The sequence below is a fragment of the Balaenoptera borealis genome (assembly GCF_965194805.1).
Source record: "Balaenoptera borealis genome assembly, chromosome: 5".
Taxonomy (NCBI): domain Eukaryota; kingdom Metazoa; phylum Chordata; class Mammalia; order Artiodactyla; family Balaenopteridae; genus Balaenoptera; species Balaenoptera borealis.
The window spans coordinates 84,421,448-84,709,805 of NC_138862.1; the positions used below are offsets into that span (position 1 = coordinate 84,421,448).

Here is a 288,358-nt window from a genome sequence, read left to right on the forward strand (position 1 = left end):
TTAGAGATGATGTTTATTATGATACTTTGTATATATCAAGAAGTTTTCAAGAGGAATGCTTGTTTCCTCACCTAGTCAAGACACTGTGCTTTCAATTTGTTTGGAAGCTAGACATGTGATTTGTTACCATGTAAGGAATATCTACTACAGTTTGAATTGATGATTGTAAAGCTGATTACTATACATTCTCATCTGTTTGCTACAGCTGACTTCTACCATTTGGGTGTGTTGACAGTCCAGTGAATTACATAATTAAAAGTAATAGCCCATTTCTTTTAAAAATAGTAGTTATTTCTAACATTTAATCACCCCAGATCTTTTCTTCCTCCATCTAACCCCATACTTGTTTATGTAATGTAAAAAGATGAAAATTTAATGGAGTTTTTAAGAAGAAGTTCTATGAAATATAAACTGTTGTAGGAATAAATGTTCTTAATATATAGTGAAAAAGTTTATCTTTTATAAACTTAATTTTACAATATAGATGTGACAGCATAGAAAAACTAAAGGCCCAGATACCCAAGATGGAACAAGAATTGAAAGAACCAGGACGATTTAAGGATTTTTACCAGTTTACTTTTAATTTTGCAAAGAATCCAGGACAAAAAGGATTAGGTAAGAATTTTTAAAAATTATATTTGGTGTTTCAAATATATTCAAATACATTGACAGCATCACGTTTGTAATAGAAAGTTCTATGTTTTGAGCATAAAGTCATTATCAGTTACTGAAAAATACTGAGAAACAGTGAACTTCTAGTTAATCAGAAAATACCCTGCCTATTCAATAACAGGGTTACCCTGGATACTATATGTGAACCACTGATTTTTTTTTTTTTTTTTTTAAGAACTACAATACAGAAAATAGTTGTTAAAATTCCACTGACATAGGTATGTATGTTTGATCGTTTATTTTTCAGAAGATATTATAGGATCTTAGGATCATAAGTTTTTCACTATGTATCTGTTGAAATAGCATTGTAAGATTTCTGAGTCACAGAATGCCAGATAAATGTATTCTTTTTTGGTGTGAATTATTTGGAAACTATAAGAAAGAATAAAAAAATGATTGTCATTCATAATCTTATCCAGAAATAGCCACTGTTAACAGTTTAGATCAGTCAGTTTATACTGTAGAAACAACCACACATTTGCTTTGAGGATGGCTAAGGGAAGTGAAGGTAAAAGCTACAGTGTAATTTGCAGATTATTCAGAAAAAGTAGACAGTAGCACATAATGCAAAACAATAAATATGAGTGTGAGCGTTTTAGATAAAAGGAGAAATGAGCAAAAGCAGGAATGGTTGGGAAATGCTTCCTGGGCAAGAAGTGATGAGAACTAAAGGATTTGATATTTGGGCAAGGGATGATGAAAAATGTTCCAGGGAGAGGATAGTTATGAATGAAGGTCTAAGACTTCAGAAATAAGCTTGGCTTCTTTGTGGAAGAGAGAAAATGATTTGATTTTAGTGGGAATGTTTGTTTGGAGCTTAAATTGGTGAGATAAGGCTTCTTTTAAAAACAGGACAGAAAGGCTTAAATTGGAATTTACGGGCAGTGGGGATGCACTGAAGATGATGGTGGCAGGAGCAGCCATTTAGTGTGAGCTTTTGGTGTGCCTGGCAGCGTGCTAAGTTCTGTACATACACTGCCTCGTTTAGTGCTTAACAGCCTTATGAGTTATTCATTCTTTCATTCAGTAATTCACCAGCTGCCATGCGCCGGTCATAGAGTGCTAGACATTTTTTATCCTTATTTGGCAGATGAGGAAACTGAGGCACGGCAAGTTAAATAACTTACCCAATGATGGAAGTGAGTTTTTGATTTTGAAGATACAGTAGTTGGAGAGGCTAATAGGGGCCTCTTGTACGAATCATTCTTTATATTTTATATTAGAGAGAAAAAAAGCTTTGAGAAAAGGATTATGTGAATAGGAATTAGACTGAGGAAGTGACTGAAAGCTAGTAGAAGGGATGAATATACAACGTTTGTATTTGAGAATTGGCCTAAAGAGTGACTAAATGTGACTGAATTAAGATTTACAAAATACCTATTAAGCAAAATTCGAAATAATGAAGTCTCCTTTCCAGTTAATTTAGGTTGCATCTTATTCTGTTTGTTTTTGCAGGCAAAATAAGCTGGGATTCCTAGTGTTAGTTTCTCTATCTTGTATCTGTGGCCACAAATTAACTGGGCTATTTTTTCTAGTCTCCTCTTGTATTCCTACAAATAAAAACCAATTAACGTCTTCGAACTTACATGTATATACTAAAAGAATTATTTCTTTGTGTTTAGAAATGTAGCACAATGTTTTGATACCATTAGAGAAAATGTTTTGAATCTCAAGTGTTGATTTAAAGGGGCTGAACCTATTCCTTAGTTATAACCCTACCCCTTACTAGAGCACAAAATAAATGATGTTTTTGGGTGACTATGTAGTCTTGATATTGAATCTTAGTTTTTATTATATTTGGTGAAGATAAAGTAAAATTAACATTTTTATAGCTGTTTGATATATCAATATGATGATAAATTGGAATTTTAGATTACAGGAAAAGTTGAGAAAAATATTGTGCTGAAGAATTCGATTTTAAAATTATGTTTTATTCTATTATGTAGTAAGTATTGAGCTTAAGAAAAATGTAACATTGTTTAATGGGTATAGAGTTTCTGTTTTGTAAGATGAAGAGTTCTGGAGATTCATTGTACAACACCGTGAATGTAACTAACACTACTGAACTGTACACTGAAAAATGGTTAAGATGATAAATTTTATGTGTATTTAACCACAATTTAGAAGTTGTTTTAAAAAAAGCCCCGAACCATAGAATATACAGCACAGAGTGAGCCCTGATGTAAAATACTGGACTTTAGTTAATAATATTGGCTCATCAGTTATAAGAAATATACCACACTAAAACAGTATCTTAAAAATAGTGGAAATGGGGGGAATGTGGGGTAAAGGTATATGGGAACTCTGTACTTTCTGCTCAGTTTTTCCATAAACCTAAAACTAAAAAAGTCTTAATTTAGAAAAAAAGAAAAAATGTAATAAAAGACAAATCATAATTTCTCTTTTTGTTTTGCATTGGTATTGGGTGTCAGGAAATGTAATGACTTGCTTAGTTGAAGAACTTAATTAAAAAGAAAACAGTTTTCTTGACAGCCTTTCTAAGGGTTCACAGGGCTCTTAAATTATAATATTTGGCAGAAAGGAATTATGAGATCGTAGGAGAGGAGGTGAGGCCCAAACAAATTGGCAAAGAGTGACAGTGACAGCACTGCAGTTTATTTATAAATAGCTGTGCTAATTCTAATGAGAGCTGGTGTTTTCCATATTTTCTCATTTTCTATAACCTTATTTCTTGTGACACCAGGATAGGGTACTTCCTCTGTCACCATCTGCTTCAGTCACCTGCCATTTCTGATGGTCTTCTGAATCTTAAATTTGAAAGGGATTTCATAAGTCCTGTGTTAAATCTAACCTGTGCAAAGTAGCACCTGTACCTGATGCTCATTTAGCTTTTATGTTTGAATATACAGGGCGGGGATTGAACACACATTGTTTTAGAAAGTGGTCCATTCTTATCACAGAATACTCTTCCTTGCTATCACAAAGTTTTTCCTTATTAAGCTAACATCTTTGTCTTTATAACTTTTACCTTTGTTCTTATTTGACCTTTGCTGCAGCACAAAGGAAGTCTAACCATTTTTTTTCTCATTTATCCCTTCTCCTTTTTTTCAGGTCAGCATTCCAAATTTTAACTGTTCTTCATTTGAAAAGACCTTTGTTATTCCGTTGCTGTCACCCCTAGATAACATTTCCAGTTTCTCAGTTTCTCTCAAAATAGAGTTCTTAAAGCTGATCATAATACTCCAGAAGGAGGCTGTTTAATGTAGAATACTATGGGTCTGTTATTTTTTGCGAGACTGTTCATTCTATTAATTTGTTCAAAAATTACATTTGTTTTTTACAGCCATGGTATTTTTAGGACCATCCTGAACTTTCTTAAAGTCTGTAGGTTATTTTCTTATAAACTGTTGTGGTTCAGCTAGAATGTTATACCTGTGCAGTTGATTTAAACATTTTTAACATTACTTGTTAAACATTTATTTAATATTCAGAAATAATTTTATAGAGTGTTTTTAATGTGTATTTTCATTTACGTAATCCCATTTGCTTCTCATAACAACCGTTGGAGCTAAGTAAAAAACCTCTTTGTCATAAAGATGAGGAAACTCATGGTCAGAGAGGCTGACTTATTAAGGTCACGTAACTTTAGAGTTGGTAGAATTGGGACTCAACCTCAGATCTTCTGATTCCACATTTTATATTCTTTTTATTATATTATGTTGTGCTAACTATAGATATCTCTAGGTAAATTAAGACTTTGTGAATAGGATTTTAAATCCCCATTCATCCTCCCTAGTGAGTTGGCAACATTTTGTTCCCCTTAGGGATGGTGTTTGGATCCAGTCTCAATTCATTTCCATATTCATCTGTCATTCAATTGATCATCTTTTATGAAACAGCACGTTGCCCTTGTTGATTCAGTTTGAAAGAATGACACTGGGATTACCTCTGTTTGCATTTTTAATTTTATTATAAGGGCTTAAGGATTCATTCTTCAAGTATCTCAATTTTAGGTAATACTATTTTTTTTTAAAATTTTATTTATTTATTTATTTATTCATTTATTTATGGCTGTGTTGGGTCTTCGTTTTCTGTGCGAGGGCTTTCTCTAGTTGCGGCAAGTGGGGGCCACTCTTCATCACGGTGCGCGGGCCTCTCACTATCGCGGCCTCTCTTGTTGCGGAGCACAGGCTCCAGACGCGCAGGCTCAGTAATTGTGGCTCACGGGCCTAGCTGCTCGGCGGCATGTGGGATCTTCCCAGATCAGGGCTCGAACCCGTGTCCCCTGCATTGGCAGCCAGATTCTCAACCACTGCGCCACCAGGGAAGCCCCAGGTAATACTATTATTAGGACTTGCTTGTGTCTTTTTCTCTGTGTTATCCTTCTGTTTATTCTAACTGCTGTTGTTGGTTCTTGTTACATTATTATTGACTTAGTTCTCTTTCCAATACTGCTTCAGAATCTATAATAGTAATTTTTAAAATTATTAAAAATAAACAGTAGTAATAGTAAGGACACGTTATTTACCAGGCACTGTTCCAATGTTTTAGGTGTATTCACTCGTTTAATTATTACAACAACCCTGTGAGGGTAGGTACTGTAATCTTTTTTTAAACTGAATTACCGAGAGGTGAACTTAGTTGCCCGAGGCTACTTAATTAGTGGTGGAGTTGAGATTTAAGAGGCTAAACTACTATATTAAACCACTTCTCTCTAGCTGGGCTATTCCTTTGTCACTCAGACATTTCTAACTAAAGGGCAGCCTGCCTTCCTTCCTTCCTTCCTTCCTTCCTTCCTTCCTTCCTTCCTTCCTTCCTTCCCTCCCTCCCTTCTTCCTCTCTCCCTCCCTCCCTCTCTCCCTTCCTCCCTTCCTTTCTGTTTTTTTTTTTGTGTGTGTGTGGCCGTACCGTGCGGCTTACAGGATTTTAGTTCCCTGACCAGGGATTGAACCTGGGGCCCTGGCAGTGAGAGTGCTGAATCCTAACCACTGGACCACCAGGGAATTCCCTAAAGGGCAGTTTTTCATATGCTTGTGGCAATTGACATTTTATCCCTGTACAACTTAATCTTGTGTGTTTCAGCTCCTAATAATAACTTATTAATCTTTTTGAATATTCCTGTTTCATCCAAAAACATTTATTGGCTGGTTACTCTGAGAGCATGGAGTTAGGAACATCTTAAGTCTGTCTGGGTGAGTTTGCAAAGTCTTCACAAAGATTGTAATTTTTGAGCCTTGAAGAATGAATATATGTTTTCAAAGCCAAAAGAAAAAGAAGCCATCTCTAATGTGGAGAGATTAGCAAGTTCAGTTGCTTAGAGGTGAGAGACATAGCACCTTTGAGAAACTTCAAGTAAGTTCATTTGACTAGAAATGTAGATTTTTATCTGAAGGCAGTAGGAAATATTGCAGATTTTAAAAAGTTAATAGACTTTATTTTTTGAACTGCTTTAGATTTACAGCAAAATTGAACAGAAGGTACAGAGATTTCCCAACTACTCCCTTCCTCCACACATGCATAGCTTCTCCCATTATCAAACCCCCACCAGAATGGTACGTTTGTTACAGTTGTACCTACATTGACACATCATTATCATCCAAAGTTCAACTTCACAGTAGGGTTCACTCTTTTTTTCTTTTTTTAATTTTATTGAAATATAGTTGATGTACAATGTTGTGTTAGTTTCTGGTGTATAGCAAAGTAATTCAGTTACATATATATGGGATACATATAAGATTCTTTTCCATTATAGGTTATTACAAGATATTGAGTATAGTTCCCTGTGCTATACAGTAGGTCCTTGTTGGTTCTCTACTCCATATATAGTAGTGTGTATATCTTAATCCCATACTCCTAATTTATCCCTCCCCTAGGGTTCACTGTTAATGTTGTACATTCTATGAGTTTGGACAAATATATAATCACATGTATCCACCATAATAGCTTCATACAGAGAAGTTTCACTCTCCCTAATAAACCTCTGCTCTGCCTGTTCATCCTTTCCTCCCTCCTTACCCCTGGCAACCACTGATCTTTTTACTCTCTCCATAGCTTTGCCTTTTCCAGAATGTCATATAGTTGGAATCATGCAGTATGTAGCCTTTGCAGATTGACTTCTTTCACTTGATAATATTATGCATTTGTTTTCCTCCGTATCTTTTCATGGCTTGATAGCTCATTTCATTTTGGCACTGAATAATTTTCCTTCATCTGGATGTACCACAGTTTATATATCTGTCTACCTACTAAAGGACATCTTGGTTGCTTCCAAGTTTTGGCAGTTATGACTTCTGTAAACATCCATGAGCAGGTTTTTGTGTGGATATAAGTTTTCAGTTCATTTGGGAAAATACCCAGGAGTGTGATTGCTGGATTGTATGGTAAGCGTATGTTTAGTTTTGTAAGAAACTGCCAAACTGTTCCAAAGTGGCTGTACTATTTTGCATTCCCACCAGCAGTGAATGAGAGCTCCTGTTGCTCCACATCCTCGCCAGCATTTGGTGTTGTCAATGTTTTGGATTTTGGCCATTCCAAAAGGAGTGTAGTGGTATCTCGTTGTTTTAATCATTGAAGAATTTTAACATGGAAGTGAAACCAAATTTATATGCCTGAAAGGTCCATCTGAAAGCAGTGTGGTCCTTTAAAAGGTGTGGAGGCAGAACTAGAGGAAGAGAAATTGGTTATGAAGCTGTTGCAGTGATTTAGCTAGACATGAAGAGGACCCTAGCATAGGCCCTAGCAAGGGATGGAGAAGAGAGAGAGATTTAAAAGGTACTTAGAAGCCGAAATGAGAAAGCTTTGATTGAAAGTGTGATGAGGAAGTTAGTCTTAACCCCCATTTGGGGATATTTGGAAATGGGGGGGGTATTTTTGGTATTGTTATAATGACTGAGGGTTTCTACTGGGATTAGGGGTCTGCTAAATGACCTGCAGTGCATAGGACTTCATTTCCTTACAATGAAAAATTGTGTTTCATTGAGAAACACTGTAGGGTGATGACATTCATTGAGAGAAAAGAAAATGGTAGGTCTATAGAGGTAAGATGAGTTCAGTTTGAGCCCTGTTGAATTTGAGTTGTTTGTGGATATCCAGTTGAAGATGTCCTTAGGCAATTAGATGTAAGAATCTAGAATATAGAGAGAGCAGTTTCAGATTTAGGACTTGGTAGAGATGGTTTGAGCGTATAACTTGAAAAAAGGTAAAGGTTTGAAAAATCTACTGAGAGAAGTAGAGGTGGTTATTGCTGACGTACAGTGTTATAGAACATCAACATTTAATGGACGAATGGAGGAAGAGGAGCAGTAAAAGAAAATAAGGCCAGAGAGGACAGAGGAAAATCAATAGAGTGATACCATTAAGGCTGAAAGAAGCGACAGTTCCATCCAGGAGGTGTACTCAATTTTGTCAAAGACAGCAGAGAGCCAAGTAAACTAAGGACTTACAGGTTTATTTGGCAACCAGAAGGGCTTGGTGACCCTTCAGAGATTACTTTCAGTGGGGTGAGTGACGGAGGTGGACACTAGTTTATAGAATTAAAATGTGTGGTAGGTGAGGAAATTGGACAATGAATGTAGATTACAAAGCGTTCTTTTAACTACCTGAACTTTCAAACATCATATATGTACACTCCTATTCTTTTAAGATTCTTAGGTTAGTATATCAGCTGAGAAATGGGCATTTATAGGTGTCTCATGGTTTACAGTTATTTGAATATTTCATTGTTTCTCATCCTTATTTTCTAAAAATTAATTGAAAAGGGAAAAAAATGCTAACACTAGTAATAAGCTTAGTTCTCATAAATTTAATACATTTGAAGTGAAGAAGGATATCATTAAGCATGCTAATAACAGCAAATCCTACTATACATGCTAATAACAGCGATCTTACTGCACTTAAGATAGACAATTATATGTTTGGTTGGTAAAGAAAACAATAAAATTAAAGAACCTGGAAGGAATATTTGGTATAGAGCTTTAAAGACTGCAAAGATTAAAAAGGAATTGTGATTAGGGATTGTTGTCATATTTCTAGTTCTCTTAAAACATGGGGATCTGAACTTGACTTTCAGACATGTTTTCATGAGCACATTAAAAATAAAAGTAGAAGACTCCATGTACTCTCTCAAGATGATCTGTGAAGGGAAGGAGAAAGAGGGTAGCTTGTAAGGGAATGGAGAGATACAAGAAAGATTTATTAAAGGTAGGTGATAACTTGAGCATGTTCCTTTGTGGAGGGGAAAGCTGGAAGACAGGGCAAAGTTGAAGATACAGGGAGAGAAGAAAACTAATCAGTAGACCAGATTCCTTGAAAAAGCAGGATGGCATATTGGATCCATAATAATGGTGTTAAGGGCTTAACCTTGGATGGGAGAAGAGGCACCTTTTCCATTGAGTTTGAAGGAAGACATAATGATGCATTTGATAGTAAGTACATTGCACATGGAACCACAGGAAACTTGTTTATTCAGCAGTTTCTGAATGCCTACTGTGTGTTTCAGTCTGCTAGTTAGCGAATATGTAGTCCCTATCCTTGAAGAGGTTAGGGTCTAGTGAAGATGGGGGATTTTTTGCCTTATGTCCTATATGTTTTTTTTCAGGCAGGATGTGAGCCTTTTTGGAGTCTTTCCTAGTCTTCCATGATTCCTCAGATTATCCAGAGTAGTTTGGAGATAATATCTAAAAGGACTTTTAAGTTACTTGGGGTGTAATTTTTCCTGACCTGGAAATGTAAATTTACTCGTAAAAGCTTGACCTAACTACTTTAGTTCTTTCATAGAGATCATAGTTCTTTCTCTCTGTTGTTATGACAGATACAGTTTTTTGTCATGTGGTAATATTGCTTCTTTATCCTTATCGGCTCCAAAACCAGTTAAATAGTCATTTATATCCTCTTCATCTAACTTTTAAAAGGACAAATCTTAGTTTATTTTTAATTTTTAATATTCTTAATGGTCTCCTTGAGGATCAGTCAGCCAACAGCTTGGAGTGTAAGATTGGTTAGGATTGTGGGTAGTAATTCTTTGCGTTACAGCTTATAGGTGTACCTCAGTGATTTACAGCTGGGGGCAGTTTTGCCTCCCAGGGGACCTTCGTCAATATGTGGAGATACTTTTGGTTTTCACCACTGGGGATGGGGCAGAACTGCTCCTGGCATCTAGTGGATAGAGGCCAGGGATGCTGCTAATGCTGTAATGCATAGGACAGCTTCCCACAACAAAAAATTATCTGCCCCAAAATGTCAAAAGTGCTGAGGTCAAGAAACACTGGTGTACATTAATATTTGAATACTTATGAGCTAGTCAAACATGCTTACCTACATTATCTCATTTAAACTTCAGAAACCCCTTATGAGGTAAGTGATACCCTTCTTGCCCTGAAGGCACCATTCATTTGTGATGGAAGCAGGATACAAAGCTTGGACTTAACTCTATAGGAAATTTTTATTATGTAAGTATTCAGGACACAAGCCTTTTTTTTTTTTTTTTTTTTAAAGGCTATCTTTTGTCTTACCTGGTGTTTTTTTTTCAGGGACAAATATTCCTGACATTTGAAGTATATAATTTATTTTTAATATTACAGATCTAGAAATGGCCATTGCCTACTGGAATTTAGTGCTTAATGGAAGATTTAAATTCTTAGACTTATGGAATAAATTTTTGTTGGTAAGTTCATATTTTCTGCAGTTTGGTGTTTTCTCTAAACTTTTGTTTTGTTTGAAGATAAATTAACATTTTAAAGCATAACTAACTCATTTCAGAGCATGTAATGGACATAGAATGAAAAATTTGATTTCCAGAATTTTATTACATAGGTTGTTTTGTATTCTTGTATTTGGCATCATCTGGACTGTTTTTTTGAAACTCTTTTTAGTGATTTGGATGCTTTTTTTGGTTTGTTTTTTAATAGGAACATCATAAACGATCAATACCAAAAGATACTTGGAATCTTCTTTTAGACTTCAGTACAATGATTGCAGATGACATGTCTAATTATGATGAAGAAGGTAATGAACATTTTGCTCTACCAGTTTTTTGAAAAATTTGTCTTCTTTTATCACACACTCTTGAACTTCTTGTCTACTTCTGTTTTTCTTAGAGTTAGATTTTCCTCTTCTGAGCTTTTATTTGTGCTCTTCTGAATGTATGAAATACCTTCATCCTCCTTACCAATCTGCATTGTTTCCTTAAATACCAACTCTGTGTATTCATGTCTTCCAGAAAGGCATGAGTACTTTTCATCCATGTTTTAGATTTTCAGTTTACTTTAGGAGCCTATTCTTTTCTTAATGTACTTTTATAGTACTTGTATATGTATTTTTTGTTGTTGTCTGTTTGTTTTGTCTGTGAACTTGATTGTAAACTCCTTAAGTTTAGTGACCTTGTCCAAATGGAAACGGACTTTAGTTTCCTACTGTAGTACTCTTGGCATTCAGTAAATATTCACTGATTGAATGCTTTTCTGCTGTTTCTTCATGTATGTATAAGGATGATTCTACCATCCACTATCAGGACATGTGCTTTTGTTTTTCTGGAACTGGCAGTGATATACATTCATTTCTTCTCGCATACTTACCTAGTTCCCCTTGAGAATTAGCAGAATGTTTTTTTTTTGATATTGTTGAATAGACAGAGGTACTCTTTGAAAAATCTCTAGTAACCTTGGTGTCCTTAAAAGTGTCCTGGAACTACTTAATGTAACCAAAGATAATGTTATTTCCTTATCTTTGTTTCCATTGTCATGTATTGTCTTCTTTAAGAAGTGAGAAATGACTGATAATTGATAATTGTGCTTTCTATTAGACCTTACACAAAAGTGAAGAACTTCCTGATTTGGAGGTTGGCATAGAGGCATGTATAGAGGCATGCATATATGTAATTTAAAATCCTTTAGTAATTTATTACCATGAAATAGGTTAGAGTTTGATCCTTGCTGTTAATTTCATTTGTAAGATTGCCGCAAAGTGCAAAAAAAGATTAACTCCAACCTATTGTGCTTTCAGCAGCACTGGCAGCATGTCATCATATCAAGGTCAGATTTGACCAAATTACTTCCGTGGCCTGACTTCAGTGGCCTTCAGAAAGCCATAATATTATTAATTACCAGAAGGGTTATTTATCATTCAAGGAATTATCAAGTGTTGGAATAACAGAGAAGAAAGAAAGGAATACTCTAGGTAGAAACACTAAAGAGCTAGAAATTTGGAAGTCCTATCAGTGGGAATACGTATAATGACATACTTTAACAATTATGGGGAAGATATTTTTAAAAAATAAAGGATTCTATTAAAATGTTAGCCTTATTTCTGCTTTTCTTTCTTTCCTTTCTCCCATCCCCCCCCCACAGGAGCATGGCCCGTTCTTATTGATGACTTTGTGGAATTTGCACGCCCTCAAATTGCTGGGACAAAAAGTACAACAGTGTAGCACTAAAGGAACCTTCTAGAATGTACATAGTCTGTACAATAAATACAATGGAAAATTGCACAGTCAATTTCTGCTGGCTGGACTGAACTGAAGATCAATCCTCACAATTCAGACTGAGGGTTGAGACAAAACTTTAAGGATACATCTTGGACCATATCGTATTTCATTCTTCTAATGGTGGTTTGGGCTTGTCTTCTAGTCTGGGCCGCTCTAAACATTTATTATTCCAACATTGTGGATTTCATCTTATATCTGTGGACCATCCTAGTTTATTCTCCCATAAGTCTTAGAAGCTTTATGGTGATTTTTTTGAAGTTTCCATTCTTGCATAAAGCACAATGCTGTCTTCATCAGAAAACAGTTTGGCATAAGAATTAAACATGTGAACATCACAATTTATAAAAACTTCTTAAATATATGCTTTGGGCTAGTTGCAAAGACTATGCTGATAGCACTTCCAGTGAGAGTGATATATTTAAGTGTACCAGATCTGGAATGGTGTTTTGGTATGGGGGGATTTTTTTTTTTTCCTGGCAAATCACATGTATTGTTAACGTGAGTAGAGTATCTGTTGAAAAAAAAGTCAAAATAACCAACGTGAAAAATTTTTAGGATAACTTGGTGTGCCTACCCAAAATTTTACTGTGTTTTAGACCCTCGATTTCAGAAGGTTCCACAGAACTAGTCTGCACTTACCTTACCCATGTTTATATATAGTTGTCTTACAGGGGGTTTTATTTAGAAAAACATCTGCATAATGTTAGATTCTACTCCTGTCTACATTATGCACTCCATAATTGGATTTCATTATGATTTTGAAACGCTTATATGCCTGTCGAGTAAGTTAAACTATTTAATTTGTTTTGAATGTTTTAGACTGCTACATAATACAATATTCTAAATTTAGGCATGAGGGTTTATTTTTGTTTTTTGGGTTTTTTTTGGTCAGCGCACTATGGAACACAAATGAAATTCTCTTAATTTATAAGAAGATAGTAGGAATTAAATTTTGAAAATGGTTGTAATGAGCCATAAAGTTCAATTCTTATAGGTACTGCTCTTTCAGACAAATAGTCCATTTTTGATGACTTCTTATTTTGTTGAAATTGCTTTAACTGCTAATCACTGTGGTTGCCAAATATTTCAGGAGCAAAGATTTTCAAGCAGGCATGCACTTGATGCAAAGTACCAGTCTGGCTTCTATTTTCATAAATTATTTAATTTCTACTGTTCTTTGTTTCACTCAGATTAGCTCAGTTTTCACATCAAAGCAGAACTCTGTCTTGTACGTTTTTTTTTTTTTTTCTTCATTACAAGACCCATGAACTGCTTTCATGCTGAAAATGCTCATTTCTTTGTTCACTTCTTGACCTGTGAAGAAGGGTTTATTGCTTTCTTAAACATTTCTATAAGGCAGGTTAAAAAATGTAAAATTTCAGATATTGGATGACTGGTTTTTAGCAGGAGTAGATTTTGCTTGGTGTATCCAGGCACTCTAAGTTCTAATGTTGAAATTATCAAAGGTATGTACTTCAGAATAGCAGTACATTATAAGGTATATGCGGAAATGATTTTAAGAAACAATGATATATTAAAACTTTTTATTTACATGATTTTGAAATTGACTAGAAAGCTTTCCCCATAGATATTAATATTCTAATCATAACTTTAATTCAAGAATATGATTCTATCAAAAGAAAATTTTGAAAATTTCTATTCAGGTTACTGGAATTGGTTATTAAAAAAAGAAAAGAAAAAAGAAGAATCCTGCTGCTTTCAGTATTTCCTGATTTCATATTTGTAAATATTAAGAGGAACTTCAATTATGAAAAATTTTAAAAAGATATATATATATAAATGTACTATATTGTTTCCTGTCTTGAAGATTTTGAGTTATGGTATTGTTTTTGAATTGATTAATTAATTCCGGTATGCTGTGTTTTGAAATGAGATCCGATTAGCTTTTTTTCCCCAATATAAATTGTTTTTCATAAAAGTCTGATATTGATTCGTGGCCTAGTGCCTTGGGTTTTACAGACTTTTCCTTTTAAATGCAAGACCTTTTCAACAAAATAGTGTTTGTCATCAGTTTGGTACTAAACATTTATAATTACTATGTAATTATAAACAAAAAAATACATAAAGCTTTGAATATAATCATGTAGCATAAAAGTTAAGGTTGTTAACTCTATGATGGCATCTTAGAATTAAACAATACTATTACTAGGGCTGAAAAGAGAAGACTGATTTAATGTGGTGTGGTTATTCTGAGGACACATGTCTGGTTACAGGGAATATTTTGTACTAAAAATGCTTACACATAATGGCCGTGTGTGTGTGAGTGTGTGTGAAAGAGAGAGATTGACAGATTGAAAGAGACACACATGCTCACACACACACACACACAACTTGAATTGCTTTAATTCATTAGTGTTTCAGTCTTCATTCTGGTAAACTCCCCATGCTGATTCTTTGTTTTAAACTGAACCACAGGTACAGTTTCCTTTTTGCCAAATGTCAAAACAGGTACACATTTTACAATGTAATGCTTTTTAAATAGTAAAGTGTATAAAATTAGAAGTGCCCACATATAAAAATACTTGAGATCAAGATTATCTTTAGTGACTATCATCTGCATATCTCTGTAAGTTCAATTGTGTTTCTTACATCCCTGTCATATTACCAACAGAGGCAATAAAAGCTTCAGTGAAATTGCCATGACTAATTAAATCTTTTCACATATTATTTCAGTGTAATACTTTTAAAGACTAAAATATACCGGAAAACTTTTCCAGAAAGGATAATTATTTATGGAAAGAGCATTATAATGGCAAGTTTTGGGGAGAAAAGACATGCCAAGTCTTGTTTACTACATTTAAAATGTTTACAACTATACTGGGCTGCTTTATTTAATTAACAGTACTGTAGTTGTGTAATACGGCTTTGTAAGTATGTGTTCTTCATTAGACTTTTAAAAAGTTTTAATGAGAGAAAGAAAACTTAATAAAATAACATGGGAAATCTTTTATATAATATGCTTACTGGGGAATTCTTATTTAAGCAAGGTATACTATTTTTTTTCCTCAAAGATTTAAGTGAATGAAGTGTTCATCTATTTTTTATTTGACGATAATCAAGAGGTTTGAGTAGTTGTAGCCAGTTTAATGTGCACTTTGCTTAGATTTTTTAAAACATGTTACGATGAAGACTACGTATTGTAAACCTTCTGTAACTTTTACGTATGAATGACAGAAGAAAGTTAAACCTAATGAAAGAATTTTGGAATAAAAAAAGGAAAGTGGTGCTGGGGAAATTTATTATAGTTCACGAAGTATGCCTTTGTAAACCTGAATCAACTTTTAGCAAGAATTAATTTATGGAGTTCTAAATGTTAAATTGTGTATATTTAATAGACAATACTTACTTGACACCTCAGCAGTTTTCTTTAAATGTTACTTTATACTTTTAACAATATGATTTATATTGCATACATAGATGTTTTGATAAGATTTTATCAAATTTGATAATGTAATGATAAAATGTTTTTAAAATGTGAACTATTTAACATATAACTTAATATCTGAGGACGCAATACCTGAATTGTGATTTCTACATAATGTGATAATTAGGGTTCAAATTATGGCTCATCATTTAATTGATTATAAACGAGTATATTTCTGAACTCTTTAGTTGCCTCCATTTTTACAATCATATAGCAATAATTTCTATTTTTATTTTATAGAAATGTGGTGAAGTTATATATCATGATACCTTTACCTTTGATTTCTGAAGGGGAAGGGGTTTATATTTTGTAGTTGATAAATTTGAAAATTCCTAATAGTACAAATCCCCTTTTCCAGGTTTACCCTTACTATTTGTCCCTATTTTGGTTGAATATTTGCTTGATTTGTACCTGATTCTGGAGGCAGATAGTCCTGTTTTTTTTTTTCTTAATTCATAATACAGCTACATAAATGGTTTTACCAGAGCATTCTTGCCATCTATTTTCTTTACTGCCTGTTGGGTAATTGGCATTTCTTGCTGACAAACTCATTTATTTGACACTTTTCCACTAGGCCCAGTGTTTTGTGTTAATGTGGCTTTTGACTTCTCTTTCATTGGTCTTTTTTTAATCTGTCATAATACGGAAATTATGATAAAATGTGCACAGCCTTTGTAGTAGATGGAATTCCTAAAAAGTAATGTCTTTATTTATGGAGTTTTAAAGACAAATTATTTGGGGAATCATTTTATAATTAATCCATTTTAAAAATTGAGTTCCTAAAAAGTATATTTTTAATCAAGTATATCCAAGTTTTTCTTACAAGTATTGCTTATGTATTTTCAGCTTGCCCTTTTTGTATTTGTGCTGTGCAGAAGTCAGTGTAGTTTGTAACTTAACGCATTTGTTTTCAAGCCATACCTTGAGGCTGCTATATTTATGAGGTTGGAAGCTTTCTATTTTATCTCTTGTAGGTTATTGGCGTTTCATATGAGATTTGGTTTGGGGAAAAAATGTTTGGTTAAAAACATGTTTGTTTTAATGACTGGCGTAAAGGGAACATTACCGCTTTGGCAGATTTTTCAGTGGAATGGGAAGAGATGGAGTCAGAATCCATCAAATAAGTTTAAAACAAACAATAATTTTTAACCAAAATAGTGAAAACAAAGCTTGATTTGAAACTTCATTGTTTCAGAGTTTGGAAGCTTACGAGACGGCAGCATGTGAGTGGCTTAATGAACAAAGCAAAGAAAAAAAGGATAATATTCATTTTATATTTAGAATGTATATGTATTTAGGTAGATGTTTAATATAACTACTTAAAATTTTATTTCAGGTTATGAAATATTTTAAGAAAATATTGGATCTAACGGAAAACTTGGGCGGTGCCAAATGAGATTTTTACGGAAAGGAACACTGTAGGGCATAAGTTTAGGGGAAAAAAAAATGGCTAAGGGGAAATGCTAAGGAAAGCTCCAGACAGTGATTTTTGTCACATAGTTACATGACACAGAGCTTAAAGAGCAGTATTTGATCAGTAAGGTTTAGAGAGGTGTGTACTTGGAATCCTTTGAAAATAGCCAGTTTAGTTTTCAATATTCTTAATCCTGAGAGTATGTCAGAATTAAATATATTGAAATTATATGAAATGAAAGCCAGAGGTTTAAAATAGTCATTCCTAAGACTTTATTGTGATGGTACTCAACAACAACTTTATTGAGTTATAATTTACACACCTTAAAATCCACCCATTGTAAGTGTATAATTCAGTGGTTTTAGTAAATTCATGGAGTTGCAAAACCACCATCACAATCCAGTTTTAGAAAATTTCCATCAGCCCATAAAAGTTCCCCTCATGGTCCTTTGCAGTTAGTTCCCGTTCCTACCCCAAGCCCTAGGCAGCCACACTAATCTGTTCCTATAAATTTTCCCTGTCTAGAAATTACATGTGAATAGAACCATACAATTTGGAGTCTTTTGTATCTGGCTTCTTTCCCTTGGCATAATGTTTTTGAGGTTCATCTGTGTTATAGCATATACCTGTACTTTAGTTCTTTTAGTTGCTATATAGTATTCCATTGTATGGATATACTACATTTTGTTTATTCATTCACCAGTCGGACATTTGGATTGTTTACATTTTTGGTTATGAATAGTAATGCTGTGAACATTCCCCATATTTGTCATTGTGTGGACATATATTTTAATTTCTTTTAGGTAGATTCCTAGGAGTGTAATTGTCGGGTCGTTTGGAAATTTTGTTTGACTTTCTAAACTGCCAAACTGTTTTCCAAAGTGGCTGTACCATTTAAAAATATTCCTATCACAATGCATAAGGGTTGCAGCTTCTCTAAATCCTTGTGAATGTTTATTATTATTACTGTCATTCTGGTGGATATGTATCTTAAGTGTGCAAGTTATATATATCTAGCTATCCTAATTCACCTGTCTGTGGGATGTGCAATTTGGGTAACTATTGGGTTGGCCAAAAAGTTCGTTTGGGTTTCCCATACGATGTAATGGAAAATCCCCAATGAACGTTTTGGCCAACCCAACATAAGATGGCCTGAGGGATTGCTGTAAAATTACTTGCAATGTACTTATACTTACTTGAAGGCAGTATTTTCTGTAACCAGTGAGGGTAGTTGTTACACCCTTCCAGTGGGAGTTCCAGTCCCGTAGTGAACTCTGGTGAGGAGGTGAACTGTGTAGGTAAAGAGTGATGCTGATGGCTGTTGCTTTGTGCTATTGTGTGTACGGTGATTGATATAACTACCCAGTTAGCCTGTGACTGGTGGTAATACTTAAAACGTTGTATATATAATTGTACAGATAACGTCAGTCTCATTATTAATTTTCTCAGAGCTCTTTTGCTTTGAGAAATTAATTTCTTAAGTTTGTAAAACTTTAGTTGATACTGTTTAGTTGCTGCCAGCCACCTGTGCTCTTAATACATAGTGGACATTGGCGTAGTGTTTATTTTATTTTTAATGCTAAATTTCAGAATATACAAAATAGTATGATGAACTTACTTCAACATAATCAATTCATGGCCGATCTTGATTTATCTATATGCCACCCATCTTCCCAACCCTGATTTATTTTGAAGCAAATCCCAGGTAGCAAATAGTTTCATTTGTAAATATGTCAGTTATGTATGTCTGAAAGATAAAGCTCTTAAAGATAACCACAATACTGTTATCACACTTAAATGTTAACAATTTATTAGTAATTATTCAGTTAGCATTTAAAATTGTCTCATGATTAATTTTCCAGTTCAAGTCAGGTTTCAAATAAGGTCCATATGTTGCATATATCTCTGAATTTCTTTTAACTTATGGATCCCCATACCTGCCTCTCCTCAGCTCGGAATTCATTTGTTTCAAAATGCAGTGGTTGCTTTAAATTGTTAAACTTCTATGCAATTATATTTAAGGTGATATTTGATGTACTTAATCAAAAAATACTGTTAACTTGAAAATATTTTGGAAGTTAATGAAGTGTAGTCTAGAAAGCCACAATAATTGTATCAACAGACATTCCCTTAACTTTAAAATATAACGGGACTTGTATCCAGAATATATAAAGAACTCTTACAACTTAAGAATAGAAAGACAACACAATTTACAAATGAGCAAAGTATTTGAATAAACCTTTCTCCAAAACGTATATACAAATGGCTAATGAGCACATGAAAAAATGCTCAACCTCATTAGTCATTAGGGAAATACAACTCAAAACCACAGTAAGTTATCACTTCACACCCTCAAGGATTACTTTAATAAAAATGGACAAGTGTTGAAGAGCATGTAGATGAATAGGAACCCTTGTACATTGGTGGGAATGTAACATGGTGCAGCAGCTGTGGAACACAGTTTGGCTGTTCCTCAAAAAGTTAAACATAGAGTTAACATATGACTCAGCAATTCCACTCCTACAAATAGACTTGAAAACATACTCACATTCCAGCCCCTGGTAACCACTATCTTACTTTTGTGTCTATGAATTTGATTATTTTAGGTACTTCATATAAATGAAATCACACAGTATTTATCTTTTTTGTGATTTGCTTGTTTCACTTAGCATAATGTCCTCAAGCTTCACCCTTGTTGCAGAATGTGACAGGAATTCATTCCTTTTAAAGGCTGAATAATATTCCATTGTAAGTATATATCACATTTTATTTTGCTTATCCATTTATCTGTCAGTGGACATTTGGCTATTGTGAACAGTGCTGCTGTGAACATACGTGTGCAAGTATCTCTTTGAGATCCTTTCAGTTCTTTAGGTTACATACCCAGAAGTGCTATTGCTGGATCCTATGGCAGTTCTAGTTTAAATCTTGTGTGGAACTTCTATACTGTTTTCCAAAGCAGTCGCACCATTTTACAATCCTACCAACAGTGCACAAGGGTTCCAATTTCTCCACATCTTCATCATTACTTATTTCCTCCCTCCCTCCCTTCCTTCCTTTTTTTTTTTTTTAATACTAACCATCCTAATGGATATGAGGTAATATCTCATTGTGGTTTTGAATTGCATTTCTCTGGTTAGTGATATTGAGCATCTTTTCACATGCTTGTTGGTCATTTGTATATCATCTTTGGAAAAATGACTATTCAAGTATTTTGCCCATTTTTGAATTGGATTATTTGATTTTTTTGGTGTTGAGTTGTAGGAGTTCTTTTGATATTCTAGATATTAAGCATTTGGCCTTATTAAGTCCAATGTGTCTGTATTGATTTTCTGTCTGGATGATTGATGAAAATGGGATATTGAAGGCCCCTACTATTATTATATTGCTGTCTATTTCTCTCTTTAGATTTCTTCTTTTATTTTGCTTTATATTAAAATAAGGGTTTGTGTGTATGTGTATGGAATCTTGGATTTTCAACATGAAAGATAATATCTGCAAACATAATTTTTCTTCTTTCCAATTTCAGTGATTTTTTTTTTTTTTATTTTAATTGTGGCTCACGGGCCCAGTTGCTCCGCGGCATGTGGGATCTTCCCAGACCAGGGCTCGAACCCGCGTCCCCTGCATTAGCAGGCAGACTCTCAACCACTGCGCCACCAGGGAAGCCCATCAGTGATTTTTAATTCTTTTTCTTTCCTAATTGCTATGACTAGGACTTCAAAAACCATGTAGAATAGAAGTGGCAAGAGTGGGCATCCTTGTTCCTGATCTTAGAGGAAAAGCTTTGCATCTTTTACCATTGAAGTAAAATGTTAGCAGTGGGATTTTCGTATATGGTCTTTATTATGCTGAGGTAGTTTCCTTCTATCCCTGGTTTGTTGATTTTTTCTTGGGGGGGTGTGTCAGGAAAGGGTGTTGAGTCTTATCAAATGCTTTTCTGCATCAATTAGTATGATCATGTGGTTTTTGCCCTTCACTCTGTTAATGTGGTATATTAGAATGATTGATTTTCATGTGTTGAACCATCCTTGCATTCCAGGAATAACTCCCACTTTGTCATGTTGTATAATTCCTACTGGAACTCTCCACAGAATGTAATCACTAAATGTTACACCTCTTCTCTTTAAGTCTCTTTATTATTGTTGGGTGTCTGTTGCAGCAGTATGGCTGTATCTAACTACTACATGCACTGAATGTGAAAGTTTTCTAAGGAAAACAAGAAAAATTATTGAATTGGATCCTCAGATACTTTTTATTTCCAGGCTCATTAACAAATCTGTAACTTGCTTAGAGACATGAGGAAAAGAAAGTTTAGCTCACTGGTTCACAAACTTTAGTGTATCTAAGTTTTTTAGTTTACTTATTTTTAAGGTAAACACCTTAGTCCTACTTCTGGAGATTCTGAATTGGTTCAGCAGGGCCAGAGCTCCAAAAGAAAAGGAGCCACCCATGTGATCTAGATCTAGCAGAGAACAGTAGTTCAAAGTCCCTGAGTCATGAATGAACTTGGCAAGTTTGAGGAATGGAAGGTAAGGCAGTGAGGTGGCAGTACAGTGGCTGAGGAGCAGAGTGCCATGAGATGAGAAGAGAGGCAGGCAGGAGGCACATCACGTATGATTTTGTGAACTAACACAAGGAGTCTGAATTCCTAAGTGCAATGAGACACCTTTGGAGATTTTAAAACAGGGAAGAAAAAATTTTTGAGTTTTGCTTTTAAAAGATGACTGGCTGCTGTGTGGAGAATGGTTTCCAGGGAGTTAGGAGGTTGCTGTCTAGACTAGAGGTGATGCTCCTTTGAACTAGTGTGACAGTGATAGAAGAGAGGTTGGCAGACTAGGGATATATTTTAAAGGTGGCATCAAATAATTTAATGATGGGTTGTATGTTGGGGGGACGGAAGGAAATATGTCTAGTTGGAAGAGTTGTGTGGATGATGGTGTCATTTATCATAATGGGAGACAATTAGATTAGAAATGAGGGGGGGAATCAAGTATTCTGTTGTTAGACATGAATGTTTCTTATTCTCTCAAACAAGTAAAAATAAGTAATGCCCCAAAGTATAGCCAGATAGTTTTAGTGCCTCCAATCTGGGTGCTATGAGCATTTTTGGCTAGGACAATTCTGCATTGGATCTCAGAGCTGTACATTTTACCACAGGAAATGAAAAACTGCCCCCCCTCCATGTGATGATCTAAATTGCACACAGATTTTTAAATGCCAGGTAGGGTAGTTCTACTACAGGTTGTACCTCTGGTGTACCTTTGCTAGTGCAGGGGGTCTTTACATCCTTACATGTGTCTTTTCTCAGGCAATGGACACAAAAAAATACAATTTATACCGTAAATTCTGTAAATTTTTTTATATTAAAGTTCTTATAAAAGATTTTGCATTATGAACTGGCACCTTAGTCCAGTCTACTTTGTCCAGGCCAGTTCATTCTATTATTCTCATTCTTTTTTTTTTAAATTATTTTTAATTTTTTATTTTTTATTCTCATTCTTAATTATCCTTCTTATGCTACCAATGTGAATCCACAATTAATTTTACATTTTTACTAACAAGAAATTTAAAATATTGGAAAATGTACCATATAAAAATCACAATCTAGTGACACTTGTTAGTCTTTGAGAAAGTACAGACCTGGAAAGAATGAAGCATGTTGGAAATGGTAAGATTAGATAAATATAAAATGCTTTAAAATTTTTAATTTCTTTAAAATAATTCTGTTTAAAGCAAAAAGTGTTTAGTTGGGTTTATAAGATGTAAAAGTAAAATACATGACAATAGTACAAAGGATTAGATGAGGAATAAATGGAATTTTAGTGTTTAGTATATTATAAATGAAGTGGTATAATAAATACAGACTGGTTCAATGTAAGGATGATGTATTATAAATCATAGGAGTTACCACTGAAAACAGGTATAAGCAAAAAGCTAAAATAGGAGATTGAATGCTAAAAAATAATCCAAACGAAGGCAGAAAAGGAATAAGAAAGGCACAAGAAGAGATGGAATAGAGAAGAAAGAGCAAGATGGAAAGTTTAAATACAAATATATCAATAATTATATTGAACATCAATGGGCTTAAACATTCCAATTAAAAGAGGCTGTTGGAACAGATAAAAAGCAAGACCCAAGTAGAGGCTTTATACAAGAGTCATGCTTTAAATATAAAGACACAGATGGGCTAGAAGTAAAAGGATAGAAAAAGATGTACCATGTAAACAAGCATAAGAAAAGTAGTGTGGCTGTGTTAATATAAGGTATAAAAGGACATTTCACATTGATAAAAGGATCAATGTCATCAAAATGTAATCCTAAATGTGTATGCACCTAATGTACCTTCAAAATGTATGAAGCAAAAAATGACAGAAATGGGCAAATCCACAATTACTGTTGGAGATTTTACTACTCATTCAGTAATTGATAGACTTGATCAAAAGCCACACACACACACACGTACACACACACACATGTATGAATATAGATTTGAAAATCACAACTAATTGATGTTTATAGAACATATTCAGCAACTGTAGAATACTAATTCTATAGCTGTTACATGCTACACATTCTATAGTACATGGTGGAATTTCGACTGGGATTACATTGAATGTGTAGATCAATTTAGGAAGAACTGAAATCTTGAAAATACTGAGTCTTCCTATCCATGAACATGGAATAACTCTCCATTTATTTAGATCCTTGATTTCATTCATCAGATCCTCATATAGATTGTATGCATATTTTGTTAGATTTACACCTAATTTTTTTTGAGGTCCTAATGTAAATGGTATTGTGTTTTTAATTTCAAGTCTCACTTTCTCATTGCTGGTAAATAAAAAAGTGGTTGACTTTTGTATGTTAACCTTCAACCTGCAAACTTGTTATAATCAATTATTAGTTCCAGGAGTTGTTGTTTTTTGTTTTTTTTTGGTCAATTCTTTTGGATTTTCTTCATAGATGATCATGTCATCTGTGAACAAAGACAGTTTTATTTTTTTCTTGTCTTGTTGCATTAGCTGGAACTTCCAGTGTAATGCTGAAAGGAGTAGTGGGAGGAGATATCTTTGTCTTGTACCTGATCTTAGTAGGAAAGCTTTGATTTTGCACTGTTAAGTATGTTAGCTGTAGGTTTTTGTAGATATTCTTTATCAAGCTGAGGAAATTCCTCTCTATTCCTAGTTTACTGGGTGTTGGATTTTGTCAAGTGCTTTTTCTGCATCTGTTGATAGTATCATGTGATTTTTCTTCTTTAGCCTTTTTTGTTTGTTTTTTGTTTTTTTGGGGCGTGAGGCACAGCTTGCAGGATCTTAGTTCCCTGACCAGGGATTAAATCCGTGCCCCCTGCAGTGGAAGCACGAGTCCTAATTACTGAACTGCCAAGGAATTCCCTAGCCTGTTGATGTGACATTAATTGATTTTTTCTTTCAGTTTTATTAAGATATAATTTACATACAGCACTATGTAAGTTGAAGGTGTACAGCATAATGGCCTAACTTGGACTTCATTAATTGATTTTCAAATGTTGAACGAGCCTTGCATACCTGGGATAAATATTGGATTTGATTTACTGAGATATATATATATATATCTCAGGCCCCCTGCACTGGAAGCATGAAGTCTTACCCACTGGACCACCAGGGAAGTCCCAGAAGTGCAGAGTCTTAACCATTGGACTGCCAGGGAAGTCCCTCAAATTTGTTTGTTTGTTTTTGAGTGATGTGAGATAGGGGACTAATTTCATTGCTCTACATGTGTTTCTCCAGTTTTCTCAGCACCATTTGTTGAAAAGACTATCCTTTACACATTTGGTGCTCTTGGCTCCCTTGTGGAATACTACTTGACCATATATGCTGAGGTTTAATTCTGGGCTCTCTATTCTGTTCCATTGGTTGATGTGTCTATTTTTGTGCCAGTAGCATACTGCTTTTATTACTCTGGCTTTGTAGTATAGTTTGAAACCTGGAAGCATGATACCTCTGGCTTGTTTCCTTTATTTTCATTATTGCTTGGCTATTTAGGGTCTTGTGTGGTCTTACATAAATTCTAGGATGATTTCTTCTATTTCTGTAAAGAATATCATTGATATTTTGATGGGGATTGCACTAAATCTGTAGATGTATTTGGGTGTTATGGCCATTTTAACAATATTCTTCCAATCCATGAACATGGGATGTCTTTCTATTTGTTTCTTTTTCAATTTCTTTTTGCAGAGTCTTGTAGTTTTTCATTGTACACGTCTTCCTTGGTTAACTTTATTCCTAAGTGTTTTATTGTTTTTGATGTTATTGTAAATGAGATAGTTTTCTTTCTTTTTCAGATGTTTCATCATAAGTGTAAAGGAATGCAACTGATTTTTGTATGTTGATTTTGTATTGTCACTTTACTGAAATTGTTAATATCAACAATTTTTTGACTGACTCTGGGATTTTCTATATGTAAATTCATATCATCAGCAAATGATGACAATTTTACTTCTTCCTTTCTGATTTGGATGCCTTTCATTACTTTATTTTGCTTAATTGCTCTAGCTAGTATAGTAATTCCATTACTATATTGAATAGAAGTGGTGAGAATGGGCATCCTTGTCTTGTTCCTGATCTTAGAGGAAACGCTTTCAATTTTTCTCCATTGGGTATAATAATATTAGCTGTGGGTTTGTCATATATGGCCTTAATTAAGTTCCTTCTATACCCAATCTGTTAAGGGCTTTTTTTCTTTTTAATCAGAATTATTGATCTTTTCTTTCGTTATCCTTATCTGGTTTTGCTATCAAGGTTATGCTGATTTTGTAGAATGAGTTTGGAAGTGTTTCTATTCCTTGATATTTTGGAATTTTGAGGAAGATTAGTGTTAATTCTTCTTTAAATGTTTGGTAGCAATCTCCAGAAGCCATTTGGTCCTGGAGTTTTCTGTGTTGGGAGTTTGTTGATTACTGATTCAATCTCTTTACTTACTATTGGTCTGTTCAGATTTTTCGTTTCTTCCTGCTTCAGTCTTGGTAGGTTTGTGTTTCTAGAAATATATCTATTTTGTCTAGGTTATGTAATTTGTGGCACATAATTGTTCATAATAGTGTCTTATGATCCTCTGTATCTCTGCAATATCAGCTGTCACATCTCCTCTTTCATTTCTAATTTTTTTTTGTCTTTTTTTTCTTAGTCTAGCTAAAGGTTTGTTAATTTTCGTTATCTTTTCAGAGAACCAGCCCTTAGTTTTGCTTATTCTTTGTATTGTTTTTCTGGTCTCTATTTTGTTTACTTTCACTCTAATCTGTATTATTTCCGTCTGCTAACTTTGGGCTTGATTTGTTCTTCTTTTTCTGGTACGTTTAAGTTAGGTTATTTATTTGAGATCTCTCTAATTTCTTTTTATATATATATATATATTTATTTTATTTTTTAAATTTTTGGCTGTGTTGGGTCTTCGTTGCTGTGTGCGGGCTTTCTCTAGTTGTGGCGAGCAGGGGCTACTCTTCGTTGTGGTGCGCAGGCTTCTCATTGCAGTGGCTTCTCTTGTTGCAGTGCACGGGCTCTAGGCACATGGGCTTCAGTAGGTGTGGCGTGGGGGCTCAGTAGTTGTGGCTCACTGGCTCTAGAGCACAGGCTCAGTAGTTGTGGCACACGGGCTTAGTTGCTCCGCGGCATGTGGGATCTTCCCGGACCAGGGCTCGAAACCGTGTGCCTTGTGTTGGCAGGTGGGTTCTTAACCACTGCGCCACCAGGGAAGCCCTCTAATTTCTTAATATGTATTTATTGCTATAAACTTTCCTCTCTGTTTTTGCTGTAGCCCACCATATTCGATAGGTTGTATTTTCCATTTTCATTTGGTTTTGAGTTTTTTGTTTTTTGTTTCTTTTGGCTGCTCCACATGGTTTGTGGGATCTTAGTTCCCCCACCAGGGATTGAACCCGCACCCTTGGCAGTGAAAGTGCGAAGTCCTAACCACTGGACCACCAGGGAATTCCCAGAGATAATTTTACATTTCCCTTTGATTTCTTCTTTGACCCATTGTGCTGTTTAGTTTCCACATATTTGTAGATCTTCTTTCTTTTTGTAGATTTCTAGTTTCATACCCTTTTGGTCAGAAGAGGTAGCTGGTATGATTTCACTTTTCTTAAATTTGCTAAGATTTGTGTTCTATTGTATGATCTATTCTGGAGAATGTTCCACATGTACCTGAAAAGAATGTGTATTCTGTTGCTGTTGCATAGAGTGTTATGTATATGACTGTTAAGTCAATTTATTCTCATGTGTGGTTCAGTTCCAACATTTTCTTATTGCTTTTCTGTCTGGACAATTTATTCATTGCTGACAGTGGGATATTGACCTTCCCTACTATTATTGTATTGTTGTCTACTTCTCCCTTAAGGTGTTAGTATTTGCTTAATATGTTTGGTTACTTGGGTGTTGGGAGCATATGTATTTATGATTGCTGTATCTTCTTGACATATGGACTCTTTTATCATTATATAATAACCTTCTTTGACTTTTGATACCACGTTTGGCTTGAAGTCTATTTTGTTTCATATAAGTATAGTTTCACCATCTTTTGGTTTCCATTTGCTTGGAATATATTTTTCCATCCTTTTACCTTAAGCCTGTGGGTGTCTTTAGAGCTGAAATAAGTCTCCTGTAAGCAGCATACAGTTGAGTCTTTTTTTTTTAATCCATACAGTCTGTGCTTCATGATTGGTGAATTCAATCCATTTACACTTAGGGAGATTATTGATATGTAAGGATGTACTACCGCCATTTTATCTTTTGCCTTCTGGTTATTTTGTCTCTTCATTGTTTTTCCTTCTGTTTCTACTTTTGTAAGTTGGCGATTTTCCATGGTGATTTGCACACTCTCTCTTTTATATGTTTGCGTCTCTGCTCTAGCTTTTTGCTTTGTGGTTACCATGAGGTTTACATAAAACATCTCATAGATACAATAGTCCTTTTTCTGCTGATAGCAATTTATGTCCATTTGTCTAAATATGTTCCATCCTTTTACTCTTCCCCTTTTGTATTTTTTGATTTCACAAATTATCTCTTTTTATGCTGTGATTTTTGTTACCGAGTTTTAGTAGCTATAGTTATGTTAAATGTTCTTCCCCTTTTAACCTTTATGCTATAATTGTTTAATATACTATTCTAAAAAATTTACAGTTTTCCAATTCTGACTATCACCTTAATCACTTTTGTGTACTTTTGCCTTTTCATTTTACCTTGAAGAGCTCTGATCAACGTTTCTTTTAAGGCAGGTATAGTGGTGGTAAACTCCCTCAGGTTTTGTTTGTCTGGGAAAGCTATTATTTCTCCTTTCTATCTGAAGGATAACTTTGCTGGATAGGGTATGTTTTTTTTTTTATTGGAGTATAGTTGATTTACAATGTTGTGATAGTTTCTGCTCTACAGCAAAGTGAATCAGTTATACATATATCCACTCTTTTTTAGATTCTTTTCCCATATAGGTCATTACAGAGAATTAAGTAGAGTTCCCTGTGCTATACAGTAGGTCCTTATTAGTTATCTATTTTATATATAGTAGTGTGTATGTGTCAATCTGGGTAGGGTATTCTTGACTGACAATTTTTATCTTTCAATACTTCGAATATGTCATCCCACTCTCTCCTGGTGTGTAGAATTCCTGTTGAGAAATCTCCTGATTGCATAATAGGGGTTCCTTTGTAGGTTGCTATCCTTTTCACTGGCTGCTTTTAAAATTCTTTATCACTGACTTTTGACAGTTTTAATGTGTCCTGGAGAAGGTCTTTTTCATTGAGATAAAGTGTTGTATTAGCTTCGTGGACCTGTATATCCAGTTCCTTCCCCAGGTTAGGAAGGTCTCAGCTATTATTTCTTTAAATATGCTCTCAGCCCCTTTCTCTCTCTCTTCTCCTTATGGTATACTCATTAATCTTATGTTGGCTCTTCTAATGGAGTCTGAAAATTCTCATGGGGTTTCTTCACTTTTAAAAAATCTTAGTTCTCTCTCCTTTTCCACCTGAAACACTTCTATATTGCTATCCTTGAGCTCACTTATTCTTTCTTCCATCTGACCTGCTCTATTTCCAATGCTTTTTAATGCATTCTTCATCTCATTTATTGAGTTCTTGAGCCCCAGAATTTGTTTTGTTCTTTTTTAGAATTTCAATCCCTTTGGTATAGTACTCCTTCTATTCATTTACTTTATTCCTGAGATCATTGTATTACCTTTCTGAGTTATCTTGTAGCTTGTTGAATTTCATCATAACAACTGTTTTGAATTCTTTATCAGCTAGATCACAATATTCCAAATCTTTGGGTTCAGTTCCTGTAAAACTCATTTTCTTTTTGTGCTACTGTAATACCATGATTTCTTCAATAGTATTTGATGAAAAGTGGCTTTGCCACTGCATCTGAAGTAGAGAACACCTTTCTTATTAAGACTTTGTTTACTTTGATTCTAACAGTTCAACAGGTTGGTAATTAGGAAACTTCCTTTTGTTTCTTTTCAGAATGTGGCACTATAGCACAAGTTTTTGATTTCTCTTCCCAAAGCTGACTCACCACTAAGGAGGTTGGGAGTGTGCACATTAAAAAAAATAAAAAATAAAAAAAGCTGGCAGATAGAAATAAAAGGGTGGAAAATGGCAATGGCAGAGCTAGGGGAGGTATATGCTTGGCACCTGAGGCTTTGGGTTGCCTACAGCCTGGTATGGGGATCCTTGAATGTGTGTGTGGTGTGTCTCGGGTTTGTGGGCAGTCCTCTTGCCAGAATCGTGGGGCAGACAGCAGGAAATGCATCCTTTCAGTTCTCTTTGCCTTCTTTATTTTATTTTATTATTTTAATTTTATTGGAGTATAGTTGATTTACAGTGTTGTGTTACTTTCAGGTGTATAGCAAAGTGATTCAGTTATACATATGTTCATTCTTTTTCAGATTCTTTTCTCATATGGGTTATCACAGAATATTGACTAGAATTCCCTGTGCTATATGGTAGGTCCTCATTGTTATCTATCTTATATATAGTAGTGTGTATATATTCATCCCAAGCTCCTGATTTATCCCTCCCCTCTCCATTTCCCCTTTGGTAACCATAAGTTTGTTTTTGAAATCTGAGTCTGTTTCTGTTTTGTAAATAAGTTCATTTATCTCATTTTAAAATTAGATCCTACATATGAGTGAGATCATATGATATTTGTCTTTGTCAGACTTACTTCACTTAGTATGATAATCTCTAGGTCCATCCATGTTGCTGCAAATGGCTTTTTTTTTTTTATGGCTGAGTAGTATCCCATTGTATATATGTACCACATCTTCTTTATCCATTCCTCTGTAGATGGGCATTTAGGTTCTCTTTGCCTTCTTCTTTTTCCTTTCTGTCCTCTCAGTCACTGCAGCCTATTCTCAGAGAGAGCAATGGGTCCTTCCAGCTCCAGCATGCATGGCCAGGGAGACCCCCACTCACTACTTTGACCCTCCATCTCCATTGCCCGAATGGCATGCTGGCCCACTGCTGCTCCTGCTGCCACCAATGTACTGGGTCCCCAGCCTCCTCTGATGTTCCAGTCCACCCACATTCGGGTGCAAGGTGGATGGATCTCTCAGGTAGCCTGGTGTGCTGTGTAGAGGTACTTTTTCTGTATTATGGATGTCCAGTTAGATGTAAATCAAAGGGGAGAGGAGATGCTGCCATGAGGCTGACATCACCCCTCCTGATTTGCTAATACTTTACTGAGGATTTTACATCAATGTTCATGAGAGATATTGGCCTGTAGTTTTCTTTTTTCTATAATGTGTATAATGTCTTTATCTGGCATTGGTATTAGGGTAATGCTGGGCTCAAAGAATGTGTTAGGACATATTTCCCCTGCTTCTATTTTCTAAAGTAGATTGCAGAGAATTGGTGTAATTTCCTCCTTAAATGTTTCGTAGAATTTACAGGTGAAACCATCTGACCTTGCTGCTGTTTTAGAAGCTTATTAATGTTTGATTCACTTTCTTTAGTAGATATGGGCCTATTCAGATTGTTTATCTCCTCTTGTGTGAGTACTGGACAATTGTGTCTTTTTTTTTCTTTTAACATCTTGATTGGAGTATAATTGCTTTAAAATGTTGTGTTATTTTCTGCTGTATAACAAAGTGAATCAGCTATATGTATACATATATCCCCATATCCCCTCCCTCTGCATCTCCCTCCCACCCTCCCTTTACCACCCTTCCAGGTGGTCACAAAGCACCAAGCTGATCTCCCTGCGCTATGCAGCTGCTTCCCACTAGCTATCTATTTTACATTTGGTAGTGTATATATGTCAATGCTACACTCTCACTTCATCCCAGCTTCCCCTTCCCACCCCCACCCATGACCTCAAATCCATTCTCTATGTCTGCGTCTTTATTCCTGTCCTGCCCCTAGGTTCAGCAGAACCATTTTTTTTTTAAGATTCCATATATATGTGTTAGCATACAGTATTTGTTTTCCTCTTTCTGACTTACTCTGTATGACAGACTCTAGGTCCATCCACCTCATTACAAGTAACTCAATTTGGTTTCTTTTTCTGGCTGAGTAATATTCCATTGTATATATGTGTCACATCTTCTATATCCATTCATCTGTCAGTGGACACTTATGTTGCTTCTATGTCATGGCTATTGGAAATAGTGCTGCAATGAACATTGTCTCTTTTTGAATTATGGTTTTAACAGGGTATATGCCCAGTAGTGGGATTGCTGGGTCATATGGTAGTTCTATTTTTAGTTTTTTAACCTCCATGCTGTTCTCCATAGTGGTTGTATCAATTTACATTTCCACCAGCAGTGCAAGAGTGTTCCCTTTTCTCCACACCCTCTCCAGCATTTATTGTTTGTAGATGTTTTGATGATGGCCATTCTGACCGGCGTGAGGTGATTGATAATTCACTGTAGTTTTGATTTGCATTTCTCAAATGATTAGTGATGTTGAGCATCCTTTCATGTGTTTGTTGGCAATCTATATATATTCTTTGGAGAAATATCTATTTAGGTCTTCTGCCCATTTTTGGATTGGGTTGTTTGTTTTTTTTGATATTGAGCCGCATGAGCTGCTTGTATATTTTGGTGATTAATCCTTTGTCAGTTGCTTCATTTACAAATATTTTCTCCCATTCTGAGGGTTGTCTTTTCATCTTATTTATAGTTTCCTTTGCTGTGCAAAAGCTTTTAAGTGTCATTAGGTCCCATTTGTTTATTTTTGTTTTTATTTCCATTTCTCTAGGGGGTGGGTCAAAAAGGATCTTGCTGTGATTTATGTCATAGAGTGTTCTGCCTATGCTTTCCTCTAAGAGTTTTATAGTGTCTGGCCTTACATTCAGGTCTTTAATCCATTTTGAGTTTATTTTTGTGTATGGTGTTAGGGAGTGTTCTAATTTCATACTTTTACATGTAGCTGTCTAGTTTTCCCAGCACCACTTATTGAAGAGGCTGTTTTTTCTCCATTGTATATTCTTGTCTCCTTTATCAACGATAAGGTGACCATAGGTGTGTGGGTTTATCTCTGTGCTTTCTATCCTGTTCCATTGATCTATATTTCTGTTTTTGTGCCAGTACCATACTATCTTGATTACTGTAGCTTTGTAGTATAGTCTGAAGTCAGGGAGCCCAATTCCTCCAGCTCCGTTTTCATTTCTCAAGATTGCTTTGGCTATTCGGGGTCTTTTGTGTTTCCATACAAATTGTGCAAGTTTTTGTTCTAGTTCTGTGAAAAATTCCATTGGTAGTTTGACAGGGATTGCATTGAATCTCTAGATTGCTTTGGGTAGTAAAGTCATTTTCACAACATTGATTCTTCCAATCCAAGAACATGGTATATCTCTCCATCTATTTGTACCATCCTTAATTTCTTTCATCAGTGTCTTATGGTTTTCTGCATACAGGTCTTTTGACTCCTTAGGTAGGTTTATTGCTAGGTATTTTATTCTTTTTGTTGCAATGGTAAATGGGAGTGTTTCCTTAATTTCACTTTCAGATTTTTCGTCGTTAGTGTATAGGAATGCAAGAGATTTCTGTGCATTAATTTTGTATCCTGCTACTTTACCAAATTCATTGATTAGCTCTAGCAGTTTCTGGTAGCATCTTTAGGATTCTCTATATAGTATCATGTCATCTGTGAACAGTGACAGTTTTACTTCTTTTCCAATTTGGATTCCTTTTATTTCTTTCTTGTCTCTGATTGCTGTGGCTGAAACGTCCAAAACTATGTTGAATAATAGTGGTGAGAGTGGGCAACCTTGTCCTGTTCCTGATCTTAGTGGAAATGGTTTCATTTTTTTCACCATTGAGAACAATGTTGGCTGTGAGTTTGTCATATATGGCCTTTATTATGTTGAGGTAGGTTCCCTCTATGCCTACTTTCTGGAGAGTTTTTATCATAAATGGGTGTTGAATTTTGTCAAAAGCTTTTTCTGCATCTATTGAGATTATCATATAGTTTTTATCCTTCAGTTTGTTAATATAGAGTATCATGTTGATTGATTTGTGTATATTGAAGAATCCTTGCATCCCTGGGATAAATCCCACTTGATCATGGTGTATGATCCTGTTAATTTGCTGTTGGATTCTGTCTGCTAGTATTCTGTTGAGGATTTTTGCATTTATGTTCATCAGTGATATTGGCCTGTAGTTTTCTTTTTTTGTGACATCTTTGTCTGGTTTTGGTATCAGGGTGATGGTGGCCTCATAGAATGAGTTTGGGAGTGTTCCTCCCTCTGCTACATTTTGGAAGAGTTTGAGAAGGATAGGTGTTAGCTCTTCTCTAAATGTTTGGTAGAATTCGCCTGTGAATCCATCTGGTCCTGGGCTTTTGTTTGTTGGAAGGTTTTTAATCACAGTTTCAAATTCAGTGCTTGTGATTGGTCTGTTCATATTTTCTATTTCTTCCTGGTTCAGTCTTGGAAGATTGTGCTTTTCTAAGAATTTGTCCGTTTCTTCCAGGTTGTCCATTTTACTGGCATATAGTTGCTTGTAGTAATCTCTCATGGTCCTTTGTATTTCTAAAGTGTCAGTTGTTATTTCTCCTTTTTCATTTCTATTTCTGTTGATTTGAGTCTTCTACCTTTTTTTCTTGATAAGTTTGGCTAAGGATTTATCAATTTTGTTTATCTTCTCAAAGAACCAGCTTTTAGTTTTTTGATCTTTGCTATTGTTTTCATTTCTTTTTCATTTATTTCTGATCTGGTCTTTATTTCTTTCCTTCTGCTAACTTTTTGTTGTTGTTGTTGTTGTTCTTCTTCTTTCCCTAATTGCTTTAGCTGTAAATTTAGGTTATTTGAGATTTTTCTTGTTTACTGAGGTAGGATTGTGTTGGTATAAACTTCCCTCTTAGAACTGCTTTTGCTGCATTCCATCGATTTTGGGTTGTCGTGTTTTCATTGTCATCTGTTTCTAGGTATTTTTTGATTTCCTCTTTGGTTTCTTTAGGGTGATCTCTTGGTTATTTAGTAGTGTACTGTTTAGCCTCCATGTGTTTGTATATTTTACAGTTTTTTTCCTGTAATGGATATCTAGTCTCATAGCGTTGTGGTCGGAAAAGATACTTGATATGATTTCAATTCTCTTAAATTTACTGAGGCTTGATTTGTGACATGAGATATGATCTATTCTGGAGGATGTTCCATGAGCACTTGAGAAGAAAGTGTATTCTCTTGTTTTTGGATGGAATGTCCTATACATATCCATTAAGTCCATCTTGTCTAATGTGTCATTTAAAGCTTGTGTTTCCTTATTTATTTTCATTTTGGATGATCTGTCCATTGGTGAAAGTGGGGTGTTTAAGTCCCCTACTATAACTGTGTTACTGTCGATTTCCCCTTTAATGGCTGTTAGCATTTGCCTTATGTGTTGAGGTGCTCCTATGTTGGGTGCATAAATATTTACAATTGTTATACCTTCTTCTTGGATTGATCCCTTGATCATTACATAGTGTCCTTCTTTGTCTCTTGTAGTAGTCTTTAAAGTCTATTTTTTCTAATATGAGAATTGCTACTCCAGCTTTCTTTTGATTTCCATTTGCATGGAATATCTTTTTCCATCCCCTCACTTTCAGTCCGTATGTGTCCCTAGGTCTAAAGTGGGTCTCTTGTAGACAGCATATATACAGGTCTTGTTTCTGTATCCATTCAGCCAGTCTATGTCTTTTGGTTGGAGCATTTAATCCATTTACATTTAAGGTAATCATCAGTATGTATGTTCCTATTGCCACTTTCTTAACTGTTTTGGGTTTGTTATTGTAGGTCTTTTCCTTCTCTTGTGTTTCCTGCCTAGAGAAGATCCTTTAGCATTTGTTGTAAAGCTGGTTTGGTGGTGCTGAATTCTCGTAACTTTTGCTTGTCTGTAAAGGTTTTAATTTCTCCATTGAATCTGAATTAGATCCTTGCTGGGTGGGGTAATATTGGTTGCAGGTGTTTTCCTTTCATCTCTTTAAATATGTCCTGCTGCTCCCTTCTGGCTTGCAGAGTTTTTGCTGAAAGATCAGCTGTTAACCTTATAGGGATCCCCTTGTATGTTATTTGTTGCTTTTCCCTTGCTGCTTTTAGTATTTTTTCTTTGTATTTAATTTTTGATAGTTTGATGAATATGTGTCTTGGTGTGTTTCTCTTTGGATTCATCCTGTATGGGACTCTCTGCACTTCCTGGACTTGATTATTTTCTTTCCATATTAGGGAAGTTTTCAACTATAATCTGTTCAAATATTTTCTCAGACACTTTCTTTTCCTCTTCTTCTTCTGGGACCCCTATAATTTGAATGTTGGTGTGTTTAATGTTGTCCCAGAGGTCTCTGAGACTGTCCTCAATTCTTTTCATTCTTTTTTCTTTATTCAGCTCTGTGGTAGTCACAATAATAATAATAATATTTGTTTCCCCTTCTTTTTTCCTCAGTTAGCCTGGTTAGAGATTTATCAATTTTATTGCTCCTTTCAAAGAACCAGATTTTGGTTTCACTCATTTTCTCTGTTGATATCCTGTTTTCAATTTCATTAATTGCTGCTGTAGTTCTTACTATCTCTTTTCTTCTGCTGACTTTGGATATAATTTGCCCTTCTCTTTCTGGTTTCCTAAAGTGGATATTTAATTATTAATTTTATATCTTCTTTTCTAATATATACATTTAATGTTATAAATTTCCTTCTAAACACTGCTTTTGCTGCATCCCACAGATTTTGGTAAGTTGTGTTTTCATTTAGTTCAAAATATTTTAAAAATTTCTCTTTGAGATTTCTTCTTTGATTGACCTGTGTGTTTTTTAGAAGTGTTGCTTAATCTCCATGTATTTTAGAATTTTCCAGTTATCTTCTTGTTACTTATTTCTAGTTTAATTGTACTGTGGTCTGAGAACAGCTATTGCATAATTTCTATTCTTTTAAAGGTGTGTTTATGTCCCAGATGTGGTCTATCTTGGTGAATGTTTAATGTGAGCTTGAGAAGATTTTGTATTCTGTTGTTGGATAAAGCAGTCTATAGATGTCCATTTTATCCAGTTGATTGATGACGTTGTTTATTTCAACTATATCTTTACTGATTTTTGGCTTGGATCTGTCCACTTCTGATCAGGATTGTTGAAATCCCTGACTCTGACAGTGAATTTATCTATTTCTATTAGTTTTTGCTTCACATAGTTTGATGCTGTTTTTAGGCACATGCACATTAAATGTGTTATATCATCTTTCATATCTTCATAAAGTTGTTATATCTTCCCTTTGTCATAATCTAATGCCCTTCTTTATTAATTAATTACTGATAACGTTCCTTGCTTTGAAATCTGCTCTTTTTGAAAATTATATAGCTGCTCTTGCTTTCTTTCGATTAGCATTAGTGTGCTGTATTTCTCTCCATCCATTTACTTTTTTTTTTTTTTTTTTAGATTTTTTGGTGTGGACCAGGACCATTTTAAAAATCTTTATTGAATTTGTTACAATATTGCTGTTTTGTGTTTTGTTTTTTTGGCCCCAAGGCATGTGGGATCTTAGCTCCATGACCAGGATCAATCCTGCACCCCCTGCATTGGAAGGCAAAGTCTTAACCACTGGAACACTGGGAAGTCCCTCTATCCATTTACATTTAATCTATATGTCTTTATATTTAAAGTGGGTTTCTTGTAGATAACATATTGTTTGTTTGGTCATGTTTTTAGATCCACTCTAACAATCTCTATTTTTAAATAGGTACATTTAAATAACATTCAAAGTGATTACTGATACATTTCTATTAATATCTATCATATGCATTACTGCTTCTATTTGTTGCCCTTGTTCTATTTTTGTCTTTGATTCTTTTTCTGGCTTTTGTAGTTTTAATAGCATTTTCTATGATTCCATTTCTCTCCTTTCTTAGCATATTAGTTATACTTTATTTCCCACCTTGTTTTTAGTGGGTGCCCTAGAATTTGTATATACAATTATAGCTAATCCAATTCTGTCAAATAACACATCACAGGTAGTGTACCTTATAGTAATAAAATAATCCTAAGAAGTCCTTCTTCCTGTCCTTTGTATCACTGCTGTTATTCATTTCACTTATATATAAGCATATACATTAGCATACATATTCATAACACACATAAGCATACATAATCGAATACATTGTTTTGGCATTTGGAAGAAACTTATCTGTTAGATCAACTAAAAATAAAGAAAAGCTTTTATTTTATCTTCAGTTATTCCTTCTTCACTGCTCTTCCTTATTTTATATAGATCTGCGTTTTTGACCTATATTACATTCATTCTCTCTAAAGAACGTTTAACATTTCTTGCCTGGTGAGCGTACTGGCAACAAATTCCATCAATTTTTGTTTGAGAAAGTGTTTATTCAGTTTTGAAAGAACAGTTTTGCAGAGTACAGAAATCTATGTTGGTGATATTTTTCTCTCAAAAATTTAAATAGTTCACTCCACTTTTTTCTTGCTCACATGGCTTCTGAGTAGTTAGATGTGATACTTATCTTTGTTCCTCTGTAGATGATAAAATGTTTCTTACCTCTGGCTTCCTTCAGATTAGCTTGGTGATCTCTGAGTTTCCTGGATCTGTGGTTTGGTGTCTGACATTAATTTGGGGGCAATCTGTTGTTGTTTGAAATATTTCATCTTTTCCTTTATTTCTTCTATTGATATTACCATTGTACATATGTTATACCGTTTGTAGTTGTACCAAAGTACTTGCATAATATATTGGTTTTTTTTTTTCTTCAGTCTTTGTATTTCCCTGCCTTTCCAATATGGGGGCAGCAGTTTGCCCTCTGTCCCTCCAGTCTCTTATGAATCCAAGAAGTTTAAAAATTTTCAATATCTGTTCAACTTCTTACTTGCTGCTAGGATGGAGTGGTGACTTCCAGCTCTTTAAATGCAGAACCAGAAACAAAGTCTTGATGTGCACTTGGAACATTCACCAAGATATATCAAATGCTGGGTTTTAATATATTCACAAGGTCTGAAATCATACAGGGTATGTTCTCTAACAGAATTATAAATAATTAAAAATAGTGTATCCCCCCAAATACTTGGAAATTAAATAGAAACTTACTTAAAAATTTTAATTAAAATCATTAAAACACTTAGAAAACTTAGATTAAATAAAGCTTAATTCTTATAAAGATTAATCACTTATAAAACTAGTATGAAGCTTAAAAGACAAAAGTAGTAAAAATAACTATAATAGTTAAGTGATACACAATATAAAAAGATGTAAAGTGTGACATCAAAACCCTGAAATGTAAGTGGGGGAGAGTGAAAATATAGAGCTTTAGAATGTGTTCATACTTAAGTTGTTATCAACTTCAAGGACTGTTTTGTTATATGTAAACCTCATGGTAACCACAAAGGAAAACCTATAATAGATGCACAAAAGATAAAGGAATCTAAGCATACCACAAAAGAAAATCATCAAATCACACAGGAAGAGAGCAAGAGAAGAAAGGGACAGAGAAACTATAATACAGCCAGAAAACAATGCACAAATGGCCATGAGTATATACCTATCAATAATTACTTTAAAAGTAAATGGGCTACATTTCCCAAAGATAGAGTAGGTGAATGGATAAAAAACTAACCAACCAACCCAAGACCAATCTATATGCTGTCTACAAGTAACTCACGTCAGATGTAAGGACACACACTGACCGAAAGTGAAGGGACTAAAAGAGATAATCCATGTAAATAGAAACCAAATGAAAGTTGCAGTGGCTACATTTATATTAGACAAAATAGACTTTAAAACAAAGAAAGACTGTAATAAATGACAAAGAAGGGCATTACGTAATGATAAAGGGGTCAATTCAACAAAAGGATATATAATATTTGTAAACATTTATGAGCCCAACACAGGAGCACTTAAATATATAAAGCAAATATTAACAGAGTTAAAGGGAGAAATAGATAGCAATACAGTAATAGTAGGGGACTTTAATACTCCACTGTCAATAAATAGATCATCCAGACAGAAAATCAATTAAGAAAACATTGGCTTTAAATGACATGCTAAACCAGATGGACTTAACAGAATATACAGAAAATTTCATCCTGAAGCAACAAAATACACATTCTTCTCAACTTCACAGGAACATTCTCCAGGACAGATTTTAGGTCACAAATCAAGTCTTAATAAATTTAAGAAGATTGAAATCATATCAAGCTTCTTTTTTTGAGGACATGGTATGAAACTACAAATCAATTACAAAACAAAGAAACAAACAAAAAACTGGAAAATTCACAAATATGTAGATTAAACAACATGCTACTGGACAACCAAAGGGTCAAAGAAGAAATCAAGAGAAATAAAAAATACCTTGAGACAAATGAAAATGGAAATACAACATACCAAAACTTATGGAATACAATTCTTAGAGGGAAGATAAGCACCTAGAAAGAAACAAGAAACAAGAAAAATCTCAAACAACCTAACTTTACACCTTAAGGAACTAGAAAAAGAAGAATAAACAAAGCCCTAATTAGTAAAAGGAAGGAAATAACAAAGATCAGACTGGAAATAGATTAAAAAGACAATAGAAAAGATCAATAAAACTAAGAGCTGGATCTTTCAAAAGTAAACAAAATTGACAAACCTTTATCTAGACCCATCAAGAAAAAGAGAGGACTCAAATAAAATAAGAAATGAAAGAGATGTTACAAGTGATACCACAAAAATTCAAAGGATCATGAAACTATTATGAACAATTATATGCTAACAAATTGAATAGCCTAGAAGAAATGGATAAATCCCTAGAAACATACAGAAAATCTGAGTAGATCAATTACTAGTAGGGAGATTGAATCAGTAATCCAAAACCTCCCAACAAACAAAAACTCCAGGATCAGATGGCTTCACTGCTGAATTCTACCAAAATTTAAAGAATTAATACCAAACTTTCTCAGACTCTTCTAAAAAAAGAGAAAAAGAAGGAATGTTTCCAATCTCATTTTACGAGGTCAGCATTACCCTGGTTCCAAAATCAGACAAGGACACCGCAAGAAGAAAAGTTACAGGACTATATCCCTGATGAACATAGATACAAAAACCCTCAACAAAATATTAGGAAACTGAATTCAAGAATACATTAAAGGGATCAGACACCATGATCAAGTAGGATTTATTCCAGGGATCCAAGGATGGTTCAACATCTGCAAATCAATAAATGTAATATACTACATTGTCATATGATTTTTATCCTTTATTTTGTCAGTCTCAATAGATGGAGAAAAAGCTTTTGACAAAATTCAACACTCATTTATGATAAAAATTCTCAACAAAGTGGGTATAGAGAAGATTCACATCAACATAATAAAGGCCATTTGACAAGTCCACAGATAACATGCTCAATGCTAAAAAGCTAAAAGCTTTTCCTTTAACATCAGGAACAAGACAAGAATGTCCCCTTTTGCCACTTTTATTCAACATAGTACTGGAAGTCCTAAGCAGAGCAATTCATTAGGCAAGAAAAAGAAATAAAAGGCATCCAAATCAGAAATAAGTAAAACTATTTACAGATGACATGATATTATATATAGAAAACCCTAAAAACTCCACCCAAAACTATTAAAACTAATAAACAAATTCGGTAAAGTTGCAGGATACAAAATCAATATACAGAAATCTGTGGTGTTTCTATACACAAATAACAAACTGTCAAAAAGGAAAATTAAGAAAACAATCCCATGTACAATTGCATCAAAAAGAATAAAATACTGGGGAATAAATTTAACCAAGGTAGTGAAAGACCTGTACACTCAAAACTATACGACACTGAAGAAAGAAACTGAAGAAGACACAAATAAATGGAAAACTAGTCCATGCTCATGGATTAGAAGATTACTGCTAAAATGTCCATACTCTCCAAAGCAAATTACAGATCCAGTGCAATCCTCATCAAAATTCCAATGGCATTTTTCACAGAAATAGAACAAACAATCCTAACATTTGTATAGAACCACAAGAGACCTTGAACAGCCAAAGCCACCTTGAGAAAAAACAAAGCTGGAGGTATCATGCTTCCTGACTTCCAAATATATCACAGAACTCTAATAGAACAGTATGGTATTGGCATAAAAACATATATAGATCAATGGAACAGAATAGAGAAACCAGAAAGAAACCCATACACATATGGTCAATTAATTTACAACAAAGGAGCCAAAAACCTACAATAGGGAAAGGAGTCTCTTAATAAATGGTGTTGGGAAAACTGGACCACTATCTTCTACCATACACACACACAAACACACACACACACACACAACACACAAAAGCTCAAAATGGATTAAAGATTTAAATGTAAGACCTGAAACCATAGAAGTCCTAGAAAAACATAGGTGGTAAACTCCTTGACATCAGTGTTGGCATTGATTTTTTGGATTTGATATCAAAAGTAAAGGCAACAAAGTCAAAAATAAAAAAGTGGGAGTACATCAAACTAAAAAACTTCTGCACAGCAAAGGAAGCCATCAACAAAATGAAAAGGCAACCTACTGAATGGGAGAAAATACTTGCAAATCATATATCTGACAAAGGGTTAATATCCAAAATGTACAAGGAACTCATACAATTCAATAGCAAGAAAATAAACTATCCAATTAAGAAATGGGCAGAGGATCTGAATAGACATTTTCCCAAAGAAGCCATACAAATGGCACATGAAAAGGTGCTCAACATCACTCATCATCAGGGAAATGCAAATCAAAACCACAATGTCACATCACACCTGTTAGAATGGCTACTAACAAAAAAAGAAATAAGTATTGGTGAGGATGTGGAGAAAAGGGAACCCTTCTACACTGTTGGCAGGAATGTAAATTGGTGTAGCTACTATGGAAAACAGTATAGAAGTTCTACCTATGACCCAGTGATTCTACTTCTGGGGATTTATCCAAAGAAAAGAAAAAACATTAACTCGAAAAGATACGTGCACACCCATGTTCACTAAAGCATTATTTACAATATCTAAGATATGGAAACAACCTAAGTGTCCAACAATGAAGAAATGGATAAAGAAAATGTACATACATACATGAAGGAATATTCAGCCATAAAAAATAAGGAAATCCTGCCATTTGGGACAACATGGATGGACTTTGAGGGCATTATGCTAAGTGAAATAAATCTGACAGAGAAAGAAAAATACCGTATGAGCCAACTTATATGTAGAATCTAAAAAACAAAAACAAGAAAACTGAGCTCATGAATTAGAGACAGAACAGATTGGTGGCTGCTAGAGGTGGGGGCTTAGGGTTGGGTAAAATGGGTGAAGGGGGTCAAAGGTACGAACTTCCAGTTACAGAATAAGTAAGTCATGAGGATGTAATGTACAGTATGGTGACTACAGTTAATACTGTACTGCAAATTTGAAAGTGCTGAGAGATCTTAAAAATTCTCATCACAAGAAAAAATTTTCTAACTATGGTGAGGGATGTTAACTAGGCCTATTAACCATTTCACAATATATACAAATATCATTATGCTGTATACCTGAAACTAATGTTATCTGTCAATTATACCTCAATTTAAAAAAACAAAAAAAAGTGTGGAAAGATAATCTAGAAAGGAGAAATTATTTCAGACATATGGAGATAAAAGTCTTATGAACTAAATTGAAATATTTAAATAAAATGGATAAACTCCTAGAAACATATAAAATGTATAGGAATAACTTGAATAGACTCATAAACTGTAAAAAGTATATTAGAAATAGTAGTCAAGGACCTGTCCTCTGAAAAAACCTCAGGTCCAAATGTTTTTATTCTATCAAATTCTACCGAACTTTCAAAATAGCTAATTCTATTTTATGCAAGTTGTTCCAGAAACCAGAAAACAGGGGAAGTGGGAGGTCTTCCCAGCTCATTCCTTGAGATTAGTGTAATACTGACTCAAAAACCAGAAACAAACAAAAAACCCAAACCAAGAGAATAAAAAGGAAAATTATAGGCCCATTTTGTTTATGTATGCAGATTCAAAATCCTAAATAAAGCAATAGTTAAATGAATACAACAGAGCACTAAAAATAATATATCATGAACAAGCAGGGTTTGTGCCAGTAATGCAAGGATTGTTCAATATCAGAAAAATCCATCAATATACTTCTCTATATTAATAAAATAACAGAGTAAAACATTTCATGATAATTTTAGTTGAACCAGAACAATCATTTTGCAAAGTTCAACACCTGTCTATAATTGTTAGTAAACTAGAAATAGAAGGAAATATTCTTAATGAGGGAAAAGCTATGTATACTCAAACCCTATGTATACGCAAACAGTATATATCACACTAAATGGGTAAACCTTAGATGCATTCCCTTTAAGATAAGAAACAAGATTAGGACATCCTTATCACCACAAATGTTTAACACAGTATTGGAAATCCTGACTAACACTATTAAGAAAAAAGTGAAGGGACTGGAAGGAAAAAAAAGTATATCCCCCAAATATTTAGAAATCAAAACACCTCTAAATAATCCAGGGATCAAAAAAGAAATCATAAAGGAAATAAGAAAATATTCTGATTTGAATAACAATGAAAAGATAAAATCTGTGGGAATCACCTAAAGCAGTACATAGAGGGAAATGTGTAGTTTTAATGCCTTTATTAAAAAGGGTTAAAAATCAATTTATCTAAGCTTCAAAAAAGCCATAAAAGAAGAGCAAATTAAAACCAAAATAGAGGGACTTCCCTGGTGGTCCAGCAGTTAAGAATCCTTGCTCCCAATACAGGGAGCACAGGTTCGATCCCTGGTTAGGGAACTAGATCCCACATGTTGCAACTAAAGATCCCACACGCTGCAAAGAGCCTGTGTGCTGCAACTAAGGCCTGGTGCAGCCAAATAAATAAATGGATAAATGTTAGAAAACAAAATCAAAATAGAAAGGAATAATACAGATGAGAGCATAGGGCAATAAAAATAAATGGGTAAAATTAACAAAGCCAAAAGTTGATTCTTTGAAAAAATTAATAGACTTTATTAAACCCCTAGCAAGATTGGTGAGGTAAAAAGTATAGAAAAAAAGCTACCAATAAGAAAAACCAATATATATCCTATAGTCACTATAAGGATAATCAAAGAATATTCTGAACAACTTTATGTCAAAAATATTGGAAATTACATGAAATAGACAAATTCCTTAAAAGATACAACTTACCAAATTTCACAAAAGAAACAGAAAATGTGAATAATCCTGTATCTGTTTCAGAAATTGAATTTGTGATTTACAATATTCCCCCCTGCAAAAAAAACACCCCCCAAACCCCTCTAACTAGGTCCAGATGACATCAATGGTGAATTCTTCAAAACATTAAAAGAAAAAATAATAACCTCATAAACTCTTCCAAAAAAGGGGAGGAGGGAACACTTCCCAAATTGTTTTGTGAGGCCAGCATAACCCTAATACCAAAACCTGACAGAGATGGTATAAGAAAATGAAATCACAGATCTATATCCTTCATAAGCACGGATACAAAAGCCTCTAACACAGTATTAGCATATCAAACAGCAATATATAAATAGATAACACATTATACCCAAGTGAAATTTATTTCAGTGATACAAAGTTGGTTTAACATTTGAAAATCAACCAAAATAGTTCACCATAGTACCAAGCTAAAACATACAAAACCATATGATCATCTTGAAAAATGGAGAAAAAACATTTTCAAAACTCAACACCTCATGGTTCTCACCATGTCTATTTAACATTGTACAGGAAGTTCTAGCCAGTGCAATAACGCAATAACAAGAGACAAAACCCATGAAAATTGAAAAAACTGAAACAATTCTCAGATGACATAATTGTGTACATCAAAATCAAAAGCATTCTACACAAAAGTTAAAAAAAATAGAAAAATTGAATGAATTTAGCAAGGTTGTTAAGTTACGAAGTAAAAAGCACAAAAATTAATTGCATTTATGTATAACAGTAATGAGTAATTGGAAGATAAATTAAGAAACAATTCTACTTACCACAGCACCAAATACCAAATTTTAAGAGTTTAACAAAGATTTGCCAGATGTCTATAATGAAGACTACAAAACCTTCCTGAGAAAAGACCTAAGATAAATGGAGAGATATACCATGTTCATGGATTAGAAGAGTCAATATTAAGACATCAGTGCTTTCAAAATTGATATATAAATTCAGAGAGATCCAAATCAAAATCGTATCAGGATTTTTTTTAAAATAAATTGATCAGCTAGCTGATTCCAAAATTTATTTAGATGCATTTACGGAAATGCAAAGAACCTAGGATAGACAAAACAATCTTGACAACAGAGTTGAAGGGTTTACACTACCTGATCTCAAAGCTAGGCATAAAGCTATAGTAATCAAGACAGTGTGCTACCGGTGTAAGGATAAATGAACAGAATTGGAGAGTCCAGAAATAGACCCACATTTATACAGTTAACTTCATTTTATAAATTTTTTGGCCACACTGCGTGGCTTGTGGGATCTTAGTTCCCCAACCAGGGATCAAACCCATGCCCCCTGCAGTGGGAGCATGAAGCCCTGATCACTGGACTGCCAGGGAATTCCTCAGTCAGCTAATTTTAAAGAGGCACCAAATGAATTCAATGGAGATAGAGAACATTTTCAACAAATGGAGCTAAACCAAATAGATACTCTTACGGGGGTTGGGAGGAAGGAAGATCCTCAATCCTTGCCTCACATCTTACATATAAATGAATTTGAGATGGATCATGGACTTAAATGTAAGAGGCTGCTTTCAGAAGAAAACATAGGAAATTATCTTCATGAACTTGGGGTTGACAAGAATATTTTAGATAAGACACAAAAAAACACATAACGATAAAGGGAAAAAAAATGGACTTCATCAAAATAAAACACTCCTGCTCCCCAAAGTCACCAGTAAGAAAATATACAGGCAGGGCACAGACTGAGGGAAAATGCTAGTAATACATACATCTGACAAAGAACTTACTAACATCCTTATGAAAAGGATTCCAACCATTCTGTAATGAGACAAGCAACCTAATGAAAAAAAATGGCCAGAGCCTTCAATACACATTTCAGAAAAAAAGAAGATAAATTGTCACTAAGCATATAAAAAGGAGTTAAACATCATTTGTTATGCAAATTAAAATCATGAGATATAATAAAATAACTGGAACTCTCATTATTGTACACAAATGCACAAAAAATGGCACCTACAGTCACTTGGGAAAACTTCTGGCAGTTTCTCATAAAATTAAACATAAACCTACCTTATGACCCAGCAATTCTACTCATTATTTAATAAGAGAAATGAAAACACATCCACGAAGAATGTTCATAATAACTTTATTTGTAATCACCCCAAACTGTAAAGAATTCAAATGTCCATAAACCAGAGAAAGGATAAATTGTGGGATGTTCATGAAAAGGAACACTACTGAGTAGGAAAAAAACCTCCAAACTATGGATATACGCAACAACATGTATGAACCTCGCAGACATTGTGAACAACAAAGTCAGATGCAAAAGTGAACATGTATAATTCCATTTATATGAAATTCAAGAACAGGTGAAACGGATCTATGACAATAGATAACAGAAAAAAATGGTTGCCAAGGGCAGAAGGGGAGAGAAATAAATTTCCTGCACACTTTCTGAGATGATAGAAAAGTTCTCTATCTGGACTTGGATTAGGATCACATAGATGTATACAATGTCAAAATAAATAGAACATAATCCTAAAATCTATGCACTTCACTGTCTACAGATTTTACTTGAATACAGACCGTTTTACCTTAAAAATTAGTATTAAAAATCTGCCATCAGGGCTTCTCTCGTGGTGCAGTGGTTAAGAATCCGTCTGCCAAGGCTGGGGACACGGGTTCAATCCCTGGTCCAGGAATATCCCACATGCTGCAGAGCAACTAAGCCCGTGCACCACAACTACTGAGCCTGTGCTCTAGAGCCCGTGAGCCACAACTACTGAGTCTGCATGCCACAACTACTGAACCCGCGTGCCTAGAGCCCGTGCTCTGCAACGAGAAGCCACTGCAATGAGAAGCCCATGCACCGCAACGAAGAGTAGCCCCCGCTCGCTGCAACTGGAGAAAGCCTGCGTGCAGCAATGAAGACCCAACACAGCCACAAAAAAAAAAAAAAAAAATCTGACATCAGATTTTTATCAGATCTGCCACTTCCAAAAACAGCTGTTCACACAGACATGTGAACTCACCTCAATTTACGATAGCTTTGTTCTTTGAGTCAGTTACTCTTCAAAATAAAACTTGAATTGTTTTCAAATTCACTAAATTTTCTAGTGAAATGCTGCTCATAAAATTTTACTTTCTTGCCCTAAATTTCTTATTCATTAAGAACATGATTCAGGGACTTCCCTGGTGGTGCAGTGGTTAAGAATCTGCCTGCCAATGCAGGGACACGGGTTTCAGCCCTGGTCCAGGAAGATCCCACATGCTGCAGAGCAACTAAGCCCATAAGCCACAACTACTGAGCCTGCACTCCAGAGCCTGCGAGCCACAACTCTGAGCCTGTGTGCCACAACTACTGAAGCCTGCATGCCTAGAGCCTGTGCTCTGCAACAAAGAGAAGCCACTGCAATTAGAAGCCCGCGCACTGCAACGAAGAGTAGCCCCTGCTCGCCGCAACTAGAGAAAGCCTGTGCACAGCAACGAAGACCCAACACGGCCAAAGATAAATAAATTTATATAGAAAAAAGGAACATGATTCATTATGTTGTACACTAAAAGTTAAAGACTGAAGTACCCTAAAGATAGTCCAAACCCTCAACTCTTTTTAAAATAAAAACAGATGCCGAGATAAATTGACTTGTCCAGGATCATGTTCTTGTTTCATTTCAGAAATAAAAATACATATATTATACATTGTCACCCTTTGTAAATACTAACACGCAAAAACAACAGCTTACCTTTTTAATAAACGTAGATGAAATAATTACGTGGCAACTGAAGCATTAGAAACAATGACTGAACATCATTAGGTTAGAATATTTTTTAGAAATAAATGTTATATATATTATATATATATTTTTTAAATGTTATATTTTAAAGCACTTTTTAATTTTTAAAAACTTTAATTTTTTTGGCCGTGCCACGCAACATGTGGGATCTTAGTTCCCCGATCAGGGACTGAACCCTGAATTGGAAGCATGGAGTCTTAACCACTGAACCGCCAAGGAAGTCCCAGAAAGCACATATTTTCTATTCAACTAAGGCATTTCCAAATTTACACTGGCTGGTTTTTCATGAATGATACATTTTCTAGTTGAAGTGTGTTGGTCTTTACAGTTGGTGCATTTGAATCAGACAGCTTTTCAGGAACTGTACCGATAAGCTATAAAACTTGGGTAACAAAAGAACTTCTGGATTTTTGAAAACTGCAGTTAGTGAAAGGCATAATGGAATTTCTGTACTCTAATGGAGGGTAAATGTAGTAAAATTTAGCTAAAAACCCCCCAAAAAACTTGGCAGTGCTGGTTGTGACGAGCAGAGAGAGGATTAAAATGCATTTAAATAATGGAAAAAGGCTTTTACTTACATAGGAAAATTTTTATTTGATAAATATAATTTCATAAAGTTTAAAAAATTACTGAGAGCTGTACAATAGGTATACTACATTTACTGACAATGCAGATAATTTAGATATTAGACAGCCACAGTGTCTGAGGTCCAAAATTTTAAACTGAGTGTTGCAACAGTATTTCCAACTACTAATTATTCATAAAAATCTAAGTCACCATTATTACAAACATATCATTAGTTATGATCTATTTTTTGCAGCAATATCATTCAGGTTATCTCACATAAACAGCACTTTAATTATGTTCTATTTTTATGAAAATAGATGACTCATATCAGGATAGAAATAAAAATGTCTCTAAAGGGGGACCAAAATTAATAAAACACGTTTTACATAACTCTTTGGTGTGTTAGTTTTATTAATGCCTGCTTGTATCATACTCCAAATTGATCTTTACAGGAAAAACACAAACATGGATGATTTTCCCTTTCTCCCCAGTCCCCAATAACTTTTCAGAGCAGCGTATGTTAAAAACTTTTGGTATTAATTATAAATTTTTTAGTGGCCGTGACTCCTGCCTATCAGATAGGAGTCTGAAGCTTACCACAGAAGCCCAATTTCACAATCTTAACGCAGTAGAAATGACCCTGGTCTGAGTAAGGTATTCCCTAACTGGATGATTTGCCTCTGTTTAACCTCCTACTCAGGACAGTGCCAGAGTCTGGATCAGGTCTGGGAAGCCTTTGGACCTCAGGGAGATTAAGACCCAAGGAGGAGGCTAGTTAAGAGAAATTCAAACTAAATTCTCCCCTCTTTTCTTCTCAACCCCACAGAAAGGCTGGGTAGCTATAGTTCTCCTGGCCCACACTCTACTCCTTCTGGGGTGAGCCTAATGCTTGCTAAAGCTGAGGCAGGGTGCTGAGTCACCTAAAGCAGCTGATAGGCAATTTTGGAAACTGACTTGGTGCTTACTGCTATCTTCAGGGCTACAGGCTTCAGGCTAGGCAAAAGCAAGCAAGTGAGGCAAATAGATTTGAGACCACTAACTAGCAGTAACACATGTAGCATCGTACCCTGGTTTTGGCAGATAAGAGTAAGTTAATTATCAACATCATACTTTCCAAAGAATTTTAAAGAAATATGCAAGGGAGAAAATTTCTGATTACTCATTATGCAGTAATAGTTTTACAATATGAATATTTAGCACTAGAGAACTACTGCAAGTTTGTAGACAACAGTTACTTTCTTAAATAAACAGAAGAAAACCCCTTTCTTACAAGATAATCTTCCTTTAAATGGAGTAGGTTTTGAACAACAGACTAGGAGAAGCATGTCAGCAGATGCTATTAACTTTTTTCAGATATAAAATTCCTACATAACTTCAAATACTGAACGCAGAAAATTGCATCAATCACACCTTGAGCACCATATAGGCTAGCTGACCTCATGCCTTGCTGTAGTTGATCAGAGACTGCTTGATGGCTTTGCCGTCCTTCCCTGGTGTTAGTAGTCAGTTAAACTGATGGCAAATAAACACTGTAAGGTAGATGTAATGCAGGGCTACTGAACGTCATTTTGTTATATGAACATTTTATAAGACATTCTAAGAAAAAGCAAATTCTGTATTATTCTCCACTAATACTCTACTGAATATTTTCTGCAATATTTCCTCTTCTGGAACATGAGCTGGTAAGGGTACACACTGTACATTTTATTATCCCTTTACTGTATTTGCAGGATAACAGTATCTTCCTAAACTCAATCTAAGTTAAAGAAGGGCTATTTATGAAAATTAATATTTAGGCTGAAATTCATAACCTAATATCCTTGCATTATTGAAACAGACAAATGCTACATTAGCAAGAAAACAGTTTACCAGTGAACAAAGGTAAAGTCTTAATTCTACCATTCTTTCCCTACCAGCCCAATTCCAGAAGTCTGATATTCATGAAATGGGAAAGGGGTGGAGGGTTGTGCAATAAACCTACAGAAAGGAATTATCATATTCTCCAGGGAAAATTTTGGCAACACCTTACTTAACCATTTCCATACAATTCTGAATGTATATGTACACAATAATATGCTTAGGGATGGGTAACAGTTCTTTAATAATCATTTCCAAGTTTTAAAACATTACTTTTTATCAAAACAAATGACAACACTGGATCTACATGATAAACTCAGGATGAAAATCAAGTACTGAACTGCACTGAGTTAACGGCAGTAATACACACCTGATTAATCATTTTTAGCATTTAAATTTACTGCAGCCATTACCCCATATAATTTAGCATTTTAGACTTTGCTTCATTTACATTCTATAGCCACACCTTATAATGGGACACTGGGCAGATTTCACTTTACTGTAGTAGTCTGCTGTAAGTTAGATAATGTATACTAACCTAAAAGTAACAGGATTCTCATCTGAAATTCTTTATTCTAAAAGCTAGCTTACTGAAAGTCAAGAGCAATTCTGAGCTAGTTACAGAAAGAGGCTCTTCTCATTTTATTGATTTAATTATCCTAATATTTTGATTTGTATAATTAAAAGTATTTGCAATATTTAAATAGTTTTCAAACTGGTTTTTTATTGATTATAGTTGAATTTACAACAGTGTCATAAAATACTATAAACAGAGCCTTCAGATAGACAAAAAAAGCAAATTTAAATATATTAACCAGATTAAAGCATGCAAAAGATCCAATGATAAACACATTAAATAATAATATGCTAATGATGTCTAATTTACCCACTATAGGTTCTTTACATTGTCACAAAAATAGTAAACATCAATTTGAAATTTGGTGAATGGGCTTGATTCCTGATTTATAGGTAAGATATGATATACCCTTTGCATGTATATGGTTAACTTAACTGGTTGTGTTACAGTACATTTAGAGAAGTTTTGGTACTGGTATATATTTACTACCCATACTGCAGTAAATAATGGTTGGAAATGCATTCTCCTAATTTGCTCTGTGAACTTAGAAAGCACTAATGAATGAACAAACATGGGTCACTGAGGGACCAAAATTCCTTACTATTCACATTAACTTTTCCCATGAAAAGTTTCAAATATAACTCTAATAAAAAAATAGAGTTTTCAAGGAAAACTTTTCAGCATAATTTATAGAGGCAGATTTAAACAGAAGACTCAATAACCAAGCCATACTAAAAAGTACAATTAACTAGGAATTAGCTCCCTTTTCTACCTTGATGTTAAAATATTTAGTGGCCTTAGCAAAAGGCTGAAATGCCATTGGGAGTCCCGTAAGCACACGGGGACAACCCAGATAAAGAGATGAAAAATGGCTCTTTATTCATAAATTTTAACATGTTCAGATTTAAACTAAGAGGGCGGCTGGCGGGGGTGCATGGTAATGCTTTTTGTTTGTTTGCCATTATAACTCTGAGTGGGCATGAGCTACTCCAGAGATTTCAGAAAGTAGTTCCGCAGAGGTAGTGTGGCCATTACCAGGATGATCACACTAAATTTTAGGGAAGGAGTTGAAATGGCTCCCACAAAGTACTACCGCCCCTTTAACAAGTAGACGAGTCCATTGTGGAGAGAGTCAAGATGCTCCTGTCGTTGGTATAGAAAGGATCCGATGCACTCCATGATCTAAAGTAACAATAAGAGAAAAGTTTGGCTCACCAGGACCTATGTTTCAATTGAGAAAAAATTGTACTCTAAAACGTAGGACCAAAATGCGATTTGAGTATTAAAATAAGCACTGATTGATTCATTTTTAAATGCTAAAGATAAGTTCTTCTTACTAGCATTGAAGGACCAAACATTCTATTTATATTATACAAAAACTTGGGAAAATAATGCTCTAGTCATCATATAAAAATATTAGCCAAAATTCATTACCATTAAAACAATTTCTATAGGTAGTAAAGCATGAGACACTCTTAAAATCTTAATTCAATAAGAAACAAGTATGTTATTAAGAGGTATGCACATTTGGTTTTACTGAAAAGCAACTAGGCTGTATTTTGACATCACGAAAGCAAACAAACAAAAATCTCACTTACCAAAAGCTTTGGAATGAAACAGTAGTATGTTCATATTATATTATTATTTCTTTTCAGGTATAAATTCTATTCTAAAGGTTTTAGCATTAATTAGCTTGAACAAAGTAAATGTTTTAATTCAACAGGTATCAAAGACACCTTGAACGAAGTAAATGTTTTGACTCAATAGGTATCAAAGACACCTAGAAGTCACTAGGGTTTTCACTTAACTAAGAACAAATGATCCTCTACTGGTCTGGAAAAAGTTAACTACTGTCTGTCTGAATGATAAGGCCATAAGCAATTCATTATATAATACTTTATTTGCAGCTGTACCAATTTCAGCTAAAATAACTTAAGACTAAAAATAGCCTGCCATGCTTAAAATAGCCTAACCTATTTCAAGGACAGTATTAGGATTACCAAGTTAAAGGTGGCTTTTCTTAGAATACTAAAAGCACTTAATAAATACATTTTATGTAACTTTTTCCAGGGTTCCCACTTTCCTTAAATAAAGAAGTTAGAGAAAGAGATTAGCACTTAAAATGGCCCAAATTCACTTTTATAAAAAATCTGCTGTTTCCTAGAGACTAAAGTTTGTATGTAGTTCAATTTTAAACCGATTAAGTGAGCACAGTCACAATGAAGATTGGAACCCAGAAACTTTACAAAGTTGGCAAAGAGGAAGACAAACAAGCAACAACCATACCAGTGGTTTACAGGTTCTCTAATTTTACTAGTTTCCAGAAAACTTAAACAGTATCTACCTTCGTTTAAGAAGGGCTTGTTCACTACGGTCTCTCTAGCACCTAGAACTGTGCCACAGTAGGTACTCAGTATTGGTAAAATAAATGAATGGAATAAGACTATGAACATTTCTTAGAGTAAGTATTGATGCAAGAAAAAGTATGCTCAGACACACATGACAAAACATAACTATAAACAATACTCCCAAACTGCCAATATTTTAGTTTTTCCTCTTTTCCAACCATTGCTTACACAGAAGAATCTTATTAGGTAAGGTTTCCTTCATTTTTGATCTTTTCAAAGCACACATGTGCATTCATATTGTTAAATATCATATTTGACAGAACATTAAACACCTGAACTACATATTAACTATTAACTCCTTTCTACTTAAAAGACAGTTTTGATTAGGATAAAGTAACTGTTGGTAAATTACATACAGAAAAGCATTTATTGCTGAAGTACAGCCCTTTAGAGTACAACATGGCATATCCTTTATATAGCACCATGATGCTATCTTTGAAACAGAGCTTGCAATATGGCATATTCCTTTGACAACATCAATTAGTAAAATATAAGTAGAATTTTTGTGCCTGGATGGTAAAACTTTATTAGTAAAGAAATCTGTCATATGAAAGCACTAATTGTATTTCTCAAGTGATGACCATTACCTCTTATGTTTAATTAATGTTAATGGAACAAATATCCAAAGGATTCTACATCTTGTAAATAGAGGTATCAGTCTGTCCCTACCTTTTAAATTAGACATGAGAGAGAAATGTAGAATAGATGCTATTCCAAAAGCAAAACAGAATGCCAAATATATTTCACCAAAACAATTACAGGTAAAAAACAAAAACAAATGACTTTTCAAAGTTTAAATATAATGTTAATGGATCCATGGCAATATTCATATAGCCCCTAGAAAAGCACCAAGTGGTTCTGAATATTGTATAATTTTATCCACTAAAAAAAAAAATAGAACAAATCTCAAAAGACTTTTTAGATTATTCATTTGAAGAAAACAGGGAGATAATGACAGTAGTAACTGATAGCATAACCTGAGATGCTGGACATAATTGGAAAGGTATTTATAGTCTGTCAAATAAGATATTCATTACTGTTAAACATTTTACTAGAAAAAAAAAAACTCTTAAAAAAGAAAAAAGTGAGATACAATTTTAAGGGGAAAGAAGTACAGATGAGAAGAGACACCTTCAACAGAACATGCAGAAATAAATCCCATAATTCCTTGGGCAGGTTCAAAAGGGATAATGCAGCATAAAAATGGTTATGTAAAGAATGATGGGGTGCATCACCTAAATAGTTGATATCCAGAAAATGGGAATATATATAAAGCAGAAAAATATTCTGGGATCATTTAAAATTAATTCTAGTCTTTTTTTTAGTAGTTAGTGAAAATGTATATTGTCATTAAAGAGAATTTCGTGTTGAAAAAGATGTTCTAAAAATTCTATACAAGTTCTTCAGTAGTCTCTTAGTCTAATTCCCACCTTAGTTCTGTGCAGTAAAGCTGTCTTATATTATACATTAGGTCTTTCTGGAACTTCCTTTGGGACACTTGTTGGACTGGGTACATGACAGAACTACTTTCTTATAATGCATTTCATAATACAATTGTGTAAGTCATAACATACAAGTCCCAATAAATTTAGGTGTCATAGTAATTCTTACATGTGGAATAAAATGCCTACAAAATAATATCACAGCATTATGGAAATATTTTTGATCACATTAAATTAACAAATGGGGACTGAAACCACAGACATTATGTTATTAACATAAGAATGCTATTTATAAATGCAACTGTACCATAAAGAAATGGCCACAACTAAAGGCAAAGAGGGAACTAACAAGTTCACCAGTAAAAGTTACCTGAATTCTATGATACAAGAATGATGTCATACTCATCATTTTTAAAACATAAAGCCAACCAAATATTAAAAATTCTTTTATCAACAGATAAGAGTAGTGCCTCCTCTGCCCTTTATTCCCTGCTCCTGGGGTCTTTCCAACCTCTTCCCAGGCGTGGCACATGTAGAAAGTGATACTATTCATGTGGCACGCTGCGGACAATGGAAATCACCGTCCATCCTTGCCCATCCGTAACCCTTCATGCACACGAGTGCACTGCTGCTCTGACTTTGACACTTTGATATCATTCACCTAAAGAATACCAAAGTGTGAAAAAAATTATTTCTATTCCTTAATATTCCCTAAATAATAACATGTCTCTTGGGGAAATGTATAAAGAATTGAATCAATTTCACTTTTAAATAAGTTAAGTGGTATATACCAAAAAATGGTATTTTTGTTATGATCCAAAAGAGCAAATCTAATTCAAGAAACACATTTGGGAGGAGACAAAAACACTAAAATTCTTCTAAACCATAATTTAAAGAGCCTGTTCTAACTTATAAACTTTTAATTAGACCATAAATACCGAGTAAAAACTTAAAAATCACAACTTATTTTAAAACCTCATTACACATATAAAAAGGTGTAGGAGAGCAGAATTTCAGCCTTTTATGTTTATAAATACCTCAAAGTCTCAAATGAGTGACTAGACAATCTACATGAAGAATAAGAAAGGCAAAATCTTTTGACTTTACTATTATGTGTAGATTATTTTGTAAATACAAAAAGCAAACATACAAGCAAAACAAATACAGGAAATAAAACAACAGTTTAGGTATAATCAAAAAAAGAAAGTTATAAAAAACGAAACGAGTACCAGATACACACTCCTATTCACCGCATTTGAGAAAGACTGTAAAGCAAGATTTTTTGTTCATTAGATGAAAAGTCTCTTCAAAGGTGCTTTCTGTTCCTTTGTTAGTGAAAGAACCCCCTACACCCTAAAGCCACAAGGTGAAATACCATCAAAGAGTGCTAATAAACAGCATACTTCCTGCTTCAGTTGGTAAAACCAGGGGCTGATTTATTAGGTATCTAGAGATGCAGGTTCATCCTGTTCCAGTTTATAGGATACTCATCTGCAGCAAAGGCTACTTAGAGAAATTTCACACCTGCTGACATGGGACGGACTACATCTTCCTATTACTCGTTCCAGCATTCTTCCAACAGATGTGCACGCTGTTTCTCCTTCTGAGAAACAGCACATGGAGTCCAAGCACTTGATACTTGAATTTGTTTCAGTAAGCTGAAGGAGTTGAAGGAGAAAAATATTAGTTATTTATAGATTTATACTTCCAAAAAGTATTAAAAAAACTGCAACAAGCACTTTAAAACCAAAAGTAATATATACATGTTTTCTATAATATGGAAATGTATGGAAGGCTTTAATTAAGAGTAATCATACCAAAATATTTAAAAGGCACTGTGTCTTAAATTAGAGGCTGAGTAAAATCATTATATAAAACAAGTAGCTGGATACTATATAAATCTGCAAAGATTTTGTATTTTAATATCTTAATATATTATGATTAAAATGATTTATTTACATCAACCACTCAGAGACTTAATGAATTCTCATTCTTCCTTGAGCTTTTGTTTAGGTGAAATGCTCCTGCAACTTCAATTAAAAATATCTAGTAACTGAGAAAAGTAGAGTTTAAATTAATTTGAAGACTGGGAAATAACCAGGCAGGACCAAATCCCAATCTTCAACAATAACAACAACAACAGTAGCAAACACCTTACGTAGTGCCAGGTTCTAAACACCATATAGATATATATATATGCACATCATAAATAATTCTTGAAAAAAGCATCATCTGCCTTAAATTGCTAAGCAACTATTAAGTGCTAACCATGCCCATAATAAGTTCATCTTGCTTTTTAAAAATTAACTGATGATACATTATTAAAATAAAGAAGTAACTAAGTAGTACTATTTAGATTTAAAACTGAATTAATTTCTGTAAGCTTGCAAGATTTATATTGATTGAGGGATAAAAAAACCTGGCAAGAAAAACTTAAAGCCACAGTACTAATAATTTCAATCCTGTTAAAATAAGGGGGAAAAAATGGTATGACCACATAGCCCAATGACTCCTAACCCTGGTTTTGACACAGTCAAGGGTACACCTAAATTTCTCAAGGGTTATCATTTTAAACAAACTTATTTTTCACTCATTTTCCTTTACATATATAACATATTGCATAACAAATCTTTCAAAAGTGTAGAGGAAGGAAAACAACAAAAATAGATTCATTAGAGTGCTGCAATTCACAAAGGTTGGGAATCACCAAGTGTAGAGTGTAGGCATGGCAACAGTGGACACTTGTGGAGACACTCACAATGGACAGAGGACACGAACATGATGAAACGTAAATAACCTGGCATTCTGAACCTAAGCAACTGGTGAGGTCCTACAAAATCCCTGCTCAGAATAATCCTGCCAAATACCAAGCAGTGCGAGACAACTTGGTTCCTGTTAGGCAATGAACTGATTGCATCAATGTCCTAGGATCTGCTAAGCACTGAGAAATAGCCAAATTTTACTTATTCTTTCATTATAATACCCTTGGGTTTAGGACTGTTTACGATACTATTTCTTAAACTGTGTATTATGAGATACTTACAGACATTGCACGAAAAAAAGTTCTGTGGCCAATCAAGTTTGAGAAACACTAGTTCAAGGAATGTCTAAACAGACTTTGTGAGTAAAGGACTGTCAGTAAGTCAGGTTGTACGGTCAGTCTCCAGGGAGAGAGCTAGACATGGTGCAATTCTCAAATTTGTTTTTTTCAGTAAACTCCCCTTCCTCCCCTCCCCACATGGAACATTAATCAACACCAGCAGGAACATTAATATTCAGTGGAAGATTTTAGGAAATGCTGGTTTAGGTAACAGGATTTCACCAGTTTCCCAGTTTCCTCCTTGGGTTACTGGGCTCCAGCTTCCTCCATCTCAAAGCCATCCTCTGTAGGAAGCAGGACTTTAGAGCTCCCACATGCTCAAGGATAAAGTGCTACACCTCGAAGAGGCCTGTAGGGCCCTTTATAACCTGATCTCAGGCTGCCTTTCCCGCTCTACTTCTAAATGCTCCTGTACAGTCTCCACACAGCCAACCAGGCAGTGCTCCCTGCCTGTGGGTATGTGTCAGGGCCTGTCACCAATTGGGGGCAGAATGCTGACCCCTAACACCAAGTTCAGTTTAAATACCATCATCTCTATGAAACCTCCTCCACCTCTCCAACTATCAGTACTATCTCTTTCTCTCTAGCTTCTATTCCAATTCTTGTATCATTTAAATGACAGAAGCACTTAAATTCAACTTATACTTCATTGAGCAAGGCACTGTGCTGGTTCCTAAAGGGGACAGCAACCCTGCCTTCAATCTGTTGAGTAAAGGATAAAGAAAAGGGTGGGAGATAAGCCAGGAACAAGTAATAATGGCAGTTATATTAATGGAATGCTTACTATGTATGTGCCAGTTAGTAGGTAAGATGCTTCTCATGGATTATCTCATTTATAACCACCTTTTCGGACAGGCACCAGACTCATACACATTTTACAGATGAGGAAACAGAGAAGTTAAAAATATGTTCATGCTCACCCAGCTGGGGCTTGAGTCTTGGTTTGATTCCAGAGCCCAAACCTCTTTACCATGCTGTTATACTGCCTTCTTATAATTATGGTATGAAGCAGAGTACAATATCGAAAAAGAGGAAGGAAAGCTCAAACCCAGCTGTTGTTGTTGGTATTAGTGGGAGAGCATGAGAGATCTGATGAAAAAGATGGCATACTGAAGACTGGATGGGATTTCAATAGCTGGAGATGGGAGAGAAACAGCATTCCAGGCTAAGCAAAGAGAATGAGTAACTGCGTGGGCAGAAAAGTATGATGTGCATTTAGTGCATGTTTAGCCTAAGTGTAGAGAGAGTAGTTGTTACTCCTACCCCCTTGCAAAAAGACCAGTGTGACTCAAAGTGTGATCTATGGACCACTGTTGGTCTGAAAACACTGTTACTAGCTCATGAGAGACAAGTGCATCTGGTCCGTGAGAGTAAGAGATTAGACAATTTTATGGCAATTTGACAGAATAGTTTTGTAACTGTTGAATCTAATTTAAAAATTGGGGCTTATTTTATATATCTTTTAAATTTCATTTCCTAGTAATTCATTTTTATTGTATTTTACAAAAGTATTGGTCCGTGATGAATTGGAAATGAACAACAACAAAACAAACAAGAAAACAAACTGGTCATTCACAACATTTATCTGGGGAGCACTGAACTAGACCAGAAACTTGAAAGAGCAAGGGGTTTGGTTCTTCTTAGCTTAACAACATGTGCTTTACTACCGCTGGTGCTCGACCAACTGACAGGGATTCACTAAAGATAACACCCATAAGGTCAGCAGCATTTGAGTGTCCACACACATGCAGAACACTGCTTAGGTTTGGATCTGCTTTGCATTCATCACCTTTTACTTTAAAACCTAAGGACAAGTATTAAACTAAGGGCAACTCAACACAGAGAGTAAATATCTTAATATGTCAAAAATATTATAAAGAAATGACTTTTCAGATCACCTTCTGAACTAAGCAAAATATATTTCCTTTTTATTCCCTAAGGAGAAAAAAAAACCCACCTGCTTTGAAAATGCTGGTTAACTGTGTTTCTGTAAAGCTATCTATAGAAAACACTATACTGTTCTCTAGCAAACCTCCAAGCTCCATCACTTTTCCATATATACATCTTTGATCTCATATCACAGCTTCCAGTATAACCGGGGGTGGAGCATTTAGACCTCATTTCATTCAAAGTAAGGAGAGGGAGTCATTACCTTTTTAAACAAGAAGACTATTAATAAATACTAGAAAAGAAAACAAGCAAAGTAACAGGAGTGAGACCCTACCTGGTGGCACTAAACAGTAACTTTTAACTTAACAGAAATTTTGATTTATTGGTAAGACTCACTCTCCACCACATTTACTTCCCAGAAACAACCACATAACTTAGAGCTAAAAGGGCTGCCAAGCAAAACAACTATGGAGATCCAACATGGGTATGTATAGCTAATAAAAATTTTCATCTTTATAGAACTTCCCTTTTGAAATAAATTCTGGCTCACTGCTCTTATTTCCATTATTTTCACATCAATGATGGTAAACATTTAGAAGTTTCTCCTGTTACTTCTACAAAAATCTTCCTTAAATTTTCTAAGTGTTGGAAAACTGTCATACATTTCTAAGTTTTTTAGTCATGCCTATGACATTTTACCCTATCAAATCAAATAAAGTTCTTTAAGTTTAGATAAAAATTATTTAACTATTGACCATATTTGTTCTTTTGCCCTTAAAATTGTTTTATATACTTCATAATCAAAGTGAACACCTTGCTTAGCCTTAAAGGAGATATTTGTAAAGAAGCCTTAAACTATAATTATGGAGGGAAAAAAAGGCTTCTGTTTAAGGAAATGTTTTTCTTTTAAATGTGAGATCAAAAGTCATCAAATATTACCAATTTCCATATTTGGTTAAGAATAATAAAACCCCTAAAACAAGTTAATAGCTTCAAGTTCTTATTCAGAATTGGAAGAGGTACCTGTTTAATGATGGTATTTAAGTAACTGCTTCTCTTACTCAAGGCCTCTTTCTCCAAAACATGCTGTAAGCTCACATTTACTCCCCTGGACTCCCTTCCCTTTCTTTCTCACCAAGTAAAATAAACAATTTTGAAAGCCAATTATAAGTATAAATAAAATACCTCTATACTGACTTTTAGGGATCTCCAGAATGAAGGAGATTCCCATATGTGTTGCCTAAATTTAAGTGTGAAAATAAGCATACAATATGAATTCTATTTATTAGGTAAGCTTATTTTAATAAACTTGGCTTATTCCTTGTTTCAGAAAGACTGAGGCCCCTTTATTTTAATCATGTGATTGCAAAATAACAATATCTGACTAGGAATTTGTAGTTTAGGTGAACAAGAGTATGAGTTATCTGTGAAAAATGATAAAATCTCCAATTTTAATTTAATGGAGAGGGTAAATCAGAATAGCAACAATTAACTAATCAGCACAGCTGATGTTAAGAAATCAGTTTTCTAAGTATCAATCATTCACAGCATATCATTACCGTTTGGTAGAAATAATATCAATACTAATATTTTTCTTCATTTTGACCTCCAGATGAAAAAGCTGTTAAGTCAGCACAGATTTGAAAATAACATTAGTTTTGTAAACTGTCACACTTATCAGATATGCATCTAGGTCCTGCCTTATTATTATTAGTCTTTTAAATGTTCGATTGTATTTGTTTACAAAATTTTACTCATTCAGAAAAGTGTAGCTTTTAGTGGCAAATAACTAAATACAGGCCATCAAGGTTTTCTGTTCCTTTTGTAGTTCACTGCTTTGTTAAGTGAAGCAATAGCTGTACGTATCTTTGTCACACAAGAAGAGGAAGGTGACTTGTAGTTGGTTGAAACTGCTTAAGATGTTTTTTGTTGTTGGTGGTGGCAGATTTCAGGTCTCGGGCTTAAGCGTCCTGGTTCACAATGAGAAAGGTCAGTAGCCGTAGCATCCTGTTGATATATCTATGGTAGCTAGGTGCAAGCTGGAAAGAGGGCATCCAGAGTAGGGCCAGGAATCCAGAGACAAAAATGTGACAGAACAATGAAGGCCTAAGAGGCAGGGTGACGTAGAGGGAGATGACTAGGAGAGTCTAGCCCATGGCAACATTTAGGGCTCAGCTTAATTCTGCCTGATTTGGAAAGGCTGACCAAATTTTGATTAGAGAAACAACTGCCATTTCAAGACAGAAAATATAGGAGAGAGATATTATTTAATACTTACTTTTTTAAAAGTGATTTTCATCTCAAAATATATGCCAAAGACAGAAATATATGAGACGAGAAATACTCAAGATATATTTCATTCAACTAATTAAAATTCAGTGATAAGCAGAAAAAAAACTGCAGATCAGGGTAAACACCTCCAGCAATTTTACTAAAATCATATCCATGGTTTGAGGGCTCTTCTACTTTCTTGTTTATAGGAAGAGAGACCATATGTCACAGGATGATAAAAGAGTTCACTTATCATTCCTTTGTAAAAGTAACCATAACAAGGCCCCTATTATTTAATAGGGGTATTCTAAGAACCCAATTCTCAACTGTTCTATACATTTTAATGAACATATTAAAGTAAAGCAGCACCATATCCATGTCTTTTGAAATATCCACTTGAGCTTGAATCTTTGGGGAACTTTCATCGCAGAGGACATAATTTCACAGTATTAGCACAGTCAGTTCCCAAATGGATTATGTGCTCTGGGAATTAACCAGGACATCATATAAATCCCAGCCAGCTTCCCCTCTTTAATCAATGAGTTCTTCAGCTGAGTTTTCCTTGTAGCCAATGAGCGCATGTTCTAAAAACTAAAAATCTTTCTATATTTATCAAAGCAAAATACAAGATAAATATATTATGAAGGTAATCATATGAAATATCCCAAAACAAAATAAAAATTCAGAATTGTTTTGAATTTCTTTTCAACTAATAATAATAATGACTGGGAGTTGATTAATCTTCAACATTTTCCATTTTGGGCAATTCACTAAAGGAATCTAATTTTAAAAATATGTCTTCCAGAATACACATTTTTTTCAAATTATTGTACCTGTTCCACTGTCTGATTTATAATCTTCAAGTAGCTTTGTTTTAAGGTTTCACCATTTATGAGGGTTATCTCAGATGAGACAACAGCACCTTCTTGACCAGTAATTAGAATGTACAAAGTGGCAAACAGCCCAAGTAAAAATATAATTACTAGTGGTAAGAATTTTTATCTTCCATGGTTACAACCAATTAAAATATTTTGCATATCCCAATTAGGTCTAGAAGTGGTTGTTAGGGTTTAATTCTCAAGAGGGAGTGAATCAAGTCCTCATTAATTCATACTTTTTTATTACAAAGATGTAACTATGAAAGTTTATGAAAAGTAAGAACTGAGAGTTTGGTGAATACCAGTCAACCGAAAATTATTCAGTACCAAGTCTAAGCACTCACTCATTTGACCATTCAACTCAAGAGGTAGACTTAGATAAGTAATTCAGTGTCTAACTATGTTAACATGTATAAAATGACACATAACTACAAGTGGCAAAAGTGATTTGGGAAATAACAGAAATAGCATGACATATTTTCAAAAGAAGTGAAAAGGAATAAATTCTTGAGTATAAGACAATAGGTTAGAATTTGAAGTAAAGTAAGATTTAACACTATAACTCCAAAGGAAGATTAATGAAATATTCAGGTACGGACATATAAAAAATGTAAAGATCATAAAAAAGGAAAACAGGTAAACAAAAACAATATATGAGAAATGGTGAAGGAATTAGTAAAGTAAAAACTGAAATGTCAGGCCAGTTCTCCCATAGCATGCCCCAAGCTTGAGAACTTAGCGGATATGTCCCCAAGAAGGTCCAGCGCAGTACTACCTAGTGCACGTAAGAACTGTCCTGCTGGCTGCAAGCCTCAGCTAGCAGGTGCCTACTGTCCTCCCCTCTGTGCTTGCTTTCAGCAAATTCATATGCTGAGCTGACTGAACCCTTATCTTCTTCCATCTGGAAGGACAGAAAAGCAACAAGTCTCATATTACAGAACAATACTCTCACTGTATATAAGTTTAGAATCAAAATAGCAAGTTGGGGTCCACAATCTGTGAGGCACAAATGAAAGTTCACACAACACCACATTCATTTACTGTCACAAAAGAGAGCAAATAGTAGCTTCTTAAGGAGCATACAACAGAGCATACAAAAAAAAGCCATGATATTCTGGTGCACAAAGTTAAATTAAAACCAGGTTTCCATCAATAAAATTAAATTTCTTCTATTAAACAAATTCCTTGCCACCAAGAGTTAGGGTTCTTATTGCAAAGGTATGTCCCATTTCGCATCTCTGATGCTCCCTCTCAGAAGACTTCTCTACTTTAACTGGAATTCAGCAGAGTGGAAGGGTCAATCATATGGCCTTTCAAATGTTAGACATACGAGTAAGGCGGAGCTTGACTTGATGTAGTAAACAAAATTAATTTAATCCTTAATTTGAAATATATTTTTTAAGTGAGTGTTAACTTAGTTATATAAATTTCTACTCTTTTGCTTTTCCTATTTTTTTTTTTTTTTTGGCTGTGTCTTGTGGGATCTTAGTTCCCCGACCAGGGATTGAACCCAGACCCTCAGCAGTGAAAGGGCGAAGTCCTAACCACTGGCCCCCCAGGGAATTCCCTCTATATTTTAAGTATTAGAAACCTTCTAAGGAGTATGTGCCTACAGCCAAGCTAATTTTAACCTTTCTTAAATTTTAAAAAAATGTCCTCAATAAATAAAAAACAATTTTTTCCCTCATTTCTATGTGTTTTCTCAGTCTTAGGACTAATCAATAATTATTTCTATAAAAAATGCTATAGTAAATTTCTTACATACATAAAAAATACAGTAGTAGAATTCCTTGGTTTCAAGAGTACAATAAAAGTTTATGTAAAGGTAGATTATTATTATAGCTTTGCCTATAACATAAAGGAGTGTAAAATACTCAAAATGAGTTTTCTTTTATTCAAAAGAAAATTATTAATAGTTTTGTGTTAATGGTCCTTAAGAAGTACTAACCTGATTAAAGATTTGAAAGCTCTTAAAGATATTCGATATATGCACAATCTTCCTCTCTGTCACAACAGTAAACAATTAAGCTACCATGGATCACACCCAGTAATACCATTCAACATAGTTCAAAAACAAGATGTATTCAAAATCCACAGCATGCATCAACAGACAGATGTTTGTGGCACTTGTTCTTCATGAAGCTATGAGCAAATGCCCATCCAGTGATCATTTACCACTCATGTAAGCAATTGTTATTTCTGCCTGGCCTTTGGTTGAGCATAGTATTTCTTTCTTTTCGTTTTTCTCTGATGCTGATAGTAAGTAAGCATATAGACCACAGTATGTAAAATAGTCATTTGATAGGTGAAGAACCTAGAGGCTCAGAGAGGTGAACTAATTTGATTAGGATATAGAGGGTGCAGGGCCAAGGGCACGCTGTGCTAGCATTCAGGCCCACCATCTCCCCAACAGGGCTCTTCTCCCTTTGTTACACCACCTGATTGGACAGTGCTTGCAGGAAACACTACCTGACTCATGTACCCTGCTCTCATTGTGTTCCTTCATAGATGAATGTTAAGCTTACTACTTTATTACACTATTAAGAAGAGTGGAATCTCTTTAATTTATGATCTCCGTGTATCATTCTTTTTTAGTCTATCATTGTTCAAAAAATGTTGCTTGATTTGAGCCACCATGATATGAGAAAATATGATTTAATAAAAACATTAAGATTATTCACAATGTAAAAGTTAATCCTCACAAAAGTGCTTGCCGGAGTGTTCTTTTAAATAATGAGCTCTCCTATTGCCTTGGAGTTAAATAATTAGATGTTTGAAAATGTGACAAATACACACTGTTTTCAGAAGGCACATATAGATAAAATGTGATGCACATATTTGGCTCAACCAAAGGTGAAGGCAAATCTTCCAAGTTTGTTTTGATTTTAGTTCTTGTTTTAAACATGAAATTTAGTTGACTACCACTTAAACACCCATTTGTATATTCATCTACAATTATTATACCTTTGTAATTCAAAGTAGAGTATTTCAAAAATCCTGATGCTAATAGGAATAATAAAATCGAAAGGTTTGGTAAAATTTTCGAACAGCTCAAAATTATGAACTCATAGGATTACATAAGAAGTTATTTAAGCAGTGCTTTGTCAAAGTCATTCGTTTGATCAAGTGAACATAGATGGATTAGAAACCTTGAGAATAAAAAAGAATTTTAAAAAAATGTATGACTAAAAATCCAGGGTAAGAAGTTGAAGGGTGCCAAAACAAAACAAAACAAAAAATTCAGTTATATTACTTTTCCTTTTCAAACCAGACTGGAGTTAAAATTAATATATAGCTTTGGTATCTTAATATGAAAAGTTCTAGGATTTAAACTTTCATTCTCTTCCATCAAGATATCTTCGGATTACTGATTATTTTTTGTGGAAACTGACAGAATGGATCTGTCTGTGGAGATAAAGGTATATATATGAGATACAAAATGTATTGTTAAAATCTTACCTATTGTTTAAGCAAAAAAAAAAAGGAAAAAAAAATTAGGACACACTTTTGCATTATTTTAAAATAATTTGTAGTCAATAAACCCACTTGAAATCTAGAGTGATTTTTTTTCAGGGCTGAATTATTTATACCAATAAAATAATTAAAAAGTAAAAAAAAAAAGTATTTGTTCAATTTATAGATGCACTAAACAGCAGCAAGGATATGAAACGTTTCAGCAGCCATTACAGTGTACAAAGACAAATATACACATGTATTTGCAGCATAGATTAAGGCAAGATAAAAATGGGCAATTCTCACTTCCAAGTAACTGAAACTTAAAACTTTAAATTTTATGATGAATTTCTGTAGCTTAAATTACTCAACATGCAGTAGCATTCTTACGTACCAATATGACAAGCAGAAGCATTAGAATTGTGCTAGAAAAGGTAGTTAAGGTATAAAATATATAATAAGGTACAGATCTCTGTCCTGTTATGCTGAATTTTTGTCTCAAAGAAATGGATATATTTTTTAGGTTTTAACATACATATTGATAAAGGTCAAATTAGAGACAGAGCTGTGCTAACAAAAATGCCCCACTCTTAATTCATGCCTCTGCCCATCTTTTGAATATTTTTAAATTGACCTTTAGCATGCAGAAGAGTTAGTGAGGTTCTACTCCTCCTACTCTACCTAAGTTTGCTCAGCTGATTCCTTGCCCTCGACAATGGCTGCAGTGCGATGAACTCGTCACTGAAAGCGACTGTGTTGGAGTACATCTATAAGTGGACAGAAAAGGGATGGGACATACAACAAGTCAGTGAGCTGTATTTATCACCTAAGAGACAGACACAGGACAAGCTTTGTAAAGACATTTGTCCCTACAAGAGTAGGATATATCATACATGGTACACATACATAACTGACGTTTGTAGGGCCATTGGCTTTGCTATCAAAAGAATTTATTCTTAATACCACATTGTTATTCTGCAGAAAAACAAAGCTCAAAATAAATGCTGACAACTCTTCTTTTGATATGATTTTTCTTGCTACTTTTGGTAAGCAATGAAGTAAGTAGCTGACAACTTTCTCAACATTTGAAATTAGAGGTGAAAGTACAAGGCTGAAATAATAAAGATTACTGACTACAGCGAAAGAATAATGTCACACACGGGATATGAATGACCATATACTGTCTCAACAAAAACAAAAAAAATCCCCAGTAGGCTAGAAAATCCCTGAGTGGAAGTAGAGATTTCCTCTTTAGATTATTTTTATTTCCATGTTTATTTTTTATTGACGTATAGTTGATTTACAATGTTGGGCCAATCTCTGCTGTACAGCAAAGTGACTCAATTTTAAAAATATATATCACATTCTTTTCCTCTTTAGATTAGATTACAGTTGAACATCCAGTCAAATCATTTAAAAGGAATTTAGTAGAGTAGAAAGGGAGATTATACTGGCTTTCATACATAGAAAAATGATTGATTTTTTAAATCAACTCCATTTTTAATCAATTTAACCTATGGTAAAAGAACTAAAATATATATAAAGTACGTTTAACTTTTTCTTGTCTAAGGGTCCGCCTTAAGGTATCAAATATTTCCTGTGTAATCCTTTAAAAAGAGGTCTATAAAAATGGTAATAAGGACTAATATTATCACCTTTTATTATCATTAAGAAATCTCTATGAAAAGACATAATGCTCTGCCTAAAGAAAATTTCTAAGGATAAATGTAAATAAATCATTATTTACTTTTATAAAGAAGTAAGTTTTTAAGTGATGTCATTAATATAGTTTGGTGAAATATAACTTTATATAGCCAAGAGGGCAAGACAAATATGTTCTCCATAAAGATCTAAAAAAAGTATAATAGACAATGTATTAAAAGTAGTATTCTATTATCATGAATATCTCTGAAGATTAGAAAAAAGATAGGCAAACCTTTCTGATATATATTTAAGTAATATATTGCATGGTGGAAAAGTCTGCCCATACTGATATAAATATATGCATAGGCAGACACAGTAACCAGATTATGCAAATTTTTTCAGCCCTAGCTGAAGATCAGTATCAGAGCAACATCCTCATCATTCTTTTAATTATGTTCTTACTGAGGACTTACTACATACAGACCCAGGGTTAGGCACTTTATATTAATGATCTCTAACCATCAAGTAAGGTAGTTATTATTCTGATTCTACAGAGGAAGAAACTGAGGCTTAGAGAAGTGACTTGATTAAGGACATACATTTTATAAGTGGTTAAAACAGTATCTGAATTAAGTTTGTCAGGCTTCAGAGGCCTATGCTGCTTCAGTGGTGTTAAAATGTATATTGGCTAGGACTGACTGACCAAAGCAAATAAGTGCTAAAGAAATGTTAATATGAGCAACTGAAATTAAAACCAATACACTGTTTAAGAAGCCTAACTCAAATCACTAAATACTTAAGAAGCACTTATTCTATTTGTAGCATGAACACACAACTAAATTTCCAAAATTTGCTTGGCATATAGCAAACATGCAAAAAACAAAAACAAAAACAAAACCCCCCACAAAACCCTCAACCTAGGCAGAACTAAATGATTAATAAACACTGTGTTTACAAGGGCATAAAAGTTGATTAGAATGTACTCTTGAGGACATATGTTCAATGTCATGATACGGTTAATAGGACAAACCAATATTTCTAGCTTATGTACAAGTCAAATACACAAAAAAAGTCAAATATACTAAATAGCTATCATTTCTTGAGGATATACTCTGTGTTTGAACATTATTTCATTTAATCCTTATTACAAATGTACTGAAATAGACATTTCTGTCATAATTTTACCCATGAAGAAACGGAGACTTAAAGTTACAGGAGCTACTCAGTGGTAGAATGTGGGTTTTGAACCCACAACTATCAGGCCCTAAAGACCATATTCTTAAACACTATGTAACATACTGTTAATATCTGCTGTAGTTTAATATTATTAGTAAGTGTTTAGTGAGAGAATATATTTTATAAAAATCCATTCTGTAGAAGTTACTTAGGTTAAAGAACTTATTTCATACTTTTGTTGAAAACAATATGACCTGAAGAAGTACTACTGAAATTCTAATGGTTCTAAAGAAATGGATATATATCCCAATTATATATATTTGATAGAAGGCTGTGATAATACTATTTAAGACATATTTATACTATTATTTGGACATAACTTGATAGTTTTATACTTAAAATCTAGTTCTATTAATAATACAATGTAATTTTTAAAAATTATAATTTTTCAGGAGTCTTTTTAAAGTTCATAGCAACAATAACAACTTTAAAAATATCACATTTAACAATATTTATATTGCAAAATACTTGATACAGGAATAGATAATTTCCTATTTTCTAATGTAAGCAAATTATAATGACAGCTATTCATCAAGGCTCCTAATTAAAAAGGTATTGTATATAAAAAGTGGTTACCTGTGCCTTTTCAATATTTGTAGGATGAAACTGTCGGTCAAACACTTTCTTCACAATATCAAGAAATAGGCATGTAACAACCATGAGAATTATGGCAAACCAAGCAGAACCACTTGACAGGAGCTGAATAAATACAAAGTACATATTCTGGGAGCTCAAAAATGGCCTGCAAAGAAAGAAAGTGGGATTAATAAAAGAAGAAACCGACAAGACAGATTCTTAAATCAAGACATTAAGTAAACCCACTATACATGAAGGTTACAATTTTAAGAATACTCCAGGAAAATGTTCAAAATGTGGAATCAGTGTAATTTAATTAATCAACTAACTAATAAAACATGGTAGATTTTAATTGTTAAAAATAAAATCCAATTTAATTCATTTGAATGACAACCATAGTTTTTATAATTAGGAAAGTGGCAAGTAATTGACTTATCCTATCTTAGTGTTAGGATAATTCAAAAGAATTATGTAGTGAATAATACAGACTTAAGAGATCAAAAAAGCAAGAAAAAGTATGTAATAAAATATTTTCTACTAAGCAACTACAAGCTTGATTACCCAAATTTTAGGTTGAAAAGCTCTACTTAGAGGATCTTCTCTACACATGTATTTTAAAATAAATGTACTCACAAATATTAGTTCTACATAGTAGTAGGTATTGTCAAGATACTCTTTTTGGGTTTGTGTATATATCACTTCAAAAGAATGAGGGGAAATACAGGAAGAAATGCAGAAATAAAGAGGATTAAAAACAAACAAATGATATTCAGTAGAGTATCTTTTTATAATCCTAAATGAAAGTTAATGTTTAGCCAATACAAGTTTTTTCCCTGCCTTTTGTAATATTTTGCCTGATACAGGGATCACAGGCACAGTAGGCAATGTAATATACATTCTCCAATTGAGAGACTTCAGCTGTCCATCACTTACCAAAGAATCTTAGGAAAAGCATTAATTTTTAATCTATCAGAATAGCTGAATATCTGATTTTACCTATGAATATGCAGCACACTACTTTTGAGAGAGAAGTTAACTCATTCATGAAAATTTAATGATTCTACGTGACTTTTTAAATTATATACATTAACAATAATTTAGAGGTAATATGATTAGTGTAAAGAACATTAATTTTCAAGTAAATCTTAGCTTTGCTACTTTTAACTGTTGTGATCTTGGAGCTCAGTTTCCAAATAGAAAAAAACGGGGTAACAAGATTATTGTGATGAATCAATGTAATATCTTAGGTAAAACACTAGAATATAGTAGGTATTCAGTAATTGTTAGTTTCTTTTTTCTTCCATATCAGTAAGATCAACTGAAAAAACTAAATTTCTTATCAGGATAGGGTCTCAAAACTATTCTGAGTCGAATTTGTTCATAATAAAATCTATCATAATAACTATTTATTAGAGTTGAATTAATATAATTAAAATAAAATATAGTCACTCACCAGAGAATCCCTCCATAAAACAAAGAAAATACAAAATAGAATAAAATAGATCCCCAGGTAACAAGATGATTGATCCAGGTCCAAAAATGAGTTTCCAAAGCCATCTAAAAAAATAAATTAAAAAACCCTTAATATAAATTAATAAATCTTTAACTTCTCAGCTAAAACTTAAGAATAAAATGTATTAATTATAAGTGACTAAGGTTGCTATGGCAAAGTCCCTCAGAAGATAAATATTAATGAAAAGATCCTAGTATGAAATTCAACAATTTCAAGTTTATAGTATTTTTCTTCTGTGAGGAAGCAGTATTAAAATTTCATGAGTACTTTATTCAGAACTCCATGGCCTAAACCAGCTTGTGTTGTCTTGTGTTACATAGAGAGAAGCAGAATTTCGGAGATGAGTATTGAGGGGTTAACCTTTATCTGACCATAAAAATCAGCTGAGGCTTTCCAAAATAATGAATTTAAAAAATGGATTCATAATGAATCTTTTGACAAAAATTAAAATGAATTATTAAACTAGGCATCCATGAAATTATTCATGACTAAAAAAGGAAAATCTATCAATAAAGAAATGAGGAAAATTAACTAAGAATTATGCAGACACAAAATGTATCCATGCTTCTAATTTCTGTACCATACCTTTACTGTGACTGTAATAAGCATGACTGTGAAGACCAAGGTACCAAATGTCCAATTTCCAAACATCTAAAACAGAACAAATAAACCAGTATTGCATTATGGGTTAAAATGATGCTAAATCAGAAGTGATGCAAACTAGTGTACATTCTTTACTAAAAATCATTTGCATCATTTAAGCCAGTTACATTTGAAATCTGTGACTAGTTAAGTTAAAGGAGAATGAGAAGAAACACCATAAAGCATTATCATGTTTATTATTATGTAAAATGATTCTTTGGATAACATTATCAGACTGGAAACTCAAAGATGGGTTTGGAATTATGTGGCACAGTTTTTAGTGACAATGATATAGCTGTTAGTGACTGCTTTACTCCTATCACAAAGTAAAAATGATAATAAACCCTGTTCAATCACAATTATTTTCTGAAACCATTCCAACCAGAAGTCACAGCAGATCACCTGCCACTGTATTTCTGGACACACCATAGAAAGAGCAGGTAAAAAGAATTTTATACACAAAACCAACACCTGAAAGGAAAGATAATGGCCAGTGGACCTATTCAAGGGATTTCACGTAAAAATGCAGTTAATGCCAGTTAGATAGTATTGCCCTGGGCTTTATAGCCAAAACTTACTAAGGCCTATTAAAAATGCAGAATCCCCAAAGAATGTCAGGATTTAATTTCCACAAATAAGAGTACAACCAGAACTTTACGTTAATTTAGTTTACAAAGTAGTCATAATCTTTACCACTGGTTTAAAAAAGTTATTTAAAAGATTGGTTGTTTAAAAAAAAAAAAAAGATGGGCTTTCCTGGTGGTGCAGTGGTTGAGAATCTGCCTGCCAATGCAGGGGACACGGGTTCGGGCCCTGGTCTGGGAGGATCCCACATGCCGCGGAGCAGCTGGGCCTGTGAGCCACAACTACTGAGCCTGCGCGTCTGGAGCCTGTGCTCCACAACAGGAGAGGCCACGATAGTGAGAGGCCCGCGCCCCACGATGAAGAGTGGCCCCCGCTTGCCACAACGAGAGAAAGCCCTCGCACAGAAACGAAGACCCAACACAGCCAAAAATTAAAAAAATAAATTAATTAATTAAAAAAAAAAACAAAAACAAAAAATACAGGTTCTGATGGCAGTAAAACTCATCTAAGTAATTAAAGATAAACCACAACCTCAGTGCTTATAAAATTATTGTTTACTTTAAAATACTTAGTATATTGCCTGGTATAAATAAAATACTCAACAAAAATTTTTAAAATTTGTATGGAAACACAAAAGACCCTGAATAGCCAAACAATCTCGAGAAAGGATAATGGAGCTGGAGGAATCACACTCCCTAACTCCAGACTACGCTATAAAGCTAATGTAATCAAAACAGTATGGTACCGGCACAAAAACAGACATATAGATCAATGCAACAGGATAGAAAGCCCAGAAATAAACCCATGCACCTATTGTCAATTAATCTATGACAAAGGAGGCAATAATATACAATGGAGAAAAGACAGTCTCTTCAATAAGTGGTGCTGGGAAAATTGGACAGCTACACATAAAAGAATAAAATTAGAACATTCTCTAACACCATATACAAAAATAAACTCAAAATGGATTAAAGACCTAAATGTAAAACTTCTAGAGGAAAACACAGGCAGATCACTCTTTGACATAAAATGCAGGAATATTTTTTTGGATCTGTCTCCTAGAGCAATGGAAATAAAAACAAAAATAAACATATGGGACCTAACTAAGCTTAAAAGCTTTTGCACAGCAAAGGAAACTATCCACAAAATGACAAGACAACTTATGGACTGGGAAAAAGTATTTGCAAATGATGCTACTGACATGGTATTAATTTCCAAAGTACACAAACAGTTCATGCAGCTTAATTATCAAAAAGACAAACAACCCAATCAAAAAATGGGCAGAAGACATAAACAGACATTTCTCTAAAGAAAACATACAGATGGCCAACAGGCATATGAAAAGATGCTCAATATAACTAATTATAGGAGAAATGCAAATCGAAACTACAATGAGGTATCCCCTCACACTGGTGAGAATGGCCATTATTAAAAAGTCTACAAATAGTAAATGCTGGAGAGGGTGTGGTGAAAAAGGAACCCTCCTACACTGTTGGTGGGAATGTAAATTAGTGCAGCCATTTAGGAGAACAGTATGGAGGTTCCTTAAAAGCTAAAAAGAGTTGCCATATGATCCTGCAATCCCAATCCTGGGCATATATCCGGAGAAAACTCTAATTTGAAAAGATACACAGACCCCAGTGTCCACAGCAGCACTATTTACAATAACCAAGACATGGAAGCAGCCTAAATGTCCATTGACAGGTGAATGGACAAAGAAGATGTGGTACATATACACAATGGAATATCAGTCAGCCATAAAAATGAATGAAATCATGCCATTTGCAGCAACATGGATGGACCCAGAGTTTATCATATTAAGTGAAGTAAGTCAGAGAAAGACAAATAAAATATGATATTGCTTAAATGTGGAATCTAAAAAGTGATACAAATGAACTTATTTACAAAAGAGAAATAGATTCACAGAGATAGAAAACAAACTTATGGTTACCAAAGGGGATAGCAGGGGGTGGTGGTGGGTGGGAGAAGATAAATTAGAAGTTTGGGATTAAAATATACACACTACTAAATATAAAATAGGTAAACAACAAAGACCTAATAGCACAGGGAACTATACTCACTATCTTGTAATAACGTATAATGGAAGAGAATCTGAAAAAGAATATTTATATATATATATAACTGAATCACTATGCTGTATACTTGAAACTAACAACACTGTAAATTCACTACACTTCAGTTAAAAAAATAAATAGCTTAAAAGGCAAAAAAAAAAAAAAAGAATCAATAAATAATGGTTATTATAATCAACAATGAAACATTAATATTCCTTCATTTGGGGGTATTTTGGGGAGTGTGTCATGAGGAAAATAATGGAAAAGTCATATTGACTTTTCCTGCTTTTATCATCTCTAGAAATGACCTGGAAATACTGAAAAATCATTGGATCTCACTTAACTCAGCTGTTAAGAGAGCCAGCTCCTCTTTCAGGGATATGGAGATAGGTAATTGATGCAGTCAGGGAACCTGGGCCTGGAAGTGGTAACAACCACACATGTCTATCCTTCAGTATATGGTTTTACTGGGCCCGGACTGGGGCTAGTTACATGGTATCTTCCTTAGAAGCAGAGGACGATTTAGGGCTCCTTCTAGCATTCAAGGCCCTAGAGGGAGCTGTAGAAAACACATTCACATTCTCTCTGTTTTTTGGATAAAATTAGCACAAGTTATGTATTTCAATTGCATCAATCAGTTAAGACTCTTTCCACTCTGATTTCCCCTTGAATTAGTTTAGGTGGTGATGAAGTGAGTGACAGAGGGAATTTTGGGGATCTGGCAAAAGAGAAGTTGAGTTGGGCTTATTACATTGGCTTGGGTTAAGTGGGACCTATTTATGTCACTCATAATCACTTTCACATATACTTGTGTTTGTACTTACAGTTCTTTCCCTTAAAGAGGGCCTACCAAAACGAGTAAGGCTTAGATTACTCTACTAAACCTGGATCTGCCCCTGCTCAGAAGAGACAGATGCTCAAAACACTTTCTAACACAATTTGTTTTTTTTGAATCACTTCCTCTAACTTAATTTGTTATCTAATTAAATAAAGCCAACCGTGTATTCCAAACTAAAAAGGATCATTCATTATTCATTTGTACACTCAAGAAATAGTAATTGAGCATCTATTCTATGCCAAGTACCATTCCAGGCCTTGGGGAATAAAGCAGCAATAAGGTAAAGTTCCTGACCTCAAGGAGCTAGTGGAGGAGGCAAAAAAATAAACAAACCTAAAAATACATACTTTCAGGTAGAGAGCCCGTGCTCTGCAACAAGAGAAGCCACCACAGAGAAGCCCGCACACTGTAACAAAGAGTAGACCCCGCTCGCTGCAACTAGAGAAAGCCCGTGCGCAGCAACAAAGACCTGACGCAGCCAAAAATAAACAAACAAACAAACAAATAAAAGAAAATAAATGTAGAGTAAGGGGTCGGGAAGTGATGGAAGGTGAGGGAGATGGGATTTTACTGGAGTCAGCTAGAAAGGCCTACTCAAGCCAGTGACATTTCAGGAGATCTGAATGAATAAGGGAGTCAGTCAAATGACCACGTGAGAGAAAAGCATCCAGGCAGAGAAACAGCAAGTGCAGAAGTCCTAACTCAGGAACTAACTGGTCTGAAAGAGCAAGAAAATCAGTGTGGCTGGAGTAGAGTGAATAAAAGGGAGGGTGGAAGGAAATACAGTCCAAGATCTTTTCATTTTTAAAAGATCACTTGGGCTACTGTGTGGAGAACAGATAGTAGGAAGGGGAAGAACAGAAGCAGGAGCAGGAAGAAGGCAGTTACTATGGTCTCCGAAAGAGATGGTGATGATCTGACTGGTGTGGAGGAGGAGAGAAGCAGAAACATCCAGGATATGTGTGACATCAGAACCAATGCGATTTCATATGGGTTGTGAGAGAAGAAGTGAAATGAAGGATGATTCCTAGATTTCTGCCTGAGCAGATGGGTAAAAGGTAGTTCCATTTGTTAATAAATATAAGAAGAATTGGAAGGGAAACGGGTTTGCAGAAGACATAAAAAAATTCTGTTTAGCAATATTAACTTTGGGATTCTTATGAGACTTACAGGCAGAGAAGGTAGTTAGTTATTTGAATCTGATAAGCAACTGGCAGAGATGTAAAATTGGGAGTTCAGCATATAAGCAGTGTTTCAACCATGAGAAGGATGAATTCACCCTGTGTACAGATAAAGAAAAGATGGCACAGCACTGAGTCCTAGGCCACTGCTCCACGTAGAACAGTTCGAACAGTGGTTCTCAAGTTGGGGGCATTTTGCCTCCCGGTGGACAGTTGGCTGGATCTGAAGACATTTTTGGTTGTCATAACTGGGGGGGGGGCGGGTTAGGGGTGCATGCCTGTGTGCTACTGGTATCTAGTGGGTAGGCATGCTGCTAAACATCCTACAATTCATAGGGTGAACCTCCACAGCAAAAAGCTATCTGGCTCAAAATGCCATTGGTGCAGAGGTTGAGAAGCCCTGATTCTGAGGGTAGGGGGTGAAGACTGAAAAGGAACAGTTGGTAAGGAAGCCAAAGTAACTTACAGAGGCTGAGAGAAGATAATGTGGCAGGCAGGAAGGCTTCAAAAATTGTACCCAATGGTTGAGTTCAAAAGGGCTGAGGCACGCTCTTAGATTTAGCAATGAAGTGGTGGCTGGTGACCATAAAGAACATGGTTTTGATGGGAGTGCTGGGGGTGAAAGCCCCACAAGAGAACATTCAAGGGAGAAGAGGAGGCCAGAAAGTAGAAACAGTAAAAAATATAACTTCTCCAAATTTTGTAACAGGTCTAACTTAACTACACATTGATCTATAAAAGAATTATCTTCTAATCAGTTGTTCAGTTCTCCAGTACAAACTATCTCTTTATTATTGGTTTTAAACATTGACCAATTGTTGGGTGATACCATAAGAAGCAAGGTATATTTTTCTGTTCTCTGTATATGATGTAATTTTCTATTAATTACTTGGAATATTATTAGTGCTTTAAATATTTGTCTCATGAATAAATGAACACACAGGGAAATTCTGTAATGAACTAGATAATCAAAGATATTTTAGTCATACAAGCTTTAATTAAAAGAAATCTGTATCTACTGACAGGAATTAAATTGCATATGTGTTCTTGAATGACCTGATTGGTAATTATGGTGGTTAAATCATTTGAATGAAAGTAAAGGATACTGAATTCTCGGTGGAGTACGAATATAAAATAGTATATTTCTATCTTAACACAGAGCTCTTATCACTTGATGGCTAGGTTTCAACAGCTGATGACATGTATAGTGTGAAAGAGAAACTAATTAAAGATAGGAAGTAAGGGGAGAAATCACCAACATTAAAAAAAATAGTAGTAAAACTACAAAAAGGTTTATTTTTCTCTTTCTCTCAAAATTACAACCTGAAATTTCAACTCCTCCATTCTGTGTTGCTGATTGTTTCCCCCCAACTAATCTGGCAAACAGTCCAGACCTAGAAGGCTTGAATAAGAGGTGAAGAATTACTTTTTCATCCTTACTCTTTCCTTTGTCATTTGATTTTTAATGTGGTGGAACAGTGAATATATAGTTTAGAACGGGGCCGAGGGTCTGACGATTCCAGCTTCTCTACTGGAGAAGTCTAACTGGAATTAGAATACTCTAATAGTTTTTCCCTTTTTCTCCGATCCCACATTTTTTTGAATTTCAATTACTTTAGTTTTCCAAACTGGGTATAATTCCATAAAGAGAGAAAAAAAGAAATTAATGGTTGACATTTTTCTTTGAGTTTCTGTATACTTCAGTAAAACAAAACCAAAACAAATTTTAAAAACCCTTATTTGGGCGGGATCTCATTTTAAACAGTAGTTATCTAGATTGTAATTTTCATATCAGACCACTGAGAATGAGTGGAATAGGTATTAGTGTTTAAGTTCCTGAGTTAACAAAGGATTCTTTTTTTCTTTATTCTCTTTTTCTTCTGAAGCCTTCGGTTGAAACCACTAGACAAGCAGAATGTCATGGAATGTTGGGATGGGAACTCAGCTACCTCTGAAACTATTCTCCCAATATTTTTCTCCCTACATCATCTTAGTTTTCCACTCTTACCACATGACTAAAATTCCCTCTGTTCTGTTTCCTTCACTATAAATTTTTTTTTAATTCTTCTAATATACACTTACCCAAGCCACGATGCCTTTGCCATTGCATTCTATGGAAGTTTGCTTTAACTGGAGGTGAACTCCTGTAATCTAAATTGTTCCTCTCATACTTTCCATATCTATAATCTTAAGTAACATCTTCCCTTGTCTATAACTTTAAATAGATTCTTCCCTGAGAAAGTTTCTTTGTGAGATCACAGAAAGGCAACATAAGCTATTTCCAAAAATATTCTGGACAACAGCAACACTGTTAGAACAAGTAGTGTCCCAATATGAGAACACTTACTCTGTAGAGATAAACAAAGGAGATAAATTTTTCTTTTTTAAAAAACATAGTCATGGGCTTCCCTGGTGGCGCAGTGGTTAAGAATCTGCCTGCCAATGCAGGGGACACGGGTTCGAGCCCTGGTCTGGGAAGATCCCACATGCCGCGGAGCAACTAGGCCCGTGAGCCACAATTACTGAGCCTGCGCGTCTGGAGCCTGTGCTCCGCAACAAGAGAGGCCGCAATAGTGAGAGGCCCGCGCACCGCGATGAAGAGTGGTCCCCACTTGCCGCAACTAGAGAAAGCCCTCGCACAGAAACGAAGACTCAACACAGCCATAAATAAATAAATAAATAAATAAAAGAACGTGAATTTCTAAAAAAATAAATAAATAAATAAATAAAAGCAGATACTATAAAATTCTAACTCCTTTAAAAAAAAAAAACAAACATAGTCATTTGCTTTTAGTACCTTTGTAATTTATAGTAACCTTAATAAACATTCTTTGTTGGTGTTCACCTCCCAATTACTTAGCTTCTAAAAAAAAATGATTTCATAGGTGTTCAAATTCATAGAAGCAGTAAGAACGGTAAATTCCAGGAGCCGGTAAGAAGGGAAATGGGTAGTTCTTTAATAGGCACAGAGTTTCAGCTTTGCAAGATGAAAAAGTTCTGGAGATCTGTTGCATAACAATGTGAATTTACTTAACACTACTGAACTGTATTCTTAAAAATGTTAAGATGGTAAAAAAGTATCAAATTATAAATTTTAAATATATGCAGCTTATTGTATACCAACTATACCTCAATTAAGCTGTGTTTTAAAAACTAGTATCACGGAAGTCAGTTTTTTCTATTATTCTTGGAGGAGTTAACATTTTTTAAAAGTTACGTTAAGATCTCTAACAAAATACATTATAACAATTTTACCTTTTGTCAAAATTCAATTAATAAAAAAGAAATGATTGTTCTCTTCTACAAAGCCTGTTAAAAAACACCAACTCAAAGTTGATCTTGTTGGATTACAGAAATAATATGAAGTTTTATGTTAAGCTCATTTTCAACTTTGGAAAAAAAAAAAATGAAGGGACTTCCCTGGTGGCGCAGTCGTTAAGAAACCGCCTGCCAATGCAGGGGACACGGGTTCGAGCCCTGCTCCGGGAAGATCTCACATGCCGCAGAGTAATTAAGCCCGTGTGCCACAATTACTGAGCCTGTGCTCTAGAGCCTGCGAGCCACAACTACTGAGCCTGTGCTCCACAATGAGAAGCCACTGCAATGAGAAGCCCGCGCACTGCAACGAAGAGTACCCCCGTTCACCACAACTAGAGAAAGCCCAAGCACAGCAACAAAGACCCAACACAGCCATAAATAAATAAATAAAAAATAAATGAATTTATAAAAAAAAAAAAAGAAAAAGAAAAGATTACCCAAATAAATATTCACCAAATTACAAATCTGACTTTTTGACAAATGTTTGTGATAAGATGATACTGAGGTATTGGAAGACAAGCCCCAGTTTTTAACTAATACTTATATTCCAAATACTTTGAGTATTTTAAGCCTGCATAAGGCTAGACAAATTTTATATGAGTTTAACTCTTCTAATATTTAGAAGAAAAACAATTAAAAATTAGTCAGTAGTTCAGTCCTCTTAATATATTTTTTTGTTCTCTGGCAATCAAGGAGTGACAGTAAAGGGATATCTTTTTTATGGTGCTTGGAAGGTAAAGATCTGTCCATAGGAAAGCAGTTTATAGACACATACACAAACAGGTACTCAGACATGTCATATACATTCTTCTAGTCTTTCCAAATCTCAGAGAAAACTTATCAGGATTCTTATATTTTACTAAAAGAAAAGACCTATTAAAAAGATCTGAGGGGGGGGCTTCCCTGGTGGCGCAGTGGTTGAGAGTCCGCCTGCCAATGCAGGGGACACGGGTTCGAGCCCTGGTCTGGGAAGATCCCACATGCCGCGGAGCAACTGGGCCCGTGAGCCACAATTACTGAGCCTGCGCATCTGGAGCCTGTGCTCCGCAACAAGAGAGGCCACAACAGTGAGAGGCCCGCGCACCGCGATGAAGAGTGGCCCCCGCTTGCCACAACTGGAGAAAGCCCTCGCACAGAAACGAAGACCCAACACAGCCAAAAATAAAATAAATAAATAAATAATTAAAAAAAAAAAAAAAGATCTGAGGGGAATATATGAAGAATAAATAGTTCTTTCCTAAGTAAAAGAGAAGTTAAGAATGAATGAATGGATACTTCAAAAATATTTGTTGAGGGAGCTCCCTGGTGGTCTAGTAGTTAGGATTCGGCACTTTCACTGCTGTGGCCCAGGTTCAATCCCTGGTCAGGGAACTGAGATCCTGCAAGCCACATGGCATGGCCAAAAAAAAATTGTTGAAAATTAATTAATACCTAGAATATTCATGATACTGCTAGGCCCATCACAAAAGATGGGGGCAGAATCTTAACTTCCCCTGAACTGTCTTGCCCTTCGTGGATCCCAAACTACTGCAACTCTTTCTCCTCCTCCTTTCTCAGGATCATTCGTTTGCACTGACTTCATCTTCATCTCTAGCCACTTCTCTTCCCAGTACTTCCCCCTAATATTTTCTACTCTAGGTCTTCCATTGTTTGCAGATATCTTGGGCATACAAGAATAATTACTGGAAAACAGAAAGCATTCAACCCATGTCGAAAAAGACTTGCAGTATAGGGAGGCGTAAGAGGGAGCTGGAGTGAAAGGACAGGGACCTGTGGGCTCAATGTTGAAGAATAGACAGTCATAAGACTGACTTTGGGAAAAAGAGGCAAGAGCATTCTAGAGAGAAAATACAGTAATGGCTTGGAACTAGAAATGAGCACTGCATGTTCTGAGAGAGCCAGCAAGGACAGTTTAACTTACACTGTTAAAGAGGAGAGTTTCTGGGAGAAGTAGATTAGGGGGGACTGGGTAGGACAGGGTCTTCAATATAATGATTTGGTAGTAATAATAACAAGTAATACTGCTAAGATTTATTGAGTACTTCTATATGCTAGCCACTATGCCTAATGCCCTACATGTAGTATGTTGTTTATTCCTCACAGCAAACCTATAAGGTAGTAATCATGTTCCTAATTTTGCAGTGAGGAAACTGAGTCTTAGAGAAGTTAAAGAACTAATCCCAAATCACTCAAATGATAACTTCAGGTGCCAGGATGTAAATCCAATTTGACTGATTGCAATGTATGCTTCTTTTCCACTGTTTCTACAGGGAGTGGTAGATTAATTTCTAGTGGTATATATGAGTGGTAGAACCGGTAGGCTAAAAGGGGAAGTTTATGACGTACAATTTGAGTTAAAAAAAACAATAACAGGTGGTAAAAAGAAGAAAAACTTTTGTACTAAGGGGCCAACAACAATTTACACTTCATTAAGATTTGGGCCCACAACAATTTACACTTCATTAAGATTCTTTTCTTTTGTATAAAGCATGCTCAAGATTTAATTTAAAAAAAAATTATTTATTTATTTGTTTGCTTGGCTGTGCTGGGTCTTAGTTGCGGCATGCAGGATCTTTGTTGCTGCGTGCGGGATCTTGAGTTGCGGCATGTGAACTCTTAGTTGTGGCATGTGGGATCTAGTTCCCTGACCAGGGATCGAACCCGGGCCCCATGCATTGGGAGCACGGAGTCTTAGCCACTGGACCACCAGGGAAGTCCCCAAAGATTTAATTTTAAAAGTCACTAAAAACTAGAAACAAACCTAAATTATAAGTATTCTTAAATGATTTATGCCATGTAATGAATATTATGTAGCTGTGAAAAAATATCTTTGAAGCATTTTTAATAACATGAAAAATCACTTAGACTATAGTAAGGGGATAATTATAATAAGCCTATCATTGAGAAATAAGGGGATAAGTTATGAGGTTAATGAAAAATAGTAAAAAAATAAAAAAAGAATGGAAGAAAATACGTAAAAATGACAGAAATAATTACACCTGGGTAGAAGGAGAACAGGCGGTTTATTTTCTTTGTATATTTTTCCTATGAAGTATTTCAAATTTACCATAATGGGCACATGTTACTTTTAAAATCAGAAAAAAAAGTAGTAACTAGCAACAAGAGAGATCTCTTTAACTTCCTTTTCATCCAATGACATCTTCCTTCTTTCTTAACTCTTTTCCCCTCTTCACTCTGTCCAGTTTCAGCCCAGTATTTCAGGTGGAAATGGGCATGCTCACTCATATATCTATACGTTTGATGGTCTTTGCACAAGTGGCAATACTGCACAGAAGGGTACCAGGCTAATACTTGTTTCTCAAAGGAATTTAGGATCTTGGCTAAGCACATAGGCTTTGAAGTTATACAGATCTGAGTTTGAATTATACTCTTGTAATTTATTTACTATGTGACCTGAGGCAAGTTTCTTAACGTTTCTGAGGTTAATTTTCTAATATGAAAAAATATTCTCCTCATACAGGGTTATTACAATTTAGTAAGCTAATACGTGGAATATACCTGGCAGAGAGAAAAAAATTCAATAAAAGATTGTTATTACTTGGCGGAAGTGCTGTAACCTTCATGTTACACAAACTAGATTCATATATTTGTCCAAACCAGGCTAAATATGTCCTCAAAAGTAGAGGGGCAATAATACGTATGTTCCATTTCTACACCCTAAAGGGATCTGCATGGTTAAAGCCTCTCTAAAATTGAAACCCATTTCCTTCACTGCACTTGAATATTTTGTTATTTTACTTGTTTATTTTCTGTATCCCTCGCAAGACTCTTAAGCTCCATAACTGAGTGTGTTAGTTCCTCTCATAAATCCAGACACTGGTATAGAACATGGGAATGGTTGGTCCTCAATAAATGTTTGTTGAACAGATAAAACTTCATATTCTCCCAACTGCAAACCTTGTATCTCTGTTTCTGCAAATATACTGAATATTTTGGAATACTTAAGTACTGCCAATGGAAAAGATAAACTAAAGGTGACAAGCATTTCCAGTCTACCATAGTACCACAGCTGTCATTTCTTTTCCTCTGACCCATCTAGCTAAGCCTAGAAAGAGAGGCCTAGTTCTGCAGAGTCTCTCAACATGAGCACTCCAATCAGGACACAGAAACAACGTACTGTGTGGTACTCCTTTCCAATTTCACATTTCAGAAAAATGGCCACTCTGAACAGTAACTTGACATCCTCAGAATTGCTGGAGTGCACTGAAAAGTACAGTAGCACTTCCTAAGCATACCACCGCCCCCACCCCCCAAAAAATTCCTGCAATTAAAAGCAAAAACCTAAACATTAAGTCCTTATTTCTCATCTCAAAAAGCTGAATCATAATATCTCTCCAATGGGATTATTGTGAGGATTAATGGAAATGGGGCATGGAAAGCACTGAACACAATAGTTAAGTACTAAATAAACAGTAGCCATTGTTAAAACACAATCCTGAAGTGAACATCATGCAGGGGCATGAACACATCCCCTTGTGTAAATTAATTTTTGAACAGCAAAACTGCTTAGGTAACTTGAGTTTCATATTAAAATTACACTGCATTGCCTTTCTGTTTTAATTCTCATTTGTATAAAATTTTATTAAGTAAAAAAAAGTTAAAAACCTTTTTATAATTGCATTTTAATTTAATACCTGCAATTTTATAACTTAAATGGAATTTTACTTTATTTTGTATGACAGAAAGTTATCAAAAGCCAAACTAAATTATTAAAAATGTTCTTTAAAAAACTATATATTTTACCTGGCCATTTCCAAGCAGAGATGTATCTTTCCCTATTAGAAAATAGGATCCAAAAAAGAAAATAAAGGCATGACTGAAACCCAAGATGGTCCAATAAAGAAACGTTTTCATGCTTAGCTGACGGTTTTTACTAATGTCTCTGCAAATTTAAAAAAAAGGAAGAAAAAAAGAAATGTATTAGGACTTATTATACCTACTAAGTAATTATTACAGTTTGATAATTAAAAAACAAGATGGATTTTTGATTTAAAATTGCTTAAAAATTTTAGCAGAAAGAATAAAACCTAGTTTACAAACCACTGCTTATAATATACATCTGTGTAACAACTTATAATTCTCATAACATATTCAAATACATTTTCTCATTTAATAAAGAAATATGATATAGGCATAATACTTCAGTTTAATTGTGAAAAGTTGGTTTTTCTTTGTTATATTCTTTTTTTTTTTTTTTTGGCTGCGCCTCATGGCTTGTGGGATCTTAGTTCTCCGACCAGGGATCGAACCTGCGCCCCAGAGCAGTGAAAGCCTGGAATCCTAACCACTGGACCGCCAGGGAAGTCCCTCTTCGTTATATTCCGTTGTAAACATTCAGTCATTCTGCCATGATTGTTTCTTTTTAGTGGAGTCATCTGAGTTAGGTTCAGCACTGAGGCTCCTAAATCAGTTCTTGTCTATCAATAGCTATTATGAGAAGAACCATCTGTGCCAATCTTGGGTCAAGCCCAGTCCTAGATAACCTGGGAAATCAAGGTAAGTTACTGCCATTTCTGGATAACTGAATATCTCTGTAAGTGTAGAGGTCAAGTTAATGTGGGAACCATAAGCTGGTCCTGAGCTGACTCCACATATCTATGATTACTTGGTTCTGAGAAAGGAATAACCCAGGGGAGCTGGGAAGATTTAATGTCCTCAACTCTGCATTTTGCATCAATTACTACTCATAAATTTGGCAGTGCTAGAACATGAACTAATTTTTTAGGAACTCTAGAGACAACTAATTACTGAATAACTTCTTTTGTGCCCATGAAACAGAGTATTACTGGTTTACAACAGTAAGTGCCAATTACACAACTGCTCAATGCATTCCTAGGATGAAACTATTCATTCCTTAAAAACATTGGAAAAAATCATTCAAATGTTCTCTTTAATGTTCAACATTTATAAACCATATGACAACTGAAGTACTTCCTTAGTAAACATTAACCACCAAGACAGTGCCTGATATACTTGCTTATTTTTAAGATACTTTCAAAAATTGGTAACTATGTAATGTACTATTTGCAGTAAGAAATGTATGGACATTTAATACTGGAAGACACTTACCGATAGAGAGTGGGCTTGTTCTGTAACACATGAGGGTCTATATGCTGTTCCAACAGACTATATATCAGAATAGGCAGGGATGTAAAACAAATATTGTATAAAGTCAGGTACACGCTGTCATACAATGTCTAGAAAGAGAAATTTGTAGGAATTTTGAGACCCTAAACTATGTATTACTATTATACTTATGCATGTAATTACAAAGAAGCATATTAAAAATATAAAAATTACATTACATATTTTCAAATTTACACAAAATCCATTTTAATAATTCCAACTTGTTTCTTATATAGACATAATGTTCCTAGATTTATAATCTTTGCGGAAACTGGAACATTTTGTTATGTCAAGTGATTCTGCTATTATAGTGAATTGGATGGATATGTATTTCAAGATACTCAAATTTGGTCACTGTGATGTAATTTTACACAATTCTCCTACATGCATCCTGGGCTTGTTATTATTCCCTTGATATGCTACACATATAGTTTTGCTTTCATGGCTTTGTCTTCCCATCTAAGTCCTACACTTCCTTTAATCCATGATCCATGAAACTTAAAAACACTGGCTCAAATTCCTGATGATAGCTGCTTCTACTAAAGTCATATGTGCTACTGTTGGTAATTAGTTGGTACTAATTGCTTAGCACTCTGCCTACTCTTCATATATTGCTTTTCTTAATATTGATACTGTCTCTCGAATTATACTATAAACTCCCCCCAAAAATCAAAATAGGTTAAGTCTCCTTGTCACATGCTCTTACAGCATTCTTTATTTCATCCAAGTAAGCAAACATTGTTACTGGCAATCAATGTCCAAGCAGGTATCTGAAATTTAGAGTTATAGGTTGTAAACAGAGGAGAAAACAGTGATTAAGGGTAGAAACAACTCATTAAAAAAACCTAAGAATAATACACTTGTCATTTCAATAAACTAGAATAAATGTCTTGATCAATTAGAGATGTGGAGTGTGGTATGTGAAAAGGGTGCTCAGGTAGTCAGAAGCAGTAGGTCCAAGTATGGTTTCGCTATGTGATCTTGGGCAAGTTACTTAATCTCTATGGATTTCAATTTCCTTTTCTATGTGACATGTATATAACAAAAGACCCACCATGTGTTTATTATAGCTACTGCTAACCTATTACAGAGTTTTCCCTCTGAGCCTACAGCTTCAGAACCCTTTTCAGTATAGCACTCCTGGAACCTCTATTAATTATTTACCTTCTGAGATGAAACCTGTATGTCATCCCTGGACTCAATCACTAATGTTCCTTCCAAATCTAAAAAAATTCTATGACTCAAAAAATAAATAATGAGTTAAACTTCCAATAATTATCTGGCCTAGCTTGATACGATTTTGTAGAAATACTACACATAAGTCGAAAAAAGTTCACAAAATTCTCTCATAAGCTATTAAGAGTTAATATCTATTTTTTTAAAAAAGCATCCAGAGTTAAAATATATTTTGGTATTAACACTTGCTTCAAACTGAAAATCAGAATAAAGAAATATTATGGATGTTATGCTAATTAAATACACTATTAGAAAAGTTTTGTCTAGTTATCTGTAGGACTAGGAAAAATGGAAAAAGTCCCTCCAAGTATCTACCAAAAACTGAACACACACATTTTACTCTAAAAGGATAAAACAAAAGATTCTATTTACTTACTTGTTGAGAAAACAAACAGTAGAACTGATATAAAAACTGGGGTGTGATAAAGCACACATTCTGAAAAACAAGATTAAATGGAAATAATTGAAATATTTAGGTCTAAAAGAGAAACAATTTCTAAAAATGGCTATTTACAGAGTCCAAAAATATAGTATCAGTTGATATGGTAAGTATATCTGCCCATAAGAACCTGTCCGTATAAAATGGGGAAATAGGATTCCCATTTTATTAAAAAATGTCTAAAAGTAGTCTAGGCAGCATTGCAAACGTCAGAAAGAAAACACCTCTGACTCCTATAATTGCCAAGCAATACCGTAATTTTGAATTTATAACCTACCAACTATTATTCAATACTTTTCATTTATAGTACAATAAGAAAGGTTTACTTAAACTTTAGGGCTAAAATTGCTTTAAAATGCAAAAATATTTAAAATACAACAAACGGAACGATCAAAACATCTTTCCATTTCAATAGCCTTATGTCACAGCAAAAGTTATAATAATAAGCTAGGAAAAAACTGCCACCATCATCTGTTAGCATTATGCAATCTACCTGTGTTCTTTCACTGGGTTGCAGCTATTAATTAATTATAGAAATATATGCAATATAGCACATTCTGATGTATTAAATGTCTTGGTACTCAGAGGCTCTTAACATGGATTCCACAGAACCCCATCTTTGCCCATAAGGGTCAAGAGATTAGGACAGTGTTTCAACGTAATTGGTTTCCTTGTAATCCTATGTATTTTATTTTATGCATCTAAAATCCCTATAATTTGTAATCTCAAAAAAGATTAAGAACCTCTGCTTGAAATCATCATAATGGAGTTAAAATTTATTACTGGTTCAGGACAAAATAACAATAAAGAAATCAAACTAATTGTGTTCTAATTTGCATAGAATAAAATATTAATTTTAAGTGTGAATTTTGATGTATTCTGATAAATTCATACAGCCATGTAACCACCACCATAATCAGGTTGAACTTTTCTGTCATGCAAAGTTCTCTCATATTCCTTTCTAGTCAATTCTATCACCTGCACCCTTGGCCTCAGGCAACCACTGATTTGCTTTCTGTGAGTACACATTAGATTTATTATAATAAAATAATAAAAGGATATTCCATAAACTGTTAGTTTTACTTACAGAGAAAAAATTTTAAGAATATTTTGTATGGTAATAGCATTCCTTACATTGAAACCTCAAATACTCTGTCAGAAATTGATTCTAAAATATATCCATGAAACTTACCTTATAAAAAAAATACTGTACAAGGGTAGCTATTCTAATATAATAAAAATGACCATGAACAAAAAGCAATTTGGAGAGAAATTTAAATCTAGCTATTGCATAGTCACTGTTCCTTGCAGCTTGTCTTCCTTCTTTACCCATGATTCCTGTAATAAAGGGGACAAAAAGGTAAGTTCATTGATAAATGATAAGTGTAATTTTTATGATGTATCTGCAAATACCTTAATTAACTGTAGCAGTTGAACCTGGACTTAGGATCACTATATCCTAAAATATAGTAGACAATAGATTCCCAAAAGGTTGCTCCACTTAAATCAAATATGTAATTAACACAAAGCTGTAAATTATACCAGGCATGTAACATCAATTTTCAAAGAATCAGAATATAATAAAATTAATATAAAAATAATATTAAAAGTTCAGGAACTAAGAACATTTTTAAAAAATTCTAATGAAGAGAATGCTATAAAACAGCTTTGACTTCACTATTTCCAATGAACATGAAAAATATGCAAATTGAGTAATTTGAACCAAGCAAATATGTTTAATGGTCTTAAAACTTTCATGCATAAGTCAAACACAGTGTGCTTTTTAAAAGAAAAATGTACACTATTACTTGAAATCAGTATATAATTTTATCTGATAAATAAGAGAACTTTTTTTTAGGTTACTATAATTCTTTAGGTTTCAAAAGTTATTGCCAAGTTTGTTTATTCAATATGGAAGCAGCTTCGAAAAAATTAGTTTTCAAAATTAAAATTTTTTACTTTTGTCATAAAAGGATCAAAAATGTTCCAAAATGTATAGGTAAAGACAATCACCTATATTCACAACTCCTAGAGAAAACCACTATTTTTGGTCTATATACTTTTAGAATTTTTCCTTATGCATATTTCATGTATGTGTATTTAACATATATTAAAACCGAGTGCATAAAGATGGGATTATTTGTTTTGTAATCTGCTTTTGTCACTTACTACATTATGGACATTGTTTATAACATATGTGTTTGTTAACATATTCATTTATTTTCTTAAAAGAAATTCCTGGATGCAAAATTGCTAGGTCAATAGGCACACATTTAAAATCGTTATACATAATAATGCAGGGTGTACCAATTTACATTCCCACTAACATCGTATAAGGGCATCTGTTAATCTATACCTTTGTCAATTCCAGGCTTTATCAATCTTTGTAATTTTTGCCAATCTGATAAGCAATTTTAATTTATATTCTTTTGATTATTAGGGAGACATTTTTAAAATGCATTTAGTATTCTGTTTAGATTTCTCCTTTTGTGACAACTGATGGCTCACACCTTTCAAAACATTTCTACTAGAATGTTTTCCTTATTCTCCTTAATTTGTTAAGACCTCACATATTAGGAAGATTAAGACTGTTGTCTATTTTGCAAATATTCCTTACCAGTTTGTCTTTAAAATTTCTTTATGGGAAGTATTTACTTCTGCCACACATACTGATCTTTTTCCTTTTTAGTTCCTTGTTTTGTTTGGTTTTGTACCTAAAAGATCCTTCCATACCTCAAATAACAGGATTATTCATTAAAGTTTCCTATTATTTTTTATGGCCTTCAAAAATTATTTAAATCCTTAATCCATCTGGAATTTGTTTTGCTATAAGCAATGGAAAGGAACCCACTTCTTTTTTTCCAAATAACTAACTAGTTATATCAGTATTTTTTAATCAAATAATTTGTTTCCCTATTTATCTGAAACATCTCCTTTGTTATATACTAAATTTCCAGATGTTTGAACTGATTCTGTTCACTGGTCTGGCTATTATCATATTAGAATCAAACTGTTATAAATACTGTAGCTTTTTATGCTCTAACATATGGTATAGGAAGTTATCATCAACTTATTACGAAGACTTCTGGGAAACAACAGTATACACACTAGAAAGAAAATGAAATTTTCAAAATGAAGAGTTAATAATCCCAAAGAGGAAGGAGTTGATTTGAGAGATACACTGGAAATATTAGACCCAATAACTACTCATCACATAGGCAATTCCAGTGCGAGGACTATCCTCTTTTCCAACTCTAAAATTTTATCCTTCAGCAAAAAACCCATAGTCTTCTCTTTTCCTTCCTCAATAAAATTATTGAGGAAGATAGGTCAGAATATGGTTTAAATAGGAAATGACTGATAATTTAGACATAATAAAATGATTTTAGTATTCTGAATCTAATAAAACTTTTAGGCAAAAATAGAAAAGAAATCAGAATGAAGGTTATTAAATAAGAAAGTTATTTGAAATTTTATAATTATATTATAGTTTGGTGTAATTTTCTGTCTCTAAAATTATCTTTAAAATAAGTCGCAGAATCTTTGATGAATAAAGTAAATAATAATAACATTCTAAAATGAGAATTTAAAACCATGAGGGTAACTATGTAAATCACAAATTTAGAGTTTTAAAATGATAAAATAATGTGTAAAAGTACTTTAAAAGGTACAAAATGGCAAGTAAAAATAAAGTTACTTTATTGGGAAGGATAATTGGCAAAGATAAAATTCACTAATGTGGTATTTATTTCCTTGAAAATTTGGAAGTAAAATATCCTAAAATTGGGCTTAATTATAATAGCTTTCTGATGGAAATACACTGTGATATATACACTGCTGCATTTAGTTTTCATTCATATATTTGATATTGTGCTTTAGTCTATAAAAGGAAAATTCAAAATCACCAAATGATTAAACCAACTTTAAAAGTTCAAGAAAAAAATCAGTCACCTATGCCAACATGTGCTTCTTGTATCATGCTTACATCATTAGCACCATCGCCAACAGCCAATGTTATAGGCTTCTCAGGTGAGATTTTTATCAGTCTTATTACCTGAAAGACATACAACTAATTAGTTATGATAAAATTTAAGTCTTCGTGTACTTATATAAAGTCATTTATCTGAAATGATCTGTTGTAAGAAAAGTAGAGCAATGAAAAAAATTTTTATATTAGACGATAATAGGCACCGAGGTTCACTTTTTGAGGGATGTCTCCATTAAGATGTTAGGAATGTCTTTCAGAAATGACACAGCAAAATAGAGTACTATCTTTAGATTTCATGATGGTATGTAAGAATCTTTTAAACACAGTTTAAATTTGTAAAAAGCTTAATAATAATTGTGTAAAAAAATAATTACAATTAATTGAACTTTGTCAGGCAATTTTTTTTCTTTCTCAAGAAATTATTCTTTTCATTTGATACAGGGGAAAGATAATTATTTTCTCCTGTAATAAAATTTTTAAAAATTTATAAAGCAATCAAAATTAAATTCAATAAAATCAAAAGAAAGGTTTCTTTGGAATACTTGAATATACTTTTATAAAGAATCTAGGAGGACTACCCTGGTGGCACACTGGTTAAGAATCCGCCTTCCAATGCAGGGGATGCAGGTTCGATCCCTGGTCAGGAACTAGATCCCACATGCATGCTGCAACTAAGAGTTAGCATGCAACAACTAAGGAGCCTGCTGGCTGCAATCAAGGAGCCCACCCGCTGCAACCAAGAAAAAAAAAAAAGAATCTAGGCATTAGCTCTGTTTGGTCTCAAGTTTTAGTCTCCATAGACTGGGGGGAGTACATGGGTTATAATAATAATAAAATAGGCACTGTAAAAAAAAAAATCCATGAAGCCAAAAAAAACTGGATGTAAAATTTTTTAGATCTATATGTGAAAAAATGTGTTTAGATGTGCATTTCAAAGGGTATCCTTGTGAAGATTACAGTTGTAAAAATATTTGTATAGGCTATCACTTGAATCATAGTTAGCTGAACTTTAAATATTTCCTGTATATAGCTTCATATCAGAATTAATTGGCTTTTCAACTTTTTACTAAAGTTCTATTTATCACTTAACAGCTATCTTTAACAAAGAGAATTATCACTTCGTAAGAATGCAAGAATAAGCACAGATCAACAGAACCACCTGGAGGTGCAGATGAACTGAAGTCTTATAGGCTCCCTCACCAGTTAAGTAACTAACTTGTGAGACTTTAGTTATCACAGTTCAAATTTATGTCTCAGGAAAATCACAAACTGCTACCTACCACGTGGTCATTTCTAGGTCACAATGATCTATTTCTAGGTCATTATGAATAGTTGAAACTTCAATATTCACTGTGAAATTTCCAAAGGCCTAATGTACGTGGTTAAAATTCATATTATGAGAAGTGACTGACCCCTAGTAAGATACATATACTGCATACCACCAAATGGAACTAGATGAGGCATTAACGTTAAAGAATACTTTTTTTTTTTTTAATTAATTTTATTTTTGGCTGCTTTGGGTCTCTGTTGCATGTGGGCTTTCTCTAGTTGGGGCGAGCGGGGGCTACTCTTCCTCGTGGTGTGCGGGCTTCTCATTGCGGTGGCTTCTCTTGTTGCGGAGCACGGGCTCTAGGCACACGGGCTTCATTAGTTGTGGCACATGGGCTCAGTAGTTGTGGCTCGCGGGCTCTAGAGTGCAGGCTCAGTAGTTGTGGCACACGGGCTTAGTTGCTCCATGGCATGTGAGATCTTCCTGGACCAGGGCTCGAACCCGTGTCCCCTGCATTGGCAGGCGGATTCTTAACCACTGCGCCACCAGGGAAGTCCCAAGAATACTTTTAAATCTAAATATCTTTATGGGACTTGTTATGACATAAACATACCTTTGCTTTCTGCAGTGGTGCCATACGACAGCACATTACAGCTGAACAATTTTTACAAACTTCCATAAATAGTTTTTCATGCTCCCTGAGTGCAAGAGACAGACTGGTCCCATCCACCACCAGACCATGCTGAACCACATGGTCCTCTGTAATTCTAAAAAAGAAAATAATTATATCCTCTGTAAGACACTTTAAAGCCATACTATTCAGACTCATCTAGTAAACAAAAGCTTCTTACTGAAAGATGGATCATTTACTCACAGACTTCACTGTTACAAAACTGGCATGTCAGGGAACAAACTGAGTTCTATCACTTGAAAGTTAAGATTAAGCAGAACTGAGAGTGACTGATATGATGAGTAAAACAGATGATATTCATTTTTACAATGAATTGGTATATACACGCAGTAACTATATTTTCTAAAATGTGAACTGTAACACATAATCTGAGGATATTCTCCCAAACTGTGAGTATGAAAAGTCTTACAAAAATAAAAAAGTTACTAGTTATACATTTAGCAAATCCTAATTTTAAAAAATTAAATGAAATCAAGAATGTTCAGGAAAATTTACAAGCTAGATTCACCGTAGGAAGGAAAGGAATGAAGGAATCGTAACTGTCTCTTGATATTTAACCCTACAATGGACTGTAATGCCACGTATTATGACAGTGGAACATTGATAATACCCCCCTTGTGGGCATACACTACACCGAGGACTACTCCAAAGCATGACCTAATTACTGGCAGCTGGGCAAACTACTTGTGACAAGAAAGAGGTAAGAAGAAGAAGAAAAACAAAAAGAAAGATAAGAAGCTTGCATCAGTATGTAAATCAACTGTATTATTGAGCACACTATTTTGTTCAACTGCTTTACCCAGCTCCTCCTTTGGTAATAAGAGTTTCTCGTTGAAAGAAGCAGTGTATGTATATACAGATTTACATTCTGGAGCAAGCTTCTTATGCTGCTAAAGGCCAGCACTCAAAGTTGCATTGCACTAAATCCACCAAAAGGAAAACACTACATTCACCACTGGGTTCACAGTACAGCAAGATTGCTACTGAGAAACATCCATACATTTTCAATTTTTTTTCAGCTTTACTGAGATATGATTAACATATAACATATGTAAGTTTAAGGTGTGCAACATGATGATTTGATACACATATATACTGCAAAAATGACTACCACAGTAAGGTTAGTTAACACCTCCATCCTTTCACATACTTTTTTGTGTGTGGTGATAACATTTAAGATCTACTTTCTTTACAACTTTCAAATATATAATATAGTATTGTTAATTACAGTCACCATGCTGTACATTAGATCCCCAGAACTTATCCATCTTATATATAAGTTTGTACCCTGTGAATATCATCTCCCCATTTCCCCCACACCCCAGCTCTTGGCAACCACCCTTCTACCACTGGCTTTTTAAAATTCCACATATAAGTATTTGTTTCTGACTTATTTTACTCAGCATAATGCCCTCAAGGTCCATCCATGTTATCACAAAAAGCAAGATTTCCTTCTTTTTTATGGTTGAATAATATTCCTTTGTGTGTGTGTACACACACACACACACACACACATCACATTTTCTTTATCCATACACACATCAATGGACATTTAGGTTGTTTCCACTCTTGGCTATTGTGAATAATGATGCAATGAACATGGGAGTGTGGGTATCTCTGAGATAGAGATTTCATTTCCTTTGGATAAATACCCAGGAGTGGAATTGCTGAATCATATGGTAGTTCTATTTAAAATTTTTTCCATACTGCTTTCCATAGTGGTTGTACCCTCAATTTTTAAATGACAAGTGAGAGGACTATTAAATGAGCAACAAGCTATAAAAACTAAACAAATACTGTAATTTTTTGTCTTCTAATACTTAAATCTTTTCTGTAAGTTAAAATGATGTCTTTCATAGTATGCCTAACAACTACTGTGTTGCATTACAACTAATAAGTGGTAAACAATTAACATTCACAACATAAAATTAAAAAAATGTATATTTCTTTTAATAATTCTCCAATATCCAAAATCAGCACCTAAACTGTTCTTCCTCCCTGTTTGCTGAACTTATTTAGCAGCCTCTGCTGCCTCCAATGCATTCAGCATGAGCACCACCTGAGTACATGGCCTCATAAGAAGGAGTAGCAGCCAAGAGTAGGATAGATCAGATCAGTTTTCCTTGGCAACCTTCCCACGGCATACTAACTTAGGTTTTCCTCTGGACAGGTTTCATAAATCAGCATATTATCTCACAATCCATGGGATGACATTTATGCAGTATGGAAAACCAGCTCACAGTTCTGGTACACAGTAAGGTAGCATCTGCTTATTTCTGTAGTCTCATGTCTCAATACTTCCCACATCCTCTCCCATCTATTCCATTCTCTGGCCATACTTAACTACTATCAATTCCTTGAATGAATCTCTCAGCTCTGGGAATTTGCATACATTGCCCCCTTTGCTTCTTGGTGTTACTCTCTGACCAGTTTACATTTCATCGCTGGAAACAACACAGTCGTGAGTTCTAATGTAGAGCAAGAGCTTAGCCTAGGCTAAGCTCAGGCTAAGCTTCCCTCTTCTGTCTACCCACAGCTCTCTGTTCTTGCCTCAGTTACAATTCAGTTGTGATAGGTCTGTGACAATATATTTATTTCTGTTTTTCCTACACATTGTAAGTATTCTGGGAATAAACAATACACCTTATGTGACTCTGTTCCAAATGCCTAGGTAAGAGACAATCATTGTATGTTTGTGAAGGACTGGATATATACACTAAAGCTTTCAAAGGTATGGAATTCTTTTGCTATACCCAAGATTTTTAGAATAGATACTTCCTGAAAGTCTGTAAATCAAAATCCTATTGACTTACACGGTTAACTCAGAAATGCACTCCAGGAATTCCCTGGCAGTCCAGTGGTTAGGACCCTGTGCTCTCACTGCTGAGGGCCCAGGTTCAATCTCTGGTCGGGGAGCTAACATCCCACAGGCCTCATGGCATGGCCAAAGGAAAAAAAGAAAAGAAAACGTACTCCACCAAAAAGATGGTATCTCTAAAACACAAGTTTCACACAGCAAGCCTAAAATTCATTTCAAGGTATAACCTTCACTTTATAATACAGCTTTTGTACAAAAAGGGAAATGAACAATACCCATGATCTTAACAGACTCACTAAAAGCACATATATAGAAAACTTAAAAAAAATTCTAAAATACAAGTAATAATTACCTTTAGATGGCTGTATTATGTTATTAACCATCATATCTTCTTTACCATTTTCAGTATTTTTTAAATGAACATTTATTATTTTTAAAATCAGGACTAATATTTAAGAAGTAAATGATTCTGAGCAAATAGTTTGTATGTTTTAGGGAGTTCTTGACATTATGATACTTAAATGTTTAAGCAATCACAATAGTTTCGGCACTGCTCCAAAACTGTAGTATAATTACCTAGATCAATCACCTTTTTGAGCTCAAGCAAAGACCCTTCTGAGAGCTGTACTGTCTCTTTAAAACATTCCTTAAGTAAGTTTTTCTCTGATGAAATCTAGAGGTTAGTATCACATCAATCCCTGCATAACAAATGTAAATCAAGCACTGAATGTACATTGACAACTGTGGCACTGTCTTTTCCTATTCGTTTTTCTGCATTAATATCACAAGACTGCAAAGACAGGTACCTGTAGAATATCTCAGATGGCTACACACAAGCAACCCTGACGCTTACACTGAAGCACTCCTAATTTACTGTAAAAACAACTGACTGTGTTAAATGGGGGCTCCTAAATAAAGTTGATCTACCTAAAAAAGCAGGTTTAGAGAAAAAGAGAACGCATTAAGAGCATAAATACCTATGAAATTATCTTTGAACAGTAAAATGCAGATTAATTTCCCTGTTCGGTCATGTGAACCTCATCAGTGGTTGGCAAATGTTTTCTGTAAAGCGTTAGAAGTAAACATTTTGATGTTAAGTTTTGTGGGCCATGAGGCTAAATTGAGGATATTATGTAGGTAATTATGCTACAAAGAGGAAACAAATTTTGACAAAAAAAATTTTAAGTAAAAAGTATAATAATTAGGGCCTCTCTCGCCTTCTGAGATGGCCCACACTCTTGTCTGTGGAGTGTTTCTCCCTAAATAAATCCACTTCTTATCTATCACTTTGTCTCTCACTGAATTCTTTCTGTGATGAGACATCAAGAACCTGAGCTTCATTAAGTCCTGAGGCCAGTCTTTGAGTTCTGCTGGAACTAAGGCCCACACCCAGGTGGAGGATGGACTGATGATGTTGACCCACATGACTTCAATCAACTAAAGCTTGGACTCTATCAATCGTGGCCCCAATTCTATGCTGAATTCTCCTCTGCTCAAGCCCCTTCATGAATATGCATGTACCCTTAACTTAAAACTTCCCCAAGTTTGCTGTCTGGGGGAGACACTATTCTAGGAAGGATCCCCAGTGTTCTCCTTACTTGCTGCAAGTAATAAATCTTTCCTTTTCCCGAAAAAAAAAAAATTAAGTACAATTTTTAAAATAATAGAAGTCTACTAATGAGGAGAACAGAAACCTTTTTTTTTGCAGGGGGAAGAACCCCAATTAATTTTGATTAATGGGGTTCAAAGTTCATGTTTCCTATCATCAAAATCAATTGCACATGTCCATCTGTTAATGCTGATCTGTAATGAGATTTTACATTTTATTGCAAAAGAACCATCTGTAATGAGATTTTGTATTTCATTTTTGATTATCTTTTCAAACAGGCAGTATATTAAAGCATATTATCACTGAATAATAAACACAATGCTTTGCCACCTAATTTGATAATAATCAACACTCCACTATGTTTTAAGAGTGTGATATTAAAAGTCCATTTTTCTTTTCATGTTTGGACATGATGGTTAAATACTGATAATAAAAATATACTAAAATGTCATATGGCAAAATGTGTGGCACGGAAAACATTAAGTTATAATTGTGTCGCTGTGATTTGTAGTATATCAAGCAGCAGTGACAAATGATAAAAGTGCTTTATAAGGTCTCTGTCCCAATTACTCAACTGTGCTGTTATAGTGCAAAAGCCTTCACTGATGATATGTAAATGAACAAATGTGGCTCTGTTCCAATAAAGCTTTATTTACAGACACCAAACTTTTAATTTCATGTAATTTTCATACCATGAAATATTACTCTTCTTTGACTTCTTTTTCATCCATTAAAAAATGTAAAAATTATTTTGAGCTCATGGGCTGTAAAAAAGGCAGTGGGCCATATTTGGGCCCATGGGCCATAGCTTGCTGGTCCCTGAACTCCATGATCCAGATAATTATATTCTTACCTTCTGGCAAGCTGCCTCAACTTTTCAGCACATTCACTGTCTGACGTCTGGTTTATAAGTTCAAGGATGTTCATGGTTCTGTGAAAATGTCCACATGACAAACTCACACTAACAGCTGTTTCATGTTTATCTCCAGTAAGTACCCATACTTTGATACCAGCCATTCTCAATGCTTCAATAGTTTCTCGAACTTTATCTTGTAGTCTGAAAATAAAAGAAACAAAATTAGTAGTAGAGAACACTGTTTTGACTGTATTTTAAGTATAAACCACAAAGTACAAATAAGGTAGTTCCGAACTCCTTAACCTAGGAATGTTATAGTATAGTAATATAACTGAATTTTTTTTCCATTAGGGAAAAAATAGGAATAACCAAATTAGTGACCACCTGGCTAATATAAAATCTACAACTGTGTGCTAACACATGTTTGTCACAATGGGCATTCCAGAGTTGTGAGGCATTTTAGGTGACAGATACTAAATGATCGCCTGGGTCAATACTGCCTTAATGAGAACATTTGTGCATTCTCACAATTGTAAGGTTTCCTTCCCTTCATTTTGGTTACTGATAATACTACTGTAAATGTATTTGGTTTTTTGAAGCTCACAGGGTATTGATATGTTGGAGCACTATGTAAACTTAAATGTAAAATCTACAACTTCATATTTTAAGAGTGTATCTTCGAAGTTGATTTTTATAGAACCAACTAACTATATAGTCTTCATAAACTCATTTTCTTAGAAAGTCTTAAATTTCAAATTAGAAGATTTTCTCCTTTTTTGGCAAGAAAATCTCTTACCTCATTAGTTCAAAAATCAGACTGTGGACAATAATGGTCTACATATAACCTCAGGGAGTCTCAGAAATCTCATGAGGACAACTGAGAAGTAAATGAAACCCTAGATTTTAAAAAATGCAAGCACCTTTAGATCTAGGGGGTAGAGAAAAACATAACAATAGGTTTAATTTGTAGAATTCACTTTAATTCAAGAAACTGTGAAACACACATGGAGAGAGATGCTGTGAACAAAGGCAAAGAATAAGTAGACCTCAAGGAATTCACAGGCTAACAGAGGACAAAGTCTTCAAACAAATAATATACTGCCACAAGGACAACAACAGAACTACCTACAAAACATGGAGGCTTTCCAAAGAAGAGAATTTTTAATACTATTAGGGGTTAGGAAAGGTCTTCCTGGAGTGGGGGTGATATATGAACTATGGTTTATGAATAGGTATTCACAGATGGATAAGGGAAGAATGATTCAGGCAGAAAGCACAGCCTTACCAATGAAAAAAGGCACAAAATAGAACACTTTTAACTATAGTTGTTGTTCAGAGAACTAGACAGTTTGGTACTGTTGAAATGTAAAGTCGAGGGGGGCAGTGGTAAAAGGTGAGGCTGGAGAATTAAGCAGGAGCTTAAAATCTTTGTATGGAACACTGAGGAATAGTCTAAAAACTCAAGACTACAGGCAAAACTATACATGGCTGGATTCTTTCAACTATTTCACATAGCTGGCTAGAACAAAAATTATATATATGGACTGGGAAAAATTAAGGTTTTAATTCTCTATTTTGATTTTAAATATATTAAGTATAAAATGTTAAAAAATAGAATTTGTTATAAATTAGAAACACTTGGCTAGAAAAATTCTTATGAGAGAAAAATGATATTGCCTATTTGTCTGATACTTACTTGTCTTCTACTGCTGTAGCTCCCACTAATACCAGGTCTTTCTCTATGAACCGGAAGACATCTGCCAGTTTCTCTTCCCGTTGCTGCAAGGCAGTCCTGGCTTCAAATAAACGTCTATCTATCTCCTCATACTCTTTAGGTGTAAACTCTCTATAGGCCATACACAGAGTTCTTAGCCCTTTCTAAAATAGGAAAATTAAAGACAAAAATTGAACAAAAATAACTAATGGGGAATTAAGAAGTCATTGAAATAAACTGAGGACCCTGTTACCAAAATTCAATTATAAATAATTTAAAAAGTACTATCATCTAGTGATAGGAAATAAACTGTCACAAAACCCTAGTCATCTGAGTTATGGGACACATATTATCATAGCTCTTGCAATTTCTGATGAGTTCTTAAACAGTTGCTCAAAATAATTAAGGTCATTGAATTGTAGAACATTATAGAGCCTAGACAGGATCATAAAGACGATCTACCTGTGATTTTAAATATGTTTTACCAGGAAAGCCAAAAAGTTCTATAATGGTACCTTTAGGATTGTCAAGAGAGAGGCAGCCCCAGGTTCTTCTCTCCTGTTTTAACCACTACAACTCCACTTTTATCTACTTTATTTTTTTTAGACAATATTTTTTTAAAGTCTTTATTGAATTTGTTCCAAAATGGCTTCTGTTTTATGTGTTTTTTTGGCTTTTTGGCCGCGAGGCATGTGGGATCGTCCCGACCAGGGATTGAACCTGCATTGGAAGGTGAAGTCTTAACCACTGGACTGCCAGGGAAGTCCCCACTTTTATCTACTTTAAAAGAACTTTTTTTTAAGCAAAGGGGACTATAATTTCCTGAGGGTTCATGATATGACAAATTCACATTTCAAATAAAGAAGCCTGTAAAGTGGTCATTATCAACCAACCAATACTTTCTAGAGCCACTGAATGAATGATTTTAAATTGTATACCTTCACTGGTGGATTGGAATTTCACAAAACTTAGGAATATATATTTGATTATCTGATTCTATCAGGTGTAAACTTTTCTTATGGTGTTAATATTTGAAAGTTGGTATCTAAATCTGAAAGCTTACAAAAGTTCTTTTTCTTGCAATACATTTTCCTCAGAGAAACCCAACATAAATGTTCTAATAGTAGGATTCAGAAAGGGAAGGTTTTAAAATACTATATGACACTACTTAGCAGATTTCTAAATGTTGTCATGCCTTGATTTACAAATGACCTACACCTGTTTCTCTTAAATAACAGTTAAGAGACTATGAGAGTTACTAAATTAATTCATTCTACAACAAACATTTATTGAGTGCCAACTACGTGCCAGCATTTTTCTGGATTAAAATGACAGAAAAGTAGAATAGAACTTCCCTGGTGGTGCAGTGGTTAAGTATCTGCCTGCCAATGCAGGGGACACGGGTTCGATCCCTGGTCCAGGAAGATCCCACATGCCGCGGAGCAACTAAGCCCGTGCACCACAACTACTGATCCCGTGCTCCGCAACTACTGAGACCACATGTTGCAACTACTGAAGCCTGCATGCCTAGAGTCGGTGCTCCGCAACAAGAGAAGCCACTGCAACAAGAAGCCCATGCACCGCAATGAAGAGTAGCCCCCGCTCGCCGCAACTAGAGAAAGCCCACACGCAGCGAGGACCCACCGTAGTCCCTGCCCCACCCACCCAAAAAAAATAGAACAATGCCTTTGTTCTTATGGATATTACAGCGTGGTAGATGAACTAGACCATAAACAAATAGAAAGTAATGGGAGAAAAGAAACTGTAAGTAAGTAAAAGAGGCAGGTGGGCAGCATTTATAGAAATGCAGAAATGAGAGATCATGAGGCTCTTAGACTGAGACAGAGCTGCTTAATAAGTTTCCTCTTCACATGAATTGTGGCACTTTGTTTTTGTAAGATTTTCCTACATTCTTTTATTAAGAGGGACATAATTCACGTACCATAATTCACTTTAAAAAGTACAATTCAGTGGTCTTTAGTGTACTCACAAAGTCGTGCAATTGTTATTACTATCTAATTCCAGAACATTTGCATCACCCCCAAAAGGAATCCCATATTCATTAGCAGACACTTCCCTTCCCCCCTTTCCTCCAGCTCCTGGCAACCACTAATATGCTTTCTGGCTCTATGACTTTGTCTTTTCTGGGTATTTCATATAAATGGAACATGTGGCCTTTTGTGACTAGCTTCTTTCACTTAGCAATCTTTTCAAAGTTCATCCATGATGTGGCATATATCAGTACTTCATCCCTTTTAATGGCCAAATAACATTTTGTTATATGGATATGACACATCAGTTGATGGACATTTGGGTTTTTCCATTTTTTTGGCTATTAGGAATAAAGCTGCTAAGTACAAGTTTTTGTGTAGACGTATGTTTTCAATTCTCTTGGATGTATACCTAGGAGTGAAATTACCAAGCCATATAGTAACTCTATATTACTCTATGTTCTATGAGGAATTGTAAAACTATTTTTGAAAGTGGCCATATCATTTATATTCCCATCAGCAATGTATCAGGGTTCCAGTTTCTACAAATACTTGGGATTTTTGTACGTCTCCTTTTTTTTTTTCGGCCATGCTGCACGGCATGCAGAATCTTAATCCCCCGACCAGGGATGGAACCCACGCCCCCTGCAATGGAAGCACGCAGTCTTAACCACTGGACCGCCAGGGAAGTCCCTCCCTTTTTAATATAGCAATCTGAGTGGTCCTTGTAGCCATAAGTACTCTGGCTGTACTAGGTGCAAAGAGAAGACATATTTTAGCAGGTTAAAAAAGGTCAAATTTTAACCAACGAATGAGGAGCCAACACATAATGTAACAGAACTGCAGAATTTCTATAATTTTTGATAAAATACTAATGCAAAAATGAAACCCTAAATCTTTCATATATATATATTTTTAGCGGTTTTTAAATTAGAGAAATTTGCACTTACCAAAGCAAATTCATCTACATGAATTCTGGTTTTTTCTATTTCTCCACCCCTACATTCCGGGAGAACTGATGATTCGGCTCCTTTAACAAATAAAAGTTTCTCACCTAAAAAGAAAAATAAGTTATCAAGCTCTTAGTATTATTTAACTAAAAATTCATGAACATTTAAATTGGTTACCTGAAGGTGCCTGAACAATTACACTCATTCTTCTACGATCTGAATCAAATTCCAGAATATGAAGCAGTTTGTACCTAAGGAAGAAAAAATAAGAAAGACAAAATCTGTACTGTTTTGAATAATATTAAGTGAATATTTGGAAAGAATCCCTATAAAAGATAAAATGGTTAATTTAGAACAAGAAATTAATCTCAATTACATTTCAATTTCATTTTCAAGATGATGGATTATGAGTCATTAATAACACAAGATAGAAAAAGAAGGAACTGACATTTATTAAGTACTTACCAAATGCCACGTACTTTACATACCTTATATCATTTAATACCCATGAGAACCAAAGGAGGTAGGTCTTATCTCATTTTACAGGTGAGGACTATTAAACTCAGAAAGATACACTCATTTGCCTTAAGTCAAATAAGCATGTGAATGGGAATACATATCTGCCCAGCTTCATGTTTTTCCTCATTAAAAAAGGTGACTGATTCTCAACTCTTTTTTCTGCCTAAACACACCTGAGAAATACGAACACTCACATTAGTAAGAGAGGCTCATTACAGCAGTGATTCTGAACCTACGACAGGGCATGTGTGTGCAGTTGGGGGACACAAAGGCCTCTCTAGGGAGCTGTAAAAGAATTTGTGTGGATGGGTCAGGTGTGGATTGAAAAGTCTTCTGGATGAATTTATACAATGATGTTCATATGGAATGTTTTGGCACATCTCAAAGAAAAACACTGAGTAGAATGGTTTATAAGTTGATAAAATGAGCCAGACAGGCTTCCAGATAAATGTAGCCAAAGACTGGGCAATATTTAGTTCAGAAAAGCATAGTCTGGAAAAGCACAAGTGGAGCTGAGATATGATCAGAAATGATAAAACCACGAAAGATATGAATGTGATAAGAATGGACTAATTTATCAAACAGTGGAAATACTGGAAATAATACAACGGGTTCCTTAATGTTTGAAAGATAAAAATCATAGGAAAGATAAGGAAGTTTTTATTTAGTGAGTAGAAATTTACAAAACTCATTTCCCTAAGAATGTGTAAAAATAAACACATAAGTAAATTCAAGAACCATTAAGCTAAAATACAGATGAAAGTTTCAGAGCATTATACTGTTATTACCATGATGAGATACAATGTAATACTGACATCATTCTAGAGCAGATGTCAGTAAACTTTTCCTGTGAGGGGCCAGACAGTAAATACTTTAGGCTTTGAAGACCATATATGATCTCTGCTGCATATTTTTTTGTTTTGGAAAACACTTAAAAAATGTAATTTAGTTTGCAGGCTGTACAGAAACAGGCTGTAGGCCAGATCTGGTTTCTGGGTCATAGTTTACCAATTCCTGTTCTATAGTAAGCACTTAATATATAGAAAATTACAATATAGAAAAAAATTACCGTTCCAGTTTTCCAAGTGTTTTAACTTCCATAGTTTCTCCAGAATTGCCAATAAATACAATGCCGAATCTAGGGAATAAAAGGAGAAAGAAATATAAGATTTAAAGGATGATATTTTATAATTCACAATATAACTAACTTGAATAAAAACATTTAAAATATAAGTTTAAGGTGTATTTTAAAGTTATTTCCTTTGAGTATAGGATTATTTTTAAGAACTTGAAGGGTGAGAGTAGATCTAAAACAATACATACACAAGTATTTCTCACAAATTATATTGTTCGTATTTCACAGTAACCAGACTTTTAAAGAGATTTCTTCAAAATATGACTTAATGCAAGCTTGACAACAAAATTAATGACATTTCAAATTCTCATTTAAAATACCTTTATGTGTAAAAATATATACATATAAATAAAATACCTTTATGTGTAAAAAAATGTGTAAAAATAAAATACCTTTGTTTCTGAATTTTGTCTGAGAATTTAAAATTATGTTCTTGTATTTTCACATTTTCATTTAAAACGTATTTTTCTGAAGATTTGAAAATTAGACTTAAACTACCTTGCAGCAGCTTCCACGAGAGCCTTTTCATCTGGTGAAGATGCATAGTACTCCAACTGGGAGGGTGCAAGGTTGGTTTGCCAGGGACCATCACCAATGCCATCAGTCTGAACACTGCTAATCTGCACAGTGTGACAGAGACTGACTGCTTTAAAGAAGAGATCATGTTCTTTAATCTGCAGAAACATAATTAATATTCATAATAAAATATACCAATACCAAATAACATGTAGGAACATGTAGGAAACCAAAAACAAAATTCTAAAAAATGCCAATAAATACAGCTCATAATTTGATAAACTAAGATGTAGAACAAGAGTGCTACAATTCTGAATTGCATAAATAATAGTTGGTTGCTTCTGAATCCCAAGAGTAAAATGTCACATTTGCTTATGACCCTTCAACATCTGAGTATATTTTTAGGAGGCATAACCAAATTGCACATAAAGGTGAAAACTCTTTTGTGGAAGAACTGAGATCTCAGAAGCTCTATTCCTTAGCAAAGTCTTCTTTATTTCAAGGCAGAAAGGGCTTTCCTTAACTTAGTCCCATTTAAGTACCCAGAGAACTAAAGTAGATGCATATATATTTTTTATTTTAGTGGAACATTTAATTTAATTTATTTATTTATATTTTTTAAATAGATCTTTATTGGAGTATAATTGCTTCACAATACTGTGTTAGTTTCTGTTGCACAACAAAGCGAATCAGCCATATGCATACACATGCCCCCATATCCCCTTCCTCTTGAGCCTCCCTCCGTAAAGTAGATGCATATTAAGTGACAAGTTAAGCTGGCTTATGACTATAAATTCTCAGTGCTGAATCAAAGGATAAACATTTCAAATGTATATTCCTTGCCCCACTAACATTTAAACTTTTTCTCCTACAACCCACCAACTAACAAAGAATTACTATTTCAAATGAAACTCCTATTTATTAACTTAAAAATTGCTTACTAGTTCAGTTTCATTTTCAGGACTGGTTCTAAAAGAGGAACTGGTTGCAAGATGGGATAAGTTGTTAAGATGGGATAAACTACTAAGATAAGATAAGTTTCCTTCTGAAGAGTCTGGTGTTGGTCCTTCAGATACAAGTCTACCATTGATTTCTTGGTATTTTATACCATTAATTGAACATTCCCGAAACTGCATCTCGTTTTCGGTCAGTGTACCAGTTTTATCTGTAAACACATACTCCACCTAGAGATAGAAAACAAAAGAAAACAAACCTTTATGTTCAGGGTATTATGTTAAACAAAAAAACTTTGTACTCTTACTTATAATCCGAGCACAAGCAAATAATTAAAGATGCCACAGAAACAAAACAGGGTAATACAAAATATTTAAAACCTATATACTCTTTGAAGTCTGTGGCATCTTTAGGTTCATATTCATCTATAGAGTTGGTGGATAATTTATGTTGAACAAGCAGCAGAAATATGAACTGCAGTTATTCTCTCTGGGTAAACTGAGGAAAAGCCAATACTGATATTTGGGGATATCCCCCAAAAACAGCTGGGCTGCCAGGCTTTTCTAGGGAAAACTTTTGGACTTGTAAAGAAAACCAAAGATTAGCATTCATTTGAGGATATCACCTTACATGAAAAGGTAAAGAGAGTCTAAAACAAATGACAGGCAGTTCCGCTATAACACTGTCTTGAAAACACAAGAATTTATTACAATGAGATTGATATATAAGGGAACAATTTGAGCAAAATATGAACTTTGCGTTTGATTACGAACAGTTTCATCTGTGAGAAACACTAGGTGAACACAGAAAACTGCATCCAGAATACATGAAATATACAAACCTCAAACAGCTAGCAAGCTACCTCAGGTCACCATGTGTGTTATGAGCCATAACCATTCACATCTGGTATTATACTTTCCTTCTGTTTTCAGATAACCTTCCTTCCAATACTTCACAATAACACACAAGTTGCAATACTTCTGATGGCCACTTCCACAAGTAAACTTCAGGTCATTTTCAAGATAAAGTGCCATATTTATTGTAGTATTTACGTATTTCTTAATAATTTAGCAAGTCCTGTTGTCATTAGGTTCTTATCTTTTTATTTTAAATGTGTTACTGACAAAGTTTTTGTTGTACCCCAATCCCATTTTCATAAGCCCTGTGGTTTTTACTAAGTAATTTTGCATAGCACAGTGATTTTAGGAATGCATATGTCACATTACAGCAGAACTGATGTACTGAAAAAGGAACTAGGAAAAAACTGAGAAAATGCAACTAGCAGAAGGCTTTAAAGAAACTGTCACTAATATCCTCAAAGAGGTGAAAGAATAGATTATATTCAAGAAACAAGAATAAGATGTGAGCTGCGAAGTGGGAGTGACAGTGGCACCTCTCGGCCAGTTTTGCTTCACCGACTCAGCTGTGGGAAAAGCACCAGAACCGGGTGCAGCTGGAAGTGGGGGCTCGGACTTTAATCCATTGGAACATTTTCCTTGTGGAAAGCGTGAGCCGTGTGGATGAAAGGCTCTAGGTGCTCCAGCCAGGCATCAGGGCTGTGCCTCTGAGGTGAGAGAGCCAACTTCAGGACACTGGTCCACAAAAGACCTCCCAGCTCCACGTAATACCAAACGGCAAAAATCCCTCAGAGATCTCCATCTGATCATCAAGACCCAGCTTCACTCAACGACCAGCAAGCTACAGTGCTCACACCCTATGCCAAACAACTAGCAAGACAGGAACACAGCCCCATCCATTAGCAGAGAGGCTGCCTAAAATCATAATAAGGCCACAGATACCCCAAAACACACCACCAGATGTGGACGTGCCCACCAGAAAGACAAGATCCAGCCTCATCCACCAGAACACAGGCACTAGTCCCCTCCACCAGGAAGCCTACACAACCCACTGAAGCAACCTTAGCCACTGGGGACAGATACCAAAAACAACGGGAACTACGAACCTGCAGCCTGTGAAAAGGAGACCCCAAACACAGTAAGATAAGCAAAATGAGAAGACAGAAAAACACACAGCAGATAAAGGAGCAGGGTCAAAACACACCAGACCTAACAAATGATGAGGAAATAGGCAGTCTACCTGAAAAAGAATTCAGAATAATGATAGTAAAGATGATCCAAAATCTTGGAAAAAGAATAGACAAAATGCAAGAAACATTTAAAAAGGACGTAGAGGAACTAAAGAGGAACCAAGCAACGATGATAAACACAATAAATGAAATTTAAAATAATCTAGAAGGGATTAATAGCAGAATAACTGAGGCAGAAGAACGGGTAAGTGACCTGGAAGATAAAATAGTGGAAATAACTAATGCAGAGCAGAAAAAAGAATGAAAAGAACTGAGGACAGTCTCAGAGACCTCTGGGACAACATTAAACGCACCAACATTCGAATTATAGGGGTCCCAGAAGAAGAAGAGAAAAAGAAAGGGACTGGAAAATATTTGAAGAGATTATAGTTGAAAACTTCCCTAATATGGGAAAGGAAATAGTTAATCAAGTCCTGGAAGCACAGAGAGGCCCATACAGGATAAATCCAAGGAGAAACACGCCAAGACACATATTAATCAAACTATCAAAAATTAAATATAAAGAAAACATATTAAAAGCAGCAAGGGAAAAACAACAAATAACACACAAGGGAATCCCCATAAGGTTAACAGCTGATCTTTCAGCAGAAACTCTGCAAGCCAGAAGGGAGTGGCAGGATATACTTAAAGTGATGAAGGAGAAAAACCTACAACCAAGATTACTCTACCCAGCAAGGATCTCATTCAGATTCGATGGAGAAATCAAAAGCTTTACAGACAAGCAAAAGCTGAGAGAGTTCAGCACCACCAAACCAGCTTTACAACAAATGCTAAAGGAACTTCTCTAGGCAGGAAACACAAGGAAGGAAAAGACCTACAATAACAAACCCAAAGCAGTTAAGAAAATGGGAATAGGAACATACATACCGATAATTACCTTAAATGTAAATGGATTAAATGCTTCCACCAAAAGACACAGACTGGCTGAATGGATACAAAAACAAGACCCATATATATGCTGTCTAAAAGAGACCCAGTTCAGAACTAGGGTCACATTCAGACTGAAAGTGAGGGGATGGAAAAAGATATTCCATGCAAATGGAAATCAAAAGAAAGTTGGAGTAGCAATTCTCATATCAGACAAAATAGACTTTAAAATAAAGACTATTACAAGAGACAAAGAAAGGCACTATATAATGATCAAGGGATCAATCCAAGAAGAAGGTATAACAATTGTAAATATTTATGCACCCAACATAGGAGCACCTCAATACATAAGGCAAATACTAACAGCCATAAAAGGGGAAATTGACAGCAACACAATGATAGTAGGGGACTTCAACACCCCACTTTCACCAATGGACAGATCATTCAAAATGAAAATAAATAAGGAAAAACAAGCTTTAAATGATACATTAAACAAGATGGACTTAATTGATATTTATAGGACATTCCATCCAAAAACAACAGAATACACATTTTTCTCAAGTGCTGATGGAACATTCTCCAGGATAGATCATATCTTGGGTCACAAATCAAGCCTTGGTAAATTTAAGAAAATTGAAATCATATCAAGTATCTTTTCTGACCACAACGCTATGAGACTAGATATCAATTACAGGAAAAGATCTGTAAAAAATACAAACACATGGATGCTACACAACACACTACTTAATAAGGAAGTGTTCACTGAAGAAATCAAAGGGGAAATCAAAAAATACCTAGAAACAAATGACAATGGAGATACGACGACCCAAAACCTATGGGACGCAGCAAAAGCAGTGCTAAGAGGGAAGTTTATAGCAATAAAAGCCTACATCAAGAAACAGGAAACATCTCGAATAAACAACCTAACCTTGCACCTGAAGCAATTAGAGAAAGAAGAGCAAAAAAACCCCAAAGCTAGCAGAAGGAAAGAAATCATAAATATCATATCAGAAATAAATGAAAAAGAAATGAAGGAAACAATAGCAAAGATCAATAAAACTAAAAGCTGGTTCTTTGAGAAGATAAACAAAATTGATAAACCATTAGCCAGACTCATCAAGAGAAAAAGGGAGAAGACTCAAATCAATAGAACTAGAAATGAAAAAGAAGAAGTAACCACTGACACTGCAGAAATACAAACGATCATGAGAGATTACTACAAGCAACTCTATGCCAATAAAATGGACAACCTGGAAGAAATGGACACATTCTTAGAAATGCACAACCTTCCGAGACTGAACCAGGAAGAAATAGAAAATATGAACGACCAATCACAAGCACTGAAATTGAAACTGTGATTAAAAATCTTCCAACAAACAAAAGCCCAGGACCAGATGGCTTCACAGGCGAATTCTATCAAACATATAGAGAAGAGCTAACACCTATCCTTCTCAAACTCTTCCAAAATATAGCAGAGGAAGGAACACTCCCAAACTCATTCTACGAGGCCACCATCACCCTGATACCAAAACCAGACAAAGATGTCACAAAGAAAGAAAACTACAGGCCAATATCGCTGATGAACATAGATGCAAAAATCCTCAAAAAAATACTAGCAAACAGAATCCAACAGCACAATAAAAGGATCATACACCATGATCAAGTGGGGATTATCCCAGGAATGCAAGGATTCTTCAATATACGCAAATCAATCAACGTGATACATCATATTAACAAATTGAAGGAGAAAAACCATATGATCATTTCAATAGATGCAGAGAAAGCTTTCGACAAAATTCAACACCCATTTATGATAAACGCCCTGCAGAAAGTAGGCATAGAGGGAACTTTCTTCAACATAAAGGCCATATATGACAAACCCACAGCCAACACTGTCCTCGATGGTGAAAAACTGAAACCATTTCCACTAAGATCAGGAACAAGACAAGGTTGCCCACTCTCACCACTATTATTCAACATAGTTTTGGAAGTGTTAGCCACAGCAATCAGAGAAGAAAAAGAAATAAAAGGAATCCAAATCGGAAAAGAAGAAGTAAAGCTGTCACTGTTTGCAGATGACATGATACTATACATAGAGAATCCTAAAGATTCTACCAGAAGACTACTAGAGCTAATCAATGAATTTGGTAAAGTAGCAGGATACAAAATTAATGCACAGAAATCTATTTCATTTCTATACACTAATGATGAAAAATCTGAAAGTGAAATTAAGAAAACACTCCCGTTTACCATTGCAACAAAAAGAATAAAATATCTAGGAATAAACCTACCTAAGGAGACAAAAGATCTGTATGCAGAAAATTATAAGACACTGATGAAAGAAATTAAAGATGATACAAATAGATGGAGAGATATACCATGTTCTTGGATTGGAAGAATCAACATTGTGAAAATGACTTTACTACCCAAAGCAATCTACAGATTCAACGCAATCCCTATCAAACTACCACTGGCATTTTTCACAGAACTAGAACAAAAAATTTCACAATTTGTATGGAAACACAAAAGACCCCGAATAGCCAAAGCAATCTTGAGAACGAAAAATGGAGCTGGGGGAATCAGGCGCCCTGACTTCAGATTGTATTACAAAGCTACAGTAATCAAGACAGTTTGGTACTGGCACAAAAACAGAAACATAGATCAATGGAACAGCATAGAAAGCCCACAGATAAACCCACGCACATATGGTCACCTTATCTTTGATAAAGGAGGCAAGAATATAGAGTGGAGAAAAGACAGCCTCTTCAATAAGTGGTGCTGGGAAAATTGGACAGGTACATGTAAAAGTATGAAATTAGAACACTCCCTGACACCATACACAAAAATAAACTCAAAATGGATTAAAGACCTAAATGTAAGGCCAGACACTATCAAACTCTTAGAGGAAAACATAGGCAGAACACTCTATGACATAAATCACAACAAGATCCTTTTTGATGCACCTCCTAGAGAAATGGAAATAAAAACAAAAATAAACAAATGGGACCTAATGAAACTTAAAAGCTTTTGCACAGCAAAGGAAACCATAAACAAGACCAAAAGACAACCCTCAGAATGGGAGAAAATATTTGCAAATGAAGCAACGGACAAAGGATTAATCTCCAAGATTTACAAGCAGCTCATGCAGCTCAATAACAAAAAAACAAACAACCCAATCCAAAAATGGGCAGAAGACCTAAGTAGTCATTTCTCCAAAAAAGATATACAGATGGCCAACAGACACATGAAAGAATGCTCAACATCATTAATCATAAGAGAAATGCAAATCAAAACTACAATGAGATATCATCTCACACCGGTCAGAATGGCCATCATCAAAAAATCTAGAAACAATAAATGCTGGAGAGGGTGTGGAGAAAAGGGAACCCTCTTGCACTGTTGGTGGGAATGTAAATTGATACAGCCACTATGGAGAACAGTACGGAGGTTCCTTAAAAAACTAAAAATAGAACTACCATACGACCCAGCAATCCCACTACTGGGCATATACCCTGAGAAAACCATAATTCAAAAAGAGTCATGTACCAAAATGTTCATTGCAGCTCTATTTACAATAGCCAGGACATGGAAGCAACCTAAGTGTCCATCATCGGATGAATGGATAAAGAAGATGTGGCACATATATACAATGGAATACTACTCAGCCATAAAAGGAAACAAAATGGAGGTATTTGTAGCGAGGTAGATGGAGTTAGAGTCTGTCATACAGAGTGAAGTAAGTCAGAAAGAGAAAAACAAATACAGTATGCTAACACATATATATATGGAATCTAAGGAGAAAAAAAAAGTCATGAAGAACCTAGTGGCAAGACGGGAATAAAGACACAGACCTACTAGAGAATGGACTTGAGGATATAGGGAGGGGGAGGGGTAAGATGTGACAGGGTGAGAGAGTGGCATGGACATATATACACTACCAAATGTAAAATAGCCAGCTAGTGGGAAGCAGCCGCATAGCACAGGGAGATCAGCTCGGTGCTTTGTGACCACCTAGAGGGGTGGGATAGGGAGGGTGGGACGGAGGGAGACGCAAGAGGGAAGAGATATGGGAACATATGTATATGTATAACTGATTCACTTTGTTATAAAGCAGAAAGTAACACACCATTGTAAACCAATTATACTCTAATAAAGATGTTATAAAAAAAAAAAAGACTAATACACTACTTGACTCTGCAGTGAAGAGCATTTCAGTGTTTTCTGTGAGCTAAACCTTTACCTATCACAGCAGGAATTCAATGAATAATGTCTAAGATACATAAGAAACAGAAACGGAAGCATATTATTGGAAGGCATCAGGGCTACTGTAAATAGTAGTTAATGGAGCTGGAAGTTCCCGCCAGGATGAGGGCTAGGGGATTGGGGTAAATGGGTGGCGATACATTGTTTTTAACCATGGCAAATAATACTTGGATATCATTTTTTAAATTGCTTTTTCACTCTGGCTGCAGAGTAGAAATCTGATTGGAGGAGGTCAAGAGCAGACGCAGGGAGACCGGTTAGGAGAATAGTGCAGCAGTGCAGGTAGAAACAAAGGTTTATTAGACTAGATTGGTGGCAGCGGGGATGGGGAGAAGATGATGGATAAAAAAACACGATTAGCTCCAAAATATATAAACAGCTCATGCAGCTCAATATTAAAAAAACAAACAACCCAACCCAAAAATGGGCAGAAGACCTAAAGAGACATTTCTCCAAAGAAGACATACAGATGGCCACGAAGCACATGAAAAGATGCTCAACATCACTAATTATTAGAGAAATGCAAATCAAAACGACAATGAGGTATCACCTCACACCAGTTAGAATGGGCATCGTCAGAAAATCTACAAACAACAAATGCTGGAGAGGGTGTGGAGAAAAGGGAACACTCTTGCACTGTTGGTGGGAATGTAAATTGATACAACAACTATGCAGAACAGTATGGAGGTTCCTTAAAAAACTAAAAATAGAACTACCATATGATCCAGCAATCCCACTCCTGGGCATATACCCAGAGAAAACCGTAATTCAAAAGGACACAGGCACCCCAGTGTTCGTTGCAGCACTATTTACAATAGCCAGGTCATGGAAGCAACCTAAATGCCCATCGACAGATGAATGGATAAAGAAGATGTGGTACATATATAGAATGGAATATTACTCAGCCATAAAAAGGAACAAAATTGGGTCATTTGTAGAGACGTGGATGGATCCAGAGACTGTCATACAGAGTGAAGTAAGTCAGAAAGAGAAAAACAAATATCGTATATTAACGCATTTATGTGGAACCTAGAAAAATGGTACAGATGAAGCGGTTTGCAGGGCAGAAATTGAGACACAGATGTAGAGAACAAACGTATGGACACCAAGCGGAGAAAGCAGAGGGGGTGGGGGTGGTGGTGTGGTGAATTGGGCGATTGGGATTGACATGTGTACACTGATGTGTATAAAATGGATGACTAATAAGGGCCTGCTGTATAAAAAATATAAATAAAATTAAATTAAAAAAAAAAAAAGAATAAGATGTAATTAAAAGATGACCATTCTGGGAATTCCTTGGTTATCCAGTGGTTAGGGTTCTGCGCTTCCACTGCGGGGACATGGGTTCGATACCTGGTTGGGGAACTGAGATGCCACAAGCTGCGCAGCCAAAAAAAAAAAAAAAAAAAAAAAGACCATTCAGATATACTAGGATATTAGAAATTAAAAACATTACAATACAAATAAAAGAAATCAAAACACAGCTGGAACCAGAGGGCAGACAGCAGAAGCAAGAAGAACTACAATCCTGCAGCCTGTGGAACAAAAACCACATTCACAGAAAGATAGACAAGATGAAAAGGCAGGGGGCTATATACCAGATGAAGGAACAAGATAAAACCCCAGAAAAACAACTAAATAAAGTGGAGATACGCAACCTTCCAGAAAAAGAGTTCAGAATAATGATAGTGAAGATGATCCAGGACCTCGGATAAAGAATGGAGGCAAAGATCGAGAAGATGCAAGAAATGTTTAACAAAGATGTAGAAGAATTAAAGAACAAACAAACAGAGATGAACAATACAATAACTGAAATGAAAACTACACCAGAAGGAATCAATAGCAGAATAACTGAGGCAGAAGAACGGATAAGTGACCTGGAAGACAGAATGGTGGAATTCACTGCTGTGGAACAGAATAAAGAAAAAAGAATGAAAGGAAATGAAGACAGCCTAAGAGACCTCTGAGACAACATTAAACACAACAACATTCGCATTATAGGGGTACCAGAAGGAGAAGAGAGAGAGAAAGGACCAGAGAAAATATTTGAAGAGATTATAGTCGAAAACTTCCCTAACACGGGAAAGGAAATAGCCACCCAAGTCCAGGAAGCGCAGCGAGTTCCATACAGGATAAACCCAAGCAGAAACACGCCGAGACACATGGTAATCAATCTGGCAAAAATTAAGGACAAAGAAAAATTATTGAAAGCAGCTAGGGAAAAAGGACAAATAACATACAAGGAAACTCCCATAAGGTTAACAGCTGATTTCTCAGCAGAAACTCTACAAGCCAGAAGGGAGTGGCACGATATACTTAAAGTAATGAAAGGGAAGAACCTACAACCAAGATTACTCTACCTGGCAAGAATCTCATTCAGATTCGATGGAGAAATCAAAAGCTTTACAGACAAGCAAAAGCTAAGAGAATTCAGCACCACCAAACCAGCTCTACAACAAATGTTAAAGGAACTTCTCTAAGTGGGAAACACAAGAGAAGAAAAGGACCTACAAAAACAAACCCAAAACAATTAAGAAAATGGTCATAGGAACATACAGATCGATAATTACCTTAAACGTGAATGGATTAAATGCTCCAACCAAAAGACACAGGCTTGCTGAATGGATACAAAAACAAGACCCATATATATGCCTGTCTACAAGAGATGCACTTCAGACCTAGGGGCACATACAGACTGAAAGTGAGGTGATGGAAAAAGATATTCCATGCAAATGGAAAGCAAAAGAAAGCTGGAGAAGCAATACTCATATCAGATAAAATAGACTTTAAAATAAAGACTATTACAAGAGACAAAGAAAGACACTACATAATGATCAAGGGATCAATCCAAGAAGAAGATATAACAATTATAAATATATATGCACCCAACATAGGACCACCTCAATACATAAGGCAACTGCTAACAGCTATAAAAGAGGAAATCGACAGCAACACAATAATAGTGGGGGACTTTAACACCTCACTTACACCAATGGACAGATCATCCAAAATGAAAATAAATAAGGAAACAGAAGCTTTAAATGACACAATAGACCAGATAGATTTAATTGATATTTATAGGACATTATATCCAAAAACAGCAGATTACACTTTCTTCTCAAGTGCACATGGAACATTCTCCAGGATAGATCACATCTTGGGTCACAAATCAAGCCTCAGTAAATTTAAGAAAATTGAAATCATATCAAGCATCTTTTCTGACCACAACGCTATGAGATTAGAAATGAATTACAGGGAAAAAAACGTAAAAAACACAAAACACATGGAGGCTAAACAGTATGTTACTAAATAACCAAGAGATCACTGAAGAAATCAAAGAGAAAATCAAAAAATACCTAGAGACAAATTACAACAAAAACACGACGATCCAAACCTATGGGATGCAGCAAAAGCAGTTCTCAGAGGGAAGTTTATAGCAATACAAACCTACCTCAAGAAACAAGAAAAATCTCAAATAAACAATTTAACCTTACACCTAAAGGAACTAGAGAAAGAAGAACAAACAAAACCCAAAGTTAGCAGAAGGAAAGAAATTATAAAGATCAGAGCAGAAATAAATGAAATAGAAACAAAGAACAAAGAAACAATAGAAACAAAGAAATCAATAAAACTAAAAGCTGGTTCTTTGAGAAGATAAACAAAATTGATACACCATTAGCCAGACTCATCAAGAAAAAGAGGGAGAGGACTCAAATCAATAAAATTAGAAATGAAAAAGGAGAAGTTACAACAGACATCGCAGAAAAACAAAGCATCCTAAGAGACTACTACAAGCAACTCTATGCCAATAAAATGGACAACCTGGAAGAAATGGACACATTCTTAGAAAGGTATAACCTTCCAAGACTGAACCAGGAAGAAATAGAAAATATGAACAGACCAATCACAAGTAATGAAATTGAAACTGTGATTAAAAATCTTCCAACAAACAAAAGCCCAGGACCAGATGGATTCACAGGCGAATTCTACCAAACATTTAGAGAAGAGCTAACACCCATCCTTCTCATACTCTTCCAAAAAACTGCAGAGGAAGGAACACTCCCAAACTCATTCTATGAGGCCACCATCATCCTGATACCAAAACCAGACAAAGATACTACAAAAGAAAATTACAGACCAATATCACTGATGAATATAGATGCAAAAATCCTCAACAAAATACTAGCAAACAGAATCCAACAACACATTAAAGGGATCATACACCATGATCAAGTGGGATTTATCCCAGGGATGCAAGGATTCTTCAGTATATGCAAATCAATCAATGTGATACACCATATTAACAAACTGAAGAATATAAACCATATGATCATCTCAATAGATGCAGAAAAAGCTTCTGAAAAAATTCAACATCCATTTATGATAAAAACTCTCCAGAAAGTGGGCATAGAGGGAATCTACCTCAACATAATAAAGGCCATATAGGACAAACCCACAGCAAACATCATTCTCAATGGTGAAAAACTGAAAGCATTTCCTCTAAGATCAAGAACGAGACAAGGATGTCCATTCTCACCACTATTATTCAACATAGTTTTGGAAGTCCTAGCCACGGCAATCAGAGAAGAAAAAGAAATAAAAGGAATACAAATTGGAAAAGAAGAAGTAAAACTGGCACTGTTTGCAGATGATATGATACTATACATACAGAATCCTAAAAATGCCACCAGAAAACTGCTAGAGCTAATTAATGAATTTGGTATAGTTGCAGGATACAAAATGAATGCTCAGAAATCTCTTGCATTCCTATACACTAATGATGAAAAATCTGAAAGAGAAATTATGGAAACACTCCCATTTACCATTGCAACAAAACGAATAAAATACCTAGGAATAAACCTACCTAGGGAGACAAAAGACCTGTATACAGAAAACTGTAAGACACTGATGAAAGAAATTAAAGATGATACCAACAGATGGAGAGATATACCATGTTCTTGGATTGGAAGAATCAATATTGTGAAAATGACTATACTACCCAAAGCAATCTACAGATTCAATGCAATCCCTATCATATTACCAATGGCATTTTTTACAGAACTAGAACAAATCATCTTAAAATTTGTATGGAGACACAAAAGACCCCGAATAGCCAAAGCAGTCTTGAGGGAAAAAAACGGAGCTGGAGGAATCAGACTCCCTGACCTCAGACTATACTACAAAGGTACAGTAATCAAGACAATATGGTACTGGCACAAAAACAAACATAGATCAGTGGAACAAGATAGAAAGCCCAGAGATAAACCCACACACCTATGGTCAACTAATCTATGACAAAGGAGGCAAAGATATACAATGGAGAAAAGACAGTCTCTTCAGTAAGTGGTGCTGGGAAAACTGGACAGCTACCTGTAAAAGAATGAAATTAGAACACTCCCTAACACCATACACAAAAATAAACTCAAAATGGATTAGAGACCTAAATGTTAAGACCGGACACTATAAAACTCTTAGGGGGAAAACATACGAAGAATACTCTTTGACATAAATCACAGCAAGATATTTTTTGATCCACCTCCTAGGCAAATGGAAATAAAAATACAAATAAACAAATGGGACCTAATGAAACTTAAAAGCTTTTGCACAGCAAAGGAAACCATAAACAAGACGAAAAGATAACCCTCAGAATGGGAGAAAATATTTGCGAATGAATCAACGGACAAAGGATTAATCTCCAAAATATATAAACAGCTCATGCAGCTCAATATTAAAGAAACAAACAACCCAACCCAAAAATGGGCAGAAGACCTAAAGAGACATTTCTCCAAAGAAGACATACAGATGGCCACGAAGCACATGAAAAGATGCTCAACATCACTAATTATTAGAGAAATGCAAATCAAAACGACAATGAGGTATCACCTCACACCAGTTAGAATGGGCATCGTCAGAAAATCTACAAACAACAAATGCTGGAGAGGGTGTGGAGAAAAGGGAACCCTCTTGCACTGTTGGTGGGAATGTAAATTGATACAGCCACTATGGAGAACCGTATGAAGGTTCCTTAAAAAACTAAAAATAGATTTACCATATGATCCAGCAATCCCACTACTGGGCATATACCCAGAGAAAACCGTAATTCAAAAAGACACAGGCACCTCAGTGTTCATTGCAGCACTATTTACAATAGCCAGGTCATGGAAGCAACCTAAATGCCCATCGACAGACAAATCAATAAAGAAGATGTGGTACATATATACAATGGGATATTACTGAGCCATAAGAAGGAACGAAATTGAGTCATTTGTTGAGACGCAGACGGATCTAGAGACTGTCATACAGAGTGAAGTAAGTCAGAAAGAGAAAAACAAAGATCGTATATTAATGCATGTATGTGGAACCTAGAAAAATGGTACAGATGAGCCGGTTTGCACGGCAGAAGTTGAGACACAGATGTAGAGAACAGACGTATGGACACCAAGGGGGGAAAACTGCGGTGGGGTGCGGATGGTGGTGTGCTGAATTGGGCGATTGGGATTGACATGTATACACTGATGTGTATAAAATTGATGACTAATAAGAACCTGCAGTATAAAAAAACAAACAAAGCAAAAAAAAAAAAGATAGGTGAAAAGATAAAGTTCATGAATTCTCCCAGAAAGATTATAAAAACAGAGAAATTAAAATTGAAAGTCAAAGAAATTAGAGAATCAAGATAAATGGTCTGACATCCAAAATAATAAATTTCAAAAGAAAATCCCACAAAACATAAAAAGACACTTTACCAAAGAAATAATATAAGAAAAATTCCTAGAACTGAAGGACTTGTGTTTCCAGGTTAAAAGGGCTCACAGAGTTTATTGCCCAATGAAAGAAAAAAAAAAAGACTCACACCAAGGTATATCATCATAAAATTTCAGATTCATTGAACAAAGAGAAGATCCTAAAACACTAAACACTTCCAGAGATAAAACAACAGATCTCACATAAAGAACTGAGAATCAGAATGGCATTGGATTTCTCAAAAAAACATTGGAAGCTAGAAATAAATGGAGAAATGCTTTTGAAATTTTGAGGAAAAATAATTTCCAACCTGGGATGTGTTACCCAGATAAATTATTTTTTTTAAAGATTTATTTATTATTTATTTATTTTATTAATATTTTATTTTTGGGGGGCTGTGTTGGGTCTTAGCTGAAGCACACGGGATCCTCGTTGAGGCATGCGGGATCTTCCATTGCGGTGCGCGGGCTCCTCGATGGAGTGCGCAAGCTCAGTAGTTGCCGCACGTGGGATCTTAGTTGCCCTGCGGCATGTGGGATCCTAGTTCCCTGACCAGGGATCAAACCCACGTCCCCTGCACTGCAAGGCAGATCCCCTACCACTGGACCACCAGTGAAGTCCTTACCCAGCTAAATTACTAATCAGGTGTAAGAAGGGAATAAAGATATTTTCAGACATGCAAAGTCTCAAAATATTTCCCTGTTATGCATCCTTTTTCAAGTTATTAGGAGATGTGTTCCACCAAAATAAGAGAATAAGCAACAGGTGAGAAGACATGGGATCCAGAACACAGGAAATCCAAAACGGGTGGGAGACAAAGGAAGTTCTAGGGTGATGGAAAAGCAAGTCCACGGTGACAGCTGAGAAGCAGGCCCAGAAAGAAGTCCAAATTGAAGCAGAAAAATAAAAGGCTTCAAAACAGAAAGTGAGCAAGATAACAAGAAAGAGAAAGGAAATCCTAGATTACCTGGTGTGTTTGAAATACATGGAGAGATGGTTCATATACTTGTCAGAGATTTGTTTGTGGTAATTGAAAATTAAGCAAATAAAAAGCAGAGCAATTAACTCCAGCAAAACCAAAATACATAAGAAAGAAAAATGTAAGTATAGTATTACAGAGCAAACAAAGAGAACTAGGAATTAGTAAATAATATCAAAACAGTCTTAATAAGGTAAATGAATATTTATTAAATCCCAAATTGTGATTTAACAATACTGGGGTGTCATGGGGAGGCAAAGTGGGTATATGTCTGGGTATGTGTGTAGAAGGAGTAGTGTAGTATTATATCTATATTCCATAGTAAATAATGTCTCAAATTTAAAAATCAAGAAAGAATACTATATAGAAATACAGTGCTAAATAATGAAAGAAACAGCTTAAGATTTCAAAATGGGAAACAAGAAATTAGGTGTGGAGCAAAGAAAGTGGGGTTGTTTTTTGGTATAAGCCTTGTAATATTTAGTTTTATTAGTCTTTGTACACATTATTTTGATAAAAATAACAAATTAGAAAAAAAAGGGATCATTTTTACCTGTCCAAGTTCTTCATTCAGATCAGAAGTATTGACTTGAGCTTTCTGATCTGATTCTTCATGATAGAGATCAAGATCCCAGCCAATAAAAAATGATCCAAGAAATTTCTGCATTTCGACTGTCACATATAATGAAATTGGAATGATGAAATTGTAGAGTACCAAAAAAGCAAGGAAGTCTGAAATAAATTTCAGAATCTAGGGGAAAAAAATGATTGCTTGATAAGAGAAAAATATGAAGAAAATTATCAGATAGTTTCATATCTAAACAGACCATCAACTATATTCTGAAGCAAAGTCTCATGAATTGAAATTCATTTACTGAATTGTCTTTTTAACACATCTCCTTTGGTTATTTTATTGCTCATTAGAATCTTGAACAAATTAAAAGAAAAAAGGTTAAAACCAAATTACTTAATTTGTTACTTTTTAGAAGCTACCAAAAAAGCCTGGTGTGACTGAAATTACTTACGGCAAAATTATAATTAGATCCTCTGTAGCATACTTACCATTCTATTTCTACACATCAAAATCACAGATAACTAAAAATTGACTGTAATTTTAAAAATGTAAAATAATTGCTAGGCTAGAATTGCTAGAAATTAAAACTCTCAATTACAGATTACACAGGAATAGCCTACTTCAATGGCATAGCAGTTCCACATTTTAAAATATGTTCTGTAAAAGATAAAATACCTAATTGTAAATGATACTGAAAATATGTTCCTGTGATTATCTGCTTTTTGGTCTCTTGAGATTCAGACTTATCTTCCAATATTTGTACTTTAATCTAAAGTGAAATTTGGAGAACAATTTACCAAAATTGCAGGTTAACTTCTCCTGGTAGTCCATATTTAATCAGTTTAAAACTTTTTATGACATAATTTGTATTTACTTCATACCACCAATATAGACAGTAAAACTCCTTGAATTATTCTGATAGAATTGAAAATTCTATTTACATACAGTAAATAGAATAAAAATTTCAATTTGTAGTACTGAAGTGGAATGCCAATACAGATGACTTAAATGTCTGTGATCTCTTTTAATTATTCAAGTCATGCCATAGGGAATATAACTGCTTATGCTGTAAAATGTAAAAAGCATACCAGTACAAACATGCTGGCTACTCTTCACGTGCAATATCCTTTTGTCACCCTTGAATAGTGATAGTTTTAGGGATGACAGTGGTCACTCCTATCAGAAGTCACTACCAAAGCATTAAAAGAAATAAAATTTCCAAAGAATAAAATTTTCTTTGTAACAGAGTCAAGAACACCATGAAGTACCTTACTACTATTTCTTTGATGTTCTGTTTTTTGGTTATACCAAGGTTCATCCCACTTTTCTTCAGCTTGCCATGTATATTTCAAGATAGTACTGATGATGGCTTCAGAAATAAGGATTATTAGATAAATTATCAAAAATGTATTCATTGACCTGAAATGAAGAAAGAGAATATAAAGTGTATCAATTATATGTTACTATACTCATTTGTTTGGAAATTAACATTGGTATTAAATAAGATACTAAATATCAATATATAAGATATTACAGTAGCTATTTAAAGGACACAGTCTTTGTTTTTAAGAAATGACCATTCAATTCAATCCATTTACTAGCAATAAAAGAACAGATACATAAGATTACAAGCATATTTACTATAGTTAACTACCGTTCAAAATGCTTATAGTGGGCTTCTCTGGTGGTGCCGTGGTTAAGAATCCGCCTGCCAACGCAGGGACATGGGTTTGAGCCCTGGTCTGGGAAGATCCCACATGCCACGGAGCAACTAAGCACATGTGTACCACAACTACTGAGCCTGTGCTCTAGAGCCCGCGAGCCACAACTACTGAGCCCGTGTGCCACAACTACTGAAGCCCGCGCGCCTAGAGCCCATGCCCCGCAACAAGAAAAGCCACTGCAATGAGAAGCCTTCGCACAGCAATGAAGAGTAGCCTCCGCTTGCCGCAACTAGAGAAAGCCTGCACACAGCAACGAAGACCCAATGCAGCCAAAAATAAATAAATAAATCATTAAAAAAAAAAAAAAAAAAGAAGAAGAAGAAGAGGAGGACACTTCTGCATTAGCCTGTCCCAGGAAGAAGAGAGACATGAGAGGCAACGCTGAGTCATCCCAGCTCCTCCCGGCAGAGCTCAGCTGACCCTCAGCCAATCCACTCATCTGTGACAATGAATGGAAGTGAATGAGTTGTAGGACAGTTTATGATGCAGCAATTTGGTGGCAGTGGCTCACTGGTACACCCTTTATGTTGGTACTTCCCCATAGCCAATAAACCTGCCTAAGTCTCCCATTAGGCAGGGAGACTCCCAAGAGTCTTTTCTCTGGGGGAGAAAAAAAATGAAATCTTGCCATTTGTGACAACATGGATGAATCTAGAGGTCATTATGATAAGTCAGACAGAAAAAGACAAATACCGTATGATCTCACTTATATGTGGAATCTAGAAAAACAAAACAGGGACCTCCCTGGTGGTCCAGTGGTTAAGACTCTGCTTTCCAATGCAGGGGGTGCGGGTTCGATCCCTGGTCAGGGAGCTAAGAATACACACACAGTCCCTGGTTGAGGAACTAAGATCCCACATGCCTTACAGCCAAAAAAAACCCAAAAACATAAAACAGAAGCAACATTGTAACAAATTCAATAAAGACTTTCAAAAATGGTCCACATCAAATAAATAAATAAATAAATATTAAAAAACAAACAAAACAAAACAAAATGAAAACAGACTCACAGATACAAATAGGTGGTTGCTTGCTGGTATTGGGGGGATGGGTAAAATAGGTGAAAGGGATTAAGAGGTACAAACCTTGGGTTATAAAACAAGTAAGCCATGAGAATGTAATATACAGCATAAGGAATATGGTCAATAATATTGCAATAACTTTGTATGGGGACAGACAATTACTAGACTTACTGTGGTGATCATTTCATAATGTATGCAAATGTCAAATCACTATGTACTACACCTGAAACTAACATAATATTTTATGTCAACTATATTTCAATAAATTAAAATTAAATAAATAAAAATGAGAAACCATCCCTATCTTCAAGGATACTATCTTTTGTTGACTTGAAATATATATTTTTATATACACATTTTATACATATAGAATAATATACATATCAATAGTCATATTGGGACTTCCATGGTGGCTCAGTGGTTAAGACTCTGCGCTCCCAATGCAGGCAGCCTGGGTTTGATCCCTGGTCAGGGAACTAGATCCCACATGCATGCTACAACTAAGAGTTCACATGCTGCAACTAAGGAGCCCTCAAGCGACAACTAAGGAGCCTGCCTGCCGCCAACTAAGACCCACTGCAAGCAAATAAATAAATTTTTAAAAAGTCATATTTATGTGTAAATAAATGAAAATAGTTTTCTTACTTTTCTACTGCAGATCGTTTCTGTGATTTGCTCTTGTAATTTAATGCCATCTTAGTTTCCATTCCAGTATACACAGCAACACCTGCAAAACAAAACAGTCTTAAGATAATCCTCTACCATATTTCACAAAAGAAATGTACTCACTAGCACGAAAGAAAATCTAAGAAACTGTATCATCTGAGAGTTGTCAGAATTTGGCTTTCCTTTAAGTCTTTCTGGAGTCTTTTAAAAAAAGGCTTTCCAAGTGCAATTTTGGGAAATTCCAGTCATTCAACCTGCTGAATGAGGAAGGCATGTGGGTTCTGTTCCTGAATTACAACTGGGATATCTGAATGAAAGAGGTATTATTTGAGTTGGAATTGATGGAGGAAAGAATTCGGAAAGATAAAGAAGGCAGGGAAGGCTATAATAGACAGAGCAAACAGTGTTGACAAAGAAATAGAAAAGCACTTTCTGTTAGGCTGTAACAATGGATTGGCGTCAGTTTGAAAGACCTTGAATGCCAGAATCTGGAGTCTAGACATAATCTCATAAACACTGGAAAGATAATATGGAATCTGCCAGAGTAAATGAAATAAACACAAGGAAAGTGCTATTTAAAAAATACGTGCCTATGTGAATGACTGAGATGAGAATGACAGTAATAAGGGGACTAAAACTGGGGTAAGACCAGTCTTATTAAAAAACTTTGGAGTTAGAGCTTGGTTTGAAGGCTAGCTCTGCCACTTATTAGTTCCGTGACCTTGAGCAAGTTATCTAATCTTTCTGAGTCTCAATTTCCCCATCTTTAAATGGGAAAAATATCTAATAAAACTGGTATGAGAGTTGTGTGACAGATTAGCAAAATGCCTAGAAACAGAAAGATGATCAATAACTGGAATTTTCACTATTGGAATTATCCTTCCAAGGCAGGGATTACAACTCAAATGACAAAGGGCACCAAAATTATAGAAATGTGAGAAATCAGACAAAATGGTACAACACAGAGAGGTTGTGCTGAGGAAAATAGCAGACTCATTTAAAGGCATTCAAACACACATTTCCTAAATTTTAAGAGTGTGAAAGGTGTTACTGCTAGAGAGTTGTTAAAATACAGCATTACACGAGAGGGCCTAAAAGCCCTGGAGATTTTCTCTGGCTTCTGCCATTAAAACTTTACTATGGTCCCCTTTTAAAAATTGTGGTAAAATACACATAACATACAGTTTGCCTTTTTAATACAATTCAGTGGCACTTAGTTACATTCACAATGTTGTGCAACCATCCTAATCTAAGTTGAGACTATTTCATCACCCGCCCCCCGCCAAAAAAACCCTGTACCCATTAAACAATCATTCCCAATTCCCCTCCACTCCCCAGCTGTTGGGAACCACTAATCTACTTTCTGTCTCTATGAATTTGCATATTCTGGGTATTTTAAGTATAAATGAAATCATACAATATGTGGCCTTTTGTGTTTGACTTCGTTCACTCAGCATAATGTTTTCAAAGTTTATGTATGTTGTAGCATGTATCAGTACTTCATTTCTTATGGATGAATAATATTCCATTACTTGGATATCCTACAATTTGTTTATCCATTCATTAGTTGATAGACATTTGGGCAGTTTCTACCCTTTGGCTATTGTGAACAGTGCTGCTATGAACATTCTCATACAAGCCTTTGTTTGAGCACCTGTCTTCAATTCTTTAGGGTATATAGCTAGAAGCAGAATTGCTGAGTGATATGGTAATTCTATGTTTAACTTATTGAGGAACTGCCAAACTATTTTCCACAGCAGCTGCAACATTCTATACTCCCACCAGCAATGTATGAGGGTTCCAATTTCTCCACATCTTTGCCATACTAGTTATTTTCCTTTTTAAAAAATATATGGAATTCTTTATCAGAGAGCCTAATACTGAGAGATAAGATACAGTACAGTAAACAGGAAACAAGAGACTGAGGAAGAAGAGCTCAAAAGCTGTAAATATTCAGTGAATAACATAAGCTGGCCAGAATACGACGGGCCATTCCTGAAAGGCGAGGAGCCAGTTGACAGCCACAGGTTATCACTGACTTCACAATTTACCTAGAGTTGACTCAGAGCATAGTGAATTAGTTCAGCTCGACAATGCAAGACCACTATTTATTCATCCTTTTGATCCAGTCAGTGTATGTTCCAACAGTATCTGTTATATAGTCACAGATCAATAAGATTTCATTGAATGAATAAATGGATGAACAAATGAGTCAGCAGTTTTAACAATCCAATCTAAGAATAATCATAATGGAATTATACAAGTGGTTTACTGCACCAAGGTGTCAGAGTATATAGTTCTCAACACCATTAACAGAAGTGCCAGAATTATCTTAGCATGAAGTATTCACGAAGAAAATATAAGAGCAAGGTTCTAACCTATTACTCAAAAATAGGAATTAACAAAAAATACAACACAAAATTATATTAATACCATCTTTGAAAGAAAATTATCATAGACAATAAATTATCTAACCAAAAGACCACAAATGCTGTGCTTTTAAAAATACTTCATATAAAGCATCAAAACAAATCTATAATTTTAAATTTTCAATATATACAAACCAAAAATTTCTTTTGTGTTTTTTAATCTGGCTCCACGAAGCAAGAGACTCTCTGGCCCCAGAGGTCTAGGGAAAAAATAACCAAAACCATTGAATATATTAAAATTTCAATTAATTTTAAAATGGCATCTTTAGCAGACAGAAGGTACTTCAGCTATACTTATAACAATGCTTTCATATAAAACCAAAATCTCTGCTACTGTAAAGCTGTCGAGGTCAATCATGATGTTAGTTACCATAACAACAAATATCTGCCTTAGCATTTCAGTCATTTTAAGATTAATGGCTCAGAAATAAGACTATGCCTGTAGATAAAATCACAAAGCCACTTGTTTTAGAAGTTTAAACATAAAACTCAACAAAACCAAAAATTAAGCAATGACTTTAAAATGTTTTACAGAAGATAAAATTTTAAAATTTTGAGCAAAATCAATTAACAGTTTTCAAAGGGAAAATACAGAATTAAAATGCAGTGTAAACAAGGTTGCGTGAAGAAAAAAATGCAAAATAAACATAAATTGTAGTATGATTTGTATATAACTGCATGAGTTCTGCACAATTAAAATTATACTAGGTTATAAAAGATAACATAGTAAGTGAGTTAGTACTTTTTCTAGGCAAGATCAACACTACAACTTGACTACTTGCATTGCATACTTCTTGGAGCACAGGTCTTCTTGCTGTTTGAATTTCTCTCCATAAAGGAGATATAAAACGAGAAGAAATAACTAGAAAGGAAAATTGTATTTTCTTAGTGATAGCAAATGGTAATACTCTGGTATGGATAAGTAAAAAAGCCTTAATTTTGTTGATATTCCTTATCATAAGGCTTCTCTGAAATATACATACAGTTATCCAAATCAAACAGAATCTGAACCAATTCTGAAGAGGTCTGCAAACCTAAAACACTGTAAAAAAAATAATCCAATGAACACAGCGGGGGTGGGGGGGAGGCCAGGTGTTTGGGCTATGGTTAACAAGTATGGTTTTATTATATAGTTGTATCTGGAGCACACTGAATGGATATTACAAAATCAATAATTCAGGAGCCATATTATAGCTCTTTTCTACTTGGTTTTGGTTCCAGCAATGAATAGAAAAACTTTGAGCTCATGTTGGCATATAAAATTGGGATATAATGATAGAAAGCTTCAAATTAAAAGATAATCCATCAGTTCACTCTGGTTGCTTTAGCAAAGAACACGGCTCTCTTTTTTTTTTAAAACCATTCTACCTGCTAAGGTAACATAATTGACCTTTTCCTTTACCAGCCACAATATCTTAATGCAATTCATACTATGTATCCACACATGCATCCCAGTATGTCACTACAGAAATCAAAATAAAACCCAGCCACTGTTATTCAGCAGGGGTCCTACACTTACAAAGACCTTGTTACACAGTTTATTGAAAGTGCTCCTGTGTTGACTTTTATTAAAAATGTGAATCCATGCTGATGCATATTTTTGGTAGCTTGTCTTAAGGATTTCATTTTAAAAAATATTCAACTCTTTATGTCAGTGACTTATTTCATGCAGTCAGTATAAATTGAACGTCTCCAGAAAAGAGGTGGAGTGCTACGTTAATTAGAAGTTCAAGGGCTGATTCCAAGGTTTATTCTAAATTCAGCTTTGTGGTCATGAGTAACAATGTAATCTCACCCTATTAGAAAATCTTTGAAATGACCCAAAGCCTTTCATGTACATACCAGAAATTAACCTGAATATTGAGGGAAAACAAATCAAAACAACCAACCAACCAAATAACCAATCAGAAGAGTATATAAGAAGTTATTGGCCAATAAATATTCTAGTTTGTAAGGAATGATTTTGAAGTGAAGAAGACCATAACATTTTTATTTGTTAAATATTACATAAGACATTTTTTGTATTACAGACTTATGTGGTGGTAGGTTTAGATGTGTAAGGATCTGGATAGGGACCACTATGATTCCTTTATGTTACTACCTAATATATCAGACAAAGAAATACGAGTACATAAATAATCTTACTAAATGATTTTGATGTCATTTCCTGGCATTTGCTTCATCCTCATCTCATCTGCTGCTAGAAATTACTAGAAGATGAAATGCTAAATGTTTTTAAATTAACCCTTTCCCATGATATGCTGCTTACTTATCTAATCTCCCTTTAACTTGATTTTAGTCCCTCCCCCAAACAATTCTCACTTAAAAGCGATTGGATAATGCAAATTTATTCTTACCTTACAATTTCTTCCATTTGTTGAGTTATTATCATTCGTCCCATGAATCTATCAAAGAATTCACTATGTTACAAAAAAACTAATGATACATTACTTATGACATCAATGGGTGGAAAATTTTAAGACAGTTCTGGCACTATTCTTAGATATGAAACAAAACCAATCTTTTGCATATATGAATGGTCGATATTCATGTTAGAAATTACAAAGGTAAATCAGTCATTAAGCTTTAAAAAATTAATATTCTTAGAGTCCCAGGGAGCGATCAGTGGTGCTGTTTGCCTTATCATCCTCTTCTGCTTCACCCCTTTCCCTTTCCTGAACTGCTTTGTGGAGGAGCAGTGTAAAGCCTTCCCTCACCATGAAGTGTGCTCCTTGCCATCTGCTGCATAATCTTCCTGGGCTTCGCAGATGATGTATTGAATCTGCACTGGCGCTATAAGCTGCTGCTGCTGCCCACAGCTGCCTCACACTACCTCTCCTCATGGTCTATTTCACCAACTTTGGCAACATGACCTTTTTGGTAGCCAAGCCTTCTGCCCAATTCTTGGCCTGCATCTAGACTTGGGGATCCTGTACTATGTCTACATGGGGCTGCTGGCAGTGTTCTGTACATGACCCTTGTCAACTTGCTACTTAAAGTCTATGGGTCCATGCATTAGAGAAACCTCACTCTGTTCCTGCTGCTGCTACACGTCATGGGCGGTGTTGTTACCTTCTCCAATGGGTACAAGCTTGTCCAACTCTTCTGTGATGTCTGATTCCCCTAATCCATTGCCCTTTGCTTCACAGCCTCCAGGGTTCCTGACTCAGGTTGACCTCTTCTGGATCAAGACTGCCTCTGGGCTCAGGCCTCTCCCACCCTTCATTCTCCTTCAGATTTTGTCCTCAACATTTCCTTTCCCCTGTGATTATTGACATCCTGGGCCTTTCTTGCCCTCTAATGACTACTGATTGGACTTTGCCTATGGCTTTCTTCAACTTGCCACTCTCCCCTCTCCATCCCATCTCTGCGACCTCCTAAGGTGGGATACTGTAGCTTTTATGCAGTTACCCACAACTCAAGGAATATATTGGGCCTGGGGATACAGGACACAGGCTCCTGGCTGGGGATAAGGACACAGGCTCAAAGATGACTTGACATTTGACTATAAATTAAGTATTCTGATGATTAAGAGCAGACTGGGACGCCAGGTGTTCCAAATGGTGACATGAAAGTATTGTCTTTAAAAAAATAATAATAATATCCTTGCCATCTCTTCTCCAGCTATGAGCAAACTAATGAATGAAAAAATGTTTTCAAAATGGCAATGCAAATGTAATATATTATTATTATTATCAGTTTGGTCATGATGAGACTTTATAATTGCTACACAGAGATGCATATATTATTTAGCTAACAATGAATGCTCATACATTTTTATCACAGTTTACTAAATAAAGACTCCGGTAACCAGAATCATTCATTCACTCATTCACGTACTTATTCATGCACTCATTTATCCAACAAATATTCACTGAGCAACTACTATGTGTGAATTACGTGCGGAGGGTAGAGTAGTAAGCAAAAAAACTATTAGTGACCTCCAGAGCTTCTTTAACTTTTGGTTTCCTGAAATTTAGAGTGAGTGGCCTGTTGTTATAATGAATTTTCATAGCCTGGCCTTTTAGTTCCAACGTCCACTACCAAAACAGCTCCATAGCACAAAGTCAACTCAAGTGAAAAATTACTTTCTATAATAGTGAGAGGTAAATTCTGAGTTGAAGCAAATTCTGGGCAGAGCCTCATGTTAATCATTTAACTATGCAAAGAAATATTAAGCATGACTTTCCAAATGTCCCCTATTATCCCTCCTGTTTCCAGGTCACAGATGCTTTACCCCTTGCAGACTTTGGATTCATTATTTCCTGCTAATCTCTTACTTCTTCTTCCTTCGCCCTCCTGTATCAGGGAGAAGCACTGCTTTTTTTTTTTTTTTAATATTTATTTTTTCGCCGTGCCGCGTGGCATGCGGGATCTTAGTTCCCCAACCAGGGATCGAACCCGTGCCCCCTGCAGTGGAAGCATGGAGTCTTAACCACTGGACCGCCAGGGAAGTCCTGCTTTTTAATTATCTTCACTTAACGGAATTTTATGTAGCTCTGGTTTGAGCCTCAAACTTTGGATTTAGATTCAAAGAGCCAATTCAGCTGGTGACTCCTAGGCACTGTTCAGAGATAATGTGTGGTCAGTCTTTCAATTTTCCTGAGCCAAATGCCAACAAGAGACCTGTTCTCCTTCATTTTATCTGTCCCGTTATCCTTGATTCTAAAGCACTTCTTGTATTTGTTCATGCCAGTACCATGCTGGATTAACTCATTCTGCACTTTCCGTAGCCCTTTCTCCAAACCCACACTATGATTTGTTTCAAAATGGAAAAGAGCTTTATTATTCTTTACTGATTATAAAGACTAAATACACTCAAATACACATACTTTATAAAATGATTCAGACAATGTAAAAAGACGACAAAAAGGAAATAACAATCATCAGTAATCCCACTACTCAAATAAAACATTATTAATATTTTGAGGTATGTTTTCCAGGCTTTTTTTCCATGCACATATAAATATGTATGTATCTTAAAAACAAATATGGGATCATATCATAAATACTGCTGGTAACATTTTCTCCCCACTTAACATGTCCTGTCAAAAATACAGATCCACATCATTACTTTTAATGGCCACACATAGCATTGTATTTTTGGGTCACTGCATAATTAATTTAAGTAATTCACTACTGACAGAAGCTTAGGTTTTTTTCCCAACTTATGGACAGTCTAAACAATATAGCCCTGAACAAGCCAGTGTACATATCTTTTCACATTTTCATTAAGATATATTTCTAGAAGCAGAATTTCATTATTTTGTTAGGAAAAATTCCTAGAAGTAGAACTGATGAGTTAGAGTCTACAAAAAATAAAGAGAATAGAAAGAATAAAAAAAAAGAACAAAAAGAGCAAAGGAGCCAAGGAAAGAGACTATGGAGAATACTGTGAAATAGGCACCTGCTAGAGTCTGTACCTAAACAGAAGACTCTCCTAGTTTTTATTTCTTCCAGTGGTTGGGCAGAGATAATTTCTTAACCATACTCTAGCCTCTCCTCAATAAGCTGTTAAAAGTTTTTTAAAAGGAAATAATGTGGACTTCCCTGGTGGCACAGTGGTTAAGAATCTACCTGCCAATGCAGGGAACAAGGGTTTGAGCCCTGGTCCGGGAAGATTCCACATGCCACAGAGCAACTAAGCCCGTGCACCACAACTACTGAGCCTGAGCTCTGGAGCCCGTGGGCCACAACTACTGAGCCTGTGCTCTAGAGCCTGCCAGCCACAAGTACTGAAGCCCGTGCACCTAGAGCCCGTGCTCCGCAACAAGAGAAGCCACCGCAATGAGAAGCCCGTGCACCACAACGAATAGCCCTCGCTCGCCGCAACTAGAGAAAAGCCCGTGTGCAGCAACAAAGACCCAATGCAGCCAAAAATAAGTAAATAAATAAATTTATTTAAAAAAAAAGAAAAAGGGAAATAATGTAACCACTGTTAACTAATAGGTAATTGGGAAGGAACTGACAATGTTCAAAGGAGAAAAATTAATAAACACAGAAAAATGTTCAGCCTTTCTTTTTTTTCTTTCCTTCCTTTTTTTTTCTTGGCCGTGCTGCATGGCTTGCAGGATCTTAGTTCCCCAACCAGCGATTGAACGCAGGCCCTGGGAGTGAAAGTGCCGAGTCCTAACCACTGGACTGCCGGGGAACTCCCTGTTCAGCCTTTCTAGTAAAACAATAAATTAAAACTAGTTTTAAAACTATAAAACTATTATCTACAAAATTAGCAAAAATTTAAAAACTATAATATTTAATACTAGGGACTTCCCTGGTGGCGCAGTGGTTAAGAATCTGCCTGCCAATGCAGGGGACACCCGCGCACAGCAGAAGAGCCCGCGCACAGCAACGAAGCCCCAGCACAGCCAAAAATAAATAAATAAATAAATTTAAAAAACACAAAAAACAAAACTTAATACTAGTAACATTTTGAAACAATAATAAGCCTCATAAACTTATACTTAGCTCATAGCAATAAAAATTAATCCAATGTTTTTGGAAAGTAACGTGTCAGTAGGTTTAATAAAGGCCAAATTCGATTAGGGTTTTAATCTAATAATTCCACTTTTGCAGCTCTGTCTGTTCTTAGGGAATAATGTAGTATTAGACTATAAACTCTAGGAGTCAGGAGCTATAACTGTTTCTTTACTGCTGCATTCCCAGTATCTAGCACTATGCCTCAGTTATTGGAGGCACTCAATATATGATGAATAAATGGGCAATAAAAATGTTCTCAAATCCTTTGATTAAGTAATACTGTGGAACTCTATCATTCATTTACTCATTCAACAGATATTTATTGAGTGTCTATTCTGTTCTAGGTATTTCAATTCCATAGTTAAGTGAATTTAACACACACTAATCTTAGTTGCATATATCACAGAATTCAATAAAAGGAAGAACTTAAGTGCATAAAATTAAGTCCATAAAGATAGTTATGCTTTTTAACTGTCAACAAACATGTAGTAAGGCCTCCTATATGCCAGATCTGTTCTAGGTGCTTGGGATACCTCAGTGAACAAAACACACAAAGATGTCTGTCCTTGAGTTTACAATTTAGTTGGAGAAGGAGATAATAAGCAACAAACATAATAAATAAGTACATTACATAGTATACTAGAAGGTATTATGTGCTATTAAAAAAAGGCAGGAGAGGGTAAGAAGGATTAAGTCACAGTATTAAATAGTCAAAGTAGGTCTCACTGAAGAGGTGATTTAAGCAAAGACTAGAAGGTGGTAAAGGAGTCAGATAAAGAACAGCTAGTGAAAAGGTAAAAGTGGATATGGCATGTTCAAGGGAAAATAAGGAGGCCAGTGTAGCTGGAGGGTGAGGCGAGAGGGAGAAGGGTCAAAAATTAGATCAGAGATCAGTTGGGGATGGAGGCAATCAGTAAGATCATTATAAAGATATGAGTGAGACAGAAAAGCCATTGTAAGGTTTGGGCAGAGGAATGCCATGATCTGACTTACATTTAAAAAGGATGACTCTGGCTGCTTTTGTGAGAACAGACTGACTGCAAGGGAAAGAAGAGTAAAAGCAGAAAAACCAGTAAGGAAGCCTTTGATAGCAGTAATCCAAGCAGGAGATAATGCTGGTTTGGATCAATTTAGTAGCAGAGAAGGGGGTGAAAGATGGTCAGGTTCTGGATGTATTTTGAAGGTAAACCTATAAGATATTCTGATGGATTGGGATGAGATGTGGGAGAGGAGGTGACAAGAGGTGAGCGGAGAGGGGATGAAGGAGTCATGGCTGACTCCAAGGTTTCTGGCCTGAACAACTGAAAAGATGGACTGTCATCAGCTGAAATGGGAAAGGCCGTTAGCATAAAAACTTCTGGAGGAAAGATCAGGAATTCAGTTTTCAAAATGATTCATTTGAGATTTTTACTAAATATCCAAGTGGAATTGTGGAACAGGAAGTTGGATATAAGAATCTGAAGACTAGGAAAGAAATCTGGGATTGAGATATAAATTTGGAGTCATCAGCATATAGATGGTCTTGAAAGCCATCAGCCGGGATGAGATCACAAAGAGTGAGTTCAGATAGTGAAAGGTATAGGTAGAGGAGGGAAGAGGACTGAGGATAGTCCTGGGGCACTCTAACATCAAGAAGTCAGAAAGAAGAGGAGAAATCAGCCAAAGAGATTGAGAAGGAGGGACTACTGAAGTAAGAGGAAAATCAAGAGAGGGAAATGTCCTGGAAGCCAAGTGAACAAGTTGTACCAAAGAGGAGGGAATGATGAACTATCTAACTACTGGATTCTGAGTTCATGAACTTATATGTTAATAAGGTGTCATGCAATATTTCTAATAGCAAAACAATGGAAGAGTTAAGTATGGAAAGACTGGGGAACCGTTAGGTTCTAGTACATTTACTTAGACTATTAAGCAGCCATTAAAAAAGATCATTAAGAATACTGTGCAGTAAGATGGAAAATACTTTTAAAAAACCCAAAGGCAATCCATATTCTTTCAAGAAATATTAGAAAATATGGAGAATAAAAAAGGTGATTAAAAAGCAGCTGAAATCCTACCACCAAGAAATAAGTACTAACATTCTGACATGTAATTCCTCTAGGTTTTTCTTTCTCTCTATACCTATTTATTTTTTCTATCTAACTACTTAACTACCTATCAAATACACATACATACACATTTCTTTTTATATAATTGGGATCATATGAGAGACTACAGCTCTATAACATTTTATTCAATATTGTATTTCAGTATGTTCCTATGTCATTAAATTCTTTGAAAGCATCATTTTTATTACCTACCTAATTCATCTTACATCTATACCATAAAGCCATTTAAGCATTCCTCCTACTTGGACATTAAAAATGCTTTCAATATTTCCCTTATAAATAGCATATAGTATAGTAAACTGAAAAAATACAGTTAGAGATACATAAAATATCTTTACAGCTGTGAGTTCCTCAAGGATGGAAACTGTGCTTATTAATCTTATTTATCACTTATCATAATGAGCACAAAGGTGCTCAACAATAATTTGTTAAATGAATGAATAAAAACAGCAATAAAAATTTTAAAGTAGTGGTATAATTATGAGTTATTTTTCTATTACAAAAGTCTTCTGTAGTAATTACATTACATTTGTATTTAAAAAAAAATATACTTTCAGTAAGGAAGAAGAAAAGAGAAAATAAAGAGGAACACCTTATATTTAACAGTGAATTATTTCTTATTAAAAAAAAATTTTTTTTAAACTTTCTCCCCATTTTCCAAATAATGTAAAACCACCCACCAAAGCATTAGTTACATTTGATCTCATATTAATCTTATGCTTTCTTAATGCTGCATCATTTTCTAGTTTTTAATACTAATCTTTTAATAATTCACCCTTGTCTGAGACTTGGAAATAACAGCAATAGAGAACTCTTAAAGTACTAAATTCTTCACAGTTAAATCTATCTTATAATTTAAATGCTCTAAAAGCATAGAACTCCAAATTTTTACAGTTAATTGGAAAACACTGTATTGTATCCATATTTGACTTTGATGAAAATGCAAGATCTTTATAATATCACAGAGAAAACTCCATTATAAATATATGGATCCAGAATAAAGATATGTAAGAGATCTGAAAAATCCAATGACTAGTGATAAGATTTTAAAACATTTCAACCAACAAATGGAGATGGAGAATATGACAAGAAGCTGAGGGTAATTTTTACAATGTGGTTATAATTTATATTCTATCACCAGTTATTGAGTAAAAATGAGTAGTTTCTCATGGAAGTCTTTAATAATAAAAAGTTGTTTCCATTCCATAGACCACAATAATTAGCATAGCACTCACTGAAAGATGACTTATACTGTATTAATATTTAGTAAATTGTAATGTTAAAAGGAGTTAGTTCCTACTGAACACAAAGACATGGCCCTTGCCTTCATGGAGCACATATATACACACGCACGCACACACGCACACCGTTAGATTATTTTCTTCTAAGGAAATAATCTTATTTCTGTTGTAACTACTACTATAAAGTTTATTGCTATTGTTATAAAGCCAATTCATACCAAAGTAGAAGGTAATAGGAAAGAACATGTGAATAAAAGCATGGCTTTTGAATTAATACTTTGGCTTAGAATTCTGGCAAATTCTGCTTTTAGCTTTTTTCCCCTTTAACAGATCTCCCACCTTGCTCCCCCCAATAATGTCAATTAGCTAACTAACTCAGTGCACGTTTATCATTGTAAAAACGAAATCTGTAAACAGAACTTAAAATGAGTATGGTGATTATCACACCATACCTGTACAAGTCTGCTTCTGGTTGCTGACATTCTATCACAGCTATAAGAGTGTCCAAATTGGCAACTGTTTGTAATACTGCTGTTTCTGGAACTGCCACATGGGTCTGAAAAAAAGAAAAATTAAATCACACAGTTTTGAGATCTACATGGGACTTTAGATAACATTTATTTCAAACCTCTTTTACGTATGAAATCACAGCATTCTGTAGCTGAGATCACTTAGCTAGATGGCAGAAGAGAAAGAAGAATGTAAAATAACAAGTAGTAAAAGGAGCTACTGTGATTACCTGTCTACAGAGGACATTTGCATACCAGGAAATTAAGTCTGTGTTAACAGTCATTACTGCTCTAAGTTTATTATAAAAAATTTAATAGGGGGAAAAAGTGAATCAAATAAAATCCTTGATTGTATCAATACTCTGAAAATTGAGAAAAATGTAAATGTGTCCCCTATCTAAAAAAGCACCAATGTATTAGAAGATTATTTTTTTCCTAAAAACACTTTTCACTTTTCTTAAACTTGACTAAATTATGTGAGGCTATCCTTGAAGTAAATGTATAATAACATTATTTCTTTAAAAAAAAACTTAACTTTTGAAAAGTTTCAGTAATTGAAAACATTTCTCCTTTATCAGGTCAAACTTTATTACCTTAACCAAAGGAAAATATTACTATAATCCAAAGACATTTTGTTCACCAAGAGCTACACTCAAACATAAGCATGTGCAAACCTTCAGGTTAGTTTCTCCATCCAAGCTAGCAGTTGTAACGTGACAAGAACCATCAAGTCGATCTGAGGACAGAAGCACCAAATCTGCAGGGAAAATTTCATCTTTGGCTACTCGAACAATATCACCCACCTATGAAGAATTTTGGGGAAAAGTGGATATACAGATTTTAAAAGGCAAGGACTTAATTTTATTGAGTTCTAAACAAGTGGTCTATCATAATATTTTAATGTAGGAAAGCAGACTTTTAACTAAAACATAATCAGAGAATTTGTGATTTCAAAATATAATTGATTTCTATTATTTACTAAGTGCATACCCGAATGTTTTTTGATCTAGTTTTTACAAGGCCACCACTTCGAACAACATAAACAGGAGCTCCATTAACTTCATTATCTGAGTTATGTCTTAACCAATCTTCATATCCCTGTAAACATCAAAAGAATAAAAAATGCCCCTCTTAGTATTAGAAGATACTTTTTATCAAATGAGAAAAAGAAACATAAAAACTTCCCCCAAACATTTCATTCATTAGAATTATGTTAGGCTATTCTGACTCAGGTATTTGACATTCATCACTACTAGAAACACTCTCTTCTCTGGGTTTTCATCACATACATGTTCCTGGTTTTCATACTATCTCTCTAGTTACTCCTCCTCAGCTTTCTTATGGGATGCTCCTTCTATGTCACCTTAATGGGCCTTTTTTTTCACCGTTCACTTTCTCACTACCAGATTTCTTCTATCCCTGTGTCTTCAAAAAGTTCTGAAATTTAGGGACTTCCCTGGTGGTGCAGTGGTTAAGAATCTGCCTGCTAATGCAGGGGACACGGGTTCGAGCCCTGGTCTGGGAAGATCCCACATGCCGCGGAGCAACTAAGCCCGTGTGCCACAACTACTGAGCCTGTGCTCTAGAGCCCACAAGCCACAACTATTGAGCCCACGAGCCACAACTACTGAAGCCTGTGCACCTAGAGCCTGTGCTCTGCAACCAGAGAAGTCACTGCAATGAGAAGCCCACGCACTGCAACGAAGAGTAGCCCCCGCTCGCCGCAACTAGAGAAAGCCCGTGCACAGCAACAAAGACCCAACGCAGCCAAAAATAAATAAATAAAAATAAATAAATTTATATTAAAAAAAGGGAAACATAAGCATTTCACAAAGAATCTTTGATTAAATGTTAAAGAGTGGCAATTTAAAAAAAAGATTTATTTATTTATTTTTTATTTGCTTGCACTGAGTCTTAGTTGCGGCAGGAGGGCTCCTTAGTTGTGGCTTGCGGGCTCCTTAGTTGTGGCTCACTAGCTCCTTAGTTGCGGCATGCATGTGGGATCTAGTTCCCTGACCAGGGATCAAACCCAGGGCCCCTGCATTGGGAGCATGGAGCCTTATCCACTGGAAATGACTTATGCTATTTTAGAGAAAATTCAAGAACTCAGAGGTATAGCACAAGTATAGATAATGGAATGATATCTAAGAGATAACATTAAGTGATAAAAGTAAGGTACAGAATGTGTTGTAGTCTATGCTATCATTTGTGAAAAATATATGCTTACTAATGTGAACACTTTGTATAGATACCTGGACTAATGTACAAATAATGGCTCCCTCAGGGGAGGAGAACTAGGGGACTAAGGGATAGGAACATAAGAGACTTTTACTATATGTTATTTTATTTATTTATTTATTTATTTAAATATTTATTTGGTTTACAATAGCCAGGACATGGAAGCAACCTAAGTGTCCATCGACAGATGAATGGATAAAGAAGATGTGGCAGATATATACAATGGAATATTACTCAACCATAAAAAATGAAATTGAGTTATTGGTAGTGAGGTGGATGGACTTAGAGTCTGTCATACAGAGTGAAGTAAGTCAGAAAGAGAAAAATAAATACTGTATGCTACATACATATGGAATCTAAAAAAAAAAAAAAAAAAAACGTTCTGAAGAACCTAGGGGCAGGACAGGAATAAAGACGCAGATGTAGAGAATGGACTTGAGGACAGGGGGAGGGGGAACGGTAAGCTGGGACGAAGTGAGAGAGTGGCATGGACATATGTACACTACCAAAAGTAAAATAGATAGCTAGTGGGAAGCAGCCACATAGCACAGGGAGATCAGCTAGGTGCTTTGTGACCACCTAGAGTAGAGGGGTGGGATAGGGAGGGTGGGAGGGAGGGAGACGCAAGAGGGAGGAGATATGGGGATATATGTATATGTATAGCTGATTCACTTTGTTATAAAGCAGAAACTAACACACCATCGTAAAGCAATTATACTCCAATAAAGATGTTAAAAAAAAAATTATTTGGCTGTGCTGGGTCTTAGTTGCGGCATGTGGGATCTTCGTTGCAGCATGCAGGACCTTTAGCTGTGGCATGTGGGATCTAGTCCCCTGAACAGGGACTGAACCCAGGTCCCCTGCATTGGGTGCACACAGTCTTAACTGCTGGACCACCAGGGAAGTCCCTATATGTTATTTTATACTGTTTCCATTTTTAAAAAATATGTGCATCTATTACCTAAAAATATTATAACATTATAAAATATAAAATAAATACTAAAGATTGCTCTGAAGGTCTATGTTTTTCAGGGAGAATCCTTTTGGGAAAGCATTTTTAAGACACAAATTATGTTGGCTCAATTTAAGATGTGGTATGTCAATTTTAGAGAAATTTAATTGAGAGTCAAAATACTTTTCCTGAAACTGTCAAAAAGCATACTTTTATAGTCAGATAACATCAATAAAGCAATAATTTTAAAATTGTCTTTTTCTGAAGTTATCATTCCATTTACTTCCATTGACAAATTTAAACTAAAACAAAAATGTATTAGAAATCTTTGGCTTACAAGTACAAATGAAAGAGTATCATTACATACAATCTATGATACAAAATAGACTGCTTTTTCACAAGAGCAGTCATAAGCAGATTTACTTAGGGTTTTTTTATTTTGATTTTTTAAAAATTTGTTTTGTTTTGTTTTTAGCAGTTATACAGCGATTTTATTATAGTGCAGGGATTTCAAGTGCTAACGTAATTTCTGATTTTTCAACTGAAAACTCTAGAGACCGTTTCTTGATGTTTCCTACCCTGGAAAATGTTGCTTCCCTTGATTCTTCAGACTCTTGTTGTTCTGCTTTTTACATTCCTAATTACCTTTCATATCTTGCTTACTATTATTCTTTTGCGTAGATACATTTGTCTCCCCAAATCCAAATATATATCAGCAACAACTCTAAACAGTTGGGGAGGCATACAGTTAAAATCTTTTTAAACACAAGTTTACAAACTATAATTCATCCTACATGTCACTGCCAGATATGTCACTGCCAGATTAAGCTTTCCAAAACACTGTTTTAATTCACTATCCTGTTCAAACCCCTCCTGATAACTCTCAAAGAGTCTTCCAGCCTCATTAATTTAGTACCAACATCCATTTCCAGTATGTTATCTTTTAGTACATTCCTACACAGGGTCAAACATTAGTCAGATATGTCATTCCCTAAAATAGGTCTTGCCTTTTCTTCCATTTAAGCCTTTGCTCAAGTTGTTTGTTTCTATCTCACCTTCTTTACCAACTATCATTTTATCCATATTCCAAGTCTCATCTCTAATAATATTTCTTCCATGAAGCCTTCCTTGATTATCCAGATGAAGTGTTCCATCCTTTCTCTGAATACCTACAGCTCACTGGCTCTTTCTATGATCTTATTAAACTATAATTATTTTTGTATTTGGTCTTGCCTTCTCTACTTCATAGGTTTTAAGCTCATACAGGACAAAGATTATGATATTTACCAGAGCACTATATCTTGCATTACACAACTAAAGAGAAGACAATATGCAAATATAGTTGGAAGAAGTTAAAAAAAAAAATCTAACAACTTCATTCATATTAAAGTATAAACCAGGGCAAGAAGTATTACAACATTTAACATTGCCTTAAAAATATTCAAGAGATTCATTCATTCATTTATTCACCTATCAAACAAATATTTACTGAAGGCCAAATATGTGCACAACCTTGTTCTGGTCACTGGTAATAAACTAGTAATATAAAACAAAGTCTCTGCCCTCATTGAACGAAACATTCAAATGAAGATGACAGACAAACTAATGAATAAGCATTTATTCAATAGAACCATAGGCAGGCAAAAATGATATGAAGCAAAAAGACCAGAGCAGCAAAGGAGAGAGTGACACAGAGGTCAGGAAAAGCCTAAGATATCCAAGTGGAAACAGTTGTATTTCCAAGCACAAAAAGTTGTATATGTGTGTCTGGAGTTCAGAGCATAGTTTCAGGATACATGTAAATTTAAGACCCATCAACATATAAATGGTACCTTAAGCCACTAGATTGGAAGAAATCACCAAAAAGGAAACTATATATAGAAAAGAGGTCCAAGGAACAAATGTGTGTTACTTTGATGAAATAAATGACATCTACAAAGCCAAGTAAATATGTAGTTGCATTAAGGGATGTGGATGCTTACTGACTAAGAGGAATTCTCATCTCCAACAGAACACCGAATATAGGGAAATCAAACTTAGAACAGTAGCATGATATTCTGACACACTAGATAAATCATGTAACTGTTAATCTACAGACTCCCCTTACCCTTATCATGTAAGTAATAAATATACTACATCTCAGAATTATAAAATGTTTTCCAATTTTGTTTCCATGTCAATTTATACCTTATCCCTAAATCTTATATAATGAATATTTATCATACTGACACAAGAAAATTCAAATTAACTCCCTTTCAGGAGGAAGGGTTCAGTTCTGTATAATTGAGCCTCTGGTCCAGTATCTTCTCAAAGATATTTTGAGAAGTGGTAGTATGTAAACATGACATTTCTAGGAATTTTTAAACTTCTTACTTGTCATGTTTATCCAATAATACTGTTTTTCTATACCTACATTTTAATATCAATTCAAGATCTGGTTGAAGCTATTTCCCCTAGAGTACTACTTTACATAAAAATCGACCTCACCAGAGGAAGTTGTAAAAAGTAGGAAAGCACTATATAATTTTTATTCAGAAATGTTCATGCCAGAAGTACATGTTCCACTCCTTATAAACATATCCCCTTTGAACTGTATTTCCTTTAAATACGACCAAACTCTACAAAGATGATTATAATAATTAATCTGTTTCATATATGAATTGGTTTGTACATATAAAATGCTTGTTTTTGGATGCTTCCTAGGTGTATCAAAGGAACGACATATTTTAACAATTGTAATCATCCCATCAGTCACCAGGTACCTGATAACGATGGCTTAACTCAGTTTAATTTTACCATAGGCAGAATCAAATAAATTTCTTCTTATGAAAATTATTTTCACAACAATAAATCTTACTTTGGAGTGGAAATATTAAGCAACTTCTGAATGACTTGGGAGAAAAAAAACAATACAAAGTATTTCATACCTGCTTTATGGCAGTTACTGTTATCACAAAGAATAACGGAAGTCCACTGGTAATTGGACTGGTAGGTGTATCAATCATAAGCTGCATTAAAAAACAGAGAAGGCAGAGTACATTTTATATTGTACACATCACACTATTAACATCTAGAATCTCATAATTATTGGGAAATCTGAAAACATTATACAAAACATGTATCATGGTCCAGATGAAAAAATAACATGAGAGAGAGACTACGCAGTGAGTGTAGTTTAGTTCACAGTTTCACAAGTTCACTTTGATGGCTTTTATATGGGGTTAAGAATATCTAAATGTATTGCATACCCACAAATACTGCTAGAGTGGACTCAGTCTCTGCTTTCTTAACAGAGTACTTAAGGTCTTCCTCGGTATTTGCCTTGGAGGGGAGCTATAGCTGCTCAGAATCTCATTTCACATTTCTTTGCCCATCCTGAGAAATGCTGTAAAGTCTGTCAGTTTTTACCCTGGGATCCAGAATAAACTCACCACTTAGGGAGAGAGAACAAGAAATGGGACTAGGGAAAGGGTTTCTTTCTACAAGCGATATTGTTACACCTAGCGGAGCCAGAAGGGTACAACTTGGAAAATGCTGCTGCAATTATCTAAATCATACAACTGAGATTTCAATAAACTGCTGGAGAAGAAATATTTGCAGTAATTATATTTGGTTATTTAGAACATGGGTCTAACGATTTATTAATATTCCTTTACTGTGGGTAGGCCAATTAAATTTGTTCTACTCCACACACAAGCTGAATTCCTGATCTTAGCTAGTAATTTCACAAATGCATGTTACAGGGACAGAGTAAGTATAAATTTCTCATTTTTCCAACTAAACCAAGCTGAAGTTCTATTGATGAAAAAAAATCAGAAGTTCCTTTTCTGTTCATGAAGCAAAGCAATTAAAAAAAAAAGTTTCCTCAAGCTTTACAGTGACTACTTCACAAGTTTTTTTTCTTTTGAAAGCCCAGGTTCTATGGAGAGAAAAGTTCAGAGTTTATACAAAAATTCAATGCCACACTGGAGGAGACTGCCAAGGTATTATCAGAAAAGAATAACCTCTTTAAAAGAAAATGACAATCACTTAGTTTAAATCTTGATTTATACTCAAGTTTCATAAGCTTATCTCTTGATATTTTGACATTAGGAAAAAAAGCACAATGTGAAAATCAAGAAACTGTCAAACAGCTTATAATGAACATAGATTTAGCTTAAAAAATAGTCTCCTGGAGAAAAATCAATATTCATTTTAAGAATATAATTCTTAAAAATTATAATTAAAAAAATTTTTAAATAAAAGTAAAATTTAAATTAAAAAAAAGAAAAGCCAAAGAAAGATTTACTTTGTACAAAGATGGTTCCATAGGCAGAAATGTGCCAAAAACATGTGCTGTATATTAAAAGCCAAAATATTTATGTCCGAGGCAGAACATCTGAAAGGATGATGTTATTTTCTTGGCTTTGATTATGATTATCAGCACCATAGCAATCAGTGATAAAACGAAATACAATTAATCTTAAAATTCATTGGCTATTTTTCAGACATCTTGATGCGGTTTAAATCATTGTATTCAGTGAATACAATGGGGAAGCCCTGCAAAAAAAAAACAATGGTCCCACAGTCAAATGATTTAGAATGAAATATAACTTTTCCCTGAAGATATATTTTTAGAACTCATGTCTATAAACTTAACAATTTACGAAGTGATAAAGCTTACCTGAACCAAAAATATAATAAGAAAATAAAAGTTTGCCACTCTTCTGAATTGTTCAAATAAATTTTTTGGAACAAAATTCCACACAGTATACTAAAAAAAAAAAAGAAAAAAAAAGAAAAAAAAAGATCAATAAGTTAATATTTTAAAATAATATATACTATATACATATAATAACAAGAAAAGTAGTATCAGATTTACTAAGCCCTTAGACAAATTCATGTAACTCTCAATGCTACAAAAACTATCTGGTTTTTAGAGTTTCAGGGCTTTTATTCTAATTTTTTCTGTCTCTTACTATTTATTGGCAATTTTAGTATAATTTTTAAAAATGAGATAAACTGGAACCCATCAATTTTGCTATTAAATTCTTGGTTTTTTAGAAGTTGGAGATGGCAGATCTAAAATAATATTTTAATAATTGATTTTGGATTTTGGTTACACAAGACTGAACCTAATGCTGAAGATGAAGTAAGAGTTGATAGAAATGCTAACAGTGGATTCAATTTATTTTAAGTTTTATTAAATTTATATTATATTTATGTATTTATTTTATATTTTATTTATTCAGAAACAGAGGAAATGGTATAATTATTCAGTTATTCCGTTAAGCGTGGGATATGGAAAAATAACCTAGAATGTGAAAAAGATTAAAAATTACTTTAGATAAGTGATCACTGGTATAACCATCAAGAAAATCTCATAAAGGATATGAAAATCTGTCACAATGTCAATTTTTAAAGACAGTAGAGTATAATGGTTACGAACATAGATGGTAAAGGGTTAAACTGCTGTGGCCTAAATCCTAATCCAAGGTCATTTAGTGACCTTGGACCTAATCTCTTTGTACCTCACTTTGTGCTTCTATAAAATGAGGACAATAATAACAATCATACTGTATAGGGTTGTTATAAAAATTAAATGAGCTAATATATTTATGAAGCACTTACAACAGACCCTGGCTCATATTAACCGCTGTGTGTCTGTTGTTACATTATTAATCAGTTTATAAGCCTATAATGCTATATTATGGGGGCAGGGTAATATCGTACAAATTTTACTTGTGCCACTCACTATTCACAACACAACTTTATGCATGAAACAGGGAAACACTTCACAGCACTGTTACTTTACCCTATGTCCATTCTCTCAGTAGAATGTAAGATCCCTAGAGACACTGTTTTAGTTACTGCTCTATCGCAGTTACACTAGAGCACACAGAGATCAAAACTTTAGCAGAATAGATAAATAAATAAATATGGTTGGAAAAAGAATTTTTTTTCCAGATAACTCTCCTGATGTCAGGCAATAACCACTGGTCAATTCAACTACTGACCAATAACCATTGGTCAATTCAACTATTGACCAATAACCACTGGTCAATTCAAATATTGACCAATAACCATTGGTCAATTCAACCACTGACCAATTCAAGATTTTCTCTGGTGCAATGGAAGACGGTTCTAATTTCTGAATTTTGGTATGTCAGAAATTTACTTCTTAATCAGTTTTTTCCTTTTCTTTTTTTTTGGCTGCGCTGTGCGGCTTGCAGGATTTTAGTTCCCTGACTAGGATTGAACCCGCGTCCTCAGCAGTAAGAGAGGAATCCTGACCAATGGACCACCAGGGAATTCCCTTAATCAGTTTTTTGAGACCTCAAACATCCTTTCACATATGAACAATTTTATAAATACAGTTAGGGTCCCAGAAGAGCCCACAAAAGCCTATTTGACCCAAGGGTATATAGAGAATAGTACAATGCCTAACACCTTCCTTTCTTAGGTGAAATTATATTTTCAGTTCTAATCTGGGATACCTGCAACATATTTACCTGTGGTAGTGGTAGCACCAGTGGCTCTAGAATCTGGGATTGGGAACTATGTTCAAGACTCTAGAGAGAAGAGAGGTAGAGACTTCCTGGAACCAGAAGAAGTCGGTGCTCAATGTGTGCATATGAGGTGGTAATTCTGGGTCAAACCATCGCCAGTTGATCTTCACTGGGGTAAAAAGGCAGTTGTCCCTACAGGGGTCATAGTATTTCCATGCAACTTCCTCAGCACCAGATCAAATGTATAAAACTTTATAGGAATTAACTTGACGATGTTCTATGTTTTACATCAATCTATATAATAGTGACAATATATTTTACCTTTCAGAATCTTGAAAAGAGCAACTATATAAGTTGGTAATAAAGTAAATTGGTTTCAGGATGCTTTCTTTGGCTAGCTCAATAATACAATGGAAAAAGTGAGAATAAATAAAAATTTCTTAAGAAAGCTAGCTTACAAATGTTAGGAATTATTGTTTTTGGGTTTTCTGAAATACAAACATTAATAGATTGAATGAGTCTAAATTCTGCGTTTGTCCTGTCACACATAGAGGAGGCACTCTAGTAGAATAATATTAAGACACATGAAAAAACTTCTAAGAAAAATAATTCATTATGCTTTAAAATTCTTTTAATTATTATGTAATAACAGTCAAGAAAAATGAACTAGAAGTATACCTTCTCTATAGCTATGTATACAACTTTATCATTGACTTTTTTCCTCCTAAGGTCTGACGTTAGTAAGAAAACGAAAACATGGTCATAAACTTAAACCTTCTGCAAGGAAATTTTTTTTTTTAACATCTTTACTGGAGTATAATTGCTTTACAATGGTGTGTTAGTTTCTGCTGTATAACAAAGTGAATCAGCTATACATATACATGTATCCCAATATCCCCTCCCTCTTGTGTCTCCCTCCCATCCTCCCTATCCCACCCCTCCAGGTGGACACAAAGCATCGAGCTGATCTCCATGTGCTATGCGGCTGCTTCCCATTAGCCATCTATTTTACATTTGGTAGAGTATATATGTCCATGCCACCCTCTCACTTCATCCCAGCTTACCCTTCCCCCTCCCCGTGTCCACAAGTCCATTCTCTATGTCTGCATCTTTATTCCTGTCCTGCCCCTAGGTTCTTCAGAACCATTTTTTTTCCTTTTTTTTTTTTGATTCCATATATATGTGTTAGCATACGGTATTCGTTTTTCTCTTTCTGACTTACTTCACTCTGTATGACAGACTCTAGGTCCATCCACCTCACTACAAATAACTCAATTTCCTTTCTTGTTATGGCTGAGTAATATTCCACTGTATATATGTGCCACATCTTCTTTATCCATTCATCTGTCAGTGGACACTTAGGTTGCTTCCATGTCCTGGCTAGTGTAAACAGAGCTGCAATGAACACTGTGGTACATGACTCTTTTTGAATTATGGTTTTCTCAGGGGATATTGCAAGGAAATTTAAATTTAAGATAAGGAAGTTACTATAGCAAATTAAATTAAAGACATATCATGCATCTACAATGTGTAAGACACACTATAAGAGGAACAAAGAGAAGAAGTTTAATTTAAATAGAGGCGATTAAGAACAATGTATCAATAGCTATATTCAAAGATAAAGTAAAAGAAGGAATAGACAAAGAATTCAATGGGAAGGCAATTCAAGAAGTCAATGAGAAAGAAAAATTTAATGAAGGAGGTCACATTTGACACGGGCTTTAAGAGAGGAACACTCAGCAGACTGAAAATAGGGGGCAAACAGAGGGAGAACATTTCAGGAAGGAAAGACAGAATGAACAAAGGCAGCGAGGAGGGAAGTTGATCGTGGCTTTGTGGGATAGAAGATATACAGTCTGAAAGGAGTTTAGGGGAAAAACAGGGGAGTAGAAAGCCAGTAAAAAGGGAACAATGAGAAGCCAGCTTCATTTATGGTCAGGAAAAAAAAAAGACACTGTCTATATAAATATCTACATTCTTGAAATTGTGGTCAAAAACATGAAATATACATTCTCTGCAAAAACATATAATCTACATTTAAAAAAACTGCAGTTATCAATACAAAATCATAGCAAAGGCACAGTGGTAGGGAAGTTCAACATGAGTTCATGGAATAGCAGGTAATCTGGTTTGGAAGTTTAAAAAAGTGGTAGTGGAATAATAAGGAAGTAATAAGGGAGTAATGAGAAAGACAGTCTCCATGTGTGTGAAAAAAGGGCAATGTTTATTTAAATATCTACATTTTTGAAACTGTGGTCAAAAACATTAAACCTCATACTGCTGCATATAAAAAGTCATATAAAGATAGTTAATCTCAGAAGTTCTCCAGGACACTCAGCTTCCAGTATTTGCAGACTGTGAACTCCTAGCAGATAAGAATTATGAAAACTAGATTAAAACAAACTATTTAAAATCCTGGAACATGTCCAAAATATAGACAGAAACTGGAAGAGAGTTTAATTTCAAAAAAATTACAAATGGAAGGAGTATGAATGATAAACTATGGCTTCTTAGCCTAAAGATAATATCCAACTCTCACTGCTATAGCAGCCAAACAGTGGGGGAAAACTACCCCCTTATCAACAAAATATCACAGAGATTCAGAGTTCAGGGCTAGAAAAGTGGCTGCAAATTGATGGGAAAATACTGATCGCGAAACCACGCAAGGAAAATGACCCAAATTCAGGACATAAACTATCCAAACCTAGGCTGACAGCTAAACTATGCACTAAAAAGGAAATGAACTAATGATACTGATACTTGCAACAACAAGGATGAATCTCAAGAGTACTGTGTTAAGTGAAAAGAAGTCAGACACAAAAGACTCCTACTGTATGACTGTATTTATATGACATCCTGGAAAACACAAAACTATAGTTAAAGAAAGCAGATCAGCTGCTAGTGCTAAAGGTGAGGAGGAGTGGGACTGGCTACTAACTTTTTGGAGTGACAAATATATTCTGTATCTTGATGACGGCAGTCACATGTTACACATTTGTCAAAACTTATCAAATTATACACTTAAAATTAGTGAATTTTATTGTATATAAATTATACCCAGTGTTTTAAAATTTTTTTTCAAGAAGGACTTTTATTTCTTGCATCACTTACTAAGAACTGTATCATTAATCTAAAGCTCCTCTATTACCCTAGATTCTGATATTTCCCCTTCCTGCCCTCTACTTTAGAACCACTGTCCAAAATGAGATGTCAGTAATGGGTGTGTTGCATATGTAAATAATGCAAAGGCTGGAAAAAAGGAACAGGGAAAAGGAACCATTGGCCTAAAACAACATCTTTAAGAAAAATGAGATCAGGATTAGAGAGAAAATATTAGTCGCCCTGGAAGAGAGGGAAGGAGCAATACAAAGATGCTTCTTAAGGTGGTCTATTAAGCAATAGCTATGCTCAGAGAGAACTTTACCCTCAGTTTCTGACTCACATCCTCTATAATTGCACTGTCCACTAAGGTAGCCACTAGTCACATTGACAATTTAAAAAAATTAAAATTAAATTAAAAATTAAGTTCCTCAGTTACATTACCACATTTCAAGGCCTAAACAGCCCTATGTGGCTAATGGCTATCATATTAGACAGCATGGAAAACATTTCCATCATGAGAGAAGAGTCTATCAGTCTATTTTGAAATTGAAGATTATAGAATAATGCTAAGACATCTTAAAAATGCCATAGGAAAAAATGAAACAAGGAAAAATATGTAAAAGTGAAGTGGTTCCTTGGTACTATAAAATGTTTATAGAAGAATGATAAAACTGGAGGAAGTCAGGCTTTAAAGTCACACAGAACTGAGTTCAAATTCCAATCTCATCCCTGGGTAAATTATTTCCCTGCACTTCAGTTGAAAAAACTGATATAAAATCAGTATAACAACACTGTGTTAAAGCTATCTTAAAGTTGTTTTAAGAATTAAATAACATGAGAAGTACCTAATACAGTGTCTGGCACATGGTATAAATATTAGTTCCTTACTTTAATTGCAACTAAGGGTAATTTTTGGCATATTGGTTACCTGATATTAGCAACCAGAAACTTATTTTACAGTTCACAATTTTGGTTAAGATAAATCTACCAACCACCATTTCCTTGAATTTTTAAGGATATAAATACAAACAAATCACCTTTTAAAACAAAATAGTACATAACCCACAGTTTTAGTAATAAAAGTGTTACTTCTTACCTTAGATGAAATGATCCGGTTATCTATAAATTTCTGAGGTGTGTAAAGGCCATACTGAGGAAACCTGTTGGCTATGTAAATAGTTCTTGTGTCACTTTGATGTGGTGGGTCAAAACCCTAAGGCCAAGCAAAAGAAAAATAATGGTCAACAAGGTTAGCTGTTATGATTCTTTACTGCTCGTTCTATTTAACTGATCATATTACACATATCATTACTGGCCTTGAACTGCATATAGGCTCAATCTATTTAATTATCAGAAGAGTTAAGCCATATATTTTTTTCTTTCAAAGTAAACAGGTACATTTTCTTCAGATATAAACTAACTAGGTAATAACCTCTGGTAATGAAAAATAATCCATACTCTGTCAGAAATGCTACCACAAGGAGACCTACAGAAGCACTTGAAGACAAGGCTTCTTTCCTTCCCTTTCATTCCTGGTGTTCCTTGCTTTTCTCTTAGGATAGACTCCTAGCCAGTGATATGGAAGTCCTGTGTAGCTAAGGCCCAGTCAGCACCTACCATATCTAAGCACAAAGGCTTAACATTTTATTTTACACCCAGATCAACTCGGTTTCAAAGGGCTTTGTTCCCAGAGGACTTAAAATGTATTGGATAGTGCAGATTCATTCCATACAAGCATTTCTTTGCGCCAGTTACATTATCAATCTACTCCCTGCAATATGGATATATGCTATAATTCTGGCCTCAAATTTAGAAGACCCTCAATTAAGGTACATTTCGGAATGATCTCTAGTGGAAAAGTTTGCCCTAGCGACAAGAATACTGATACTTTATTCCTACAGCATTGTACTCTTTTCCAGAGTGGCAAGTGAATCTTTAAGACTCCTTTGATAGATATCGGCATCCCTGTAAAATTTCCACTAAGCACAGACACACACAAATAGTGGAAATTCCCATATTACCTAGAGGGATATTTTATTTAGCACATCAGAATATTAGAAGTGCTATATATGGGTTTCAACTCCTGTTATTCATGGTTTTAAACAATTTATTTTGTGATCTTAGAAACAGCTAGTACAGAACTGTGCAAATTAAATGTATTTGTATACTCCATTAAAAAAATGAAGTTTTATTTTGTTTGTTTATGCTACTTAAAGTGATGACCACATTTTGTGAATGTGAATGTGCCATTATGTATCTGATTTCAAAATCAGTTTAAGGATAAAATGTGGCACACATGTTTATTTTCCTCATAAATTTTCTTTTAAACATTTCACAATTGTGCCCTGTAATAACTCATGGGAGAAAGAGGGCAGGTTTCAAAATCAGAGTCAGAACTCACTGCTCTATCTGGAATATCATAATCATTTAAAAGATACATATCATTTATTCAGTCAATAACTATTTACTGAGTTTAAGCACTATGTTAAGCCATGAAGGATTATGTGATTTGTTACATACTCGAGCATATCATAACGTGCTCCAACTCAATAAACAAATCAATGAACAAATAGTTTGAATGCTACTGCTGTAGTCTATGGATGTGTTTTTCAAAGATGGTCCACAGAAGTTTGCCTGTAACGTTCATAAAATAACAAAAGGGACACAGAGGTAACGGAAGCATTAGACTCCATGGAGCATATTTATTCTGTATCCACTCTGTAACCATGTTAACATAACACTAAGTCATACCCCATGCATGTAAACTTCTGAGATAAAGAAAAAAAAGTAAACTTGAGGGTTTGAAAGAATATATAAACCTTTAAGAAGATGTCAAGACAACTGAGACTGAGAACCACTGATATAAAATTTTATTTTATTTTTTGCTAAATCCCACCAAGATTATTACTATGTACATCTAAAGTTAAGAAACAAAAAACAGGGACTTCCCTGGTAGTCCAGAGGACATGGGTTCGCTCCCTGGTCAGGGAACTAAGATCCCTCATGTCGCAGGGCAACTAAGCCCATGTGCCACAACTACTGAGCTTGCGTGCCTCAACTAGAGAGCCCGTGTGCCGCAAACTACAGAGCCCACGCGCTCTGGAACCCGCATGCCACAACTACAGAGACCACATACCTTGGAGCCTGTGTGCCACAACCAGAGAAGAAAAAACCCCGCACGGCACAACTAGAGAGAAGCCCGCGCTGCAACGAAGAGCCCACACGCCACAACGAAAGATCCAACGCAGCCAAAAATAAATAAAATAAATAATAAATCTCTAAAAAAAAAAAAAGAAACAAAAAACAAAACAAATGTCCTCCCCCCAAATATACTGATGTTTACATTATAACCTCTCATTCATAACTAGAATTAATATACTATATATATAAATGCATGCACTTTACAGGAAGCAAATGCTCATCATTCTCCATTCCTCTCTCCTGGATGAACCAGTGATCACATACTAAAGTTTTGGAACTCCTGAGATTTCTACAATTATTTCAAGGAGATATTTTGAGATGTTCCAAGAATAAAATCAGTTTTAAATTAAATTGAATTTTAAATTCAGCATCGCCATATTCCAAGAAATCATAATTTAAAATAAGATGACAATACCAAAAGGAGAATAATGATAGTACATTTTTCCTTATTCCCAAAGATGCTATAACATCCACTTAAGCATTTTGAGTTGTTTTTCCAGTGATTAATTAAAATGACCTTATCCAATCATGTTATAATCAATGGCATGCATATACATGTGGGTGTGTGTATTTTTTTACACACACAAAATAGTTAAATTTTATATTTGTGACTGCGGTATAAGTACAGCTAAGCGTCCCTCATGAAAATTAAAGCTATAACTTCAATTCATTACCATCAACTTCTCTGCCACAAATTCAAGTAGCCATGAACTAAATAAAAAGAACAAAACTGTCCAAAAATGAGAAAAGTGACTTAGGACAGTTCTGTGAATCTCTGAAATTTTACGCAAATTTGCATATCTGTGCATTAAAAAATTTTTTTTTAAATTTTGGCCATGCCATGCAGCTTGCGGGATCTCAGTTCCCTGACTAGGGACTGGACCTGGGTCACAGCAGTGAAAGCGCCGAATCCTAACCACTAGACCACCAGGGAACTCCCATACATGCATTTTGCTGATGACAGAATAGTTTTCCTCAGATTTTGATGACATAAAGAAAGTTAGAACCACTCATCTAAGGTCTTGCTTTTATAATCAGTTCCCCACCTCAATATTCCATATTTTAAAAATGACACAGAGGGCTTCCCTGGTGGCGCAGTGGTTGAGAATCTGCCTACCAATGCAGGGGACACGGGTTCGAGCCCTGGTCTGGGAAGATCCCACAGGCCGCGGAGCAACTGGGCCCGTGAGCCACAATTACTGAGCCTGCGCGTCTGGAGCCTGTGCTCCGCAACAAGAGAGGCCACGATAGTGAGAGGCCCGCGCACCGCGATTAAGAGTGGCCCCCGCTTGCCACAACTAGAGAAAGCCCTCGCACAGAAACGAAGACCCAGCACAGCCATAAATAAATTAATTAATTAATTTTAAAAAAATAATAATAATAATAAATACTCCCTCACTCAATCTGATGTGGTCTCTCCCCACTTGGAACCCTTAGCCATTTGTTAAAAAAAAAAAAAAAAAAAAAAAAATGACACAGAGAATTGTTGTTTCAATAACACCTCTACTTTGTTTAACAGGAATCAAAACAAACAGATTTTATCAAAATTAATTGTATAACTATACCATTAATGTGAAGTTCAAGTATAGTTTCATGTTATTTCTAACAAGCATTATCAGCAATTCTATGCTACTGTACAATCCGAACTCCCTAATCACTAGGCTACGGCTACACATCAGGGTTCAGAAACCTCTGGTATGTATTACACTTTCAGCCCAGACTACCCATTCACACCCTGAACCCCTGGATGGCTTGCTCCTTTCTTCTATGATTTCATCTTGTCCTGGATAAAGGAACTGAGATAGATTAATGCTATCCTAGCCACCCTGGTTTTATTTTTATTTTTTAACATTTATTTATTTATTTATTTGGCTGTACCGGGTCTTAGCTGCAGCATGCAGGATCTTTAGTTGCGGCACGCAAACTCTTAGCTGCGGCATGTGGGATCTAGTTCCCTGACTGGAGATTGAACCTGGACCCCCTGCATTGGGAGCGCAGAGTCTTAGCCACTGGACCACCAGGGAAGCCCCCACCCTGATTTTATTTTAATGCCTGCTAAAAAGTACAGTTGACCCTTGAACAACTCGAGGGTTAGAGGAGTCAACCCTCCACACAGTCAAAAATCTGAGTATAACTTCAGAGTTGGCCCTCTGCATCCTCAGATTCAGCCCTATAGTACTGTAGTATTTACTATTGAAAAATCCACATACAAGGGGACCTGCACAGTTCAAACCCATTTTGTTCAAGGGTCAACTGTATAGGCTTTTGGAAGCACACAAATTTAAACTATTTAAAAATAACAACTCTCATTAACTCTAAAAAAGTATGAAATTAAAACCTCTTTTCTGTCTGGATTTATGAGCATATGTAAAAACCACAGGTACTTTTAAAAAAGGTGGATCAGGGCTTCCCTGGTGGCGCAGTGGTTGGGAGTCTGCCTGCCAATGCGGGGGACACGGGTTCCAGCCCTGGTCTGGGAGGATCTCACATGCCGCGGAGCAACTAGGCCCATGCACGACAGCTGCTGGGCGTGTGCTCTGGAGCCCACGAGCCACAACTACTGAAGCCCGCGTGCCTGGAGCCCATGCTCTGCAGCAAGAGAAGTCACCGCAATGAGAGGACCGCGCGCCATGGCAGGGAATTGGCCCCCGCTCACTGCAACTAGAGAAAGCCCAAGCGCAGCAATGAAGACCCAATGCAGCCAAAAATAAATAAAATAAATAATAATTTAAAAAAAAGTGTTTGAGTATTTAAGGTGGAAAAAAAATCCCACGATGGCATTCAAGGAAAGACCTGAAAACACATGGGACTGATTTGAAAAAGATTCCTTTTGTAACAGTAAATTGATGAAACCTAGGGAAACCAAACCAGAAAACAGCTTATAATTTTTAGATGGTGGTCTCTGGCACAAAGCAGTACTTAGAAATGACTCATAACATTTTTTATTTTCATACCAAATATACCAGCCTCTGTACTATTCTTAAAATCCCAAAGATTTTATGAAAAATACAAGCATTACAAATAAGAACTAAGAAGAAACTAAAACTACAGTCCTATAATTAAATATTGTCACACTTCTTTAACATAACTAAGAAAACATTTTTAGAGTTCACAGTGATTAAAGTAAATTTGTACATTTAATCATTCCTATGTGTGATCTATTTCCTCCATAACAGAAAGAAAAAAGCTACAAACAAACCAAAAAACCATGAAAAACAACATAAAAAGAAGCTTCAAAATCAAAACTGCAATGGCACTGTTATTAAAATAAATGAACAGAAGCTTTATTTCGGTCACACACTTTCTATGACACAAAGTGATTTTTGTTGGCTACGTGTTCCAATGTACACAATACTTCTGGGGAAGAATGATTTAATGTATTTTACCGAATCTACAAACCTAATTGTGAATTACTGTTTCCTGGATATAGACTTTGAATAAAATACATCTATACGAAGGTATTATAAGGACAAGATAATTTTACACTGTTAAGAGACCAAAGCAAGGTGAGAGGGAATAACTTAAAATGTCCATGATCTAAACACAATTTAATTTTAACTTTCTGTATCATGTTACATAATTTTCATTTTAGGATTTAAGGTAGTTTGCCATCTATCGGACCAGTCTGGGCTTCCAAGAACTCTGGCTTACTGCAGAGGTGGGTTGGAACTGGCTTTCCAGTTACAGGGTTCAAAATTTAGAGTGATCTTTGACTCCAAACATCTTAAATCACCTGCAAATACTTTACTACAGGAAGTTCATCTCTTATAGGAAGCTCATCTCTTATATTACCTCCCAAACTTGATTTCCCACTCCAACATACACCTCTAGCAGCCCCTGTGGAAATAATATGGTGACCCCTCAAAAAAGTAAACACAGAATAACTGTATGATCCAACAATTCCACTTCTGTGTATAAACTCAAAAGAAATGAAAGCAGAGACTCGAACAGATATTTGTAAACCCATGTGCATGGCAGCATTATTCACAATAGCCAAAAGGTAGAAGCAACCCAAGTGTCCACTGACAGATGAATGGATAAACAAAATGTGGTGTGTACAATGGGATATTATTCAGCCTTAAAAAGGAAGGAGATTTTGACACGTGATATAACATGGATGAACACTCAAGACATTACGCTAAGTGAAATTAAGCCTGTGACAAAAGGACGAAATTTTTAATTTATTCCTCTTATATAAGGAATAAGAGTTGACACATTCATACTTTGCCAGGCATTTATTCAAGGGGGGCTGGGGAGGGGAGAGGAACAGGGCATTAGTGTTTAATGGGTATAAAGTTTCAGTCTGGAAAGATGAAACAGTTCAGGAGACAGATGGTGGTGACTGATGGCTGCATAACAGTGTGACTGTACTTAATGCCACTGAACTGTATATTTAGAAATGGTTAAAATGGCAAATTTTATGTTAAGTATATCTTACTAGAATTTAAAATATGTCAATTTCACCCATTTGGGACTTTACCATGGATTTTCTGGATTACAAGAATCCTATGTGGCCATAATTCAACTGTGACAGTAAATGTCTCTTATTTGCTAGACCGGTGATTTGAAATCACAGAGACATTTATGATAAAAATAAATGTGTGGGGCTTCCCTGGTGGCGCAGTGGTTGAGAATCTGCCTGCCAATGCAGGGGACACGGGTTCAAGCCCTGGTCTGGGAAGATCCCACGTGCCACAGAGCGGCTGGGCCCGTGTGCCACAACTACTGAGCCTGCGCGTCTGGAGCCTGTGCTCCGCAACGAGAGAGGCCGCGATAGTGAGAGAGGCCCGTGCACCGCGATGAAGAGTGGCCCCCGCTCGCCGCAACTGGAGAGAGCCCTCGCACAGAAACGAAGACCCAACACAGCCATAAATAAATAAATAAAATAAATAAATAAATAAATAAATAAATAAATAAATAAATAAATAAATGTGTGAGGTAGTTTCAGTTTAGATCAAATTTAAAATCATAGATTTCACTAAGGCAGAATTTAAGGTTTCTGTAACCAAGAACCCTAAGTTGATTTTTTTGGTTTACCTATCCAGTTGAACACCAGCTGGATAAGGAATGAAACTAGTAACTCTTCTACCTGTGGTATCCAGATTGGAGATAGATGAGTAAAATGGAATTTCTACTAAGGTTTCTCAAACATTTTTAAGCCTTCTCCCTCTCCACTCACAATCATAAACAACAACGGCAACAAAGATGGCTTCCTACGTCCTCCTCAGTATATCAGAAGCAATGGGGTTACAGTTCTGAGGCCAGAGACAAATATCCTTTACACAGAAAACATATCCCTTACAAAGTATCTTCAAAGTGTAATATTTTAAAATATATATCAATCACAAAGACACACCCACAAAATTCTAAACAGTAACAACATTAAAAAGTATATTGAAATCAACTATACTTCAATTAAAAATAAATAAAAATTTAAAAAATAAATAATAAATTGGTGAAAAGTATATTGAAGACAAAGAATAGAGATGCTGGTGAATCCTACTTATTTAGGCAAAAATTGACACAAAAGGTAGAAAGAAGTAGGGTGGAAGGAAGATACACAATTGTCCTGTTAATTTTATATATAGGAAACTTGTTTTCAGGAATGCCTGAACCAAGAAACTGGAACCAAATAAATAGCAGCAGCAGCAATAACAAAACCCAACAATCTTGTACCTACTACCAGTCTCACTTTCCACAATCTAGACATCCTACCTTTCATCCTGCCATAATTATAAACATTTTAAATGTTTCTCAAAATTGGTAACACTCTTGCTCTTATGTTGAATGAAAGCATATGCTGTTCCTGTTACCAGATAGCTACAATGGAATACCAAGCATTAATATTTAGCAAATCAACCAAAATAACACTATCACTGAAATACTACTTCTGAATGACCATATAGTTTGCTTTACAGGCTTTTCTACTCACCTATGTTTTCTGATCAGTTGCTTAATTGTGTTTCCCTATTCTCATTGAGAGAAATTATATGTAATGGTTCTCAATTAGAGCTAAGAGATTACATGCCTCAAAGTTAAAACTCCTTTTGGTGAATGAGCCTAAGGGAAGGAAGGAAGACTTCTAGAAACCATTTTCAGAAATGAGGTTGGTACTGATTTTCACAATGATTTGAGGGGTGGGGGTGTCTAGTGGCATTTAGTAGGTGGGTGAATGGGTGGGGAAGAGATATTAGACATTCTTCAATGAACTGCAGAGTCCTGACAACAAGGAAATGTCCTGTGAACCAGACAACTTTCAAATGCCCTGTCTGATATTCATATTCGTAAAAATCTCTTTAGAAAAATATGAAGCTCCTCTTTAAAAACAAACACAAAATGCTTTGCATGGATTTGTGAATTTTTCAGCAATGCAACTACCATGTAAAATGAAGGAAGATAACATTTTGTCAGAACTTCCCAGAGTGTTCACTGTTTCAGAAAACTGCATCACCAATGGAAATGTCACTTGTATATGAGTCACCGATACACTACACTTTCAGCAGTCTGCACTAGTAGCCATGAAGTCACACTGATTACAGCATTTGATTATTCACTACCTTTAGTGTAGTTATGATTGAGTACTTACATACTGAAACAGATATTATTTAATATAAATGTATTTATTTTTCCTTCATACTAGTTTCCTTCATAACTAGGGTTATAATGTTGATTTTTTTAAAAAAATCAAGTTATATACGTAGCAGGTTACATATTTAAATTTTATTTCAAGATAAAAATGGAAAGAACATTTACGAAATATCTGTTAGAAATAGGGGGCACTGGGCCCAACAGGATTGAAAACTATGTACTTTTATGGCCAAAATCTAACCAATATTACAAGTACTATCTTGGGTTTATAATAGAATCCCCTCAAGTTAGAAGCTGCTGCTTATACCATGAGCAGAATATCAGTATTCAAACCAGGAAACTACAACAAATATTTCCAAGTACATATTTAAACAGGTTTAGGTGTTACGGAGAAAAATTTTAAACAATAACAACATAAAAATATATTGAAGTCAGAGAATAGAGACATTGAGTGAATCCTATTTAGTTAAGACAAGAACTAAAACAAAAGGTAGAAAAAAGTAAGGTGGAAGGAAGATACACAATTGTTTTACTAATTTTATATGCTGGGAACCTGAGAAACATGCTTAAGAAGAAAGTAAAACATGTCTATATAAGATTTAAAAAAAAAAAAGAACTTAGCAAATCCTAAACTATTGCTATGAAAATTTGAAAATTAAATTTTAAGCACGGAAATGATTATTCAGCAACACTGGGTCAAAATGACATAATTCTGAAAATGTATTTTTAAAAAAACACAAAAGAATATGTTAGCATATTTTCAGTTCTTTTGGCAAACAATTCATTTACCCTGTATAATGACTATTAAAATTCTACTGCTGATCTGCAAATTCTTGCCTTTTGGTATTTTCTGGCATGTAATGAAAAAAATTTATTTTAACAACCAATCAAAGAGTATTTACTGAGTATTTAACTAGGTGCTTTTCAATGCACTAAGGACCACTGATGATAAAAAGGAATACGTGACTTAGTCCTTGCCCACTTGGAGCTGATGAAACCTTAGTGTTTTAGGCCCTACAATTTATTACTTAGATATCATCTAATTTCCTATTTCCTCTCACATATTTAAGATCAAACTAGAATTATTTTCTGGTTTGAATGTGGTATGCCCAGCATGGATATCTACTAAGCAACTTATATGTTTATGTAGAGTTTAGGAGAGAGGGTTGGACTTGAGATTGGAAGCCAGCAAGCATAATGATGGTGGTTAACGTCAAAGATATGTATGAGACTGCCTGTTAAGAGAGTACAGAGGAAGAAGAGAATAAGGGTAGGAGATGGAATTCTGAGGGCTATCATTTAAGATACATGTGAGAGAAAAGGAATAAGCAAAAAGGAAAAAAGATCATCAGAGCAAAATAAAAACAAGAAGAGTAGTATGGCAGAAACCTGGGAAGAAGTTGCAAAAAGGAATTATTTCATATGCTGCAAAGAAAGATAAGAACTGAAAAAAAGACAACTGAATTTAACAATTCATAAATCATCAGTGGCTTCTGACAACGCAGTTTGAGTACAGTTAAAAGGGTTACAGTGGTCACAAAGTACAGACCTGATCTCCCTGTGCTATGCGGTTGCTTCCCACTGGCTATCTATTTTACGTTTGGTAGTGTATATATGTCCATGCCACTCTCTCACTTTGTCACATCTTACCCTTCCCCCTCCCCATATCCTCAAGTCCATTCTCTAGCAGGTCTGTGTCTTTATTCCCGTCTTGCCACTAGGTTCTTCATGACCTTTTTTTTTTTTTTCCCTTAGATTCCATATATATGTGTTAGCATACTGTATTTGTTTTTCTCTTTCTGACTTACTTCACTCTGTATGACAGACTCTAACTCCATCCACCTCACTACAAATAACTAAATTTTGTTTCTTTTTATGGCTGAGATCTAGAGACTGTCATACAGAGTGAAGTAAGTCAGAAAGAGAAAAACAAATATCGTATATTAATGCATATATGTGGAACCTAGAAAAATGGTACAGATGAACCGGTTTGCAGGGCAGAAATTGAGACACAGATGTAGAGAACAAACGTATGGACACCAAGGGGGGAAAGCCGCGGGGGGGTGGTGGTGGTGGTGGTGGGATGAATCGGGAGATTGGGATTGATATGGATACACTGATGTGTATAAAATGGATGACTAATAAGAACCTGCTGTATAAAAAAATAAATAAAATTCAAAAATTAAAAAAAAAAGGGCTACAGTGGATTAATGACTGGGGATGGAGAGGAGGGTGGGGAAGTGGGGATAGCGGTTAACAACTGAAAAGCTGGATCAAGTGAAACATTTTTAGTAAAAGCGAATCATAAGCTTATTTTTATGTTTGAAATGAAGAATCTGGTAAAGAGGAAGAAAAAGTTATGGGAAGGAAAAATCACTGAAGGATCAAGGAAAAAGAAGAGAAAACAATCAAGAGCCAAGGTATAAAGCATTAACTGTGGAAATGGACAGGATCTCTAATTTGAAATGGAATTTAAAAATTTGAACATGAAAAATGAAGAAAGCTGAAATCATATACTACCACATTTTCTATTTTGGTAATTTTAAGAAATACCTTTATGATGAGTTGATACAGTCATCAACTGAGTAAGTTCAGTTACTCAGTGTTTACAGACTTCATATCTTCCTATGGCTTTTTGTATACACTCACATCTAATGGAAACTCTGACTGCCGCCACATATCAGATCACCAATTCTTCCTTATAAGATTCAATTAACTCTAAACTTCACATTCATTTTTTAAAAAAATTACTAATAGATATTTCTTTTATAACAACAAAAAAACATAATTAGGAAACTTGGAGACACTAATTATTAATGGTCATCACACTGATTTCTGATAACCAAAGGCAATGGTTCACAGAGTTTTGGATTTCACAGAACAGTAAAAAAAATTTTAACTGGAAAACTAACATAAATTTGCCAACTTCTAATTCTTTTCTAAGCAAGAATAATAACAAAAAAGAAAGTAAGGAAAACAACCTAAGACTTAGTTCTTCTCAAAAGTCTGAGAAACTATCACAGCCCAGTGGAGCCTAAGAACACATGAAGACTAAATGTAATGTGTTATCCCAGACGAGATTTTGAACCAGAAAAAGAATACTAGTGAAAACCACAATGAGATATTACCTCACACCCGTTAGAATGGCTATTATCAAAAAGACAAGAAATAACAAGTGTTGGTGAGGATGTAAACTGGTACAACCACTATGGAAAACAGTACTGAGGTTCCTCAAAAAATTAAAAATAGAACTACCATATGATCCAGCAATTCCACTTCTGGGTATTTATCGGAAGAAAATGAAAAACACTAATTTGAAAGATATATGCACTCCATGTTCACTGTGGCATTATTTACAATAGCCAAGGTATGGGAAAAAACTGAATGTCTATCAACAAATGAGTGGATAAAGAAAATGTGGTGTATATATATATATAAAATAAAATATTATTCAGCCATCAAAAAGAATGAAATCTTGCCATCTGCTGCAGCATGGATGGGCTTTGAGGGCGTTATGCTAAGTGAAATAAGTCAGACAGAGAAAAGACAAATACTGTATGATCTCACTTATATGTGGAATCTAAAAAAAACCTCCAAGCTCATAGATACAGAAATAATGGAGAACAGACTGGTGGTTGCCAGAGGTGGGGTTGGGGAGTGGGTGAAATGGGTGAAGGGAGTCAAAAGGTACAAACTTCTAGTTATAAAATAAATAAGTTATAGGATGTAATGTACAGCCTGGTAATTATAGCTAATAATACTGTATTGTATATGTGAAAACTGCTAAGTGTAGATCTTAAAAAGTTCTCATCACAGGGAAACAAATTCTGTAACACTGGGTGGTGATGGATATTAACAAGACTTACTGTGGTGATCATTTTGCAATATATACAAATATGAAATAAAGTACAGGGTTTAATTAATAATAATGTAATAATATTGGTTTATTAGTGTAACAAATGTAGCACAGTAATATGTTAACAATAAGAGAAAGTGGGTGAGAAGAATGTATAGGAATTCTCTATTATTTCTGCAACCTTTCTGAAAATCTAAAACTATTTTAAAATAAAAAGTTTATTTTTTTAAAAGTTAAAAAGTCCTCAAAAACAAGGACATATATAAGTTTAAGCAAAGACACACACACACACACAGACGTGTGTGTTACATTGACCTTGCTTTTCTCATTTTGCCGTAGACCACTGAAAACTTTATCTCCATCTACAGGAAACATCATTTATTAGGGAACTCATGGTCTAGGAGACTATATAATAAAGACTGATAAAAGCATCTCTGATTATTTAAGAATTTTGACTTTTGCTGTCTCATAATAAATTCCTAAGTTTTTTTTTTTAATTCTGCAAATATACGATGGAAAAAAGGCTGATCAACACTCACAGGTAAGCACTGCATCAATTCCCTTTAATGTTGCATAGGAGTTGGACGCACAAAGTCTGAAGGTCTGCACATCTAAGTTAGAGGCCAGTTCCTCCACAGTATTTAAATTTCAATAGGAGGGACTTCACTGGAGGCGCAGTGGTTGAGAGTCTGCCTGCCAATGCAGGGGACTGGGGTTCGAGCCCTGGTCCGGGAAGATCCCACATGCCGCGGAGCAGCTAAGCCCGTGCGCCACAACTACTGAGCCTGAGCTCTAGAGCCCGCGACCCACAACTACTGAGCCTGTGTGCCACAACTACTGAAGCCCGTGCTCCTAGAGCCTGTGCTCCGCAATGAGAGGCCACCGCAATGAGAAGCCTGCGCACCTCAACGAAGAGTGTCCCCCGCTCGCCGCAACTAGAGAAAGCCTGTGTGCAGCAACAAAGACCCAACACAGCCAAAAATAAACAATAAATAAAATAAATTTTAAAAAACTTTCAATAGGAAAAGACAAGGTTAGAGAACTACTTCCCTTTCAGTAGTAAAAAAAAAAAAAAAAAAAAAAAAAAATCAAGCCCACCCTCACATCTTTGTTTTCTGAACTAATATATTAAAGAGCATAGTGGAGAAGTGAGGTAAGGAAGGATATCTATATTTGTTTTGTAGCTCATGAAATGCAGTAGTGAAGAAACAATTTCCTAGGTAAAATGTGATTAAGACTTGAACTGACTTATATACTACTCAAGCTTTATCTGTCAATTGCACTCATTGCAAAAGACTCTTCAAAGCAAAATCTTAAAAGACCAATATGTAACACAAGTATTTATTGAGGAACATGTGCTTGATACTATGCTAGGCACTGCACCAATCTAAGTAAAAATATTTGACCATTATGAAATATCAAGCCACTTACTATTTTATTTGTTAAATTACCCTATAACTTAATTTTAAAAATCATTATAAATACTGTGAGCACTGACTACTTACTAGGTAATACGCTTGGTACTGTGGAAATACCAAAATGAGAAGTAAGGGCCTGAATAAAACTTCATTAAAAAAAAAAAAAGTCCTTTTAATAAGCACAAAAAATGAAACAAATATCAAGTAAAATGAGTAAAATTTTGACTGAAATAGCAGTAAGTCATTAGATGACTCGCTTTTTTTCTATAGAAAATTATCAAGTACATTCTTCTGAATAAAGAGTTAAATAATATAATTTTTAAATATAAAAAAAAGTATGGCATAATTTCATTACAGATGTAATAAAAGTTATTAATAAAAATGGACAACTAGGAACTTCCCTGGTGGCTCAGTGGTTGAGAATCTGCCCGCCAATGCAGGGGACATGGGTTTGAGCCCTGGTCCAAGAGCAGCTAAATCCGTGCACCACAACTACTGAGCCTGCGCTCTAGAGCCCGCGAGCCACAACTACTCAGCCCGCACACCGCAACTACTGAAGCCTGTGTGCCCTAATGGCTGCGTGCCACAACTACTGAAGCCTGCACGCCTAGAGCCTGTGCTCCACAACGAGAGAAACCACCACAATGAGAAGCCCGTGCCCCACAACAAAGAGTAGCCCCGGCTCGCTGCAACTAGAGAAAGCTCCTGCTTTAAATTAAAAAATTTAAAAAAAAAAATTTAAATTAAAAAAAAATTTAAAAAAAAGACAACTATCTTAACTCTTCAGCATTTCCAATTTCTATTTCAACATCACAAACTTCTCAAACTTCAAAATAGTTTGTGGTTCCTAAAGTTTAAGATGAAAAAAGAAATTTAAAACTGAAAATCTTTCAAAAAATTTGCCATGCTGTTCAAAATCAATTTAAAGGTATTGCATTTGATATTAGATAACATATTCAAGAGGAGATATATATTAAGGTACAAGCAAGGTCTAGCTTCTTCTGGTACCTAAAATATTATGTCAACTTGAAAATGGCCATAGCTGACTAACTACAGGAACTCTTGATCACTTCTCTCCTCTTCCTCTACAAAACTGTCACCCCCATCTCCAGAGTACCACTGCTGCCTAAATTTCTTTCCCTAACTCATTCTTCTTGCCTCACTCTTGGGTAGATTTAAAATGGCAGGATTAGCAAAGAGATATATAGGGAAAACTGCTGCTACTTCTAATTATCTTCCACACTGTTAAACTCTCTGGAAAAACTCTCTGGGTTAAGTTCTGCCTCTGGCACTAATTAGTTACTGACCTTGGAAAAATACATACTTTGAACTCCTCCTTTTACTTCACAAAAGCAAAGACAGATAAAAAAATTTTTTTTCTTTAATTAAGACAACTTAGCTAGGCTTAAAGTAAGATAATCATTTCTGTAATCAGGGGCTGAGCCTTTGGGACTCTGGGTCTGGAAATAGGCAGTCTGAAGTTCAATCCCCTTTTGTACTAGGGTCCTAGAGTCAGGTTCAACTGAAAGGAGGTTGAAAAAAGCTGTGTACTTTTAAACATGTATAAAACCTCCAAAGAGGTAACAGAATAATATATTTTTTTAAAAAAGAACAAAATATTACAAGACAAATCGGCCAATATGCATCAAGAACAGACAGAAACGCAAGAGGTCCAATAATAAATTCTGGAAAAAAAAAGTCATTTAAATTAAAAATTCAGAAGACAACGATGAACTCTAGATTGGATATGGAGAGAACTGATGACTAGAAGCTAGAACTAAGGAATTCACGCTGAAAGCAGCACAGAGAAAATAGATGAGAAATATGAACAAGAAGTTAAGAGCCAGAGCACAGATTAATATCAAGCAAGAGTTTGAGAATGAGAAAATTAAAGCCTGAGAAGCAATATTTAAAAGGAAAAAAAGATTGTAAACTTTCCTGAACTGTAGAAATGACAGCTTTCAGATTGAAAATACACACAAGTGGAGAGCAGGAAAAACAAAAATCATATAAAACAACATGATGAATACAGCAGAGTAAAAACTGCAAAATATCGAGGACAAAGAGACAATCTTAAAAACATACAACGTTTAAGAGAGTATCAGCAAAGTAATGACAATTAGATTAAAAGCATATTTTACACCAGCAATAAACGTCCGAAAGCAACAGAATAAGTGGTATCTTCAATATGTTGAGTGGAAGTAACTGTTAATCTAGAATTCTGAATCTACTTAAATTAGTATTCAATAATAATTATGAAATAAAGACATTTTAAGACATAAAAACTAAGAAAGTTTACCACACATGAAGCCTTGCTTAAAATAACTAAAGGATGTATATTTCAGCAACAATAAAAGTAAATACAGAGGGAAGAGATGGTATTCAAGAAATAATGGTGAGTAAAGAAAATCACTGTTGGGCTTCCCTGGTGGCAAAGTGGTTGAGAATCTGCCTGCCAATGCAGGGGACATGGGTTTGAGCCCTGGTCTGGGAAGATCCCACATGCTGCGGAGCAACTAGGCCTGTGAGCCACAACTACTGAGCCTGCGCGTCTGGAGCCTGTGCTCCGCAACAAGAGAGGCCGCAATAATGAGAGGCCCGCGCACTGCGATGAAGGGTGGCCCCCACTTGCCGCAACTAGAGAAAGCCCTCGCACAGAAACGAAGACCCAACACAGCAAAAATAAATAAATAAATTTTTTAAAAAAATTACTGTAATCAATCAAAATGAGTAATAGTTAAAAAGTTAAGAGAACGTTTTGAGTTTAAAAAGAAGTAGAACTACAACACACATTATGGAAGAAAATATTTGCAAATCACATATCTGATAAGGGTCTTGTATCCAGAACACATAAAGAACTCTTACAACTCAAAAAAAAAAAAAAAAAGACAACTTAAATACAGGCAAAAAGATCTGAGTAAGCATTTCACCAAAAAACAAACAAACCCATAAAATACAAACAAACAAAAAAACTGGTTAACAGGGACATGAAAAGATGTTCAAAATCATCAGTCATTAGGGAAATATAAATCACAACCATGAGTTATCATTTATACTCACGACCATGACTAGAATCAGAAAGGCAAAAACAAGTGTTGGTACAGATATGAAGACACTGGAACCCTCACACATTGCTGGTGGGAATGTAAAACGGTGCAGTTACTTTGGAAAACAGTTTGGCAATTCCTCAAAAAAGAGAGGTACCATATGACCCAGTGATTTCCACTCCTTAGGCATTTACCCAAGAGAAATGAAAATATACATCCACAAACTGCACATGAATGGTCAAAGAATCATTATTTCTGATAGTCAAAAGGCGGAAACAAACTAAATGTCCATTAATTGATGAATGAATACACAAAATGTGGTACATCTATACAATGGAATATTATTTGACATTAAGAAGAAATGAAGGGCTTCCCTGGTGGCGCAGTGGTTGAGAATCTGCCTGCCAATGCAGGGGACACGGGTTTGAGCCCTGGTCTGGGAGGATCCCACATGCCGCGGAGCAACTGGGCCTGTGAGCCACAATTACTGAGCCTGCGCGTCTGGAGCCTGTGCTCCGCAACAAGAGAGGCCGCGATAGTGAGAGGCCCGCACACCGCGATGAAGAGTGGCCCCCGCTCGCCGCAACTAGAGAAAGCCCTCGCACAGAAAACGAAGAACCAACACAGCCATAAAAAAAAAAAAAAAAAAAAAATTTAATATGCCAAGGTGCCATATTTAAAAAAAAAAAAAAAGAAGAAGAAGAAATGAAGTACTGATATGTGCAACAACACAGATGAACCTTGAAAACATTATGCTAGGTGAAAAGACGACTGTGACAAAATACCACATAGTGTATATGATGCCATTTACCTGAAATGTCTAGAGGAGGCAAATCTACAGACACAGAAAGTAGATTAGTGATTGATTACGGCTGGGGGCTAGTGGCTTGGGGGAATGGAGAATGAGAGTTAGTGGGTAGGGAGTCTCCTTCAGGGCGTATCAAAATGTCCAAACATCATAGTGTGGTGGTGGCTGCACAACTCTACGCATATGCCGAAAAACTGGACCATGCACTTTAATGAGTAAATCGTACGGTATGTGAGTTGTATCTCAAGAAAGCTGGTAAAAGAAAAAAATAGAGCTAAACTATTATGTAACAGTAATGTGGAAGGTGAGAGGGAATACTGAGGTCAACATCTTCTAAATCCCTATATTATTTGTGGGTGGATAGAGATGCTCAATATATAGGCACAGCTAGAAAAAAAAGGATAAAAATACAATCCATAGCTTCTACATGATCAAAGGGAAAAAAATATGAATAGAAACTTAACGAATTCAATGCAAAGCAAATCAAAATCCTAGAAAGATTTCCACAGAATTAGACAAACTGATTATAAAAAATAGCACATGGAAGAGTAAAGATCCCAAGCAATTCTGGGGGAAAAAAAAGGATTGGGGGTTCTGCCTGGCCAGATATCAAGACTTCTCATAAAACACTATAATTAAGATAGTGCATTACTGGTGCACCAACAGATCAATACATGAATGAAACAGAATAGAGAACCTAGAAACAGAACACAAAACAAAGAGAATGATGGTATATGACAGAGAAGGCAAACAACACTGGTTAGTGGGGAAAAGATGGCTCATTCAATGAACGGCATTGGGACAAATAACTTCTTATGTGGGAGAAAACAAATTCCCTACTTTAGTCCATACACAAAAATAAATTCCACGTATATTAAAGACCTAAATGTTGTAAAACTAAATTTTTAGACAACTTGAAGAAAACACTAGAAAAACAGTTTTATGACCCTGGTGTAGAAAAGGAATTCCTAAACAAGTAATAAAAAGTAGAAATCATTCACCTAATAAATTTACCTACAAATAAATTTAAAACATCAAAAAAGACACCATCAACAAAGTTAAATACAAGGGGCAGGCTAAAAGAAGATATTTACAACATATACAACAAAGAATTGGCACCCAGACTACAGAAGAAACTAATAAGGAAAAGACACACCACCCAACAGAAAAATGGGTAATCAATGGAGGCAAACACAACATTGTAAAGCAACCATACTCCAATAAAATAAAAAGAAAAGAAAAGTGGGTAATCTATTCATATGAGTGCAACACAGGACACCTGAATCTCACTAGCAATCAGCAAAATGCAAATTAGGGCAAAATGATATACCTCTCACACTCATCAGATTGGTAAGTTTTTCAAGTCTGACAGTACAAAGTGTTGACCAAGATGTAGGAAAAGGGGAACTCTCATGTTTTAGAAAATAATCTGGCAATATCTAGTAACAGTCATAACGTGCACACCCCATGGCCCAGCAATTCCACTTCTAGGTATTCCAATTTTAAAAAACCACACATAAACAAAAATGATCACCGCAACATTTTTTTAAATAGGAAAAAAACTGACAGCAATTCAAATATCCATTAGTCCTCGAAGAATGGCTAGGGCTGGGGTTGCTTCACTTTGGTAGTTCCAGAGCCTAGCAATATGCTATCACAGGTGTATGTTCAGAAAATGTTTGAGTGAATGAATAAATAAATGAGAAAGAAATAGTGTTACCTAAAAGTAGATGCAGAGTTGAGAAACAGCTTTTATTACATGGAGAACTAAAACAAAATAGACAAAAATCCTTGCTTTCATGATATAAATGAGACAAATGAGTACGGAGTATGTTAAATAGTGATAAGTGCTAAGAGAAATAAAAAAAGCAGTGAAGGGGGATAGGGAAGTATGGGGGTGGGGATTTACAATTTTATACTGAATGGCCAGAAAAGGCCTCACTGATCAGGTAACATCTGAATAAAGATTTGAAGGGAGTGAAGGAGCCAGCAGATACCTAGGGGAAGAACATTGCAGGCAGAGGTAATGGCCAAGGCAAAAATCCTAAGACTGAAGTACGCCTGGCACTTCTGATGAATAGCAAGATCTGTGTGGATAAAGCAAAGTGAGTGAAGAATGATGGGAGGACTTCCCTGGTGGCGCGGTGGTTAAGAATCTGCCTGCCAATGCAGGGAACACGAGTTCGAGCCCTGGTCTGGGGAAGATCCATCCCACATGCCAAGGAGCCAACTAAGTCTGTGTGCGCCACAACTACTGAACCTGCGCTCTAGAGCCTGGGAGCCACAACTACTGAGCCCGCACACCACAACTACTGAAGCCCTCGCGCCTAGAGCCCATGCTCCGTAACGAGAAGCTGCCGCAATGAGAAGCCCGCATGCAGCAACGAAGACCCAACGCAGCCAAAAATAAATAAATAAATATATAAAATTTAAAAAAAATAAAAAGAATGATGGGAGATGAGAAGTGGTTTGGGGAGGGGGGGTGGATACAGATCTAGCAGAGACTTTGGCTTTTACTCTGAGCAAGAAGGCAAGTCCTCAGAAGGTTTTAAACACAGGAATTACATGACCTAACCTGTATTTTAATAAGATCACTCTGGTTTCTATGTTGAAAACAGACTGCAGGGATAGAAGGGATATTTAATGATGATAGTGGCAATCACAAGGTTCTTTGGGGTATCTGGACAAGGTCCCTACTTCAGTGCTGTTAGGATAATTGGGATTCCACTAATGCTTGATTAACCTCTCTAACCAAATGAAAAATTGGGTATCTGAGAATATAAGTCTGAATATAGAGATAAAATAAGCAAATACTCTAAGATCTCGGATCTTAAACATTTTTGAGGTTAAAATTTACTTAGTCACACCAAAATAATACCAACGTAGGCCTGTGCTTCCCTGACCTACTACTCCTTATTCATTCCTTGAGAGAAAGTCAAAGAACACAGGTACTTCCAAATTGATGCTGAAATAAATCTGATACTCATTCACTTAGTCAACCACCATTTATTTGGTGGGTGAGTACCTGCAATATGGGCCAGCTGCTGTCTTGAGTGCAAGGGCTATAAAGATGAACAAAATATGGCCCATCCTAAGATATTTACAGTCTAGTGTGTGAGCTACCTAGAGTTACATAACGTGCCATAAAGAAACACAAGCTCACTTTTAATGTTATACAGCAGCACTAACAGAAATATAACATGAGCCACAAATGCAAGCCACATATGTAATTTTAAAATTTCTAGTAACCATTTTTAAAAAGGTAAAAAGAAACAAGCAAAATTAATTGCAATATTTTACTTTACTGAATAAATCCAGAATATTATTTCAACATGTAACAATATAAAAATTGAGATTTTTACATTCTTTTTTTATACCATTTTTTAAATCCTAGGTATATTTTATACTTAAGCATATTTCAATTTGAACTAGCCACATTTCAAGAGTCTTGAACAGCATAATTATGCAGAATAGACCTATTTTTTAGAAAACTGAAAAGAATTTGACACAGATACAGGGCAAAGTAAATTAGTAGAAGGAGGCTTGAACATGTTCACAGCTTAAAGAAAAAGAGTAAACATACTATAGATAATTGATACGGAGTGCGGAGAGCAGGATGAAAGAGCACGAGGACTGGTTAGTTTGGAAGGGAGGACCGTCGCACCTTCCTCTGTGACAAGTGGAAAGGTTAGATTAAGATATAAACAAGTTTGGTGAATGTGAATGGGTTGAGAGTTTAGGTTAAGAGCTTCCCATTTTTCTCAGTGAATCAGAAGACAATCTTACTAGCCTCCTTCCATCACTGTGGATACAAACCTGAAGGGACTACATTTATGGAACAATTTAATAAACTGTATCCTAGTATGACAACATTAAGTTGTGTTTTTAAAAATTATAGTAATTTTCTAGCTTTCTTATGGACTGGTCAATCCTTGAATTTTGTCACTTGATCTCTAAACACAGAAGCAATGCTATGGATTCATTCTTTATTTTCTCACCTATTCATTTATTCAGCAAACATGTACCCAATGTCTACTCTTATGTCAAGTACTGTGTGAGACAATGAGCATACAGAGATGAATAAGGCCCTCAGTGACCTACATTTGTGTCCCCAGTATTTAGCTTATTATGTCTGCACACAGTAAGTGCTTTAAAAACACAGCACTACATTGCCCTGTAAAGAAATATTACATGTCAACTAAAATATGAACTGACAAAGACTTTCATTTGTCTAAAGTAGCGCTGTACAATAATTTTCTGTGCTAATGAATATGTCCTACTCTGAACTGTCCAATACAGTAGCTAATAGCCACATGGATTTTTAATTAATTAGAATTTTAATAGCCAAGGTGGTTAATGGCTACCACAAAAATCTAAATACGAGAATACAGTGAGTAGCTAATGGCATTTCCACTACTATAATCATGGTGCTGTCATCTCTAATGAGTTAACACACATGTGATGCTAGAATAATACCAACTGTACCAGAAAAACATCATAAGAAAATTTTCTTAGTGTAAAATAACTTTAGCATTATGAGCCCAAAAAGAAAGAAAGAACAAAAGAAAAAGAAAAGGATAGTCCAATCTTTTCAGTCTGCTTCCCCAAAGGAAAACATCAACTTTCTGACAACCTCCTAATTTTTCTCATTGTGTCAAGAAGTGAAAATAGTCTGCGGAGATACGGAGTCAAACTTTTTTTAATTAGAGAAGAATTAATAGAACATATGAGTTGTTTCAGTACAAAATGATAACAAACTTTTTTTTGGCAATACAATTTAAACTGTTGAAAATCGGGATGCATATAATGAATAAAGTGTTTTTATAACTCAAAAAAGCCTGTCTTTGTGATCTGCTTATTAATTTCTCCAAATCTGTCCTAGTTATCTGAATTTTCTTAAGTGAACCTATTGCTAAAAGATTCAATTCATTGAGCAAATGGAAGTATAATTTAAACTAGACTTTGAATTGAATAATTCCTGGTGTATGTAGTAACCAGAATGGCTGTTTATGGCTGGGATAGTAAAATACACTTTCATTACTCTGTGAATCCACTATCCTTAATGTATAATTTAAGTGACTGTACAGACTTAATCAGAGAAACAAAGTCCTACATGGGCACAGGTCTGATTACATACTTCCGTACTTACATACTGATAACTTAAAAGTAAAACCAGTGAAGTGAGCGACTAATGTCAGAGAGAGCATTTTTTGTGCACCGCGAACTTGTTCAACTTGTTAACCACCCCGTAAGGCAGTTGTCTTGTAAATTAACCACACAACTTCCTGCCCTTCCTTTTAGTTGTGTTCAGCTGAAGCCATTTAAAAAAAAACATTACCAGATTGCCTGTCTTGAAGATGAGAATGGTTATACAATCAGGATTTTATTCAGGTTAAAAAAATACCTAACACTGAGAAGTGGTGTCTTAAATCTACTAGAAAAAACTTTAAGAGAACCACTAGCACACAAAAACACCATCAGGTAAACAAGACTTCTATACGTGAAGATGGGCAAATCAAAGGCATGAGATGAGACCTGAAATAATCAACTTCTAGAGTAAAGTTACCGAGCTGCCGCTTACTGCAACGAAGCCAAAGTATTACAACAATTTGGTATTATAATGACATCATTAGCTTGGTTTCCTAATAAGGCATATATCTGGGATATATGAATGCCCAATTACCTAAAAATAGAGAGCTAACATTTGTCTGAGGCAGTGGCAGGCAGTTCTAGTTTCATTTATAAGATTTTTTTTTTTTTTTTGACAATGATGCCCACTGCCAAATGAATTAACAGAAGGCTGGCTCTGAAACAGCATACTTCTTAGTCATAACAAAAAAAAATGTTCTTCCAGAGCAGGGAAAAAGAGGTATCAATGTTTTGGTCCCACAAAACCTTTACAGTTCCACAAAAACCGTTTCTGCTTCTCTGCCTTTTGAATTAGTAAATGAAAACACCGAGTTGTAACAGCATTTAATTACTAATGCGATTTAGAAATTAAGCCGCAAACAGGAACAGACCTCATCATGGAGGTAAGGTTAGGCTTCTTCAGCCAGGAGCAATTTCAGTCCTAACTGTCACGTTGCCTTAGTGGTGTATTTTGCGGGTTGCAGTTGCCAGCAGGGAAGAAAGTTTTCTCTGGGAATTAATTCTGAGAAAGGTGGCGCTTTTTATATGCCTTAAATCACCCTTTTCTAAGATACTTTTTTTTCTCCAGGTGTTCCAGTAAAACTGAAAAGTTAACCATTGGTTCCAAACCAGTCTCGTTCAAACTGCCTCGGGAGAACGGAAAAAAGGGAGGTTCGCGTTCGAAAAGTTTCACTTGGGGTTAGGGTGAGGACAAGGTAAGAAGGAAAAGTCCTCCGTAACTATCTTACTTACCTTCGAAACTAGACGGGGTGTTGGAATATTCTTTCTTTCCCTCACCCAGGCCTTGGGTAAAATTTCTTTCGTTGAGAGCGGTTAGACTAGGTACGTGACCCTCCTCCTTGATAACGCAACCGCGAAAACAGCGAGGAGAGGGAGCTGGAGACAAGTCCTCACCCTCCCCTTCGCTCAAACGAGTCCCAAATTGTTAGAGGCACGAAACACAAGCCTCTTTTCTCTCCCCAAGACCTACTCTCTTTCCGTGCCCTCGCCCGAGTTCCTCAGGAGGGACGCCGACCCCGCTCCGGACTCGCTTCTGATCGCAGCCGCCCAGGTGCGCCGAGGAGGAGGGAGTAACCGAGAAGCGCGGGCAGGAAGCGGCCGCCTCCCGCCACCGACCTCGGCGGCCCGGGCTCGGCGGCGAGACGCGTGCCGGAGCTGCGCGGGGCTCTGCCGGCTCCCGGGTCCGCGCCCGCCTCCGCTGCGGCCTAGCCCGGAGCCCGCGCCCCGGCCTCGCGGCTCCGCGCCGCCGGCCCTTCCTCGCCACCTGGGCCCGAGAGACCGCGCGGGAGCGAGCGTCCGGGAGGTGAGGGGCGGAGGCACCTACCAGCTGCTGCCGGACCCAGCGCCACATGCCCCCGCCGTCGCCGTCCCGGTCCCGCGGGACGCGGGGGCCGAGGGGCTGCAGGTGGAGGCCGAAGAGCCAGAGGGGGAAGCAGGAGAGCCCCTCCGGCTGAAGTTCCGCTCGCCGTCGCTCCCGCCTCACTCCCCGCGCCGGGGCCCCATCTCGCCCCGCCGGCCCCGAGGTCCTACAGGCGCGGTCCCGGCGCCGCCCCCGCCCGGCGCAGCTGAGTCCGCTGCCGCGCCGCAACCACCTTCATTATTGACCGACCGTTGTCACCCCCAGTACCGCCACAACCCCACCCCCGGCCCCACCCGGGCCAGCCCCCGGCGCCCCGGCCCGCCCCCGGACGTGACGAAATTGGCTGCGCGGACCGAGGGCTCAGGCTCAGCCGCGTGGGTAGGGACGCGGCGAGCGTGGAGGGGGGCCGGGCTTCCGAACGCGGCGTCTGGGCTCTGCCCCCTCCTCTCATTTCTGGCGTAGGATTTAGTCCCGTGGGTGTGTCTGTCTACCGAGCCTGCAGCTCCTGGCCGACTGCTCTATTCCTACCTCCTGATGCGGGTCTGCTTCTGGTTCTCTTCTGTCTTCTTTGGTTCCCCCAGCCGCCCGACACGCATACTCAAGATCAGGAGTGTAGTGACTGAAAGTTAATCCCCGGAGGTCTCCAGTTTCGGTTCAGTGAAATTGCCAAAGCCTTTGTCTCAACACTTAACGCAGCTCTCTTTAGCCAACGACTGAGCTGGGGCTAGGGAAATCTCGATCACTTCAGTAATTTTGAAAGGGGATGCAACTCCCCAGGGCCTGGTCCGGTGCGGACTAGCGTTTCCGGGAGAATAGACAAGATACGCTGTCTTGCAGTGCTAAATTGAACAGGTTAGCGGGAAAAATACTTTCTGTGGGAAGGTAGTTGTTTACTGTTAACTGCCGAACTCCTGCAATCAAAACCACCTCATCAGTAACAAGACCTAGGTAAGAGAAGGGTGTGGAAAAATAGAGGTAAGAAGGAATATAAAAGCAACTGGATTAAAACTTTGACTTGAAAGGCTGAAATGAAGTGCCGGGTCTCGCTTTATTCAAAAGCAAGCCCGTATACATCTTGAGTGTTATGTATGTGTATTGTGTGCAGTATTTTGCTGAATTAAAGCACACGTCACCATTCGACACACAAGAGTTAAAGAATTTTTTTTATTAAACGAAAACAAATATAAATGAGATTAGCAAAACTAGGCAAGTTTTTTGCATCTATAAACACAGTCTTTTAGTTTCAGTAGACATTCTTTATTATATAATGATTATCCAGCACCACAAATAGAGCCTTTCCTTAGGAGTATTTATGATCTGTAAAACCAGAAGTGGAATTTTACATTATATATAAATCCAACTATAAAAATTAGCTAGATATTTAAAGAGAAAAAGTAATCTCACTTTTGTTCTTCTAACTGAACCTTGCTTTATGACCCTAAAAGGAAGTTTGAGATACATTTACTTATCTGTAATAGTGATAAAACATTACTACCATTCATGGAGCACTTGTGTGTCCCAGGCCCTGTAATAAACTTTACTTGCATGGTCTAATTTAACCCCATCAGGCCTTTGAAGTTGATACTACTGAAGTTGATACAATATTATTCCCATTGTGTGGATGCAGACATGGAGGTGCAGGTTAAGTAACTTGGCAGAGCTGGGATTCAAATTCTGGATGGTCAGGCAACAAAAGCTCATGCTCTTAAGCTATTGTAAAGAAAAATATGAACATACCTATTTTTATTCATTTGCAAGTGGTCTGATTAAAATTAGGCCAGCAAATTTTTATTTATATGCCACTAAAGTTTGTCAAGACAAGATAAGAAATAGGAATCTAGAGGACATTTTGTGCGTTGTTATTTAACTGTGTCCCAATTTTCAAAAGGTGGAAGTGGGAGGAGTTGATTCTAAACGCCATGGTGGAATATGGTAAGACGTTATCTCAAGATAGCTGTGTAAAGATAGTAATTGTAGCTCAAACTGTCAGTAACAGAATGAGTACTCATGTCAGTGTTTTGGTCTAAGCATTTTTCAGGAGCAATATTCTACACCTCATATTAACCTAAGAAGCATAAAATAGAGTATTTTTACACTGTAGATTATAACTCTTTAGTGGTGATTAAATCAATTTAGTGTGTCATGAGCTGTCATCATCAGTATCTTTAAAAAACAGAATATAAAACATCAGAATATATTGCTTAGTGTAAATAATATGTATTGTTTTGTGAAACTTGTTTCAGGTGTGTGTGTGTGTGTGTGTGTGTGTGTGCGTGCGCGCGCACACACACATCAGATCACAATATAAAAAGAATGTCTTCCTATTGGTTGTGGTTGGAAAGGTTTGAAAACATTGAAATCAGAATATACAGGACTTAAGGCAAGCACCAGCTGTAAAGGAAAGAAAGAAAATATATTTGTAGTCAATGGTAGTTCATTCATTCCACAGCTATTTCTTCAATGTATTGAACACCAAAAGTATGCATAACAACTGCCTAAAATTAGGAGGAGACACAAGTGCAACTTTTAAGGTGAGCCCTTCTCTCTGGGGAGAGTTTACAATCTTGTTGGAAAGAGAAGTTGCAGAGAGGAATCAGTTAAATAACAGTCCAAGGCAGTATGAGATTAAGTTCTCAACTCTACCAATAATAGTCATTAATTTCAGAAAACTGATGTGGGCAATAGCAGTTGAGGAGCGTTCAGAAGAAAGGAGCTGAATTTGAGCTGAACTTGAAATGGGAGGATGAAGGTGGGAGGGAAAGGCTTTCCAGCAGGAAGAAGTGCGGAAAGCTAAAGATGTTTGAGGTACAACTAATTTGGAGTAATAAGAGGTGGGGTTGGGTGAATAAGGGGAGGCGTAGTATTAGGAGAGTTTCTGGTTAGTCACGGGAGTTTACTGGAAATTGGGCAATCACTGGAATTTTCTGAACAATGAAATGACAGGTTGAAATCAGAGTGTTAGTCCATAGGGTGAAGAGAGAAGAAAGGTCAGATAGGAAATTATTGCTAGAGTGAGCCATCCAGTTCAAAAGTGCTGGACTGGCAAAGAGCCAGAAGTAAAGCACGTTGTAGGAAGCTGTGCTCTGGCGACAGACAAGGAAACCTGAAACTTAAGCCATTTCAAGTGAAGTGACAGACCTTCCAAGAGAATCACAGCATCACACAACAGCCACTGATTTAATGGTAAGTATGGTTCTTTCTCTTGAGTAAACTTGTTGCTATAATTCTGTGCTAAATATACCTGTGAGATGTGTTTGTTCCCAGGGGGTAAAAAATTGCCTGGTTTGCTGTAGTAGAGATTCTTAGGTATAACAAAGACAAAGAGGGATATTTTTCTTGATCAGCACATCCTGGACCATCAATAGGAAGCACAGACTGTGAGCTTGTTAAGGTCACGATTCCTGGCTCATTCGTTTTGGAACCCATAGTGTCTAAAAGGTACTCAACAGATGTTTGTTAAATGAATTAATAAATTAATTCCAATAACTGAGTAGTTAGGGAAAAAATATTTAGTTCCGGAATATCAAAGTGATATAAAGCAAAGTATACTGAATGATTTCAGTAGATCCTAAGCTATGCAGTAAGACCACTGGTCACCATCCTTTAGACTCAGGACACTCTCTGTTGTGTGCCTCTCAGAACTCTTCAAGGTTCAGTCTGGTTGGAGGACAGTAAGCCTTGCCAATCTGTTGCCTTAATTATTTCTACATTGATGGAGCCATCAGGTGGGTCCTAGAATCTGCTCTCATTTTTAAAAGGGCAGCTTTCTACTTTCTCAAAATCATAAATCTAGTATATTGTAAATTATTATGCTTAAAAAGCAGTTTCCTCCTGGTTAACTATCATTCCAGAATTTCCAGACCAGACTTTAGGCAAAGAAAAAACAGACTTCAGGCAAGCTTTTTCCAGTGCTGACCAGGATTATGTATTTTATCACCTCGTAAAGAAATTCATCAGGAACAATCTCATATTACATATTTGCAACTTTTCTTGAAAATTTCTCAAACAGATGTCAGTTGTGGACTAAGTTATATGAACACAATTTTAATTTCTGGCTATTTATGCTTATACAGAACCGAAACTCAAAGCCACTGTGAGAGTTAGGATCCATAAAAATGATCTCTTTCTTGAAAAAGTCAAAGTATGTAAAGCATACATATGTTCTGAACTGTACACTTAAAAATGGTTAAGATGATAAATTTTATATGTGTATTTTACCACAACAAAAAAAATGGGAAAGACTGCATAGGGAGGAGTTTGTTAACAGCTACTTCATAGATTTTTCTAGGCTAAACCATCACAGTTGTGCTCAATGGCAAAATCTTGGCATTTGCCCTTTTATCTGTATTAGAATAGATCCAAAATTCTTTTCTGAGGAAAGTGTTGACTTAGCCCACAAATATTTCCTTAGCTCCCATCTGTTTCCTTAACTTTTATGAAACCACGTTAACTCCATCCCCAATTCTGCTGAGTCCTAATGGAAGTAAATATGCCCTAACTTGCCAACACGCCTTTTTGATTTGCAGATTTATCAGAAATTCTCAATTGGGAGAAGAAATGTTAATGGAGGATTTCCTGAGGGCTATGTACTCTCTTCTGGTGATGCCAATTTTATTTTTAGATTAAAGAAAAATGATCAGGAATCTGTCTTTAGATAGTCTTGTTTTGGCTCCTGCTGCGGTTACTTTTACTGAACTGCAGTTTAGGATCATATGAACTGCATAAGTCTAGAGACGGTAGGAGAAGCAGCCTCAGGAACCCCGCGACTGCTTTTGCTGTGGAGGTGCAACTGGGAACACCGCTCACGCATCACACTGTGTTCTCTTGACGAGAGCCTGCAGAAATTCATTACCACAAATGACTCTGCTTCTCTTGAGCAACTGGTTTGTTTTATAAGCTTCTGAGCATTATGTAATTGAATGTGCTTCCTTCTGTCCTTGTGTTGGTACTTTAAAAATTCAGAGGCTTATTTATGGCAAATGCCCAGACTCTACAGTGTATACTTTGTGAATTACTCTTACCCTGACTTCTCATTTTGTCTACTTTTAGTTTCCCTTTGGCAGGTTACTCCACCTCCTTTATATCTTATTATACTTTGTGTATTTTGTTAAGCCATCTTCAATCTTTTCTGAATAGAAGGAATAAAGGAAAACATAAGACCATCATTTTATAAGTCATAAAGATTAGTTTTAAGATAACGATGAGCTCCAAATAATCTAATTGGAAGATTATGTGATTTCTTTACCACTACCACAATTACATATGTTTTTCACTACTTTACAATGAGTATAGACGTTAACTTGTATGAGTAGGAGATTAACTGGAAGGAAACAAAACAACGAGTAAAGGCTGAAGCCAGGTTAGGCAGTATGTGAAAGGAGGAAAAAAATGTGAGCAAGAAAACATGCTGAGTCAAAGAGAGAACTGTTTGTTAAGGTTGCAAGAAGTAGAATGGGTTGGAAGTTGAATATTGAGAAATACTAATTCAAAGAGGTTTCTGTATGGGAAACAGGAAGAAAGTGGCTGCTTGTTTGAGGGGTTTTTGGTAATAGCTTTCCACTAAGGAAGTGTCTGGGAGATTCACAGTAATAACAGCAAGGGGATATCAGAGAGCAGGTGAGGGTGCAGTGGGGCAGAATCCTGGATAATCCTGGATAACAGGTATAAAGCCTGTTGCTGCTTAGTGCTCAGGGAGGCTGAGAAGACGTTCTCTGGGATGGACTGAAGACAGTGGCTGGGTTGGTTTGGGATCAGGGGAGATAGGATGCTGGGGCAGAAACAGAATGCAGCCAGGAGGAGAAGCCACACTTCTCCAGGAGTCAGGTGAGAGAAAGATCTCAACTGAAGATATCTGACATCTGGCAGTGGCCCTACAAGAACCCAGAGTAGGAAATCGTTGGGTAACCTAGGGCCTGGCACACAGTATGTGTTCAGAAATTTTGGGGCTGCATTGGGTCTTCGTTGCTGCGCGCGGGCTTTCTCTAGTTGGCAGCGAGCGGGGGCTACTCTTCGTTGCGGTGTGTGGGCTTCTCATTGCGGTGGCTTCTCTTGTTGTGGAGCACGGGCTCTAGGTACATGGGCTTCAGTAGTTGTGGCAGGCAGGCTCAGTAGCTGTGGCTCGCAGGCTCTAGAACGCAGGCTCAGTAGTTGTGGCGCACAGGCTTAGTTGCTCCGTGGCATGTGGGATCTTCCCGGACCAGGGCTCAAACCCATGTCTCCTGCATTGGCAGGCAGATTCTTAACCAATGCACCACCAGGGAAGCCCCAGAAATTTTTCTGTTACATAAATAAAGCTGTACCAAAATGAACTCTGTATCTATGTTACTGTGATTGCCCACTTGCCTGTGGTTAATATCCTGACATGGCTCTCACAGCAAGACAGCCATTTGTTGTGCATATATGACAAGATCTGGATGAGTCAGCCTTTGGAAGTGACTCCCTACAGAGGAGACGAAAGAGATGAATGAGGCTGTGGTCTCAGCCGCTTGTGGGTCATTCCACATGCAGCACGTACCTCTGTTTGGAAATCTCTTCTGATATCCTCTACTGTCTTACTTGACTAATTCTGTTACCGAGTCCAAGCTGCCAATGAATCAGAGACGAGGTGCTGAGGCAAGGAATACGACTTTATTCAGAAAGCCCGCAGACCGAGAAGATGGCAGACTAAAGTCTCAAAATAACCATCTTATCGGAGTTTGGATGCCAGTTTCTTTTATAGCACAGAGAATGGGAGGAGATGAGGAAGTAAAGTAAGAAGGCCATAAGTTTTGCAAATATCACCTGGAATGGCCAGCCTGGGGAGGGGACGTATTCCTTTCTTCTTTCTTGCAGCCATCCACAGGTGGAGAGGGTCTGGATGTTTCCCTGAACAAAGGCACTTTGGTTTAACATTCAGGCAGAGGGGCAGGGTCCCCAAGGCAGGCCATTATGTATAGACAGTATCCTTTTAGTGAATAAAAGCAGCGGAAAGCAAAGGTTAAAGTAAAAGAAACAGATCCAACATGTAGTCAAGATTTGGCTCTTCCCTGTTACAATTCTTCTTCCATCATTTAAGTCTCAGCTTAAAAGTTACCCTTCAGAGAAGGTCAGGTCCCCTTATAGAGCTGTGTTAAGACATTTATAAATCCTACGCACTTAAAAGATCTCAGTGGCTGCCAGCCCCCAACTAAATATGAATTCAAACACACACAAAAAAGTGTGAAACATTTACCATTTTTTTTGAAATAACATACAGCAAAATGTATACATATCCTGAATAACTTCTTTTTAGATTTTCTTCTGATTCAAATTATCCCCCTCTGTCTGTCTCTCATACATGCTGCCCTATTCTCTCTCTCTCTCTCTCTTTTTTTTTTTCTTGAGCCTCTGCTGGTGCCCCAAACAAGTGCTGAGTCAGCCGTCCAGGTAATTTTGCACTCTCCCCATTAAGCATTCCCAGTGTCCCATACCTCTCCAAGTACCTTGCACACTGGTAGTCATGTAATTGCTTGCAGAAATCTCTTTAATGTCTGTCTTCCCTATGACACTGTATTCTTCTGTAGGTCAGGTTCTCAGTTTGTGAAGTTCAAGAGCTCAAATATTTGTTTGTTTGACCCACTATTTTGTAAAATGTAAACAACTTTTAAGTGACTAATGAAGAAATCAGAGAATCTTCTAGAGTGGTAAATTGAACTTTTATGAGTCAAAAAGGGATAAAAGAAGATGATGACTTACTAGGTGAGAAAGACAAATGAAATAAGAGGTGTTGTCTTCTACAGTATTGATTTCCTGAAAGACTTTATAGACTATTTAATGTTACTATTCTGGTAAATTCATTTCCTCTAGATAATTCCTAGTCAAATACATCATAAATCTGTCATTACAGTCAATATATCGTTGATAGTTTTATAAGACCCATTCATAAAATCTTACTAAGGACTTTCCTATTCTGGCCCAGATGCTACATTCTACCTCTTTCCCTCCACCCTCACCTCTTCTGCCACCATTCAGTTATTTAACAAATGTTTTTTGAACATTAAGCAAATGCTAGTCATTGTGCTAGGTGCCTGGGCTAACATTCCCACACACCTTGCACTCAAGGAGTTCATAGTTTAAGGCCTGGGCACCGTCTTAGAATGAAGTTATTAAAGTAACACAATTTTATGTCTGTCATCTTAAATATAGTAAAAGTATTATATGTGAAAGTATTCAGAAATTACTGGTACATAGAGTAAAGAAGGTCTATACGAAGATAAAATTTAAAAATTTCTTAGTTCTGTCACCTCCAACTTCAGACCTGCTTGTTCAGTGACCAGATCCTCAAAGTTTCAACTGGGACGTGGTAACTTTTTTAGATGGAGCAATGCTTCTTGCCAATCATCATATACATACTCAGTGACCTTGCATGAAGAAACATCCTGTCTGCAGAAAAGGAGACTGCACCTCATCTACACAAGGCAGGGCTGATAAGGTTTGTCAGTGTGTATGTGTATTTATGCATGTATGTGTGTATCTATGTGCCAGGAGGGGAGGAGATGGGGAGGTGATGGGTACATGTTTTATTACTTAGCTCATTCGATTTTTATCCAGTTATTGATGACTGTAAAGTCATAGGCTCAACCTTCAGAGATGGTTGTTAGCTTTACACAGAAGAAGACTTTATCCCATGACCATAGCTTGCATTTCCAGCCCCAAAATAGGACAGGAGAGAACAGGTAACTCAGTGAATTCACCGGCATGACCAGAAATTCAGTTCAGTCATATAATGGCAGATCAGTATTATCATTGTAAATAAAGGGGAGATTACTGTTAGATGCATCGCTCTGTGGCTTTCCACTGTCCTGTGGAAAAAAAGAGGAAAAAATCCCCTCACAACCACAATAGGAAAGGTAAACAACTTTTCAAACACGCACATATGTGTATGTTTTCCTCTGTATTATTATATGTTGTTTTTATTAATGCATCTTTACAGAAAGATGTAAATCTAATTTAACCTTGAATAATATAATACTGCACGTGAATTCTTATGAATAGGCCTTAGTCCAACTCAGTAATTAATGGCAGCTTTAAAGAATGTGAGTGCTCCACAAGGTTGCATTAGAATTCTGAATGGCATCTTGTTTTTACTTTATTGAATTGTTTTGATATGCCAGACAAGAAAATGCAACTTTTCTCCTGTGTTAATTAATTAAATAGTATATTGGGAGAGATGACAGTTTTTAGGTTGCATCCATCGGTTTTAGCTCCATCTGTTGCGTTTTATTGAGTTGCTATTTAAACTCTGATACAGTACTTCATTTGTAGTTTTGATATTGTCCCCATTATCTTACCTGAAATAAATACTCCATTACTGACCCCTAAACACGCTCTCATGCGCCTCAGCCTCAGGGTGGGTGTGCTGGTCCAGTACCAGAAAGAACCTCTTCTTATTTGAGGCTGGATCACGGACACATGAATGTCTCAGAGTCTTAATAGTTCTCATAGGGGCTCTTTGTAGAACATCTAGGTGGAATTTGTCTCCAGTTGGAACCTGGGAGTCTCTTTTTCCTGGATTTCCCTTCTTCCTCTTGCCCTGTCTGCCCTTTCCCAGAATCCCAGTTCTGAGCCTCTCCCTGCTCCTTGGGTCAGAGTCCAAGAAGATGCATCACTGAATCCAACCTGGGAGAATGACAGAAAGTACTTGTGTTCTTCAAAGTGGGGCATTTGCTGCTATTAATCACCAGTTTTAATATAACTTCGATGCTTTATTAATTTTACTATTTATATTTATTTAATATGATCGATAATTAATAATAATTACCAGAAGTGAGCAAATACAGCCTGCTCTTTAATTCCTCTTTATTCACCTGTCTCGAATTTCTAAATATGCTTAATTAGATTAAACGTGGCTACTTACAGAAAGATGCAGTTTAACTGTGATGCAATCATCACACTATTTAACACTGTACATTCTTGTAACTAATAGAGAAGTTTTCTTATAACAAATTTAATTATTAATAAATGGGGACATCTCCTTAATATGGTGCTCAGAGAGAATAATTGTGGAGTAAAAGACATCTTTTGTGAATATACAATGCCGAGCGGCTCAAAGTCTGTTACTTCTTTGTATATATTTCTTTCTCCAACAATATCATCTCTGTGGATAAGAGAAGATCTTCAACATCTTGCTCTCACCTATCTTTCTTCTCTGTATCCCCAATTAGTTTCAGCTTCCTTCTCTGCAAGCAATTACCTTTATTTCATCATTCAGATAGAGTGAGGTCTTTGAAAGCCAGTGAATCAACAGAAGCTAGAAAATTATGTATCACACTGTATATTTAATAATGGTGTACAATCTGATTACTGTGAGTACAGTTTTAAACAGTTTTCTGTTTTAAAAGAATTTTATGTGATAGCAACCTTTGTTCTCTCAGGATTACTTGAGTGGAAAAATCCCTTTAAGGCTATAACAGAACTCATGGTATAATATTGATTTATCAGTAATGCAAATTAGCTTTGAGCTTACCATCAAAATGTGGGGGAAAAATTGAATCAAAACTGAAAGTAAGACCCTTAGTTCTGGCCCTGGGCTTCCTTAGGTGGTTGACGCCCTTGGACACACTTCCCTCATAGCAATGGTGAGGATTGCTACCTTACGGAGTAAAAAAAATAATCTGCTGACTTTTACTATTGTACCTGAAATAAAGCTAAGAGGAAAATAATGATGATTTTACATGTAGGGAAGTTCAATAGAATTTCACTTCATCTCACCTACATTCCAAACCACTAGAGCACTAACTGTTCACTGGAGACTTTAAGGTCATTGTAAAATGAGATGGCAGTTTGGTAATTAACTGATTTAATGTTGAGTGCCAAGACACAGTTGAGGCTCAAAACCCACAAACCTCAAATCCATTAAATTATCCTGTTTTGAATGTCTACTTCAGGACAAATAAGCAGATGATTTTAAGATAGCTATTTCATTTTGTATAACCACAGTCTGAGGAAATGTTAAATTGTGTAGTCTAAGAAAGCTTTCAGAAGACTCAAGATGTGAGCTGATGTATTTCATTAAGGAAAGATCATTACCTCCTTGCTAATTTAGCCAAAAATATGATTTATCTTTAATATAAACTCCCAGATATGAAAAAATATACCATTGGATTTTAAATTATCAATAACAGTTAATCAATATTCAGGTTGCTTCAAGGATGCTAGAATTGATTTGATTATTTTATCACTTCCTTTATATTGTGCCTTCTCTGGATTTACAGTCAGGAATTTGTCAGATACAATTATATTTATAAATTTAATTTTCTTTTGCACTATTTGACAAACTAGGTGTATTCCCAGATTATAAAAATTTTTTTTGGAGTTATTCTTTGTTTTTCTTAAAATCGTTCACTAGTTTTCATGTTATTTCCCACAGTCTTACAACATGAGTACAGTAATCATTTAGTAGCTAGAAAAACAGTGATCATACACTATTTGCTTGGCCCTGACTGATTTTTTAATCCACTGCATCCAATTTAATTCACACACTTTGGTATTCAGCCCAACCAAGAATTTTAAGTTACCAAAGTAACATTTTATATACTTTTAAACTATGTTTACTTTTATATAATTTTAATGCCCCAAATCCAAATACCAAATGTTGAAAACTCTTGGCATTATATTTTGCTTCTCTACTTATGTGTCTCATCTATTATGTCTTTCTCTCCATTTCTGATAAAAAGCTAGCCTCCAATTTAGCATACCTAAATGTCTAGGTCATTACCCAACACCATCCTTAATAGTAAAGGAAATGCAAATGCTATTATTACAGTGCTATGTATCTTTTAAAGGCCGTTGCTTAGCACCCACATGTGAATCAACAAATCTGCCAACTACAAAGTTCACTTTTATTTAACAAAATGCAGTAGGCCTCCCAGGACTGGATATCCCTCACCCCTGTGCCAAAGCAGGAAAATTTGATTAGGGGAAAAGCAGAAATTCCCTGGATGTGGTGAGAGAAGCAGTACATTTTATCCACATGTAGCATTAGGAAGACCTTTGGAAGATATATATGTGTGGCATCCGGGTCAGGGCCAGGAAATTTTCTCAGCTGAGGTCCTAGTCTGGCTCTTTTTGTGGGACAACAGCCTGTGCCTATCTCTTCCTGGTCCATTCAAGTTTGCAGTGGGACTTCTGGCTCTATCTGAACCCCGTGGGACCAGTGGCGGTGTCAGCCTGCAGCAGCACTAAGCAACCTCATCCCAAAGCAGCAGCAGGGATGAGATACCTGCCTGTTCTCTCTCCTGGGCTCTGAGCAACACCTGTGGCCCTAAGGCTGTGTGTGGCCACACAGCTCTCTGGTGATAGTTAATCCTGGGACTTACATTAGCATTTAGGAAGGGATGCAGCCTGCCCCATGGTCACCTTTTCACAGGTTCACGGTGGCTGCAGGCAGGATCTGAGCTCAGAGAGTTGTAGGAACACACCTGAAGCTGGAGCTATTCCTCACCATTCTACGCAGGGAAATCAGAATCGGTGAGGAGCAGCCAAATTAGGAGCTACTGTGGTTGCTGAGGACTGGAGCGAGTGGGGTGGGAATCCCCTGGGACCCCGATGGAAGGCAGAAGGGACTTGGAAGGGGAGGACTGAATCACTAGCAAGTACCCCAGAGAGGCCCAGAGCTGGTGGTGATTGTATGATCCTCATTTCTTTGCATTGTTTTTTTCCCCTGGGAACCTGAGAAGTATCTATTAAAAAAAAAAAAAGAAGTCACCCAAATTGTGGGAAGTTCTGCTGTCTTTAGGGCCACACTCTTAGACTAAATCGTCCAGCCATACATAGTCACGAAAATACTCCCAGAATGGCAAGTTGCCTCCTTATCCTTTGTGAGAGACCATCAAACATGCACAAGAGCAGCCATCATTTCAACATATATTAACTGAGGGCCTACTATGTGCTAGGAGCTGTATTTGCTACCACACAGATCAAGGGAGGTGGGGCAAGTGAGGCCTGTTTCACCTGAAGACAGAAAAGGAAGTTAACTTCTGGATGTCATCCCTGTGCACCACCATTCTGTTTACATTCTGTAACTGACCTGGAGTGCGCTGTGCTCACTAGTAAGGGTGTAGACAATTTAGAATAGAAAAGGTTTGTTTGACACTTATAAATGCAGAGGAGATTACCTGGGGAAGACTTGGAGAATTTAACTGTTCCGTAGAGTCTTCTCCAAATGTTCTGGATTAGAAAACATTTCATCAGTATTTTGAAGTTGATCAGACTGGGGATGTTCAATTTAGCAAACCTCCCAAAAGACTGGTATATGAGATCAGAAAGGTACTTTATTAATTTACAATGAGAAGTAAAACCTTCAGGGATTGGGGAGTCCATTGTTTAATTTTTCTTCCTCTCATTCTCTGAATGGAAACCCCATAAGAAACCAAACAATCAGAAGATACCTTGAGGAGATAGGCTTAGAAGAGGAGGTATTTATGAGAGACATATTTAATGGCTTTATGCATGCATTTCTGCTCTAAGAAAATACCTACCAGGCAGACCAGATACTAAGTAGAAGCTGGCTGGGTTTTCTTTCCTCAAGACACAAATTGACTGGACTCTGTCAATGTTTACACTGTGAATCTCATTTTCCTATATTCTTGGGGCAGACCAAGTCTCACTACCATTTACTCTATTAATTAGGTAGCAGGCTATTTTGTTTCTTTAAGGTGCATCTCAGTATTGATCTTTGTTTTAAAACCCAGAGGGCAATCTTATTTCTCATTCTTCAAGAGTATCTCCTTATGGCATGTACTACTACTTGTGAGTGATTACTAAACTTTTAGCTATTAATTATTTTGACTTCATTTCCAGTTCTACGTTAGTTTCAGAAATGGAAGAAATAGCATGGAGAGTGCATCATTAACAAGCTAGGTTTAAAATTAGGGTTTCCTAATGCCTAATCTTTTGATAAGTTCACTAGTTTTTGAAAGCTAATTCCATGTTATGATTACCTTTTTAATTAGCAGGCTTACTATTTAATTGGACACTAAGGTGCCGATTAAAGAAAGAAAACTCTATTGTATACTAAGGAAAACAATTGATTAAATTTCCTAGAAGTCATTGTGTATTCTACTGTTTGGAGATTAAGTAGAAGTAAAATCAGTTAAAAACATTTAAAAAAATTTCCTAGAAGTAAAATCCATGGGAGATATAAAATCATTGTCAACTGGGCATTCTCTCACTGTGTCTGTGTCTCTATGGGTTAAGAAAATTGCCAAGGCCAGCACACTGTTCAAAATGGATAAGCAAAAATCCTTGTCAGTTTTAAATCAGCTCAAGTCAATTTGGTTGCTTGACACTGAGAACCCTGACTAGTACACCTGGTCTAGCCTACAGCCAGGTCTAGGTAGCTACTCTGTAAATGCTTTCTCCTGAGCTGCCGCCTCTTCTTGCTTGCTTCTGTGGATTAGGCCAGAGCCACTGTTTGGCTTGGAAAGTCACCTTCCCAGGGGAGCAGTCAGTACATTGACTTGTAACTGGATAGCCACAGGACTGGTTGTTAAATCCACTGGGTTTTCCAACAGGAAAAAAATGGGAGGAAATGTTATCATATATTCAAACCCTCTGGGAATCTTCCTTCCTAAGACAGTACCCTCTGCTCCCATCACAGAAAAGGAAATTAAAACCAGAAATATTTATATCCACTCCTAGTAAGCCAATTTATGAAAACTGAGACTTCACCAGATTCTGAAATTCTGTGCTCCCATTATGTAGTTATGTTGTCCAGACATGCCTTTTAATAGTTCAAGAAAAATCTCTCTTCTACCCAAGGAACATAGTTAGTATACAAATTCATGGGCAAAAAAATGTTCATCCTTGATAGTAATCCAAAGAATGCAAGTGAAAGCAACTTTAAAATAACATTTTACATTTACTGAAATAGCAAAGAAGTATATCTTTTTATTATAACAATTGTCAGTGTTGAAGTGAAATTATGTACTCATTCTTGATGGCACTGTAAATTAATACTATCCTTTTGGAAAGGAATATGGCAACAAAGAACAATAGACGTAAATATAATCGAGTCCTTTGTTCCATGAGGAATTTATCACAAATAATTCAAAAAAAATAAAAAGGTATGTACATGAATACATTCATTACCTCTTTATCCATAATAATAAGACATTGGTACAGAGTAAAAAATCAACATTGGGGTATAAATTAAAATTTTGGTTGATCATTTTTGCAAACTAGGTACGACATTCCTTCATCAATCGTAACTGAAAAATAAGCATCTATTTTATGATATAAATGTGTAGTACAGAGACTACTGACACAATCCAGCAGCTGACAGTGGTGAGAAATGATTGATTCTGCAATATAATGTCAAACATAAAATTTAATTACTAAAATCTTAATGAAAGCACAATTGCAATAGTCAAGGATACTATTATGACCTGTACCTCAGAATAACCTAATAGTTATGAGGGAAGTTTCTCTTTTATACTATTATAGCCAATAAATTAGGAAGAAATCATAGAGTATCACTATATAGGTATTGCTCAACAAAGGCTACTTGCATCCCAAGAAGACAACCAGACATGTACCTTTTAATGGAAGTTTATAAACATCTATGAGGTGGTTTTGTCCTCCCCCAAAAAACAAAAAACAAAAAAACTAAATATGATCAAGTCTCAGATACACTGCTGGAAGAATATGTTTAATGAGTCTATGGATATTCAATCAGCAAAATCTAGACAGTGAGGACTTCTGCAGGACTATGACCTTTTCCTTCAACAATAAAATTGCAAGTTTTTTAAAAAGAGAGAGATCCAGGGGAAACTTATAGATTAAAGAAAAAAGCCCTCAAAATATATATCAATCAATAACAACATATGGACCTTGTTGGTATCTAGATTTGAACAAACTGTTTTAAGAAAAAGTTTTTACAATTACAATAAGGAAAATGTGAACACTGGGTATTAGTAGTATTAAGGAATTTTTCCTGACTTTGGAGAGAATGATAGTACTGTAGCTTCTTAAAAATGGAAGTCCTTAAAAAAATGATGCAATATTGAAATATATATAGAATGAATGATATCTTGAATTTGCTTCAGAACAATCTGGAGTTTCTTCAAATAGAATTCACATCAATTTTGTTATGCAACTGAAGCCCGCAGAATGTTGCACATGTGCTCCAGACCTTTCCATTTACAAATTTATTTATTCCTTTGAAGGAACTTATCTTTTTTCACCAGAGCCTATTTAGAGCTTATTTCTGCTTCACGGATTTTGTCTAGCTTCTCCCACTACTTCAATACCATAGGAACTATTTGCCACATTTGTTCTTTAAAAAAACACAAACAGAAATTCTGCTATTAAGGTTTTTTTTTAGGCTGCGTTGGGTCTTAGTTGCAGCACGCGGGATCTTTCATTGTGGTGTGCAGGCTTCTCTCTAGTTGTGGCACATGGGCTCTGTAGTTGTGGCATGCAGGCTCTCTAGTTGTGGCACGCGGGCTTAGTTGCGCCATGGCATGTGGGATCTTAGTTCCCCTGACCAGGGATCGAACTGGCGTCCCCTGCATTGCAAGATGGATTCTTAACCACTGGACCACCAGAGAAGTCCCCAAATTCTGCTATTAAAATGTATTCTTGCCCCTGGCATTCTCATCGTAAAAGGAAAGTCATAGAATCTGAGACCAATTAAACCCATAAGTACTTATCAGAGGCACATGATGGATTATGAATAGAGGGTGATTGAGACAGGTTAAAAATAAATTCTCTGTCTTGAGAAATTGACCAGCTAAATGGGGAGAAAATCATGTGGAAATGATTATAACAATCATTAACATTTATTGACTTCTTACTGTGTGCCCAGTACTAGCTAAGTGCTTTACATGCATTTAATTTTAACCCTCACAATGACTGCATGAAGTAGATATTATTATTATTCCTAAAATACAATAAAAAAACTGAAATGTGCAAACTTTATATAACTTGCTCAGTATCATATGGGTAGTAGAAGGGCCTGGAACCCAGGTTCCTGTGAAGCAAAAGCCCACACCAAGCACAGTCACACAAAACTAGCTGTAGTCTACTCAATTGAGATTTACTCCAAACCTTCATTGTGCAGAGAGATATACAGTGAACAGGCCTATATAGACACTGACATCTGCCACATGAATGGTATGATGGTTAATTTTATGTATTAACTTGATTGGGTCATAGGATGACCAGATATCTGGTCAAATATTGTTCTGGGTGTTTTTGAAAAGGTGTTTTTGGATGAGATTAACATTTTAATTGGTAATTGGATTGCCCTCCATAATGTGAGTGGGCCTCATCCAACCAGTTGAAGGCCTGAATGGAGCAAAAAGACTGACCTTCCTCCAGATCAGAGGTAGTTCTCCAGCAGACTGCCTTTGGATTTTATCTGCACAGTCAGCTCTCCTGGGTCTCTGCCTGTAGGCCCACACTGTAGATTTGGACTTGCCCGTATCCATAATCACATGAGCCAATTCCTTATAATAAATCTCTTTCTTTCTCTCTATGTATATATTTAGTTCTGTTTCTCTGGAGAAGCCTCACTAATGCAAATGTATTTCAAAGAAGCAGTGTTTAAATTACCACTAAATTTTGCACACTGACACAGTAATTTTATATGAAAGTGGCCTTTCTTTCCCATGAATCATATTCCTGAAAAAATGTGCTTCTAAAAGTCATAAACAGATGATCCTACCTGCTATATTTGATCCCATCTTAGAGAAAAGACCAAAGGAAACAAGTTTTAGTTGTCATCACTAAATCTATTTCTAAATCATTCTACTGATAGAAATGTTGACCTTATATTGGTATTATACTACTACTTTATGGAATAAAATTATTAATGAATTCAATACATATTGGCAGGCCCCATGCTAGGCACTGAAAAACCACAGAAAAAATAGTCCCTGACTCTAAGTAGCTGACAATCTTAGTTTCAGCCAGATAAGCTAAAGCCATTACAATATCATGATACCTGCTGTATTGGAGGCATGTCCCAACTGCAATGGGTACAAAAAAGTAGTGTCTAATCTCCAGGAGAGTCAGGAAGACATCCAGAATAATAGTTTTTTTTTTTTTTTTTACATCTTTATTGGAGTATAATTGCTTTACAATGTGGTGTTAGTTTCTGCTGTATAACAAAGTGAAATAGCTATATGCATACGTATATCCCCATATCTCCGCCCTCGTGTCTCCTTCCCACCCTCCTTATCCCACCCCTCTAAGTGGTCGCAAAGCACTGAGCTGATCTCCATGTGCTATGCAGCTGCTTCCCACTAGCCATCTATTTTACATTTGGTAGTGTATATATGTCAGTGTTACTCTCTCACTTCGTCCCAGCTTACCCTTCCCCCTCCCCATGTCCTCAAGTCCATTCTCTACATCTGTGTCTTTATTCCCGTCCTGCCCCTAGGTTCATCAGGACCATTTTTTTTTTAGATTCCATATATATGTGTTAGCATACAGTGTTTGTTTTCCTCTTTCTGACTTACTTCACTTTGTATGACAGACTCTAGGTCCATCCACCTCACTACAAATAACTCAATTTCCTTTCTTTTTATGGCTGACTAATATTCCATTGTATATATGTGCCACATCTTCTTCATCCATTCATCTGTCGATGGACACTTAGGTTGCTTCAATGTCCTGGCTATTGTAAATAGTGCTGCAATGAACATTGTGGTACATGACTCTTTTTGAATTATGGTTTTCACAGGGTATATGCCCAGTAGTGGGACTGCTGGGTCGTATGGTAGTTCTACTTGTAGTTTTTGAAGGAACTTCCATACTGTTCTCCATAGTGGCTGTATCAATTTACATTCCCACCAACAGTGCAAGAGGGTTCCCTTTTCTCCACACCCTCTCCAGCATTTATTGTTTGTAGATTTTTTGATGATGGCCATTTTGACTGGTGTGAGGTGATACCTCACTGTAGTTTTGATTTGCATTTCTCTAATGATTAGTGATGTTGAACATTCTTTCATGTGTTTGTTGGCAATCTGTATATCTTCTTTGGAGAAATGTCTAATTAGGTCTTCTGCCCATTTTTTGATTCGGTTGTTTGTTTTTTTGATATTGAGTTGCATGAGCTCTTGTAAATTTTGGAGGTTAATCCTTTGTCACTTGCTTCATTTGCAAATATTTTCTCCCATTCTGAGGGTTGTCTTTTCGTCTTGTTTATGGTTTCCTTTGCTGTGCAAAAGCTTTTAAGCTTCATTAGGTCCCATTTGTTTATTTTTGTTTTATTTCCATTTCTCTAGGAGATGGGTCAAAAAGGATCTTGCTGTGATTTATGTCAAAGAGTGTTCTTCCTATGTTTCCCTCTAAGAGTTTTATAGTGTCCGGTCTTACATTTAGGTCTCTAATCCATTTTGAGTTTATTTTTGTGTATGGTGTTAGGGAGTGTTCTAATTTCATTCTTTTACATGTAGCTGTCCAGTTTTCCCAGCACCACTTATTGAAGAGGCTGTCTTTTCTCCATTGTATACTCTTGCCTCCTTTATGAAAGATAAGGTGACCATATTTGCATGGGTTTATCTCCAGGCTTTCTATCCTGTTCCATTGATCTATATTTCTGTTTTTGTGCCAGTACCATACTGTCTTGATTACTGTAGCTTTGTAGTATAATCTGAAGTCAGGGAGTCTGATTCCTCCAGCTCCGTTTTTCTTTCTCAAGATTGCTTTGGCTATTCGGGGTCTTTTGTATTTCCATACAAATTGTGAAATTTTTGGTTCTAGTTCTGTGAAAAATGCCATTGGTAGTTTGATAGGGATTGCATTGAATCTGTAGATTGCTTTGGGTAGTATAGTCATTTTCACAACATTGATTCTTCCAGTCCAAGAACATTGTATATCTCTCCATCTGTTTGTATCATCTTTAATTTCTTTCATCAGTGTCTTATAGTTTTCTGCATACAGGTCTTTTGTCTCCTTAGGTAGGTTTATTCCTAGGTATTTTATTCTTTTTGTTGCAATGGTAAATGGGAGTGCAGAATAATAGTTTTAATAGTTAAAAAATGTATTGTGGTAGGTCATCACAGACTGATTTTCCTTTCAGACCTTCACTTAAGGCAAGCTCCACATTATATCAACACAAAAGGAATCCTGATCCTATTTTTTTTTTTCTTGTTGATTGACCTTCCGTACTTAGTTCTATAGTTAATAAGGAAGCTACCTTAATACCTGGGAGGAACTCATGTTTTCCTAGGCAATTCCATTTTTCTTTCTGTCTTTTACAGAGTCCTGGAAGATGGGTTTCAGAGCAACATTATGCTGAGTGAAATTACGCATGTCCAAAATGCAGTCACTTCCCTTTTTCTCTTATAAACTCCAGATCAACAATGTCAGCCTCTGACTCCAGACCTACAGATGGAGAATGATTCATTTCCCTGTGGGTTTTCCACACTCAAATGCAATTAAGGATTTTGAAATTGTTTAAAATAATTAACAATAAGCTCTCCTACTTTTCTCCCTTCCTTAGATTATTTTTCCTTATGAGCCATCCCTGGGAACTCATTTTTAAGAGCTTGATCTTCCTTGACATTAACGAGACTAATGTTACCTTATAAGCAGTCCCTTTATGCCTATTTGCTCAATCAAAACCAAATTTAATCACTACATTGCACGCTGTGACTTAGACAATGCTCTCAAATTAGACCCTTTGCCAACTTGTGTCTCCTAGTAACTTTCTTGATCTAAATAGAATCTTGACATTAGAATAGATTTTCGCATCTATTGACTAGTGAGTAGAAAATAATGGTCAGATTTTAGGCATACTTCTGTGATTTAAAACTGACATAATTTTATATATATTTTACATCAAGAGAGGTTAGGTATCTTTCATTATTATCAAAGGGTTTCTTCCCCTTGCACTCCCTCCTTCCTTTACAAAATGGCATTTTGAACGATTACACTAAGAAAGGAGGAAACATTTTGAGCAGAGGCAGACTTGTGGCTCGCTGTCCAGGGATTTACTGACTCGGATGTACAGTGGCTTTCTGCTCACTGGAAGGCATAACAGCTTGCTAATATCTTGTTGAGGGTGGTGGAGTGGCATGTGATAAAGTTCAGTTTGCTTCATGCAGGTGTCAGTGGCCAAAGGGATCTGATTTGAAGGGGCAGAGCAGGTAGCACTAGCTCTGGATGTTCTGGGGCCTAAAATTGTAGAGCAAGAGGTGTGTTTATGATGTGGTGAGGCATACCATGGGCCAGCTTACTGGGGTTCAGAGCTGAGCTCCAATCTCACAGAGGTTCAGGAGGGAGGCACAACCAGGCACAAAGGACCACCTGTGAACCCTGGTCAGTTTTAGTGAAGCTAGAAAGGAATAGTGGCTCTTGGTGCTCATGTGGCATCTGGGATTCACTTTTCATCATGGGGAGCTCAGAGGTACAGATGAACATCATTCCCCAGAGGAGGAGGAGGTAGGAATTGAGCTGGGACTTGGGAAGGGTAAAATTTTAATTTCAGTTATGATGGAGTTCACATTTGAAGTCTGGTCCTGTTGGGAGTGGCCTGAGAACTTAGAACCAGGAACTCAGAAGGGGGGGCCAATGAGGCAGGCTGACCACACACAGGAGAGATAGTTATTAATACTTCCCACACCCCTATGTTCATAGCAGAACTATTCACAATAGCCAAGACATGGAAAAAACCTAAATACCCATTGACAGATGAATGGATAAAGATGTGGTATGTACATACAATGGAATACTACTCAGCCATAAAAAAGAATGAAATAATGTCATTTGCAGCAACATGGATGGAACTAGAGATTATCATACTAAGTGAAGTAAGTCAGAAAGAGAAAGACAAATACCATATGGTATCACTTATATGTGGAATCTAAAATATGACACAAATGAACTTATCTACAAAACAGGAACAGACTCACAGATATAGAGAACAAACTTGTGGTCATCAAGGGGGAGGGGGAGTGGGGGAGGGTTGGAGTGGGAGTTTGGGGTTAGCAAATGCAAACATTATATATAGAACGGATAGGGCTTCCCTGGTGGCACAGTGGTTAAGAATCCGCCTGCCAATGCAGGGGACATGGGTTCGAGCCCTGGTCCGGAAGATCCCATGTGCCGCGGAGCAACTAAGCCCATGCACCACAACTACTGAGCCTGCGCTCTAGAGCCCACGAGCCACAACTACTGAAGCCCGCGTGCCTAGAGCCCATGCTCCACAGCAAGAGAAGCCACTGCAATGAGAAGTCCGTGCACTGCAACGAAGACCCAGTGCAGCCAAAAATAAATAAATAAAAATAAATACATTTATAAAAAAATAATTACCCTCATTTATGTGAAGCACTTCAAATAGTAAATGCATTAAATCCCTACCACCCTACAAAATACGAGCTATTTAAAAAAAAAAAAAAGAATGGATAAACAACAAGGTCCTACTGTATAGCACAGGGACCTATATTCAATATCCTGTGATAAACCATAATGGAAAATAATATTTAAAAAGAATATATACATATAACTGAATCACTTTGCTGTACAGCAGAAACTAACACAACATTGTAGGGACTTCCCTGGTGGCACAGTGGTTGAGAGTCCACCTACCAATGCAGGGGACACAGGTTCAATCTCTGGTCCGGGAAGATCCCACATGCCGCGGAGCAACTAAGCCCTTGTGTCACAACTACTGAGCCTGTGCTCTAGAGCCCGCGAGCCACAACTACTGAAGCCCATGTGCCTAGAGCCCGTGCTCCGCAACAAGAGAAGCCACCGCAGTGAGAAGCCCATGCACCGCAATGAAGAGTAGCCCCTGCTCGCCACACCTAGAGAAAGCCCACGCGCAGCAACGAAGACCCAACGCAGCCAAAAATAAATAAAATTAAATCTTAAAAAAAACCCCCAAAATCCCACAACATTGTGAATCAACTATACTACAATAAAAAAAAAAAAACAAAACTTCCCAAAGTACCATGTAGCATCTTTATATATATCTCATTGTCTAGAATTTAGGCACATGGCCACAACTGGCTGTAAGAAAGGTTGGGGAATATAGTCTTTTATTCCAGGTGCCACTGTGCTCAGATGAAAACTGGGATTCTGCTAAGGAAGAAGAGGGCAATTGATATAGGGAGGCAATTACCACTTTCTACCACAATCCTCAAATCCTCTGTAAGAGCACTGGCTTAAAAAAAAGAAATCCCGACTGTGCCATTTGCCAACAGTATGACCAAGAGCAAGTTAATTAATTCATCTGAATCTCAGTCCTAGCATCTGTAAAATGGGCATATCAGAACCTAGTCCACAGGTTTGTGAAGATTAAAGAAAGTTAACGTATGTAAACAGTACTAAATACATGTTGGTTTCCCTTGTCATAAAGCTGGTTCTGCTTTTCTCTTGACCACTTTCCTGGTAGTATTTTGACTTCTTGATCAAGATTACCCTGGGAGATCATATTAACTAGATCTTACCCATGAAGACAAGGAGGGGGACTCATACAATGCAATTCTTCCCTTCCCTCAAGGAAGGGAGTTGGTAGTGATAAAACACATTCAATGAATTATTAGCATTGAACCATTGTAGGTTTCATGAAAACTTTTGAAGAAATTACTGATTCGAGTCCAAACTGGTATCCTCCTGAAGGATGCCTTAAAAACAGTTAAGTATGTCATCTTGAAACAAAATGAAGGTTAGAGTTTATTATTAAAAATAGTTATTTTTTTTGGTGTCTGCCTTAAATGAAGTCCAGTTTATGGAGCCTAAGCATTGAAATATTTGCTGCCTTACAGTAAGACATTTATGGCAGCATGTTTTTCTTGTCATATGACTGTCACCTGTTAGACCTCATTGTAATCATGGACTCATACCTTTGGGTCCAGCTCTTGTTTGCTAAGGCAATATTAAACTTAGATTAGATATGAACTCTCTGCTAAACTCAGTGGTTGAAAAAGTCCCTTCAGAAGTGCAGTCCCTGATTGTCCTCCTTTTGACCTTCTCTGTGCATTTTCTTTCTTATCTTGGTAACCATAGAAATAACTTGGAGAGGTGAAGTTGGCAGAGATCCACGCCTTCACTGCATGGAAGGTGACAGCTGCACTAGTGCTTTGCCAATGACGATTTGACAGAAAAGGTGAAGGGCTGGACCTTTAACAGTAGCTATTTTGGCTTTTGAAGGAGTGTGGGAGAAAGAGGGAGGGCAAAGGGCTTACTGTCCCTGCACTCTTATCTCTCAGTTAAATGCACCCCCATATCCCCTGATACCCTTCATTCTTCCGTCTACAGGTCACTGATGCCCACACCTACTTGGTCCTTCTCTCCCACTTAGACTCATTTGTCCTTATCTCCTTCTACTGATCTGTCAGACGCTGTGTCCTCTCTTAAGGTACAGGGTGAATGTGAACTGTGGAAGGACAAAGATCTCGGAGCTAGTGCACCTGATCCTCAATTTCCTGCTCTGGGAAATGGTAATAAAACCTACTTCTCACAATTATTTTGAGGGTGAAAAAAAGATGTATTTATGTATACATTTCTAGGCACGCAGTATGCATCCTATAAATGTGGGTATATTTCCCTACATATTAATCTTTCTCCTTTGACCATTTCCATGTTCTTTTGACCTCTAGAACTTTACTACTCAAAGTGTGGTTTGAGGACCAGCGACATCTCAGACCCAGCCTGGACAGTATGCATTTTAACAACATCTCCAGGCGCTTCAAATGCACGTTAAAGCTTGAGAAGCACTGCTGCAAGACAGAGACTCCTTCTCTCACTATCCTTTTTCTAAAGGGGAAAGAATAATGAACATCACTGATTACGTGCCTGCTCTGTGTCAGGGGCTGGTTTCTTTGCTGCCATTTCCCTCCTCCTCACTCTGTGAGGTTGGCACTATTTCCCTTTACCTGTGAAGAAATGAAGATGAAGGAGTTAACGCCCCAGCCCGAGAGCAAGTAGAAACTCAAACTCAAGTCTTTTTGCCTGAACACTTTACACTACTTCCAAACCACATGGGTCTACTGGCTTTTACTGCTGGAGAAGAAGACAGAAGTGGGGGGGAAAAAAGAAAACGAAAACAGAACAAAACAAAAAGAGAGACATGGAAGCACTCACCTTGAGTTTCAATGAAATCAGTAAAGAACCACTTTTTTTTTTAGACTTATAAGGAACATTTTTAATATCAAGTTAGAGAGATGCACACTTTTTGTGTTTTTTAAAAATTTATCAGAACGTGAAAGAGAAAAAATTTGAAAATCACTGTTATACAGCAAGCATTAATTTCCAATAAAATTTTACATATTTTCTTAGTAATTCATGTAAAATTTTTATCCTAATTATAATGAATCAAAAGCATTGCATTTTAAATCATTCCATATATAAGATGAACCGCCTTGTTGTCTTATGGGTGAGATGCTACTGCATTATCTCTTCAGAACGGGAAACCTGGGTTGAGCTGAAGCTACCTACAGCCAGGTTCCTTCTTTTCCCTGTCTGCATGTCACATAAATGTATGGATAGAAATGGCAATGGTGATTTTGTTAGTATTGTTTGTTTTTCCTAATTGCTCTCTGTGCTCAGGATAATCACTGAGAAGAAACGTCCAGAATTCTGTCAAGGATTTGGTACAGATTTTTTCCAACTACAGTTGGAGAAATTTTCCATGAATTCATCTTGTATACCTTATGGTAGACTAAAGGGACCTCTCTTCCATTGGCAGTGAGGTTTAAATAATTTAATGTATGTACAGCACATCTCAACTCCAATCTACTTTCCTCACAACATCTCCATTTCTTGCCTGTTGCTCAAACTTTTGCTACATTTTGCTGTTCAGCCAAAAGCTTCTGTGACTTCAAATCTGATGACCTCTCTATGTTGTCTTATAATAAAACCCTACATTCAGACTTTAAGCTTCAACTTCTATATTAATTGAATACAGCCATTGCTACAATAATGCTACATAAAAAATCACTCATAAACTTAGTGGCATAGGGGCTTCCCTGGTGGTGCAGTGGTTAAGAATCCACCTGCCAATGCAGGGGCCATGGGTTCGTGCCCTGTTTTGCGAAGATCCCACATGCCGCGGAGCAATTAAGCCCCTGTGCCACAACTACTGAGCTTGCGCTCTAGAGCCCGTGTGCCACAACTACTGAAGCCCGCATGCCTAGAGCCTGTGCTCCGCAACAAGAGAAGCCACCGCAATGAGAAGCCCGCGCACCACAACAAAGAGTAGCCCCTACTCGCTGCAACTAGAGAAAGCCCGCACGCAGCAACAAAGACCCAACGCAGCCAAAAGTAATAAATAAATAAATAAATAAATAAAAAATAAAAAGCAAACGTTATTAAAAAAAAAACAAACTTAGTGGCATAAAGCATTAACTCACTTGTCTGTGGGGTCCCTGGATACTTCTGATTCTGGCTATAGGTGTGAAGATCAACTAGGGCAACTGTACTTCATATGTCTTATTCTGGACCCCAGTTTACAGGGGGTGAGGCTGCCTTGAAGCTACCAGGAAAATACTATCTAGAGCATTTTGTTCTCATGTTGGAGGCTGGAAGCTCATAGGAATTTTAGGATTTAGAAACATCTCTCAAGAAAATGTGGCCTTCCTACCATATATACAATATTTCTCTTATTTAAAAGAATTATATATATATTTTAATTTTTATTTTATATTGGAGTATAGTTGATTAACAATGTTGTGTTAGTTTCAGGTGTACAGCAAAGTGATCCAGTTATACATATGTATGTATCAATTCTTTTTCAAATTCTTTTCCCATTAAGGTTATTACAGAATATTGAACAGAGTTTCCTGTGCTATATAGTAAGTAGGTCCTTGTTGGTTACCTATTTTAAATATAGCAGTGTGGGGGACTTCCCTGGTGGTCCAGTGGTTAAGAATCCACCTTCCAATGCAGGGGACGTGGGTTCGATCCCTGGTCAGGGAACTAAGATCCCACATGCCATTGGGCAAATAAGCCCAGGTGCCTGTACTCTGGAGCCTGCAGGCCACAACTAGAGAAGCCCACATGCTGCAACGAAGACCCACGCAGCCAAAATAAATAAATAAAAATAAAAATAAATAAATATAGCAATGTGTACATGTCAATCTCAAACTACCAATCTATCCCTCTCCCCTCAACCCCTTCCCCTCTTGTAACCATAATCTCATTCTCTAAGTCAGTGAGTCTGTTTCTGTTTTGTAAATAAGAACCACTTTCTTGATGCCTGATTCCAGCTGTCCTCAATTCTTTTCCAGGTTCCTTGACCTTTATTTGATATTGACATACGTTTTGGAAGCTAGTAAACGGTGATAAAATATTCCACAAACATGAAATGATTGTTTAGTTTTCAGCCTGTTCAGTGAAATGAAGTATCAGCTGATTTGGCACCCAACCCAGCATGTGATTGTGTTGCTTCCTTCATGAGTTTTTTTCAGAGGTATTTTTTCTCTTGACTAGATTGTACGATTGTAACTATCAAAGTTAATAAACTGTTCCAATTTACCAATTTTTTGTTTGTTACCTATTTTTCCATACTTTGAAGCTTAATTCACTAGACAACATTCCATAACCTGCCAGAAATGGGATAACTGCTCCCAATAAGTAATTATTTAAAACCTCTCCACCCCACTTACTCATGTAAACTTGTTAAGACATCATTACGTAAGAGGGGATGATTATCTGAATTTATCCCCTCTGGACACCAAAATTGGGAGAGTCAGGTGGTGGTAGTCATCCATTCCAGATACCTATCTGTTGTGGGAATGAATTTCGGTTCACAAACAGCTGTGCAGGAAATATCACATTTCTTTATTTTCCCTAAATCAACTGAAATCTGACTCTGAGCCCCCATCCTGCAGAACAGGCAGAGAATTCACTCACTGTCTTGACTGGCTCTTGCCACAGAACTGTGCTGAGATTCTGGGGAGATACAGACCACTCTGGTCACTGACCAACGGCCCACCCTGGCCTCTGCTGCCAGGCCTGTGTCTCATCAGCATGGTCTGAGGGCTTAGCTGCTTCTGGGCCATGCCTGGGGAAGGAGAATCCTGGGAGAGCTTGGGGACCCTGTGTCCAGGGTCTGTCCTTAGGAGCACTATAGGCCTTTCTCTCGGAGGCCCTGCCTCACCCTGCGGCTCTGCTGTTAAGTGACGCAGCTGGTCCCTGGTGCTCCACAGAATTCGCTGACTTCTGTCCCCTGTCCAGTCTCCCAGAATATCGGCTCTCTCTCTTTTCTGATTTTAAAAATGCTTTCGCGGCTTCCCTGGTGGCAAAGTGGTTGAGAATCTGCCTGCCAATGCAGGGGACACGGGTTCGAGCCCCGGTCTGGGAGGATCCCACATGCCGCGGAGCGGCTGGGCCCGTGAGCCACAATTACTGAGCCTGCGTGTCTGGAGCCTGTGCTCCGCAACAAGAGAGGCCGCGAAAGTGAGAGGCCCGCGCCCCACGATGAAGAGTGGCCCCCACTTGCCGTAATTAGAGAAAGCCCTCGCACAGAAACTAAGACCCAACACAGCCAAAAATAAATAAATAAATAAATAAAAAAAAAAGCTTTCCTCTCTCCTCTTCCCCTCTTGGACACCCATGATTATGTCATTTATGGACTTAGGTTTTTCAAAAGATCAGAAGAGCCTCTGATTTCATATGTACATGCTTTCAGTTCTGTAAAAATTCCTAAGGTAAGAAATTACAAAGGACCTTCCTTCTTGCTTGAGACTGAAAGAAGAGAAAAAACAGGAAGACTGCGTAAATCAGAATTAAAAAAAATTATCCTGACACAGGTCTATACCAGTCCCTCGAAGACGTTTTTATCTTGGGATTTTTGTGAAGACAATAAAGGCATTTATGTTTGATTAAAATCTACTTTGGGGACTTCCCTGGTGACCCAGTGGTTAAGAATCCGCCTGCTAATGCAGGGGACATGGGTTCAGTCCCTGGTCCGGGAAGACCCCACATGCCGCAGGGCAACTAAGCCTGTGCACCACAACTACTGAGCCCGCACACCTAGAGCCAGTGCTCCACAACAAGAAAAGCCACCGCTGCAATGAAGAGTAGCCCCCGCTCGCAGCAACTAGAGAAAGCCCGCACCCAGCAACGAAGACCCAGCGCAGCCAAAAAAAAAAAAAAAATCTACTTTGGGATGAAAACTCTATACACTTTACTATAAACTACACTAAAGATAAATACATGATTCTGATATAAATTTCCAGTGCCTGCCTCCTGGAACTGGGAAGAACTTGTAGCCCAGGTTTAGGTCTGATCTGTGTTCCTTTGTGGCATGGGGGCATTTCAAACTTCATACTTTAGAAAGAGACATTCTTTACTAGCTGTCTAAGGGGAACACAGATTCCCAAACCATTTTCCCTGTAATATCATTAAACATTACTCCTGTTCTACATATGCATCATGTATGATAATATAAATATTATCATCTTGTTTTTGATTCATGGATTTAACATTTTATCTTTTTTCTTTGAAGGTACTAATCATAGTCTTTTTACAATTTATTTGTCCCCTGCAGGATTCTCTAGCACAGGAAACTATGTTTTATATATATATATGTATTTCCAAATAGATAACCATATTTTTAGGTTTGTGTATCTTAAGTTTATATTTCAGGTATATTAAATAAAGATCCATGTACAGATTGATTTTAAGGCATTTAACTAGATAACTTGAAGGTGAAAATCATTTTAAAAGGAGAATAATATGCTGTTTTCCCAGAGTGAAATTATTAGTTCTCTAATAAAAACCAGTTTATGCAAATGATGTGCTCCTGAGATGTGTGATGCACAATTTTATAAATTATGTCATATTTTTAAAGTATTAAGATATATTGATAAAATTCTTTTTGGAAACCCTTTTTGAAAGTGAAGAGTTGATCGATTAATTTCTCTCTTTTCAGCATGATGAGGTGGTGAATAACAGAGGCTCAGAAATTGGACTCTACGGTTTTGAATCCTGCCTTCACAACTTCTGTGTGATGTTGAACAAATTACTTAACCTCTCAGACTCTCCATAAAATGAGGATAATAATATCTACTTCACAGGGTTGTTGCAGGGATAGAATGAAAAAAATACATGTAAATCACTTAGAACTATGCCTGACACATATTTAGTACTTAGTAAATGCTAGCTAGCTACTATTTATATTTTAACAATAGAATGAGGCACCACTGTAAACTATCATGGTATGTAATCCATCCCACCAATTATTTATGGATAACTGTTACTTATTCTTTTGTTAAAAAGTATTACATATGATGTCTATGACATATTTGCTTCTTATAATCATGAAACTTCAGAAAATTCACTGTGTGTTATCAAATGTGATTGTCTCGAACAATTACTGAGTATGATCTCAATCATCAGAGTGGAAAAACGTTACCGTGGAATCACATGGGACTCTGAGACTCTCTGATACTCATGCACCCCTTACAACACCTACACAGTGACATACATGCAAAAGGTACTGCTTGCCTCAATGTTTGATGCAAGAACAAACAAGAAATGCGTGTCTCTGAAATAAAATGTTAACTTTTCATGCCAATATAGGTATTTATTGTTTGTGGGAACATCATTTAATAGATAGGTATTAACAGTTTTACAATTGGTTACTTAGGATACTGTATTTTAACTCAGCATCAGTCAGTTTTTCTGAAATGTGACATATTTTCTTCCTCCTTTAATATCTGTACTAATAACAATGGTACCTAACATTCATTGACCAATTACTACATGCCTGTGCTTTCTTTGTATTAACTTGGAACAGCCTGATGAGCTGGATACTCGTCATTTCCATTTTATAGGTAAGGCACAGACGTTTGAATAGCTTGACTAAGTTAATAGCTAGTGCGTGGTGGAGCCTAGATTTGGACCAGTAATCTCTAGCATCAACTCAGTTTAACCATTTTACCATACTATACACTAAATTATATATTAGTGTGTTAAATGTATAATGTTCTACAAAATGCCTGACGGGTTTGCATTTGCCATTGGTTGATTTTAAATCAAGTGAAAATTAGAAGTGTGACTCTGAGACTATGTTGAAGTGAACTTTATAACATTTTAAAAATAAATTTATTTATTTTATTTTTATTTTTGGCTGTGTTGGGTCTTCATTGCTGCACGCGGGCTTTCTCTAGTTGTGGCGAGTGAGGGCTACTCTTCGTTGCAGTGAGCTTCTCACTGCGGTGGCTTCTCTTGTTGCGGAGCACGAGCTCTAGGCGCATGGGCTTCAGTAGTTGTGGCTCACGGGCTCTAGAGCGCAGGCTCCGTAGTTGTGGGGCACGGGCTTGGTTGCTCCGTGGCATGTGGGATCTTCCCGGACCAGGGCTCGAACCCATGTGCCCTGCATTGGCAGGCGGATCCTTAACCACTGAGCCACCAGGGAAGCCCCTATAACATTTTTGTAAAATATTTTATATAGAAGTATACTTTATCCAGTTAACATAGATTTTGTTTTTTTAAGCTCTGAGTTGGTTCTTTAAAGTGAATTTTTTAAAAGCCCTTTTTTAAAGAAAAAAAAACAGGTATAATGAAGCTCACTTTGTCAAGAAATGTGTTGACTGAGACTGTGAAAATAATAAAAAGGGTACCTTACATTTGTCTAATGTTTTATTTTTAAAATGTTTATAGGTGTTGAATTCGCTATTACAGGAGCAGCAATTCTTTACTTTGCAAAAAAGATCCAGCATTTTCTGAGAATTACATTATCACATTCTCTTGACTAATGAACTCCTTAAAGCTTTATAAATATTATCCACTGTTCTCTGGCAGCAGCAGCAAAAAAAATAAGTCACTGAGTTACTGGCCTCAGGAATGCTGGTCTGATAGGGGAACGTTTACTCTCTCGTTAATTTCAAGAAGCTTTTAAAAATAGTGATGTGGAAGTTACCTATTAGTTAATACAGGAATCAACCTTATCCTTTGCTTCATTAATTAGAACTCCATTTGGTGGAAAACTTTGTCCTGTGAAGCTTGAGTTCTGATGAAAAGTCTCCAACACACTTACTTTTATATCTCAAGTCATCTGGGTAAATTTTGAAGTGGGGTTTGGTATTAGATTAGTGGTAAAAATATCCCTTATCTGCAAGCTTGTATGCTGTTTGCATTCCCGTTATAATTGTCCTTGTCAGAGGTCTGTTCCTGCCCTTTCTAGAATAGCCCCACAGACATGTGGGAACTCAAGACAGTCCCTAAATCCTTCCTCTGTTCTTCTCTTTCTCCCTTTCCCTCTCCCTCCCTCCTTTTCTTCCTTTTTACCAGGGCTTTCCACTTATTGTTTTTTATCCTTCCTACAGGGCCACACAAAATAAATCCACTCTCTCCTCGGACTTATTGTCCTACAACTAACTGGAGGCAATTATTATCTTTATTCACATCCCTCCATCTAAGATTGAAGAATCACTCTATATTAAAGGGTGTAGGATCCTTCAAGCTTTCTTTAGAAACTAGTATTAGCCAATGTTTATTGAGCACCTACTATGTGCCAGGCAGGATACCTACACCATTTCTAATCCTTACAACCTTGCTAGATGAATTAATGATAGCCAGTACTCACACAGCCTTTACCATCAACTCATCTAAGATATGGTAAACACAAGTAAAGCTCTTATAATAGTGGTTGACACACAGTAACATTCAATTAACTGTTTTTATATCTTCTTGTACTTCTGCAAGCATCTGGAGAATTTTTAACTCCATTACGGTATTCTACATTTATCCTTTTTTTTTTTTTTAAATTTCAACGTGATAGAATTAACCTGAGGAAAACTTTTGGCTCCTTTTATTAATTTACTATTTCTCCTAGCTTTGTATTAACCACTTATTTTGGTCCTTAAAGTCACTCAAAAGAATGATAAAAGATCAAAGATGGAGGCCTGCAGTTTTGAAAAACTTCAGTTTATTCTGGGCCAGGCCTTCCTTGCACAGTTCTCTGGGGTCTGTTTCTTCTGTGGAAGAAGCACGATCCTGCACAGGGGGAATGGCACCTGAAAGTGGAGTTTCAGCTCTAACAGGAGAACACTGAAAACACCGCTCTAGCGTGCTTTCCATGTATTAAAATTCATCTTGAAAAAAACCCTGCCATTTTCCACAGCTCAGTTACAGGGAAGGAGAAAGAGCAGACGGCCGTGGCCATCAGGGGTGGGGTGGCTGGGTCAGCTGCCACTGCAGCCCGGGAACGGGTATCGGTCGGCATGTGCTGTTTGGGGAACACCACTTAGGGAACGGGCATTAGAATTTTACCACTGGCCATGTAGGGTACTGCATTTTAGCTCAGCATTGCTTTTTGACCCCCACATCAGCTGGGATTTTTGGCCAGTTCTCTTGGGCTCACACTTCTTTGAACTGGGAAGGACTTGTGGAACTAGTCTCGGTGGTTAGAGAAGCCTCAGCAGTGGGGCAGCTGTGGCTGCTGATCTGGGCTGCTCCCCTTTGGGGAAGGAAGTGCTCTGGAGTATAGCGTGCTCGGTCAGATTAGCGAACGTGAGAAGAAGCCTGCGGGAAGGAGATCTGGGATTTTATTTCTGTGTGCTACACCCAATCTCAAGAGGTCCTGGGAGCTGTTCTTGCCCTGAAGATGACTGTACCAGCTCCTCAACTCGTTCTTTTCTATTTTTCCATGTATAACTTCAGCCTGACTTAGAGAGGGTTAAGCTGCCTTCCAAAGCACACAAGGTCACTCCTATTCACAAAATGACAAGGCCAGAAGCAGAGCTGGAAATATGTTCAGTGTAGATTTTAGTAAAATATATTTACATGGTTCACTGTCACTTCCATGGGTAATGTTGTTGCTAGCCTTTCCAGTGTAGGAAATGGAATGGCTTCAAAGAACATTCCTACCAACCTCCGTGCTGACTCACATGTCATTCTCCACCCAATAGTGCAGGGCCAACTGGGTCATTACACACCAGAAGGATTGAGGGATTTAAGAGGGACATCTCCAAAAGGTAGAGTTTCTAGCATATTAAATAGCTTACAAACTCATGCCCACAAAAAAAAAAGTGATGACATTCTTATCACGAGATGGGTATGTCCCACAGAGACCAGTACCAGTGGCAGCGTGCCGTGGAGGAAAAACAAGGTTTAAAATATTAGGAGCCAGAAGCTAGTCTATGAAAAAATTTTCTGAATCTGATAAATCATAAACAGAAAAAAAATCTGATGATAGAGCTTTTCTCAAATTTGACAGCCTCCTAAATATTTACATGACATTATCAAATATGAGTTGTGAAGCTAAAATAAGTTCTGCAGGGACTTCGCTGGTGGTCCAGTGGTCAAGACTCCCAATGCAGGGGGCCCAGCTTCAACCCCTGGTCAGGGAACTAGATCCCGCAGGCTGCAACAAAGATCTCGCATGCGGCCAGGAAGATCCTGCATGCCACAACGAAGACACAGTGCAGCCAAATAAATAAATAAATAAACGTTAAAAAAAAAAGTTCTGCAATATATCAATAGTAAGAGCAAAAAGCTTCAAACACTGAATTATCTTTTTATTTTCTTTATAGGAAATATTACAAAATAATTGTCAAATGAAGATGTGATGAAAGACTATACAGCCAAAAATGTTCTAAACAAGTAAATATTATAGAGGGGTGCCAGGCAGTTAATCAACAAAAATACTGTTGCTTTTTGGATCTTGTGATTTTGTGACATATCAACTTTTCAAAATTTGTAATTGCTTGTAATTTATGTTTCCATTCCAAATAAATATTCATTTCCATACCAGCTTTTACTGTCTTTACTGATCTTTTGGTTACACGTCCACAATCTGACAACAGATACTGTGTCTTGCTTCCGACTTTGGAGTGATACTCTGTTTGGCCCAGATCATAGTCAATAAATGTTAATCTAGTGAATAAAAGCATAGATCATTGCAATCTGGAGGGTTAGGTGGACCCAAAAGAGAGTGGACTAATCTTGGGTTTGAAGGATGGATAGAATTTGAAGAGTTGAGAGGGGTAGTGGCATTAGCAAAGATGTAAAGATAGGAAGACCATGGAAAGATCAGAGGATAACAAATAGTTATTAGCATTAAGCTCAAAAAACTTGTAACTCTGTGAGGTGATGGAGATGTTAACTAACCTTATTGTGGTAAACATTTTGCAATACGTGCTTATATAAAATCACTATGTTATGCATTTTAAACCTACGCAGTGTTATTTGTCAATTATATCTCAATAAAGCTGGGGGGAAAAGATTGGCTCAACCGAAAGGCTTGTGTTGAATAAGGGGTGAGCAAAAAGGAAAGGAAGTTTTAGGCTACATTAAGGGAGAAGGATCTAGAATGTCAGACTAAGGGAATTTAATTGTACTGTACAGTCAAGGGACAGTGTATTGGACATCTATTGCCTCTGCCTACAGATAAGCCCATCCCCTCATCTTGTAATAGCACCCTTACTTTCTAGGGAACCTCGCTTTTCCCACCCTTACTCTATGTAGGTTGGATGGGTTGACATCACCCCAGGCTCTAGGGATGGGTCCATGACCCAGGTCTTGCATGTCAGAGTTGGTGTTAGGACTTCTGCTGGACTATTGAGAAAGAGTCCTCTCTTTCTGCTAATGATGCTACATTTCTTCAGTATAAGTCTGCAGGTAGTGGTGGCTGTTTTGCCACCCTTAGGAAGAGTGTGCCTGAGAGTGAAGCCAACCCATAGCCAAGAGATGGAGGGAGAGAGACTCTCAGTGATGTCGCTTGATACCTAGACACTTGGGCAACCATGCTTGAAGGCAGATACCTTTGGCCTTTTCAGTTTGGTGTGAACCAATACATTTCTTTTTTAATTTGTCAGTAGGAACTGGGTTCTTTTATCTGCAGCTGGAAGACTTCTGATTACTATAGGCAATAGAAGTTTGTGAGCAGGGTTTTATGAAGATTAATCTAGTGGCAAACAAGGTAGAGAAATCAAGATGCTGGTAGTGGAAATAGGAAGGAAAGGAAAATACAGAGGAAGAATTCAGAGGACTTGGTGACTAGAACAGGAAGAGGAAGCAAAAATGACTGGAATTTGGAGACTAAGTGAAATGACAGTACCACTGAATCAGAAAGTATACCACGTTCCCCCCAACTCCCTCAGGAGTAAGTACATTTATTCTTAGGCTTTCAGTTTGAGGTGATGACAAGGAAATCAAGTGGAAATATTTAGCACTTGGTTAAAATGTAGAATTAAACCTCAGGAGAAAACTCAGGATCCAAGATATAATAAGTATATGTGTTGGCAAGATGGAACAATGTGATGATCTGAGGGGAGAGGGAAGTCTGTAATAGTAGATTGAGAAATGGGTTGATGGACAGGAATGTCAAGAAACACAAGGCTAGGAATGAATCAGGCCCTTTTCCCCCGCCAGACATCTAGTCTCCACCTGCTGCAATTCAGGAAGCAAAGTCTGTGAAATGAGGACATGCCACTCGGGTAGGCACAGCTGCTTAAAAGCGCCTTGCAAGGCGAGAATTGAGCGAGTGTGGGTGAGATTTCTGGAGGAGTGGTTGTGGAGAAGAGAGTGATGAAGAGCAAAAGAAACAGAGATGGGAGGATGATTAGAAAACTCTCTTGGAATTCAAAGAAAGAGAACCTCTCAAAAAATGGATAGTCAGCTGTGGAGAGATGAGGTGAACATCACAGGAGATTGTAGATTCGCTGGGCTCTAGAGGTGGAACTAGATTAAACTGAGTGGTTAATATAAAAGTGGAAGCAGTGGGTGGAGACCAGGAGTTTGTCAGAGAAAGGAAGGAGAGGGGCAGGGTAGTTTACTAATGAAGCGGCTTAGCCAAGGCTTTTTGTTTGCTTTGTTTTATATCTAGGACAGAGGAGGCTTGTTTCAGAGGGTAGACAGAAGAAAGGGCCAGTGGATTAGTAGGGAGTGAAGAAGATAGAGAGAGAGGATTCAACTGAACAGGGAAGGAGGTAAGACAGACAGTGGTGGAAAGAGCAGATGGGAAAGGAAGCAATACATCCCCCATCTGAGACTGGTGGGGAGGCTGAGAGAAAGGGTGTAAAGAGAGATGCTTGGAGGAAGAATGGAGAGAAGACGAGGCATCTATCATGTGTGTCCAGGATCGATAAGACAGTAACATGAGGTGTCTGCTGCATTCAACAGAGTCTGTGAATCAAGTTACAGTGGGGACGTCCAAATTGCTTTTCTCCCCAGGAGACTTCACAGAAGATTATATTACTGTAAACTGATGTGTGAGCTAGGAAAAAAAAAAAAAAAAGGATACACAGTCTGTTGCACACCTTAGCTTTGTAGCTTCCAGTGAAAATGGGGTAATTGTCTGTCTTGTCATGACAAGAAGTAGATAATGCAACCTCATCATGACACGATACAGACAACTTGTCATCACTTATATGAAGTAAAAGTACAGATGTAATTGGAGGTGACATAAATTTTATAACTGTGCTGTGGAATATATACTCCTTTCTCTGAGAGGATCCCAGACAAGCCAAGTAACAAGTTTGGTGGCTGTGGCTTACTTTGGTGAGTAATAAACTTATCACAAGAAGAAGAAAAACTTGCTCTGAATCAGAGGCAGAGCCACGAGGTAGTCTATCTTTGGTTCTTACTATCAGATCAAACTACCCAGCACCAGAAGAACCTGAGAAACCTGCAGGGGAGGAGCGAGTCATTGTGTCTTGTTGGATAAAGGTTGCTGCATTCTGTCCATCTGTCTCTCTCTGACAAAATTGGACTATTTTTCAAGGCAATGGCTTTTGCCCTGAAAAGGTAGTGTGTGCCAATGGTGTGACGGTGATGATGGCCCTCACTCAGATCTTCCTTTTTTGAACCAGTCCTGTGGCATGCAAGCCACTCTAACCCAGCCCCTTCCTGGCACCCTCTGTGCTCCTGGGCACACCCCTCCTTGGGTCTATATAAGGAAATAAAAAGCACAAGTGGTGGCAGAACTGGGCGGGCAGGTGAGCGAAGCAGGGCAGGACTCTCTTATTAAGACCTTCTTACTTAATGACAATTACTTCAGAGAAGTGTGGGCCCAAGGGACTTGGCCAAAAAGTCCAAGCAGTTGCTTGTAGGGGAAAAGAGTGTGGGAAAACATAATTATTTCTTGCAGAATAAGTAGCTAGAACCATGTCAGTATCATGGACTTATGACGACATAGTTGCATTAGGCCATATGGCTATAATAGACAAGATTCCCTTGAGTCAAGGGGCCCTAATAAATGCACAATTCGTGGATCTCTGCTAGGATGGGTCAATGCTCCCCAAGCGGTGTTTGGAAATGTGAGGGGGTGTTTCTGGTTGTCACAATGATTAGGATGGGACTGGTGTTTAGTGGGGGTGGGGTGCAGTCATGCTTACCATCCTGCACTCACTGCCTAGAGAGCGCAGCACAGGGAAGAATGGCCCCCACCAAGCATGCTGCCATCACCCTGATGACAAACACCAAGTTACAGGTGCCAGAGAATGCTCCCTCGTGGAACCAGACTGTATAGCTTTTGATTTAATGAATCAAATTCTTTGAAAACAAAATCCAGTTAAGTTGAATGTTTTGGACACTGATTAATTTCACTGCCATTTTCAAATATAAAGGATAAATACCAAGGGATGAAGCCTAAGTCTGTGGAGAATGAATAAAGTTGTTTGGATCTATGTTCAAGATACAGTATAAATGGGAGAGGGAGATGGGGAATTCGTGTTTAATGGTTAGTGTCAGTTTTGCAAGATGATAAACTAGAGATCTGTTGGCACAACAATGTGAATATACTTAACACTGCTGCACTGTACACTTAGAAGCGGTTAAGATGGTACCCAGAGTCATAGAAAACAAACTATGGTTACTAAAGGGGAAAGGGGAGGGGGAGGGATGAATTAGGAATTTGGGATTAATAGCCACACACTACTATATATAAAAGAAAACAGGGAACTATACTCGATATCTTGTAATAAACTATAATGGAAAATAACCTAAAAAGGAATATATATATAATATAGATGTATATATTATATGTATATATAAAACTATATCACTTTTCTGTACACTTGAAACTAACAGAACATTGTAATTCAGCTATACTTCAATTTTAAAAAATGGTTAAGATGGTAAATTTAATGTTTTTTGTTTTTTTTCCCATTAAAATAATCAGCAAAATAATAAAATTTAAAAAAGATATAAATGGCTTGAGAACTGGACAGACCCCTCATTTTAAACCTTTGGAAAAGAATTTCCATATAGGAGGGACAGACCTAGGGAAATCATGGAGAACTTTGTATTTAGGGTCCCTGATCATCAACCTTTTTGTTCCTCTCTCTCTTTCTCAGCAGGAATCCTCTCTGTCATCCCTCCAGGAAGCCATAATCTAGTGATAATCCCTTAGCTTGGTACAGCTGAGCAATCCTTTTCACATATGTTGTCTCATGTGTCATCCTTGATTCCCCCCTTCCCCTCATCTGTCCCATCTCTCTGCCCCAATCCAGCCTTGCCCAGGCTCTTTGTCTCTCTGCTGGATTACAGCAGTAGCCTTCAACCTAGTCTCCTGCATCCCTGCTAGCCCTTCCCTCCACCCCCAATCCATTCCCCACACACCAGCCATAAAGATCTCTTTTAAACATTATTCAGATCATGTCACTTCTTAGCTTCAAACACTTTTAATACCCTCCTTTGCACTAAAAATGAAAGCAACCTTCTAACATGCCTCTCTCCTTCCTTGTTTCAACCTCTTGCCCCTTGCTCACTGTGCTCTAGCCACACTGGCCTTCCTTCCCTTCCTCCCCTTCCTCAAATGTGCTCAGCTTGTTGCCGCCTTGGGAACTTTGCACTTGTTCCCTCTTCCTGCAATGCTCTTTAGATGGTTAGCTGTTTCTTATGCTTTAGGAGTAGCTAAAGATGTCACCTTTTCCAGATTCCTTCTTGGTCCTCCCCCACCCCTACCCTCATCTCCATCCTCATCTAAAATTGCCTCCCTCCCGCAATTACAATATTTATCTCAATCTGAAATCATCCTGTTTATTTGTTTACACTTTCATTGTTTGTTTGTTTTCCTCTATTAGGATATAAGCTCCATGAGGACAAGGTTTTGCCTATTTTGTTCACCATTTTATTACCAGCATCCAGAACAACACCTTTCACAGAATAGGCACACAACAAATATTTGTTCAATGACAACCTAAATGGGAAAAGAATTTGAAAAAGAAGAGATACATGTATGTGTATAACTGAATCACTTTGCTGTATGCCTGAAACTATCACAACATTGTTAATCAACTATACTCCAATATAAAATAAAAAGTTAAAAGACAAACATGAAAAACTGCAAGCTTAAACCTCCCTCCAACTAACTAGGCTAGCCTCTCATTCCTCTAAATAAAAAACAAAAACAAATATTTGTTCAATGAATGAATAAGTGAAAGAATGAATTTGATTTTCATAACAGTCCCGCGAAACAGAGAAAACATTCTCAGTCCTATTTTACCAACATATTTTACAGAGTATCTGTACTTGCCAAAATCACATAAGTGATTTTGTCTTCTAAGTCCTCTATGCTGTACTCTATTTGATGGCTCATAAGCAGTTAATCTTAGGCATCTTAGAGGATGGAAGAGGCAGGAAGTGGGGCACTTGAAGAGATTACAAGTCATATTACATACACATTCTTATTCATAAAATTGTAGCCACAGACAGAGAAGGGGATGGGGTCCTATCTCCTCCATCTCTCTACTGAACCCATGCATAGCATGGCTGGATGAGCAGGAGAATGTGGTGGTTCATTGCAGGGGCTTTGGAGGGAGATAGACCTGGGTTCCACTTTTAATTCTACTACTTACTGGCTGTGTCTTTAGATTAAGTTAGTTATCTTTTCTGAGACTCAATCTCCTTTCTTGTAAAATGAGAATAACACCATTGACCTTTTAAAGTTCTCTGGGGGATTATTAAATGAGAGAATATCTGATGTTTGGTGTATGGTAAGTGCAGGATAAAGAATAAAGGATATGGTGTCAGAGTGTTATAAAGATGGGATTGAACAGGCTTACCAGAAATTTAGCTTTCCAACACCACTCTCTTCCACCTACAGACATGGAAGGGAAGTTAATTTCTAGCACTTAGAACTGACAAGCTGTCGATAATCATCCAGTCAAGCTAATTCTGTACTCTGAAGAAACTCAAGATCAGAGAAGGTGATGACTTGCCTGGGTGCCCTAGGCCACTAGCAATGGAATTAGAGATGGAAGAGGAACCTGAATGAACTGACTCCTGTTTGTGACTCTCTCTACTCACTGTTGATAGCACAAGGTATGGACATCTCCATCTGTTCCCTTCCTTGGCCAATGTACACAACTGAAGCCAGGAGGGTCCCCTTAGGGCAGATGGGATCATACAGATGGGGCAGGGGCTGAGGAGTCTTGGTGCTTTCTCCAAAGCCCAATTACTGGCTGTGTGACTTGGGCAGTCATGTCCTTTCACTGAGTCTTAGTTCCATCCTCTACAAAATAGGGATGATAGTAGTACCTCTTAGGATTGCCATAAAAATGAAATAAAACAACCCATGTAAAACTGCCTGCAACACAGGAAACAATAATAGATCTATTTCTAAACTTGTATTAAAAGTGATTTAAAAGTGCCTGTTGTGGGGACTTCCCTGGTGGTCCAGTGGTTAGGAACCCACCTTCCAATGCAGGGGATGTGGGTTCAATCCTTGGTCGGGGAACTAGGATCCTACATGTCGCGGGGCAACTAAGCCCGCATGCCGCAACTACTGAGCCCAGGTGCTCTAGAGCCCGTGCACCACAACTAGAAAGCCCACACGCCGCAACTACGGAGCCTGCGTGCTCTGGAGTCCACACGCCACAACTAGAGGACAGCCTACGTGCTGCAACGACAGATCCCACGTGCCAGACCCGATGCAGCCAAATAAATAAATATATATATTTTTTAAAAAGTGCTTGTTGAAGGGGGAAAATATAATTTTGTTCATATGATACAATATACAATATATGATAATTTTCCACTAACCTTGGAAAAATATAAAATACATAGTTCTAAAGAAATATATTGATTACCACTGAATACTGGTGACTAGAAGAGAATAAAACATCACAAACTGACTGGTAAATTAAGCCCCCTATCCTACACATCATATTGTAAAAGCAAATAATGAGACTGTAGTTTATTAAATGTTGGTACCAATAAGTGAGTTACAACATGAAATACATTAGAATAAATTTCTGCATAGTCTATACAGACAGAGTAAATATATCAGTAAAAATGGGCACAAAGCAAGCAGCAACATAAACCTGAATGAATTTCTATGTAGGGAGTCGCAGCACATGTAGCTAAACAAACACTCCATTAAACACTAGCACAAAATACAGGAGCAGATTATTGCATTGGAAGGAATGTCAATATCACAGTTATGTGGGCAGTTAAATCAAGTAATTCACAGAATATTAGTAAACAGAAAGCAACAAAGAAACAAATTGAATTCCAACAGAAATCATATGATATCCCCATAACAATGAGCAGAAACACGACAAAAAGGCATCATAGAGGTTTACTTTTTATCTTCAGAACCTACGAAGCCTTCTCCTTTAACTCCCACCAAACATCAAACACAAACCCTCTGCCACTGCTGCATCCTGATGGGTCTCTTCATCATTAGGTGTCACTACACTAAAAATAAAGCCAACATCCTTCAACAAATCAGTAAATCCACATTTTTAGACTGATTTCACCATTATCTATTGCTCTGTAACAGTGTGTTTACTATCAACCCAATGCTTCTCTCATTGTTTTCAAGTTTTTGTAATTTTCTTGGTTGTCGCAAGATCTGAATAGCACCTGGCAACACTATTATGGTCTTTTCTCTCTAAGTCTTAAAACATTAAGCCTGACTCTAATGTTAGAGAAAAGCTTGTATTGCTTCTGAGCCATGAGTTATTTTAAAAAAGAGAGAAGTATAATGTGAAATAGAAATTATTACAGGAATAATATAAACTCTACACCCATCAATTTGGGGACCTATGACATACTTTTTTAAGGTAACTCCTAAAGGGTGCTGCACCCCACCAGTAGGAGAGAATCATAATTGCTATTGCTTGGTCATCCGTTATATTCCTTGCCTCCTAGTTTTGAACTTTTTATTGGTAGCACTTAATTCAACATGGGATGATTTTTAGATAACTCTTTCAGTGGGAAAAATACATAGCATACATTAACTAATATGATCATTTAAATCATTTATGCACATATACATCATTTAAACCTCAGAAAACTATGTTTCCCGTAGTAGCCTAGTAGCCTGAGCACTGCTATAACTTATTTCAGTGCTTCTTAAAATGTGGTCCCTGGACCACCTGCATCAGAATCCTTTAGGGTGTTTGTTTAAAATGCAGATTCATAGTCTCTGTCCCTTGTTTTCCCCCAAAGTCTACTGAATTAGATTCTCATTTTTAACAAGGTCTCCATGTGATCCTGGGTCCAGTAAAGTTTGCCAGCCCGGGCATTTCACCTTGGAGTTGGTCTTCTTGCCCCCATATCTCAGTGAGCATGTCAAAGCTAGCTGAAGGGAACAGCCCTCCTCTCAGGTATTTGCCCAGGTGGCAGTTACAGCTTTGCTGGAATTCACAGGCTCTTTAAGCTTGGATTTGAACTGTGACTTGTGATATTTACCGCAGACCCTCTTCTTTGTTTGATTACCTCCTTGAACAGTCCTCTCTGGATAATCACCCTTTTCCTCCCCTCATTCTCGTACCCTCAAGGCCACACACACAGCACCAGCTGCTTTGCCCAGTATATTGCGTTCATTCTAACCCATCTGTGGTCCAGGAGAAAGAAATCCCTGTTAGTGGGGTGTTGCTACCAGGACAGCCTCTCTCCTTGGCTCAGACAAGCCACAGAGAATGGGAAATTTACAGATATTATAGAGAGCCACCTCACTCAGGGAGGTGGGCTTTAGACATTTTACAGGACAGACAAACCCAAAGGTAGTTATTCCTGAAAGAAAACATAAATTAGACTTCATGAGGCAGAGAGTTGTATGCACTTTGTGACTGAATGATTTCCTATAAGTTCAGGGCACCCTTCCCCAAATCCAGGGCAAGTTCTTTAAAACCAAAGTTTAAGCTAAAGTCTGAGTTTCTATGGTATATTCTTCAATTCAGGCCCACTTTTAAACACACTAGCTATGGGAATCAGAACATTTAGGGAAGAGCTAGGCAAATGTTTCCCGGGGACCAGAGTGCCACCTGGGCATGAAGGGATGTGGGATTCTGTTTGGCCATGTGGAAGAGGCTGTAGAGTCACCTGAATTTTTTTTGGCTACAGAAGCAGTAATCTTTCATTACAGGCCATTCTAATCATTGCTGGGGTTTTCTTAGATGTTGATAAATGAGTCTGGGTATACAGCAGTGGGTCTGTATCGTAACCGTAACTGCACATGACAGTGGTCTTCCAGGTGGACTGTTCATACAGGAATGATGCAAGCTGACTCATTCAAATATGGAAAGAAAATATTAGAGCTTCTAACTGTAAAATATTGCATTATAAATGTTTACTTTTGTGTGTGTGTGTGTGTGTGTGTGTCTGTGGTTTTTTTTCCGCGCCTGCGCAGCTTGTAGGGTCTTAGTTCTCCGACCAGGGATTGAACCTAGGCTCTCGGTAGTGAAAGCTCGGAGTCCTAACCACTGGACCACCAGGGAATTCCCTGTGGGCTTTTTCTATGAATAGTTCCTGTATATAGTTTATAAAAATAAATATACATTTATTGAAGGTGTGTGCTCAATAATTTTTTACTGACTAGGATGCATAATCAAAAAAATTGGAGATCACTGTCCCACAGGCAACCGGTTAGGTGTACAAAGCAGAATAATATTTGATTTTAGTTTGCTGAGCAATTTCTCAGTTGTGTGCTACTTACTTGTCATTTAGCCACTGATTTGGCAGCTAGGATTGTAACTAGGGAATAATCTGCTGCCGGTAATTAAGGAACTCCAAAACAAACCACTGAGTCGTGGCTATGGTCAGCCTCTGCTTTCCACTGTACTCTGTTTCCCATTGTTTTCCCACTGTACCCCTCCTCTCCTTCCCTTAGGTGGAGGAGTACAGTGGGAAAACAATGGTTTGGATGTCAGACACACCCCTGTCTGACTAGTATGACTCTAAACTCTGCCTCTTATTAACTTTATGATTTTGAGAAAGTAAATTAACCTTTAAACTAGTTGAGCCCCAATTTCCTCACTTGCATGATGTGTTTGTTATAAAAACAAAATGAAATGACATAAGCTAGCAGAGTGCCTGGCACATAATAAGCACTGAACAAATGTTGGTTCCCGTGCTTCTCGAATCTCTTGCTTGTAGACCAAATCATATATACTGAGAGAATTGCCAAGTCTATAAAGTAGGGCCAAGTGAAATACGTGAACAACATGGCCTGGGAATTACATGACATAGACTTGCCAAACTAAAGAAAAAAAACCACCCTGCCAATACTAATGACAGGGAACCATGCCAGATGGTACTATCTAAACAGGAGCTCCTTATCTACACAGAGGGCCTGGTACCCCACCCCTGGTCGAGGGAGAAGAGAGTGTGTAGTCCCAACCTTTGGTGCTGGCCTTGGCGGGCCTCCAGGTCTGTACTCCAGAGGAAAGAAACACCTCCCATGCCTCTGCTGGAGTTCTGCTGCCTGCCTGCACACTCGGCATTTGCAAAGAGCCCCACCTGGGCAGGCAAGGCACAGGTGACAGAGCAACACTTGCAGAGATTCTGATGCATCAGTAGCCTTTCCCAGGCTTCAAGAAGACCACAGCTATGGCAGGGTGGCCGGTGAAGCTTCCTTTCTTGGCTTGTAGTAGCCAGGATAGGGTTATCTTCCTATTCTGTTGGTTGTAACCCAGGGTGAAATAGGCTATGGGAGAGCCTGGGTGTCAGGGGCAATTTACTTTCAATAGACTTGATGAGTTTAAAAGTCACTGGACTCTCCTCCTTCTCTGAAGCATAATTTGTAGATAAAACCTGTGGTAAACTGAATAATGGTGCCAAAGATAGCCTAATCTCTGGACTGTGCGAATGTTATTTTATATGGTAAGAAAGACTTTGCAGGTGTGAATAAAAGATCTTGAGATAGGAGATTATCCAGGTGAGCCCTGAATGCAATCACAGGTGTCTCTCTCTCTCTCTCTATTTTTTTTAAATTGAAGTACAGGTGATGTACAATGTTATATAAGTTACAGGTGTACAATATAGTGAGTTACAATTTTTAAAGGTTCATAGGTGTCTTTTTAAGAAAGAGGCAGAGGAAACAACAAGGTACTACTGTATAGCACAGGGAACTATATTCAATATCCTGTAACAAACCATAATGGGAAAGACTATGAAAAAGAATAAGTGAGTCACTTTGCTATACAGAAGAAATTAACACAACACTGTAAATCAACTCTACTTCAATAAAATCTAAAAAAAAAAAAAGAAAAAGTGGCAGAGAGAGATCTGACATAGAAGAAGGCAAGTGGACACTGAATCAAAACGCCACCCTGTAGGCTTTGAAGATGGAGGAAGGGGCCATGAAATGGAATGCAGCCTTAAAGTTTGTGGCAATTTGTTACAGCAGCCAAAGGAAACAAATACAGAACCTTATATGTAATGAAGTTTTGGGTTTTTTTGGAAGCTTTTCTATACATGTAATCTCACTGGATCCCTACAATGATTCTATGGCTTATAGCCATAGTTCTGTAGATGGGGAAACTGAGGTTCAGAGAGGTTAAGTAATGAATGGCCCAAGCTCATCGAGCTAATAAGTAGGGGGGCATTGGGATTTGAACCCAGTTCTTCTCATGTTAGAGATTCTGTCCTGTTAACGACTGTGCACTTTTGCATATTGTTATGTATTTTATTGTTGAGAAACAAAGAAGTTAGCAGTTGCCTGATGACATAAGCAAATAATAGGGCTACAGGCAGAAGTTAAGTCACTGATTATTCTCTAGTATCTTTACCAACATTTGAAGAGTAAGGAGAGAACATGGGAACTAATTTCCTTTCCTCAAATTGTTCTATTTCCGAAAAACAGCCACCTCAGTCTTGTAGGTTGTTGTGGGGTGGTGGATTCCTACCTTTCTTTTTCTGTCTCCAAGTTTCAGTTTTCGTGTTTGAGTCACAGACCAAAATCAGGGGTGACTCCTTTCTCTGGGCTGCTGATAGTTTGTAAGCATTAGGTGGAAACTTCAGAGCACAAAGAGAGTGAATCAGGCCAAGGGTTATTTGCCACTCGAGGGTCCATTTAAACCAATGCCCAACAATGGTATGATATTGTGTTTTAAATCCCCTGCTTGTGAGACCTTTTTTTTTTTTCTCCTCCTCCTTCTTCTGAATGTTTGAGAAGTTTTAATCCTCAATTTTGGGGTCTGAGTGGAGAGAGGATTGCACCCACAGGGCTGGGTACTCTCTAAGAAGCTGCTTTGGAAAGGGAGCTCTTCCTCCTCTCTCACTTCCCTTTGGGAAGACATGATTGGCAACGCTGACATTCTATCCTGATCCACTCCCTCAACGCAGAGGTCCTTCTGAGTATTTTAGGAACAACACGAACATAAATGCTTCTTGCCCAGGCAGGTAGCCCCTCCTCCCCCTCCTCCCTGCCATCAACAGACACTCTGAATCACCACAATATTGGCGGGGGAGGGGTCCAATGCTCCATGTGTGGACTTTCAATCAATTCTGTTTTCAGACTTCCGTAGCATCTCCCACCTTCTGTGGCTCCTGATACCACTAAATCCTTAGCTGCCCAGTGGTTCTGCAGGGCACATTGGTTTGCTCTCCGCGGGAGCTCCTTCTACGGACAATTTTCATAGCTCTCTCCCCTTTGCTAATGAAACCGAGATCCCCTAGAACCGAGTTCCCCTAGAACCGAGTTCCCCTGCCGAGTTTCTGATCAACCTCTCTATCCAAAACTTTATTTCCTTTCTTGTCCTGCACCTGTTCCCTTCAGGATTGAGGAGTATCAAAGAAAATGGGGGATTGAAACTGAGCAGGACCCTCCGGGACCCTCCAGGGTAAAAGAGCCTCTCTGTGTCCCCCATTTCTTGTTTGTAGAAAAAGGCTTTAGTCTTTTAGGCGTTCCCTAAGTTCCAAAGAGCAGGCCCAGGCAGTTACTAATTAGGGAAGTGAAGAAAATTCCTTCAGAAACAAAGAAAAAGCAGTTAAACAACAAAAGTAATGACAATACTTCAGCGATAAAGCAGAGTCCTAGTTCCTCCTCAAGGGATACACATAACAATCTGATGTATATCTTTGAAATGGTTCTTCAGGAAATAAAACCCTCACTCAGGCAGAGGATGGTGACTACTGATGAACATGAGCACTAGACCTATACTGGATGGAACCAGAAGGTTAATGATTGAGATTCCTGAAACATCACCCTGTTACCTCACCACTGACCGATCAGAAGAAAAAAGTTATGCATCCTCCAGCCCCTGCACCCAAATGTTGTCTTTAAAGCCACTTCCCTGAAAACCATCAAGGAGTTTAGGTCTTTTGAGCATGAGCCGCCCACACTCTTTGCTGGACCCTGCAATAAGCGCTGTACTTTCCTTCACCACAACTGGTATCAGTAAATTGGCTTTGCTGTGTGGTGGGCACGTTGCAGGAAAAAGAAAGTGGGGCACAGAAGGATGGTCATGTCCCAGGTCTCAGGCGAGTCCTTGGGACAGCCACCAAGTGTGGGCTCTTGGCTTTGCGCAGGAAAGTAAGAGCGAGCCATACTAAAGTGAAAGAAGGTTTATTCAGGCAGATACACACTCCGTAGACAGAGTGTGGGCCATCTCAGAAGGCAAGAGAGGCACCAGGGTACGGAGTTGTCAGTTTTTATAGGAGTGGGTAATTTCATAGGTGAATGAATGGGAAGAATATTCCAGCAATTTTGGGGAAGAGGTGGGGATTTCTAGGAGTTGGGCCACCGCCCACTTTTTGACCTTTATGGTTGGCCTTGGAACTGTCATGACACCTGTGGGTGTGTCATTCAGCTTGCTGATGTGTTACAGTGAGCATATCCTGAGGCTCAAGTTCTAGTGGAAGTTGACTCTTCTGCCATCTTGGACCTATTTGGTTCTAATCAGTTTATGTCATTCTTTTAAAGGTTGTGCCCTGCCCCCTTCCTGTCTCAGGCAAGCAGACCCAAGTTTGGTTTGGTAACAATAAGACAATCTACTTTTTGTGTTGTAAAATTTTGTTACATCTACTGACATCTCTTCTCCTATTCTCTTTGTTATGATAGATTTAAACCTTTTTCTCAAGGAAGTTTTGGTGAGGACTTGAATTGGAAAGGAGATAAATGTATGTGATCAGTCTATTTGTTTAACTAGAAATCAGCCTTTACTTTGAGTGGTTCAATTTGTTTTCAATCATGTCTCTTCAGGGCAACAAATGATGGAATTAAAAAATCTTTTCCAAACCAAAAAAAAAATCCTTTCTGTGATCCTTTTAATATTAAAAGGGAAGTTTTGTAACAGGCAAGAACAAAATCTGACTCCATGTTGGATCTGTTTCTTTTACTTTGACCTTTGCTTTCCATTGCTTTTATTCTGTCTATAGCTATAGACATACATAATGGCCTGCCTTGGGGAACCCTGCCCCTCTGCCTGAATGTTAAACTAAAGTGCCTTTATTCAGCTCACAGGGAAACACCCTGACCCTGCCCACCTGTGAATGGCTGCAGAAAAGAAGAAAATAACACATCCCATTCCCGAGGCTGGCCAAAACCAGGAGATATTTTGTAAGACTTATGGCCTTTTTACTTTACTTCCTCATCTCCTCCCCCTTTCTGTTCTGTAAAAGAAACTAGCATCCAGACCCTGATAAGATGGTACTCTAGGCCACTACTCTGCCATCTTCTCGGATGCCCGGCTTTCCAAATAAAGTTGCTATTCTTCGCCTCGTTACCTTTTCTCCCAATTTATTGGCCTGTTGTGCAGTGAGCAGAGTGAGCTTGGACTCGGTAGCAGTTTAGAGCTTGGACTCAGTAACAGTTTAGTTCTTTTAATGTTTTCATTGGCACATTTATACATTGTTTTCTACTGAATCCTTTTGGTTATGCCATTTCTACAGCACATTTTAAAGTCTTCACTTAATTCCATGTAGATGCTACCGAACACAAGTTCATGTGTCCAATGCACAGTGAGGCCAAACAAACTGAAACATCCAAGTTTGGAGCAGAGAAAGGTTTATTGCAAGGTCAAGCAAGGAGAACAGGTGGCTCATGCTCAAAAAATCCCAAACTGTCCAATGGCTTCCAGGGAGAAGTTTTTTAGGCAAAATTTGGGGTGAGGGCTGCAGAGTGTGTGACTTTCTTCTGGTTGGCTGGTGGTGAGGTAACAAGGCAGTGCTCCGGGAATCTTGTGCTCTGCCTGAAGTTACCATCCTCCATCTGGGTGGGGGCTTTAGTTCCTATAGAAGACTCAAAGATATTGTTATGTATATTCCTTGAGGAGGAACCAGGACCCTGTCCCATGGCTGTACTATTGTTTCTTGACTATTCCTTCCCTGTTTTTTCATTCCCTCCCTCCCCTGATTAGCAACTGTTTGAATCTGCCTTTTGGAACTCATGGAAGGTCAAGGAGGTTGAATGAAGTCTATTTCCTACAAACAAGAAATGGGGGACATGGAAAGGATTTGTACCCGGGAGGGCCCCACAGGATCCTGCTCTGTTTAATAGATGACTATCAGATGTTTTAAACCCAGTTCTTTAGCTTTAGTCCTCTAAATGCTTTTATTTCGTAACCCTGAATTTGAGTTAATTATCTTTAAGCCCTCCCTGTGGGGCTTGTCAGTATTTTCCAGTTGGCTAAATTCAACTTTGAGGCATTTGATCCTTCCTAACAAAAACAGTAGTAAGATCTATCTGGAAATTTATTGTTTTAAAAATATCTTCATGCATACCATACAATTTTCTTCTCCCAATAACCTGTAAGGGAGGCAGTGAAGATATTTTCCAAAATGACAATAGAGGAATCACCAGAGGTTGGGAGGGGTGACTTAGTGACTCACCTAAGTCCCCATAGCTAGTGGAGTTGAAACAGGAGGGAAGGGGGCAGGGCACAACCTTTGAAAGAATGACATAGCCCGAGGACATGACATAAACTGATTAGAACCAAATGGGTCCAAGATGGCAGACAAGCTGACTTCCACTAGACCTTGAGCCTCAGTATGTGCTCACTGTAACACATCAGAAGCTAAATGACACACCCACAGGCACCATGACAGTTCCAAGACCAACCGTAAGGATCAAAACGTGGGCGGTGGCCCAATTTCTGGAAATCCCTGCTCCTTCCTGAAATAGCTGGAATATTCCTCTCACTTATTAGCCTATGAAATTACACACCCCTATAAAAACTGACAACCCCATACCCTGGTGCCTTTCTCACCCTCTGAGACGGCCCACACTCTGTCTGTGGAGTGTGTTTCTCTCTAAATAAATCCACTTCTTACCTATCACTTTGTCTCTCACTGAATTCTTTCTGCGATGAGACATCAAGAACCTGAGCTTCATTAAGTCCTAAGTGATCTCCGTTGGAAGACTGCGGGTTTTGGCCGGGTTCGAGTCCCTGCAGCATGGGTTCAAGTCCCAATCAGGGTTCTGGCTGGGTTCGAGTCCCGGCCGTGTGGGTTCAACTCCCATTCTGGGTTCTGGCTGGGTTCAAGTCCCGGCTCGTGGGTTCAAGTCCCAATCTGAGGTGCACGGTTTCAGAGTCACAGCCAGTCCCAAGTCACCCAGCTCTTTAAGGTGCTCTTTCCAATTCTAAACCTGCTGACATTCGTTTCTCATGATAACGAATTAATATCTCACACACGTTATTCCCTACTGTACCACCACAAGCCAAACCCTTGAAACCTCAAGTTCAGTTTACTGAGAGTCTTTCTTCTGTCCCCCTTCCCCCACTCTACGTCAACACATTGAACTTCTTTTTAAAAAATTAATTAATTAATTAATTTGGTTGCGCCAGGTCTTAGTTGCGGCTCGCTGGCTCCTTAGTTGTGGCTGGCAGGCTCCTTAGTTGTGGCACGTGAACTCTTAGTTGCGGCATGCATGTGGGATCTAGTTCCTGGGCCCCCTGCATTGGGAGCTCAGGGTGTTAACCACTGAGCCACCAGGGAAGTCCCCAACACATTGAACTTCTGTTGTGCTTTTGCCTTTGTCCTACCTTCCTAAGTATATCTCCTTGTTACTTACCACTCAAACTTAGACTGATTTTCAAAGTCTTCCAAAATCTAACAGCTACCATTATCTGGTGCTTTCTGTATGTCAAGTGCCATACTAAAAGCTTCACACATACTAATTCATTTAATTTACTTACCAATTCAGTGAGGTAAGCACTACTATTATATTACCATTCTCACTTTACAAAGGGGGATAGTGGGGGTACATAAAGATGAAGTAATCTGCAAAGCTGGCCACACACCTAGTGAGTGCTGGAGTCAGGGTCTGAAACCAGGCAGTCAACCTCTGGAGCTTCGCAGATTCCAGAATCTCACTTTGGTATGACTTCCAGCTGTTAAAGCCCATCATACAAAAACTCCATCTCCACCCCAGCCTGAAATCCAGCTGGCAAAAAGCAACTAGTTCACTTTTTTTCCCCACATCTTAGACATCCAGTAATTCTTGTGGGTGCCAAAGGCTAACCTAGGATTTTCCACTTTTTGCTCACCATCTGACTTCCTAAGGAAGTGCTCAGGGTTGCCTGGACCCTGTGGCCAAGTCGTTGCAGAAATTGAGATTGAGGTTGAAGTTCTATTCTTACCTTCTCCATCTATCTTGCCCTCTTGTTATTCACAGCACTAGGCATGTTGTGTCCCTTGGAGCACATGCTCAGTGAGTCCCAAAGTCACAGGTTTTTAATTTATTTCCTTAGCATGAGCTTGATTACTGGTCCATTTCCTACTGCCTCTCTATACTATAGACAGGACTTCTTAAATTAATTTGAAGTAAATGCATCAAAATGTTGATGGCTAAATATTTTTGTTTGTATTTTTTCTTTTTAAAAATTAAAAACAATTTAATTGTAGTAAAAAACTCATAACATAAAATTTACCATCTTAGCTATTTTTAAGTGTATAGTTCAGTAGTGCTAAGTATATTCACATTGTTGTGCAACAGATCAATAGTTAAACACTTCTAAAACAATAAAATTCTAGGTGGATATTATTGTTTTTGTTAGGGAAGAATAAAATACCTCAAATATTGTGAATGTAGCCAACTGGAAAATATTGGTACTTGACAGAAATAGGAAATTTGAGGGCTGAAATTTGGGGGAGGAGTTAATGGTTATCTCTGGGTTGTGGTATTATACATGATTATTTTCTTCTTAGTATCTTAAATTTGATGGCTTTCCTAAACTGTGCATGTGTTATTTTTTGTTGTTGTTACTTTTTTTTTTCACGAATGAAACAAAAGAAACAAAGGGAAAATAGCACAGTTTCCTGGCAGGTGTCAAACATGTATGCCCCAGTTTGATATCAGTATTTTGGAAGGCTACTTTTAGGCATACTTTTGTAGGGGAACTTTCCTGGTCTTACCCAAGATGAAACAATTTCAGAAGTCTGGGCATAGAAGGCTGAAGGAAGCTGCTGATAGCTGGGGCTCCTTGGGATGCCCAAGTTAACTTGGAAGTTCTTGCTGTATTCTTAGACTTTCTGATTAGATAGGAGCATTTTGTCCAGTGCATAAAACCACAGATTAAAACATCCTTTGGCGCCACCTTATGCTAAATTGAACGAATTGCACCTATTTAGACCGGTTTCACTGTATAGTCTCAGTAGCTAGACTCTCCATGAACTAGAGAGATAAGGAACTTAGAGAGATAAGGAACTTATTTTTGCAACTATACACTGTTAATTTCTTTCCTTTTTTCCAAATTTACTCTTATGTGATGTGATACTTGAATTGCTTGATACTAGGATTCATGATTCAGTTAAACATCTGTTTGGACAAATATTTGTGTGGAATTTATACATGTTTGTGTCAGGTTCTCCTGCTTGTGTCACAAAGATGTCCTAAGACTGGCTTGGGATGATGCACCTGAGGGCACTTCATATATGATATGATTGCCAGGGGAGGACAGAGCTAGGGGTCATGGCTAAATTGAAGGAGGAAAGTGCTTTATAATTATGGCAAGATCAGTCATTAACAACAATGACAGTCAACATGCATATGGTGCTTTTGGTGCCAGGCCCTGATCTAAGCACTTTTTATGTATTAACTCACTTAATCTTCCCAACAACCCTATGAGGTAGGTCCAATCACTATCTCTCCATTTTAAAGACCAAGAAATGGGGGCACACAGAAATTTAGTAACTTACTCAAAGGTCACACAGTTAAGTAAGTAGCCAAGCCGAGATTTGAACTCTGAACTTATGCATTTTGGCTGCAGAGTCCATAGTCATTAGGCAACACTGTCTCCAACATTAAGATGCTAGAAGTTATAGCTCCCACCTTTTGAGCAACTACTGAAACTGAGCAGGACCCTGTGGGGCTCCAGGGCACAGAAGCCTTTCTGTCCCCCATTTCCTGTTTGTAGGGCATAGACTCCAGCCTCCATGACCTTCCCTGAGTCCCAAAGGGCAGATTTGAACAGTTGCTAATCAGGGAAGGGAGGGGATGCAGAGAAAAGGGAGGAGCAGCCAAGAAACAATAGTGCAGCCTTCCTCCTCAAGGGATACACAGAACAGTACCTTAGAGCTCTTTACAGAACCAGCACCCACAACAAATGGGACATGTCAACATTCTTCATTCCAGAGCAGATCACAGTTTGATAACCTCAAGAAGCTCATCAAGAGACCACCTAAGGCCAGGTTGAAGGAACCAGGTATTCTGCCCTCCCTGCTCTCTCCTGCCTCAGAGCCTTTGAACTTGTTTCACCTGCTGAAGAAACCCTCCACCAGAGTTTTATATAGTTCACTTCTTAACTCTCTTCAGATATGTTTACATATCACCTCCTTTCTCCAACTTGAAGGTCAACTCTATGACAGCAGGGCTTTACTGCTGAATTTCCAGAGCTTAGGATAGGGCCAGACACATAGTAGGCTCTCAATAAGTACTGATTAAATGGGTAACCAGGTTATAAGTAGCTCCAGGAACCTCACTGGCAGGAATTGAGGGGTAATCTCTAAGACACTGGAATGAAAAAGCTGAATGGAATACACTAAATTTTTTCCTAAAAAGCATCCAAAGGTTCTGGTCACCAACTCTGATTTGTATGTGTGTATGTGGGTGGGGGTGGGGCATGAGGGTGGTTCCCACACCACCAAGCAATTCTTCACTAGTGGGTGTCCTACAACTCAACTCAGTTCTGACACTATCTACCTGCAGACAGTGAAACCGAGCAGGGCCTTGTGGGGCTCCTGGGCATGGAAGCCTTACTGTCCCCCTCCAGCCTCCAGACCTTACCTGAGTGCCAAGGGGCATATCTGAACAGTTGCTAATCTGGGAAGGAAGGGATGCAAAGACAAGGGAGGGGCAGCCAAGAAACAATAGTGCAGCGCTGGGGCAGGTCCTTGTTCCACCTCAAGGGATACACAGAACAATGTCTTTGAGCCCTTTATAGAATTAAAACCCAGCAAATGGAAGATGTCAGCATTCTTCATACCTGAGAAGACCACCTGAGGCCAGACTAATGGAACCAGAGGAGCGCATCAAGAAGATTACCTGAGACGAGATTAAAGGAAGGCAGGCCCTGAACACACCCTAATCCTATCAGCAACTCCACCCTTTTGCCATAAAACTTCTCATCAAACTCCCCTGGGTTGGGACACATAGTTTTTGAGGGCAGGAGCCCACTGTGTCCCCCCTTTGCCTGGCAAAGTAATAAAGCTATTCTTTTCTACTTCATCCAAAACTCTGTCTCTGAGATTTGATTTGGCACCAGTGTACAGAGGCTGAGCTTTTGCCATCAACAGTGTCAGATCCCACATGTTAAGGACTCAGTCCTACAAGACTGTCTACCCCCATCTGCGCTGTGCCTCACATTACAGATACAAATGGTAAGTCCAAGTTGTCATCTGGGCCTCTGGCCAACTGGCTAAAGATTGAAGGTTCCAATGACCCCACCTTGGGTTTGATTAATTTGCTAGAGCAGTTCACAGAACTCGGAGAAACATTTTACTTATTACTGGTGAAACCAAGCAGGACCCTGTGGGGCCCCTGAGCATGGAAACACTTCTGTGTCCCCTGTTTCTTGTTTGTAGGGAATAGGGTTCAGCCTCTATGACCTTCCCTGAGTTCCAAAGGGCAGATTCAAATAGTTGCTAATCAGGGAAGGGTGGGGATGCAGAGACAAGGGAGGAGCAGTCAAGAAACAACAGTGCAGCCTTGGGGCAGGTCCTGGTTTCCACCTCAAGGGATACACAGAACAATATCTTTGAGCTCCTCTGCAGAACTAAAGCCCCCAACAAATGGGAGATGTTAATGATTTGATGAAGCATTCTTCATTCCAGAGAGAAGGTCACAGTTTGATAACCTTGAGAACCACAGAAGCTCATCAGGAGACCACCTGAGGCCAGATTAAAGGAAGCACAGAAGTTCATCAGGAGACAACCTGAGGCCAGATTAAATGAATGCAGGCCCTGCACACTCCCTGATCCTTATCAGTAACCCCACCCTTGAACCATTGCTATAAAACTCCTCACCAAATCCCCCCTGGTAGGGACACACAGTTTTGAAGGCATGAGCCTGCTGTGTACCCCTTTACCTGGCAAAGCAATAAAGCTATATTTTTTCTACTTAACCCAAAACTCTGTCTCTGACATTTGATTTGGCACTGGTGTACAGAGGCTGAGTTTTCAGCATCGTTGGTTTATTATAAAAGGATATAACTCAGGAAGAGCCAGATGGAAGAGATGCACAGGGCAAGAGATGCATAGGGCAAGGTATGCATACGGCAAGGTATGCATATGGCAAGGTATGGGTACAGAGCTTCCATGCCCTCTCCAAGGCCACTTTCACAGTACCTCCATATGCTCACCAACCCAGAAGCTCTCTGAACCACGTCCTTTGGGGTTTTTGTGAGGCTTCATTCCATAGGCATGACTGAATTAATCATTGGCAGTTGGCAATTGATTCAACCTCCAGCCCCCTCCCGGGAGGTCAAAGGTGGGACTGAAAGTTCAGACCCTCTAATCACTTGGTTGGTTACATTCTTTCCAAAAGTCACCTCATTAACCTAACAAAGGACACCTTTGTTGCTCTCATCACTTAGGAAATTCCAAGAGTTTTAGGAGCTCTGTGCCAGAAATGGGCACGAGGACCAAATATATATTTCTTACTATAAATCACAATATCACAGTATCAAAGAACAAACAACATAATGGACGATTACTGGACTGAGATCTGGCAGAGGATGGGAGCTCAGAATGTGAATACACTGTTACTGAACTGAACTTTGGTTGGCTCGCTCAACAGCAGCAAAGCTGATCTACTGACACTGGCCTGTAGTGAAAGAAAGTACAGTGTTTATTGCTGGGTGCTAAGCAAGGGAGAGGAAGACAAGGCTCAGGGTCATTCCAACTTGGTTTTTGAGTTAGGATTTTTTTTTTAAGGGGAAGAGCAAAGAGGCTGGAATTAATCACTGTCTTGTGCCATTTCTTAATCATAGTTTTGGGAGTCAGGATGTCTCTGGTTTATGATTCTCTGGCCTGGTGGTCCATGGCTCAGGGGTCTGTTAGCCTGTCTTGCCCTGGGGAAACAACCTGAGTTTGTACCTTGGTGATGATATATACAATAGCAATTGTAGTCATCTGACTCTGGTTGATTAGTGCTCAATTAGCACAGGATTGAGGTCACAGGGGACAAGAAAGGGAATAAAGTTTTGGATAGAGAGATTAATCATAAACTTGGTAAGGGAACTTGGTTTTAGTGGGACTCAGTTTCAATATTACTTGATCACTTTTGCTGCTGATTCAATGAAGGCAGCCATGAGGCTGAGATGAGCTCTCACTGAGCTAGGGGGTGTCGGAATTGGAATCCAGGCATGCAAAGGGTGTTCACCCCGATAAATAACACCTTACCCCTACTCCTTGGACTGGGAACATAGCAATAAAAATTAACTGGAAGTAAATCAGATCTTGTACGGTCTACACCTTTCCAGTTATATGGAAAGCCCCCCAAATCCCAAACAAGGTGATCCTGATTGCTACTGCCTCCAGGTGCCTGAATGAAGCAAATAAAAATGACATCTGGAAGATTAAAATCCTACAGTTGGTTTAAAATTATTTCTACACATATTTTTATGTCTAATCCATTTTGTAAATTGTAGGGTAATCACTAAAAAAGAACCAAAAAAACCCCAAAAAACACCTAAAAAGAGTGTATATCTTTCAAACTAATAGGGAAATGGAACATGCAAACAAGAATCACTACACAGAGGGCAAGAGAGGAGAGAAAAATGAAAGAGCTGGTAGACAAATAGAAAGCACATGGTAAGATAGTAAATATAATCCCCAAACAACAGTATTACGTTAACCAAAAATGCACTAAGTGCCCCAGTTAAAAAGTTGTATGTGTATAATGTATAATGGGAGATCTATCTATCTATCTATCAATCTTGCTGCACCAGGCAGCTTGTGGGATCTTAGTTCCCTGACCAGGGATTTAACCCTGGGCCCTAGGCAGTGGAAGCACAGAGTCCTAACCACTGGACTGCCAGGGAATTCCCTATATATACATTTTTTTAAAAAAAATTATTTTCAAGCAATATACCTAAATGAGAAAGATGATAAAGATATAGAAAGACAGAAAGGAAAATATTAACCTCCTGCCCAATTTGTTTTAAAATTGGAGCAGATATGTTAATATCAGATAAAATAGAATTTAGGAAAGAAGCATTACTAGAGTTAAAGGGCTTTACTTCATAATGATAAAAGGTTAAACTCACCAGGAAGATACAGAAATTCTATATTTGCATGCTTTTAATATGATAACAGCAACACATACAGAGCAAACTCAGGCAGAACTACAGGAAAAACAAATTCACCAACATAGGGAAGATATTGATACACTATACTGAGCTGTAAAGAAAGTCTTAACAAGTATAAAGAACTGAAATCATATAGACTATGTTCTCTAACAGAGTGTATTTATGCTAGAAATCAATAACAGAGAGAAATAAAGAATCCCCATATGTTTAGAATTTAATCAATATGCATGTAAACAACCCATAAGTTTAAGAAAAAAATCACAATGGAAATTAGAAAATATTTTTATCTGTATAATAGTGAAAATGCTACAAATTAAATCTCTTGAGAGGGTTACAATGATCAAGGGATCAACCCAAGAAGAAGATATAAAAATTGTAAATATTTAGGCACCCAACATAGGAGCACCTCAATACATACGGCAAATGCTAACAGCCATAAAAGGGGAAATCGACAGTAACTCAATTATAGTAGGGGACTTTAACACCCTACTTTCACCAATGGACAGATCATCCAAAATGAAAAGAAATAAGGAAACACAAGCTGTAAATGATACATTAAACAAGATGGATTTAATTGATATTTATAAGATATTCCATCCCAAAACAAGAGAATACACTTTCTTCTCAAGTGCTCATGGAACATTCTCCAGAATAGATCATATCTTGGGTCACAAATCAAGCCTTGGTAAATTTAAGAAAACTGAAATCATATCAAGTATCTTTTCCAACCACAGCGCTGTGAGACTAGATATCAATTACAGGAAAAAATCTGTAAAAGATACAAACAAATGGAGACTAAACAATACACTACTAAATAATCAAGAGATTACTGAAGAAATCAAAGAGGAAATCAAAAAATACATAGAAACAAATGACAATGAAAGCACGATGATCTAAAACCTATGGGATGCAGCAAAAGCAGTTCTAAGAGGGACGTTTATAGCAATACAAACCTACCTCAAGAAACAAGAAAAATCTCCAATAAACAACCTAACTTTACACCTAAAGCGATTAGAGAAAGAAAACAAAAAAACCCAAAGTTAGCAGAAGGAAAGAAATCATACAGATCAGATCAGAAATAAATGAAAAAGAAATGAAGGAAACGATAGGAAAGATCAATAAAACTAAATGCTGGATCCTTGAGAAGATAAACAAAATTGATAAACCATTAGCCAGACTCATTAAGAAAAAAAGGGAGAAGACTCAAATCAATAGAATTAGAAATGAAAAAGGAGAAGTAACAACTGACACTGCAGAAATACAAAGGATAATGAGATATTACTACAAGCAACTCATGCCAATAAAATGGACAACCTGGAAGAAATGGACAAATTCTTAGAAAAGCACAACCTTCCAAGACTGAATCAGAAAGAAATAGAAAATATAAACAGACCAATCACAAGCACTGAAATTGAAACTGTGATTAAAAATCTTCCAACAAACAAAAGTCCAGGACCAGATGGCTTCACAAGAGAATTCTATCAAACATTTAGAGAAGAGCTAACACCCATCCATCTCAAATTCTTCCAAAATATAGCAGAGGGAGGAACACTCCCAAACTCATTCTATGAGGCCACCATCACCCCAATACCAAAACCAGACAGAGATGTTACAAAAAAAGAAAACTACAGGCCAATATCACTGATGAACATAGATGCAAAAATCCTCAACAGAATACTAGCAAACAGAATCCAACAGCACATTAAAAGGATCATACACCATGATCAAGTGGGGTTTATCCCAGGAATGCAAGGATTGTTCAATATACACAAATCAATCAATGTGATACACCATATTAACAAACTGAAGAATAAAAACCATATGATAATCTCAATAGATGCAGAGAAAGCTTTTGACAAAATTCAACACCCATTTATGGTAAAAACCCTCCAGAAAGTAGGCATAGAGGGAACTTACCTCAACATAATAAAGGCCATATATGACAAACCCACAGCCAACATCGTTCTCAATGGTGAAAAACTGAAACAACTTCCACTAAGATCAGGAACAAGACAAGGTTGCCCACTCTCACCACTATTACTCAACATAGTTTTGGAAGTTTTAGCCACGGCAATCAGAGAAGAAAAAGAAATAAAAGGAATCCAAATTGGAAAAGAAGAAGTAAAACTGCCACTGTTTGCAGATGACATGATACTATACATAGAGAATGCTAAAGATGCTACCAGAAAACTACTACAGCTAATCAATGAATTTGGTAGAGTAGCAAGATACAAAATTAATGCACAGAAGTCTCTTGCATTCCTATACACTAATGATGAAAAATCTGAAAGTGAAATTAAGGAAACACTCCCATTTACCATTGCAACAAAAAGAATAAAATATCTAGGAATAAACCTACCTAAGGAGACAAAAGACCGGTATGCAGAAAACTATAAGACAGTGATGAAAGAAATTAAAGATGGTACAAATAGATGGAGAGATATACCATGTTCTTGGATTGGAAGAATCAACACTGTGAAAATGACTATACTACCCAAAGCAATCTACAGATTCAATGCAATCCCTGTCAAACTACCAGTGGCATTTTTCACAGAACTAGAACAAACAATTTCACAGTTTGTATGGAAACACAAAAGACCCTGAATAGCCAAAGCAACCTTGAGAAAGAAAAACGGAGCTGGAGGAATCAGGCTCCCTGACTGCAGACTATACCACAAAGCTATAGTCATCAAGACAGTATGGTACTGGAACAAAAACAGAAATATAGATCATGGAACAGGATAGCAAGCCCAGAGATAAACCCACGCACATATGGTCACCTTATCTTTGATAAAGGAGGCAAGAATATACAATGGAGAAAAAACAGCCTCTTCAATAAGTGGTGCTGGGAAAATTGGACAGCTACATGTAAAAGAATGAAATTAGAACACTCTCTAACACCATAAACAAAAATAAACTCAAACTTGATTAAAGACCTAAATGTAAGGCCAGACACTATAAAACTCTTAGAGGAAAACATAGGCAGAACACACTATGACATAAGTCACAGCAAGATCCTTTTTGACCCACCTCCTAGAGAAATGGAAATAGAAACAAATGGGACCTAATGAAAATTAAAAGCTTTTGCACAGCCAAGGAAACCATAAATAAGACAAAAAGACAACCCTCAGAATGGGAGAAAATATTTGCAAACAAAGCAACTAACAAAGGATTAATCTCCAAAATTTACAAGGAGCTCATGCAGCTCAATACCAAAAAAACAAACAACCCAATCCAAAAATGGGCAGAAGACCTAAATCGACATTTCTCCAAAGAAGATATACAGATTGCCAACAAATAGATGAAAGGATGCTCAACATCACTAATCATTAGAGAAATGCAAATCAAAACTACAGTGAGGTATCACCTCACACCAGTCAGAATGGCCATCATCAAAAAATCTAGAAACAATAAATGCTGGAGAGGGTGTGGAGAAAAGGGAACCCTCTTGCACTGTTGGTGGGAATGTAAATTGATACAGCCACTATAGAGAACAGTATGGCAGTTCCTTAAAAAACTAAAAATAGAACTACCATATGACCCAGCAATCCCACTACTGGGCATATACCCTGAGAAAACCACAGTTCAAAAAGTCATGTACCATAATGTTCATTGCAGCACTATTTACAACAGCCAGGTCATGGAAGCAACCTAAGTGTCCATCGACAGATGAATGGATAAAGAAGATGTGGCACATATATACAATGGAATATTACTCAGCCATAAAAGGAAACGAAATTGAGTTATTTGTAGTGAGGTGGATGGACGTATAGTCTGTCAGACAGAGTGAAGTAAGTCAGAAAAACAAATACCATATGCTAACACATATATATGGAATCTTAAAAAAAATGGTTCTGAAGAACCTAGCGGCAGGACACGAATAAAGACGCAGACATAGAGAATGGACTTGAGGACATGGGGAGGGGGAAGGGTAAGTTGGGATGAAGTGAGAGAGTAGCATTGACATATATACACCACCAAATGTAAAATAGATAGCTAGTGGGAAGCAGCCACATAGCACAGGGCAATCAGCTCAGTGCTTTGTGCCCGCCTAGAAGGGTGGGGTAGGGAGGGTGGGAGGAAGACGCAAGAGGGAGGGGATATGGGGATATATGTATACATATAGCTGATTCATTTTGTTATACAGCAGAAACTAACACAACATTGTAAAGCAATTATACTCTAATAAAGATGTTAAAAAAAAAAAAGAGAGGGTTAGACCAGTATTTAACAGAAAATTTACTGCCTTAAATGTATATATTAAGAAGGAAAAAAAGGCTGAAAACAATTTTGCCATACATCAATCTCAAGAAATCAGAGGGATTTCCCTGGTGGTCCAGTGGTTAGGACTTGGTGCTTTCATTGCAGCAGCCTGGGTTCAAACCCTGGTTGGAGAGCTAAGATCTCACAAGCCATGGGTTGCGACCCCCCCAAAAAAAGTAGAAAAAACAGCAAAGTAAATCCACATAAATTAGAAGGCAGGAAATAAAACAGATGATAACATGAACTAATGAAATAGAAATCAAACATTCAATAGAAAAGATTAACAAAAACCAAAATGCAGTTATTTGAAAAGACTAATAAAATTGATTAACTTCGGGTGAACGTATCCAAAAAAAGAGAGAAGGAACAAATAATCAATAATCAATATATAAAAAGATTATAAGAGGATAATATGAACAACTTTAGGTACCCAAATTGAAGATTTAGATGAAATATTTAGATTCCTAGAAAAATAGCAAACTTACCAAAACTGACATAAGAAAACACAGAAAACCTAAATACTCTATAACTATTAAGGAAATAAAGCCCCTTATTAAAGAGCATCCTGGGACTTCCCTGGTGGTCCAGTGGTTAAGACTCCGAGCTCCCAATGCAGAGAGCCCAGGTTCGATCCCTGGTCAGGGAACTAGATCCTATAGGCTGCAACTAGCAGCCCACATGCCACAACGAAGATCCCGCATGCCGCCACTAAGACTGGCACAGCCAAATAAGTTAAAAAAAAAAAAAAAAAAGAGCATCCTGAAAAGACAATTTATGGTCTGATTGGCTCAACTGGAGAGTACTACAAAACAAGGGGGGAAATGCCAACAATTTTATGGTCTTTTTTCCTTCGGTTAATTTCAGAAGGCTAGTATAATCTTGTACTAATATAATAGATACTGCACACACACAAGGAAAAATACAAATTTCATTTACGAATATAGTTGCAAAAATTCTAACAAAATGTTAACAAGCCAAATCCAATAATATATAAAAAAGAATACATCATGACCAAATTGGGTTTATTCTAGGAAGTAAAAATATAGCTTAACATCAAAAGTTCAATAAATGTAAATATTCATATTGACAGATTATGAGGAAAGTCATATAATGATCTCAATTGATTCAGGAAAAACATTTGATAAAATTCAACATCTGTTTATAACTAGGAAAAAGTACTGTTGGCAAACTAGGGATTGAAGATATCTTTTTAAGGATAAAGGACATCTAAAAAAACAAAACAGGGAACTAATGGAACATTCGAAGCTTTCTCTTTGAGATCAGTGTATTAATCATGCTTTATGTTTTCTGTATCTTATGATGTTTTGACCTCTTAAAAATCTTAATGGTCGAGCGGAGGCTGGCCTCCCAGGGCTAGCTAATTCCTATAATTAGTAAATACTTTACTTGAGAGCATGTCTCTCACGTGCAAGCCAATCACCTCCTTTATCTAACGCTTACATACTAAGCCAATATTTCCACTGGCCTAAGTCATCCTAGGGCCAGGAACCAGGTAGCTAGAGAGGACTCCATAGCCCAAAGCCCACCATTTGTTATTCATACTAGCTAATCCTAAACTGTTTACTCTGCCCTGCCTTTCCCACAGAAACTCTAATAAGGGCTCTGGGTTTAGGCTTTTTCCTCCCTCCTGTTCTGCCTCCTGACCACACTTGCTGCTCCTCATGTGGTCTGTATGATGTGATGTGGCCTCTTCTCTTAGGAAGGTAAGTAATAAATTCTTATTTCAATGGCATTAAACTTTGTGTCATCACTTAGTCACCTCCACAAGTTAAAATCCCACAGTTGCAAATCAGACAATCAGGAAAAATACAAGGATGTCCATTATCACTATTTTCACTCAGAATTTTAGCTGAGACCCAGTCAGAGCCATTAGATAAGAAAAAGAAATAAGAATTATAAGGATTGGAAAGGAAGACACAAAACTGTCATTGTTTAAAGATGACATGATTAGGACAAAATCCAAAATCACCTGTGAATACAGTATTAGTTTATAACCAAATGGAGCAGTGGATACAAAATCAGTATAAAAATTAATTGTATTTCTATATATCAGCAGCCAATAGTTAGAAAAGGAAATAAAAGATAACCACTCAAAATAGCTTAAAAAGTCATGTCCCAAGGTATTAAAAAAAAATGTGTAAGACTTTTGTGAAGAAAACTGTAAAACTTAATGAAAGAAAATAAAGGCAACTTAGGGACTTCTCTGGTGGTCCAGTGGCTAAGACTCTGCACTCCCAGTGCAGGGGGCCCAGGTTGCATCCCTGGTTAGGGAACTAGATCCCACATGCCGCAACTAAGAGTTCTCATGCTGCAGCGAAGATCTCGAGTGCAGCAACTAAGACCTCGTGCAGCCAAATAAATAAATAAATAAATATTTTTTAAAAAAAGTAAATAAAGGCAACTTAAATGTACCATGTTTATGGATCTGATGACCCAACAGCAACAAAAAGAAAAAGGAGGAGGAAAGGAAGAGAAAGAAAAAAAGGAGAGAAATTGGACCCATAATCAACAACATGACAAGTCAATTTTAGGTAGAAAGTAGATCTCAATGTCAGACACAAAACTATAAAGATTTTTGAAGATAATCTAGGAGAATATCCTTATGCTCATGGGCTAGAGAAAGATATTTTAAAATAAACTATAGGAAATAATGATTGCTAAATTTTGCTACATGTGTCAGACGACACATTAAGACACATTAAGAGAAGGAAAAGGAAAGTCACAGAGAGGAGAAAAAACACTTGCAGTACATCTAACAAAAGGCTCACATGCAAATATAAAAAGAACTTCTACAATTCAATAAGAAAAAGACAAACAAATAACCAGATAGCTCAATAGAAAAATGGAAAAGACTTGAATTGATAATTCACAAAAGAGGATGTCTTAATGGCCAATAAACATATCTAAAGACATCCAGACTCACTGGCAATCAAGATCACGCAAATTAAAACCACAGTGAGGTACAACTACCTATCACATCGGGTAAAATCTAAATTCTAATCATAAGAAGTGATGGCAAAGATGTGGAACAATAGGAAATTTCATATACTGTTGGTCGGGTGGCAGGTGGTAAACTGTTTCAACCATTTCATAAAACTGACTTTATCCAATAAAGTTACAGATTTACATGTCTCTTGACACAGAAATTCCTCTCCTAAGTAATAAACCCTAAAAAGTGTGTGCTTATGTTCACAAGGATACGTGTACAAGAATATTTAGAGCAGGATTAAATGAAATAGCCCCAAATAGGAAAACTATAAAGTAAAGCAGGGGGATACTTACTATAAAATTCAAGAGAGTTGTTAAGGGAGGGGTAAGTGATGGGGTCAGGGCATTCCTCGGATTTGGCCAGGGTCAAGAAGGTAGCTAGCTACAAAGTTTATTTGCATCCACACCTACATTGATGATTACAACAGTGTGACAACTCTAAGGGTTATGGAATGGAATTCTCTTCTGCAACATAGACTTAAAGTAAAACCCTGAGGCAATGAGATTCAGGGTAGGTAGGGAAAGAAGGATGAGTGGAAATAATCTGGAACAGATAAGGATCTCTCTTGGGAGGCAAAGGGCAGCTGAAGGAGAGGCTCTGTCCAGTCAAAGGATCACATAAGCGTCTTGAAGGGATACAAAAAAGGGAGCCATGGTGTAGCCATGGCACTGGATAAAACATTATGCATCTCATAATCTCTCCTCAGACTCATCTTACACAGGAAGTAATCATACAACCTAGATGTTTTAGGATACTGTGGATTCCAAGTGTTCATGTGTTACCTGAAACATATATCACTGAATTGTATAGTTATTTTGTATTTCTCTTCATACAATTTACAGTCATTAAATGTACATATAAATGACATTTATTTGTATCCTTTGAATAATTTCCATGTAAATAAATTCACACTTGAGAGAAAACTCTTTGACAGATCATGACATTCTGATTGTTGGTTCAGGGACTTTGATCAACCATCACCACAGCCCTGAGGGTTGTGGCTCTGGTCTCTTCAGGCGGAACAATTTCCTCAGCTTCAGTGAAGCTGAATCCCAGTATGACCTCTTCCTAGCCACAAGAGGGCAGAAGTCATGCACATGAAGTTTTTGAAATTTTTGAACCCACACTTGTGCTGTCCATAACCTGAGACTTAGTGAAAGGGTTAAATCAAAGCCAAGGGCGACATGTATGGTAAACGACTTTTGTTTTTGGCCACAAGGCTTGTGGGATCTTATTTCCCCAACCAGGGATTGAACCCGGGCCATGGCAGTGAAAGCGCCAAGTCCTAACCACTGGACCGCCAGGGAATTCCCGGTAAACAACTATTTAAAAGAACTTTTTGGTTATAAGTTTTGAAGAAGATACCTCATCAATGTTGCTAAAATAACTGGCATTTTCTTTTCATTTTCTCTTTTATTGATTTTACTCCTTAGTTTCCCCAAGGCCTATAATATCCTGTGGGCTTCAGAACAAATAGTAAGAAACAATTTGGTGCCGCTTGGGTGGGTGGGTGTGACGGTGTGGATATGAGAGGGAAGAAGAAAACGCTCACCTGGATATGGCTATTGCTGCAGCTCAACTCAGAAACGATGACAGAAATAATGAGGAAAATAATAGTGGTTTTAAAAATGATTTGGCAGCAATTTTATTTGTTGTGCAATAAAATGGCTGGCCTGTGGCTGTATATGTAGATTTAGGAGTAAACTTTCAAAGCATGCTCAGGAGGCATGCACGGTAATCCTATTAACTGATAACAGGATTTGTGCACATACCTCCCACATGCAGCATCAGTAACCCACCCTTTTAGTATCCCTGTGAAATGCAATTTGTGTGCAGATGCAAAGTTTACAGAACATGGGCCCGTGCCATGAAGCTCAACAAAGCCAACGCACTGTGTGGCAAGGTTTCTGAACCCAACCCCTGTTGCTCCTGCTGTCTCCCTCCTTATTGATTTCTGTTCCTTGGCCAAGCAGGCTTTGTGATGGTCTGCATCAACCCAGAAACTTGCAAAATGAGCTAATCAAATAGGTGCAGCAGAAACCAACCCTGAATTTCTGGGAGGCTTTGGAGTCATGCCATACATGGCAGGTGAAGAAATGATTGGGTCAAACAAATGGTGGCAGAATGTATGGGGTGAGGCATGAATTTTGGTTAATCATTTTTATAGAAACATCCACAGAAATAGGTAAAGCAAAAATTAGAGGGTAATGCTTGATGGATTAAGTCTTAGTCTGCTAAAGCTGCCATAACAAAATAGCACAGACTGGGTGGCTTAAACAACAGGAATTTATTTTCTCACAGTTCTGGAGGCTGTAAGTCCAAGATCAAGGTATCAGCAGATTTGGTTTCTCCTGAGACCTCTCTCCCTGGCTTGCAGACAGATGCCTTCTGGCTGTGTCCTCACATGGCCTTTTCTCACCAGACCCCTTGGTGTCTCTTCCTCTTCTTATGAGGACACTGGTCATATTGTATTTGAGCCCCACCCTTATGATCTCATTTAACCTTAATTACCTTTTTAAAGAACCTATCTCCAAATACAGTCACAGGGGGGGTTCCAACATATGAATTTTGGGAGAACACAATTTAGTTATCACAGAAAATGACATAAGTAGTGCTTTGAAAATAAGGTCTTGCCATACACATGGCCAATAGGCACATGAAAAGATGCTCAACATTGCTAATTATTAGAGAAATGCAAATCAAAACTACAATGAGGTATCACCTCACACCGGTCAGAATGACCATCATTAAAAAGTCTACAAACAACAAATGTTGGAGAGGGTGCAGAGAAGAGGAAACCCACCTACCCTGTTGGTGGGAATGTAAATTGGTGCAGCTACTGTGGAAAACAGTATGGAGGTTCCTCAAAAAACTAAAAGCAGAGTTGCCATATGATCTAGCAATCCCACTCCTGGGCATATATACAGGGAAAACTCTAATTCAAAAAGATACATGCACCCCAATGTTCATAGCAGCACTATTTACAATAGCCAGCACATGGAAGCAACCTAAATGTCCACTGACAGATGAATGGATAAAGAAGATGTGGTAGGGACTTCCCTGGTGGCGCAGTGGTTAAGAATCCACCTGCCAGTGCAGGGGACATGGGTTTGATCCCTGGTCCAGGAAGATCCCACATGCCGCAGAGCAACTAAGCTCATGCGCCACAACTGCTGAGCCTATGCTGTAGAGCCCATGAGCCACAACTACAAGGCCCGTGTGCTGCAACTGCTGAGCCCACATGCTGCAACTACTGAAGCCCATGTGCCTACAGCCTGTCCTTCACAAGAGAGGCCACCACAAATGAGAAGCCCACACACAGTAACGGAGAGTAGCCCCTGCTTGTTACAACTAGAGAAAGCCCGCATGCAGCAACAAAGACCCAATGCAGCCAAAAAAAAAAAAAAAAGATGTGGTATATATATACAATGGAATATTACTCAGCCATAAAAAAAGAAATAATGCCATTTACAGCAACATGGATGGACCTAGAAATTATCATACTAAGTGAAGTAAGTCAGAAAAAGACAAATACCATATATCACTTAAATGTGGAATCTAAACTATGACACAAATGAACTTATTTACAAAACAGAAACAGACTCACAGACATAGAAAACAAACTTATGGTTGCCAAAGGGGAAGGGGGAGGGATAAATTAGGAGTTTGGGTTTAGCAGATACAAACTACTACATATAAAATACATAAACAACAAGGTCCTCCTATATAGCTCAGGGAAATATATTCAGTATCCTGTAAAAACCATAATGGAAAAGAAAAAAAAAAGGTCTTGCTAGTCATATTTTGAGGTTTTTGTTCTACATGTTCTACCTATCTTCCTGATGAAGCTTATAATAACTGGTGTATATTTTCACGTGAACATCATATAAAGAGCAGCAGATGTTAGTAACAGAAGCTGCTGTGAAAAATATGGAAAAGAATAGACTCATTACTTCCATTGCTTATGAATGAGAAAATATAGATTCACATTTTTATTTTCTTAACAAATGATTATACAGTAAATTCACATATTGATATATGAATTTCTTGATTCTTCCCAACAAGCTAATCAAGAAGGGAAAGTTATTTTAATAAAATGTATTTATGTTAACCAATGCTCTTAATATACTGTGACTGCATATGGTTTAAAGAATGTATACTCATTCAATGTACAATAGATTAAATAATGAGTACAAATAGGACAAATAGATTTAGTTGGGGGTAAGTTCTAAACCATGTGATAGTATGAAATTTGGATATAGGAACTCTGTTGGTGGCTGGTGAGGAAATAGGTTATTCTAGGTCTTTTCTTTTCCATATAAAATTAGAATCAGCTAATCTATTTCTACAAAAAAGCCTGCTGGGATATTGATTGGGAATGTGTTGAATCCATAGATCCATTTGGCAAGAATTGATATCATAATAATACTGAATAGTCTGGCCTGTGAGCTCAGTACATTTATTTAGTTCTTTAATTTTTCTTAGTACTGTTTTATACTTTTCAGAGTTTATGGCTTTTGCACTATTTTGCTAGATTTATTCCTAAGCATTTCAAGTTTTTGATGCTATTGTAAATAATTCTGCATTTAAATTTAAACTTCCAATTGTTTTCTACTAGTATATAGAATTACAACTGACATTTTTTAGATTGATTTTTATATCTTTCAATCTTACAGAACCCATAGTTCACTCTTTTTTTTTTTTTGGTATATTCTTTAGAATTTACTACATAGAAAATTATGTCTTCTGCAAATAAGGGAAGGCTTATTTCCAATATGAATGCCTTTTATTTCTTTTTCTTGCTTTATTCCATTGGATTTCCATTATGATGTAGAATAGCAGAAATGAGAGTGGACATCCTTGTCTCGTTTCTGATCTTGGGGGAAAGCATTCAGTCCTTTATCACTATGGATGATATTAAATGTAAGTTTTTTTGTGGATGTCCTTTATCAGCTTCTACCTTAAGAAACCAGAAAAAGAGGAGAAAACCAAGCCCAAAGTAAGGAGAATAAGGGGGAAAAAATAAACATAGCAGAAATCAGTGAAATAGGAAACAGAAAACAATAGAGAAAAATCAATTAAATCAAAACTGGTTATTTGAGATCAGTAAAATTGATAAATCTCCAGTTAGACTGAGAAAAGCAGAGAGAAGACACAAATTAACAATGTATGGTGTGAAAAAGTGGCATAAATACCAATCTTAGGTGGTTACTCAAGAGGTAGCAGTTACTTGAATCATTAAATTTCTATGTAACTTAGTAGTTCTCAAACTTATGCATGCATTCAAACTTGAGAGTATGGATTCAGAATTGCCTTGAGCATTTATTAAGACACAGATTGCTAGGCCCTGGGTTTCTGGTTTAGCAGGTCTGGGGTGAGGCCTGAGAATCTGCATTTCTAACAATTTACTAAGATGTTAATGATGCTGACCTAAGAGGTACACTTTGAGAGCCACTGTCTTAGATACAAAGGTTTTAGAACACTTTGACTCTGTTTTTCTCTTGACTTCTGTGCTATTTCTGCAATGTATCAATTTAACACCCATAAGGCAATATTCTTGTTTACATAGAAAATATTCATTTATATTTATCCACACATTATCCTCTCTGTTGTTCTTCATTTTTTTTTCTTGCACCTTTGAGCATCCATCTGGGATTATTTGCCTTTCTGCCTGAAGAATAGCCATTGGCATTTCCTTTAATGCAGGTCGGCTAGGGATGAATTCACCCAATTTTTGTATGTCTGAATCTAAATTTATTTTGCTTTCATCTCTGAAGCATATTTTTGGTGAATATAAAACTCTAAGTTATTGTTATTCTCTTTTAGCACATTATCTTCTGACTTTTATGGTTTCTGTTAAGAAGATGGTTGTTCATCTTACTGTTGCTCCTTTGCAGAGAATATCTTTTCTTTTTGCCTGCTTTTATTTTATTAATTTATTTAGTGTTTGTGAACCTATTTATTGTTTGTCTTTTTTTCTATTTTTTTTAATTAAGGTATAATTAACATTCAACATTATTTTAATTTTAGGTGTACAACATAATGTTTTGATATTTATACATATTTTTAACATCTTTATTGGAGTATAATTGCTTTACAATGGTGTGTTAGTTTCTGCTTTATAACAAAGTGAATCAGCTATACATATATATATATCCCCATGTCTCCTCCCTCTTGTGTCTCCCTCCCACCCTCCGTTATCCCACCCCTCTAGGTGGTCACAAAGCACTGAGCTGATCTCCCTGTGCTATATGGCTACTTCCCACTAGCTATCTATTTTACATTTGGTAGTGTATATATGTCCATGCCACTCTCTCACTTAGGCCCAGCTTACCCTTCCCCCTCCCGGTGTCAAGTCCATTCTCTATGTCTATGTCTTTATTCCTGACCTGTCCCTAGGGTTCTTCAGAACCATTTTTTTCTTTTTTCTTTTTTTTTAGATTCCATATATATGTGTTAGCATATGGTATTTGTTTTTCTCTTTCTGAATTACTTCATTCTGTATGACAGTCTCTAGATCCATCCACCTCACTACAAATAACTCAATTTCATTTCTTTTTATGGCTGAGTAATACTCCATTGTATATATGTCCCACCTCTTCTTTATCCATTCATCTGTCGATGAACAGTTAGGTTGCTTCCATGTCCTGGCTATCGTAAATAGTGCTGCAATGAACATTGTGGTACATGACTCTTTTTGAATTATGGTTTTCTCAGGGTATATGCCCAGGTGTGGGATTGCTGGGTCGTATGGTAGTTCTATTTTTAGTTTTTTAAGGAACATCCATACTGTTCTCCATAGTGGCTGTATCAATTTACATTCCCACCAACAGTGCAAGAGGGTTCCCTTTTCTCCACACCTTCTCCACCATTTATTGTTTGTGGATTTTTTGATGTTGGCCATTCTGACTGGTGTGAGGCGATACCTCATTGTAGTTTTGATTTGCATCTCTCTAATGATTAGCGATGTTGAGCATCCTTTCCTGTGTTTGTTGGCAATCTGTATATCTTCTTTGGAGAAATGTCTATTTAGGTCCTCTGCCCATTTTTGGATTGGGTTGTTTGTTTTTTTGGTATTGAGCTGCATGAGTGGCTTGTAAATTTTGGAGATTAATCCTTTGTTAGTTGCTTCATTTGCAAATATTTTCTCCCATTCTGAGGGTTGTCTTTTCATCTTGTTTGTTGTTTCCTTTGCTTTGCAAAAGCTTTTAATGTTTCATTAGGTCCCATTTATTTTTGTTTTTATTTCCATTACTCTAGGAAGTGGATCAAAAAAGATCTGGCTGTGATTTATGTCAAAGTGTGTTCTCCCTATGTTTTCCTCTAAGAGTTTTATAGTGTCCGGTTTTACATTTAGGTCTCTAATCCATTTTGAGTTTATTTTTGTGTATGGTGTTAGAGTGTTCTAATTTCATTCTTTTACATGTAGCTGTCCAGTTTTCCCAGCGCCACTTATTGAAGAGACTGTCTTTTCTCCATTGTATATCCTTGCCTCCTTTGTCATAGATTAGTTGCCTATAGTTTCATGGGTTTGTCTCTGGGCTTTCTATCCTGTTCCATTGATCCATATTTCTGTTTTTGGCCAGTACCATGTTGTCTTCATTACTGTAGCTCTGTAGTATAGTCTCAAGTCAGGGAGTCTGATTCCTCCAGCTCCGCTTTTTTTCCCTCAAGACTGCTTTGGCTATTCGGGGTCTTTTGTGTCTCCATATTCATTTTAAGATTTTTTGTTCTAGTTCTGTAAAAAATGCCACTGGTAATTTGATAGGGATTGCATTGAATCTGTAGACTGCTTTGGGTAGTATAGTCATTTTCACAATATTGATTCTTCCAATCCAAGAACATGGTATATCTCTCCATCTGTTTGTGTCATCTTTGATTTCGTTAATCAGTGCCTTATAGTTTTCTGAGTACAAGTCTTTTACCTCCTTAGGTAGGTTTATTCCAAGTATTTTATTCTTTTTGTTGCAGTGGTGAGTGGGATTGTTTCCTTAATTTCTCTTTCTGATCTTTCATTGTTAGCATATAGGAATGCAAGAGATTTCTCTGCATTAATTTTGTATCCTGCAACTTTACTGAATTCATTGATTAGCTCTAGTAGTTTCCTGGTGGCATCTTTGGGATACTCTATGTATAGTATCATGTCATCTGCAAACAGCAACAGTTTTACTTCTTCTTTTCCAATTTGGATTCCTTTTATTTCTTTTTCTTCTCTGATTGCCGTGGCTGAAACTTCCAAAACTATGTTGAATAATAGTGGTGAGAGTGGACATCCTTGTCTCGTTCCTGATCTTAGAGGAAATGTTTTCAGTTTTTCACGGTTGAGAATGATATTTGCTGTGGGTTTGTCGTAAACGGCCTTTATTATGTTGAGGTAGGTTCCCTCTATGCCCACTTTCTGGAGAGTTTTTATCACAAATGGGTGTTGAATTTTGTCAAAAGCTTCTTCTGCATCTATTGTGATGATCATATGGCTTTTCTCCTTCAATTTGTTAATATGGTGTATCACATTGATTGATTTGCACATATTGAAGAATCCTTCCATTCCTGGGATAAATCCCACTTGATCATGGTGTATGATCCTTTTAATGTGTTGTTGGATTCTGTTTGCTAGTATTTTGTTGAGGATTTCTGCATCTATATTCATCAGTGATACATTGGTCTGTAATTTTCTTTTTTTGTAGTATTTTTTTCTGGTTTTGGTCAGGGTGATAGTGGCCTCATAGAGTGAGATTGGGAGTGTTCCTTCCTCTGCAATTTTTTGGAAGAGTTTGAGAAGGATGGGTGTTAGCTCTTCTCTAAATGTTTCATAGAATTCACCTGTGAAGCCATCTGGAAGATTGTTAGTTGAAAGATATTAAATCACAGTTTCAATTTCATTACTTGTGATTGGTCTGTTTATATTTTCTATTTCTTCCTGGTTCAGTCTTGGAAGGTTGTACCTTTCAAACAATTTGTCCATTTCTTCCAGGTTGTCCATTTTATTGGCATAAGAGTTGCTTGTAGTAGTCTCTTAGGATGCTTTGTATTTCTGTGGTGTCTGTTGTAACTTCTCCTTTTTCATTTGTAATTTTATTGATTTGAGTCCTCTCCCTTTTTTTCTTGATGAGTCTGGCTAAAGGTTTATCAATTTTGTTTATCTTCTCAAAGTACCAGGTTTTAGTTTTATTGATCTTTGCTATTGTTTTCTTTGTTTCTATTTCATTTATTTCTGCACTGATCTTTATGATTTCTTTCCTTCCACTAACTTTGGGTTTTGTTTGTTCTTCTTTCTCTAGTTCCTTTAGGTGTAAGGTTAGATTGTTTATTTGAGATCTTTCTTGTTTCTTGAGGTAGGCTTGTATTGCTATAAACTTCCCTCTTAGAACTGCTTTTGCTGCATCCCATAGGTTTTGGATCGTTGTGTTTTCATTGTAATTTGTCTCTAGGTATTTTTTGATTTCCTCTTTGATTTTTTTCAGTGATCTCTTGGTTATTTAGTAAAGTATTGTTTAGCCACCATGTGTTTGTATTTTTTACAGATTTTTTCCTGTAATTGATATCTAGTCTCATAGCGTTGTGGTCGGAAAAGATACTTGATACGATTTCAATTTTCTTGAATTTACCAAGGCTTGATTTGTGACCTAAGATGTGATCTATCCTGGAGAATGTTCCATGAGCACTTGAGAAGAAAGTGTACTCTGCTGTTTTTGGATGGAATGTCCTATAAATATTAATTAAGTCCATCTTGTTTAATGTATCACTTAAAGCTTGTGTTTCCTTATTTATCTTCATTTTGGATGATGTGTCCATTGGTGAAAGTGGGGTGTTAAAGTCCCCCACTATTATTGTGTTACTGTCGATTTCCCCTTTTATGTGTTAGCATTTGCCTTCTGTATTGAGGTGCTCCTATGCTGGATGCATAAATATTTACAATTGTTTTATCTTTTTCCTGGATTGATCATTTGATCAATGTGTAGTGTACTTGTCTCTTGTAATAGTCTTTATTTTAAAGTCTATTTTGTCTGATATGAGAATTGCTACTCCAGCTTTCTTTTGATTTCCATTTGCATGGAATATCTTTTTCCATCCCCTCACTTTCAGTCTGTTTGTGTCCCTAGGTCTGAAGTGTGTTTCTTGTAGACAGCATATATATGGGTCTTGTGTTTGTATCCATTCAGCCAGTCTATGTCTTTTGGTGGAAGCATTTACATTTAAGCATTTACATTTAAGGTAATTATCGATATGTATGTTCCTATTACCATCTTCTTAATTGTTTTGGGTTTGTTATTGTAGGTCTTTTCCTTCTCTTGTGTTTCCTGCCTAGAGAAGTTCCTTTAACATTTGTTGTAAAGCTGGTTTTGTGGTACTGAATTCTCTTAGCTTTTGCTTGTCTGTAAAGGTTTTAATTTCTCCGTCGCATCTCAATGAGATCCTTGCTGGGCAGAGTAATCATGGTTGTAGGTTTTTCCCTTGCTGCTTTTAATATTTTTCTTTGTATTTAATTTTTGATACTTTGATTAATATGTGTTTTGGCATGTTTCTCCTTGGATTTATGCTGTATGGGACTCTCTGCGCTTCCTGGACTTGATTGACTCTGTCCTTTCCCATATTCGGGAAGTTTTCAACTATAATGTCTTCAAATATTTTCCCAGTCCCTTTTTTTTCCTCTTTCTTCTGGGACCTCTATAATTCGAATGTTGGTGTGTTTAATGTTGTCCCAGAGGTCTCTGAGACTGTCCTCAATTCTTTTCATTCTTTTTTCTTTATTCTGCTCTGTGGTAGTTATTTCCACTATTTTATCTTCCAGGTCACTTATCCGTTCTTCTGCCTCAGTTATTCTGCTTTTGATTCCTTCTAGAGAATTTAAAATTTCATTTATTGTGCTGTTCATCATTTTTTTTTTTTTTTTTTTTGCTCTTTAGTTCTTCTAGGTCCTTGTTAAATGTTTCTTGTATTTTCTCCTTTTTCTTTCCAAGATTTTGGATCATCTTTACTATCATTACTCTGAATTCTTTTTCAGGTTGACTGCCTATTTTCTCATTTGTTTTGTCTGGTGTGTTTTAACCTTGCTCCTTCACCTGCTGTGTATTTCTCTGTCTCATTTTGCTTAAGTTACTGTGTTTGGGGGTCTCCTTTTCACAGGCTGCAGGTTCGTAGTTCCCATTGTTTTTGGTGTCTGCCCCCAGTGGCTAAGGTTGGTTCAGTGGGTTGTGTAGGCTTCCTGGTGGGGGGGACTAGTGCTTGTGTTCTGGTGGATGAGGCTGGATCTTGTCTTTCTGGTGGGTAGGACCACGTCTGGTGGTTTGTTTTGGGGTGTCTGTGGCCTTATGATTTTAGGCAGCCTCTCTGCTAATGGGTGGGGTTGTGCTCCTGCCTTGCTAGTTGTTTGGCATAGGATGTCCAGCAGTGGAGCTTTCTGGTCGTTGAGTGGAGCTGGGTCTTAGCATTGAGATGGAGATCTCTGGGAGAACTTTCACCGTTTGATATTATGTGGAGACGGGAGGTCTCTGGTGGACCAATGTCCTGAACTCAGCTCTGCCACCTCAGAGGCTCAGCCTTGACACCTGGCTGGAGCACCAAGACCCTGTCAGCCACACGGCTCAGAAGAAAAGGGAGGAAAAAAAAGAAGGAAAGAAAGAAAAATAAAGTAAAATAAATAAAGTTATTAAAATAAAAAAATATTATTAAAAATGAAAAAGTAATTAAAAAAAAAAGAAAAAAGAAAAAAAGAAGAGAGCAACCAAGCCAAAAAACAAATCCACCAATGATAACAAGCACTAAAGCCTATACTAAAAAAAACAAAAACCAAAAATGGACAGACAGAACCCTAGGCCACATGATAAAAGCAAATCTATACAGACAAAATCACACAAAGAAGCATACACATACACACTCACAAAAAGAGAAAAAGGAAAAAATATATATTAAAAAAAAAGGGAAGAGAGCAACCAAATCAATAAACAAATCTACCAATGAAAATAATCTTTAAATACTAAGATAAACATAAAACCAGAAACAAATTAGATGCAGAAAGCAAACCCCAAATCTACATTTGCTCCCAAAGTCCACCACTTCAATTTTGGGATGATTCGTTGTCTATTCAGGTATTCCACAGGTGCAGGTTACATCAAGTTGATTGTGGAGATTTAATCCGCTGCTTCTGAGGCTGCTGGGAGAAATTTCCCTTTTTCTTCTTTGTTCGCAAATCTCCTGGGGTTCAGCTTTGGATGTGGCCTCACCTCTGCATGTAGGTTGCCGAGGGCAATCTGTCCCCTGTCCAGACAGGACGGGGTTAAAGTAGAAGCTGATTAGGGAGCTCTGGCTCTCTCAGGCCGGGGGGAGGGCGGGGTACAGAATGCAGGGTGAGCCTGCGGTGGCAGAGGCCAGCGGGACATTGTAATAACCTGAGGCGTGCCATGTGTTCTCCTGGGGAAGTTGTCCCTGGATAACAGGACCCTGGAAGTGTCAGGCAGCACAGGTTCCCAGGAGGGGGTGTGTGGATAGTGACCTGTGCTTGCACACAGGCTTCTTGGTGGCTGCAGCAGCAGTATTAGCATTTCATGCCCGTCTCTGATGTCCACGCTGATAGGTGCGGCTCACGCCTGTCTCCGGAGCTGATTTAGGTGGTGCTCTGAATCCCCTCTCTTTGCGCACCCCGAAACAATGGTCTCTTGCCTCTTCGGCAGGTCCAGAGTTTTTCCTGGACTCCCTCCCGGCTAGCAGTGGCACACTAGCTCCCTTCAGGCTGTGTTCACTCAGCCAACCCCCGTCCTCTCCTTGGGATCTGACCTCCGAAGCCCGAGCCTCAGCTTCCAGCCCCCACCGCCCTGGTGGGTGAGCAGACAAGCCTCTCAGGCTGGCGAGTGCTGGTCGGCACCCATCTTCTGTGTGGGAATCTCTCCGCTTTGCGCTCTGCACCCCTGTTGCTGCACTCTCCTCTGTCACTCCTAAGCTTTCCCCCCGCCCACCCCCCATCTCCACCAGTGAAGGGGCTTCCTAGCATGTGGAAACTTTTCCTCCTTCACAGCTCCCTCTCAGAGGTGCAGGTCCCGTCCCTATTCTTTTGTCTCTGTTTTTTCTTTTTTTCTTTTGCCCTACTCAGGTACGTGGGGACTTTCTTGCATTTGGGAAGTCTGAGGTCTTCTGCCAGTGTTCGGTAGGTGTTCTGTAGGAGTTGTTCCTCATGTAGATGTAGTTCTGATATATTTGTGGGGAGAAAGGGGATCTCCACGTCTTACTCCTCCACCATCTTGAAGGTCTCTCTCTGCCTGGTTTTAAAATTTGCTCCTTGTCTTTTGTTTTTAGATCTTTTGCTCTGACATGCTGGTTATGCTTTTCTTTGTAGTTATTCTGATTAGGATTCATGAGACTTCTTGAATGTGTGATTTGAAGTCTTCCATCAAGTTTGTATTATGGTCCCATATCTTTTCAATTGTATTGTTGCCAGAGAATATGGTCTTTATGATACTGATTCTTTGAGATGTGTTGAGACTTGTGTTATGGCTGAGTGGAGTGTGGATTTTTAGAAATACTGCTTGTGAGCTTAGAAGAATGTGTATTCTCTACTTGTTAGATATGTAATTTAAAATATGTTAATTACAGAATTTTTGTTATATTTGTTCTTTAAATATTCTTTTTTTTTTTTAATATTCTTTATCCAAATTAATTTGTTGTCTTCTAGACCACCAATAATTACTAGAGGTGTGCTAACATATGCTATGATGATTTTGAGGCAATTTTATTCTGTGCATCCAAGTTCAAAGTTGTTATAATCATACAGTGAATTGAAAAATTTATTATTATATAGTAATCTTCTCTATTCCCAATAATGCTCTTTGTCTTATATTTTGTTTTATCTAATATTAGTATACTTATCTCTACATTGTTTTGGTATTTTTCTGGTATTTCTTTTTTAATCTTTGTTCTTTTAAACTTTCTACATTTTAATATTTTAGATGTGACTATTATAAATGGTTTAGCTAGATTAAAAAAATGGACTTTTTCTTTTAACCTGTATTTAATTCATTCATATTTATAGTCATTATTGTTATATTTGGACTTGTTTCTATCAATGTAAATTTTCCCATTTCACTTGTTTCTTTCCTTCCTTTGCCTTTTTAAGATTAATTCAGTTTTTTAGTTAAAATTTTTTCTTAACCATTTCCCCCCTCAACCAGTTAAAAATAATATATCATATTCTTTTAGTAACTAATATTGAAATTTTATCATACATATGAAATTTAAGTAAGTTTAAAGTAAGTTAATATGTTAAATGCACTCCTGAACAATGCAAGGATCTTAGAACACTTTCCATCAGCTACTCACTTCTGATTAGTGAATCAAAACCAAAATTTGGAGACTGATGAATCTCCAAATGCTACTGAAGGCTAGAACTTTAGTTCTATACTTTATTGTTTCAACACTATAAATTAGAATACCTCCTCCCCTTCCTCCTTTCATTCTAATCTTCTTCCTCCTTGCCCTTTTCTTTCTCTTTTTTATGCCTATGATGTCATTTAAAATTATCTACATCTTTACCAATTCATTCACTATTAATTTGCCTTTCAGACTTTCCTTTAGCAATAATTTTCTTTCTTACTGAAGCACATTCTTTAGAAGTTCCTATGGTGAATATCTGTTGATGGCAAACTCTCTAGGTTTTTGTTCAGCTGAAAATGTCTTCATTTTATAATTATTTCTGAAAAGATAGTTTTGCTGAATACATAATTTAAAGTTGGCAGTTAATTTTTCTCAATTAGGAAGTTATTATTTCCTGTCTTTTTGCTTTCTTTTGTTACTGTTGGGAATCTAAACATCATTGCTTTTCTTTCAGGTTGCTTTCAAAATCTTTCTGTTTTTTGTGATCTGCAATTTCATTATAATGTATCTTTGTGGGTTTCTTTTCATTTATCTTGCTTATTATATACTGACTTCCTTTACTTAGGAGCTTATGTATCTCATCAGTTTTGGAAAATTCTTTATCATTTTCTCTTCAAATATTGCAGTCCCTCCATTCTCTCTATTTTTTTCTTTAGGATTCTGACTGGATGTATTTTAAAGTCTTTCATTTTATCCTCCACAACTTTCAATCTCTATCTTAATTTTTATCTCCTTTTTTCTCTAAACTGGATCCTGGATATTCTTTCAGATATATCTTCCAGTTCACCAATTCTCTCTTCATTCACATCTAATCTGCAATCTAAACCATCCATTGTTTTTTTTTTTAATTAATTAATTTTATTTATTTTTGGCTGCATTGGGTCTTCGTTGCTGCACGCGGGCTTTCTCTAGTTGCAGTGAGTGGGGGCTACTCTTCATTGCAGTGCACAGGCTTCTCATTGCAGTGGCTTCTCTTGTTGCAGAGCACGGGCTCTAGGGTGCGCAGGCTTCAGTAGTTGTGGCACGTAGGCTCAGTAGTTGTGGCTCGTGGGCTCTAGAGCGCAGGCTCAGTAGTTGTGGCGCATGGGCTTAGTTGCTCCGTGGCATGTGGGATCTCCCTGGACCAGGGCTCGAACCTGTGTCCCCTGCATTGGCAGGCGGATTCTTAACTACTGTGTCACCAGGGAAGCCCTCCATTATTAAGTTTTCTTTTTCAACAATTACATTTTTGATTTCCAAAAGTTCCTTTTGTTTTCATTTTTTCAAATCTGCAGAATATTTTTGACAGTCCCTTAACAATTACTTGTTCTGTGAAAACATCTTTTTTTAAAGAAATTCACGTTCTTTTATTTATTTATTTATTTATTTATTTATTTATTTATGACTGTGTTGAGTCTTCGTTTCTGTGCGAGGGCTTTCTCTAGTTGCGGCAAGTGGGGACCACTCTTCATCGCGGTGCGCGGGCCTCTCACCATCGCGGCCTCTCTTGTTGCGGAGCACAGGCTCCAGATGCGCAGGCTCAGTAATTGTGGCTCACGGGCCCAGTTGCTCCGTGGCATGTGGGATCTTCCCAGACCAGGGCTCGAACCCGTGTCCCCTGCATTGGCAGGCAGATTCTCAACCACTGCGCCACCAGGGAAGCCCAAACATCTTTAATTATTTGAACAGATTATATACAGAAATATTATATTCTGTATCTGACATTGCCAAAATATGAATTCCTTGGGGACTTGAATCTGTTTGTAGTTACTGATGACTTGCAATAATGGTGTCTTCTTTCCACATGTACTTTCTGATTTTGGTTTTGAGCTCATAATTGCTTGCTCTGAATCTGTGGGAATCTTTTGGTAATACAGTGGGGTGGTTTTCTTCAGAAAACATTTATTTGTACTTTTGCTAGGAAACAGGGAGAGTACTGACCTGGAACATTTTAGCTTCCTTTAAGACTATCAGCTTAATGTGGGACTCTCAAGTTCAACTTTTCTACTTACTTCTAGCCCAAGTCTTAGTTCAGCTATCTCAGCTCTAATATTGGCTTGTGCCTTTAGGCCACTCTACCTTTCCCTAATTATTACTGCTCATCATTCTGCATTTTTGAAATTTATTTTTGGAGAGAGTATCCTGAAAAATTACCCTTTTTCTTATGCTTTCAGACATGCAGTAAAGAATGTTTTATCAGGATCTATCTGTTTTTGTGGTGGGCGGACTTTTCAGAATATTTAGTTCCTCTTACTTCCAGAAAAGGAAATCTGATATCTTTTTCTCAAGTGTCTCTTTAATAAGGTTTAAAATATTTACAACTAGATCTTCAGCTGAGTTAAAAAAAAGTAATTCAGACATCAAAACCTATTTTACTCACCATGATCAAGCAGTGTTCCTCACAGCTCCAGTTTTATGATCTTCCTATTCACTTTATCTTGCATGTGGAATGTAAACTTGCCATGGAAGGTTAGATTTAGAATGTTCAAATGAGCAATTATCTTTTAACACCAACACAAGTCATGCACATAATTTGGCAGAGTGAAGATTACATACAGAAAAGACTTGGCATTTCTTACAAAACAAATAGAAGAGTGAGAACATTTCTGAGTGAAGGCCAGTGAGCTCCATCTCTCTAAAAAGATAGATAAAACAGCAAAGAGATCGATGGCTTGACATTAATGAGATTGACAGTCTTTAAAATTTTACAAAATTTTTCTCTTAAATCTTCATACATATCCAGAGGAAAGTTTTTCTGTGAATGCAGCAGTGTGTAAATTTGACTATGTAGAAGTTTCACAGGTATCTCTGAATCATATACTTAAAGTTAAAAATATGCTGTTTAAGGTGGAATACCACTGATAAATCAACTACAGTCTTATTCTGAACAATAATATTGGTGAAATCATGAGCTTGATATACCAGTTATATTTTTCTACAATATACAATGTATCCTTTGACGTATGTGTATCTCAATTCAGAAGATACCATTGTAAGGCAAGAAGAAGCGGTGAGTAGCAGATTGAAGTGAGCTTGCTTTCTGAAATTGCACCACAGAGTCTTCATGGGCAGGGTGGGGAGGGGCAAGTTGGTTTGGAGTGGTGGAAGCTCTGGGTAAGACTCTGATTTTCAGGTGCTATTTGTTGACAAATAAACAAGTGTGGGCATGCAGACGCTTGATCCTCCTTCACATTTTAAAGTGTCTCTTCAACTCTCATTAAATGAAATTTGTGTTCACTCCCCATCTCTGGGTCTTAGTTAGTTCCCCAGTACACTAAAGAGGCAAGGCCAAGTGTTCTCTAAGGTTTCTCCTAGCACTATCAGTCTGGTGTAATATGTGAAGGTGGGGTACATGTTAGTATTCACCACCACCTCCTCTCAGTACCACACTAAATAGTGTGCAGTAGAAAAAGGGAGGACATTAGCCACAGCAATTAGACAAGAAAAATAAATAAAAGGTATCCAAACTGGAAGGGAAGAGGTAAAACTGTCACTATTTGCAGATGACATGATACTCTATATAGAGAACCCTAAAGACTCCACACAAAAACTATTAGAACTAATAAATGCATTCAAAAAGGTATTAAAATACAAGATTAATATACAGAAATCTGTTGCATTTCTTTACACTAACAATGAAATGCCAGAAAAAAACCCCCATTAAAAATAACATCAAAAAACAACAACAAAAAACAACCTAGGAATAAACTTAACCAAGGAGGTGAAAGACCTATACACTGAAAACTACAAAACACTGATACAGAAATGGAAAGACACCCCATGCTATTGTATTGGAAGAAATAATACTCTTAAAATGGCCATACTGCCCAAAGCAATCTACAGATTTAATGTGATCCTTATCAAAATACCCATGACATTTTTCATAGAACTAGTACAAATAATCCTAAAATTTACATGGAACCACAAAAGACCCAGAATTGCCAAAGTAATCCTGAGGAAAAAGAACAAAGCTGGAGGCATAACTCTTCCAGACTTCAGACAATCCTGAAGAGCTACAGTAATCAAAACAGCATGGTATTAACACAAAAACAGGCAAATAGATCAATAAAACAGAGTACAGAGCCCAGAAATAAACCCACACACCTACAGTCAATTAATCTTCAACAAAGGAGGCAAGAATATACAATGGAGAAAAGACAGTCTCTTCAACACGTGGTGCTGGTAAAGCTGGACAGCTATATGTAAATCAATGAAATTGGAACAGTCTCTCACACCATATATAAAAATAAACTCAAAATGGTTTAAAGACCAAAATATACAAAATGACACCATAAAATTCCTAGAAGAGAAAACAGACAAAACATTCTTGGACATAAATTTATCAGTATATTCTTAGGTCAGTCTCCCAAGGCAAAAGAAATAAAAGCAAAAATAAACAAATGGTACCTAATAAAACTTAAAAGCTTTTGCACATTCAAAGGAAACCATCAACAAAACGAAAAGATGATCTACAGAGTGGGAGAAAATGTCTGTAAGTGATGTGACTGACAAGGGGTTAATATCCAAAATATACAAACAGCTCATACAATTCAATATCAAAAAAATAAACAATCCAATCCAAAAATGGGCAGAAGACCTAAACAGACATTTCTCCAAAGAAGACATACAGATGGACAACATGAAAAGATGCTCGACATCACTAATTATTAGAGAAATGCAAATCACAATCACAATGAGGTATCACCTCACACCAGTCAAAATGGCTATCATCAAAAAGTCTACAAATAATAAATGCTGGAGAGGGTGTGGAGAAAAGGGAACTCTCCTACACTGTTGTTGGAAATGTAAATTGGTGCAGCCAGTATGGAAAACAGTATGGAGTTTCCATAAAAAACTAAAACTAGAGCTACCATATGATCCTGCAATCCCACTCCTGGGCATATATACAGAAAAGACAAAAGCTCTAATTTGAAAAACAACACAAATGCCCAACAACTGATGACTGATTTAAGAAGATGTGGTACATATATACAATGGGATATTACTCAGCCATAAAACAGAATGAAATAATGCCATTTGCAACAACATGGATGGACCTAGAGATTATCATATTAAGTGAAGTCAGTCAGACAGAGAAAGAGAAATATTACATGATATCACTTATATGTGGAATCAAAAAATAATACAAATGAATCTATATATAAAACAGAAACAAACTCACAGACATAGAAAACAAACTTACAGTTACCAAAGGGGAAGTGTGTGTGTGTGGGGGGGATAAATTAGGAGTTTGGGATTAACAGATACAAACTACTATACAAAAAGTAGATAAGCAGTAATGATTTACTGTATAGCACAGGGAACTATAATCAATATCTTGTAATAACTTACAATGGAAAATAATCTGAAAATAATGTAACTCAATTACTTTACTGTATACCTGAAGCTAACACAATATTGCAAATCAACTATATTTCAATAAAAAAAAGAAAAAGGGAGGACAGTTTCCTCCATCATGGACCTAAACAGGCTCTCAACAAAGTTGTTTTCCTTAAACACTGTTTAATCTGTAGATTATTTCATGAAAAAATACCTTGATTCAAACAACTTTGTTACTTTATCTCTTATTCCTTCTTAGAGAACATTGAGCTACCTCCTTCACATAGCTATGATAATGTTGGTGATTTCATTAATTCACTTCACTGTCCTTAAGGTGAAGACAGTACCTGTCAAGATAAAGCAGAAAAATGGAAAGAAACTAACAGTTTGGTGACACTATTAGAGCCGCTGGATCAACCCTTGCTTAAAGCTTGAATTGGAATTTTCATTTATATGAACCAATGCATCACCTTCATTGTATAAGACAGATGTGGGTTTTGGTTACTTGCAGTTAAAAGCATCCTAATGAAAATATCTCCATTTAGAGTATAACTTGAAAATATGACTCAGATAAAGGTTCATTACCTCTGAGGGAAACCAAAGTTCTAGGTCACACTTTCTGCTTTAAGAAAACCAACTCTACCAAAATCCAGATTTATAAAACAGCAAATTATTTGCATTTTAAAAGGAGTTTAAAAATTTTTATAGGAGGCTCACTACAAGGTTTCATTATTTAGCCATTTTCTCCAGTGAATTTAAAATGTGATTTCCCTGATGTATCACCTAATGTATACTTTTTCAGGGACATATCGACTGTGTAAAGTAGAAGCATGCCGGTTCCAGGGTTCTGGGTAATTAAGTGTCATCTCAGTACTCAACCTCTGAGGGTACAGTAGTAGGCAATCTTCTGGGCAGATATCTCAGTTTCCTCCAGGAGTTAGTTGGAAGCTTGCAAAGAGTCTGGGATTTGTCATTAAACATTTCTGCTGTCAAGCAAATAAGAGTGATGACCAGACAGCACATACAGTTTCTGAAGATTTACTGAGGGGAATTCATGGAGCTGTGAGCTTAGCAGGTGTGTGGCTACCCAGTTGCTCACCACATTCTAGGAGTACACAGTGACCCTGGCCCTTGAACTTTAGGGTTTACAAGTAGGGTGACTACATGTCCTGATTTGCCCAGGACAGCCCCAGTTTATACCACCATGATTATGAATACCTCCCTCTACCAGTTCCTACTTATAAGCTGCATGACAGGGGGAACACCAGCACAGAGAGGCACATAGATCAAAGTAGTTTGAAGAATAGAACATCACAAGAAGGACTGAACAGGTCAGCATCTGGAAAACCAGGGTAGAGGCTACAGCAATAATTATGTAGGGAGAGCTTTTTAATTACTATCACATAAATAAAAATGGGGTTTATTGTTTGGCAGAGTAAACAGTAAATATACTGTTTTGTTTTTGAGATGAAAACAAAGACTGACATACGCTAAATAAACTCACAGACAATTAGCCAATGGCTAGAAGTGTTATAGATCAGTTATACAGCTTTCAGCTCCTAGGGCACAGAGTGATTAACTTCCTTTTTGCATCATGTTCACGCATCACATCACCCTTCCTTTTGAGCCAACACTTGGCCTCAGACTCCTTCTGTGGCAGCCACTGCCAGTTGTTGAGAGCTGGGACACGAGATCACACCTATTTGTGCTCCTTGTCATTTCATTCTATCTGCTCCTAAATGTCAGAATGGGTACTAACACGGCTATGGGTTTTGCAAGAAAATAAATGCAAAGCTTTTGGAAGAGAGACCAATGGATTCATTCGTCCATTCATTCCTTTTTTTAAAGATTTTTTGATGTGCACCATTTTTAAAGTCTTTATTGAACTTGTTACAATATTGCTTCTGTTTTAGGTTTTGGTTTTTTGGCCGGGAGGCATGTGGGATCTTAGCTCCCCTGACCAGGGATCAAACCCGCACCCCCTGCATTGGACGGAGGAGTCTTAACCACTGGACCGCCAGGGAAGTCCCCGTCCAGTCATTCTTTTCAACAAATATTTATGTTTCATGGAAGAAAAGGAGTGAGACTGAATTCACAGATGTTAACAGTAAAGCAACATCCGACCTCATGGTGGGCAGAGGTGAAGAACTATAAGGTTTCCAAGTCAGCAGCCAATTACAAACTCACCTGTAAGAAAGAAATTGTAGCGCACATCTCCTTCCACAGCGGGGCACTCCAAGCTCATCACTGAAAACGCCCGCAGTTTTGCTTCAGCGAGCGGTTGGAGAACAAGTGCTTCCCGTCTTTTCTCCATACCTAGGGATTATTAAGTGGGTGAAATTAAAAGTACATTGGCAGGGCTCTGTGTGAATGAGGCGAAGCCATTTTAACATCAATCCCTATGGTTCCAGCAACTTATTCTAAATTAATTCATGTTCAAAAATGTGACAGAAATGTGTTAAATTTGAGAACAAATTGGACTTCAGATCTGTTTGGGTCTCCATTATACAAAGATGAAATAATTATATAAAAGATGGAAAAATTTGGGGGCAAAATAATTCTCATTCAAAGCTTTATTATGGTTTATCAGAAAACTACAGTCAGCTTCACCTCAAACGCTCATGCCTTCATCAGAATGGGCAATATAGAATTCAAATTACATTTGGATAAGCAGAATTTTAGATAGATATGAGTCAGGTCTCAACACTTATTCAATATCTTTATCCCTGTGTCTGGGACAAAAATCTTTCAATATTTCCAAAGGCCCGATAGCATTTCCAAATCAGCAGTGGATGAAGCTGGGACCGCGCGGCTCCGATGATGCAAATACAAGTGTATGGGGTGGCCCTTATAACTTGTTTTTCGCATTACAAAATGAAACCATTAAAGGGGCGACCCTTACCTTTCCTAGTAAATAAAAGATTTTGAGGACCAAATCCTGCCAGGTTGGCATCAATGCCGCCGGACGTGCTGACCCCCTTCCGAGCAGCGAGCGCGGCGCCCGGGAGCCCACGAGTTTCCGCCGGAGAGGGGAGCGCTGAGCGCTCCCCACCGCTCGCCCGGGCAGACGGAAAGGGCTAATTGGTTTGCAACTGAACAGCGAAATTAAAAGGCAGCATTAAAAGCCCAAGGGAGCAGAAGCCCAGATTGTGGAGCCGGCAGAGCGGCGGGCTTTGAGGGTCCCCGGGGCGAAAGGGGAAGGGACGGCGCGCCCGGCCGCGGGCAGATGGATCCCGGGCTCCCGCGGCCCGCGCCCGGGGGGCGGCGGCCGCATCAACATCTTCCCACTTGGTTTAAGTTTATTCTGGGCCGCCGCGAGCTGGAACAGGAAATGTTCAGTCTTTCATGTCCGTTGGCGGGTTGCACTTCTGCACCTCCCGGCGAGCACTGATTAGTCAGTTGAGTTTTACCGCGTTTGAAGTTCACCATTTATTATTAAAGAGAAGTGGCAGTGATTAGTTCTGAGTCCTCAGAGAGCTAAATAAATATTTACCAAATAACGAGATTCAGCCCTACAAAACCGGCTCGAACAGGTTTCTGAAATGCCGGCGAGGACCCGAAGTGCCTCCCCCAGGCAGGAAGTGGAGCTGCGGCCTTCCGGGCGGAGGCAGCCCTCTGCAGAAGGGCCAGTCGCTGGAAACCTTTGTGAGTCCCGGCAAAACGGAGAAAATCCCAGTCCTAAGTCCAACTCGGTGGTTTGCGGTTTTAAATGACTTTAGGGACGTCCCTCCTTGGTGGCGCAGTGGTTAAAAATCCGCCTGCCAATGCAGGGGACACAGGTTCGAGCCCTGGTCGCGGAAGATCCCACATGTCGGCGGAGCAACAAAGCCCGTGCGCCAAAACTACTGAGCCTGCGCGCTAGAGGCCAGGAGCCACAACTACTGAAGCCAGGGCGCCTAGGGCCTGTGCTCCGCAATAAGAGAAGCCACTGCAATGAGAAGCCCGCGCACCGCAAGGAAGAGTAGCCCCCGCTTGCTGCAACTAGAGAAAGCCGATGCGCAACAACGAAGACCCAATGCAGCCAAACATAAATAAATAAATACATTTAAAAAACCATGCATATAAATGATTTTATAGGCTGTGTTTCTCTTATAAAGGCAGAGGTGAATGTCAAGCTAAACTTTGAACTTTCCTGTTAAAACAATTTAAACAATAAAGTAGCATTTTATTGCTCAAACAATTAAGAGGGTTGATTTGTGTTGCTTCCAACATTAGGATTTTCTTAGCCCCAGTGAGACAGGCTGGGACCTGGGCCCCTTTGCTGGGACCTGGGCCCCTTTGCTGCAATGCTTGCCCCTGGACACACTGCTCCTCCAGCAACAAAATACAAAGAAACTGTATGGGACTAAAAATAACTGCATGCATGCCCAATTAGGGCAAATTCTGGACCCAAAATATAGAAAGAGACCAAAAAACCCAATTGCCACTTTTCAAGAGCCTGGAGCAAAAGCAGGGTACTGAGCATGTCTCCTGCACACACCACCACCAGAGGGGTGGGCAAAACATCTAAGCCACCCCTCCAGCAGGACCCCTGGACACACCCCTACCGTCACCCCATATAAAGAACAAGCTTGCGCCCCTCCAGGAGCAACCAAGCAAGGGAACCTGTTGTTTGTTCTCACTCCCCGCTGCTGCAGCAGGGGCCCCAATAAAGCCTTGCCTGAATTTCTTGTCTGGCCTCTAGTCAATTTCTATTGATTCGGGAGGGCCAAGTGTCCTGGTCGGTAACACCAGTATGCTCCAAAATATACTCAGATTGTGAACATTGAAAAGAGCGTATTTAGACGGCTTATTGGGCAAACAACTTACAAGATGGCATCGTTGTCAAAAGCATTCATGGTGGTTATCTTTAAAACCTTTTTTTCCCTTAGTATTAGACGAATACTTTAGAGCATGTAGAATATGCATGTATTCGCGCATCAATATCATGCTATCGGTATCTGAAGTTTTGTATCATGATTTTTTCAGCCACACTTTTTTAGTGAGAATTTTCTATTGACATTAAAAATTTCTAGAAAACATTACTAATTGTTGAACATTGAGGTGGTTCCCAGATTCCGCTATTATAAATAGCACAATTGACATAGTTATACATAAGTCTGTTTGCATCTTTCTGATTAGTCCGTTAGGAAAAATGCTCAGGTATGGAATTACCAAGACAAGCATATGAAAAAATTTAAGCTTCTTAGTGTATCTTGCTGAATTTATAGAATGTAAATTGAAGGCATTTAATAGGTAAAAAACCATTTTAATTTGAATTTCTTTGGTTATGAGTTGGGTTTAATATACTATGAGTTCTTTCAGAACAGGGCCATTTTTTGCTCATCACTGTATACCTGGTGTCTTGTGTAATACCAGGTACATACTTGGTACTCAATAAATATTTGTTGATTGAATAAGTAAAAGATGAATAAATGTTAGCAGGATAGTTGAGTTTCTTTTTTTGTCAATTTCTTTTTCATATTGTTCAGTTATCGATTATTGTGACAGGGTCTTTTTCTTATTAATTTAAACTGTGTTTTACATAATTAGGATTTAATCTTTTGTCACATATGCGGCAAATCATGTGCCCTCCCCAAAGCATAAATATGTGTGTTTGTGTGGGTGTGTGTTTGAGTACTTTTCGATTTCCAGAAGTTAAAAAATAATAATTTCATAAGTATTTGTGACACCCTTTTTTAAAAATAATTATTTATTTAAAATTTTTGGCTGTGTTGGGTCTTTGTTGCGGTGCGCGGACTTCTCATTGTCGTGGCTTCTCTTGTTGCGGAGCACAGGCTCTAGGCGTGCAGGCTTCAGTAGTTGTGGCACGTGAGCTCAGTAGTTTTGGCTTGCGGGCTCTAGAGCTCAGGCTTAGTAGTTGTGGCCCATGGGGTTAGTTGCTCCGTGGCATGTGGGATCTTTCCGGACCAGGGCTCGAACATGTGTCCCTTGCACTGGCAGGGAGATTCTTAACCACTGTGCCACCAGGGAAGCCCGACACCCTTTTTAAAAAAAAAAAAAAAAATTTTGTTTATTTATTTGGCTGTGCTGGGTCTTAGTTGCGGCATGCAGGATCTAGTTCCCGCATGCGGGATCTAGTTCCCTGACCAGGGATCAAACCCAGGACCCCTGCATTGGGAACGAGGAGTCTCAGCCACTGGACCACCAGGGAAGTCCCTGTGACACTCTTTATCACATACACAAATTAATTTGCTATAGCTGTGCAATCTAAGATTTGAGGCAGTTTTATATATTTTAGGCAGCACATTCTCCTTGTTTACCAAGTTTTTCCTTGGCCTTGAAGTTTTTTCCAGGACATAATGCATCAAGTAAAAGGGCATTGCAATTTTAGTCTTAGTCTGACAAATGCTAGGCTCAAGACCTGTTGTCATACCAGGGAAAGATCTGTCAACTCCTTAGTTCCCAAACAACTATCTAATAAATGCTTCTTGCTGCTCTTCCATTTGCCCTTTTGTTTTCGTGTTCATTATTATTAAAGCCATGAATAGAAAAAGGATCTTTGCTTCTTAAGGGGTTTTCTGCACATATCTCATTCCAAATGAACATGTAATCCCCTTTGTTATTCCACCTGGTTGTGGTTGAAATGACATAGTGTTAGGGACCGTGGGATGGAAACGGGTTGCAGTTATTCCAAGCAGTAATGATTTAAAACTTTGGGAGTATGGATATCTAATGGAGAGAGACATTAAGCCTTAGATTTCTTTTCTTTGCTAAGCATTCCCAGAAATAAAAGCATGATATAGGAGCCAAAAACTTGTCTAAGGCAAACACTACAGTATTTAAGTCACAAAAGCTGACAAGATTGCATATTCTACGTACTTTTGTAAGGTTAGGCTTGAGGCTTGGAGATGGGAAAGGAGCTCACTTGGAGTAGATTTTTTTTCTTCTTCTTACATCAGCACCAGTTTGGGTTACCTGAAGCTCTGTTTCATTTTGTCGTTACTCTAGACATAGAGCAGTTTCTACCTGAGACACTGCTGGCCTGAACTAGAAAAACGTCTGTGAACCCAACACTTGTCTTCTGTTCAAGGGATACACACCATGTGGGATTGTTTAAAAATAGTTATTCAATAAGCATTCAATAAGCATTTAGCATGTGCTTTCTGGGTTGCTTGTTTGACTTTTTCAGATGCTGAAGGATGTAGGCTTTAGTGGGAAAGACAGTGAAGGACAGTTAACCTGATCAGATTCTGAGTGGTTTACCACTATCTGTCCTTCGAGGCCCCTTGAGTTCCTGGAGTCTTCTTGGATAACTCTATAGTCAACACTGACATGTTCCTTTCTGTCTACCTTTCATTCAAAAATATTGAAGCCAAGTATGTATAGTGAACAACAACACAGGCATGGTTTTTATTTTCATACAGTTAACTTTCCAGTAGGAGGAAACAGGCAATAAATAAGGGCACAAGTAAATACGGCAATTTCAGATGGTGAAAAGCTCTGTGAAGAAAACGCGTGCCAGAGTATGTGGCAGGTGGGGTGAGCGGCTGGCTGATGCTGGATGGTCAGGGAAGGCTTTTTCAATGGGCAACACAGGACGCAAGATCCTACTGAAAACAAGCAGCCAGCTGTATCAGGGGAGGGACTGGCCACTACAGAGGGCAGAAGGCAGGTAAGAGCTTGGATGATTGAGGAATAGAAAGAAGACCAGTGTGTCTGAGGCTAGTGAAAGTGAAGATGTGCGGTAGGAGATGGGGTCTCAGAAGTCAGCAGGCCTCAGGACATCTAAGCCTTTGTGGTACTTTGGTGGAGTGTACTTTTTCTTTTTTTCCTGCCAAGTGAAATAGGAAGCTATGAGAAGATTTTCAGTTTCACAGTACAAGCTCTGATTTGGGTTTTCAAGCGATGGTTCAGATTGCCGTATGGCAAATTGACAGAGAACGTGAGAAGTGGAGGCAGAGGGACCAGCTGAGAGTCTGGCACTCCCTCATTTTCAAACTAATGCTCTGAAGGTGTCCCTAGTAGTGGGTTACAAGCTCCTTTAGGACGAGAACATGCTACTTCTCCTCTTTCTATTCCTTTTCCTCATCCTTCTTTCTTTTTTTGTCTATTACTCCTAGAGGCTCGAACAGTGTGAGCAACATAATGGGCTCAATCAAAACTTGCAATGATCTGGATGACTTTTCTGCAAATTACTCCCAGGACTTTTTGGATGTAGAAATGGCCCGGTGTATTTGCCATTTGCTTTGAATGTGTGGAATCAAGTGATTTCAGCTCCTTGGAAGAAGGTAACTGCATAATGAAGAGGTGATGTTTTCTTTTTTCTTTTTTTTTCTCAGTTCTATTGAGGTATAATTGACAAAAAAAATTATAATTTATTTAAAGTGTACAGCATGATGAACTGATGCAGGTATACATTGCGAAAGGATTCCCACCTCACATATTTATTTTTTTTCCTTTTTGGTGGGAACACTTAAATTCTACTCTCTTCACAAATTTCAATTATACAATACAGTGTTATCAACTATAGTCACCATGTTATACATTAGATCCTCAGACTTTAATCATCTTAAAACTGAAATCTTGTACACTTTTATCAGCCTCTCCCTATTTCCCCGACGCCCCATACCCTAGAAATCATTATTCTACTCTATGTTTCTATGAATTTGACTTAATGACCCTTTCAATGTACTATTGAATTTGGTTTGCTAATATTTTGTTGAGGATTTTTGCATCTATGTTCATAAGGGCCATTGGCCTATAATTTTCTTTTCTTGTAGTGTCTTTCTCTGGCTTTTGATAGCAAACTAATGCTGACCTTGTAAAATGAGACTGGGAAATGTTCCCTTCTCTTCTGTTTTCTTGGAAGAGTTGGGAAGGGTTGGTATTAATTCTTCTTTAAATGTTTGGGAGAATTCACCAGTGCAGCCATCTGTTTCTTCCTGTGTTGGGAGGGTTTTAAACACTGATTCAATCTCCTTACTAGTAATTGATCATTTCAGATTTTCTATTTCTTTTTTTATAAAAATATTTATTTATTTATTTATTATTTATTTGGCTGTGCCGGGTCTTAGTTGCAGCATGCGGGATCTTCACTGTGGCATGTGGGATCTGGTTCCCTGACTAGGGATCGAACCCGGGCCCCATGCATTGGGAGTGCAGAGCCTTAGCCACTGGACCACCAGGGAAGTCTCTGGATTTTCTATTTCTTTATGAGTCAGTGTTGGTATGTTATATGCATTTAGGAATTTATTCATTTTCTAGGTTATCTAGTTGTTGGCATGTAATTGTTCATAGTAGTTTCTTATGATCCTTACTATTTCTGTGTTATCAGTTGTAATGCCTTCTGTCTCATTTCTGATTTTTATCTATTTGAGTATTTTTTCTGTTTTTCTTAGTTAGTCTAGCTAAACTTTGTCAATTTTGTTTATCTTTTCAAAGAACCAGCTCTTAGTTTCATGGATTTTTTTCTCTAGTCGTTTTAGTCCCTTTTTCATTTATTTACACTCTGCTTTGCTGTTTCCTTCCCTCTACTAGCTTTGGATTAGTTTGTTCTTTTTCTAGTTCTTTGAGGTGTAAAGTTAAGTTGTTTATTTGAGATCTTTACTTTTTCTTAGTATAGGAATTTATTGCTGTAAACTTCCCTCTTAAAACTGCTTTAAGTTTTGGTATGTTATCTATTTCTATATTCATTTGTCTTAATTTTCCTTTTGATTTCTTCTTTGTCCTATTGGTTGCTCAGGAGCATGTTGTTTAATCTGCACATATTTGTGAATTTTTCAGTTTTTTTCTTTTAATTGATTTCTAGTTTTGTACCATTGTGGTTGGAAAAGATGCTTGATGTGATTTCAGTCTTCTTAAATATATTAACATTTATTTTGTGGCCTAACACATGATCTATCCTGGAAATGTTCCATGTACACTTGAGAAGAATGTGTATTCTGCTGCTGTTGGATGGAATGTTCTGTATATGATGGTTAGTTTAGTGTGTAGTTTAAGTCCAGTGTATCCTTATTGATTTTCTGTCTGGATAATCTATCCGTTGACAAAAGTGGGATATTGAAGTTCCCTATATTATTGTATTGTTATCTATTTCTCCTTTCAGATCTGTTAATATTTGCTTTATACATTTAGATGCTTTGATGTGGGTGTATAAATATTTATAATTGTTATATCTTCTTGATGACTTGACCCCTTTATAACTGTATAGTGATCTTATTTGCCTCGTTACAATTTTAGTTTAAAGTCTATTTTGTCAGATTTAAGTGTAGCTATCCCTCCTCTCTTTCTATTTTTATTTACATGGAATATATTTTTCCATCACTTCACTTTCAGTCTATATGTGTCTGTAAAGCTGAAGTGAATCTTTTGTAGGCAGCATATGGTAGGATTTTTTAAAAAAATTCGTTCAGCCACTCTATGTCTTTTGATTGGAGAATTTAGTCTATTTAGATTTTTAAAATTATTTATTTATTTTTATTGGGGCATAATTGATTTATAATATTATATTAGTTTCAAATATACAATATAGTGATTCAAAAATTTTATAGATTATACTCCATTTATAGTCATTATAAAATATTGACTATATTCTAGTCCATTTACATTTAACTTAATTATGGAGTTACTATTGCCATTTTATACATTGTTTTCTGGCTGTATATAGTTTCTTTTTTCTTCTCTTGCTCTCTTCCTTTGTACTTTGGTGTATTTCTGTAGTGGTCTGTTTTGATTCATTACTTTTTATTTTGTATCTCTGCCATAGTTTTTTGTTTTGTGGTTACCATGAGGCTTACATAATACATCTTATAGTTAAAATGGTCAATTTAAAACTGATAATGACTTAACTTCTAATGCATACAAAACTCTATATTTTCACTTGCCTCCCACATTTTGTTTTTGATGTCACAATTTACATCTTTTTATGTTGTGTATCCATTAAGAAATTATTGTAGTTATAGTTATTTTTAAAGCTTTTTTCTTTTAATGTTTGTACTAGAGTTATAAGTGACTTACTTGTCACTGTTACAGTCCTAGTGAATTCTGAATTTAACTGTATATTTACCTTTACCAATGAGTTTTATACATTCACGTGTTTTCATGTTATTGAGTATGCTTTTATTTAAACTTGATCAATTTCCTTTAACATTTCTTGTAAGACTGTTCTAGTGTTGATGAACTCCTTTGGCTTTTGTTTGTATCTCTCCTTCAATTCTAAGGTGAAGGACAACTTTGCCAGGTAGAGTATTCTTGGTTGGGAGCTTTTTAATTTCAGCACTTTAAATACATCATCCTACTCCCTCTAGCTGGCAAGGTCTCTGCTGAAAATATGCTCTCAGTCTTATGAGAATTCCCTTGTATATAACAAGCTGTTTTTCCCTTGCTGCTTTTAAGATTCTTTCTTTGTCCTCAACTTTTGATGATTTAATTATAATGTATCTCCATGCGGGTCTATTTAGGTTCACCTTATTTAGTACTCTTTATGCTTCCTGAATCTGGATGTCTGGTTTTTTTCCCCACAATAGGGAAAATTTCAGCCATTATTTCTTTGAATAAGCTTTCTGCCCCCTTTCTCCCTCACATCTCTGTAATGCATGTATACGTCTTCTTGGTGTTGTACCAAAAATTCCTTAACTTATCTATATTCTTTTTCATTCTTTTTCCTTTTGCTTCTCTGACTGAGTGAATTCCACTGCCCTGTCTTCAAGTTCACTGATCCTTTCTTCTGATTAATCTAGTCTGATGTTGAACCCCTCTATTGAATTTTTCAGTTAAGTTACTGTATTCTTCAGCTCTATGATTTCTGTTTGGTACTTTAAAATATTTTTTATCTCTTTGTTGCTCATGCATTGGTCTCCTGATCTTGGTAAGCATTTTTATAACAATTATTTTGAACTATCAGGTAAATGATGTTTCTGGAGATTTATCTTGTTCTTTTGTTTGGAACACATTCCCTGTTTCTTCATTTTCCTTGGCTCTCTGAGTTGGTTTTTCTACATTAGATACAAGAGCCACCTTTCCCAGTCTTAACAGACTGCTCTCATGTAGGAGATGAAACTTGTGAATCAGACTGGCCCAAGCTCCTTGTTGTTTCTTGAACTTCTGTGATTGTCCAGTACCATCCTTGTTCTTTGAGGTGTGCCAAGACCCATCAATGTCCCAAAGGATACTGAGGAGAATTGCAGTCAGCACCTAGATGCAGGCTGATCAGCAGATAGACTCTAAGCAGTAGCTAGTAAAGTTTATATTTAAGCCAGTAAAAAATGTCCAGAGAAAAACTGTGTCATGAGCAGTTTTGCCTGCTTCTCTGCACTGAGCCCTGGTGGGGGTACATGTGGTAAGTGCTCATACTTCTGTTAAGAACTGCTTCTTTGTTTGCTATAACTTTGTGGGTCTTGTGGAACCAAGCCCTACTGGCTCTCAGAGCTAGGTGTTTTGGGGCCCATCCCTCAGATATCATCTTTAAAAGCTAGGGCACTAAATGTGCAGTTCAAGCCCTTTGCTCCTCAGGGAGAAGCTGGGAGTTGGGGGTTCTCTCTTGATTGTATGGTTCTGTGCCTGGGGTGAGGTTTATGGCAAGAATATGTCTCCGCCTATCTTACTTATTTTGATGTAGCTATTTTCTCATTTTCCCAATGTTGTAGGGGTCACTCAGTTAGTTTTTGGAATTCTCTCAGAGGAAACTGCACTGTGTGTAGCTGTACATTTGGTGTGGCCATGGAAGGAGGGAAGTTCAGGTGTCTCCTATGTTACCATCTTGGTCCCTCCCTCAAGGTGGTGTTTCTTAACATGCATTCACTACAATGAATATTTTCTCTTTCTTAAAACTAGTTGTGGTCTCATATTTAATGTAGTAATCAAAAGGTTGGAGGTGTTTCGTAGTTATATGGAAACAGATTAATTATTTCATCTTGCCATGCACTCTTCAGTAGGAATGATTAACCCCTGGCCTCAAACTTATTACCCACTTTTCTTTTTTTTTGAGATTCATGAGCTAAATTTAATCCGAAAAGTTTTGTGACTTGGGATGGGAATTGCGGGAAATTTCTTTTAATTTTTTTTTTTTTTTTTTTTTTGACTATTGAGTTCCAGAATTCAATCTGGTTTTAAGAGTAATTTTTTTTTAAAGGAATTCCTTTATTTTATTTATTTATTTATTTATTTATTTTTATTTATTTATTTTTGGCTGTGTTGGGTCTTCGTTTCTGTGCAAGGGCTTTCTCTAGTTGCGGCAAGCGGGGGCCACACTTCATCGCGGTGCACGGGCCTCTCACTGTCGCGGCCTCTCTTGTTGCGGAGCACAGGCTCCAGACGCGCAGGCTCAGTAATTGTGGCTCACGGGCCTAGTTGCTCCGCGGCATGTGGGATCTTCCCAGCCCAGGGCTCGAACCCGTGTCCCCTGCATTGGCAGGCAGACTCTCAACCACTGCGCCACCAGGGAAGCCCTTTTTTTTTTAATTTTTGAATTTTATTTAATTTATTTTTTTATACAGCAGGTTCTTATTAGTCATCAATCTTATACACATCAGTGTATACATGTCAATCCCGATTGCCCAATTCATCACACCAACCCCCCCACTCCCCTGCAGCTTTCCCCCCTTGGTGTCCATACGTTTGTTCTCTACATCTGTGTCTCTATTTCTGCCCTGCAAACCAGTTCATCTGTACCATTTTTCTAGGTTCCACATATATGCGTTAATATATGATATTTGTTTTTCTCTTTCTGACTTACTTCACTCTGTATGACAGTCTCTAGATCCATCCATGTCGCTACAAATGACCCAATTTGGTTCCTTTTTATGGCTGAGTAATATTCCATTGCATATATGTACCACATCTTCTTTATCCATCCCTCTGTCGATGGGCATTTAGGTTGCTTCCACGACCTGGCTATTGTAAATAGTGCTGCAATGAACATTGGGGTGCATGTGTCTTTTTGAATTATGGTTTTCTCTGGGTATATGCCCAGTTGTGGGATTGTTGGATCATATGGTAATTCTATTTTTAGTTTTTTAAGGAACCTCCATACTGTTCTCCATAGTGGCTGTATCAATTTACATTCCCACCAACAGTGCAAGAGGGTTCCTTTTCCTCCACACCTCTCCAGCATTTGTTCTTTGTAGATTTTCTGATGATGCCCATTCTAACTGGTGTGAGGTGATACCTCATTGTAGTTTTGATTTGCATTTCTCTAATAATCAGTGATGTTGAGCAGCTTTTCATGTGCTTCTTGGTCATCTGTATGTCTTCTTTGGAGAAATGTCTATTTACGGCTTCTGCCCATTTTTGGATTGGGTTGTTTGTTTTCTTAATATTGAGCTACATGAGCTGTTTATATATTTTGGAGATTAATGCTTTGTCCTTTGATTCGTTGGCAAATATTTTCTCCCATTCTGAGGGTTGTCTTTTCGTCTTGTTTATGGTTTCCTTTGCTGTGCAAAAGCTTTGAAGTTTCATTAGGTCCCATTTGTTTATTTTTGTTTTTATTTCCATTACTCTAGGAAGTAGATCAAAAAAGATCTTGCTGTGATTTATGTCCAAGAGTGTTCTTCCTATGTTTTCCTCTAAGAGTTTTATAGTGTCCGGTCTTACATTTAGGTCTAGAATCCACTTTGAGTTTATTTTTGTGTATGGTGTTAGGGAGTGTTCTAATTTCATTCTTTTACGTGTAGCTGTCCAGTTTTCCCAGCGCCACTTATTGAAGAGACTGTCTTTTCTCCATTGTATATCCTTGCCTCCTTTGTTATAGATGAGTTGACCATAGGTGCGTGGGTTTATCTCTGGGTTTTCTATCCTGTTCCATTGATCTATGTTTCTGTTTTTGTGCCAGTACCATATTGTCTTGATTACTGTAGCTTTGTAGTACAGTCTGAAGTAAGGGAGTCTGATTCCTCCAGCTCCATTTTTTTCCTCAAGACTGCTTTGGCTATTTGAGATCTTTTGTGTCTCCATACAAATTTTAAGATTTTTTGTTCTAGTTCCGTAAAAAATGCCATTGGTAATTTGATAGGGATTGCATTGAATCTGTAGATTGCTTTGGGTAGTATAGTCATTTTCACAATATCGATTCTTCTAATCCAAGAACATGGTATATCTCTACATCTGTTGGTGTCATCTTTAATTTCTTTCATCAGTGTCTTATAGTTTTCTGCATACAGGTCTTTTGTCTCCCTAGGTAGGTTTACTCCTAGGTATTTTATTCTTTTTGTTCCAATGGTAAATGGGAGTGTTTCCATAATTTCTCTTTCAGATTTTTCATCATTAGTGTATAGGAATGCAAGAGATTTCTCTGCATTAATTTTGTATCCTGCAACTTTACCAAATTCATTGATTAGCTCTAGTACTCTTCTGGTGGTATCTTTAGGATTCTCTATGTATAGTATCATGTCATCGGCAAACAGTGACAGTTTTACTTCTTCTTTTCCAATTTGTTTTCCTTTTATTTGTTTTACTTTTCTGATTGCTGTGGCTAGGACTTCCAAAACTATGTTGAATAATAGTGGTGAGAGTGGACATCCTTGTCTTGTTACTGATCTTAGAGGAAATGCTTTCAGTTTTTCACCATTGAGAATGATGTTGGCTGTGGGTTTGCTGTATATGGCCTTTATTATGTTGAGGTAGGTTCCCTCTATGCCCACTTTCTGGAGAGTTTTTATCATAAATGGGTGTTGAATTTTGTCAAAAGATTTTTCTGCATCTATTGAGATGATCATATGGTTTTTATTCTTCTATTTCTTAATATGGTGTATCACATTGATTGATTTGTGTATATTGAAGAATCCTTGCATCAATGGGATAAATCCCACTTGATCATGGCGTATGATCCTTTTAATGTGTTGTTGGATTCTGTTTGCTAGTATTTTGTTGAGGATTTTTGCATCTATATTCATCAGTGATATTGGTGTGTAATTTTCTTTTTTTGTAGTATCTTTGTCTGGTTTTGGTATCAGGGTGATGGTGGCCTCATAGAATGAGTTTGGGAGTGTGTCTTCCTCTGCAATTTTTTGGTAGAGTTTGAGAAGGATGGGTGTTAGCTCGTCTCTAAATGTTTGATAGAATTCACCTGTGAAGCCATCTGGTCCTGGACTTTTGTTTGTTGGAAGATTTTTAATCACAGTTTCAATTTCATTACTTGTGACTGGTCTGTTCATATTTTCTGTTTCTTCCTGGTTCAGTGTTGGAAGCTTATACCTTTCTAAGAATGTGTCCATTTCTTCCAGGTTGTCCATTTTATTGGCATAGAGTTGCTTGTAGTTGTCTCTTAGGATGCTTTGTTTTTCTGCGATGTCTGTTGTAACTTCTCCTTTTTCATTTCTAATTTTATTGATTTGAGTCCTCTCCCTCTTTTTCTTGATGAGTCTGGCTAATGGTTTATCAATTTTGTTTATCTTCTCAAAGAACCAGCTTTTAGTTCTATTGATCTTTGCTATTGTTTTCTTTGTTTCTATTTCATTTATTTCTGCTCTGATCTTTATGATTTCTTTCCTTCTACTAACTTTGGGTTTTGTTTGTTCTTCTTTCTCTAGTTCCTATAGGTGTAAGGTTAGATTGTTTATTTGAGATTTTTCTTGTTTCTTGAGGTAGGTTTGTATTGCTATAAACTTCCTTCTTAGAACTGCTTTTGCTGCATCCCATAGGTTTTGGATTGTCGTGTTTTCATTGTCATTTGTCTCTAGGTATTTTTTGATTTCCTCTTTGATTTCTTCAGTGATCTCTTGGTTATTTAGTAACGTATTGTTTAGCCTCCATGTGTTTGTGTTTTTTACGTTTTTCTCCCTGTAATTGATTTCTAATCTCATAGCATTGTGGTCAGAAAAGATGCTTGATATGATTTCAATTTTCTTAAGTTTACTGAGGCTTGATTTTTGACCCAAGATGTGATCTATCCTGGAGAATGTTCCATGTGCACTTGAGAAGAAAGTGTAATCTGCTGTTTTGGGATGGAATGTCCTATGAATATCAATTAAATCTATCTGGTCTATTGTGTCATTTAAAGCTTCTCTTTCCTTATTTATTTTCATTTTGGATGATGTGTCCATTGGTGTAAGTGAGGTGTTAAAGTCCCCCACTATTATTGTGTTATTGTCGATTTCCTCTTTTATAGCTGTTAGCAGTTGCCTTATGTATTGAGGTGCTCCTATGTTGGGTGCACACATATTTATAATCGTTATATCTCCTTCTTGGATTGATCCATTGATCATTATGTAGTGTCCTTCCTTGTCTCTTGTAACATTCTTTATTTTAAAGTCTATTTTATCTGATATGAGTATTGCTACTCCAGCTTTCTTTTGCTTTCCATTTGCATGGATTATCTTTTTCCATCCCCTCACTTTCAGTCTGTACGTGTCCCTAGGTCTGAAGTGGGTCTCTTGTAGACAGCATATATACGGGTCTTGTTTTTGTATCCATTCAGCAAGGCTGTGTCTTTTGGTTGGAGAATTGAATCCATTCACGTTTAAGGGGATTATCGATATGTATGTTCCTATGACCATTTTCTTAATTGTTTTGGGTTTGTTTTTGTAGGTCCTTTTCTTCTCTTGTGTTTCCCACTTAGAGAAGTTCCTTTAGCATTTGTTGTAGAGCTGGTTTGGTGGTGCTGAATTCTCTTAGCTTTTGCTTGTCTGTAAAGCTTTTGATTTCTCCATCGAATCTGAATGAGATCCTTGCCGGGTAGAGTAATCTTGGTTGCAGTGTTTTCCCTTTCATCACTTTAAATATGTCATGCCACTCCCTACTGGTTTGTAGAGTTTCTGCTGAGAAATCAGCTGTTAACCTTGTAGGAGTTCCCTTGTATGTTATTTGTCGTTTTTCCCTTGCTGCTTTCAATAATTTTTCTTTGTCTTTAATTTTTGCCAAATTGATTACTATGTGTGTCGGCGTGTTTCTCCTTGGGTTTTTCCTGTATGGGACTCTCTGTGCTTCCTGGACTTGGGTGGCTATTTCCTTTCCCATGTTAGGGAAGTTTTCAATTATAATCTCTTCAAATATTTTCTCTGGTCCTTTCTCTCTCTCTTCTCCTTCTGGGACCCTTATAATGCGAATGTTGTTGCATTTAATGTTGTCCCAGAGGTCTCTTAGGCTGTCTTCATTTCTTTTCATTCTTTTTTCTTTAGTCTGTTCCACAGCAGTGAATTCCACCATTCTGTCTTCCAGGTCACTAATCCGTTTTTCTGCCTCAGTTATTCTGCTATTGATTCCTTCTAGTGTAGTTTTCATTTCAGTTATTGTATTGTTCATCTCTGTTTGTTCGTTCTTTAATTCTTCTAGGTCTTCGTTAAACTTTTCTTGCATCTTCTCTATCTTTGCCTCCATTGTTTTTCCGAGGTCCTGGATCATCTTCACTATCATTATTCTGAATTCTTTTTCTGGAAGGTTGCCTATCTCCACTTCATTTAGTTGTTTTTCTGGGGTTTTATCTTGTTCCTTCATCTGGTACATAGCCCTCTGCCTTTTCATCTTGTCTATCTTTCTGTGAATGTGGTTTTTGTTCCACAGGCTGCAGGATTGTAGTTTTCCTTGCTTCTGCTGTCTGCCCTCCACAGCAAGATCTTTTTTGATTCACCAATGTCTCATTGTGGCTTCTCCTTTGTCTTTGGATGTGGGGTATCTTTTTTGGTGAGTTCCAGTGTCTTCCTGTTGATGATTGTCCAGCAGCTAGTTGTGATTCTGGTGTTCTCACAAGAGGGAGTGAGAGCACATCCTTCTACTCTGCCATTTTGGGTTCCTCCATGAGTCTTTTATCTATTACCCACATTTGCAATCTTACTCAGTGATGATAAAGATCTCAAAAAAAGTGAATCTTTAGTTGATACACTAAAAATACTTTTCACTTTTGCATATTCTATTTATATGGTTGTAATTTTGGAGTCTCCTAATTCGTTAGCCCTAACCATAGAGGTGCTTATGTAGGTCCTGAGATGTTTACAGTAATCTTTTGTGATATTCTGTCCCAGCTTACACTAAGTGAAGACTAGGGGGTGATGTTGAAATCACATCACTCCCAATTCATATGTTGAAATAACCCCTAATATGATAGTATTTGGAGGTGGGGCCTTTGGGAGGTGATGAACTCATGAAGGTGAAGCCCTCATGAATGGGATTCATGTCCTTATAAAAGGGACCCCAGAGAGCTCCCCCTCCCCTTCAGCCATGTGAGAACACAGTGACAAGTTAATGAACCACTAAGCAGGCTCTCATTAGACACCAGATTTGTGCCTTGATCTTGGACTTCCCAGACTCCATAATTGTGAAAAACAAATTTCTGTTGTTTATAAGCTATCCAGTCTATGCTATTTTTGTTATAGCAGCCCAAACTGACTAAGACAATACCTCATAATGTCTCTTTGAGAATTAAATGAGATGGTATATATAAAGTATTTGGCATATTGTTAATGCTCAGTAAATGTTGACTATGGTCATTAGGTCATTTTCTTATTATAGTAGTGAAACCTATTCATTACAGCCAGTTAAGAAAATACAGAAAAACAAATCCTCCACACTGTTGGTGGGAATGTAAATTGGTGCAGCCACTATGGAAAACAGTATGGAGGTTCCTCAAAAAACTAAAAATAGTTGCCATATGATCCAGCAATCCCATTCCTGGTCATATATTTGGAGAAAACTCTAACTCAAAAAGATAATGCTCTCCAATGTTCATAGCAGCACTATTTAAAATAGCCAAGACATGGAAGCAACCTAAATGTCCATCAACAGATGAATGGATAAAGAAGATGTGGTATATATACACAATGGAATATTACTCAGCCATAAAAAAAGAATGAAATAATGCCATTTGCAGCAACATGGATGGACCTAGAGACTATCATATTAAGTGAAGTAAGTCAGAAAGAGAAAGACAAATACCATATGATATCACTTATATGTGGAATCTAAACTATGACACAAATGAACTTCTTTACGAAACAGAAACAGACTCACAGACATAGAAAACAAACTTATGGTTACCAAAGGGGAAAGGCGGTGTGAGAAGGATAAATAAGGAGCTTGAGATTAGCAGATACAAACTACTATATATAAAATAGTAAACAGCAAGGTCTTACTGTATTGCACAGGGAACTATATTCAATATCTTATAATAAACCATAATGGAAAAGAATATGAAAAAGATATATATATATGTGTGTGTATATATATATATATATCTGAATCACTGTGCTGTATACCAGAAACTTACACAACATTGTAAGGCAACTATACCTCAATAAAAAATAGAAAGAAAATATAGACAAACAAAAGGAAATAAAATTATGCATAATTCCATAATCCAGAGATAAACAGAGATATCTACTCTCCATCATTTTCTCTGTGTATATTTTTATTTCACAAAATTTGATTTTATTATATTGTACCTATTGTTAACAGCTTTGTACATCATTATATAATCTTCTAAAAGTTAATCAAGACTAGGTGAATAAAATTCTATTGTATAAGTGTACTGTACTGTAGTTTATCCTACCAAATCTCTTTTGTTTGATCTTTATGATTGTTTCCAATTTTTTTACTGTTGCAGAGAGTCCTGCAATAAGCATTCTTATACAAACTTTCCCCCCAGATATCCGTTAGAATTTTGTTGGTTCGATCATAAAAGTATAGTTGCTCAGTTGAATAGTATCTATGTTTTTAGGATTTTGGATCCTTACTGACTAATTGGCCATCAGAAAGTTGTTAAAATTTATATTTTAATCAGCAGAATATGAGAGTAAGTGTTGCCCTGTACCTTCATCAATACTAGGCATTTAGCTTTTAAAACAAACTTTCACTCATTTCCTTAATACTTTTTGAGGCACTATTCTAGGCATGATGGTACAGTAGTGAAAAAAAACAGACAAAAATCTCCCTGTTCTCATGAAGCTAACATTGAGTATGTTAGATGATGTAGTTGCTGTAGAGGAAAATAAAGCAGAGCAGGAAGAAACAGAATATCTGTTTTGTGGGGTTGGGGGAAGTGCAATTTCATGCAGGGAACCAGGGAAGTTCTCACTGAGAGGTGAATTTGGGCAAAGACCTGAAGGAGGTGAGAAAGTGGGTCTTGAGGATATTCAGAGGGTGAATATTCCATGCAGAGGGAAGAGCAAGTGCAAAGATCCTGAGGCAGAAGCATTCTTGGCATGTTTAAGAAATACTAGGAGACCAGTATAGTCGGAGTGAGATGCATAAAGAGGAGAATAAAAGGTCATGAGGTCAGAGAGGTAGCTGAAGCTTAGGTCATGTAGGGAACATTACACCATTATAGGGACTCTGAATGTCACTCTGCATGAGATGGGGAGTCATTGCAGATTTTTGAGCAGAGGAGAGGCATCATCCACCTTACGTTTAAAGGATTACTCTGCCTGCTGTGTTGAGAATAGATTGAAGGGAGACAGGATGAAAGTAGTAGGGAGGCTGATTAGAAGGCTATGGCAGTAATTTAGAAAATAGAGGTTGGTAGCTTTGACCAGGGTAGTAACAGTACAGTTGATGAAAAGAAGTCCAGAAGTAGGTGCAGTGAAATGATGAGAGATTTGCTGATGAGACAAAGAGAGGAGGCAAGATTTTTGATTTGAGCAGCTGGAAGGATGGAGTTACCATTCACTGAGGTGAGGAAGACTGCAAAAAGAATAGGTATGGGGGTAGATTAGGAGCTCAGTTTGGGTATGTTACCTTTGAGATGACTTTTAGATGTCCGTGTGGTGGTGTTACATGGAGAGTTGAATACACGAATCTAAACTTCAGGGGAGAAGTTCAATGTGGAGGGAGTAGTGGTTTAGGGAGGTGCGTGGGTAAGGTTTAGGGAGAATTTTTTTATGGTGTGATAGATTATACCGTTTGTTTGTTGATGGAAATGATCCAATAGAGAAGGAAAAACTGATGATACTGGAGAGGAGAGAATAATTGGCGCAATGTCATCAAGTAGGTAAGAAGGAATGGGATCTAGAAGACAAGCGGAAGGGTTGTCTTTAGATAGCAACAGAAACAATTCATCTGGAGTAATGGGAAGGAAGGCAGAATGGTTGAATGTGTACACAGGTTTATGGCTAGACATGGTGGCAGAACCTTGTGGAATTTCTGTTTAATTTGCTTCTATTTTCTTGGTGAAATAAGTAGTAAAATGGTCAACTGAGAATGAAGGGGCTTGGACAAACCCACTGAGATCTATTGAAAGCACATCACTCTTGCGGCAGTGTGGGGGATGGGCTGCATGGGGCAATGCCGACCTGAAGAGACCACTGCAGTCATTCTCAGCGGGAGATGCTGAGGACCTGGATAGGGAGGTGGTGCTAGACATGGAGAGAATGCATACATTCTAGCTATGTTTTGGAGATAGGACACTCAGAACTTACTGATGGATTGGGAGTGGGTGTGAGGGAAAGGATATCAAGCATAATACTGCTTTGAAAAGCATTCTAAAGAGCCAGCAAATTACAATGGCTTCCATTATATGGAAATGAAGGCCTAGGAGCTCTTAGTATTTTGAGTCAACTGGAGCACCCTACAGATCTTTTCTTTTCTAAAAACCTCTCCTAACATTCTGAAAATCTTTGATTTTTAACATAGTATGGTTAAAAAACCCAGCACACATGATTTAGAGAAGTTGTTGGTAATCATTGGGCTCAGTGAGTGGGTAGTACATCCTTGTTTTGCAGATGAAGAGACTGAGGCCCAGAAAGGTCAATGAAGCTAATTACAAATGTTGGGGGCAGGAATTAAACAAAAAGTTCTTATTAATTTAGAATAATGAAAAGCAATTTACATCTTAAATTGCAGATATTAACTACATGCTTATTTTGTTTTGTATAATGCCTAGGACAGAATCCCATGCAAACAGGTGCTTAAGAAATATATTTGGCAATGATTCTGCATGAGGCATTAATTGCCATTAATTGTTTACAAACCCTTCTAAATATGTATAACAGATCTCACAATATTGGCAGCCTCTTACATTAAGGTTATATGATTCTCTAGCTCTTCGTGGAAGAGAGATGGGAACTTAGGTGTCCCACAGGTAAGATACTCTTTCTTAGATAAAAATGTGAAACTGAAACTGAGCAGACCGATGTAGAGGCCTTCCTGGTGACAGAACCCCAGTGCGTCCCCTGCTTATTAGTGATGAAGAAAAAGATTGTGGCAATATACTGTGGCCTTCTAGGCCCTCCATGAGTAGAGAGAGAAAGAAACAAGCCCTAGCAGTTGATGACTGGAAAAGCTAAGGAATGTAGAAATAAAGATAGGGCAGTCAGGCAGAGAAATAACCATAACTTAAACAATAAATCAGCCTCAAGTACTCTCAGTTCCATTTCAAAGGTAAAGATAAAGTCTAATGCTCATTCCTCAGTTGTTCTACAGAAACCAGACCCCAACCAGACAGAGAATGATGACCATGAGCATGTAGCCCCTAGACTGGCTGGAGCCTGAAGACTGATAACGTGATCAATCTCTGTGACCTCACCTGGTTACCTCACCACACACCAATCAGAAGATTGCATGAACTGATCACATTCCCCATGACCCTCATCCTCACTTTGTCTTTAAAAACCCATCCCTAAAAACCATTAGGAAGTTCGGGTCTTTTGAGCATTAGCTGTCCGTTCTCCTTGCTTGTCACCTTGCAATAAATGCTACACTTTCCTTCACCACAACCTGGTGTCAATAGATTAGCTTTGCTGTGCGTTGGGCAAGTGGACCGAAGTTTGGTTTGGTAACAAAATTGAATGTTTGTTATGTCCTGAATCTCTGCTTTCAGCAGAAAAGTAAAAAGTAGACAATAACTTTAAAACACTGATTTATTGAAGTTTCACATAGGATCCAAATTTTTTTGGTTTATACCTAACTCAAAATTTGAGTGTTTGATACTGGAGTTTCAATTCTATGTTTTAAAAGAACTATTGCTGTGCCAGTCACCCTTGTTTCTGGAATATGGTAACTTCCCCTAAAAAAGCAAACATTGGCAAAGTACTATGGTATAATATAGTGCATATTTATTTGTTGCCTTAGAACTTTTTCCTTCACTAACTTAAAAATTCTTTTATTAAGCACTCTCTAAATGTCTAGTTTTTTTTGGCAAGGCTTTGTGTTTCCAACTTGAATATCAGCCCTTTGAGGGTAAGAAAGATTCTCTATTTCTGAGCATGCTTCACATAACACAATACATAGTAGCTATTATGAATGTTACTTCAATAAAAAAATAATTGAAATCCTTAAACTTTAGTTTTTCATTTAGTAGATATGCTTTAAAATGTCACTTTTCCCTCTGTGTACAAACATACATGTACAGAACCACACTGTCTTTGGATTCATCTACCTCTGACAATTAATTATCTAATTAATTAATCATCTGATAATTAAAATGACCTCCTTTTGGCTGATATTGGATCCCAAGAAAGGTTCAAAAGAAACTTGACACATCATGTTGTGTCATGTTCCATTGCGAAACACCCCTGCTGTTTCTCATATTATGTCATATCTGATCACATGGTAGTAGCGTTAAGTTGAACAAAACATGGTGACATATCAGAAAACCCAGTACATTCGATTTATATGAAGTCACTCATTCTTCACTCTTTCAAAATGGTATAGTCACTAGGCAAAGTTGGCAAATTTAGCATGTTTTAACCATCAACAAATCTAGGACTGCTATTTGTCAAGCAATTCATATACTGGATTTAGCCCTTTTCTCAATTTCGAATTCAGGATTTTGATTATGGCACTTTGGACAACGTATGGGTTTATGCGGCTTACAGTTCTTGCATGATCTTGTATTTCTGTCTACAGAATTCTTAAGTTAGCTTTAGTTCTCACAGTGGCAGAAATAGAGTTTTTTAGTGGATTTGGGACATACAATTTTTCTCCCTCTGTCTCCAAAAAAAGTGATTAACAAGAATTATTAGACTTGAAATGGAAACTCTGCAGGAAAACTCTAATT

At 36.8% G+C, this 288,358-nt stretch overlaps 2 protein-coding genes across 14 annotated transcripts in view; one reads left to right on the plus strand and one right to left on the minus strand.

Annotated features, from left to right (window-relative positions):
* Positions 1–14,776, plus strand: part of DCUN1D1 (defective in cullin neddylation 1 domain containing 1) — a 30,409-nt gene extending 15,633 nt beyond the window's left edge. For 2 of the 4 annotated variants that reach the window (XM_082394221.1, XM_082394220.1), the window contains exons 4-7: positions 485–615; positions 10,212–10,294; positions 10,539–10,635; positions 11,976–14,776. In XM_082394221.1, the coding sequence (XP_082250347.1) occupies positions 485–615; positions 10,212–10,294; positions 10,539–10,635; positions 11,976–12,055 (391 nt within the window). In that variant the 3' untranslated portion in view covers positions 12,056–14,776. Of the gene's footprint in view, positions 1–484; positions 616–7,088; positions 7,173–9,970; positions 10,101–10,211; positions 10,295–10,538; positions 10,636–11,975 lie in introns of those variants that run through there. The other 2 variants (XM_082394223.1, XM_082394222.1) reach the window with 2 other exon arrangements.
* Positions 14,777–36,789: 22,013 nt separating this feature from the next.
* ATP11B (ATPase phospholipid transporting 11B (putative)) lies at positions 36,790–177,960 on the minus strand. 10 transcript variants are annotated; one of them, XM_082393901.1, is made up of 31 exons: positions 177,664–177,960; positions 152,869–152,985; positions 146,846–146,935; positions 145,110–145,190; positions 139,983–140,090; positions 139,667–139,795; positions 138,936–139,039; positions 131,015–131,062; positions 128,793–128,857; positions 126,208–126,289; positions 124,085–124,235; positions 122,796–122,993; positions 107,270–107,512; positions 106,311–106,486; positions 105,747–105,815; positions 104,336–104,409; positions 104,159–104,262; positions 101,200–101,381; positions 99,501–99,704; positions 94,143–94,296; positions 92,223–92,325; positions 89,464–89,609; positions 88,209–88,268; positions 86,540–86,667; positions 85,214–85,352; positions 72,396–72,461; positions 71,751–71,854; positions 70,298–70,463; positions 67,523–67,608; positions 56,774–56,907; positions 36,790–52,581 (listed from the first exon to the last, which is right to left on the minus strand). In XM_082393901.1, exons 1-30 carry the CDS (start codon positions 177,688–177,690, stop codon positions 56,805–56,807), a joined length of 3,507 nt encoding a protein of 1,168 aa, XP_082250027.1. In that variant the 5' UTR covers positions 177,691–177,960; the 3' UTR covers positions 36,790–52,581; positions 56,774–56,804. The 10 variants fall into 10 exon arrangements, with proteins under 10 accessions (XP_082250027.1, XP_082250025.1, XP_082250034.1 ...); XM_082393903.1 differs by lacking the exon at positions 36,790–52,581 and adding an exon at positions 64,164–64,289 and having other exon boundaries at positions 56,781–56,907; XM_082393899.1 differs by lacking the exon at positions 67,523–67,608 and having other exon boundaries at positions 177,664–177,959.
* Between the last annotated feature and the right edge of the window lie 110,398 nt (positions 177,961–288,358).

Bases quoted from the DNA above. Each gene is read 5' to 3' on its own strand.
- ATP11B (XM_082393899.1), bottom strand. From the start codon at position 177,690: ATGTGGCGCTGGGTCCGGCAGCAGCTG. The intron at 146,936-152,868 runs GTAAGAAGTAAC...TTTTTTTTTTAG, and splicing joins ACCGGATCATTTCATCTAAG to TATACTGTGTGGAATTTTGT. The intron at 126,290-128,792 runs GTTTGTATATAT...TTTGTTTTGCAG, and splicing joins AAACACAAAAGAAATTTTTG to GTGTTGCTGTGTATACTGGA.